Genomic DNA, 207,394 nt, shown 5'->3' with positions numbered 1-207,394 from the left:
TACGACCACCTAATACCATGTGTCACCTCTTTGCAGTTCGGTGCAAAAGCTCAAGTCTTGCATACTGACTGGGGCCCCCAGAGGTGAACTGTTAGGGGTCTGGAGGGAAAACGTTTCCTCTTCCTCCTGATGGTTTTTAATCCTTGAATACAAATCTCTGGGATGGGTCTCTGTCTCTGAGCAAGGCTGACCGCTGCTGATGCATGCCCAGGGCGCCGCCAGCGACCCTAACTGCCCCGCGCGGGGGAGGGCCGCTCCGGAAGGCGCCCATTGTGTTTCCGAGGCAAACCTCACTTTGATCCCTTTCTCATGCTAACAGAAACGAACTCCTCCAGGGGAAAAAAAAAAAAAGTAAGCCCGGGGTTGGTAACCTGCCCATAAATAAAACAACCCGTTCGCCTGAACACCACTTCTCCCTCCTCCAACCACCACCTCCCCTGGGCACGTTTTCTCTCTTTTGGAGGATAACCCTCACAGACACAAAAGGAAGATTAGTAGTTCGTCCAAGTTGGCGCACGCACTGTGAGCCCGGAGTCTGGAGGGTTCTTCCTTTCCGGACACCCCTCAGCCCTGCCCCCCAAAAACCTGGCTGCGAGCAATCAATCCTATTTAGACAGACGCCCTCCCTCCCAGGTTCGGGTCCCTTGAGCCCCTCCGGGACACACATGCGGGGCCCCCGCTCCTGGGAACCCTCTTCTTTCTCCATCGCACCCCTCCCGTCCCCCCTCGCTCCATCCGGATGCTGCACAGCGGGGGCCCTCGGGGTGCGGACCTGGGCTCTGAGTTCACCTTATCTCTCCCTCCACCTCCCCAACCCCCTCCCCCCCCAATAAAAAAACGTGGGGCTGTCCCCGCTGCAAAGCCGGAGAGCCCCGCGGAGCCCCGGCGCCCCTGCGCGGCGAGCCCGCCGCCGAGGAGACAATATAAATAAAGCCACGTGCGCCCGGAGGAAGGGCGGGCGGGCCGGCCGCGGAGGCGAGGGCGCAGCCGGCGCGGACAATGGCGCGGGAGGAAGGGGCGCGAGTGGACAGCCCGCGCCGGGGGCCGCTCCGCGGGAGGAGCGCGCCCGGCGCGGCTCCCCAGCCCTGCCCGCGCCCCGGCCACGCGCGCCCGCCACCGGCCGCCACCGGCCGCCACCGGCCGCAGGGAAGAGCCAGGGACCGGGTCAGCGCCGCCGCGGAGGACCCGCCGCCCCTCCCCGCGCCCCCGCTCCCCGCCACGCGCGCCCACAGCGCGGGGAGCGCGCCCACCTGGGAGCGAGCCGAGCAGCAGCAGCAGCAGCAGCGCGCGGAGCAGCAGCATCCCCGGCGGCCGCGGCCGGGCGCGGGGTCGCAGAGAAGAAGGCGCCATTCAGCGGGGCTGCGCGGACATGCTCCCGCCGCCGCCCCGCAGCCGCTGTCCGCCCGGCCCCGGCCCCCGCCCCGCCTCGCAGCTCCCCGCGTGCAGCCTGGCTCCCGCTCGGCACCGGCGCGGCGCGGGCGGCGGGTGTCGGTGTGCGGCGGCGGCGCGGCCGGCGCTCGGACCCCGCTCGCAGGAGGCGGGGGACGGAGGGTCCGGCTGGGGGCGGAGTGAGGCGGGGCGGGGGGGCGCGGAGTGGACAGCACCGCCGCCGGCCGCGGACTACTTTCTACATCTGGCCCTGGTCCGGCCCCGCGCGGCCGCGGAGGGAGACGCTGGGGGAGGGGGCGGGCGACAGGGTCGCGGCCCCGGGAGGGGAGGGGAGGGGAGGGCGGGCCGCGCCGGACAATGCACCTGGGGGTCAGGCCCCGGCTGAGGGTCTCCGGCCGCGCCCCGCCCCCTCCGCCCGCCACCGGGGAGGGCCAGCCACAAAGGCCGAGCCTCCGGCCAGCCTGCCCCCGGGGCCCCTCTCCCGCCGGCTTGTTTAGGATTGGGGGAGGGAAGGGGGAAGGGGTGGGGGAGGTATGGTGTTGAGAGACGGGGAAAGGCCGGAGACTTCTCCCCTGATGGCCCCTGCCCATCCCCCTGCTGCTCTCACACGCTGGGGCCCGGTGGAGGGAAATGGGCTCTTTCCCACTTGGCAGAGGTTTGTCCGTCGGACTGCAGGCATCCCAGGGTGACCAGCCCCACATTTGGGGACAGTTCTTACCTCCCCCTCGCCCCCATCAGATGCAGCACTGATTAGAAGCATCTCCTACGATTACCTTTTGGGGAGATGTTTTATTCTCTCTCAACTTCTAATCTAGTTGTGGGAGTCGTGAGAACTTGTGCACACAAAAGGCCCTGTCCTAAGTAAGAATGGAAGATGCTTAGACTCTCTGCGCTGCTAGGTCTGGCCAACTAACTAGGCTTTGTTAGACTGACGACCTGGTTAGAAGTTAAAACGGACTAGGAAAGACCTAAGTGTTGTGAAATTTGCTCACATCTCTTAAAGTTTAGGTATAACAAGAGTGCTTGCCGAAAAGGTACATTTTACAAATGCAATCAAATGGCTCGAGGTGGATCCATCCTAGCCTTGCAAGTGGGTTAGCAAATGGCCCATGAATCTACCAGTAAATCGGTGGCACATGATGATGAGGGTGCAGGCGAAAAGCTCACCTTAATGAAAAGTGCTGGCAGGAAGCTAGCTGTTGTCACTAAGACAAAATCCTCCTTATGAGAAACAAAATGTGTGTGTGTGTGTGTTGGGCGGGGGAGGTCAACAGTGTTAGAACATCTGCTGGGAGGGCAGCACTACCCTCGCTGGAAGCTTACTCTAAAAAGGGTCAGTCTGCTAAACGATTTCTACTTGACTGCAGGGAAGACAGTAAAGTGTTCGCTCTATTGCCTCCAAAATCTTAACTTAAAATTGACATGAATTTGAACTATTTTTAAGCATCAGAATAAAGGTTCTTTAGAAGTAATAAAATGAAACATTTACAAGGATGTTTTAAATATCTGATAAATCACATTTACACAAAATTATATTCATGGGTGACGCTAAGCTAGATTTTTTAAAATTGTATGACGTGCTTCGCCCTCTTGATTCCCCCTTCTCCCTGTTCCCTTTCAGTCGGCCCAAATGCTCATATTTTCTGCATTGCTAGTAAGATGCTCTTATGCTCTCTTTCTTGAATAAATAAGAACAACAAAGGCTGGAGGAGGGGAGGGATAAGCTAGATGCAAGGGAAGAACTTTTTTTTAACCTGCCACTTTGTCTTTTCTTTAACATTTCAATTAGTCATAGGAGACTTTGGTTCTAATGCAATGGCTTTGGACCTTGAGTTGCACTGGGGAAGAATATAGCATTGCATCTAACACGAAATAAAATAATATATGTAACATAGATAACATGTAATGTGATTTAACGAACTTTTCTGATATATTTACTGTCCCATGTTGGGCAGCAAGAACCTTACTCTGATGATGTAATTATACAATTTGTAGTATACCCAAGATCACTCTTTAGTAAATGGTAACAGGGAAATAGAATCTCACATCTTCTGATTTGTTTTTTGCTTTTTTTTTTTTTTTTTTACTGTGATCTTTCTGTTCTTTAAATTTAAATAATTTCATGTAAACTTCTCTTTTTTTTCTTTCCTTCTTTCCTTTTTTTCTAAATGCCTATTCCTGTTGGCTTCAGAATTTATGGCATACTTCTTTAAATAACACAGTAGGTGTCTTCTCAGACAATTACATTTTCTTTCATGTACAATACTTGTCTTATCTGATGTACGAGCTGCATATGCCACTTCGGGGCTTGTTTCCCAGTTCTCCAAGGCCCCACAGATTCCAGCACTGTTCCCGCGTATAGTGAGGTAACCACACTGCAGTAACCACACTGTCAGACAAGTTATTATGTTCTCAAAAGTTATCTATTATCTAGTTAGTGGGGATAAGTATAATGCCAATAGCTGCTGTGATATAATACTTGGAAAGTATCTGGTGCAAGCTCTGTAGTTGCCATCATTACTTAGTAAGTAAATTGTGACAAGTCTTTATCCTTTCAGAGTTGGCTTAATTTTTAAATATTCAAGTTTTTAAGTCAGTTCTGATTGGTGACTACGCTGATGGCTTCTTTGAATCGTCCCTAAACTAGTCCTGACAGGGGTAGAAGGCCTAGGTGTTTAAACTCCCACACTTGCCCCCTCAAGGATAAATCTCATTGAGATAAATAACTACATAAGCTCAACTTTGCTTTTATATTTTAGATAAGGACAATTATTTTCAGGCTGAAAAGAGGAGAACCTATGTAGCTTTTTACTTATTTATTATAAATTACATTTTTATTGATTTTTCTACAGAAGAGAAAGGGATTGAGAGATAGAATCATTGATGAGAGAGAGATATTGATCAGCTGCCTTTTTCACACCCCCTACTGGGGATGTGCCTGCAACCAAGGTATTGTACATGCCCTTGACCGGAATCAAACCCAGGACCTTTCAGTCCTCAGACCGATGTTCTATCCACTGAGCCAAACTGGTTTCGGCCCTATATAGCTTTTAAAAAGAACTGAAATCTGAGGGAAGGTTGGGGGGGGGGGAGGGAAGGAATTGGGTTCTGTTAAATAAGTTCACATCTCCTTGGCACAACTTTGCGGGGGGGAAAGACACATAATTTTACCCATCAAATTATGAAGCTTTATGACCTCTGAACATTATCTGGTTCCATGGCTTGAAAAAACGCAACCTAAGTCTGGAATCCTTTAACTTTTCATTTAACAAATATTCATTGAGGTCCTGGCTTAGAAGGCCAGGCCCTGGATAAGGATCACATGTATGATCGTCACGTAATTCCAGAAAGCACTCATTGATGAGCTCTCAAAATGTTTCCACCAGAAACATTCTGAAAAGGTTTCATTTAAAGAGGGGTGGTGATTCTTCATGGGTTGTAAAAGGATGCAGCTGCTATGGAAAACAGTATGGAGATTCCTCAAAGAATTAAAAATGGAACTACATCTCACTTCTGGGAAAATATTAAAAATAATTTAAAAGTAGTCTCTTGAAGAGGTACTTGCACATCTGTGTTGATTGTAACCTTATTCCAAATAGTGGGAACAACCTATTAAAAAATGTTCATCAATAGGTGAATGGGTAAGAAAATGAAATATTATTTAGCCCTAAAAGATAATGAAGTCCTGTTGTATCCTAGCTACAACACAAATGATACTTGAGGACTTTATGTTGTGAAAGAAGTCGGTTCAAGGGTATGGCATCTCAGTTATGCAAGATGGAAAGAGTTCCACATGGAACAGACTGACGTATCTCAGAACGGAGGTAGAGATGGGAAGAGAGTAACCAAAAGGACTTGTATACATACTAGAGGCCCAATGCATGAAATTTGTGCAAGGGCCTTGGCCCCAGCCTCTGCCGGCCACAGCCAGGGGCCTCTGTTGCCTCTGCTGTGGCCCCTGTCCACTGCAGCTTTGTCCAGAAGAAAGGACGTCTGGAAGGACATCTGGTCTAATTAGCATATTATGCTTTTATTATTATAGACTAGAGGCCTGGTGCATGAAATTCATGCACGGGGGGTGGAGCGTGGGTGGTCCCCTCAGCCCAGACTGCACCCTCTTCAATCGGGGACCTATTCGGGAATGTCCAACTGCCAGTTTAGGCCCGATCCTGGGGCTAAACCGGCAGTCAGACATCCCTCTCACAATTTAGGACCACTGGCTACTAACTGTTCACCTGCCTGACTGCCTGATTGCCCTTAACTGCCCCCCTGCTGGCCTGGTCACCCCCAACTGTCACCCCCACCGCCACCAGCCTGGTCACCCCACACAGCCTGCTATTTGGTCTTTTAAACACCCCTCACTGCCCCCCTTGCCGACCTGGTCACCCCACACAGCCCTCTGTTCAGTTGTTTGGTTGTCCCTCATTAACCCCCTGCCAACCTGGTTGCCCCATACAGCCTGTTTGGGCAACCATTTGGTTGTTTTGGTTGTGACGGTGGCTTATGCTTTTATATGTATAGGCATGTATAGATATGCATAGCCAATGGACACAGACAACAGAGTGGTGAAGGCAGGAGCTGGGAGGAAGGGGGCAAAGGGAGGGGAGGAAATTGAGAGACATCTGTAATACTGTCAACAATGTTTTTAAAAAGAAATAAGTTTTACAGATACGTTGTGCAATAATATGGATATGGTTAACAATACTGTAATATTAATATATACTTAAGACTGTTACGAATAAACTTATGTGTTGTTTTACCACAGTTTTTAAAAAGTGGATTGTAAATCTATAGAAAAAGCAGTAATGGCAATAACAAGGCAGAAACCCATGTTTGCTAAGAATACATAGGTCAGTGCTTGCTTTGGTAGCACATATACTGAAATTGGAATGATACAGAGATTAGCATGGCCCTTGCTGAAGGATGACACGCATGTTTGTGAAGTGCTTCATATTTTTGCCTGGGTTGCAGGCTTAACCCCTGGTGTGGGGTGTGCAGGAGGCAGCCGATCAATGATTCTCTCTCATCTCTCTCCCTTTCTCTCTGAAATCAATATTTTTTTATTTTTATTTTTATTTTATTTTATTTTACAAAAAGAACTGAAGCATTTCGAGTTCAATTCTAGTCAAGGACACGTACCTGGGTTGCAGGTTCCATGCCCTGGGTGGGGCATGTGTGAGAGGCAACCAATTGATGTAGCTCTCTCATCTCAATGTTTCTCTCTCTGTTCTCTCTCCTCTTCCCCCTTCCCTTACACTCTCTCTAACATCACTGGGGAGAAATATCCTCCAGTGAGGATTAACAACAACAATTTACCACTCACATCGCATGATATTCCTATGAAGAAATATTGATTGGATGTTAAAGGGATTATGCAAGATAACATTTGATTAAAGCATCTTCTCACCCTTACTCCTATGCTGTCATGTTTCTCTCTGAAATCTTTTGAAATCTGTTCTCCAGTAAATTTCTCCTGTTACTACTGCCCATGTTCCTTTTCTCAGTACCTCTCACCTGAGCCATTGCATTAGAATAGGCTCTCAACACACTTCCCCCAAATCTTGCAATCTTTCTATCTCCATCTCGGATTCATTTTTATTGTTACTACAAGGTTAATTTGTCTGTGATTAAGTTTTTCTTTTGATCAAAAACTTTCTCTGCCCCTTCATTTACCTGTAAAATGCCAGAGTATTAATTAAACAACTACACTCCATAATTCTAATGGCTCCCTAATCTGACCCCACTCTACAATTACAGATGTATAGTCAATCTTTTTCTATATATATTCAACACTCAGCCCAAAGTAAACCATCCATAGTGATAGCTGAGCAGCACTTGATTTGCTGTAACTCTGAGCCTTTTGCAGATTTTCTCTAATCCTAGACTACATTCCTTGCCCTTCACCCTCACACTGTAATTGAGAGCCTTCCTAATATCTATATTTTCAGGGGCAATAGAGATGTTATTTTGTCTGAATCCTTAGAATATTTTTCAATAAATATTAGTTATTTTATTTTATTTTTTTATTGATTAAGGTGTTACATATGTGTCCGTATCACCCTGTTACCCCTTCACCCCCATCTCTCCAACTCATGCCCCCACCCCTGTTGTCTGTGATCATTGGTTAGGCTTATATGCATGCATACAAGTCCTTTGGTGAAACCTTACAATATTTTTGTGGTACATAACTTATGCATATTTTAAAAATATATCTTTATTGATTTCAGAGAGGAAGGGAGAGGGAGAAATAGAAACATCAATGATGAGAGAGATCATTGATTGGCTGCCTCCTGCACACCCCCACTGGGGATCTGGCCTGCAACCCAGGCATGTGCCTTTGATCGGAATAGAACTTGGGACTCTTCAGTTCACAGGTCAACACTATCTACTGAGCCAAACCAGCTAGGGCAACTTATGCATATTTTATCACGAGCATTTTGAGGACATGAATCACATCTGATTCATCTTTGTGTGCCTCACAGTAAAGACATTGCCTTGCAATGAAGAGGAACTGAATAGATATTTGTTGGCTGAAGAAATAATGAAGTACTATACTGAAATACTGATTAGATAGATGGAAAGCAACTGAGAGCAAGTACTCTGGTAAAATAGTGCAAAATCCTATACTTGGAGTTAATCTTGTCTATTCCACATTTATTATCACTAGCTTAAGTTAAAATTACAGAAGACATTTATCTGGATTTTCATGTAACACAGTGTGTAACTAATATGTTGTATGATAGAATGTGAATTTTTTCCACTCTGAGTAGTTGTTTATGAAGATGTGTACTAAGAAGAGAGGTCCTGGCGACTCTTCAAGTGAAGATTGTTACTAGTACACAATTTCCAAGAGAAAATAAGAGCATCAAGAAACATGAGCCATGCTGAAACCGGTTTGGCTCAGTGGATAGAGTGTCGGCCTGCGGACTGAAAGGTCCCAGGTTCGATTCCGGTCAAGGGCATGTACCTTGGTTGCGGGCACATCCCCAGTAGGGGGTGTGCAAGAGGCAGCTAATCAATGATTCTCTCTCATCGATGATTCTAACTCTCTATCCCTCTCTCTTTTTCTCTGTAAAAAATCAATAAAATATATTTAGAAAGAAAGAAAGGAAGGAAGGAAGGAAGGAAGGAAGAAGAAGGAGAGGAGAGAGAGAGAGAGAGAGAGAGAGAAGATAGAAATAAGAGAAAGAGAAAAGAGAAATAGAAAGAAAGAAAGAAAGAAAGAAAGAAAAAGAAACCGGAGCCAGAAGTAACTTATCCAGTACCAGAACTGAAGGGGTCATTCTGGAGCAGGAAAGGGGAGATGATCAAGGATGTGTAGGAGAAGTGAGGATAGGACATTTAGAACAGAGGCCAAGAGCACTGAGCATCCATTTGGCTATATGCCAGCAATGGGAAGAGTCTTAGAGGAACTGCTGAGGAATGACATGTTCACTCATTCAACAAAGTACTGAGCATTCAGTGTGTCCCAGGCACTACTGCAGATACAGTTATAAGAAAATAAGGCAATCACTAAACATTGTGGTAATATAATTTGAGAACCAAGTTTCAGGAGCAATTTACACTCCTACAGTGGGATGAAATGGAAAGGAAGGGATTATGCTCCTGCTTGCAAACTAACAAGTTACTAGGTGACAACACAAAACTCCTGTGCCAGCGATGAAGGGCAGTTTATTACTCGTGGCAATGCAATAAGCAGAGTACCAGCAGTTTTTCATCAGTTTCCTATGTCTCAAATCCTACAGGGCAATACCATGAGGGCCAAATGTCAACTGCACATACTGTGGGTTAAGGGAAAGGAACCCAAGGCTTAAGGAACCTAAATCTTTTATAATGGGTAGCAAGTATGTGTGACTTCTGCTCCAGAGGGAAACACTATCTCTGTATTCCGTGGCTATTCACTGTACAAACATCCTTGCAGAGATAGTCCAGGGCAAAGTGCAGCTGGTTCCTCTCTTGCAAGGTGTCCAGAAATGCGAGAGAACCATAAAGAACTGTCTCCCAACACGTGCTTCACAGCGGAGCTGTTATCTGTGGTGAACTTGTGGGTGAGTGGAAGCTGCCTAGTTGGACTGGATTTGGGTTAGCTTTCCGGAGAGAATGGTATGACTATGGATATACTCAGAAAACTACAGGTGGGTCAATATAGCTACAGTACAGGCTACATTGAAGAGGGGAGGGAAAAGAGGGACAAAGCCATGTCAAAAGAGGCCGTGAGCCATGCCTAGGAGCTTGAACTTTTCCTGGGGGAGGGGGAGAATGATTTCCCAAAGGCTGCCCTTTAGATGGGTTGCATGTGGCACACTCTTGGCTATGAGCCCTATGCCAGATATTTTAGCAATTTATTATTTTTTAAGTTAGGGCAGGAAAAGGGAGATGTTTGCTGAAAGTATTACAGATGTCCCATTTGTTTGTTTGGTTTTTAGCCTTGACCCCCTCCATCCCGCACCTGCCCCTCCCAGGCCTTCACCACTCTATTGTCTGTGCCCATGGGCTATGCATATATGACTATAAGTTCCCAGTTAATCATTCCCCCCCCCCCCCCCCCCCCCGCTTAATCCCCCACTCCTGCCTTCCCCCTGAAATTAGTCAGCATTTTAAACTCATTCCGTTCTCACAACTAGATAAGTTAGGTATTGCTATCCTTGTTTTACAGGGGAGGTTGAGGCTCAGAGAGGCTAAGGAGCTTTGTCTGGTTCACACAGCAGATGTATGACAAAAGCATGATTCTCTCCCTGACTGATTTGGCTCAGTGGATAGAGCGTCGGTCTGCGGACTAAAAGGTCCCAGGTTCAATTCCGGTCAAGGGCATGTACCTTGGTTGCGGGCACATACCCAGAAGGGAGTGTGCAGGAGGCAGCTGATCGGTGTTTCTCTCTCATTGATGTTTCTAACTCTCTCTCCCTCTCCCTTCCTCTCTGTAAAAAAAAAAAAAAAAAAAAAAAAAAAATCAATAAAATATATTTTAAAAAGCATGATTCTCACCCAAATCTACTTAATCAGAGATTTTGTTCTTAGAACTCTCAGTGTCCCATGAAAAGTAGAAGAGAGAGGAGTGTTATCTGGAGGTGAAAAAATAGAACTACTGAGAGATTCTAACAAGATAATTTTTGCTAGCCAACAGTTGTTTTTATATTTCTTAAGTCCTGAAATGCCACTAGTCACTGGGTCTTGCTGGCACACTTTCCATTCTCCTATCATTGTCTACCTGAAGCTGCCACCTTTTTTTTTTTCTTTCTACTATGCAAACCACAGACAACTGGTACAGCGCGGCTGGGTGATGGGTGAGAAACAGCTCCCTCATTTTTCAAATGCGATGGAATTTAACTGAGATAAACGCAAGCTCCTGTGGGTTGTTATTGGTTTGGTTGTTTGTTTCTTTTGTTAATTGAATTGCATGTGATGGACAGGAGTTAGGGTTAGGGATGTGGAATTTTTGCCCTAGCTGGTTTGGCTCAGTGGACAGACATTTGCCTGCAGACTGAAGAGTCCCGGGTTTGATTCCTAGTCAGGGCACATGCCCAGGTTGTGGGCTCCATCTCCAGTAGGGGCCTGCAGGAGGCAGCCAGTAAATGATTCTGTCTCATCATTGATGTTTCTATCTCCCTTTCTCTTTTCCTTCCTCTCTGAAATATATATTAAAGCAATTCTGAATTAACTGCGGTTTTTGAGAAAAAGACCTATAGATATTAATCACTGAGCCAACAATGTATGTGGTTGCAATCATGCTAATGCAGACCTATCCTGTGTTCATAGATGTGTATTGTCCAGGACAAGGAAGGTTCAATCTCACTATATGCCACTTTGGTCTTATACCAGGTCTAGCATATTATATTCATCTCTGAATTCCACATTTTAAGAGGCAAGGTCTAGAATACATGCAGGTGTAAAATTCATGCAGGTCTAGAATGCATGCAGAGAATAACCAAGAGAGTAAAATGTTTGGAAGACAGAATAATATCAGCAACAGCAATAGCTAATCCATTGTACAAAGAGGACACAGGCTTGGCAAGGTTAAGAAACTTTCTCAGGGTCAGTAAATGATAACGCAGAATTCAAATTTGGGCTTGTCTGCTTTATTGCTTCATGTGTATTTGTTTCTTTAACCACAGTAAGAGTGGCTTTATCATTGATTTCACATCTGCCTTTGGTTGTGTTCAAAGTTTATATAGACAGGGATTTAATATCAACTGAACTTTTATTGCAGGGATTCTACTGCAATGCAACCAAGAAATAACAAGCAAAATACATACATTCCTAAAAACATGGCAATGGGAAGCATAAATATATCTTCTCCCATCTGAAGGTTAATGATTCCGTCCACTTTAGCAATGGAAATATTTTCACATAAGTCTTCTATTTCTTGCTCTGCTTGATATAATTTAAGGATAGATATATATATAATGGAAAATTTGTGGATGTGGAAGAGAAGGATAAGGAAAATCTGTATAGTAAGATCAATAAGAAGAGGTGAAAAAAAAAAAAAGGTTAGACCAAAGAAATAGAATTTGTAGAATAAATTCACATTACTACGGGATTTAGAAATTCCCATCTTTCAAACTGTCCTGCTGCAGACCTCCTGGCCACTGAAGAGGCACCCACGCCCTGTTAGGTGAGTGAGAACAGAGAAAAGTGGTGGTGGGGGAGGGAACGCCATGTACTGAGATATTGTCCCCAACACTTTCATGCTTCATTAGAGACACTGCAGGGGTTTACAGGGACTTCAGCACTCCGCATCTAGACACACCCATGCTAAGCCCGCATTTAGTGCATTCATAAATCTTTTATGACTGTCCTCAAAGAGTGCACCAGGCCTCAACACCTTTGCATCACACCTAGCAAAGTGCTCTGCACACAGTGGGCCAGGGGGTTCCCAAATTTTCGAAGGGAGGAAGAAACTGCTTTTCACTTTATCTCCTGATGAATGAAGTGGTGCTGACTGTAAGTCCATGGTGGGTATGTGTGTGTGGTGTGGCTGATGTGGAAATAGGAACAGGAAGGGAGGTCATAATTAGAGACCTCTGAATTGTATCCATCCCACCCCCAACTCACCTGGCCAGCGTTTCAAGCCTCAAGCTTCAGGGAACACCAAGCTCTTCACTCCCTACCATGGGAAATATTGGCGACACACATAGAGATAACAGCAACTTCTAGCCCATAATTTACTGAGTTAGGTTTTATGAATCAATCATTTTCTTTTTTTAAAATATATTTTATTGATTTTTTACAGAGAGGAAGGGAGAGGGATAGAGAGATGGAAACATTGATCAGCTGGGAATGTGCCCACTGGAATCAAACCTGGTATCCTTCAGTCTGCAGGCTGATGTTCTATCCACTGAGCCAAACCAGTTAGGGCCCAATCATTTTCTTGATAAGTTCATCAAAAACCTCTCTAAATTGGTAAGTTTTTAATGTCTCATTGAAAACTCACTTTACATCAGAGGGAAATTTCAAGTTGGTCATTATAGATTGGTTCGCTATTTCTCCTATTTATCTATAGCAAATAATAGCACTAGTGGTAGTTAGTAATTGCTGTTTCCTCTCTGCTGGGCGGCTATATATCCACATGGTTCACCATTTCTATCTAAGAGTTTATAAAGCTGTATATTCTTAATACTGAGGCACATGTATTTCTCTAGTTTGTAGATTGTATGGCTAACATTGGCAAGGGATAGATACATGTGAAGATGATTAGGGCTAATAGGTAGTTTTAATAATTGTAATTATGGACGTAGATTTTTTTTTTCAAGTTTGTATAACATTTTCAAAGATATTTTTGATCACTACTAGGTGTTTTCTAGATCTCTTAGCTACAAGAGTTAGAGGGAGAAAAAGGTAAACAAATTTTGGGACATATATAGCCATACAAATAGATTATAATTTCTTTGCTCTGGCTAGTACTTTTCAGAAAATTTATTCTGGTAATTCAAATTTTTTATTAAAATACCTAAGACTCATGACTTAACAGGTTAGTACGGTAGTTGCCCAATATTTATTTTAAAATACTGTCAACCGAGAAATACTCTTTTTTTTTTTTAAAGTATGTTTTTTTTTATTGATTTTGAGAGAGAGAGGAAGGGAGAGGGATAGAGAAATAGAAACACTGATGAGAAAGGAACATCATCGGTCAGCTGCCTCTTGCATGCACCCGCAGGAATCGGACCTGAACCAGCAACCTCCTGGTTTCTGGGTCGACACTCAACCACTGAGCCATATCGGCCAGAAGATAAACTCTCTTTTTATAATATAGAGTAACTTTCTTATGTAACATTTTTACTGGTAATTTAAGAACTGTGAACAAACACTGAGTAGTTTGATATGCTTTCATTTTATAAGATAAAAATGTCTGGCTATATATTTTGGAAGTGATAGTTATGACAAAAATTAATCCTTAATTACAAGGTGGGGCAAAAGCGGGTCTACAGTTCTATGTGACACACCAAGTTTAATCTTTTTTTTTTTTTTTTAATCCTCACCTGAGGATATTTTTATTGATTTTTTTGGAGAGGAAGGGAGAGAGAGAGAGAGAAATATTGATGTGAGCGAGAAACCTCAATTAGTTGCCTCCTGTATGTGCCCCAACAGGAGATTGAACCCATAACCTCGGTGTGTGCCCTGACCAGGAATCAAACCCACAAACTTTCCATGTATGGAGTGATGCTCCAACCATCTTAGCCACACTGATCAGCACCCGAGTTTATTCTTGTATTATTATTTATTAATCATTGCAGCATTTTCCATATTCACAGCTGTAAACCTACTTTTGTCCCCTACCCCATGTATGTTTTAAGATTTAGAAGAGATTTTAACTTTAAAGCTTGATCCTAAAGTTTCTGGTAGGTTTGATGTCTACTAAGCACAGTACCATTTATCCCAGGCAAATCCCATTTATCACTGAATGGCGGCAGCTAATGAGGAATGATACCCTGGGTACTTGCTTTCAGTTCAAAGCTCTTGCACTAGGGAAGATGCATTTATATCTTCAAAGACTTCCCAGCATCCCCTCCACAGCCTTTGATGGGGCAAGGAATCCTGTATGATTCCACAGAGGTTGTTCTGCATTATCATCTTAAGGCAGAGAAGGAGGGAGGAGCTGCCTTCTCATCTTCTTCTCTCTCTCTCTCTTTGTTTTTTTTCATATATATTTTTATTGATTTCAGAGATGAAGAGAAAAAGAGAGACAGACAGAAACATCAATGATGAGAGAGCCTCATTGATCGGCTGCTTCCTGCTAGGGAAGGATTGGACAACCCAGGCATGTGCGCTTGACTGAAATCGAACCTGCGACCCATTAGTCCACAGGCCAATGCTCTATCCACTGAGCCAAACCACCTAGGGTTGCTTTCTCTTCTCCTTCCTCTTCTTCCACATCCACTTCAGAAATCTTAGCCCAGTGGGGTGCTAACTAAAACCTCACTTTGTTTTCTAAGGCTGGCCTGTTTTCTGATAGGGTGGAGGGAAGCAGAGGGAGAACAGGGACAAAGGGAGGTGAGTGAGGTCTTCTCCGGCCTCCCCAGGCTAAGAGAGCACCTGATTCTCTCCCATGGTCATTCTCTGCCCCCTCACCCAGCACAGCACAATTGCATGTATTTACTTGTAATCTATTTCCTCTCTCACCCACTAGGAAACTGTACTTGGTTTAGAGTAAGCTGAAGACTTTCTGGTATAAAATGAACACTCAATATCTATTCAATGAATGAATTCATGCGTTTTGTAGGCATCATCCTTTCCTCTGTCGGTAGTTTAATAATAATAATTTCAAGAGAACATTCCCAAAATGTTAATTATTTGAAATAGACTACTCCTCTGATTTGAAATTCTAACATGTCAATATAAAACACTCTTGTTGAGGAATTTCTTTCAGGCGGCTATCTTAACCAGTATTTGGCTTCATCGGTCAAACACACACTGTCCACCCAGGCACTCTGCTGGATGCTGACAAAATCAAGATGAGATGACACAGCCCCGACCCTCATAAACCTCCCAGCATAACCGTGGAGACAGACATATAAACAAAAGCTGATAAGGCTCTGCGATCTTTGCTGTGAGGGTGGTATGTACACAGTATTAGGGGACTAGGCTGGGTAGGAATGTGTTTAAGTGGTGGAGAGGACAATTCAAGACAGGATAAAATCTAAAATATTACTTTAAATGTCATTAAAATAACATTTACTTTATATAGAGTAAAAAGTGATGATGAAAATGAGCATTTCTGTGCACAGCCCACCCCTCCCCTTCTCCCCACCCCCTCCAGGCTGGCCTGGCCACTCCATCGGCCTTCTGCAGGGCTGGTCCTGGGAATTCCCTTGCTGCAAGCCAGGACTGGAGGCACGTTTCCTAAATCCCTGGTCTTCTTTTATCTTGCTAATTCCTTTACTTGGGTAAAGCATGTCCTGTGTAGTAGATCTCCAAGAAAGGCTATTTGGAAGGTATTATTTGAGTCCTTGACTATCTGGAAATGCCTTTCCTCCACTCTTATGCTTGATTGATAAAGTGTGTTAAGATAGAAATTCTCGATTAAAGATCATTGCCTTTCAATGTCTTTGGGCATCATTTTGCCTTGGGGAGTCTCAAACACGTTCTTTGAATGTGATTTGTTTTTTTTCTCTCTGGAAGTTTTTGGAATTAACTCGTTATTCTAGAATTTTATCATCATGTGCTTTGGTGTGGGTTTTTTTTTTTTTTAATATATTTTATTGATTATTATTATTATTTTTTTTAACAGAGAGGAAGAGAGAGGGATAGAGAACTAAAAACTTTGGTGAGAGAGAAACATCAATCAGATCAACTGCCTCTTGCACACCCCCTACTGGGGATGTGCCTGCAACCAAGGTACATGCCCTTAACCGGAATCGAACCTGGGACCTTTCAGTCCGCTATTCACTGAGCCAAACCGGTTTTGTCAGTGTGGGTTGTTTTTCATTCACTGTTCCAACTACCAGTGGGCTCAGAATTTCTGAGTTGTAAACTACCTGAGAGTGATAATTTTACTGACTTCAATCAGCTTGCAAGGTTGTCTGATCATGACTTCAGAAAAATCGAAGAGAAAATTGTATTTTGAATAGTCATTTTCAGTTTGCCTGACTTATCCCAACTTAAAAATTTTTGTAATGTGAGAGATAGTTCAAAAGTAGTGTCCTGTATGGCCAGTGTAGCATAGTGACTGAGCATCGACCTAGGAACCAAGAGATTATGGTTCAATTCCCCATCTAGGCACGTGGCAGGGTTGCAGGTTTGTCCCCAATGGGGGGGGGGGGGAGCATGCAGGAGGCAGCTGATCAATGATTCTCTCTCGCTGATGTTTCTCTCTCTCTCCCTCTCCCTTCCTCTCTGAAATCAATAAAAATATATTTTAAAAAACATAAAAACAAAACAAAGTCAGTTTTCTTTTCTAAGAAGTAAAACAAATACCATATAACAATGCCTTTCATTTATATGTTTTATAGTTTACTTTTTTTTTTTTACAAACTTGTCTCATACTATATTTTATCACCTATTTTGAGATATTTTAAAAGAGATACAGCACAAAAATAGTGAATTAAAATTGACATTTTCCTGTTTCTAGTTCTTGAAGAAATGATAGATGTGTGATTTTTTTCTTTCAGGGATTAGTTTAGCATTTTCTTTGCTTTAGATAAATTGAAAGAACAGGTCATTGAAAAAAAAGGTTGTCTGGCCCTGGCCAGTGAGGCTCAGTAGTAGACCATCAGCCCACCCACCAAAGGGTCCTGGGTTTAATTTCCAGTCAAGGATTGTGGGTTCATTCCCTAGCCCTGTGGTGTGTATGGAAGGCAACTAATGGATGTGACTCTCTTACCTCTCTCTCTCTATCCCTCCTCCACTCTCTCTAAAAATCAATGGCAAAATATCCTCAGGTAAGGATTAAACCCCCTCCCCCAAAAAGAAGAAGAAAAAGGATAAAGATTGTCTGGTGAAGAACATAAAAAACGAGATAGGTAATTTGGAAGTGGAAATGAAAAATCAAAACCGAGAATAAAGATAAAAACCACAAAGAACTGGTAATCTGTGAGAGGAACTAGGCTAATGTTTTAGAAGACATAGAATTAAAACAAAATATTCTACTGTACATACTGAGGTAAAAACAGGACAAACTTAATGGGTCGGTAAGGGCCAGCTTGCTGAGAGAGGACTAAGAAAGGTCCTCCACTAAAATGCGTGAAGTTAGGGAGAGTTTTTTGACAGTCTCCAATTTCACCACCAAATAAATATCTTTTTGGTTCCTGTCCAGTCTAAGAATAGAAAAATATCTCTTCTCTGGGTCTTAGGTTTAAGACTAGGTTCCATGGTCTAATATATTATGTGAAGGCCCACAAGAGTAAGACAAAAATTCAAAATTTTATTAAACCCATATCTCTTTCACTAAATTATTTTTGCCTAATGGGTCTATTGTAGTCCAACAGAAATCCAAATCTAAGACTACAATGGAAAAAAGTTCTCATTTTCACCGGTAAACTACACGTATGTTGGAGCTATGTACACAAAGTTCTCTTTCCAAATTTCCATTTTTATTTGTCTAGACATTGTAGCTATTAGGAGTGGAATCTCCAAATCTTGAATGTGACCACTTGGTTTCAAATATTATTTTCATCATTTACTTAGTAGTTTCATGATTTGGGACAAGTTGCTTAATCGCCTGAATTTCAGTTTCCCCACCAGTAATCCTATATAATAAAGGGGTGATATGCAAATTGACCCTAATGGCAGAATGACCAGAACGACTGCTTGATCAGTCACTATGAGGTACACTGACCACCTCTTGGTCCCTTTCCCAGGCTGGCAGGCTCCCATCGTCTGATGGTGAACGGGCAACTGGGGGTGGGTGGCGGGGGATGCTGGTGGTGCCAGGCCAAGGCCCCCGCCCTGCCAGTCGCTCCACACACAGAGGGTGACCCACAGTGGGGGTGGGGCCAGCAAGCAGGCAGGAACAACTGATCTCTAGGCCATCAGGCTCCAATTACCTGATGGTGAATGAGGAACCAGGGATGGGTGGTGGTGGGGGGCAGGGCTGGCTGTGGGCAGCCAGAGAAGATGGCCCTGGTCACAGGCCAGGCCTAGGGACTGTACCGGTGCATGGATTTTGTGCGCTGGGCCTCTAGTATGTACATAATAATTAGCACCTACATCAGAGAGTTGTTAGTGCCTGGCACATAATGAATAAATGTTCAATCATTGTAAAACCATCTACATTTACATATGTAATGTGCAACTGAGCTCTGTATTCAGTTAAGTATTCAATATTATAAAAGAGCTTGGATTTTGTTTTTTTCTCAGCTTATAAAAAGCCAGAAAAATATCTGATGCAACCTTTCCTCCACGGGAACGATTGGAATCAATGCACAGGGATTCAATTTTTTTTAAATTTATTCTTTTTAAAAATATATATATTTTATTGATTTTATACAGAGAGGAAGAGAGAGAGAAATAGAGAATTAGAAACATCAATGAGAGAGAATCATCGATCAGCTGACTCCTGCACACCCCCTACCGGGGATGTGGCCGCAACCAAGGTACATGCCCTTGACCGGAATCGAACCCGGGACCTTTCAGTCCCTAAGCCGACGCTCTATCCACTGAGCCAAACCGGTTTTGGCAGGGATTCAATTTTATGTCTATAATGGCCAAGAAGCTTTAAAGCCACCTGCCCTATCAGGTAAGTTTGCATACATATTTGTAGAGTCTTTATACACTTTTCCAGCTATCAATGTTGCATATTACAGTTAGTTTCTTTAGATTATAAGAATTGAGCCAGTTTATCTCTAATTTGTTAGATATTTGAAGTAACTCTTACCAGATAGGAAAGTGTTTCCTGTAAGGAGAGTGCTGGGCAATTTATGAATTTATCAAGTTTCTGCATACTGTTGTGGTAGGTCCATGTATTACTTGTGGCAAATAAAATAGCTACTGTAAAATTCCACGGTTGAACACACTAAGCATTTATTCTATCTGATGCTACATCTGGTGTTCATGTTCACAGTTGGTGATCCACGTGGTCATTTTGGACCCAGAATCCTTTCATTCTGCGGCTCCCTTGTTCGATAGGGCTTCCAACCCCTCTGCCAAGGGCGGCACATCTGGCCAGCAGACTGGGAAAGAGTGGAGACTGTGCAAGTGGCACTGATGGGCAGTTTTGGAAGTGGAGTACATCATTTCAGCCCATTTTTCCATTGGCCCTAACTCAACCACATAGCCAAATCTTACTACTTGGGAGCTGGGAAATGTATATGGGTTCCAGGAGTAAAGGAAATGGGTTTTAGTGAACATGGAATCTCGGCTACAGCCTCATTCAGGAAGTAAGCCAACAAATACTTGGGGAAGCTGTCAGAGAGTGTGAGGTCAACAAGGCATTGTTGTCCGGGATGTCTGCAATTAAAGCAACACAGGAAAACTGGTTTTCAGGGGGGCAGTATGCTTACCTGCTGGGTGATATGCTAAATTCCTTAATTTTTCTGAGTCTGAGATGTCTGGGTAAATAAAATAGGGATAGTAACTATATTTCTCTTTTAGGATGTAAGAATTAGTAAGAGAATGTGTGTAAAATTCCTAGAATATAACTAACATTTAACAAACATTAGCTATCATTATAATTATTACTATTATTAGGATATGTTCAAATCCTAGGGAAAAAATGCTATGCAGTGAAAATATAATTTTGTTTTCTTTTATTTGCTCACTTTGTAGCCAGTTCCTATTGCCACCCAACCTTTTCCCCTCCTGCTTAGCCTCATGCTTTTTACTTCTATTAATATTTACTTTTTAATTTAACAGTGGAATGATCCAAGAGAACAAAGCAAAAGTGACCATGTTTTAATGACTTACCTAAAGAATTCATACATCATCACTTCTGCCATATTCTATTTGTTATATAGGCCAACCCTGTAATACTAAGAGATGTGACTACAATTATACAAGGATCTCAGGGGGATCATCTTGGAAGCTGAATATCCACAGTCTGTCTCCTGGCCCCCAATGTTTCATATCTCTTTCACATGCCAAACAGATTTGCTCCCTCCCATGGTCCCCAAGTCTCATCCCGTTGGTGAGGGCCAGCACCCTTAAGCTTCTTAGAAGTCCTGTTGTGAAACTAAAAACTTCTCTGAGGCATTTCCTCGAGCCTTTATGAGTACAGTATCTATAAAGATGAGGCTCATGGTAGAATCCTTTATGAGGAGCAGCTCTAGGGTCAAGCCTTGACTGACTAGTGGCAGGGCCACAACCAAGTCCCAGCTTGGAGGGCAGAGAGCCCTCTTAGCTTAATTAAGCTTGACCTTATAGTCCTCCTTTGTTCCTTCCTGGGTAGCTAATGGGCTGTGAGAGGTGCAGCAAGTGCTGCTAAAACAAAATGAAACAAACAAGAACATTGTAAATATGTTGACCACTTGTTTTGCTCTGTGTGCTCTGACTATAAAATACAGCTTCAGCTTGCAGGCTGTGTCACTGTGTCCTCATCCAGGCACAAGCGAACCTACCTGGCCCCAACTGTATTCTCTTGTATATTCTTTTTAACAGTTCTTTCTTTGGCTTATATTTCATCTCACATGTTAGCTGAAGTAGCCAAGGGAAGCTGGGTGGCACCTTCAACACTCTATCTGGAAATCTGTTAAGCTAGCTTGTTTTGTACATTAAATCCATTTACTGCTTTCCTGTTACCGCAGACCGCAGTGTTGCTAAAATCTTGGCCTTTGCAGAACAAGGATCACCTTTCCCCCAGCGTCCAGTAAAATGTTCCTAACTTTCCTTTGAGAACTCACACTTAGCTTCCGCACAGGCTACCAGGCGTTCCTGGCTTCTCGTGAAAGCCTTTTACTAATACAGCTCTTCCCGGGGTCCTTCTGGTTTCTCCCCATTGTTTGGTTCCAGGTTCCACTCCTATGCTAAGCTTTATTTTGGCAGCAGTTCAATGTTAGGAATCGAAATCTGTATTCGTTGTCTCCTGAGGCATAACAAATTACTGCCCCCAATTTAGTGTCCTAAAATGACAGTAAACATTTTTTTTTATCCATTTACAGTTTCTTCCAATGCATTAGTTTCTATGGCTGCTGGAACACATTTCCACAAACACAGTGGCTTAAAACAACACTATTTATTATCCTCTCGCTCCGTAGTTCAGGAGTCTGACGAGGCTTCTCTGGGCTAACATTGGGGTGTCCGTGGGGTTTCTGGGCTCAGGGAGAATCTGCTTTCTTGTACTTTCCTGCCTCGGGAGGTCCCCACATTCCTTTTCTGGGCCCCTCTCTCCATCTTTGAGGCCAGCAGACTTCTCTCGCTGCTTCACTCTGGCCTTCGCCGCCTTCCTTTTCCACATTTGAGGAGACTTGTGATCACATGGATCGTCCTGGATAATCTCCTAATTTTAAGGATAGCTGATTAACACCTGTAATTCCATCGGATGCTTTAATTCCCCTTCGCTCTGTAATGTAACATAGCCACAGTTGCTGGGGATTATGACATGGACATCTTGGAGGGGGAGTGACTATGTGGCCTATGACAGTGGGTTAGAAATTTCAGGAGCATCTTAACTCAGGATCTCTCATGAGGTTGCAACCAAGATGTCAGCTGGGCCCTAGCCAGTTTGGCTCAGTGGATAGTGTTAGCTTATGGATTGAAGCCTTCTGGATTCAATTCAGGTGAAGGGCACATACCTGGGTTCAATCCCCAGTAGGGGGCATGCAGGAGGCAGCCAATCAATGATTCTCTCTCATCATTGACGTTTCTATCTCTCCCTCTCCCTTCCTCTCTGAAATATATATATATATATATATATATATATATATATATATATGCGCCTTGGAATACATATAAATATATATATATTTACAAAGATGTCAGCTGGGCTTGTAAGATGACTTCCCAGGTGACTCACCCAGTGGATGCTGGTTCTTAGGGACAAGCCGCAGCCCCCCCACCCCCATGTGGGGCCCTATTCTGCTGCTTGCAAATCTTCAAGATGTGACTATTGATGTTCTTCAGAGCGAGTGACCCAAGAGATCAAAGCAGAAGCAGCAGTTTTTTTATGATCTAGCTTCCCTAGTCACACACCAACACTTCCACCATATTCCATAGGATACAAGGTTGGGAGTGGACAGAGGCACTTACAGGGAGTGAATACCAGGTTACCAGGAGGGGCTAGCTGGGGCCATGTTGGAGGCAGGCTACCACACACCCACACCCTTTGTATGAAATCCTTTCTCACCATTTTCTGCCCCCTCCCTCCCACCACTACCAGCTCCTGTGTGCTTCTTCTGCACAAGCCTGACTCACACTACCCTTCATTTTTCTCCTTTGTTTACCGGTGAGTTTTCCTTCCCCTCCTTTTGAGCTAATTGAGGTTACTTGGTTCTGATTTCCTAACATCCAGCACAGTGTTGTTGAATTAAATTTAGTTGGGAAAGGAAAACCTGCGGACCAGAACTCGGAAGCAAACTCCACTCTTAGGAGGGAGCCTTGCTGAATTCGGATGGTGCCTATTGGCATTGGAAGACTAACTAGAGAGGGCATTGATAAAATCTTGAGTAATAAGATATCTTTATAGTAATTGTAAGGAACCTAAAGGCTGGGCAATGGGTATAATAATTCTTTTCACTGCCTTTTTGCCGAATACCTGCGGTTGGTCATTCTGATTGTCTGCTCGCATAGGGAGAGTCCTCCCTCTAAACAAGCTGTTCTTGACCTGTCCACCTGTGACAGTGTGTTGAGAACTACTAACTGAGTATGATTACTTGCCTATTTAGGTCCCAGACTTTCCCTTCAATCATCTCCATATGCCAGAGAGACCATTGACAATTCCTCTAAAGACAGGATTTACTGGGAGCCCTAAAATGTAAGTTTCCACTTACCCTGGGTTCTCTCCTTCTTGAAGCAAAGCATACACGATGTTTGCTCTGTGGGTTTTCCAAACTCTGTCTTCATCTGGACTCTCTGGGGAATTGTGTGCTAGTGACAATTATTGCAGCATCCTGTGTTAGTGAGAATGGTTTCAAATTAGACAGCTTGAATTTCTTAATAGAAACCAGAGAGACTTTTGGGTAATACGCAAATTGAAAGAAAAGAATCTGTCAGTTTCTGGCCAAAAGTTGACCTCTGTGAAGACATATTTGTTAGTTGTGAATGACAGAGGTTACGGAGCCCGCCAGCACCATTTCTAAAGTGTTAAGCTGACCTTAGGTAACAAGGTCACGAGGTCAGTAGGAGTCAGGATTGGTTGAGGAGAACACTTTGCCTTTTGTGGGGAGCTTTTAAAAGGCTGCAACGTTCTTTCCCTCCCTCTCTTCCTCCTGGTCTCTCTCTGCAAGCCTGTTTCCTAAATGCCACCGTGATTTTACAACAGACTCACTGGCTGACCTCCCAGTCTGGGGTCACACAGATAACCAAACCCTGGAGTGCAAACCTCTTCCGGTTTGGCAGGATGGCCAAAGCCTTCACCCCTGGCTCATGGACCTCCTCGCCCTCGTGCTCTCTGTAAGGACTGTTTAAATACGGCATAGCCCCCATTTGTTGGCGTTATTATTCCCTTTGGTTCCTCTGAGTATATGAGTTTGAATTGGTGTCTGTCTTCTCATTTTGTCCGTCTGGGTAGTTAACATGCTTATGTGTTTTTTTTGGTTCCTGATGGGTAAAGAATTAAAGACAGGTCACATTCTGTTTTCTATACTCTCTTTCTAGGAATGAAGACACTGGATTACTTTTGTTCTTACCAACCTCTCTATGTATAATGGTTTATCATCTAGAAGCTGTAGGAAGTCATGTGGGCACCCACCAGACCATCATTACCTTAATCTGAAAATGACTTAAGAACTTTCATACAAGCCTCTAAGACTTTGCACATGGGGTATGCTCAGTATTTGGTTCCTCCCACATCTAACTTGTGTATTTCTTATGTAAGTGTCTATATTTTGCAACAGTAACTTTGGAGAACAATTTCTTTTTGAAAGGACTTTGAATTTCCCCTGATGGATGTTTTAAGGCACATTCAGTGTTTTGCTCGCACATGCATACCTTAGTTGATTCAGGGGCATTTCCTCCTCATTAACTTCTCTCCATCAGTTTGAAAGGAAATCAAGACCTCACCATGAACTCCCCTCCACTTCCACACTTCCTCTTTTTCCTTTCTTTGGAAAACCTGCTGGAATCTGGGCCTGACTTTTGAGTATTTTCCAGCTGCAATGATCTCAGGTCCCTGAAACCACAGTTGTCTACAGCGTCAGGGTGCACCTAGAGGAGGCTGCTCCAATGGTTGGAAGTTCAGAAGCACACCCCTAATCTCATTCCCCACCTCCCCTACCCCCTCACCCCCACTGCCTCACACCCAATGGTGTTTGCCTGTTGGGGACTTGAGTTCTAGATGCCAAGTGCTCATCTAGTTTCTTTTGCCTCTGTTTTAGGGGGGAAATAACCAAAGGAAGAAGAGGAAACAGCTGTGTTAATGATCATGACCCCACAAAAATCTAGAATATATGCTAGGCACATGTGTCAAACACAAGGCCCGCGGGCCAAATCTGTCCCGCTAGGCCTTGCAATGTGGCCCGCACCGCGCTGTCATCACTGCACTCCGCTGCATTTCCATCACAATGACAGTTTATGACTGTTCAGTAAACCATTCGGCCCGCGATTTAGGCTGGATTTTAGATTTTGGTCCCTTCTCTGATTGAGTTCGACACCCCTATCTAGAGGAACAGAATATGGGAAGGCCCAGCCCTGAGAACCTGGTTGAGAAATACAGATTTGTTTCCATTTGATTCAATTATTAAAAAACAAAAACAAAACTAAATTGAGAACATTTTAAAGATCTCATTGGCTTTATTCAATAACTCATGAATGGGGCAGCATCTCATCTAGCAGATAGGAATGACCTCTGAGGAGCTATACAAAATGAAAAACTTTTATCCACCAAAGGAGCGGAAATAAGGGAGTTAAACTAGAAAAAAAGCAGATTGGTTGTGGCAAGTCATTGCAGGGGCCTACCAGGCAGATTACCTAACAAGTGCTGATCAGGTGATTCCTAACTGACTGGTTTAAGGTTCTATCTCCGGGAGACCCAAACCTGTAATTAATTAAGTTTGGTGACATGGGGCTTACTTAGCACAAGTGACTCCACTTGGCCCCATTTTCTTGTTTTACTTTTTTGTTTTTTATTTTAACACAATTCAACAAATGCTTATACGAGTAAAATTCTGTGCTGTGAACATGGGGATGCATAAGGTACCCAGGAAATGTAAGATGTGGGCCCACAGTCTAGTGGAGGAGGAAGAACAATGCAAACAGAACTCAGGTACAGCCACATGAAGACACAGAAGCAATGCTCATGAGAAGAGAGAGGAGGAAGTCATTCTGATGGGAAGACTTCAAGAAGGCTAGGTGTACAAGGCAGCATTTTAGCGTGGTTTTAAAAAATGGGCATACTTTCATGTACAGATTTATCTGGGACGCAGGTGGGGAGTGCAGAGATCAGAGGGGATATTCTGAACAGGGAAAACAGCTGGAAGAAAATCCAAAAGGGAGGCAGCCAATGACAAGAGGCAGACAGGAATTAGTAAGTAGGTATCTTGGTTTTTGTTTTAAAATGAGAACATAGATCTTTTGAAAAATATTTTTTTAATTTATTTTTTTAGGGAGAGGGAGAGATAAAAACATCAATGTGAGAGAAATATCAATAGGCTGTCTCTTGCATGCCCCGAACTCTCAACAGGGATTGAGCCCAAAACCTGGGCGTGCTCCCGGACCGGGCATCACACCAGTGACCTCTTGGAGCACGGGATGATGCTCAGACCAACTGAGCCACCATAGCCAGGCCGTGAGTAGGTGCTGAACAATTAATTTTTAGTCGTGAAAATTGCATTGAGGGAGAAAAATGTAAAATTATCCTGTATAATAAAAGCCTAATATGCTAAGTGTCCAGTTGGCCAGTCGGCCATTCAACCAATTAAAGTGTACCTTGCTAATGATATGCAAAGGCTGCTCAACTGCTCTCTATGATGTGCACTGACCAGCAGGGGGCAGATGCTCTGATTGGTAGGTTAGCTTGCTGCTGGGGTCTGGCTAATTATGACTAAGCGAGATGGGCCAGACACTCCCTGGAGCCCTCCTTCATCCCTTCCCCACCCTGATTGTGCACTGGTGGGGTCCTTCAGCCCGGCCTGCACCCTCTCCCAATCTGGGGCCCCTGGGAGGATGTTGGAAAGCCAGTTTTGGCCCGATGGCAGAATGACCAGTTGCTATGATGTGCACAGACCACCAGGGGACAGATGCTCATGACAGGAGCTGCCCTGTGGTGGTTAGTGCACTCCTAAAGGGGAGCATTGCTCAGTCAGAAGTCAGGCTCACGGCTGACAAGCACAGTGGTGGCAATGGGAGTCTCTCCTGCCTCCGAGGCAGTCGGACATCCTCCGAATGCTCCCAGACTGCAAGAGGAGACAGGCCGGACTGAGGGATTCCCCTGAAGGCATAACTTTAATGCACTGGGCCTCTAGTAATTAATAACTGGATGGAGAACAGAAGAAAATTTAAAAGACAAGATCACTTTGGAGGCTTTAGTTTAAAATTACTTTTAAGAATACAATAATACAGATGCATGGCAAAAACCACTTTGGATGATACAGAACGTATTGGAAAACCTTAGTTTTTAAATACTATTAGGATTAGGGTAGAAGTTGAAAAGGGAAGGTAATTCTTTCATATGGGATAATAACTTTATATTTAGGATTATTGTAAGTATAAAGAACAGAATTTAGGTAAAAAGCATAATATTGTACTAGGCCAAGTCCCCAAAAAGTAGTTGCCATTATTATTTTAAAATGTTTTATGTTTATTGCTCTTGTTATCTATACTAATATATACCTATACTAATAAAAGGGTAATATGCTAATTAGACTAGACGTCTTCCGGATGTCCTTCCAGATAAAGCCATGTTGGCGGGGCTGAGGCAGAGGCAGTTAGGGGCAATCAGGCCAGGAGAGGAGGGCAGTTGGGGTGATCAGGCTGGCAAGGGAAGGGCAGTTGGGGGCAAGCAGGCCAGCAGGCAGAGTGGTTAGGAGCAACCAGGAAGGCAGGCAGGTGAGTGGTTAGGAGCCAGTGGTCATGGATTGCAAGAAAGATGTCCGACTGCCCATTTAGGCCCCATCCCTGAGGGGGTCCCAGATTGGAGAGGGTACAGGCCAGGCTGAGGGACACCCCTTTCCCCCCTGCACGAATTTCATGCACTAGGCCACTAGTAGTTATATAAAATTTAACTAAATTCAAAGAAACAAGATTTGACAAGCACTTGGCCTTGAGAAGAGAGGGGAGGAAAACATCAGAACATGGCGGGAACGACGTGGAGATGGAAGTGCCAGTGTGTACAGTGAACCTTTTGTCCCCTGTGGGCCCTCTCTTCAGTCTTAGGCTCTAAACATGACCCATTTCTTCAACAGTTGAAAACCACTTCTGCCTCTCTTATCAGTTTCCCATCCATCTCTCTAAGCCTCAGCAATGCCAGCCCCTTCCTCAAGGCTTTTCCCGCCTCCAATCAGAATGGAGAGTGTTCCCCGGCCAGGTGGTTCAGTGGGTTGGAGTGCCACCCTGCGCACCCAACGGCTGCATGTTCAATCCCGGGTCAGGGCACTTAGGGGAGGCGACACATAGATGTTTCTCTTACGTTGTTTTTCTTTCTCTTTCTTTCTCTGCAAAATCAATAAAAAAACATATCCTTGGGTGAGAATTAAAAAAAAGAATGTGGAGTGTTTCCTCTGGGTACTCATAGTACAACATACTGCAAGTTCATTAAGCATTTACATATTCATGAATCTGTCATCACTCCACTGAAGTCTTCTGGGTCTCTTGCACTTAGTGTGTACCCAAGAAGCATCTACTACAATAAAATGTGGCTCATAGTGAGTTTAAAGTTTACTACACATTTTTCATGCAGGTGTTGGGGATAGCCCCCAATCTCTGATGTATAAAAAAAGTAAATTTACTTTCCTCTAAGTCCTATTCACTTCCCTTGAGGGACAGAAACGTAGCAGCAGTCCGTTAGGGAGTCTCCCGCTTTCCCTGAGGACTGGATGTAAGTTCTGGAGGGCTCGTACTGAGCCATCTCGTTCTCAGTCTTCCAGCCACACAGCACACGGCTGGGTAGTCCCTTGTTCCTCGATTCTTCTCAGTGCTTCTCGGGCTCAAGGAAATTCATTCCACACCGGGTTCCGGTGCTGCGTGGGCCAGGTGCTCCGACGCTCACAGCCGTGCCCACTCTGGCGTTCTGTGCTGGGCTGCCTCTGTGATCTGCCAGGGGTCTGGGGCACAAGGGTGCTCTGCGCTCGGCTTCCAAAACCCATCGGTGGTTTCTGTGGTCATTTCCCACCGCCACCCTCCCGGCCACGGTCGAGGAGGCAGGCTGGGCACAGGCCTCTTTTCTCAGAGAGCTACCTGCTTATTACCTTTATTTTCTTTCTTCCAGTGTCCTGAGGGGCCCTACAAGGCCTGGATTTTTTTTTTCTTTTTTTAAATATATTTTATTGATTTTTTACAGAGAGGAAGAGAGAGGGATAGAGAGTTAGAAACATCGATGAGAGAGAAACATGGATCAGCTGCCTCTTGCACACCCCCTACTGGGGATGTGCCTGCAACCAAGGTACATGCCCTTGACCGGAATCGAACCTGGGACCTTTCAGTCTGCAGGCCAATGCTCTATCCACTGAGCCAAACCAGTTTTGGCAGGCCTGGACTTTTGAGTGTCAAAAGTTTTTCCTCTACTAATTAAGGCGCTGACTGTCCTCTGGTCTAGCTGCCTGATTAAGGGAAGCGTGGAAGGGTGACAGGAAGGGTAACTGAAGGTTGAGGGACTCTGACAGCTCAGCTATGCAGGCATCTGGAGAGGTGAGCTCCTGGGAGGGAGAGAGAACTGGAAATGGAGGTTTGGGAATCAGCATCGTGGTGATGACCGAAGCTGAGAGTGAATCCATTTTCTCCATGTCTGTCTAAAGGGGGAAATCAATCAAGCCGTTCTTTTAATTAAGTACTGTGCTCATGACCCCTCAGGGACAGGCAGGAAGCTCGCAATTTACTTCTAAGAGCCTTTCTCAGTGTGGCCCCAGGCTCCCGCTGCAGCCTGTCTTCTCACCACTGCCTTCCCGGCCCACCCTGGCCCACCCGCTTCTCACTGGCCTGTGCCAGGCTGTTCTCTGGGGCTGGAATGCCTGTGAGGCCGTCTCTCTTCTTTTCCCCAGCCTGCAACGCATCCTGAAAGAAGCTCAAATGTCTTCTCTGGGAAGCTTCCCGAGGCCTGCAATGGTAATTCCCTGTAGCTCTCTCCCGGCTGGCATTACACCAGCAGCCACTGACTGTGGGATATCTGAGGGCAGGGACTGCATCTGTCCCCAGCGCCTAGCCTAGCGCTGGGCGCCTGCTCGATTCTCAGTAAATATTTGTTGACTGAACGTGGGAATTAAAAGCTACCAGTGACAGAACACTAAATGATGTCTAAGCAGTCAACAGCAATAAGAGTAAACATCTGTTGCATGTTCCAGATACCATTCTCAGCACTTTCTTTCATAGTCTTATTTAGTCCAAGAGGCAATCCTATGAGATAAGCATGATTTTTATCTCCATTTACAGACGAGGACGCTGAGAAATAGGTTAAGTTGCCCAACCTTTAGAGCAGTAGCTTAGCCTTGGGCAGGCTTCTCAAGTCCTCTAGACTCCAGACTCCGCCCACTGAAGGGAGGACACTGGGTTCTGTGGTCTACACCAGCGGTCTGCAAACTCATTAGTCAACAGAGCCAAATATCAAGAGTACAACGATTGAAATTTCTTTTGAGAGACAAATTTTTTAAACTTAAACTATTATAGGAAGGTACATTGTTATTAATTTAATTAGGGTACTCCTAAGCTGGCCTTTGCTAAAAACTCAAGGGGCCAAAGAGCTGCATGTGGTTCTTGAGACTCAGTTTGCCGACCACTGGTCTACAAGATCACGTTCAGTTTGGAAAATTGGTGACTTAATAGTCGGGGGTATGACTAAGATGTATGCAAATGATGGAGCCCAGCTGAGGGCAGGGCTGGCAGGGGGAGAAAGGTGTACTGGGAAAGAAGATGCTGGAGAAAGGCCTCAGCGAGGCTCCCATCCTTTCCCATGGGCTGCCCTCTCCTCCCTGACAAGGTTCCTTCAGAACCTTTTCCTCTCCTCAGGCCATAAGGCTTCATGCTCACCGCCTTTCCCTGGGGAACAGTGTTGGGAGGATCTGCCAAGGACACACCCCTTAAGATGGTCGCGGGTCCCCCACCTGCCTGGACACAGGCCAGGCTGGCCAGTCACAGGGCTCAGAGAAGTCCTGGGGCCCCTCTAAGATGGCAAAGGCAGCAGGTCACCAGGGCTAAGCGGGTTGTGGGGTGAAGTAGCAGATCTGTGAAGGTACCCCCTTCACCTCAGTCTCCTTTGTCCCCTTGGTGACCACCCATTCAGTTATCAAAGCTCGTCCATTCCACCCTCACAGAACCCGACCTCGTTCCCTCTTTCCCACCACCTCTGTTGGGGTGGGTTTGAAGTACTTCCTTGCTCTGCTGCAGTGACCTCCTTCACAGTCCCCCCCCCCCGTCCCCCCCCCGCCATGTCATCGAACACCGAGCTGTCCATTTATTTAAATCACAACGCCCAGGGCTCTGACTTCCAGCGCCTTCCCATTCTTTATCCTTCTTGGTCCCAAGCTCTTTGTGTTCTCATTTTCTATTTGTACTGGGAGACCGTCCCGCCCTGTCTGTCTGTTGAAACCCTCTCAGACCCTGTTCAAAAGTCATGGCTTTTATGAAGCTGTCCCAAATCCCCGCGGCCTAGCTTGGCTTCCCACAGTCTGGTGCCATTAGAGCAGAAGATCGCAGCCAAATGTGTACTCCCAGTAGTTTCTGTAAGTCTGCCCCCGATAGGTTGTGAGCCCCAGCAAAGTAAGAATCCCACGTTTTCCTGTTTCTCACAGAGGCCACGTACACAGCCTTTCGTTTCGTGGACACTTAGTAGCCACAGATCACGTGGAAGAATGCAGAAATGCCTCGGCCGTGTGGACGGGGGTTGAGAAACATGAGCCAATACTCACGAGTTACAGACTCTGCCTGCCCTGAGCTGAGGAAAGGGATGGGTAGGTCAGTTTGGTTGAGAACGGGATGTGATGTACAGGGTAAAAGGAACCGGGTAATGGTCTCCCCGGAGCTTTCTGCTCCTGGGCTTCCCCTTGGTACGTTGCATTATTTTTTAAAAAAAATATATTTTATTGATTTTTTTTTACAGAGAGGAAGGGAGAGGGACAGAGAGCTAGAAACATCGATGAGAGAAAAACATTGACGGGATGTGCCCACAACCAATGTACATGCCCCTGACCGGAATCGAACCTGGGACCCTTCAGTCCACAGACCGACGCTCTATCCACTGAGCCAAACTGGTTTCTGCTAAGTTGTATTATTGATGTTCCATTTGCTCAGTGTTTTTCTTTTTGTGTGGACAGGAGTGACAACCTTTAAGCTTCTTACCTGCGGACGGGAAACCAGAAGTCTCTGTGGGGTCTATTTGGAAATGAGAACAAACCAGGTGTCTCACATTTGGGGAGGAACGGGCCTCAGGCAGCTGTGGGTACTTGGGCAGTGGAAGTTGACCTTCTCTCTGGAGCCCCTCTGCTGAGATGGTTTAGCATCAACAATGCCCAGGCTCCCGGTCTTGCCCCCCAGACCTCACAGTCTAGGGAGGGACACGAGGGGGGATCAGCCTCTCTGGATCCGTCAGCTTCAGCAAGGCCACTGGGCCACTCAGTACGGATGTGGCCTCTGGGACCCACCCCGTGGGCGAGGGCCACTCCTCAGAGGAGGAAGTGTCCTCGGGGGCTGTGCAGAGTTACAAGAAACAGGAGCCTCACAGCATGGGTCCCTGTTTGAAAAGTTCGGCAGAAGAGGGCACGAGGTAGGGGAAAGAACAAATTCACCTCCTCCTCAAGAGGAAGGAACATTGGGTAAGAGAAGATCTTTTACTGTCCAACCCCAAAAGTTGGAGAATGTAAACCAATATTTGTTTTCAAAATAGAAAATGAGCCCAGCTGGAGTGGCTCAGCGTTTGAGCATCCACCTATGAACCAGGAGGTCACAGTTTAATTCCCGGTCAGGGCAGATGCCTGGGTTGCGGGCTGGATCCCCAGTGTGGGGCCTGTTGGAGGCAGCCAATCACTGATTCTCTTTGATGAGAATCATCACATTGATGTTTCTATCTCTCTCTCCCTCTCCTTTCCTCTCTGAAATCAATAAGAAGATACTTTAAGAAATGTTACTGTTATTCTAGTAGCTTAGTCCACAATGTTTTGTAGACTGGAGGGCTAGAAGCGGGAGGGGGCAAAGCATACATAGCAAAGAAATCGAACTTAAACCCACTGCTGATTTGAATCATATATCAAAGAGACAACTATTAATGGGAAGAGAAAATAGGGAAGGAGGCTGTAGATTCCAGGAATTGCTCTCTTTTGATGTTGGCAAAAATGTGAGGATGTGCTTGAAGTTGAGGATGGGAAGAGGGGGTCAGGTAAGGAGTGGGGCCTGGGGTGCAGGGGGGTAGGGGGATCCTCAGGGGCTAGGGCATGGCCCCGGCAGGCATGGCAGCTTCTGAAAGCAGATCAACTGCTCGTAGGACTTCAAGGGGTAAAGAATGGACCAGGGCCTGGGCTTGGGTGGGGCTATTATGTGCGGAAGCTGAGGAAATTCATCAGTCTCCCTCCGAGAATATAGGGAAGATGAAGAGTTCAGCTGCAAAGACAGGCGCTGTGGAGCCCAGAGGGTGATGTGGAACTGATCACGTACCAGCATCCTGACACTTTCATCTAGAGCACATGTGTCAAACACAAGGCCCACAGGCCAAATCCGTCCCGCCAGGCCTTGCAATGTGGCCCGCACCGCGCTGTCATCACTGCACTCCGCTGCGTTTCCATCACAATGACAGTTTATGACTGTTCAGAAAACCATTCGGCCCGCGATTTAGGCTGGATTTTAGATTTTGGCCCCTTCTCTGATTGAGTTTGACACCCCTAATCTAGAGTCTTATTACTCTCAAGATGGATACTGTTCCTGTGTTAGCTTCCTAGGGCTGCTATAACCAAGTATAGAAACTGGGTGGCTTCCACAACAAAAATGGATTGCCTCCCAGTTCTGGGAGGTTAGCAGTCTGAGATCAAGGTGCTGGCAGGACTGGCTGCGAGGGAGAATCTACTCCAGGCCTCTCTCTCCAACTTCTGGTTGTTTGTCTGCTGACCATCTTAGGTATTCCTGGCTTGTAGATGCGTCAGTCCAACCTCTGCCTTCAGCTTCATGAGGCATTTTCACTGTGCCTTCGCATGAGCATTTTCTTAGAAACGTGGTCGGCAAACCATGGCTTGTGAGCCACATGCGGCTCTTTGGCCCCTTGAGTGTGGCTCTTCCGCAAAATACCACGGCCTGGGTGAGTCTATTTTGAAGAATTGGCATTAAAAGAAGTTTAAGTTTAAAAAATGTGGCTCTCAAAAGAAATTTCAATCATTGTAGTGTTGATATTTGGCTCTGTTGACTGATGAGTTTGCTGACCACTGTCTTAGAACACTAATAAAATTGAATTAGAGCTCTAGCCAGCTCTAATAAGGCGTCATCTCAATTAATTACATCTTCAACTACACTCTTTCCATATGAGGCCACATTCTGAATTAGTGGGGACATTCTGAGTCAACATATTTGTGTGTGTGGGGGTTTATTTTTTTTGGGGGGTGGGGACAAAATTAAACCAATAAGTTCCCATTTTATAGATCAGCAGACTGAGGCTCAGAGAGGCTACATGCCTTGTCCAGGATTATCCAACTAGCAAGGATCAGAATCAGGATTTGAACACATGTCTCTCTAGCTTCAAGGCTGAGACGCTCTTCTCTTCTCCGGGAACTGAGGGTTGGTTAGGAGAAAATGGAAAGTTCAAGAAGGAAAAGGTTAACAGCAACCAATGTGGGTGTTGAGCTACAGAAGTAGCAAGAGGGCTATTGGCAAGTGGCCAGGACTCAATTAAGCTGGAGGGAATAAAATTCTCCTGGCAGGTCTGTGTAATCAGATGTCAACGGATATAGTTTGATAACTCATAATATTTATGCACCGTACGATGGGAATGGCAGTATTGGGATTTGAGAAGTCCTTCTCCAAATTTTGGGGGAAAGCTACTGAGTGCTATTTTCAGAGCAGAAGGTGAGAAAAAGACAGGGACCATAGCAATAACCAACACTTCCGCAGAACTTTATGCTTATCTAGGATGCTTACCCAGTGCAGTATCTATGGCCATCCTTAATTTACTGACAAGGAGAGTGAGGCCCAGAAAAGTAATTTCAGACATGTGTTGCTTGCTGATGAGATGCATCCTGAGAACCGCATGTGAGATGATGTGTTGTGTGAACATCCTAGAGGGCATTTACACAAACCCAGATGGTATAGCCTACCACACACCTAGGCCACATGGCGTACCACCGCCTTCTCTGCCACCCACCATTGACTACAATGTCCTTATGCAGTTCATGTCCGTACGTGGCTTACCCAGGGGCCCCCTGGTGTGAGAAGAACAGCCAGGGTTCTGTCCTGTTCTCTTTCCACTGAGTGTCCTTAAATTAAGGTGACTAGACGTCCTGCTTTTGGCGGGACAGTCCCGATTTTTAATAATTTGTCCCACGACCACGCAGGAGAAAAAAAGAGAAGAGGGACCAAGCCCTAGACTCAAAGACCGTGTCTTAAAGCCAAGGTAGAGACACCCCAAGGGACAAGTGGATTCACACGGGGCGGAATCACAGAATCGAGGGGGAAAGAGACGGTGATGGACACAGCCTCAGATGCTGAGGGAAGGTCAGGAGAATGAAAGTGGAGAACCTATCACTGGATTTGGAAATGAGCAGCTCACAGGTGACCTCTGAAAGGTTTCGGGAGAGCAGTGGCAGCGGAAGCTGGCGTGCAGGGGGTGGGGTTGAGGAAATGGGATGATGAGTGGCTCCATTTTTCATTCAGAAAGTTTGGCAGGGAAAGGGAAGAGAGAACAGGATCGTAGCTGGAGGGCACAGCAGGACCCAGCAAAGGTTTTTCCAAGGGGGGGGGGCAGGGGGATCTGGGCAGGTCTGGAATACATCTGATTTCAAGGCGATCCTCTGTTTCCAGATGTGCAACAGTCCATGATGAACACAATAACGTCTCCATCTGTCAGCCGAGTTGTGTAGTCCTCCTGCTCTCACAAAGACTTCCGTGTTTACTAACATATGTTATTCATTTTGTTTACATTGTCGTGGACAGTATATTGCCTAACGTGGTCTACACTGGATTTAGGCCTACATTTCCATTTGGCAACATTTACTGCATAGCAACCAAGAACTTGGTTTCTGAAATTAGTCAGACCTGGATGTGAACATTGGATCTGCAGCCCAGGGCCAGTCACTGTCCCCTAGCCTCAGTTTCTCTGCTTCTTGGAAACCGGGGATCATATCTATCACTGAGTATTGTCAGTAGAATTAAATGAGCTAATCCATGCACAGTGCTTAACACCATGCCTGGAACATAAACACTCAATCCATGGCAAGTACTAGTAGTCTTAGGTGAAGCAGTACAAGCAATACCACTGCTGCCTTGTCCTAAAAATCAAAGTGGGGAATTTGTTTTTGCTTTCTGCACCTCTGCACTGTACAGCGATCTCACTCTCACCGTCTCCTTTTAGCAGGATCTTCTTTAGAGCAGGGACTAAGGGTACTGAATTGGCGACCCTCTGAGACAGCACAGACCCCTCCCCCACTCATTCCTCCACTATCAGGTCAGTCTGTGTGTGGGAAAAGAGATCTGAGTTCTTTTCAAACAGATCTCGGATGAAGGAGGAGGGAGAGGAGGGGGGAGAGAGGGAAGGACACCAAATGAAACTCTTTGATCTAAAAAAATACCCCCCCCCCCCCCACACACACACTTGGTTTCTCTCTAGCTAGTCTATGTCCACAAGCCTTCCTTTCTGAGGCCTCAGGGACAAAGATAAGAACATTGCTGAGGATTTCTCCTTTTGTAGATATCACACATATTATAATTCAAATGAACTATCACAGTTCCCTTGGTAGCCTGTAAAATCATGAATGGAATAGGTGCTTGGAAAAATTACAGAATTACATATACTTTTTTTTTTTATGTTTAGAAAGCCCTCCTTTTTGGGGAACCGATGGGGTGAGGGATTGGGGGGGTGGGGGGTGGGGGGAAGAGCTGCTGAATCGCTGCAGGCCAGACTGCCCGGAAACCCAGACAAATATAAACAAATATCCATGCCCACTGCGATTTTCTTTCAAGTTTCCTCGGCTCTTCACAAATGCCACTTTCCCTTTGATCACAGTGTCTTCTGAAGACCTGGGGGGAAAGATGGAACAGGCTTCCTGCTGCTCTAGCCCCATTTTATCTCGTGGAGACCCTCTGCTGATTAGGAGAAGGCCACTTGGCCGGGCAGCCCGCGCGGCCCTGCTTCTGGAATGTGCTGCTACAGTACTCCGCGCTGTCACGGGAAGAGTGATTGCCTCTCTGGAGTGTGAAGATAAACAGATTTCTCTGTCTGCAGAGCTTGTTCCCAGCACCACCCACCCACCCCTGCTCCGGGAGGACCCTCTGGCCATCCCCCTGCTTTAAAAACAACCCCCGAATATGACTGCTGCGCACCCAGACTTTCCCCGCATCGCATGTTATTGTCATCTCAGGACTCCTGGGAGGAGGGGCGGTTAGCACCGCTCCATGGAGGCAGGGCTGAGACAAACTGGTTCAAAAACAGCGAGCCAGCAGGAAAACAGAGAAGACGGGGGCATGAACACTCGGTGGTCTCTGATGTTATCGTTGCCTGAGAACCGTTGTTTGAGTTTCTGGAACTTCCATGGATCTTGCCAAGATCTCGCTGGGAACCCTGTGCCTGTCCCCTTGCAGCTGGCGGGGAGGGGGGGGGGGCAGGTCCTCACGGTGGCCACCTCCTCCTCCGGCGAAGAGGGGCATCGTGGGAGCCCCAGTGCATCTTCTTTATTTGCTGTGATTCATTAGCAGGTGAGGGTGAGGAGCGATTGCTTCTGGAAATACCTCAGGTAGTCATGCAACTGTGTGCTTCATAGCCCAGTGAACATGGGACATGTGAGTACGTCCATCCGTGCACAATGTGAGCGGTCAGAGTGGGCAGGGAGCAGTTTGGTTGCAAGAAGCCATGGGCCAGCTCTCAGAATTCATCTTCCTTTTCCTGGCAAAAGCCATCGGCTTTGTTGTCGGGACAATGACAGTTACTTGCTGGCCTGCTTTGCAAGCCCTGTATTTATCTTTTCAAAGCAAAGGCCCCACATAAATCGAAGGAATAAACACTGTTCCCTAATGGATCCACACATGCAAATCTCACGTCTGGTGGTGGGGCTGAACCACAGAAAAGCACAGAAAAGCACAGCCCCGGGCCAGGTAGGAATTTTAAACCGATAACCTTCTCAGAACAGCCAATTGGGTCAATAATCCCCCAGCAGCAGGTAACAAAAGGCCGCTTGATGAGTTGCAGACAGCGCTCCCTGCCAGAGGCCCCTAATGGTCAGAAGTACATTCCCTGGTGTCTTCGGGCTTTTGTCCTAGAAAAATCTCTCCAGGCTCTGGGGGTTCCCTCCTGGCGCCAGCTCCCCTGGCAGGTGAGGGGTGGGAGGGAGCAGAGAGAAGAAGGGCTTCCCTCTGCAGGAGCCCCAGGAAAGTGCTCTGCAGGGAGGAGGGAGGAGAGCTGGGGAAGGGCTGTATTTGACTCTGTCTTCTGCTTCCGGCTAGGGCAATCCAGGGCAGGCTGGAGCGTGAGCTTTGGGGACTTGGGAACCTCTTCTTGGTTCTCCAAGAAAGGACCAGCTTTCCATCTGCTCTCCGGTGGGAGAGGCCAGGCCCCACACCCAGGCAAACATTGGAAGGGTGCAAGCTCAGCCTCGGCACCCGTTTTTGTGTCTCCTTTCCTTCCCACCAGATCTTCCATACCCAGCACCCGGCCTGTTCTCATCCCCCAGGTCTCACCTTGAAGTCACCTCCTTTCTAGGCACCTCCATGAAGTTACTCCCTTCTCTCTCCCCGTCTTCCGTTAATCTCCTGGTTCCTCCTTACACGCCGCCTGATTTGTCAGCTGTATACTCATCTCCTCCAGACCTTAGGGCACTGAGGTCAGATCGTGTCTGCCTGGCTGGCCTGCTAGGGACACAGCAGCATCTTGCTGAGAGAGCTGATTTAATGGGGAATGAATACATGGCTCACACCCAGGATCTCTCCCTCCCAAAGCATCTTCTTACTCTTTAACATTCATCGAGGGTCTTCTAGGACCAAGAGACTAGACGCTCATACATCTAACAGTCACCCTCTGTCAGACACTCCACTACGACTCCTCGCTTGTCTAGACCTCACAACTCCGTGATGCAAGCGTAATTCTTATAAATCTCCCTTTCACAGTTAGTGAAACTCAGTTTATGTGACGTGTCTGAGGTCACGCAGAGGTGGGCTTAGGAATATGGGAGACCTGACTATGTAGTCTCCTCCTTCCTCAGCAGCAAATGGGGGCCTTCTCCCTATAGGCTGAGTTCAAAGGCTGTAAGAGGCTCCACCAGAGGTACTACTGAATCAGCAAGGGAATTTTTGGTAAAAATAAATATCCCCTTTTACTTGACCGGGCTGGCTCCCACCGCTTTTTAGTAGGCTGTCCTAAGTCAGAAAAGCAAATAGCTTCGGTAGTCCCCTCCAGGAACCCCCTCCCCCAGATTTGACTATTGAGAGAAAGACAATGATGATGAACATTAAGGTGCAAAGAAAGGAGCTTGTTGACACTCAAGAGCATCGAAGAAGTTGAGCTGGTTGTGGGATCTCTTGTTGGGATGAGAGGCAGCTGCCTGGGGCTGTGGGACAGCTGCCTGGAGACAGGCAGGGGTGGCTGGCGAGGACCTCCCAGGACCCTCAGGCCACCTTGTTGCAAAGGAGACCCAGTCCACAGATCCCCCTTCCCAGTGGGATTCTCTAATAGGGCCTGGAATCGTATAATTCCTGCAAAGCATTCACCTTTCTTATTCTGTGGGATTCCCTTGAGCAACCCTATGATTGGAAAAAGTGTGTTCTTCTGGAAAATTGTGCTAATAAGCGGATGGCTCTAGGAGCGATCATGCACTGTTCTTGGGATGCTGGTGTGAGTAAAGACTGCATGGTAGAGGGCAGAGAGGAGGAAGGCTGGATGGGCAGGGGGATATTTTATGCAGGATCTTAAAATTCAGAGAAGTTTGAATGCTCTATTGAGTCTTAGGATGCCTGTGAACGTTTTTGAACTAAGGAATGTCCATTCGTTTATTCGTAATTTAACAAAATGGTAGCCAGAGGTGCTGTCATGATGAATAAGCCAGTTCCTGCCTTGAGGAATCTCTTGGACGGTTGGAGAAGACAGGTGTATAAGCAAACAACCACAACCCAGCTGGACAAGGGTGCTGGCAGAGCAGTGTCCAAATCGCTGCCCAAACACAGGACGGAGGGCCCTCCCTGGGGCAGGAGCAGGGGCCGAGGCCTCCAGGAAGGTTTCCTGGAGAGATGGCTGAGCTGGGTCGTCAGTGATGACGAGGTGTTCACTAGTAGAGATTTGATTATAGTGTGGAGGGCGTTCCAGCTAGAAGCAGCAGCATCAGTCAAAGCCCAGGCGTGGGAAACAGCAATGTACCCCTCAGGAATGCCAGTCTTACGGTATGGCGTATTTTGGGGAGAGAGGTAGAGAAAAAGAGACGATGGTGTTATAAAAGAAATAGAAAGAGAAGAGGTCGGAAAAGCTGTTGGGGTCTGACAGTGAAGGGCTTTGCCCGTCTACCGCAGGGTTTGAGGCCAACCCCCGCCTTTCTCCCACTGTTTCTCAAAGGAACCCCAGAGCCCTTGGCACGGTAGCACACATTCCAGTTTGAAGGGGTCCTGCGGTCTGTGTTCCAATATACTTAAGGAATTCTTGGGTTAGACACAGGTCTTTTTCACTTCCTGAATTTTCAGAGTTTTTCGTTTGTTTTCAGCAAGAAGCAGGGTGTTTTCTTGTAGCCGATACAAGCACTTCTGTAAGGTTCAATACGTCTTTGAGAGATATAAGGGTCCTCCAGAGAAACAGAATGAATGGGGTGTACACATATACCTATGTGTGTGCATGTCTGTCTGTCTATTTATTTATCAAGAGGGAGGGAGGGGAGAGAGAGAGAGACTTCATTTAAGAAACCGGCTTACAGAATTGTGGTAGCTGCCACATCTGAAGTTTGCAGAGCTCACCAGCAGGCTAGAAATGCCAGAAGGGAGCACTGAGTCTGAAGACTGCCTGGAGGCAACATTTCTTCCTCTTCTGGGACCGTAGTCTTTTCTCTTAAGGCCTTCACACGATTGGAGGAGGCCCGCCCATTTTACAGAGGGTAATCTGCTTCACTAAAATTCTACTGATTTAATGTTAATCTCATTTTTAAAAAAAAAGAACTTCACAGCAACATCTAGACTGCTGTTTGAATGAGCAACTGAGCACCATAAGCAAGCCAAGTTGATGCATAAAATTAACCAACAGAAGCACCCATAAGGCAATAAACATTGTTCTGGACACTGGGGTGATGAACTAAATGGGTGATGTCCCTGAACCTATGGAGCTTACGTTCTTTTTTTTTTTTCAATATATTTTATTGATATTTTACAGAGAGGAGGAAGGGAGAGAGATAGAGAGCTAGAAATGTCAATGAGAGAGAAACATTGACCAGCTGCCTCTTGCACCCCCCCCCCCCCCAACCAGGTATGTGCCTGCAAACAATGTATTGTACATGCCCTTGACCGGAATCGAACCTGGGACCTTTCAGTCCACAGACCGACGCTCTACCTCTGAGCCAAACCGGTTTCAGCTGGAGCTTACGTTCTTATAGAAGAGTCTGATTGTCACTTATGGGGTGAGTTTGGGGATGGGGGGGGGGGGGCGAAGGTTGGGGTCTGGGAGGCCAGAGAAGAGAATCTTATAATAGCATGAAGGCATAAGGTAATGATGTTAAGATTGGAATGGGAGCTGTGTGATGGGAGTGGCAGCGGCTACTTAAAGATCTGTTTTAGAGGAGGAATAAGTAGTAACTAAAATAATAGAAAGGATGCCAAACTCCTCATTTTACAAAGAAGAAAACACAGATCTTGAGAGGGGATATGACAAAGTTTAAGGTCTCATGACATGTGGTGAAATTCTTGATACTAGACTTCTCTCAGCAGGCTTGCGCTGACATCCTGGATACAATGAATCACAGGGATAGGCCAAATTTTAATCAATGTAAATTTAAGAAAAATATATACCCGAGGAGGCTTTATTTGCCTACCACCAAACATAGCCTATTGTGAAAAATCAGACCAAGATTTGAGCTGAAATGGCCAAATGATGGTGGAGAGCATAAAGTACCCTTCACTTGAAAATGGTGGGGTGAAAGGTCAGGTCACCTAGTTATCGGAACACGTGAGAACTTTGCCTCAGACAAGGCCCACAACAAATTAGGCTGCACCTGAGTATAGCAACCCCAGTTTGTTTTTTTCTGATGACCCAGCCCCACTGCAGGGCAGAGGGAGTCCAGGCTGTGGGCAGGAGTGGAGGGAGCCAGCAGTGGGAGCCCACCCTTGATGGGCAATGAGAGCTTCAGATCAGCCCCGAGCAGCCCCGAGAGTGGCCGGTGGAGGCACCTTGCTTCCTCCTGAGCCCAGCTGTGTCCGCGCCGCTAGCAGAGGCTTCAACTTAATTACATTTAGCATGTGTCCCGATTACATTTTGGAAATGTTTTCTACGGCAAAGCAGCACCGTTACATCTGGACATTTAAAAAACATACTAGAGAGTGAACGGAATTCATCTCACCCCAGGACGGCAGCTGCCAGCTCAAAGGGACCACGTGTCCATGGGCCACCAGACAAACAGACACGCCGCCCTGTGTCCCTCGCCTCCCTCCCAAAGCCTGGTGTGGGGTCGGATGGCTCCTGTGGGTGGCTGCTGGGTGTGGGCTCAGGCCGTATCAGGCCTGGGGTTTGGGTTCATGTAAAAGAGTCCCAGCATTCCATTCAGTGTGAGGTCAGCTGGGATCTGCCCCCGTTTCTGGCCTGTCTTTCCCAAGCGATGCTGAGCTAGACCATCCTGCCCCTCCCCCTTCATAAAGGCTCCTCTGCCCTGGGCTCTCTCCGGCCCAATTAGGCTGAGAGGCAATAAAATCAAAGGCAGCCTGGGACTGGGGACCATTGGCAGGCATAGAGAGAAGCCCCCTGACTGTACAGCAGGGTGCAGTGAGGGCAGGGAAGGCTTCAGAAAGCCGGTGGAAATCAGATGGGGCCTGGAGAGAACTCGGCCGCATCAGAGGCTGGAATAGCCACGATTAATTACGGAGGGGCTGCGGTGTGCCAGGCTCTCTGCTGAGCAGTTTGCATCTATCTCACTCTTCATGTTTGAGGAGGGCGAGTGACACTGCTGTGCTGCTCACCGCTGTATCCTGACATCCAGAACAGCTTCCTGTTCAGTAGATATCTGCCTAAGCCCTGGCCGGGTAGCTTAGTTGGTTAGAGCCATGGTCTGCAAACTGTGGCTCGCGAGCCACATGCGGCTCTTTGGCCCCTTGAGTGTGGCTCTTCCACAAAAGACCATGGCCTGGGCGAGTCTATTTTGAAGAAGTGGCGTCAGAAGAAATTTACATTTAAAAAATTTGGCTCTCGGAAGAAATTTCAGTCGTTGTACTGTTGATATTTGGCTCTGTTGACTAATGAGTTTGCCGACCACTGGGTTAGAGCATTATCCTGATGCACCAAGGTTGTGGGTTTGATTCCCGGTCAGGGCACATTCAAGAATCAACCCATGGCCCTACCGGCACGGCTCAGGGCTTGAGCTTCAACCAATCAGCCAGAGGTTGAATTCCCTGTCAAGGCACCTGCCAGGGTTGTGGGCTGGATCCACAATAGAGGGTGTGCGGGAGGCAGTGATTCTCTCATTGATGTTTCTATCTCTCTCTCCACCTTCCTCTTCTGATATCAATAAAAATATATTTTAAAAAAAGAAGCAACCAATAAATGCATAAGTAAATAGAACAGCTAATGGATATTTCTCTTCCTCTCCCCTTTTTCCCCCCTCTCTCCAAGAAAAAAATTAATTTGACTAACGCCAGAGGGGTAGGCATTATTATCTGTCACCGTGAAGAATTTCGGTTGATAAAGTGGCCTGCCAAAGCCACCGGGATGGAGTCAGGACTCAAGCCCAGGCCTTTCGGACCCGGAGCTCCCACTCCTAACCTTTCCTGCACCGAACAGCCTGTGCTTTAGAGAGGGCGCAGGGCCTGCAGCATGACGTCAGGAATCAATGCTGGGACCTACCCAGTCTGGGCTATGGGTAACTAAATGGAGTCAGGGGACTAGGTCAGCATCGTCCCCACCCCCTTCCACACACCACCCCATCACTGCAACCGCAGGGGCGAGCCTCACAGCCTCAGTCATCCTAGAGCAGTGGGCACACAGTGGCTACTTAGGAATACCATTTGACTGTGTGTCCTTTCCTTACACGTTCACTGTGCTTTTTCCTTGCATTTTTGAAATGCTCTTTAACTTTGCGTGCATGTACAGTGAGTGGCCAGATTATTATGATCTCTGTGTACATACACACACACACACACACACACACACACACACACACACACATGTATATATATATATATTAGAGGCCTGGTGCATGAATTTGTGCATGGGTAGGGTCTGGCCAGCCTGGTCAGGGGGAGGGCATATGGGCAGTTGACCGGTTTGCCTGCTGGTGGAACTCCTGGTTGAGGGGACAATTTGCATATTAGCCTTTTATTATATAGAATATACACCAAGTGGCAGTGTATTTTGATCTCCGAACACATAATAATCTGGCCACTCAGTGTATGTCTGGTTGTACCAATTAGATTGTCAGTGAGGTGTCTGCCCTCAGGATTATTCTCCGGCTCATCCTCCCCGCTGTAGCCAGGCCAGGGCGGAGCACACAGCACCACTCCCTGAGCCCAGCATGAGAGAACACTCCTTGGGCAGGGGCTCAGCGTTACCCAGGTCTCCTCCTCCTCTTCCCACGATTCGTTCTCTCAGTCGCTCCATGTGAGTGGCCCCATGAAAGAGGCTGAGCAGGATGGGAGGATGAGAAAAAGCCTGGCTCCTGCCCTCAGGGCCGTAACAGAACAGGTGACACAGACACGCTCATTAATAACTGCATCTCAGAGCAGAAAGACATGATTCCATTAGAGGGATGCAGATAAAGCTCCGAACAGCATGTCACAGGAGGGAGAGATTGTTTCCAGCTGTGGCGATCGGGACGCTGGCTTCTGGATGTTCACTGTCTGATGCCACTCACCCCCATCAAAGAGGTGACCTCCAAAGACTTCAAAGGGCACCGCCAGCCAAGGAGATAACAGCGCGGAGAGCCTCGTGGCGGTGGCCCTCGCAGCACTTTTGCACTCACTGCAAAGCGGAATCCTGTTTTAAAGGCTCGTGCTGACTGCAGAGAGCTCAGAAAGCAGAGGGCAGAGAGGCAGAAAGCCCCTGGCTTCGGTAATCAAGTCAGAGGGAATTGTGGAAAGAGACGTCTTGGAAGAGTGTAAGAGCAGAAGCCAGACTGCAAGGATATAGATTGGGAATATATAATGAGGAAATGGAGGCATCTAGCCATTTACTCAGCAAACATTTGAGTGCCAACTATATACTCAGCAGACAGCTGTGCAATACCGAGACAGAAATGTGCAGAACAGACATGTTCCTACTCTTTGGGACTAGCAGCCTCTGAGTCATGTCAGGAAGACGGGGAGCCTGACCGGAGTGGCTTGGTGGCTGAGCATTGACCCCCGCACCTAGGTCACTGGTTCAGCTACGGCCAGGGCACATGCCCGGGTTGCAGGCTCCATCCCCAGTAGGGGCCGTGCAGGAGGCAGCCAATAGATGTGTCTCTTGTCACTGATGTCTCTCTCTCTCTCTCTCTCTCTGAAATCAATAAAAAAATATTTTTAAAAATCTCGGAAGACTGAGGAAATGTTATGTGTCAACTATACCTCAATAATTAAAAGAAAAGAAAAGAAAGGAAAAGAGGGTGAGAGGTGTCATGAACAGAACTAGGAGGGTGGCACTGCTCAGCAACGGAGGAAAGGTTGGCTGTCTTGTCGTTTTGGTATTAAGATGAGTGGGACCAGGATGTGGCCCCAGGCTGAGGGGAGACCAAAATGGAGAGTTTGAAAATGCTGGGGGGAGGGGGGGAACACACGACATGGGAGGGGGGCTGGGAGGGAGCAGATAATTAAGAATTCGAAATTCTAGAGGAGGTGTAGAATGCATAAATGATGCCAGCACTGTGCTAAGCACATCTCATAAACGATCTCATTGGATCCCTACAGTAACCCTGGAAGGCGGTTATTATTAGAGATGAGGGAACTCAGGTGCAGGTCCCAGCGCAGGTAGACAGAGGCAGAGGTGTGAAGCCAGTCCAGCTGCAAAAGCCAGGCTCACCTTGCAACGCTTCCCAGTGAATGGGCCCAGGTGCGCCTGACCATTGCTCAGGGCTAAGCAGTGCAGCATGGAGGTGGGGTCGTCTTCCCCCACCTCGGGCTGCTCCAAGCCCATCTGCTCTAATGTCCTGGTCAGACCTGGGCGGCTGCTATGAAGGCTGACCGCTCCTTCCTCGCCTCAGCCGACACTGAACCATCCTGGGTGCATTGACTGGCGCTTCCTTTGGCCCATGCCCAGTGTTATTTCCCCAGCCCATTCTCATGGGCTCAGGAAGTCACTTTCTCTCCACTCACCCCAATTTAGGCTCTCTTAACTTAAAAACGGTGCTGGAGAAGCGATTGGCAAATATCATTTGGGATTCCTAAAGTAATCAATCCACGTGGAATATCAAAAAAAGTACAGGGCCAGTCAGACATACCTAGATTTAAACTCCCTTTCGGGCACCTAGAAGCAGTGTGACTCAGAGCAAGTTACTCCTTTTCTCTGAACTTGTTTGCTCATTTAAAAAAATGGGATAACGAAGCCTACACTGTCCTGAGGATTAAATGAGGCAATTCTTAGCATGTGCTCACCATCTTCTTCAGTACTTTGTTTCTAATAAATGTTGGTTTCTTCCCACTTCAAATACATTGTAATAAAGCACTAACCCCCACAAGAGCCTGTAGGATTGGTTCCCAATCCTTATTCAACACTGGGGGAAAGTCCCAAAGGAGGGAACCAGACCAAAAGCATTTTCGATGGTCAGAAACCTGGCTGGGTTTGCTTCTCAAAACAGAAAAACCTCTACCTTCAACGCGCTGACCCAAAAGGCGCTTGCACACCGGAAGGGTGCTTTAAAGGAATCAAGGGGAAAGAACTGCCGTTTGCAAACACTGGGCGCGGGACGGGTGACCTTTCAAAGCCTCTGGAATCCTCTGACAGCGCTCACTTACTGGTGATGTCATGAGCTGCCTGGCTGACCTGAGGGTAGGACTCAGGTATCAGACCAGGAGAAAGCCAAAGCCGCAACAGGGAAGGTCTTCCATAAGCAACCACAGATGAAGCCGAGATAATGCTCTCCCGCACACGCCGCCTGCTCCCACTCTGCAGAAGCCCGGGGGCAAGAGCGGGAGGAAACGCTCTGTGATGTAGCAACCCCCGTCTCCCCAGCCCAGGGGAAACCCAATCTCTAGTGAAGTCCCACAGGACACTTCAGAGCCACCCTCTGACAGCCTCCCGGTCCCACCCCACATTTTCACCCGGGAAAGACAATGCCACATACAAAGCATTTGGTTAGTTAGCAATGAAGAAACGTGATTTTTTTGGGGGGTGGGGGTGGGGGTGGGGAATAAGATCTATGCCGCCATCCATGCGACTTGGCAGTGTGTGATGTGCTTTCTCCAGCAATCTAAAACCATCTGCTTAGCTCTCATCGACGAGACCAGAGCAGAGACTGTCCTGCCTTCTCCCCTTCCTCCTCCATAAACAAGGAATCCTCATCTCTACAATATCTTGGATGACAAATATAACCTCACCTAGGGTCTAATGGTAACTCTTTCCTCTTTGAAATGAGCACATCCTAAGTGCTCTGCTAAGGCTGGTGCCGGAGAAGAACAGTCTTGGCAACCTATCACTCAGAGATCAGAGTCAGTCCGCAGGATGATTCAGTTTGGCCCATTCATTTTCCAGCCCGCCAACCAAACACGGGCGCAAAGGAGATGAGGTGAGCTAGAAGCAAAGACCTAATAATATCTTCCACATTCTAAACCCTAAAAATTATTTCTTTCTAAGAGGGAAAGATAAACTATTTCAGAAAAGCTATGCATCCCTCCCTCTCCTTTTCTCCCTGTTCCCTTCCATTCCTTCTCCTTCCTTCCTCTTCTGTTTAACTCTTGGGAAAAGTCCAAGGATGGAAGAGCTAGAGAATTTTCACCTTACATTCACTTTGCTGTCCAGGGCTGGCCTTGGATAACATGAGGACTTGGGCCCTATCAGCCTTAAGCTCATTCCCTGGCCTGCTCAGACTGATCCTGCTCACAGTAGTCCCTGAAGACTAGGAAATCCTGTTTTCTGGGGCCCCCAAACCTAGCTGCTGCCAGAGACCTGAGGCTGCAAAACCGTATCTGGATCTTCTCCTTGGCAATGAGGCGACCCTCTGAGCAGCATGCAGATGGCTGATTGTGGATGCAACTCGACAGCACATGCTCCTGGGTGTCTGCAGTTGTGCTTCTGAGCAAAAGGAAAGACCCCCGAGGGGACGGTGGCCCTGGCAGGCTGCTCTGCGCCCCTTCCTAAAGGCCGAGAACTGTCCCAAGGAAACCGATTTCCGTATTTGGGAGCAAGAAAAAGGGGAGAATCAAGTCGCACCGGGAACATCAGCATCATGATCTTATGAGTTGGCTCAGAGGCAGCTGCTTAGCAGGCGGAGTTTTCAGGCTCCGTGTCGAAGCTGAGGGGAGGGAGATGGACAGTCAGCCCTCCTCTCTGCTGGAACCATGAATCAGTGGTGCCACCTCCTGGCAGAGGTAGTCCTGGCGCAGCTGGGGAGCTGCCATCCACGCTGTGCTGGGCACCCGGAGGTTCGGGCTGGAAGACATCCCAGGGCTTGTTCCAGTCCAGCCCGCCCTGGCTTCACAGGAGAGGAAGTGAAGTAGAGGTCTGGAAAAGCAGCGACAAAGCAAAGCCAGGAGCGGAGCTGACACTCAGGAACGAAAGCATCCACGTTGGCTGAATCCGGGCTCAGGACTGAGCCCGGTGCAAACGCCCGGCATCCCCACAGAGCTCCCTTGTCCAGCGAAGACAGTGAGGGCCCCAGAGGCTCCAGGGCCCCTCCTCAGTGATGAGCTCCTCGCTGCCTTCCTGGCGCAGCCCTCGCCGGCCACCTTTCAGACGTTGGGCTAAACACTCAGCCAGGCTCCAGCGGGTCAGTTAAAAATGCTGCCCCCGGACAGACCACCCATAGTGCTCTGCTCCCTGGTACCGAGGCTCCGACGGACAGAGGCCCTTCTGCGAAGTGGGGCGAGGGGGGGGGGCGCGTGGGGAATCCTGGGCGTGGCTCCAGAGAAGGCAGTAAAACTCACCCACGCCTCGTTCTCTCCATGAGCTTTTGCATAAAATGCCAGGCCGGCATCTCATGTGGAAAAATACGGTTTCTGTGTGAACCGCAGTAGAAACTCAGCAGGGACTTGTTAAGTGAGTTGTTGCAAAAGGCAGTTCAGAGGCCATCTCCCCAGGCAGCACTGTGCTCATCTTCTCTCCCTCCTCCCTCCCTCCCCCCTATCCCGCCCCTCATACAAACTGCTCTCCAGGTTCTTATTCAGCTTGAGTATCTTCAGGAAACCCTGCTACTTTCCTAGGCGGCCACCTTTCAGTCAGTGCTCATCATGAAAACCATTCCTACTGTCGTGTTAGTCTGTCTTCCAACAATTGCACTTCCTGGTCCTGAGTCTGACCTCTCTCAATCGCCTTTGTCTTCTCAGGGACAGTGGTCAGGTTCCCCCCGGCTCCCTCCTTTTCTGGTAGAGATCCCTGGTTTCTTCCATCGTGTGTGCACAGGGCTCCCTTCCCGGTCACATCGTGTCCCCGGAACCCGACTGGGCAGATGGGCTGCTGAGGAGCAGGGCTGACTTCTCTTGTTTAAGCCCAGGAACCCCCTGGCCCAGGGGTGGCCACCTCTGGACTTGATGTGTGAGAAAAACAAACCTGAACTCTCCTAACTGATGTACGCCCCTGCTCCGTACCTGCCACTGTGCTGGCTTCTGTCCTACCGCCCCCTCCCATCACTGGAAAACTACTAACCCTTCCCACCTCGGTGTTCTCGTCTGTGCAGCGAGGCACCTGTGTCCAGTTATCTCTGCCGTCCTCTCTGGGTCTGAGGTCAGCTCTACAGGCATCGGCGCCATTAGTCCCAACGGACTTCTAAAACAGTGCTGGCCTTTTTCTCCAATGGTTTACACTCACAACTGTGTTTAACTTGCATTTTGATGTTTTCCTTCCTGGGACTATTTCTCATAACTGCAGAATCTGTTCCTGCTGAGTTGGAGAGTTCTTAATACTCCAGATCCGTGGTGGGCAAACTGCGGGTCACGAGCCACACGCGGCTCTTTGGCCCCTTTGAGTGTGGCTCTTCCACAAAATACCACGGCCTGGGCGAGTCGATTTTGAAGAAGTGGCGTTAGAAGAAGTTTAAGTTTAAAAAATGTGGCTCTCCAAAGAAATTTTAATCGTTGTACTGTTGATATTTGGCTCTGTTGACTAATGAGTTTGCCCACCACTGGGCTAGATCATCTCTTTCCTCCTCCCCCTGGTCATCCACGCCTCAGGCCAGTTCAGAGACAAGCACCCAGACACCCGCTTCCATCGCTTAGTTCTGAGAAAGAGAATTGGGAACTGGGGTGAGGGCTGCGGTGTGGGCTGCTGCCCTCTGGCCACCGGGCCCCAGGGAGAAGGACCACACAGAGCATGTGGACATTCGATGAGCCAGATGCAGCACCGGCTGCTAACCAGTGCCCGGACGTCTCTGGGCCTGTGTGGGTCCATCTGTACGATGAAGGGTGGGGAGGGCTGCCTGCCTCGCCCGCCCTGGGAGGCTGCTCTGAGGAGCGGAGGAGCGTTAAGCGCTGTGGAGATGCTGTTCATGTCAGGGTCAGTTTTAAGGTTCTGAGAGCTACTGTTTCCATATGATGGTCATTTAAAAAAAAACACGTTATTGATTTTAGAGAGGGGGAGAAACCGAAAAATCGTTGAGAGACAAACATCAGTGCGCTTCCTCCTGCACATGCCCTACTGGGGATCAAACCCGCAACCAAGAAAGGTGACCTCTAGGTGTGTGGGTCGATGCTCAACCACTGAGCCACACCGGCCGGGTTGGTGATAATTTTTAGGACCAGGTTTATTATCGTCATTTGTTACAATTCAGAGCTAGTAGACGTGGGACTTTGTCCTTACCCACGACTCTCCATGTAGTTAGAACACACACTTATTTGTACAGTCACTGCATTGATCTGGCCAGAGAACACACAGGGCAGAGCATCTCATTTTCTGGCGCAAGAAGCACTGACTCTATTCCTGAAGGGAAGAAGCACCGCTTTAAAGTAAGTGACAGCTGCCCGGCAATGGCTATTCAGCCCAACACTGTTTCTGACTTTTACTCTTAAATCGCTGGAACCCAGGGGAGGTGCGAAGGCTGAAGCTCTCATTCCAGCCCAGCACCGGGGCCTCTGGCCACCGCCGTGTCCCCCGCTCCCTTGTAGATAATGGAGGCAGGACCTGCTCAGGGGCTGCCACCGCGTGGGAGTAATCATCAAAAGAAAGAAGAGACACAACTATTTTAACTGCCTTGTAACCTCTCCTGAGCTGTGAAACAAGGTGGCTTTTACAGCTGCCCCCCCAGAGAGACTAAACACGGGGCCAGGACTGCTGTGAATGGGAAGCTGTAAAAGGAGTGTTACTCTGTAATCGCCGCAGCTCTTTATGGAGCTGCTCCACAGGCTGCTGCCGCACCGAGCACACCTCTCAGCATCTGCCTCTACCAGCTCGCTTTGCTGCCTGCCATTGGGGGTGAGGTCCCGCGGGACTGGCAGCGGGAGGAAGTCTGGGCCCTGTGATGCTGCCGGCACTCAGACAAGGTTTCCCAGGAGGGGTCCAGGGCCTGGATCCAGGCGGGCGACCGCCACTGCTCCAGGCCACACCACCGGGAGGAAGGTAAGGACACCAGCTGGTCCTCACCCCCTTTCCATCTCTCATACACAGAACTCTCGGAGGCTGGGATCTGTTCCCTCGGGAAAATACAATAAGATACTTAGACAATTTTTAAATTAGAAGTTCTCTCCAGATGAAATCAAGCGGATCCAGAGTTGTTTGGATTTTAGCATTGAGGGATTGTCCAGTGGACAACCAGCTTCCTGCTCAGTCACCTGCCGCCAAAAGGCCTCTGCCATTTGCATAATTTCTTAACCCCTCATTCTTTTTTTTTTTTTAAATCCTCACCTGAGGGTATTTCCCCATTGATTTTCAGACAGAGTGGAAGAGAGAAGGAAAGACAGAAAGAAACATCAATGTGAGAGAAACACTTCAATTGGTTGCCTCCTGCACACGCCCCTGCAACCAAGGTACTTGCCCTTGATTGGAATTGAACCCAGGACCCTTCGGTCTACAAGGTGATGCTCTACCCATTGAGCCAATCTGGCTAGGGCTTAAGCCCTGATTCTTAAACATGAACAGAAATCCAAGGATCACCAGACAGTTGGCTCAAACAGCAATATGAAATTAAAATGAAGGAGCCAAACAAATAGAAAAATTGACTCCAGAGGAAACCAAAGGTAATTCAGTGAACAGAAAAGAACTTGGAAAAACAGTCTGTAAATAATATCCTCAGAAAATGTGAGAAGGTATCATGTCTTTAAAACGAGAACAGAAGGCTATTTCATTTTCTCAAAATGCTATTTTAAAAAGGAAAAAATATGAAAGTGGTCTCAGAAAACACAATGTTAATATCTAACATCTATTGAGATATTTGATAGAAATTTTAGAAAATAAAGTCTTCCTAAAAGTAAAATAAAAAGACACTAAAATTGAGAGGATAAGAAGAGACATAGAAGGAAGTCCAAACTGTCTTCTGAGTTCTGAAAAGAAAGAACCAAAGAACATGGACAGGAGGAAATTATGAAAGGAAGAATTTAAGCAAAGTGTCTAAAGCTGAATGACATTACAGTGTCAATGAGTGACATTGCAATTAAAATGGTCACTGAGTATCTGGTTCAATAAATTTAAAAAAATAGATATATATTATCCTATAGGCTATGATTTAATACTGTCATTACATATTTTCTTGTTCAATTTGTTCCAGTTTTCACAGGTGGAAGCTCCTTCAGGTTGGCTCCTGTGTCCTTTAGATGTCGCTTTATCCATTTTTAAAATTTATTTTTATTGATTTTTAGAGAGATAGAGAGAGGGAGAGAGAGAAACATCATGGCTGCCTCCTGCACACCTCCTACTGGGGATCTAGCCCAATACCTGGGCATGTGCCCTGACCAGGGATTGAACTGGCAACCTTTTGCAAACTTTTTGTACATCGGACAATATTCAGCCAACTGAGCCACACCAGCCAGGGCTGTCTCTTTATCTGTTTTTGAGCATTTCTTTATTTTCTGTAACTACAAGATGTTCCAGGCTCTTCTTTTCTTTCTCCTGCCCTGCCCTGGATTCACTATTTCTCCAAGGGGCTTGGTTCCTTTTATTGGAGAACTAGAGACCCGGTGCATGAATCCGTGCACCAGTGGGGTCCCTCAGCCTGGCCTGCAGGATCAGGCTGGAAGCAGCTCTCTGACATCCCCTAAGGTAGGGGTGTCGAACTCAATCAGAGAAGGGGCCAAAATCTAAAATCCAGCCTAAATCGCGGGCCGAATGGTTTACTGAACAGTCATAAACTGTCATTGTGATGGAAACGCAGCGGAGTGCAGTGATGACAGTGAGGTGCGGGCCACATTGCAAGGCCTGGCGGGACGGATTTGGCCCGCGGGCCTTGTGTTTGACACATGTGCCCTAAGGGGTCCTGGATTGGGAGAGGGTGCAGGCCAGGCCAAGGGACCCCACCGATGCACTATCAGGACTGGGGAGGGACACGGGAAGTTGGCCAGCTGGGAAGGGACCAGGGAGTGTCTGGCCCATCTAGCTCAGTCCCGATCAGCTGGACCTCAGCAGCAAGCTATCCTACCAGTTGAAGCATCTGCCCCTGGTGGTCAGTGCATGTCATAGCAAGCAGTTAAGCAGTCTTAGCATATCATTAGCATATTATGCTTTGATTGGTTGAATGGACAACTGGACACTTAGCATATTAGGCTTTTATTATATAGGACTAGTGATCTGGTGCATGAAATTTGTGCACATTAAAAGGGAATTAATTAGAGAAAATATTTTAATATTGCTATTTTCCCTTTCTCTATAATAAAAGTGTCAGAGATGAAAGAAAATTAGTAAAATGTATATGAAAATCTTCCTCCTGTCAGAGTCTGGGGCACACCATGGGAACCAGAGTCCTGGAAATCACATGAGACCTAGACCTGGCTAGCCCCACCCCTGTCAATCCCTGCTGGGTGGGAGGCACAGCCTCAGGTTGCCTGGCCTGGCATCAGTGGGGGGAAGGGAGTATGGCCTGAAGTCCCCCAGCCTGGGCAGGGGCAGGGCGCACACTTTGAGGTTCCCGTCAAGCCCCACTGGGCAGGAGGTACAGCCTCCGGTCCCTGCTGATTGCTGGTTAAGGCTCGTTATAGGAACTCGGCCTCCGCTGTGGGCACAGACATCTTGTCTGTTATGGTATGATGGTCAATTTGCATATTCCCTCTTTATTACATAGAATGATGGGTCTATCTACTTTTATATATTACAAACCATAGCTCATCATGATTCATCCAAATTTAATTCAACATTACAGAGTTCCTTCTAGCTTCTTACTTTTCCTTTTTGTAACTTTCTACTCACACCTTGAGAAATGTGGCCTTCAATATCTACAATAGATGTACTAATCTGTTTAATCCTAGTTATACCTAGAGTAGTTTCAGAATTACTAATCTATATCATGTTGAGAAAAGTTTAGGAACTGGAGCACAGTATTAATATACAGTTTGTCTTTATTGTTAATATCCGGTAAAAATAGTTTTGTGTTATTTAAGGGCCTTTTCCCCTCACCTCCTTTAGAGTATTTTCAATTGATTGGGTTCATTTTTTACTGTTTGTGTGCCACATTGGGTTATTCCACATCCTGGTCCCTTTTAAATGTTTATTTTTGGGTGGCATGTGGAACATTACTATGGTTCTGAGTCAGAGCATCACGAAAGTTTGAATGGGAGAGTGGTGGCTCCTGCCTCATCCCTACTAGCCCATTCTAATTCCTCCCTTCTTTTAGTCTCTTGCCCACCCTCCCTCTGTTGGGAACTGTATTTCCTAAGGCTGCCATACAAAGTGCCACAAACTGAGTGTTTTAAAATGACAGAAAGTTACTGTCTCACAGTCCTGGAGGCTAGAAGTTCAAAGTCAAGGTGTTGGCAGGGCTGTGGTCTCTCTCTGAATCCTTTTCTGCTACTTCTGGCTTCTGGTGGTTTGTCGGCAATCGGTTGAGTTCCTTGGCCTGTAGATAATAACCACTCTTATGGCTGCCTTCATCTTCCCCTGATGTTTTCCCTGTGTCTCCCTCCACATGGCCATCTTCTTATAAGGACACCAATCACATCAGATCAGGAGCCCAGTACGCCCTCATCTCAATGACATCCGCCATCGCCCTGTTTCCAAGTAAGGTCACATTCTGAGATGCTGGAGGTGAGGACTTTTGGGGAGAGTTGTAGGGAGAACCAAAATTCAACCCGTAACAGTACGCTCTCTTTTTAGTTTCTGGATTATCCTTTCTGTATTTCTTTTGTACATATATTTCACATGTGTATATCTCACATCCCTTCTTTCTTACATGTAGCTGCTACTATAGCTGCTCTTCTGCATGTTATTATTATTATTATTATTATTTTAAATTTTAAAATCTAATAATTTTTGCATGTTATTATTTTTACTTAACAACACATGCTGAAAACCACTGCACATCTATATCACAGAGCTCTTCCTCATTCTTTTATACAGGGCTGCTTGTGTTCCATTTTATAGGTGAGCCATAGTTTTATTCAGTCTTCTATGAACAAGCATTTGGGTTGTTTCAGTGAATAACCTGTGCGTGTATATTGTCTCATTGTTGGAACGGTATCTGCAGGATAGACTTCCTAGAAGCGGTATTGCTGGGTCAAACTGCATCGGTAGTTCTGTTCAGAATGGCCTATTCCTCCTGGCAGTTTGCATTCCCATCAACAATGTACGAGAAGGCCTATTTCCCAATAAAATGCATTCTCATGCTGTTTTATTTTGGCCAGTGTCATAGGGAAAAAATGGTATCTCAGTGCTGATTAATTTGCATTTCTCTAATTACAAGTGAATTTAAATTTTTTTCCCATAGATTGGAATCATATCTCCCCATTTTTTTTCTATTGGATTTTGAGTCAGTTGTGTTTTAATTATTTTTTAAAACATTTTAAAGATATAATTCAGCCGGGACCGGTTTAGCTCAATGAATAGAGCGTCGGCTTGGGGACTGAAGGGTCCCGGGTTCGATTCCGGTCAAGGGCATGTACCTTGGTTGCGGGCATATCCCCAGTAGGGGGTGTGCAAGAGGCAACTGATCGATGACTCTCTCTCATCGATGTTTCTAACTCTCTATTTCTCTCCCTTCCTCTCTGTACAAAATCAATAAAATATATTAAAAATAAAAATAAAAAATAAAGATATAATTCATACACCATAAAATTCACCCCTTTCAAGTATACAACTCAATGGTTTTAGTGTATCCATAGGATTTGGTAACCATCAACACACTCTAAGTTCAGAACATTTTTCTCACCCTGAAAAGAAACCTTGTATTCACTCCTATTCTTTCCCACTCCCCAGCCCTAGGCATCCTCTAGTCAACTTTCTATTCCTACATGGATTTACCCATTTTAGACATTTAATATAAATAGAATCATACAATAGTGGTCGGTTGTGACTGGCTTTTTTCACTTAGCATAATGTTTTCAAGTTTCATCCATGTTGTAGAATGAATCGATACTTCATTCTTTTCATTGAATAATATTCCGTTGTATGAATATATTGCATTTTGCTATCCATTCATTAGGTCAGTGATTTTCAACCGGTGTGCCACAAGAATTTTTAAAACAGGCAACACCTCTTCCCCTTAGATTGTCAAATTTAAAAAAATGACAACTACCAATACACAATAGTGGTCTGGTGTGACTGAATGAAATTATACCTGTGTTTTTGTCAGATCAGTAAAAAGTATATTTGTGGTGTGCCGCAGAATTTTAGTAATTAGTTTATGTGTGCCATGAGATGAAAAAGGTTGGAAATTGTGGATTAGGGGATGGGCATTTGGGGTTTTGGCTTAATAGCATTTATTAAAATGCCCATCTTTGTCCCATTTTAGATGCCACCTTTAATGTCTGCTGGATTTCCACATGTACTTGTGTCTCTATCTGGGCTTTCTGTTCTATTTTACCCGTCTATTTGTTTATTCATGTGGCACTACCACGCGTTGAATTAAATGATTGCTGGTGTATTTTAATGTCTGGCAGGACTAGACATCTTTTGTGGTTATTCTTTTTCAAGTGTTTTCCTGGCTATTTTTTAAATCAAATTGTCTAAAAAAGCTTGTTGGCAATCCATTAGATTTTTTAATTAACTTAGGGAAAAAACATCTTTATAATGTTGAATCATACTATGTAAAAGTGGGAGGTATCTTTTCATTTGTTCAAAAATGCTTTTGTGTTTGTCAAGAGTGTCAAACCAGATTTTAAGATTGCTTTTCAAGGATTTCAGGGGCTGAGTTTTCAGGAATGTGATAACATGGAGATCATATATGTCATGTTCTGTGCAGAGTGAAAGAGCAACATTTTCAATGCTAATGTGACTCCCAGAGTAAATGATGCTTTAAAGAACTGTAGCCTGATGAAATGTTATCACTGTCAGTTGCAGAGAAATGCTCGGGCAGCCAGGAAATGCCACAAACGCAGGTTTATTTTCTTTCCTGGATCTTCCTCTCAGGGCCCTGCAGGGAGCCAGATCTTTCCCACCTAAACCACAAAATTTCTCAAGAAAGATAAACAGCTTCTCCCTTCTTGAAGATGGGGAGAGGGATGCGGACATAACCAGTGGAGCCAATGAACTGGACAACAATCTTCAGAACAGAGCGAGGAAAAGAGAACTTGTGTAAGGACTGCAGCCAGGACAGCAACGCCCATGGAGTGGAACAATCAGGCCTGGTGTGCCGCACAGATTTACACACTCACCCTTCCTACACTCACACCCAAGAGGACAGAGAATGACCAAGGATTAGATGAAGACACACAGGTCTGTGAACACAGATTCCGCTCGGCCACCCGGGCAGAGAAGCCAGAGCAAGCCGCACCCCCCCACACACCCCGCCCCCCGCAGGAGTGTGGTGTCCTACCCAGAGCATCTGGATCAGTGAGATTTCCAATCGGCTGTAAAGTGTAACTATTGAGAACATCTCAGCCACTGCGGACACTTGTTATTTTGAGAATGTTGTTCACCACAAGTCCTAGTTTAAGAAACCTAAGTTTCTATGAAAGATGCCAATCTCCTCGACTCCTTCTGCGCCTTAGTCCCTGCCTGGGGGTGGCCAGCCTGGCTCAGTTCGCCCACACCCTTCTGCCTGGAGGAGGGGGCCTGGCTGGAGAGCTGATCCTCCCCGTGGATGGGCGGCCTCAGCCTCACCTGTAGGTCGGGGGAGGGAGGGTCAGGTGAGTTCAGGAGGCCTGATGGGCAGCCCTGAGGCTCTGAGTCTGGGTCAGGGCCACCCACAGGGCGACCTCCCTTCCAGACCCAGGTCTGCTCCGGGTTTCCCCTGAGGCCCCAGCAGACCCTTCTGGGCTGCTTCTCCTCTCTGAGCGGCAGGTGAGAGGAAGGGCAGGCGCCTGCCTCCTTCACCGGCCTTGAATGAAAAGAGACAATAACCATGAAGTCACTTTAGAGAGAACTTAAGTCTAAGTGAGGGGTGTGCTGGGTGGTTTGGTGAACTCCAGGTCCCAGTACTTTCCAGGGTCCCGATTGGGAAGAGGGGCCGGTAGAGAGCTTGCAAACACGTTTGTTATGGGTTAACAGCTATCCGCTCACTCGGGCTGAGCCAACATTGTAACCGCAGGTGTATGCAGGTGAGGCTATTTGAAAAGGCTGAGAAATCGGGGTTCCACCAGCTGAAAGGACTTGCAAGCCCCCATCCCCTGGCGGGCAGACTTGTGGAGGAAGCCGTTCCCACCCTGCAGCAGGGGAGACGGAGGGAGAGCTGAGCCACAGGGCAGCTCCTGTCACTCTGGAGAAGGCGCTGCGGACTCAGGGAGGGGCGTCTGTATGTTAAGGAGGGAATCAGTACCAGGGAAGGAGCCTCCCGGGTCCCTCTGTCCCTTTCCGTGCCGCGGGTCTGTGCCCTGGCCCATGCCCACAAACAGCAGCTCCTTCTGGAGCTCAGCTCTTAGAAGCATTTGGGGCGCGGAGATCTGTGAAATCGCTTCTGCACAGTCTGGTGGCCTCACAGAGGAGACAGCTCACACAGTGACCTGCCCAGGGCACCCCTGCCCACCCCGGGAGCCCTGCTGGGCCAGGCCTCCTCACTTCCCGGTTAACCGGGCCCGGAGACAAGGGCGGGACTGGGAATCTGGTCTCCCAGGCCCCGCCTCCCGGTCCAGGCCCTGTCCAGCCCAGCCGGAGGCGTCCTCCCGCCTCTCTCAGGGCTGGGACCATCCCACCTCCTCACCGGCTTCACCGTGAACACATCCGGGGCCAGGAAACCCTCCCCCTTTGTACTATACTATATAGTAACTATAGCTTCAGCCTTTTACCGACAGACAGGAAAGGTCCTATTTGCTTTTAAGATGTGTGTGTGGGGGGAGAGGTACCTACCCAGGTGCCCTTGGATCTCACCACTCTGCGGGGAGGCCAGCCCCAGAGGGGCCTAAGTTCAGCCATTTGGGGCCTTGGGGCCTCGGGGTCACTGGGTACAAAGGCAGAGAGGAGGGCTTCTTCATCCCCCTGAGCGAGGCCCCTTACCTGCTCTCCTCCTGGAGCCGCCAGGCTTCCCCCAGTGGCTGCTTGTGGCACAGGCCTCGGTCCCATCCCTGCGGTGCAGCCGCTCCGGCTCCCTGCTCACCCCCAGTCTCTGCCTCCTCTTCCCAGGACTCCCCACGGTCCCAGCGTCCCGGCTCCTGGCGCCTCTCCCTCCTCGGCCTCCTGTCCTGTCCCCGTGTCCCCGCCCCCCCCCCCCCCCCCCCCCCCCCCCCCCCCCGCGCCCAGGGCAGCAGCAGCTGTTTCTACCCGGGAAGGGGCGGCAGGTGGGGCCGCAGTGCCCGGGCTCCCAGCCTGCTGGCGCCTGGATGCTACAGGGCAGAGGAGGGGCCCAGTGCTCCATGGGGGGCACAGGCGGGGTCAGGATGGGATGGAGCACACGGAAATGAGGCCTGGCCCAGGGGAAATGGGGGTGGGAGCCAGGTCACCCACGGGCATCTGGCTCAGGTGTGTGCCCACCTATGGAGGAGCAGGGAGCACCCCGTGGGGAAAATTGTTGGCAATACTCACAGGTCCTGCCCGGCTGGTGCAGCTCAGTTGGTTAGCGTGTCGTCCTGTGCACCGCAGGGTCAGGGGTTGGATTCCTGGCAGCACACACCCCCCCCAACAGGTTGTGGCTTCAATCCCCCGTCAGGGCAAGTATAGGATGCAACCGACCGATGCTCCTCTCTTTCTCCCTCTCCCTTCCTCTCTCTAGAATCAATGAAAAACATATCCTCGGGTGAAGGTTAACAAATAAAAATTAAGAAAAAAAAGTGTATCTGTTGAAAAATAATAATTACAGGTCCTGCAGTACCTAACAAAAAAGGGGAAAAACCTAAAAGCTTAGTTTTGGCTAGAAAAACACACACACAAGTATACTGTTTATAATCTTCTCCCAAACCACGTATTCAATTACATACAAAGTTTTGCCCTAACTGGATTGGCTCAGTGGATTGAGCGTCGGCCTTCGGACTGAGGGGTCCCGGGTTCGATTCCCGTCAAGGGTATGTACCCTAGTTGCCAGCACATCCTCAGGAGGGGGTGTGTAGGAGGCAGCTGATCGATGTTTCTCTCTATCCCTCTCCCTTCCTCTCTGTAAAAAATTAATAATATATATATATTTTTAAAAATACAAAGTATCATAAAATTAACTCATCAGAAATGATGTTAGATGATTCAAAGCTGCTCTCTCAGTTTGCTGCCCAAGTAATGTGGCCTCCCAGGCTCACAACTCTTTGCTGATAACCTCCAGCTCTCTACCCCTTTAGATCTTTAACGGCCACAGATGCCTCCCCTTTGAGGTCACACCTGCAAAGTCCGTAGCCCTCCTGTTTCAGTGCCAGCGGCCGCGCCAGCACCCGGCCAGCGGCTCCCATCTGGACGTCACAGTAGTGTGGCCTAGACTCCTGTCTTTTCCCTTCTCGCCCTCTCCACCCACACCTGGGGCCAGTTCAATCTCCCGCCTCTTTCACACCCACATCTCTACCCAGGGTTCAGATGCGACCGTCTCACCTGCGTCACTGGAATGCGCTGCAACCAGCACCTGCCCCCTGTCTCGCCACCCTCCCCGGGCACACGGAGCTCTCCCACGGCCACACCAATCACACACACATTGCTTTGGTTGGTGACTCCTGGAATGCTCCCACTGGCCGGATTCCTTCGCATGGAATGGAAGGCCTTTCATGAAAAAACCCTTCCAGAATCTCCACCCCCTGTAACCACTGCGTTGTCACCCGCTGGGGGTGACTCACAACGATCCCCGAGGAGTCTCCTGTTGGAGTTCACCCTTTCTTCTCCGTGGGCCACACGCGCCGCCGGGAAGGAGGGGCTGGTCCCAGTTCAAAGCCGTGAGCGGGCCGAGCGCTGGGCCAGAGGCTCTGCATCTGCACTCCATTAGCCTCCCGGTCGCATTCTGTTATTCTCTCTGCGCCAGAGAAAACAAACAGATGTCTCTCCCACAGTCTGCCTCCCTCCGTGTGAGAGAGGTTCTCTCCCAGGTGACCCCCTGGGACCCACGGAGTTCCTTCCTCTGCAGCGGCCTCACCCTCGGGGCTGTCCGGCCTCCTCGCCGCCCTCCCGCTTCTGGCTGTTTCTTTCTGACAAACCGGCCCATTCCCCGCCCCCCCGGCCAGTTCCGGGGGTGATCTACCAGCGTCCCAGATCTGTGCTTCACCGGGCGCTCCTGCCAACGAGGCCCATGTGCTGGCTTCTGCCGCGGCTCCCTTGACCTTCAGAATGGGATTCCCTCAGCATCACCGCTGGAGAACACCTCAGCGCTGGGGAGCAGGCCTCAGGGGTGCCCTGGGGAGTCAGCTTCCCTCCCCGCCATCTGCATCAGATCTCTCCCAAGCCGTCCCTAGGAAACATACAATCCAAGTGGAAACAGCGTGCTCTCCGCGTAAACACAGCTCCCCTTCTACCAGACCACCATCCCTGAGCTCCCAAGTGCAATGCTTGGAATGGCCACAGAACCACCGTCTCGGGCGTGGTTCAGCTTTCCATGGCCGGCACTCCGGGAGGAACGCCTTCCGAGTCTCTGGAGTTGCCTGGAGGAAGCCGGCGAACGCGGTGCATCACCAGCTGCTGCTCAGCTCCCTTTGGCCTTGTGGAAGCAGGACTGGCAGCCGCGGTTCCCATGCCGTCCAATATGGTGGCACCAGCCGTGTGTGCCTATCTGAAATGTGGCCAGTTCTGAGTTGAGATATGCTGTATGCAGGACATACAAATGCATATAATGCATTTAGAGACTTGGTACCAAAAAACAAACAAACAAAAAAACAAACAAAAAACACACACCTCATGAACAACTTTATATGGATTACATGTTGAAATGGAAACCTTTTAAATATGTTGGGTTAAATAAAATGTATTCTTAACCAGTAAATTTACTTATCTCTTCCTTTTAAAAATGTATTTCTAGCAAATCTAAAATTACAGATGTCACCTACGTGACGTTTCTATTGGACAGGCCGAGGCTCAGGATGAAGCTTTAAATATGTCTTCATACACCTTCCAAAGGCTTGCAGGAGGTGCTGCCTGTTTCCTCTCTCCTGCCATGGCAATGCTTAAATTAGTTATCAACAATCTTGACGATAACCCCAAGTTCCTATCTACACTGTCCCCAGGTGCCAATGGGACAAGTATGTAAACTGAGTCTCTGGGGCAGCCACAGATATTGAATCCTGGCAGTGACTGAGTTCATAGAGATTTCTTTTCCCCCTTCTCACACTTCTTTTAAAGACAAGGATAAAACATGGCAGAATTCCTTATAGCTTAAAGCCCACCATAAAAATATATACGCATAAGCTATACCCCATTCCAACAAGCAGCAGTACTGAAAAAGGACATCCAGCTGGCAACTCCTCTTTTATCACTGAGAACCTGGTCACCCTGTTGGATCATTGGGTGACCATGAGATATTTCACCATCATCAAGTCTGGAAGAATCTTTTAAAAAATTATATATATATAATTGTATATATAAAATTGATTTTTAGAAAGAGAGGAAGGGAGAGGAATAGATAGAAACATCGATGAGAGAGGAACATCATTGATTCTATCTGCTGCCTCTTGCATGCCTGACCCGGAATCAAACCACCGACCTCTTGGTTCCTGGGTCGAAGCTCAACTGCTGAGCCATACCAGCTGGGGAAGTCTGCAAAAAAAACTTTATGCTGCACTTGGGCTAATGCCCAACGACTGAGTTTAACGAAGTCATTCATTTGGATCCTAGTTTTCAATTCCAGCATCACTGAAAGTGGGGTTTGTTTGAACTGAAGTTACCCTTAGATCACTGTGCTCATTACTTCTTATTAATTTGAGAGAATATGCTTGAGTTTATCATTTGTAAAATGTATGTGTTACAGAAAACTCTCAGGAAGGCATGGGTTTGCCTTGCTAATAATGGACTATTTTTCATAAGAGAAATTAAATGAGAATCTAAATGATGAACCGAGTGTGTTCATGAACCTAGTTATGGCTTTAATCTCTGATTAGCTTTCTAAAGAAAAACTCTGCCCCAGGCTTGCCTGATTACCCCAGGCCTTCTAGGGACCGTGGCATTTGCTCACCTTCCTTCCTGGCCATTGAAGGATGGCAAATGACCGGCCATGGTGGGCGCTAAACGGCTTTCTTCCCTTCTTGGTTCTATTTTGATTTGCACCTGTGCCATTATCCAGAACATGATTTCTTTGGAAAGAATACCAACCCTTTAAGTAAATAAAAAGAGCAGCTGTGACCTTCCATTTCTGTTTAAATAATAAGGAATCTCCTAACGAGGAGTTGAATCTAATTTCAGGCCAGTTCAACCTTGATGCCGCCGGGAAAAACACTCACCAGCGGCTCACCTGAGGACAGTTGACTTGTGGCTCTACAGCAGCTGTGGCTGAACCCTACTGGCTGATATTAGCATTAGTTTATCTTGCCTTTCACTGGCTGAGAATGAAAAACTGAACTGCGCACTCGAAAATTAGATCTAGGTAAGTGTTTTTCAAATGGAATCTCCATAATCTGTTGCTATGCTTACATTGTGTGGGAAGCAACATTTCTAGGAATTACCCCCAAGGGCTCTAGCTCCCAATCCATGCATCCTGTGAATGTGCCAAACCTCACTTCCTCACTTCCCTGCTTGTCATGCCTATGCACAGTGGGCCTTCAAAAGGGTGGGCCTAATCTATTCGAGTCTTGAAAATGAGAGAACCCTCTCTACCAGGTGGCGGAAGAGTACACAGAAGGGAACATGGGAGAGACCCTGAGCATAAGGATTGAATGATAGAGGGAGCCACGTGATGAAGAATGTATGTGGCATCTAGAAGTTTACAGTGGCTCCAGCTGACAGCCGGCCCAGAAATGGGGACCTAAGCCACAAGGATTTGGGTTCTGTCAACAACCCGAAGGTATCATGGAAGCAGATAAGAGCCCAAATGGTTGACAACTTGATTTTGGCCTTGTGAGATAATAGCAAAGAACCCAGCTGAGCCCGCGTAGACTCCAAGCTACTGACCTGTGAGATAAAACATGGGTGTTGTGTTCTGCCAGCGTGGCTCAGTGGCTGAGCATCAACCTCTGAACCAGGAGATCACAGTTCATTTCCTGATCAGGGCACATACCAGGATTGCAGGCTTGATCCTCAGAAGGGAGCATGCGGGTGGCAGCAGATCAGTGATTCTTATTGATGTTTCTCTCTTTCTCCCCCTCTTCTTTCCTCTCTGAAATCAATAATAATAATAATAATAATAATAATAATAATAATAATGATAAGTGGGTGTTGATTGCAGCTGCTAAATTCATAGTACGGAATTTGTTAAGCAGCAATAAAAACAAATACTAGTACACCTCAATAGTTTGTTGGATTCCATAGCTTTTGTTGTTGTTGTAGTAATAATCCACTGAGTTTGTAAGCTGTGTGGCCTCTGGTGAATAACTTGTCCTTCTTGAGCCTATGAAATCTGCCTCACGGAGTTTTCATGATTAAATGGGATATACTTAAATGTTTACTGCAGACCCAGGCTCTCAGCAGGATCTCAATCAAGCTCCCTCTGTGTGTATTTATTTAGACCCCAATGTCCCCCTAAATATGGAACTTCCTGCATGTACAGTGTTGGGGACATTGGTGCTCAGAACATGTGCACTGAATGGATTATATACATAAACAGTACTCATCAGATCAGTTCATCAAATGTGTTGGTAAATGAACATATTAAAAAGATGTATACAAAGTAGTCTTTGTTCTCAAGCTACCCCAGTGTGTAGGGGTCAATAATGAGTCAATAATGTAAAAAAAGAATTGCAATACCATGGAAATGCCATTCATGCACGTATACAAGTATATCAAACAGCCTCTTTCCATTGGCCCAAAAGGAGCGATTTCTCAAGTGAGGGATGAAAGCATGTCATGCAGAGGAGGCATCGGACACTCTGAGACAGTGAGGGGCTGGAGAGGGTGGAGCACGGGGTGCCTGAGTGAGCATGATGGGAAGGGGAACTCATATATTCGGCTGAGGACAGACTGCATTTCACAACAGGTTTGGGCTGCTCCATGGAGGCGTTTTGACTATAGAATAATCTGATCAGATTTGTTGACCAGAAAGGAAACACTGGCGTGGGCTGGAGGCACTGCATGGAACAGAGCACAGGGGAAGAGACTGGCAGCACCTACACAGGGTGCTAGCGTAGTGAGAATCTCTAACTTCCAAAAACGAAAATCTTCGGAAGCCCTTTGTTTTTAGGTGATGAATGGTGTGGGCTAGCCAGTGATGGGGCTGGTTAGCGCCAGAAGAGTGGAAGCAGAGAAGGTGGTGGTCCGAGTCCCAAAGAATCTCTGGATTTCAGCAGAAACAAAAGGCTGGTGCAGGGAGGGTGGGGAACTTCCAGGTGCCCAAGGAGGCAAAGATCCTCAGGTCTGATTAACTCTCAGAACCTCCTTTTCTCATAGAAACAATGCAGTCAACAACGGTTAGGTTGAAGGCTGGCCTTTTCAATGACCAGCAGGCCGTGCCTGAAGTCCAGTCCATTGGTAACTTTATTATTTTGTCTTCTAGATATTTCACTAACAATCGGACTTTTGGAACATGGCCTGCTTGTGGAGACTACCTATGGTTAATAGTGTATAATATATGATGATGTTAGCTCATCAGATATAAATGCAGAGTTGTCTTGAGATTCCCATCTGTATTACTGCTGCAAAGGAGAAACCAGGAGATGTCACCCAGAACACTGGCATGGTGGCATTTCTATTTAAAATGAATCACAGGCCATATCTGGTTTGGCTCAATAGATAAAGCATCAGCCTGTGGACTGAAGGGTCCCAGGTTCGATTCCCAATCAGGGCACATACCTGGGTTGTGGGCTCGATTCCCAGTCGGGGGCATGCAAGAGGCAGCCAATCAATGATTCTCTCTCATCATTGGTGTTTCTATCTCTCTCTCCCTCTCCCTTCCTCTCTAAAATCAATAAAACGTATTTTTTAAATAAAATGAATCACAGTATTTTTAAATGAGAATAGAACTTTATTTGAGGCATCAAGATCTTTAAAAAATGACTTATACTTTAAAAGTACTCAAATTTTGATACACTAATCTTTATATATTTACCATATCAGATTTTTAAAAACAAGGTCAAATGGCTTAGAATCAGAATGAATTCTGTTCAACTTAATAATTATATGGAATAGCTTTAGTATTATAAATAATGAAAACCAAAAGCATTTAATTTTCAGTGATGAAATGCATTTGTAATACAATTTTATGTCTATGTTAAAGTTTCTTTGATTACAGAGAAAATATAGGCTAAAATTATGTGCTTACCATTTCTAGAAAAATATGATCTCCTTGCTTTAAGAAAATGACCCCGCTTCCTCCCCAGCCATCAGATGCATTAGAGATGCTGTTGTGTCTAGGAGGGGCTGTGCTGCCGGATACAGGTGTCTCCCAGGCTGTCCACCCTCCGCGGGAAGACAGAGGGATGATGGTCTGGGGCTGTGGGCTGGTGGGAGTGGGTCTGGTTTTATTAACACCCTGACTTATCTGAGTTACAGGATCATCCAAATGAACATCTGATGAAAAGCAAGCTTCATATTTTCTCAAGCTCTGATAGCGGCTATGATATTTTACAGAAGGGACAGTTAAGCCCTCAGGTGGTAAAATTCTGTTTTAACAAAAACAGTTTTCACATTCAGTTCTACATAATGAGAACATCCCAAAGTTTACTGGCCCGTGTTAATTGCTCCACAACAAATCTGATGTGGAGAAAATGGATCCTGATGGTAAGACCCATGCATCGTTAAACACATGTATGCATGTATGTGTGTATGAATTCCGTATCAGAGATGTTCCTACTTCCTTGCCTATTAGCAGTCAGTTTATTTTTAAATAAAGAGAGTCTTCTTTGGGAGTGCGTCTGACTTGACAAAAAGCATCTTCTGATTGTAGAATACTTTACAAAACACCTCTCTGAAACAGCGGTCTGCTGACAGAAGGTGGGCATGAGGGTTCCCATCCGGCAGGGGACGAGGCGGGGAGCCATCTGCGAGCTCCTTCCCCGACGCTGAGCTGCTTGGAAAGGGGTTTTGCTGCCGTCATGTGCGCCATCTGTACCCGGCGCCAGCAGGTAACCATCGCATTACACCCATCACCTTTCACCCACAGCCAGAAGCGCTTCTTAAAACTCTCAGAGTGTATGTATGTACATGCATGCATTTAAGAGGATTCGTAACACTTATATTTACAATTATTCCTAAATCCCCAAGATACCATACTGAGAAACAGGTTTAGCTTTTCCCAAGAGCATTTTCTGTATAATCATCCCAACAGAAACAGTCCGGGCACACGATTTGGCAGGCGCACTGAGACACGTTCCCTTTCGCCTTCTTCTGCTCACCCCTACGCGGATGGTTGAAAAACGCATTTGCACACTGGCAAGTTCCTTGTGGGTGAGGGCTGAGCGAGATTTCTCGGGAGCTGACGGCTCTCACCCGGGGCCTCGCACAGTGCTGTGTGCACAGCAGACATTCAACACACGTTCGTCGGAGGGAGGTGGTCTTCAGGGACTTGAATTTGATCCAAGTGGGATTCTGCCTGTGACATTTTGCTAAAGAGTTTGGGAGTTATAGTGAAACACCATCACTTTCAAAGTAAACAGTATATTTTTTAAAAAGCATAAGAAATGTGGTAATAAATTCAATACAAATTATGCATTATAGCTACTCTTTGGTTGTTATTTTTTAAACAAATTATTTGGTTTTATGACTAAAGTGACATACTGAAAAATATAAAAAGGCAACTACAGGAATTAGCTCCGTGTGTAAACATAATAAACCCTGTAAACAGAGAGTTCCTACATAATTGTGCAAGTGTAAAGAATGTCTAGTAAAGGCAAGTACTATCCGTGTAACTTAGTTCTTCGAGGCGCGCTTAGAAACACTGCTTTGTGGAGCTTTGGTTTAATGTGGGAAGAAGGAATTCCTTGAACTAAACTACAACGTGAGGGTGACGACTACTCCGATGAACCACGAGGACATGAAGGCAAGGCGTTACTGCTTTCCAGCCTCTGCAAATCTGAGTCTGCTTCACATCTTACACGCCACTTCGCTGAGCAAAACCACGTATTAACAAAAACCAAATACTTTTAAAACGAAGGAGTTAACCTTTTTCTTTTTTTCTGTTATTGCCAGCGAGTCTGTTGACTAAAAATATAGTAACACACTTTCCAAAAGCCTGGGCAGGAAGGTGCATGAGACAGGACTACAGAGTAATAAATAACTGTAGGCAGCACTCAGTATCGTGTAGTTTACTCAGTATTTTAGTCTCCTTTCCCAAAGTTGGGTTTTCCTCCTCAAAAAGCATCAAATGCTTCACACAGGACACATGTCACACATATTTCACAGTTATCATTTCAGTAGTTTAAGAAAGGACTGCCTGGCGTGTTCTGGGAGAGAGGTACATGTGAAGGACACATCCACTATTTCAGACACAGAGGACTTCGGTCCTGGAGTGTGAACTCTAAAGACAGAATGAGACAACGGTAAAAGCAACACATTCTTTTAAAGAGGATGACATCCTGTTAAAGTCATCACACTGTTTCTTCCGATGCATTTATGTGATGATTTCCCCCAATACCTGGGAAGGACCGATGGCTAAGCGTTAGTAGTTCCCCGGAAAATTTTAAGTCAAGACGTTCCTTATAAAAAAAAAAACGTGGCAGTAAAACATCCTAGATGGTTATTTGTAATCTAATCAACTCCATCAAAACCCTGAGTGTTCTCAATTGCCACCTGAAGTTTATCCCATAATTCTTCAAATGACTCATAGGGCGGCAGGTCCAGTCGATTGAAGCTGAAAAACAGAAAGGCGCTGGTTATGGCGGACACAGACAAAGCGAGTGTCAAAGACAGGTCATCGGGGGCGGGGAGATACAGGACTGCGCTCTGGGCTTGGACTCCCCTCAGGACTTCTTGGTCAAGTCCTCTGCCCCCACCTCCCAGCGTCTGGGTTCCTCCGTCACTTTAACCTCCGGAAGGCAATGCTCTCCTCTCTTGGCATGACCCATCACTCATGCGATGGAGGCAACACGGGGTAAACCATTGACGTTGCATCACCACCTTGGGGTGGTGTTGCTGCCTCCTCTCCTTCCTCCTCCTCTTCTCCCCTCCCCCCCCTTCCGCCATAGCACAGAGGGGCCTTCGGTACCAAGAGAGCTTGTCCTCTCAGGGTGTAAGAATCTGCTTACCACGTATGGGCTCTTGGCAGCTTTTCCGGAGTACCCCACTGTTCCACCGTGAAAGACTGTGGTCCGTTTGAGCCTGTTAGAAAGAAGAATTGCTTTGGTTTCATTTACTCTTTACAGGAAAACCCTAGGCATTCCACAACTCACGTTTTCTGTTGTAAAACTTAAACACAAAGAGAACGCATCTAGTTTTCTTCAATTCAGAAGGAATGAAGGCTGTCCTGTGCTTAAGGTTTTACTGCCCAGCCATGAAATGAGGATTCCTTTTCCAATGAATCACTCTGCCCCTGGGGGGAGATGTCTCAAGGTACCTTTGCTGTTTCCTAGTCTTGCATTCCTTTTTTTCTCCTTCTTAAAAAAGATTTTTAAATTGATTTTGAGAGAGAGAGAGAGGAAGGGAGGAGGAGAAACATTGATGTGAGAGTAGAACACCAGGCTGCCCCCTGCACACCCCCTACAGGGATGGAGCCTACAGCCAGACAGGTGCCCTGACCAGGAATCAAAGCGGCAACCTTTCAGCGCACAGGACACCAACTGAGCCGCACCGGCCAGGGCTCCCTGCCTTTCTGTGGACTGCCTCCTTCACGAGCATTTTCTTTTCTTTCTTTCTTTCTTTCTTTTTTTTTTTTTTTTTTTAAGTTGTCCCACTTGAAACAGCTTTAATTTTTCTGAATATAAAATTTACTGCAAAAATTAATCAAGAAAAATATAATGATGTTAAAATTACCTCAGATTCCACTATTAAATCTGAGTAAGTATCCCATCATGAATCTTTTGTGCATGTGCATATAAATGTGATTACGTTATGCTTGCAACACTTTCCTTCTATTGTGGATACTTCTATAAACTTTTTTTCCTTTGGTGTTTTCACTTAGCTCTTCCTCCTCTAATTCTCAGCATTCCCCAACCTCCCAGGTCATCAATGCTGACAACCCACCATGTAACCTTCCTTACTTTTCTCCATCCTGTCTTTAAAAAGCATTGCTTTTCACACATCACAATTACATTCACAGTTACTAACACTTCAGCACTTTTGTCGTCATTTGTTTTCCAGAATATGAAGTCTTATCTATTTCCCAGCCTCTAGATTCTTTCACCTGAACAATCCCTTGGGAAGATTCCCTCTAAGCCAATCTATATACAATCAACACAGTTCTCATTGGCTAGATTAGGGGTGTCGAACTCAATCAGAGAAGGGGCCAAAATCTAAAATCCAGCCTAAATCGCGGGCCCAATGGTTTACTGAACAGTCATAAACTGTCATTGTGATGGAAACGCACTGGAGTGCAGTGATGACAGCGTGGTGCGGGCCACATTGCAAGGCCTGGCGGGATGGATTAGGCCCGCGGGCCTTGTGTTTGACACATGTGGGCTAGATAATATCGCATAATAATATTAAAACTTTGTAGCCACATCGTCCTTTGTAAATACAAAAGAACTTGAATTTATGTTCTAATACTAACATCTCTGGCTCTGTGTGTGGGATATTTTCCCCAAATTCCAAAGTTTGTGAAGTCAGTGGATGGCTGTAGGCCTGGATGCAGAGAAGAGGGGAGTGGAGGTAAAGATGAAAAGGGTGTTTGCCATGATTTTCTCTACGGAATGGCGACAGCATAGCAGAAGAGGCAGGAAAGGGAGTCAGGTGTAAATACCAGCAAGACAAACACCAAGAAATCCAATTAGGCGGGGAATGAGCACTCTGACTAGTGGCAAGCTTCCTCTCATTCCTCTCATTGTGGATGGTTCTTTTAGATTAAGCATGTCAAACTCAAAGGCCAACATGGGCCAAATAAACGGGGCATGCGGCCCACAGGTCGTGAGTTTGACATGCTTGTTCTAAAAAAGTGGCAGCAGCTTGACAAGTTCTGCCAGCAAATATTAATGAAGCTTAACTAGGAGATGAGGTCTCCCAGGGAGGAGACAGAGGCTAGCCATCCCATCAGGCTGCAGCAGCTTTCTGTATGCCCGGAAAAGTCAGCCTGGCAACCACCTCGGCAGCCGTCAGTATCCTCTGACCCCTTCCCTGAACAATTCGATTCTTTGTTGCTCTGAGTGGGGCTCCACTCTTGGCAATACTTTCTCTGAATAATTTGTTCTTCTTGGTGTCTTTATTTATTTAGAGAAAGAGAGCGAGAGAAACATTGATTTGTTGTTCCACCTATCCAGGCACTCATTGGTTGACTCTTGCATGTGCTCTGCTCAGGGATGGAACCCACAACCTTTGTGTGTATTGGGACAACATTCTAATCAACTGAGCTACCTGGCCAGGCTTGGTATCTTTAAAAGCAAATAAATGTACTTCCAATAAACAATGTTAAGATATGAGACAAATTGCTGTGCTCTATATCATTAATAGTACGTTTTTTTCCCTTCCTCCTCTTCCTCCTCCTCCTCCTCTCCTCCTTCTTCTTTTTAACAAAACACACCTCTAGAGCTATGAGGTTAATAGACCAAAAAATAGTTTGATAGGCTATATATAATTTCAATTTAGCCCTGGCCAGCTTTGCTCAGTGGATGGACCATTGGCCTGTGGACTAAATGGTCCTGGGTTTGATTCCAGTCAAGGGCATGTACCTCGGTTGCAGGTCTATACTCTGGCCTGGTCAGGGTGCTAGTAGGAGGCAATCCATCAATATGAGAAATCAATGTTTTTCTCTCTTCCTTTCCCCCACCCCCATTCCACTCTCTAAAAATCAATGGAAAAATATCCTCGAGTGAGGATTAAAAAAAAAAAAAGCAAAAAAAAAAAAAAGCACAGAATTTCACTTTATATAATAGAAAACTTAATAGTTATTCTGAATAGCAAGAGATAGGTGCATTCTTAGCATTCTTATCCACAGTCCGCCATTTCCCACAAGGCTGAGAAATAGTAGCCTACTGAGACTCTCCACCCCCCAAAACACCCATTCCCCCAAGGATTCTATGACAAATAACTTTGGGGGAAAAAATTTTTTTTCTTCACAGTAAAGGCTCTGAAGAAGGCCCAAATAAACCAGTTTAACTTTATTTAGCCCAGTATTTTCCCGTATGTATTCTACTCTGACACTCTTCGCTGTTTGTTGTACACTGACTAACATTCTGTGGAACTTGACACGCTGCCCTAAACTCACACCACAGGCAACGCTTTTTCCGTAGTGGAAGGAGAACTTTAAAATTCAAGGAGGGAAAGTAACTCAAGTCATTTCATATTCCAGTTTCCTCCTTTGCTATCTCAATAGAAGGTGGACATATATTTTGGCCTACTTGAGTGTATCTAATTAAATCATTTAAAAATCTTTTTTATTAATTAAGCTAAATGTCTGTATGAATGATAGAGGCTTGAAGACTAACCAGCCAGGACAAAGACAACTGGCTTTGCTCTGTTTTTAAGTGCTGTATGGAAAACCCTTACCATATAGTTCGGCAAATCCATTCATAGGCACTCGAGATGTGCCCGTGACGAATTGAAGTAATCTTATTCTTTTTTCTGAATCCATCATTAAAACAGCCTGAGTAACACAAAAACAGCATTTAGGACTTTCACTGGGGAAAAGGTATCAAAATCATCCAAAGAGTATGCTGTCCGAATTTCATTAGAGCATTTATGACCACTTAGTAAATCTGCATGTTTCTTTTAGTTAACCTTGTGTTTATTGGCCGTTTACGACGTTCTTGAAAACTTTCCAAGGCTGATAAGAGAGTAAGCCTAATAAAGTGACCAAAATTTCTTCTAGGGGAGTCATGGTTTTTAAATTATACTTATGGATATTATACACATTTCTCCATACGAATGAAAATCACATTTAAAGGAGCCATGTAGGATTCCTAGACCCGTGGTTGGCAAACTGCGGCTTGTGAGCCACATGTGGCTCTTTGGCCCCTTGAGTGTGGCTCTTCCACAAAATACCACGGCCTGGGCGAGTCTATTTTGAAGAAGTGGCGTTAGAAGAAGTTTAAAAAAAAATCGGCTCTCCAAAGAAATTTCAATTGTTGTTCTATTGATATTTGGCTTTGTTGACTAATGAGTTTGCTGACCGCTGTCCCGGACAATACATGGCAGTTTATTAGAGTTCTCTTGAAGAGTCCCTTCTTCAATAAGAAACGAAGTGCCCATTTTGGCTGTCTCTGCCATTCGCTAGATTCTAACATTTGACTGACTTACTAGTATCTATAAATATGGATGGAGGTTGTGACCATACCCAGAGATAGATGTATATAGTACGAAATCAAAAATATCTTTTGCTGGTCTATATTCTGTCTTATGTATGAGAAAGTAGCTAGTATAGTTAAATACGATAGAATCTACCAGAAGTAATTTATGAAAACAGAAGCTATTGATTACCTTCCAAAACCACTGGATGACCTGATGATTGACGCTGTAGCCGTTTTTGTACTTGGTGTGTTCTCTCCAGTCATTCACGTCGACATCTCCCAGCCCGCACATAAGAAGCTACATAATCAGAAATGTCAAACTGTAGATGAGAAAAATAACGAGCACCAAAGCTCCATTTTAAAGTAAAAATGTTTCTTACCTCTAGCTCATTTTCATCAAAAATTTTGATGAGATCCTGTGGTATTAGTTCAAAAAATCCCTAGAAGAAAGTGGATTTAAAAACCTGGTTAGCAGGGTCCATGGGCAATCCTCTTCTGCAGCTCCTGGGAGCTTCTGGAGGAACCCCATACCCACACAGATTTACACACGCATGCTTGTGTCTATTTCACATTTTAGACTCTCTGCTTCCTGAGAGCTATGCCTTTTTGCCTGATACAGCACCAGACACATAGTCAGTGCTCCATACTGAATAAATGAAACATTATGTGATACATATTTTACAGAAGATTTTAAGTTAGTAGCTTAAGAAAGGAGTGCCTTGACAATAACCCAACTCTCCACTCAACTGAGATTTCAATATTGGCAAGAGGCCATGTGTCCCTCGTCTGTTCTCTCAGAAATTCCTCAAAGTGGCCATTTCAAAGCTTCCCTGTACGCCTCAAGCCCTCCCTCCCCCTCCATGTCACCCCTTCTTTACAGGAGACAATTTCTATTTGAGAGAGACATAGAGGCAATGATGCAGGATGGAATTCACTCAACCTTCCGCCTCCCCCTGTACAACCAGCACCACCATCCACCATGGCCTCCTTCCCACTGCAGTGGAGAGAGGTACCATCCCTCTCTGCACTCCACCTGCTTCCTCAAGTCACCGCACTAACCCTCCTTCTCTTTCTCAGCTTACTCTGTATGCATTTAAACGCGCTCCAGCCATAGCTATGTTAAAAACCTTAAAGGAGCAAACACCCCTTCCTCTTTTCAGTCAAGTTCTTGACAGTGTTATGTGTTATCAAATCTACTTGCTCACCTCCAATCTATCCCTCAACCCATTGCAATCTGACCTCTATGCCACTGCTTCCTTGAGGCTGTCCTGGGGAAAAAATCAAAGCAACTTTGCGGCTACATCACTGAGTGCTTTCTAATTACATGTCTTCTTTGACTTCTCTGCAGCCTATTGTTGAAATCATCTTTGTTCTTGAAACTTTGCTGTTGATGGTTTTGCTCTTATGTCTCTGTCTGCTTTTGCTAATTCCTTTGAAGTCTCCTTTTCTCACTGTCCACCCTGTAAATGTTGGTGTTCCCAGGTTTCCACAGGTGGCCATCCTCTTTCTCCTTCCTGTTCTTTGGAATTTTCCATCTGATCTGGTCCACAGCTCCACCACACATTCACAGACGATTCCCAAATCCATACCGCCGCCCAAATTATCCTGTGGATTTATCCATCCTTTAGTCACCCTATGCTGTAGGTCTCCTCTCCTGAAAACCATCCAGATGCACCCACAGCACCACTTTCTTGGTTCCTAATCCATTCTTCGCCTGGATTCTTTCCCAATTAGACCTCTCCTTCTAATTTACTGCACATCATTTCCAGAGTGGTCTGACTAAAGTGTACATTGCATCTTAACACCATTTCTCTTCCTCTCACTGGACTTCAGGGAAAACTAACAATCAGGCCAGCTCTCCAGGTTTAGTTTTACCTTTTGTGTCCTCTTTTCCAGTATTGGAAATGCCTGTCTGCTATCTAATGTGTGTAGAGTCAGTCTCAACTGCTGCTCTCTCAGCACTGCATTTCCCTCCTTTCTGTGTCTGGCCAATCCCTCCAGTCCTTCCCTGCACCACCTCCACTCTCCCCACTCTGGTCTCTCCCTCTCTTCTGGGCCTCCCTAGCACTTCAGGCTTGCATCTGTCCATTTCAAGTTTTAGATTCTCTGCTCCCTAATAGTACGCGGCTTATGTCTTTTTGCCTGATGTAGCACCAGACAGTGCTCAATACTGAATAAATTAAAAAGTATGTAACAAATATTTAACAGGAAATTTTAAATTAGCTTTAAGAAATGAATGCCTGGATAATAGCCCAAATGTCGTCCTGTTGGGGGGCGCTTAAATAACTTAAGAATTAATATTATGAATAAAATGCAACCATAAATAGTGACAGCTGTATCTTTTGACATGGTAAGATCTCCAATAAATATGTGATAAGAAAACAAGTCACAAACCAATATGTATAGTGAGAGCCCATACAGGGAAAGAAACAAATGGTATAACCCACTGTTCTTACAGCACTCTGGTTCCTTTGTTCACGAAGGTCATTTAGGGGGAAAGGCTTGAGACTGGGAAAGGTAAGGGCAGTGGGAGGGAGACTGTCAAGGTTTATTGCATGGGTCTCTTGAATGATTATTTCGTTAATATAGAAATATAATTAAATTGGGAAGTCATATGCTAATTTTTCTCAGATATGAGAAGCCTCAATATTTACAATTTATGGATTATACTTTGAAATTACAGAAAAGCAAACAAAAGAAGATGAGTACCTCTTTAAAAGCAGCCATTTGCTTCTGGATTCGATTCACAAATCGCCACTGTATTACAAGGCTGAAAGAAGCAAAAAAATCTGTCTTTTTCACAGAAATCAAGAAAAAAAAACCTCAAGACATATTTATCCTTTGTAGAAACAAACAAAATAAAGACTAGCTAAGCCCGAGGTAAACCCTTAATCTGAGGGGGCGATACAGCATTGTTAAATAAAGAAAAAAGCGACATCATGACTCTAGCTACTGGGAAAGAGAGATAATGATAGTGTCTTCCTGGAAAGAAGTACAAAATTATTTTCAGTAAAATATTTACTAAGTATAGCAAAACACTTACTAACGAAATACTTACTAAATATATTCTTTTTTGTTCTTATTGGTGACAACTATTTCTGATCCACCAACTTTCAACTCATGCTGATGTGTCTAAAATAAAATATACCTTCATATGTTAGTGGAAAAAATATATACATATTATAGTTATACCAGAAACCTGGTGTTTTAAATTAAATCTATTCAAAACTAAGAAAATTTAAAATATTAGTTTTACTAAAATAAATAAGGAATGAGTCAAATGTCAAAGAAAGCAGAAATTCTTGCTGAGAGACAGCTTTTGTTACTAGAAGATAAATTTAAAAATAGAGCACAGAAATGTTTTGAGTATACACATTATTTAATGTCTAAACTTGTTATAACATTTGTGTCATAATTCATGTACCATTTTAATTCATCAAAGTTTACAAACCTGTCCAAAAAGTTCTTCATCTATGACAAACCTGAGGTCCAGTTCTGTTGGATCATTTTCAAGAATCCACCTTAGTGAATTGTAATATTCACTATCCTAGATGAGGAAATTACATATTTAACATTTGTGTATATATATATAAAAAAAAGACACCTGCACCTGCAAAGTATACTGAGAGTCTGAAGGAATAATGGGACCAAAGGTGAAAAGGTCATTGGACACCTTTTCCATACATTCACATGTATTATAAACTAGCCGCCTGATGCACGAATTCGTGCACATTGAAAAAAAACTAATTAGAAGAAATATTTTAATATCGCTATTAGTGTCAACCAAATTCACAATCAACAATGACATATTGAAATACATAAGTGCGATTGGCTCCAGCAAGAGTTTTATGTGTATTGTACATGTGTGAGTCAACTTAGCCTTTTATAGATATAGATTAAACTTGCTTAATTAGACTTGCTTTCTGATTTAGCTGAACTTTTTCCAGCCCAGTGAAGTATCCCAACTTCTCTTCTAGGTAATTGTCAGAAGCGCAGCAGTAAATATCAACATGAAGCAGATTATTATTATAGATCACGCAGGGAGGACAAAGGGTAAAATATTTAACTGCAGCAGTGTTTGACTATATTCTGTTCAGTGAGAAAACCTGAAGCCATTTTCAAGGTCCACCATTTCATACTTCTTTTCAGTCGGGTCAAGTTTCTAAACTTTCTAAATCTCTATTTTCTGGCTAATGAAAAAAAAAAAAAAAAAAAAAAAAAGGATTCCACTGAGTCTCCTATCTACCTACTCCAGGACTTCTGTGAGGATCAAATGAGATGAGGTATGGGGAAATGCTTCACAGACATTTGGTTAAAGTGTAAAATGTTTCCACCTGGCTATAAAGCAAGTCGTATTCCTGGGCTGAAGACACTGCAAAGAGTCTAGTTGATGGGGAGAGGAAGCTGGGTGTTGCTACATGATGTCATTACCCAGATGAACACTTAGTATATTAGCCTTTTGTTTATATAGATAGAGATGAATGACTAGTATGTGTGAGAGTAAAAATGTATACATCAATAGAGTGGGGCCTGCTTAAAAGTTTAGAACTTAATCTCTGTGTGGAAGTAGTGGAGGTAAAAATTTTATTACTCAGTTAAAGGTCAATACAGCAGCTTTCCGATGAATCCTAACTTCCATAGCTACCCAGGAGCACACAGCACCTTTCCCATGTGGCCTGTGAGACTGTGTGTGTACTGTTTAAGCAGCAGTGGGGAGGCTGTTATTTATACCTGGTCCACGTTAAAGAATAACCTCAAATACAGAATCTCAATTAACCAACTCAAGTAACTGTACAACCTTATGATCTGTAAAGAATTATACTGTTCATGCTGATATTGTGTCACAGGAAGGGAATACAAAGTGAACTTGGTACTAAGGAAGGGGCCTTGGAACCCATGGGTACACGGTGTTTGAGGCTATTCAGCATGGACTATGGTGAAGGATTTAATCCTTATGTTTCTGTTTCTTTGTAGCGGCCTAATCTCAAGGTCTTGCCTTTGAACTGATATTTTGAAAACATATGCCATGCATGATACATGACAATTCAAATACTGATGTGAGAAATACATTAAAATGTTGTTCAGCATATTGAAGTATTTTGGGAGAAGTTTACTGATATTTGCAATTTTCTTTGAAATGTATCAGAAAAATAAAATGGGTTGATGGAGAGAGGGGTGAATAGGTATGTGATAAGTAAGTATAGATAAAAAGCCAGTAGTGGAATCTGGATAGTGACTACACACATATCCACTATAAAATCTTTTTATCTTATTATATGTTAGAAGTTTTTCATAATAAAATGTTGGGGGAAATGTTATATTTCAGAACATTATAATCTATTAATTTCTTCATCTTTAAAAGATAATTCTTTAAAATATCCAGTTGCCCGTTAAATTATTCATATTGTAAGTGAAAATGACATACCACTGATTCCATATCATGAAGTGTTATTGGTTTGTGTAGCATCATCTTGTAAAATGGGCGGATGAAAAAACCTTGCAAGAAAGCAAATATTTTAAAAATGGTTACCAAATGAAAGAAATCATACCATCACATTACAATTACATTATAATATAATAATTATAATTACATATAACAAAGTTTTAAGCTGAATACTAACCATCCAACAGTTTGCCATGATAAACTGCCATTCCAGCTACCCGGCCAATAAACTTGAAGTAGGAGAGGTGATCTTCATTGCACAACCCAGAATTTGGATTTATCTGTAGGGTATAATTATCCCTGCAAAACAACCACATTTAAATGCTTCTCTCTCTATTTCACACAAAAATTTTAACATGACCAATAATTACAAATCATCACTCTCTTTTTAGAGTTGTTAACCTCTTTTAGAACCATATTAAATCTCTGGCTTTAATGGTTTTCAAAACAGTAATTTCTGTCAAAAGGGAAAAATAACCCAAATGTTCATTGAAAGATAAATGGAGAAACAAAATGTGGTATCTATATATATTGTACAACAGCCTAATATGCAAAGTGGTCTCTCCGGAATTTGATCGCTTGCTATGATGTGTGCTGACCACCAGGGGATGGTGCGGAATGAAGGAAGGCCCTGGCTGGGCCTCTTTATAACACAATGGGATATTATTTAGCCTTCAAAGCGAAGGGCATTCTGACACATTCTACAATATAGGTGAACTTTGAGGACGTTATGCTAATGAATTAAGTCAGAAACAAGAAGACAATGCTGTATGATGCCACATATATGAGGTGCCTAAAGTTGACACATTCACACACAGAATGTAAAATAGAGGCTGCCAGGGCCTGGGAGGGTTAGGGGTTAATGGGTAGAGAGTTGCAGTTTGGGATGACAGCAAAGTTCTAGAGGTGAATGGTGCTGATACTTGCATAAAACGGTGTGAGAGTACTTAATGCCATGAACTGTACCCTCACTTTAAAATGGTTCAAATGGTAAACTTTATGTTAAGTGCATTTTACCACAAGTTTGAAAGTTATTTTTGAAACAGCATTAGTGGTCCTTTTCCCTCTGGCACAGCGAACCACATACTTTCCTCGCACCATAAACTCTTGTTACTTTCAGGACAGGGATGTCCTTGACTGTATACGTCTCTGTAAAGTGCTTACGTAGCAGAATATTCAAACAGCCCGTAGTAAGGGTTGAACATTTCCTTCGAGATCAGGAAGAACCACTCTCTGGCGACTCCTCCGTAATCTAATCCTTTTTCACCATCAAACTCGATCCACAGCCGAGCCTTGAGGAAGTCCGCTCTCTTGACACCCATGATCCTCCGGTACGAGTCCTCGAGAACAGTTGCTCGGCGAAGTTTCATTTCTAACTTGTTTGGAATGTCGTTCTGAAAGCCCGGAGAGGAGAGACTTCTGGTTTAAATCGATTCCACACAGCCGCAACGTTCTCTCCCGGGAAACTCACACAATTCAGGGCACTCTGCCTTGTGCCAAGACCCTTTTTCAGGGAAAGCATGACTAGGAATACTTCCTCTATGGCATGACAGAATTCATACGTTTTCTCTAATCACTTAATAACACAGACTTCTGATTTTTATATCTGAAGAAGCAGCTACCGATGGTGGCAGTAACGCTCGATGCTCGGGTGAAGGTGTTTCAGGAACAGTCCTTTGCAAACTAAGTTCCAGTGAAGACCCACTTGTGACCTACAAGGTAGCTGCTGCCTGCTACTTGCTACCTGCCTGTCAGTGCAGCGTTTTCCCCTGCTCCCACCATTCCTCCTTGGAGTCTGTCTCGTTCGCTCTTTAATAGGTACCAGTATTTACAGACTGTGAGAGGCACTGCTCCCCACATTTTAATAGGTTAATGCAATTACTCCCCATAACAGCACTCTGAAGAAGCTACTATTATTATAAACTGAAGACAGAAGTTAGAAAAGGCTTAGCTCTTGGGTCTCAGCTCTTAAAGTATGTGCTACATTGCAAAGGATAAGGCAGAGGTCAAGCTTAAAGATAGCTTCAGGCTTTATAGCATTGGTTTTTAATATTTTTATCTCTGTCTTGGTGTTCTGCTCTTCTGGAGTGATGTGTGCAGATATGGATTTCACCGTTTAAATCATGCCTGCGATTTTTTGTTAAACGGGGGTGGGGGAGAGTAGCGAGGGGGTGTGAGTGGGGAAGTTCAGATCTTTAGCCTCCTGTGCCATGCTTTGGGAATGACACCTTGTCTCTTACCATTCACTCATGTTTTTATCTCTTTATATACCTTTGTTGCAATGATAATTTCCTCACAAATTTTCTCTCTTAATCACCAAAATATGTCATGATGGTTAAGAACATGGACTCTGGAGCTTGCCACTAACAACCATGACACTTGATCACATTATCTAATCTCTCGGGGCCTCAGTTTCCTCACCTGTGAAATGTGATAACAGTCCCTCTCTGGCATAGAGAGAGCTTCCCAGACAAGAAACATTTAAAGGAGTTTATCACCACCAAACCAGTCCTACATGAAATGTTAAAGGGTCTTTTTGAAGGAGGAGGAAGAGGAGGAGAAAATATGAACAATAAAATGGCAATAAATATATAGTACCTATCAACAACTGAATCTAAGAACAAAATAGATGAACAAGCAGAACAGAAACAGACTCAGAACAGAGAATAGGAGGGACCAGATGGGAGGGTCATTGGGGGGATGGGAGGAAAAGTGAAGGGATTAAGAAGTATAAATTGGTAGTTACAGAATAGTCATGAGGATATAAAGTACAGCATAGAAAATACAGTCAATAATATTCTAATAAATATGTATGGTGTCAAATGAGTACAAGATTTATTAGAATGATCACTTAGTAAGTTACATGTCTAATCACTGGGATATACATCTAAAACAAATATAATATTGAATGGCAACTGTAATTGAAAAATAAAAAATTATATTAAAAAAAAAACTTTTCCCAGAAACATTCAAGTTTAACTGATATCCTGGGTCAATTTTAGAAAGTGATGTTTTTCTAGGAATTGGTCTAAATTAATTATTTCAAATAAGTCTTCAAATCTGAAAGTTTATAGTTTTTAATTTTCTCTCATATGTTAATTGCTGATATAAATGTCATTTTAGTTCTCTTTCATTTATAAGAGTTGTTTGTGCTTTGTGTGTTTTTTTTCTTTAGGAGATGTCTATTATTCCTCACAAAATAATTTAAAGCAGATTTAATTTCACAAATTTAAAAATCACTTCTTTCATTTATTGTTGCTTTTTTGAAACTTTAAATGATTTAAGTATATTCTGGCTTTATTTATTCTAATTTACAAATTTGATGTTGAACTCATTACTGTTACCTTTTCTTAGGCAGAGTAGAAGGCTGTAAAAATTCATGAATGTGTTTTCATTTAATTCTATACCCACTGTTATTTAGTTGCATGGGTTTTCAAACCCCATTATGACTTAATTATCTCATGTATTATTAAAAGTACTTTTATTCATTTCAAAAAAGTCCCTTCCTTATAGATTTTTGTAGAGATAACATGAATAATACATTTAACTTGCTAAGAAGACTGCCCAGTATATGGTGAGAGCTCAGTAAGTATTACTGCTTTCATTCTAAGTTCTGTGTTCTGTGGCCTGTTTATAAAGGCCTTGTTCCATATCTCCTGCTGCCTGGAACATAAACAGTTAGATATCGGATCATGTTTGTAAGTGTTCAGGGTGACAAAAGGAGAAGTTAGTCCTCCTATTTCACCAGCATTTTTCATTAAGACTGAAAATATTTATCTGGCAAATAAACCAACAAAAACTTAAAATCCCCCAAAATTTTAAGAAGTAGTAAACAAATTTCTAAAGCAATTTTAACAGTTTTTATTGAAGATGAGTTTTAAAAGTTGCTGATATTTTAGGATTTTATTTATACATACAATAGTTGCACTAAACAACTATTATATTTCATTTTTATTAAATTTTGGATCTTGAATGTGCAAAAGCAAGCTTCTGGCTTAGAAGGCAAGAAAATGTAACCCATATATGTAACCAATATAGCCACCTACTGGTAGTAATCCATAACTGCAGGGAAAGGGGAAAAGGGTGAGCAAATTGGAAAGGTATTAAAAATATGGTCATTACCAACAGAAATGAAATAGATGGGTAGATAATGAGTTTAATTCCAAACGTATTAAATTTTTGGTGATGAAAGAAGTGTAGTGAACAGATGTGATAAGTACAAGGATACAAGCAACGAGAGCACTATTCCTACCACATTTGTACTTTCAAATTATACAATATATTATAAACAACAGTAAAAGCAGAAAAGGAGTCCAGAGAGTCCTACACACTCAAAGACCAGGAGGAGATCAGCTCCAGAGCTACTCTTGCTCAGATTCTACAAAGCCCAATCCCCACAAACCCCTCCAGGAAACAACGGTAGAGTTCTTTAAAAGCAAACTTTTAATATTACTTTTCTAGATTACAGGATACCTTGAAAAATAAAGACATAAAATAACTGTGGTCTCTAAAGGTATATAAAAAAATAAGCATCCTTTCCCTATAGGAAACTAGTTCAAGTTGTTACAAACACAGAACCAATTCTCTTACTATATTCTTTTCTTTCTTTTCTTGTATCTCCTTCATCCATTTAAAAAAGTATTTCCCATCACCTCAGTGTACATAACATTCATTCTTAAAAACTCATTATAAGTATCACTAACCTGCTTCTTCAACTTTCTTCGGAAGAACTCATACTTCCTTTTGTAATCCCTGGAGTAGGGCACGGCCTTGAGTTGAAATTTTTTGGGGAAAAAAGAAGGTTTAGGTTGTTTTATTTTGGAACAATTTTAAAAGTTCCTCTCGGTATTTTACGAACATAAGTTAAAGGCATTAAAAGAGAATATTTGGAAAGACAAGTTTAGTTTAAAGAAAAACAAATAAGTTTTTACAAAACTTAAAACATTTTAAATTTCTCTGTTTAAGATAAAATCGTATTCAGCAATTGCTATGGCTGTAATTTTCATCATTCAATATTCTTGAAATGCAACATGCCAGAAACAGGAAATTTCTTCCAAGAAGAGAAATATTAGAAATGAAAATTTCCATTTCTAAAGAGACTTTCAAAGTGATTTCTCCATTAAGGGAACAATTTGAAAAATGTACTATTTCCTTGAACGTTGAGGAGTTGCCTTTTTTATCCATTATTTTAAACAATCAAACATGGAGACTAAAGAATGAACTAAAAGAACTGTATCTTTAATTTTACTTATTTTTGTGAATTAAAAACAATTAAAATCTGAATAATTAAAAAATGTAAATTTTACTATATAAAAGATAATAATTTTCCTATTATTAACCTGACTCAACAGTAGTATAAACATCATATTATACATGGCAATATTTAAATATAAGTGTATTATATATCTCTATCTCTTTATCTATATCTCTTATATCTACAATAATTTTGACCAAAAAGCTCAAGATGCAGCCCCAGAGTAGACAGGGCACTATCTATTTCCTCACCTGTACACTCTAGAGTCCTCTCTGATCTGTGGCCTGACATTCTTTTTCAGACAATGGCAAGTATGAGCCTGAGCATAGCAGCCCGCTGCCTTAGCATTTTGACTGTCTGGCTTACTAGTCACCCAGCTACTGTGCAGGAGAAGGATATACCCTTATATGCTTTTTAGAAATATCTGAGAACTGGAGTTGGTGTGGTAACTGAGGCGAGAAAGGCAAACATGCTTTCCTCTCAATGCCTGTAGGGTTACGCACTTGACCTTTCATCCTTAAAGAGACAGGTGATAGGACAAGCCCATCAGAACATACTGATACGAAGAAACTTACTGGTCCAGTTATTGCTACATTCTGCAACCGAGGATCTTCCCACTGCGTTCTTTTTATATCTGAAGAGAGGGGGGGGGGAGAGAGAGAGAGAAAAGATATTCTTCATTTTTATGCACAAAAGTCAATATTATGAAATAATGTAATGAAAAATTACGTTGCACGTACTGTGATTTATGTAGAAGATTCTTCCATCTGTGTGAGTTCTTTCTTCCCATCCTGGCTATAATGAAGAATGTATTTCAATTATTTTACAAAAAGGGTTTTAAATGTATAGGTAGAAAAATACCATTGGTTATATGATTAATTTAATTTGCATATTTCATTTTAATAGAAGGCATCAACACTTTAATAATATTATGTATAGCTGTTAAAAAACTACTACTGTATTCCAAATACAAAATGTTTAACGCGGCCAAGTTAGATTGGTAGCAGCTCTATAAACTTACAGGTAAAGGTCCAAGGTCATTGGAAGACTCTAGTGATGTCTTTCCTCTCAGATGAGCTGGAATTTTCAGTCTTGGATCTTCCTTTTTTGTAGAATAAATGAAGAAAACAGTATAATTTTAAAATCATGAAAGTCAATCTGATACTATGTTTTCTAATACCAATGAATACTTAAATTATTATCTTTCAAAAATATTTTTGTTGATTTCAGAGTGGAAGGGAAAGGGAGAGAGAGAAACTTCAATGATGAGAGAACCAGTGATCAGCTGCCTCCACCCAGGCATATGCCCCGACAGGAAATTGAAACCGTGACCTCCTGATAAACTGATGCTCAGCCACTGAACCACACCAGCCAGGCTTAAACTATTCTTTTATCTCATTTGCTTAATCTGAGAAATAATAGTTTCTCCATGTAAGATCTTGTATCATTTTCAGGCTACAGTATTTAGTTCTCAGATTTCAGAGTCGGATCTGTGTTAACTCACCATCTCTCCCAGAAAACATTCGGAGTATTTTGTCTCATTCCTTAGGGCTACACAGGACTCTTCTCTAAATAAAATTAGGGGAAAGAGTGGGACGTAAACTGGACTACTTGCGATTTCTGAAGCCCTGAACATGCTTTTTGGCACCTGTTAACGTGTTGATTTATTAATATTTTTGAAAGATAGGATGGCAAGCTCAAATAGGTTATAAAAGTCAACTAAATTATTGAAAAAGAGACCTTCAATTTACTTTAATTATTATTTTAATATTTTATTAAATAATTTACTAAGTTATTTTAATTTTTTTTAGGTACACTGGTCTTTAAATTAATTAATCAAATCTAGTTATTTTGCTGCTAATTTTCAGTAATTTTTCTATTAATGGTGAACCAATGGCTAAATAACTTTAAGCCCTTTGTCTTAAGATAAAAATACTTATTCTACTTAGCCTTACTAGTTGTTGTTTTTTTAATAAATATATTTTATTGATTTTTCAGAGAGAGGAAGAGAGAGGGATAGAGAGTTAGAAACATCGATGAGAGAGAATCATCGATCAGCTGCCTCTTGCACACCCTCCACCGGGGATGTGCCCGCAACCAAGGTACATGCCCTTGCCCGGAATCGAACCCGGGACCTTTCAGTCCGCAGGCCGACGCTCTATCCACTGAGCCAAACCGGTCCCGGCTAGTTGTTGTTTTTTTAAATATTAAATGAAGTACGGATTCAAAAGTACTTTGGAACTACAAAGATAGACTACTAAGTATCTTCCTAAGCATTTATGACTAGTGAATTTAAACTTGGATATAGGAAGTAAATGTATCTATAGGACAAGACCCCCAAATACTACAAATAGTCATAAACATATCTTGAATAGACAATACTATTATGACTTCAGCATATCTTTAAATGAATACTGGACAATGAAGGTTATATTAGTCCACTAGTACACTTAAGAAGGTTACAAAGAACTGTATGTAAGAGATTACTATTGTTGCTGTTATAAACTTAAACTGGAGAGTGTTAGTTACCCAGGTGGTGGTTTTGGTGTTGTGGTCAATAAAGAAAGGCCTCCCGTTTGGTGCGTGCCGGACTTCCCAGCCTTTAGGAAGGAACCCTGGCTCCATTTCAGACGGCGGAGTCACCTGGTGAGCCGAATCGCTTGTGGGGACCTGCGGTTGAGGGCTTGCAGAAAGACTCTGGCTTGCTGGCAGCTGACTGGTCTCCACCGTGGCCTAGCACATTAATTAAATCATGTTGTAATGTTTTATAGAGGATTCACAAATAGCTGTGGTTAAAAAGGTAACAACCTGCAGGCAGAATATACACTTGTAAATAAGCCTAAACATTGGAGGCTCGTTTTTTAAAATAAAGTGTTCTGTTAGACTTTGTTGTTGTTATTTTTAAAAATAAATTTCATTTCTCAGCTAATTCTTGAGCAGTAAGATGCTGGTTAGAGAAGCTGTTGCTGATGCATGTGGATAAGCCAAGCCCTAGCTACAAGGAAGCCATAGTACAACTGCAGGAGGCTGTCTTTGCTCACCCCAAAGACTCACAGGTGGGGATCCTACATATATAGAAGCAGGTTCAAATGCTGGATAGACAGAAATACATGATAACTATCCATTATAGAAATGGCTAGTTGAAATACAGTCATCTGATGAAATATTAGACAGTAGTTAAAAGAAATACACTGGATCTCTATATTTTAAAAAAGGATGGAGTTTTAAAACAATGGTGAGCAAAAAAAGATTCAGAATTATACAACACAACATCTTTGCAAAGTTTGAAACACATGGACATAAACGATATTTTGCATTGTTTAGCTCTGTTTGTTAGTATATAAAATAGGGTAGAATACACAACAAATTCAAAAAGATGGTTCTCTCTGGGGCGTATGACCAAGTGTTTGGCTAAAAACAAATTTCTTTTATCTGTAAAATTTTATTTTTAAAAATAAAATACCTAGAAATGAATATAGTAATTTGCTAATGGTGGTAAATTCCAGGTGTCAAGAAAAAGGGTATCTGTTATGTTATTCTCAATAAGAGAAATGGTGATAAGAAAAGAAATATTTCCCTAAACACTTATAAAAGCTCTCACTGTTGTCAAGACAAAATGTCATCAACACAAATTTTTTAAATAGATACAAATAACTAAGATTATCTTTTAGCTAAATAATGGTCTTAACCATTCAAATTACAAAATTACCCAACGGACTAGATCATTTACTTTGTCCTCTTATACTTGTTTTATATTGTATAATAACAAGTGGTAATTCAAGCATACCAGAGATCCACAGGAAATAGTAGACACTTAGCACCAACGTCAGAAAACAACTAGCACCTGCTAGCAGCATCCAACATATACCACAAAAGGATGCAACAGCTTCCACAGAAATATGATGGCTTCATTTAGGTAAGAAAACAAGATAAGGGATAGGCTTGAGGGTACCTGTACAGTGGGCTTTGTCCACGTAGTGGTTCTGGAATTGTGATCTACATAGTAAGATCTTCCTCTTTCATCTTGTTTTTCTTCCCAACCTGGTGGTAATCCAGATGAAGTAGGCAAAAGCTAAGATGAAGAATAATGAGAGAATTGAACATGACTAAGGAAAAAAAAATGCGTTTAAAAAGACCACATCCCTTTGTCACTGCTGGCCCTCTTTAAAATGAAACATGTTTTAAATAATATTTTGAAGTGTACACAATAAATTATATAATAAGTTCATTTAAACAAAAACAGTAGACAATAAAGATGAGGGTATTAACACTAAGAAAACATGACAGTAGGAATTCTGGTCCAATATGGCAGAATGGATGGAAACTGCCTTCACTTCTTCCCATGACCACATCAAAATTACAACTAAATTACTGAACAATCAACCTGAATAACCAGAATAGCCATCTGAAGACTAGCTGAACAGATGTCTTATAATTAAGGATTTACAGAAGAAGCCACATGAGACTGGTAGGAGGGGTGGAGACATGAAACAGGCTGGCCCTGCACCCACAGGCAGTGGTTGAGAATCTGAAGGGATCTCATCTGCAGAGGTCCCTCCGGGAACCCGAGGGTCTCAATTCCACATTGAGCTCCCCAGCCCAGAACTAAAGTGCTGGGAAGAAGAGCCCACGTAACATCTGGATGTGAAAAATCTATGGGGATTTCCACCCAGAGAGATGGATGGCTGCTGGACGCCGAGGTGAACTCCTAAAGGGCTTGCACGCAAAGTCTTGTTCCCAGGCACTCAGCCGGAGCTCCAGCCAAGGGAGAGCAGCTTAGAAGGCATCTGAGTCATCCAGGGAGAAACTGACTCGTGTGGTTCTGGAGAGAGGGCTGGAGGGACAGGCCCCAAGGACCCTGTTGTTGAGTCCTTCTCTCACACGGTACACAGATGCCATCTTTCCTGGGCCAAGCACTTCCCCCTCAGAGCATTAGCCTAGTGAGCTATACTAGTCCTACCCTGACGGCTCCCAGAGGCCTTGTGCTACTCAACTTGGTCAGAGTTGTGGGTTCTGCCAGCGGCAACCAGCTGGGGCCCACATTGCAGTCTTTCTTAAAAAAACACGTGAGGAATTCTGGGTGTCAGAGACACACAGAGAGAAACTGAGTTGTGTGACTTCATAGAAAGGGCCGTGTTCCTGCATGCTTGGCAGGTGCCACCTGTCCTGTGTGGAGCCCTCCCTCTTAATCTGCTTTAACCTGATGAACTCTACTGGCTCCACCCTGATGAATCCCCGAGACCCCATCCCACCGCAAAGATACCCAGGCCCTAGGCAGGTGGCAGCTGGTCTTTGGTGTGCCCTGAGATTTTTGGCTGAATGGCTTTAAATCTAGAACTAGCGCCAAGTTGAATCTGTATTAAACTTGGTGAACATCACTTGCCCTTACCTGGTGATTCCCTGTGAACCCAACACATGCAACGAGCGTACTGCCAAAGGCTCTTTCAGCAGCTGAGCAGAACGGGCAGCCTTCAGGCAGTGGCAGGTCTCAGGGTGGCTTGGGCCTTTTGCTGATATGCCCCAGGCCTTGTACTTGTGGCAGCTGGCTTTGGTACAAAGCTTGGCCCCTCCTGCCTTCACCAAGGCCCAGCAAGGGAGCTCCCAACTGTGGATTGCTTTGTCGCTCCAGAGCTGGTCACAGGCAGCGTATGACATTGACCTGCACCGAAGTCTCTTCCAATAGCCCCCAGAACCTACAGGGTGGCGGTTTTCAAACCACAACAGAGCATGACCCAATTAGCTCCAAAAGTGATACACCCAAAGGGAGGTCCCAGAAAGCACCAGACCCTGTGAGGGCAAGTTCTGTTTCATGGGGTCAGACCCTATGCAGCAGCTCAGACATTGATTGTGACCAATCTTCATAACTAGCCAGTGGAGGGTCAATCCCACTGATAGATATGCCAATAGCAATCAATGCTCATCTACAAAAGGAAGGCATACATAACCTACTCAAGATATGCTCGTGGAGCACCAGGAGATCAGGGAGTCTATGCCACGGAGTAGCTCAGGACACTTATGCTACATAAAGGCCACTCTACCAAGACTGGGAGACATGACAGATCTACTCAAAACACAGAAAATGCCCTAAACAAACAAAAAACAAACAGGAGAAATCTTCAGGAAAAAATGCTAAATGACATGAGGGCAAGCAGTTTATCAGATAGAGTTCAATAAAATGGCTATAAGAGTAATCAAGGAACTTAGTGAGAACTTCACCAAAGAGAGAGCAAGTATAAAAAAAGACATAGAAACCAATCAGAAATGAAAAACACAATATCTAAAATGAAGAATACACTAGGAGGAATCAACAGAAGATTAAATGAAGTAGAAAACTGAATCAGTGATTTGGAAGGCAAGGTAGGAAAAAACACTTAACCAGAGCATCAAAAATAAAAAGTAATTTTTAAAAATGAGGATAGTTTAAGGGACCTTTGGGACAACGTGAAGCATAACAACATCCACATCATAGGGGTCCCAGAAAGAGAAGAGAGAGTAAGGGATCGGGAAGCTATTAGAAAAAATAATAATAGAAAACTTCCCAATCCTGGCAAAGGAAAACGATAGGCAAGTCCACGAAGCACAGAATCCCAAACAAGATGAACCCAAAGAGGCCCACACCAAGACCCATCATAATTAAAATACAAAAGGTTAAAAACAAAGAGAGAATGTTAAGAGCAACAAGAGAAAAGCAGTTAGTTACCTACAAGGGAGCTCCCATAGACTGTCAGCTTATTTTCCCACAGAAACTCTGCAGGCCAGAAGGACTGGAATGAAATACTCAAAATGGTTATATTCAAGGACCTACAACCAAGACTACTCTACCCAGAAAGGCTATCATTTAAAATTCAAGGAGAAATAAAGAGCTTCCAAGATTTACGGTAAAAAAAAAACAAAAACTAAAAACTAAAAAAAACACACACACACAAAAAAAACTAAAATAGTTCATCACCACCAAACTATTATTACAAGAAATGTTAAAGGGACTTTATAAGAAGAAGAAGGACACCCTCTCCCATAAATATGAATTATAAAATGTCATCACCTTTTATGAAAGTCCCTTTCAATAATCACTTTAAATGTAAATGTAAATGGCATAAATGCTCCAATCAAAAAATATATAGCGTAGCTGAATGATTAAGAAAAGAAGACCAGCTCTAGCTGATTTGACTCAGCAGATACAGAGCGTCGGCCTGACGACTGAAAGGTTCAGATTTGATTCTGGTCAAGGGCACATGCCCTGGTTGAGGGCTCAATCTCCAGTAGGGGGCATGCAGGAGGTAGCCAATTGGTGATTCTCTCTCATCATGGCTCTTTCTCTTTCTCCTTCTCCCTTTCTCTCTGAAATAGATAAAAATATATATTTAAAAAAACGAGACTCACTTCAGTTATAAAGATACACAGAGATTGAAAATAAAGGGATTAAAAAGATATTTCATGCAAATGGAAACAAAAAGAGAGCTGGGGTAGCAATATTTATGTCAAACAAAATAGACTTTAAAATAAAGCTATAATAACAGACAAAGAAGGACATTGCATAACAAGAAAGGAATCAATTCAACAAGAGAATATAACCCTGGTAAACATTTATGTACCCAACATAGTATCACCTAAATATATAAAGCAAATACTGATGGACGTAAAGAAAAAAAATCAACAGTAAGAGAAGACTTTTAACACCCCACTGGCATCCATGGACAGACCTTCCAGACAGAAAATCAACAGGGGACAGCTTTAAATGACACAGTAAACCAGGTGAGTTAAATGGATAGCTTCATGGCATTTACCCACAGCAGCGGAATATATGTGACTGAATCCTGACATGACACCTCATGTGTGGGGCGCAATAGCTGCTCTATGCCACGGGCGGTGTACAGAGTCACGGCAGCTGGACACCATCATCCTGAACCATGAGCTCCCTGCACAGACCCCCTCCAGCCAAGACAGCCCTTCAGACAAGCCGGATGTCACCCACAGTCAGAGATGGGCTTTCTCACTATGCGGGAGGCAGTTCTTCAATTTTGTTCTTAAAGAAACTACCTACTCAGTTTTTCTCCCCTGCACCTCCTATCCCTGGATCCTGGCTGGATCAGTACTCCACTAGGCAGTCAAAAGTTATACTCAGTGTTAAAAAAAAAAAAGAAGAAGAAGAAGAAAAGGTTTCTGAGTTTTACATTTTCATCGATGATGGATGATGGGGGGGAGGGGGCTGAAACTCACCACAGGAAGTGTAGGCTGTTCCTCAAAAGTGTAGGCTTGTAAGCTGCCTCTTCTGCTGGAATGATTCTTATTAAAAAAAAAAAAAGAAGAAGAATTTTATATATTGGATTTGTCTTTGAGAGGTTGATAACATCGTGGGGGGGGGGTACGAGGGAGTAGAAGAAAGAACACTGGCTAGACCACCCACGTGCTAAGGCCTTCAGCTTCTAGACACCTCTCCCCCACCCTAGACTGCCTGCCTCCTGGACACTTGCCCTTTAATGTCAGACACACACCCCTCACTGTGACCCAGACTGCATTCGGTCTTTCCCTGTTCACAGCCACTCAAACCCTCTCCTCACTTCAGCGGGCAGCACGCGAGGCCAGCAGCTGCCCAAGTCAGATGTCAGACCCCAAACTCCTGCACTCCTGTCCCTCACAGCAAGGTCTGTCTCAGGATCCTATTCATTTCTGTTTCTTGACTGGCTCACAAATACACTCCCTCTCCACTTTAGTTCAAGTTTGTTGTTTTTAAAATGCCAAGTGTTCCTCATTTGTCACCTTGGTTGTGACTGCAGCAACATCCTAATAGATTTCCTGACATCACGTCCGATTTCCGTGAATCTACATCCCACAGGGTGTGCTGCAGCCAGAGACCATCGTACAGTGCGAGTTAGCTACCGGCTTCTCTAGCTCTGAGCCCTGCAGTGACTTCACACCCACACTGGGGTAAACCCACAGCCCAGAGCACAGAGCTGCGTGAGCTTCCGGACCTGGCTCTTCTCTTCCAGCACCTCCCACCGCACAAACGAGAGTGCTTGTTTCCCAGAAATCCTATGTACTCTCTTTCCTTGTGCTTCCAGACGCACGTTGTTGTCACTATCTAAGATATCTTCGTTTTGTTATTTAATGACATCAAAATTTATAATGCACACATAAATGAACTCGGAATAGCCATTGTACCATTGTTTATAATAACAAATAACTACTATAAACAATCCTACATCTATCAACAGGAGACCGGGAGACGGTATGATCCCTTAAGGTTTATTTGCACATTAAATATGGCAGAGTTTGATAATTTTTGTTGTTGTTGTTTTTAAAAGGAGTAAGTTTATATTTACTGAAATGGTCCAGTGGTCTATGATATAGCAAGTGAAAAAAGCAAGTTACCAAAAAGTGTGTATGAGATGATCTCAGGTTAAAAAATTATATAGAAATATATGTGTGCTCACACGTTTATAAATATAGAGAAAATGTTTAGGACAATAATGGTATATGCCAAACCATTAGTAGCAATTGAGGAAGCATGTGTTAGAAGTAATATGGAAGATTTAACTTTTATTTTATATACCTCACTACTGTTTTAATTGTTAACCATGACCATGCAACACTTTTAAAGGAATAAATTGTTTTTCTGAATAAGCAACACATGCTTCTGTATGCTATAAAATTCAAAAGTTACCAAAGACACATGTCCTGCTCACTTGTTCCTCCATTCAGAGCTGAGTAATGTTACCAGTTTCCTTCAGAGTCTTCAATAAACCTCATACACATATTTGTCTATGTCATTTAAATAATTTACATAAAGAATAGTACATTCCTGTAACCAGTTTGGTTCAGTGGATAGAGTGTCGGCCTGCAGACTGAAGGGTCCCAGATTCGAATCCTGTCAAGGGCATATACCTTGGTTGCAGGCACATCCCCAGTGGGGGGTGTGCAGGAGGCAGCTGATCGATGTTTCTCTCTCATTGATGTTTCTAACCTTTTATCCCTCTCCCTTCCTCTCTGTAAAAAGTCAATAAAGTATATCTTTAAAAAGATAGTCCCATAGTGAACATTAAAAAAGAATAGTACACTGGCACACTGTTTTGTACCTTGCTGGTTTTCACCAACTAATATCTTATATTGTTCCACACAATACATACATTCAAAGCCATGTCTTTCTTTTCAATGTCTGCATAATACTTCATTGTATGAATACCATATATATTACTTTTTAAATAATAAAAAAAATAACAGGAGAAAAGGGAATAGAATCGTATGTGATTTATCACCATTAAATCAAAATAGCTTATTCTTTACGTCTTTTATTGACCTTCCCCACGCCCCTGACAAAAAGAAAAAGAAAATGGAAGAGAGACTAGACAGGTGGAGGGAAGGAGGGAAAGAGAGCAGGCAGGCAGATGAGCTCTGGGATATCCATACGAGTATTCACAGAGAACTGTCTACAGTGAAGTTTGTTGAAGAAAGTGCTGAAACAGAAATCAGCAAACTTCTGTTTCCTCTTTGTCTCTCTTATAACTACTCAACTCTATCAATGTAGTGTAAACGCAACCATAGGCATCACTTAAACACATGGATATAGCTATATTTCAATAACACTTGAACATATTGTGCCTTGCAAATTGTTGGCCATCAATAAATATTTACTAATTGAATGAAAAGCAGAGAACTCCAACTAGAAATGACCATAGCATCCTCAGAGAATGATCTCTGTCTTTCACTGAAAGAACTCCCTTGGTGATACAGATGAGAGAGCTAGCCATAAAGATAGCATTACGGCAGTGCATGTTGGAATACTTGCTTCTGAAACCTACACACAGCAATTCCTATAGCAGTTACTGAAGTGAGAGTGCCTTCTGTCTCCTTGTTTAGTCAGAGCACATCAGCACTTATTCACACTTGTGCCTTGGAAACATCTGTGGTATAACTGAGGAGGAAAAAGCAGGATCTAGCCTGACACTGGTAGGATCTAGACAAAATCAAGACGCATCTGTAATTATGCCTGGACAGAACAAAATGTGAACATTTTTTAAGCCCAAAATACCAAATATCTCCCTATCCTGGCAAATGTGAATGACTGCTGCCTCTTGACTAATTATAGCTTTTGCCTGGCTATAGATACAATTTAGAGACCCAATGATAGAGTTACCCCTGCTTCCTGACAGCATCCAAGGCACAAGCAAAATTCTGCTTTCTACACCCTCCCCCAAACTGCCTAAATGAGCCCAAATCCATTAAGTCTTTTCTAACATATCTTACTGAGACACTCATGGTGTGTGCTCTCCCTTTCTGAAATGAGTAATAAACCCAATTTATTCAATTACAAGTGTGTTCATGGCAGTGTCTGGCTGAAGGGCATTGACATAATGAACATTTGGACTCCAATGACCACTTAGATTATCCAAGACTCTGTTCCATACCATTAGTGGTACTATTTGGAAAATGATCACACTGTAAAGTCCCAAAGTGCCTAACGCATTATTGCATGCCATTTAGACAAAGTTGTATTCACGAGAGAAAAAAATGTTTGTAAATATGTGAGGTGATGGATGTTAACTAAATTACTGTGTTGATCATTTTGAAATATATATATATATATATATATATATATATATATATATACACACACACACACACACACATATATATGTATGTATATCAAATTATTATGCTATACCTGTTGAACTAACATAATGTTATATGTCAATTATATCTCAATAAACTGGGAAAAGACAAAATGTTATGTAAAAATTAGATACTGAATGAACAAATACCCTATATAATAAAGAGGTAATATGCAAATTGACCATCACTCCAACACACAAGATGGCCACCCCCATGTGGTCAAAGATGGCTGCCACAAGATGGCCAGCAGGGAAGGGCAGTTGGGGGGACTGGGCTGGCAGAGGACAGTTGGAAAGAACTGGGACAGCAGGGGAAGGCAGTTGGGGGTGACCAGGGCTGCAGGGGAGGGCAGTTGGGGACAACCAGGCCTTCAGAAGAGGGCAGTTGGGGGTGACCAGGCTGGCAAGGGAGGGCAGTTAGGGGCAACCAGGCCTGTAGGGGAGGGAAATTGGGGGCAACCAGGCCTGCAGGGAAGGACAGTTAGAGATGACAAGGCCAGGAGGGGAGCAGTTAAGCATCGATCAGGCTGGCAGGGGAGTTGTTAGGGGGTGATGAGACTAGCAGGCAGAAGTGGTTAGGGGCAATCAGAAAGGCAGGCAGGTGAGTGTTTGTGAGCCAGCAATCCTGGATTGTGAAAGGGGTCCCAGATTGGAGAGGGTGCAGGCTGGGTGGAGGGACACCCCCCTCCCCATGCACAAATTTCATGGGCCGGGCCTCTGGTGTATAATATAAAATCCTGACACTACAACAAAATCTAAGATCATCTTACTGAGCTGGATACTGGCTGGCCAGTGGCTGAATTTCCACCCATAGTAAGTAAGGCATTCAATTCTTCTGCAAGGTGAGTCTGAACATCCGAGTTGTTTGATGGTGGAGGTGATGAGAAGGCCCGATCACTATACAAGATGGCTTCATCTTCTCTTATAATTTCCCAATTCTAAAATGAACAGAATAAGCTTAAGCCACACATACTTTAATCTGTTGCCATTACATGTGTCTATCTACGAGAAAAAGAACATTATATCTACCTCAGAAGAATCTCGGTTGTCAACACTTTCTGTTTCCTCAGATATCTGCCGCCTGGTGGTAAATGCCCGTTGTGCTTGCAGTTGAATGTTACCATTCTCAGCATCTGATAGGCTGTCCCTATATTAGAAATAGAAAGCTATCACCCATGTCTGAAGAGAGTTAAAATGATAGCCAAATATCCTGTGATCATTTAAAAAAAAACACCTATGTTAGATCAGAATGTATTCTTTTCAAATGCATACATTAAGTTGTGGGCACACTGGTACCTTATGAAGTGAAAGTTGGTGAAAGTGTGTATTTAACTTTGATATTTTAGTTCATCACTGTACCTAGGATAGTGACTGACATGAAGGGGAACGCTACATATTTCTTGAATGAATGACTATCTGAGAATTTCACAAATAATTTCATTATATTATTTTGCCATGTTATCACAAAAGTATAATCTAAAGTAGTTCTTGAAAGTTCATAAAAGAGAAGCTTAAGTAGTTGCATCTATATCTTTATGAATCATATGGCAACATTTCCTAGAATTGATCTTAAGCCAAGAGTAGAGTTCCCCATGCATGAATAGAGAGAGAAGAATAAAAAGACAGGACACCACAATAAAAATGTAATACACTGCAATGAAATGGTTATCTATTTTTGATTATACATATATATATAGTCATGGTCCTGGTCTAATAATAAGGGTATGTCTGGGTTTAGGAAAAGCATGGGGGTACCATACTGAGGGACAGGTCTTTTCTACTGTATCTTTCCTAAATTGCCCCAGTCATTTGTTTTTACATATTATTCTATTATTTACATTTATTATATCTAAACCATCAGGTCAAGATTTGATTTACAAATATTTAATAACAAAAGCATTGTTAGTTTAGTTAATTCTATATAAGTCCAGGATAGTCAGGATACCGTTCTTACTGTACTGTTGCTGGAGAACACACAATTTTGACAACTTCCTCTCCCCTCCCAAATACTTAATTTTGGCTAGCTGAAAACGACATCAACCATAGAGAAAGAAATGTGATTCTGCTCAAGTTGGGCTAGCCGTAATACTGAGTAGGCAATACGACAATTTTGCAGAATTTTATAGTGTCTTCAGTTTTGTCATCTGTATGTTATTTGACAGAGATCAATGCCTCTGTACCATGATCACTCATTTGCTTTGGGAGGATTTGAGAACAGAAAATATCTGTGAAAGTACTTGGGCTGTAATAGGCAAAAAGTTAGAAGGTTCATGGAAAATTAAAAAAAAATTAAGTGTGCCAAAAAGCAGAAAACTGAAGAAAGGCTTCAGAAGGCTATGAGAAATAGGACAGTTGATAATAAATATGAATAACTGGAGAATTTATTTACAAATGTATAGTCTGATGATAATATGAGAAAAATGTCACTGAGGAGATGTATCTATAATAATAAAAGAGTAATATGCGAATTAGACCTTTGGGACGACATTCCAAACGACCTTCAGGATAAAACCGGGGCTGCGAGGGCCAAGCCCCTTGCACGAATTTCGTGCATCAGGCCCCTAGGATTAGAATGAAGATCATTCTTTAAGGTCATTCTGTCCTTGGTCTTGTGTATGGTGGAAATTATGCACACATTGACCATATTGGCAAATGGGTGCTTAACAAAAGATCCTTGAAATTGAATCCTTTATATTTTACAAATAACTTGTATATTTTAAAGTGTGCTATAGAATTTAAGATTTTATAATATCTTAGTAACAAATGACAAAAAAAATCTCTAAGATTTTTTAAATAATTCTGAAGAGAAAAATGTGTCCTTTGTGACGACATAATATTAAAAACAAGCACAGTTGCTGAGACTGGTTTGGCTCAGTGGATAGAGCATCGGCCTGCGGACTGAAAGGTCCCGGGTTTGATTCAGGTCAAGGGCATGTACCTTGGTTATGGGCACATCCCTGATGGGAGTTGTGCAGGAGGCAGCTGGTTGATGTTTCTCTCTCATCAATGTTTCTAACTCTCTATCCCTCTCCCTTCCTCTCTGAAAAAAATCAATAAAATATATTTTAAAAAACAAATAAAAAAATAAAAACAAGCACAGTTAACAATTCATTAAAATATACTATAAGAAGCAATTAGACAGGTGGTATTTGTAACTCAAATAATTTTGAATGTTACCAAATTATTTTTTAAAAACATACAGCAAAGATAGCATTTTTAAAGCCCCGGACCATAAATATCTTAGTGCAGTTTAAGTGTCCCTCTTCTATTACCAATCCATTGGAAACACGACTTCACAAAGAAAATCAGTGGTCACAGTTGTATTCAGATTACAAACGCGAACGCCATCAGCACATACTGAGGGGTTGGTCTTTTCCACTGTGTCCTTCTGGACTCGTGGTTTACGTAGTAGGTCCTTCCGAGGATGTCCTGCCTCTCTTCCCAGCCTGGAGGTAGAGGAGAAGGTTCTTGCTGCTGCTGCCAATGGCAGGCAGCATCTGCTTGGTCCAAAACAACCCAGCCAGGCTGAAAACAGAGGGTTAACCATTAAGCTTATGCTTGATTTTTTTTTTACCTTATAAATTATGCCAGAGGACATTTAAAACGTAATTTAGCATATCCAAGTCCAGAAATTAAACAAGGAATAAACACACGGTCAACTTTTAAGATCATCGTATGAATTTTATGATAATGAAGACGTTTTTTAAAAAATAACATTTAAATTTGGCTTGATACTTTAAAAATGTTTTGAAAGCATTTTAAAACTATAGGATAGTAAACTATGTAATAGAAAAACACACGAACAGTAACAGAAAGCACTGAGAAATTGAGGAGCGTAGTTTCAGCTAGGACAACCTGAGGCTATTCTCTAAGTTATCGGCAAACAAATAAAGGGCAGGTTTCGTGTTGTACTGGGCACTGCCCTCCCACAGAGAAAGCACCTTGCATAGGGTGGAAATCAATATCTCTCTGAGACTTGACAAAAATGTTAAGTGAGAGTGAAATATATAGAGGCATGATAAGGAAATGCAAATGACTTAGAAATAATCATGACAATGAACTCTCTAGTGATTAAAAAGTCATTTGACTTTTCTCTTTCTCCTCTGGACCAAGGAAAAGCATTTTGGTCAAGTCAGGAAGTAGCCCAAAAGCTCTGGCCAAGTAACTCAGTTGGTTAAAGTGTCGTCCCCATACACAAGGTTACGGGTTTGATCCTTGGTCAGGGCACATCGAAGAATCAACCCATGAACATATAAATCATTGCAACAACAAATCAGTGTTTCCCTCTCTCTCTCCTTTTTCCCCCTCTCTTTCCCTTACTCCCTCCCTCTCTTTAAAATCAATCAATCAATCAATCAATCAAAAAAATTTTTTTAAAGAAAGGAGCAGCCAAAGAAATAAAGTTTTATTTTGTTTTGAATGCCAGGAAGGCACTGGAAATTTCTTGAGACTATGGAGAGGGGAAATATCATAAAGCCGTAAGCTAGGGAGTGAGAGTAAGGAATTAGTAGGGAAGGATAGCAAGAGTTAATGACATTCTTTGCTAACAGGAACTTAAAACAGAAAAAGGCAATTTGTAGAAGTTATACTAAAAACTGGAATGGTTAGGAAAGCATAAATAAATGAGTGGAGAAAACTTAATTCTCTGGAATGAATAAAAGACTTAATATGATCTTGGCTAGGAAGACTCAATCTTACAATGGTGTCAGTTCTACTACCCAAGTTAGTTTATAAAGTTCCCCGGATTCCAATTAAACTACATGATGGATTTTTTTTGAAAAAATTAACAAGGCACAGAGATCCTCAAGTTCCAATGCAAATACAAACATGCAAGAAAAATCAGCAAAATTCTATAAAAGAAGAGCACCATGTGGAGATTAACCCTAACAGATAAATATATTAAAAACCACGGGAATTAAAACTCTGTGGCATTGGAGCAGGCTTACACAAGGCAGCTCAGCAGAATGGATTAGAAAGCCCAGAAAGAGACTCTAAGTTGTAGGAATTTAGTGTATGATAAAGGCATTTCAAATTTGTGAGGAAATAGGCAAATCACCTAGAAAATAGAAAAAAATTTAATTTAGATTGCTACCTCAGACCTTATAACAGGATGTTACAGATTGAGCAATATTTAAATGTTAAAAAGTCAACCCAAAAGGTATTAGAACAAACCTAGAGAGACTTATAAAGACTCTTACATCCTAAGAGTGGGAAAGCTGTTATGTATCTAATACCAAATCCAGAGCATAAAAGACTGATAAATTTGATTACAAATCCCCAAATTTGTACATGGAAAAACTACTAAATCAAAGTTTTAAAAACAACACCAGTAAATTTAATTGAAAAATTTCCAGAGATGACATCATAAAAATTTTTAAAATCCTATCTAATAAAGAGAAAACTTGCTAATTGACTGCCCCACCCTCAAAGATGGTGGTGCCCACAGCCAATAAGGAGGGAATATGCTAATTGACTGCCCTGCCTTTAAAGATGGCGGCACCCACAGCCACTAAGGTGGGAATATGCTAACTGACTGCCCTGCCCTCAAAGATAGGAGCATTCATAGCCACAAGATGGCAGCGCTCAGTCCCCTCAGCCCCACTGGGATGGCAGGCGCAGCTTGCCGGGCACCAGCTTCAGGAGTCCCCCAGTCCCCTCAGACCCCCAGCCGCCAGGGCCAGCCCAAAGTGTACGCAAGCCTCGGATGGCGGCTGCCCAGATGCTCAAGGCCACCTGAGGCTCAGGTAACCAGGGCCAGCCAAGGCTTGCGCTGCTGGCAGTGGCAGCAGCAGAGGTGTGATGGGGCGTTGCCTTCCCCTGATCACTGGGTCGCCTCCTGGCCCTGAGGGCTCCAGAACTGTGAGAGGGGGCAGGCCAGACTAAGGACCGCCCCCTCCAGTGCATGAATTGTCATGCACCAAGCCTCTAGTAAAGAAATAAAAAAAAACGACAAACGTTTGGTACTATGATAACAGACAAAAAATAATTTCCTTAATATATACAGACTATTTTTCCCTAGGCACCAAGGATCCCACACTAAAGGACTGTTGTTTGTCAACCAATCGATGGCTGAGAAGGTGGAAGAGAATTCTTCTATATTGAAAAATGGATCTAACACTGAGGGACCAGGGAGAAGAGCTGGGAGGAAAGGAGTCTTTTCTGGCAACAGGTTTCTACAGCAAGGCTGGGCTCTTCCTGTTAGCGTGGAGGGGACGGTGAGAGCCCAAAGCAGAGGGAGAGGAAGACCGAGAGAATTATCCTGGGAAAAGGAATGTGGATGGTGAGTAACAAGGACTCCTTTTCTTTCTTCCTCTTTGTTCTCTTTTCCTTTTTACCTCTTCTATGGGAACTGGCATCGCTTTATTCTATTTAATGCCCACACTGTTCTGTTGCTCCCCTCTACCCTCTGACTTTTTCTCTCCATTTATGTTTGCCTTCCTTTTCTCTCTCTCCTTTCATTTAAATAATCATAACATAGGATCAACCTAAAATTTAGCCTTGCATATATTAAATTAAAATTTATTTCTCCAGTTTCAATTTCAAAAGCATGTGAGTTGAATTTTTATATTTTACTCTCAAAAAAAAAAAAAGACTAACAAATGTTTTGTTTAATATGGTCACTGATTACTTTTATGCAGATGAATGACAACTATTAATATAATGGTCCTTATTACCACTTTAAGAACTATAAAAATAGACAGAGCTAGGAAGATGGCGTCAGAAAAGAGTTAAAATCTTCTTAAAGATTTCTTTCTTAAAGGTCGCTTATTGAATTTATGCTATCCAAACAAACCCAAGGAGAAGGAAAAACTAACTTTTAAAAAAGTACAGTTGTACATTTTAACATTGTTTAGAAAGACTGAGTTCTATTTTTTTTTTATATAATGCCTTCCTATTAAAGATGTATCAGCTGATGTTCCTCACAGAATAATTTTCTAAGTATCAATGAATGCTATTTAATTGCTAACCTCAAAGCTAAGATGCAACTGCCCACAATTTCATGGAGTCAAAGGCCAGAAACAAAGCATTCAGAACTGCAGCCCACACTGTACGTTAACCTTGTGAAATGCATACTAGCACATCCAAATCAACAGTTGCAAGGGGTACAAAAAATAAAATGTTACTTAATATCTTTATAGTCAGATTTCACCTTACTAAGGAATACTAAGTGCCTTAGAGTGAGCCTCTTATGAAGATTACCACTGTTTTCCTTAAATAGTGGAATTGTGTATATTCAGCCACAAACTAGATGTCAAAGGCAAGACTTCCCTGGTCATTAGCTACACAGAACATAAATAAGCACAGATCCGTGTGCTTGGATTCCTAGGGCCTTTCATAAATAAACTCCTGCACGCTTACATCTACTGGAATTATAAGGTGCATTCTGAGGGAATTCAAACACTGAGACAGGAGACCACAAATGAAGTGAAGCAGCCCTGCCCACAGAAACTCAACTGTGAATAAGGTACCTGTGATATGTGCGTGTGGGCAGAACTTGGAGCAGGTTACTAAATAAAAAAATGCTGTTAATTTTTTTTTTTTAGGTTACTAAATAAAGAATTTTCTTTCTTTACAGCAGACAGCATTCATTTCAGACAGAATTTCATTATGTAAAATGCCCTGTGCACCAAAATGTCAGAAACTTTGATGCAATAAATACCTTAAAACTTTTAAGTGATTATTATATGACAAATCAGAGAAAAACTAAAAAGATAAAATAAAGTAATCAAATAAGTGGTTATAGACATAAGAAAGGACACCAAGTTCTTTGGCAGTCAAACAAAGGTCTCATTATATTCTACTGGAGGCTTGGTGCATGAAAATCATGCAGTGGGAGTCCGTCAGCCTGGCCTGCGCCCTCTCACAGTCTGGGAACCCTCGGGGGATGTCTGCCTGCCGGCTTAGGCCCAATCCCCCCAGGAATTGGGGCTAAGCCGACAGTCAGACATCCCTCTCACAGTCCGGGGCTGCAGTCCAATGAAATCCTAGTTGCAAGGTCTGCTATGAGCCAGCCCAGTGGCTGTGAGTCTCTGAACTAATCTGGACCTCAGGCTCTTTATCTGCAGAGTGACAGGGTGGGGTTAGATGAACTCTAGGAGTTCTTCCAGCAAAAAAATTATGATTTGAAAAAAGGACAGAAAACACCTGCCCCTTGAGGTTCCCATTGCAGGAGCATTATCATCAAAAGATAGCACATGGTATATTGGCACCAATGTGCTTGGGAGGGTTTGTGAGTGAGGGTGTACGTATAGGGTGTGTGTGTCTCCCTCAACAGCCATGCCTCTTTGCCTGAGGGTCTGGCTAGATCTTCAGAAGAACTATAAAGCTGAGGAACCTCTCCAAGGACTGGGTTCTCCCTCACAAATGCACATTCCTTGAGAAGAGAAAGCAAGCTTGAGAATAAGCAGTGCTTTTGCTACAGAACTTTCAGGGAATTTTTTATTTTTTTATTATTTTTATTTTTAAAAATATATATTTTATTGATTTTTTACAGATAGGAAGGGAGATAGATAGAGAGCTAGAAACGTCGATGAGAGAGAAACATCGACCAACTGCTTCCTGCACACCCGCCACTGGGGATGTGCCTGCAACCAATGTACATGCCCTTGACGGAATTGAACCTGGGACCCTGCAGTCCGCAGACCGACGCTCTACCACTGAGCCAAACCGGCTTCGGCAGGAATTTTTTATATATACAAATGAAGAATCTGAAATAATAGAAAGAATTTTTGTCTTTGAGTCATCCTATATAATAAAGCCCTAATATGCAAATTGACCAAATGACGAATGACTGGTCGCTATGACGCACACTGACCATCAGGGGGAAGATGCTCAATGCAGGAGCTGCCCCCTGGTGGTCAGTGTGCTTCCCTAGAGCTCATCTGATCCTATCCCGTCACTCTGCAAATAAAGAGCCTGAGGTCCAGAGAAGTTCAGAGACTCACAGTCACTGGACTGGCTCATAGCAGACCTTGCAACTAGAATTTCACTCTCCAATTCCCAGACCAATTCTATTCTAAATACATACTCTCAGCCTCTTTAAAAAAAGAAAAATGTTTTTCTTGACTTCAAAGAGAGGAAGGAAGGAGAGAGAAATAGAAAAATCAATGATAAGAAAGAATCATTAATCAGCTGGCTCCTGAACACCCCCAAGTGGGGATCAAGCCCGTAACCCAGGCATGTGCCTGACCACGAATCGAATAGTGACCTCCTGGTTCAACCACTGAGTCGCATCGGCTGGGCCGGCTTCTTCTTCACACACCTCAGGTGTATGTAGTTCTGCCCAAATACTTGACTTGGACTTCCTCTGATTGTCATCCATGAAAATTGTTAAATTCTATTTGTCCCAAATAAATGTGGCCTAGTAGATCACTTGAATTCTCTCCTCTCTTTCTCATTTCCCTCCTTTCCTCTGAGTCCCCTCCAACCATGATAGGAAAAAAATTATATTTCATTAAAAAGTTCCTAATTAGTCAAAACCAGTTTAGCTCAGTGGTAGAGTGTCTGCCTGGGGACTGAAAGGTCCCAGGTTCGATTCTCGTCAAGGGCATGTACATTGGTTGCGGGCACATCCCCAGTAGTGGGTGTGCAAGAGGCAGCTGGTCGATGTTTCTCTCTCATCCATGTTTCTAGCTCTCTATCCCTCTCTCCTCCTCTCTGTAAAAATTCAATAAAATATATATATTTTTAAAAAGTTCCTAATTAATAGTTTCCTCAAATTTCCATGTATTTAACTTATAGGTTTGTTGATGTTTTTTAATGAAGTAGAAAATGACATGGTTTAGAAAACAAAAAAATTAGAAACAGTTAATTTAATTATGATAAATGCTTTCATTTATAAACACTGTATTCTCTATTCTTTAACCTTTAAAATTCCATTTATATAAATCCTCTAAAAGAAAAAAATACATGGTGGGGTAAAATAAATAAATATCCAGGTAAATAATTTATATCACACATTGTAATAAAGTTATTTTTTCTTCACAGAATACTAAAATAAGGAATTAGGTATTTCATTTTTAGTTTAACCAAATGTTTATAAAATCTCACCTCTAATTCCTCAGCCTGTTCTTCGTTATCTTCTTCTGAGCCATTGGTTTTAGGTAAATAAGTCATTTTTAATCTCAGGTAACCTTTAACTCTTGATTTATGACTGTAGAAAAGAAGGTAATTATTCACAAAACTTTAACAGTAGGAGAAAAGCATTCATTTACTAGAGTTTATTGAACACCCACTAGCTACTACCTGTTTCCTCAAAAATAAGACAGTGTCTTATATTAATTTTTTTCTCCCAAAGTTGCACTAGGTTTTATTTTCAGGGGATGTCTTATCTTTCCATGCACTAGGTCTTATTTTCGGGGAAACACGGTAGAGGAGACTCAAAGACAAGTTCTAGTGCAGAAGGTATCTAGGAAAAGGAATACATGGTGGAACAAAAGGAACATACATCCTATCTAATAGAAGAGTAATACACAAATTGACCATACCTCTGCTACACCCACAAGCCATGCCTACAAGCCAATCAGAAGCATATATGCAAATAAACCCAACCAAGATGGCTGTGGCCACGGAGAGCAGGAAGAAGGCTTGGGTTTCTCCAGCAACAGAGGAAGCCAAGCTTTCCACCTGCCCTTACCGGCCTATGCCTCTACTTAATGTTACAAAATTTCAATGATAGAAGATAAATAAATCCTAACAAAAATGGCTGTCACCACAGAGCGCGAGCAGAAGGCTTGGCTCCACTCTTGGCTACAAAGTTTCAATTATAGAAGATAAATAAATCCCAGATACCAGGGCCTCTGCTAAGGTCACTGGGGGGCATGGCTGGCCTGCAAACCACCACAGGCCAGCCCCCTCCTCGCCCAGGCTGCCCCATGCCACAAGGAAACCCCCACCCTGATCCAGGACACCCTTCAGGGCAAACCAGCTGGCCCCCACCCATGCACCAGGCCTCTATCCTATCAAATACAAGAGTAATATGCAGATTGACTATCTCTCCAACACACAAGATGGCTTCCCCCATGTGGACACAAGATGGCCACCACAAGATGGCCAGCAGGGGAGGGCAGTGGGAGGGACCAGGCCTGCAAGGGAGGGCAGTTGGGGTGATCAAGCCTGCAGGGGAGGGCAGTTAGAGATGACCAGGCTTACAGGGGAGAGCAGTTAGGAGTGACCAGGCCTTCAGTGGGGAGCAGTTAGGGGTGACCAGGCCTGCAGGGAAGGGCAGTTAGGAGTGACTAGACCTGCAGTGGAGAGCAGTTAGGGGTAAACAGGCTGGCAGGGGAGCAGTTAGACAGCAATCAGGCTGGCAGGGGAGTGTTTAGGGGGTGACCCGGCTGACAAGCAGAAGTGGTCAGGGGCAATCAGGAAGGCAGGTAGGCGAGCAGTTGGGAGCCAGCAGTCCTGGATTGTGAGAGGGATGTCCAACTGCCCATTGGGATTCGACCTAAATGGGCAGTTGGACATCCCTTCAGGAGGTCCCAGATTGGAGAGAGTGCAGGCTGGGCTGAGGGACAACCCCCTCTCCCTTGCATTAATTTTGTGCCCTTGCGTGAATTTTGCGCACAGGGCCTCTGGTATATAAATAATTGTCATGAGATAAATAAGATAAACAGGAAGTTTAAGCTAAAGATCAGAGAGAGTCTGAAAGACAAGTTGGCATTTGAGTTGAGCCTCAAAGATTAGGGAAGATTTTGACCTGTGGCAGTGAAGGGAAAGGCATCTGAGTGAATAAAAGAGCAAAAACAAGGAAATAGATGGGAAACCTAGGGTGCAATTAAGGAAATGACTGTAGTTGAGTTTTGCTGGATGACAGGGTACATAAAGGAAGTGGTGATGGCCTTGATGATGAGGTCCAGGTGAAACAAGCAAACTTGAGGTTGTATTTTGCTTCTTCCTCTGTGAAGCAACAGAATTCTGGAGATGGGGTAAGGCATCCCTTGCTTTTGAGATGCTCATCTACCACATCGTATAAGATGACGGGAGAGGAAAGAGCAAAGCCTGATGACTATCTGTAACTTACAATAGGTCTTTCTTTAACAGCTATTTGAATCTGCCATACACTAATTTACCTAATCTGTTTTCATATTGTTATCACCTCTTTAATAATGAGTTGTCTAAGCTAAAGGTTGCTACCCACTGTATTAATATTTAATTTTTTTAAAAAACCTGTCTTCCTTAAGCATCTAACTTAAGACTTATTGCCCCCATCAATTTTAACATCCTATTTACTTAAAAAAAATCTTTGCTTGTCCCACCTTTCCATATAGATTTTTCGGGTGATTTTTATAGATATCAGTTATATAACCAATTAGCCTTTGTCTTCCTAGACAAAAGTCCTAATTCTTTTTATTCTGTCTTCAAGAAATATGCCTCTCCGGTGACCCCTTAATCTTTTTAGTTGCCCCTCTGTGTCTAGTTCTCATGGACTTGATAAGTGGACCTTTCCCGAGTGGTCAATAAAATCCCTGATGCTTATGTCCAAGGCCACTACGGTGGCCTGTCACCATATTTAAGGGGCTGTGAACACTGACTTATTGATATAAAAGAAAGATACAGAAATCTTGCTCTGACAATGTTTAATAGAAGAGTTTCTCGGCAATGACAGGTTTTCATATCTTTCCATCTAGATAATAAGTCTGTGGGTTTGGACTTAAAGGGGCTTAAACAAAATCTGGGAATATAGTTCATTTCCTATCTGAATAAAGTTCTTTCTGCACTTGCAATAGTATCCAGTGCAGACAGAAGATGTAAACTGTTAATAGTTTTCAAAGATAAGGATACTATAAAGCATTTGACAAATTGAAAAGCAGGCTACTAGGACAATCAAATACGAGAATAAATATTTATTTAGTTATTCTTGGTGTGCAGATGTCATAATCAGTCTAAAATTAAAGGAAGAAGAGAGATTTGTATTCCAAGACATTTATAGAATTTAAATGTGACGTCTCTTAGAAAAAGTAAATACGTATTAATAGCCAGAGAGCACTGTCCCTTTTTCTTTAATATTTATATTGCAAAGAGTTAATTTTTAAAAATAATTTTTAAGTGAAAAAAATTTGCTAAGTTCCCATTATATGCTTTTCAAAAGTATTTCCTAGTTTTAAAAACAAGGCACACACTGTTTTCACAGATGTCCTCTCTCTGCTTTACTTTGACCTTTCTGACAGTTTAGTCCTCACTCGTGTCCTCACCAGACTTGACTATGTGGTACAGAGGATCAAAAGGAGCTTAAACTTTAGCATTTTGATAAAAATCAAGTCATTTAGTTTAGAAAAATGAAATTATGGGTTTTAGATTCCAGTCTTTACACATGTTATTTTATCTAAATATTTAAGTTTTATGAAAAGCCCTTTTTTATTACTAGTAATGTATGTAAAATGTAGTTAGGTTTTTCTGAAATTGGTTTTGTGCATGTCAAGTCAGATATTAGTTTTAGATAAACTGATGTTTGTAATTTTTTAAAGCATAGTGTGACAAAATTACGTACACTTTATGATATAAAATCAATATAAAATGACAAATGTTAGCCTTTTAGTCTGATAAGTATTAGGGGGGCAAATCTTTTTTTTTTTATAAATATTTTATTGATTTTATACAGAGAGGAAGGGAGAAAGATAGAGAGTCAGAAACATCGATGAGAGAGAGTCATCGATCAGCTGCCTCTTGCACACCCCCCACTGGGGACGTGCCCGCAACCAAGGTACATGCCCTTGACCGGAATCGAACCTGGGACCCTTCAGTCCCCAAGCCGACGCTCTATCCTTTGAGCCAAACCGGTCCCGGCAGGGGTGCAAATCTTTTCCAAAGGGGCATGATCACTTTTCTATATTATGTATATAGAAAACTATATTATCTACATTATGTCTATATTATGTATATAACTTCTATATTATGCATATATTACTCTGTAATCAGATATAACAATAAAACTTTCAAAAAATAATAAAATATTTAGAAGTAGCTTATTCAGAAAGGTTTAAACTTTGAATTTTCAAAGTGGTTAGAAAGTATAATGAAGAAATTCTTTAAAAACTTAACATGTTATTATTTTACAGTTACTGACCTTCTTGGGTGAAGAACAAAATCCTTAAATGTATAGGGTCTCTCCATTCTTGGATTTTCTGTCTAGAATAAAACAGTGGGTTTTCAAGACGTATCTAGAACACCAAAGTATGTATTTTTCAAGACAATTTATGAACTACGACTTAAGGCATAACTTAAGTTAGAACTGAGGGGAAAAAAGCAGCTTTAGATGAAATGGTTACAATCAATAGTGCTTTCACTTTTCTGCACCATAGGAATTGCAACCGGTATCACAACTCAGTCTAAAACTAGCTGAACAGGTGTGTTGTGGAGCCAAAAATAGGGTGGGAAGTGAAAAAACAGCAGGGTGGTTGGTGGAATATGCCACGTCAGAAAGCTGGCCTGGTTAGAGCAGAGGGACAGTTCTAGGAGAATGAGAAAGTAAACAGTGTGGAAAACAAGACTGAATTCAACGTATTATTAAAAGCTTGTCATCTCTGAAGGCGGGAGAAAGCCAAAAATATCTCAAAAGACTGGCACAGTAAAGAAGCACTATTTATTTTTCTTATCAAGTTCAACAGCCTTTTTTATTATCCTTTATTCCCTGTTGCATTTTGCACTGTTAACCAAACACTCAGTCATGGAACTCTTGAATTCTCATGACATTATTTTACTTGGTTCTTTGCTGTCTCTCGTCTGTTTTCTCCTTCTTCTCTGACAGACCCATGCTATCTAAGGTTCAATCTAAGTGCTTCCATCTCTCTTATTTGGACAGCCAATCATTCTCAGAGATTCTGCTGTTACCTCGACACTGATTTATCTCAATTCTTCTAGTCCCTTTTCCCTACACAATTTATTTTCACATCTCTGTCAGCTGCCCACTTTTAAATTTTCATTTTTCTTGTTTTCTATTGAAATTCACTATGGTAAAAAACAAATATATCTATCATATTTCAAAACAAAAGAGTTTTTCCTCCCAACTTTTCTATTTGAGATACCAATCTTATCACCCAAGTTCAACTTGTATTATCTGTATTTTTAATTCATTTTAATGCTTCTGTCTGAAACTTGGTTCAATATAGTTTTATTATAAAATGTTTCCTGAATCTGTTTTCCTCCATTGTTATATGCTTGGTCCAGATTTCATGTCTATATTGTTATAACCTATCTCCCCATTCTAAGTTATTTAATAGAATATTTTCAAGTTGATCTTCCTCAAACAATGTTTTCATGTCAACAAACTTCAATGGCTCTGTTTCTTACTGGGGTTCAAGTAAGATAAAATTAAAACAGAAAATTGAGATATGTTTTCAGAAAATAATATACTCAAGAAATTATATCAGTATATATTTTAGAAATAAAATATTTATATTAATTGCATTGTGTATTTTTATGTGTTTATTAAAGTAAAAACAATAAATATAAAAAGTAAAATCTTAATACTTATACTAACCGGTAATGGGTAAAGAGGAACATCCACTTGACCTAGAAAATCATCTCTTGTCTACAAGAAAAAAAGAAAAAATAAGATTAGTAATATGCTTAATCCTTTTATAACATTTGATGAGCTACTGCCATGATTCACAAAAAAAAATGTAAAAGTTTTTTTTTCAATTCTATATAATATCAATAGAAAATAAAAAGCAATATGATATAATTTCTGGTAATGACAGACTAGAGTATATTAGATTGATCCCTTTGCAGATGACAATTATGTAGTCTGAAAGTAACTATTTGAAAGCACTGTAGATTGACAAAAGCAGGTAGAAACTGGAGCAGAGTCAGTCTTGAAAGAACTATACTGGGTTGGATTCATATTTAAATGGCTTTCCACCTGGTAGTAGTCCATAGTTCATATGGTGAAGTGATTAGAACTTAAGCAGAAATCCAAAATCTTACTTGTTTGAGGACCTAGTTTGAGGTTAATTGCATAACTAGGAAGTGAGGGGGACAATCCCTGAAAGAAAGAAGCCACAAGAGTCCTCCATATCTATATATAAACTCTACCCAATTCCTAGCTGATTCTTGAACTGCAAATGTGAAAGGCAACAGCTGGAAGGCTAAGAGGATTGAGCATAGATTTCAGTTGATGTTCACCTGATGAGAGATAGCATTTGGAGTCCTGTTGGCAACTTGCTAGAACAAAATCAATACCCTTCAGGGAAAGATAACAAAGTTCATGGTCTCCATCCTGTACCCCACACTGTGCAGTATACAATACAAATTACTAAATATACAAAGAAATATAACCCAGTATTAAAGAAAATATAATTAATAGAAACCAACCACAAGATGAGCCAGATCTAGGAATTAGCAGACAGGGAAATTAAAGCAGCTATTATACAAATGTTTAAGGACTTAAAAGAAAAATATCATTATTAATGAATGGATGTGGAATCTCAGCAGTGAAATTCTAAAAATGAATCAAATGTATATTTCAGAAATAAAAGATGTATCTGAATTAAGGATCAGTGGGTGGGCTTTACATATGATTGAAAATGACCGGAGAAAACTTATGTTAACTTGAATCACATATCCATAGAATTTATCTAATATGAAAAATAAAAAGCACTTGCAAAAAATTACAAGCAGTCTATAAAGAGGGAAAATAGGACAGAAAAACACTTGAAAAAAGCAGTCATCTTCCTCAAATGTTAACATCCTATATAACCATTAGAGGCCCATTGCACAATAGGCCTTCCTTCCCCTGGCTGCTGGCACCAGTTTTCCTCCTGCATCTGGGACCTGGACCGAGGTGGAGCCAGGCCTTCAGCCTTCAGGCTTGGCTTTGGCCAGTGGTCTGAGCCTTCAGCCTTCAGCCTTCAGTCTTCACTAGGGTGGAGACTTCAGTTATTGCTCCATGCCTGCATATGCAAATTTACCCACCATTTTGGGGTTATTTTGCATACTCACTCCTGATTGGCTGGTGGGCATCACGAAGGTATGGCCAATTTGTATCTTTCTCTTTTATTAGTGTAGATAGCACAATGACCAAACCAGGAATACTATTAGTTAACCTATAGACCTCACTGTAATTTTGCTAAATGTCCCACTAATTTTGATCCAGGGTCCAATTCAGGATTACACATAGCATTTAATTGTCATGTCTCCTTAGTTTCTTATAATGTGAAAAGTACCTCAGTCTTTGTCTTTCACAATCTTGACATTTTTTAAGAGTACTGGGTAATTACAGAATGTCCCTCAATTTGGGTTTATCTAATGTTTCTTCATGGTTGAATTCAGGTTATACATTTGGGGAGCAAGACTACTACATAAGTGGTATTTGGGCTTTTCTTAGAATATCATGTCAGAAGGAAACAAACACTGAAATCTTACACATTATGAACAGTTAAGGATAAATATTTAAGGAAAGTCTATAACTTGAATACAGAGACCTAATCCAAAAGGCAAACAGAAAGAAGGAAGTAAGATGAATAAGAATTAAATCAGGCTGTAGGAGAAATGCTTCAGAAAACTATATTAATATTCTCAGAGATGAGAGATGAAAAATCTGCCAACCAGAGTAGATAAAAAAGAAACAGAAAACAAGAGCTCTTAGAAATTAAAAATATAACTTAAGTTAAAAATTTAAGATAGAACTGGAAGACAAAATTAAAATATTTCTCAGAAAGTTAACCACAAACTTTCTAAAAGGAGAAATTCCCATAAGAAAACTACATGATACATTTTAAAAGGCAGCATCTAAATTAGGGGTGTCGAACTCAATCAGAGAAGGGGCCAAAATCTAAAATCCAGCCTAAATCACGGGCCGAATGGTTTACTGAACAGTCATAAACTGTCATTGTGATGGAAACGCAGTGGAGTGCAGTGATGACAGCGCGGTGCGGGCCACATTGCAAGGCCTGGCGGGACGGATTTGGCCCGCGGGCCTTGTGTTTGACACATGTGATCTAAATAATAGAATAAGAAAAAAGGAAATTATCAAGTAACCATTTTTAAAAACTTTCCTTGACTCAAGGAATTAAATTTTGAGAGTGAAAGGCCCCATTGAGTATTAGGCAAATTGCATGAAGAAAAAAAAGAAGAAGAAGAAGAAGATCCACAGCGAGATACATCATTGTGACATTTCAGAGCAACAGGGATAAAGCAATTCTAAGTGTTTTGGGAGTCACAAAACAGATCATACCCAAAACTGAAAGACAAGAGACATAATACCTTCAAAATCATGAGAGAAAAGTATTTCCTACATAGAATTCTATACGTGGATAAACTATCTTTCTCAATGAAAAAGGTACAATTCAGACACTGGTTTTCTTAGGAATGTAATGGAAGATATGCTTTCACAAAATGAGGGCGTTCACCATAGTAAGGGCAGGTATAGGAGATTCAAAACAGAAGAGAAGCAAAGAGAATGAGGGAGAAGAGAACTCTCAGAATAACAGTAGTATTTAAGACCACAGAACAACAATAAGAGAGATGCTTCTAGAAGAATAGGAATAATCATATCTACCTAATAGGGTTTTGTTAGAATTAAATGAGATAATATATATAAAGTACTCTGCATATGCCCAGCCAGTGTGGCTCAGTGTCTGAGCGTTGACCTATGAACCAGGAGGTGACAGTTCAATTCCTGGTCAGGGCACATGCTGGGATTGTGGGCTCAATCTCCAATAGGGGGCATGCAGGAGGCAGCTGATCAATGATTCTCATCATTGATGTTTCTATTTCTCCCTTCCTTTCTGAAATCAATAGAAATATATTTTAAAATAAAACAAAATGTCCTACATAAGACCCAGCATACAGTAAGCATTCAGTAAGTGTTAGCTGTTACATTTGAAAGGAAGGGTTCTATAATAAACTCCCCACTCACTTTCCTCGGGACCAGTCTATGGGAATTTCAAACAGGTACATATAATAAAAGGAGCTGGACATTGGAGCCTAACATACCAGCTTAGCATAGGGCCATATTCCTATTCCAGAACAAGCGATGACAATAATTTTGAAATGAAAAAGTTAACTTTTATTTATATCTTTAAGGCTGTTGTATGGCATGTTTTTTATTTATTCCTGTATTTATCACAAGTAGATGGTATACTCCATAGAGTTGACCTTTAATAATCTTTAAATATGGAAGTAAAATACTATATAACAAAATACAGCAAAATCTCAACCAGGATGACTGGAGGAATAAAATATTTTGGTTAACTGAATTATCTATTGTAACTTAGGTTTAGGCATAGCCAGATAAAAAAATAAAACCCTTTCTTTTGGATTCACTCATAGCCTTGCCCTGAGTAAAGTGAATAGAATGAGTGCCTCTCTGATGATCCATAACCTTGCACTGCTTAAAAGGCATGGCTGTGGTAAGTTGTCACTTGAGTAGTGCAGTTATAGAACAAGATGTCTCAACTTGGCCACTACTGACAATTTTAGCCAGATAATTTTGGTGTGTGTGAGGACTGTCCTATGTATTGAAGGATATTTAACAACATCCCTGAACTCTACCCACTAGATGCTAGTACCACTCCTCCTCCACTTGTGACAACCAAAAATGTCTGTTGGCATTTCTTTTGGGGTGACAAAACTGTCTTTGTGAACCACTGATAAAGAAGATATGAAACAAATTGTCTCAACCAGTAACAAGAGACTCCTTCTCCATCTTTTTGAAATGTTGAGATATAATTCACATCTTATACAATTCACCTCCTCAAAATGTATAATTTTAGAACATTTTTATCACCCCAAAAAGAAAACCCATACCCATTTCCTCCCTCTTTCCTGGCCTACGCAACCACCAATTTACTTTCCATCTCTATGGGTTTGCCTATTCTGGACATTTTACATAAATAAAGTCATAGCCCTCACTGGTTTGGCTCAGTGGATAAAGCAGTGGCCCGCAGACTGAAGGGTCCTGGGTTTGATTGTGGTCCAGGGCACATGCCCGGGTTGTGGGCTCAATCCCCATAGGAGGCAGCAGGAGGCAGACAATCAATGTGATTCTCTCTCATCATTGATGTTTCTCTCTCTCTCTTCCTCTCCTTTTCTCTCTGAAATCAACAATAAAAAAAAAAGCTTTAAAAAAATAATATGAATGAATAAATAAATGAGTCCTAAAATGTATAGTAATCCTTTATGCCTGACTTCTTTCATGTAGCATAATGCTTTCAAGGTTCATTCGTGTTGTAGCAAGTATCAGCACTCTATTCCTTTTTTTATTTTATTGCTATTATATGGATGTATCACATTTATTTATCAATTTATCAGTTGAGGGATCCATGTTTTGGCTATTATAAGTAACTAGTGCCCCAGTGCATAAGTTTGTGCACACTGAAAGGAAATTAATTAGAAGGTGGCTGGCAGGGCAGGACTGGGTGAGAAGGGCTGGACACACCTTGGAGCCAACCTCCCGTAGTCTCTCCTCAACCAGCCACACCTGGGGTGGCACCGAAGCTCAGAGGACATCGGCAGAGTGAGCAGGGTCCCTCTAGCATGTGGGCTCCCTCGGCCTGGCCCGAAGGGATCAGGCCAAAGCCAGCTCCCCAACATCCCTGAGGGGTCCCGGATGATGAGAGGACAGTTCTTGGGTGATAGACCCCAGAATTAGGCCCCCTCCTCTCTGGTTCTGGGTGGGTCACCTGAGAACCTCTGCTGCCAAGTGACCACAGCTAGGCAGCTGCAGCGTCTGCCTCCTGGTGGTCACTGCGTGTCATAGCTACCGGCTGGTCAAATAGTTGCTTAGCCTTTTACAGATATGCTGTTATGAACATTGGAGTACAAGTTTTTGGGTTAACATATATTTTCCTTTCTCTTGAGTATATACTTAGGAGTGGAATTGCTGTTTAACTTTTTACGGAACTGCCAGACTCTCTCAAATGGCTGCGCCATTTTATATCCCCACCAGCACTGAAAGAGTGTTTCGATTTCTCCATATCTTTGCCAACATTAATTACCGCCTATATTTTGTACAATAGCCCTTCTAGTACATATGAAGTGGTATCTCATTGTACATTGTTTGCATTTCCATGATGGCCAATTATATTGAATATCATTTCATGTGTTTATTGTGTTCTTATTTCTTAAAAACTCTTAACTTATACATTTCCCCTCAGTATTCAGTCTGCATTGCAGAGGCAGTGCCTGGGCACTGCACGACAGAAATAAGACATTTCATCCCATATATTGTTGCTCCACACTCCTTGTTCATTGGTTGCATTCTGTGAACAAAAGCACAGAACAAGAATTCCACATAATGAAAATTCCCATGTCTCAAGTCAGTCTGGTATATAAAGATGTTTTTTCAAAATGTCTTAAAACACATCTTCTTTACATCTTCCTTCTTTGAAACAAGTGATCTGAAGGGAGTTTCTTAACTTCTACTTAAAGTGAAATGATTCCAAAAAACTATCTTTCTATTAGAAGAATGAACACACTTTCCAAGCTAGAAATCAATATGCCTATTCCGAGGAGATGGAGAATATGAAATGAGAAACTATATTGCAAAGTCTGGGACATATGGTTGCTGTAAATATGGACAATAATTAGAAGTTCTTTTTCCATGTACCAAAAAAAAAAAAAAAAAGCAATAGTTTTAAATTCATTCCTGTGAAAGCAAGTCAGTCTGTGATGCTCATTAATTTTTCCTTAGCCAACCAATTGTTCCAAATTCTGAATATCAAGCATTTCTTTGCAAGAGTTATTTCTTATATTTGAACTGCACGCCACTTATTTCATAAAGCAAATTTGCATTTAGTAAAATATAACTAATTTAAGAATGCTTAAAAATTCACGAAATAATTCAGAACAGCAGGCATTTTTAAACTGTAGTGGGCAGTTTAGTCAGTAAATGCATTTAAAAAAATATTTTAAAGATAAGAACTGCAGTTTCTTAAAACAATTTTTAGAATATGGAAAGAGAAAAAGCCAACCAACTTGTTTTGCAAAACTTCAATTAAAACTACAGATGACTCTAAGTTTAGGAGGACAAACTGTTACTAATTTTGATAAGACTGAATAATGACTGAAGGACTGTGCTTTATTACAAAAAAATCAAAATTTCAAAACATATAAGTTCAAGTGTCATAGCTTTGAAGAATACTTGGCTTTCAAAAGAGTTTCCATTAAATCTGAGTTGCAAATAATTTCCCAGGGTAAATCTACAGTAAAAAGTAAAATATTAAAGGAAGAGTCACTTCCTCATAACCAGAGCCAAACAACTTTGCCCAAGTTTTCTGCTGTAATATCCCACTTTTCATTTTAATCAGTAAAAAATGCATTTTATTCAAATATTATATAGCTTACATTTTCAGACGTACCTATCAGCATTTTCTAATCAGGATTTTTAAAAGTAATTTTAAAACATAGGTTATACTGGATACAAAATTGAAAAGAAAGAAAAAAGGGTTTCTAGCCTCTAGCTATCTAATTCACCAGCTGTTCTTCCAAAAGGCAATAGCAGCCCATTTTTTTAGTTTGGACATCCCTTCAGATATTTCTTTGACAAACTGTTATGCATCTTACATTTCCCCCTTTTAACAATATCTCTAGGACCTTGTCCTATATCAGTCCACAAAGATGCCTTACCTCGCCGGTGGCTGAATAGCATGCCACTGTAAGGAATGCCAGCATTTATTTAACTAGTTCCCTCCCTATGGATAGACATTTAGGCTGCTTCGTTATAACCTTTTGCTATTACAAACAATGCCTCAATGAATGAACTGATATTTACCATTTTGCATTTATACCCAAGGTAACTTTTATTTTGTATAATAATAAAGGCTACAATGAATTCATCTGAAATGGAAACAAATCTCAATGACTGACTGACTGGATGTTACAGAAGGAAATAGTGTCCTGAGAAAGCCCAAAAGCAAGTTTTCAAAGATAAAATCAAGATTCAAGATCAAGAAGTCTGTATTTGAATTAATATCTTACTCAGTATCAATAACTACTGTCTTCATACAACTGTATTCAAATTCTCTCATAGAGTTCAGTGCAAATGTCATAGATCACTAGTCTAAGAAAATAAATTGGGGCAAGCAGTAAAAAAGAAACAAAATAAATGTACAGCTATAAATGTGTTCAAGCCATTGTCAATCATACTATTTTAATTAAGTCAAGAGATATTTCAAAGATCATAAAAGACTAAGTAGAGTTAAAAGCTGGGATACTAAAAGTAAAATTATCTGAAAACCTATTTGTGTAAATTAGAGTTTAAACTATTTGTGAGTTAAGAGGTTGAACATTTTCTTGATTTGAACATTTGGAAAATCAATATTTTGACAAAGGATAAATAAACAGAACTTATATGAATGGACCCATTTACAGTATTTTTAAAAAGAAGGAATCACATATTTTCTGCTTCCAAAATTTTGTAAAAACTATTATTTTCATGAACATCCTCTCAAAATCCATACTACATGGTTTCATACTACATCCTAGACATTATAAATAGAAAAAAGGATTGTGAAAAACTATTCTAAATTTATCTTTTTTTCTAATGTATACACATCTTATTAAGTAAAGTTTCATTGGCATAGCTTCTACCTTCCTCACATACAGACTCACTCTATGCTGTGACATGCTTATTTTAAACATTTTTTTAAGAGTTCAAGATTTATTGATTCAATCTTTTCAGTAGGTTGAGGGGAAAATGGTGTTAGCTAAATAAACAGTATAATCTGATCTATGCTATAAAATCATACTGCTATGGAAACCGGATGTCTTTTCCTAAAACAAACATTCAGCGCCCCTACCGTGTGATTTGCTCAGCTGGCCAGCCTCCCCGGTAGATTTAACTGTAAGACACAAACTGTACTTGTTCTCTGACAATAGCTTCATACTGCTGGAAAATTTGGTACATGCGTTCTACAGTCCTAGCAACCTTCACATTTTTTAAGGAATTCTCTCTCCCCCCCCGCCCCCCCCCGCCCACACTAAACAGGGGCAGGGAGGGAGCCAGGAGAAACCTCTGTCTAAGTCAGTTTCAGTTCGAGTTCTCCTCTGATTTTCAGTATATTTTGGAGGTCTCCACTGTATAATCATCACAAACTTGGGAAAACTGATGATTTACCTTAACAAGTTCCTTTATTGCTACATGCTTTATAATTTACTGTGAGAACTTTCAAATACAATCACATACTTGATATGCTACAAAAGAGAGGGATCTGAAGCAATAGGAATCAGGCTGTGCTTTATCAAACATGAACTAGGTTTTGTAATTACTTTCCAAAGTGAAGTCTCCAGCATACTTTTAGAAGCAATTGTATTGAATGCCCCTTAACTGGAGAAACAATACAGGCGAGAAGGAAGTTTTGCATTTATTACAGCTTTTCTCCCCTCCTCAAACAAGGGGAGAGGCTCATCAAGGTGTCCCATTATTTCAAATTTATTTTTCTAAACAAAGGAAAATGAAAAAAGACTCAAGTATAAAGTTATTATTGAACCAGGAAATACCCACAGTTACATAATTGATAGAAGGAATAAAAGGCTCTTCCCCTCAGAGAGAAAAATATTCATTCTTGACTGAAAACCAACAGACACAGAGCGCCTACTGTGCCACTTGCTTAGGATGCTACTTTAGCTTTTTTCCTTTGAGGAATGTCTGCCAAGCTCCCAGGGAAAGAAAAGGTAAGCTCGGGAGCTCTGGAAGCTACTATCCTCTGAGGAATTGGATCTGTAATCTAAATGAGAAACAAATTTAGCAGATGGCTGTCACGATGAGAAAGATACTGTGACTCTAAATCTAAGAAACCAAAAAGCTGCGCAAAAACCTCAGACATTTAATTTTGTAAACAAGCAAGCGGGCGAAGGTGAACTTAAAATATTGTGATGACTTTACGACAGTTACCCGGAGGCTGCGGCAGCTGAAGAAGTGTCTGGAAGCTCCTGCTCCCACCCTAACCTGAGCTTTGGGTTAGCCTCGCAAGTGGTTTCCCCTGCTTCCCTGTGTCAGAATCAGCTGGGAGGCCCCGTAAGGACAGAGCGCCGGCCTCACCCCCAGAATGCCTGACTCAGTAGGTCTGGGATGGGGCCTGAGGACCTTCCGTTCTTACACCTTCTCAGGTACTACTCATGCATCCGATCCAGTTGTCACACCTTGAGAACCACATCTCCGTTTAATCCTTGGAGAAAACCAGGAAGCGCAAGCAATGATTAGCAACAGCTGAACATGAATAAGCAGGGCATCTAAATTTATCCGTTTATCCTGTGCACTTCCAAATGAACTTGGTCGTTTTAAGATAACACACAATGTAAATTAAGACAAAGATGAACCCCTCTAGAGGAAGCAAAATGAATCAGGTATCTATGCATTTGCATTTCTTTCTTAGCTCAAGGTGTAAAAACATAAACATATTTTCTAATTAACGGTTTTCAAACCTTTAAAGACTGGCTATTGCATAAACATCATTTCCCAAGTGTGCTCTGAGGAGTACTAGGTTTGCTGGATGCTAAAAGAGTTCAAATGTGGTCACGTATTTGGGAAATACTTGGTTAAAGGAAGTTCAAAAGTTTATTTCCTGTAGGACTTTAGGAACTTAACTTTATTGGTATGCATTGTGACATTCCAAGAAATATATCATGTGGCACTAGGCAAGCTTATTTGTCAATGGGATGGGTTTTATATGAGGTTCTTACAGACTGGATAGGAACACTTTTCAAAAGCATTGGCCCAGAGGGAAAACTATAAATTCCTTAGCATGGGATTCTAGGCCATCCATACGTGTTTTTCCAATCTATTGTGCAGTCTTACCTATTAATATAAGCATCCCCAGTAAAATATGATGCCTTTGCTCTCACTTCTGCTCTCTGGAAAGCCGCTTCCCCCCCACCCCCCCGCCCCCCTCCCTCTCTCTCTCTCTCTCTCTCTCTCTCTCTCTGCCTGTGTAAATCCTAGCCACATATGAGGTCCAGCTAAATGCCATTTTAATGAGAATTTTCTTAATGAGACTAAAGTGTTAATTTTCTCCTCTGAAATCCTACTTCATCTTGTATCTTTTAACATCTGTGTTACAGGTCACTTCCATTCCAAGAGCATTATAAATTCTGTGAGGTCAACAAATGTCAGTGATGGGCTTCCACAGGCAGGCTCTATGCTAAATGTGGGAGAATGTTCCTGACGTCACGAAGCGTACACTCCTGCCTGCTTGACAAGCATGCACCTGTAATTAGAATGTGTGCAAAAACTGAAGTAAAAATATAGAAGGCTATGGATGTAGAGAGAAGAGTTAGGGAAAACTTTTATTCTTTGTTTTATCCCTATCCACCCTGCCTTTATGGATATTTAATACCTAGAGGTAAATTCTAAATTATTAATTTTTTAAAATGGCAATGGCCTGACTTATTAGAAAATTATATCATCTTTATATCAATTAATCTCTCCTTTGTAAAAACTAGCTATTTAGATCTGAGGACGTATTCTACAATGTGAAGAGAACTTACCGGGAAGAAAAGGGATAGTTCTAACGTTACAAAACCAACTCAGCAATATGACAGGAAATGCTCTGATATCAAAAGACGGTTATCAGATTTCCCTGTGACTTAAAGTGCCACTTGCCCATCCCAAGAGGGTCAGTATTGAACTGCATTAGAGAAATAACCAAAAGGGTTAAATGACCTGCTCCACTCCCTAAAATCTGCCTGCCTTCTTCAGCCTGCACTTGAACTTAGTCCTCTGTCAGGAGTGTGATGGCCTGGTAATGTGTGGGCGCAGACTGGCTTATCGATCCCCTGACATTTCTCACTGCTCTATGGTCCAGGCTCCTGGATCATTCACTGGCTTTCCTGCCTCTGGGGCTGGGCTGTATTTCCCTCCGTTGTAAGAGGTTGTTTTCCTTATGAAGGAGCAGAGCAAGCTTTCTTGACACCTCTCCCCAGGCTGCCCCATCTCTTCCTGGCGTGTTCTGCCCTCTAGTGACCATGAGCCACTCTCCCATCCTGGGCACCACGTGGAATCTGCGCAGAGTTGTTAGGTTGACAATATTTTGTGTGAAACTCCAATATTCAATTCTCATGGGATTACAGCCCTAATCTCCTACTGATACTACCCACAAATTAAAAAAAATAAAAAACACCCATGAGAGGTGAAATCCACAACTCACGTAGACTTAGATTCAGATACAACTGCCTCATTTATTCATTTAAATATAACCTAAGGATGTTTAAACAATGTGAAAAAGGAAGGTTAAAAAGAAGGTTTTGCCATATCATGCAGGACTTTGCAACGCCTCGCACACAGAAGGAAGTCACTATTTAGCTCATTGTTAGGTTACTTGCTAGATTAACTCCTCCAAATTCCAGTTTAATCATCTTTGAAGGTAACTGAAGCTGAAGTTTGTAAATCTCTGAACTGCATACTGACTATGTTTCTCCAGTGTATGAAACAGCAGCCGTAGGTCTGGAGAACTCTGCTGACAAATCTGAGTCTTCAGGCTCAAGACCACTCTAATGAGACCATCCTCCTGCAAACTCTGGTTCATGAGCAAGCCGTCTTGTAACTACAATCATTTCAACTCTCCAATCCTTCTAAATTAATTTCAAATTATATTACACAGGTTCTTTGCCTTCCTGGCTTAGACTGCCCCATCAAAAGTTGGGACGATGTCGCCGACTCTTTTGCATTTCATAGCAAAAGACGTTTTATTTTATTTTATTTTAAAGATATATTTTATTGTTTTTTTACAGAGAGGAAGAGAGAGGGATAGAGAGTCAGAAACATTGATGAGAGAGAATCATTGATCAGCTGCCTCCTGCATACCCCCACTGGGGATGTGCCCGCAACCAAGGGACATGCCCTTGACCGGAATCAAACCCGGGACCCTTCAGTCCGCAGGCCGACACTCTATCCACTGAGCCAAACCGGTTTTGGCAGCAAAAGACATTTTAAAAGCAAAATCTGCTCATTGGAATTTCATTAGAATTTCCCCTAGTCATCAACAAACAGTATTAAGCACACATGGTGCACAGTGACTGGCAAGCACATTCAAAGGTTTATCGTCGGTAAAATGAGCTTATTGGGAGAAGACCCAAAAGGACTGGCCAAAGAATACCTCTAAACAACAAAATAATTCTCAAATGATTCCCAAAGTAGTTTTTCTTTTCTTTCTTTCTTAGCTCTGTGTTGTTTTGTTTTGTTGTTGTTGTTAGTTAGTCCTTGGTACAAGACTATTAATGTAGTCATAAAATGAAATGTTTAACACTTTTTACTTTTTGAAATGAATAATCTTTCACCAGTTAAAAAAAAAAAAAAACATTTCAGAAATAGAAACTGATTATTCTTACAATTTAATGACCTGATCATCTGGTCAAATATAAGTTTCCCTCACCGAGAAGCAGTTTTTAAAATTTCTCCCACGGTTGGAGACTCGTAATTTTTATTCAAGAATATAATATATCAGTGAAAACAGGAAAAGGAGGGGGGGGGTGTGGGTTACTGTTGTTTAAGAAAATAAGAACTCAAAAGATCCCTTCAGAGCCAAATTTTTCTTGCTTAAACAGCTCGACAGGTGCCAGTGGAGAAAAACAGGCCACTGGATGTGGCCCCGCCCCCCCCCCTCCCCGCGGCGGCCATGCCCTGAGGCTTCAGGTGCCCTCCTCGGTGCACTGGACACTGACAGAGTCACAGGGGCATCGGCGCTCTGCTTCTCAAACTGAGCAACAGGACTTCCTGCAATAATGGCTATTCTGTACCATGCTGTGCGGTGCAGTAGCTACTGATCACATGTGAGCACTTACAGTGAGGGTAGTGCAAATGAGGTTCAGAATTTTAAATGTGATTTAACTTAAATTAACTAAAACCTCCATAGCCATATGTGGTTACTGGCCACTGTCCTTCACAGATGGCATTCTAGAAAATTTTTTTAGTGAAACAGTACTTTCTGGTTTTAAGATTTTGTGTTTGGTTCTTGCCCTGAGATGACTGATTTAATCACGCTCCCGTATTCAGAATCATTATTTCCCCCGCCCCCTTTTTAAAAAATAGGTCGGTTTATCGTACCTAAGGAGAGGTTGAGTTAAGCTTTTCAAGGGCGCTCCTGAGAAAGAAGTCACCCAAAAGGGAAAAAAAACAATAGCAGAGGAGAGGAGATGAAAGACATGATTGTCAAAATGTTGATAATTTTGAAACTGGGAGTTCACTGGAGACACACAAGGGGGCTCAAGGCATTAATCTTCCTGCCTTTGTGTGTGTGTGTGAAAGTTTCCAATACTTTAAACAAAAAATATAGGCAGTTTATGATGATTTAGGTAATTTATAATAGTTACTGAAGAAAAAGAACATACAAATGAAATTTATTAACAGTGTTTTAGGAGGTAGAAACACATAGTATGTGTTATTTGATCAATAAAAACAATCAGAAAGAGCACAATGATAAATATTGAGTCCTAAGTCAGAAGAATAGAAAAAAATATTTAAAAGATAAACTGATTCTCCAGTAAAAATGCGCTCACACGATAATCCGTGAATGTAGCTTTCATTCACCAATGGCAATAAGAAAGGACTTGACTGGACTATTACTTTTACTACAGAGTGTGAAAGTTCTTTTTCAGATGGTAGTGATTCCAGGTGGAAATTTTCCTTTAGACAATTCTCACTCCCCCCCCCGCCCGCCCTTTCTGATGCTGCTTTTACTAGAATAACCTGCCCTAAGCCGCTTGACTTTGTGGATACCTCCTGCTGCAGGGTAGAATGAAAGTCCTTTTGGCTTCTGATGCTGCGGGAAAGTCCTTAGAACATACAACAGACCAGAATATTGGCCTATATATGGCATTGACTAGATTTATGATCTTGAATAAGTCTCTTTAACTTTTCTGAGCTTGTTCCTTATTTCATCTATGGAGATAATCACTATCTCAGAGAGCTGTTTGAAATGTATATAATATATGCTACCTGGTTTAAAGTTTCACAGGTACACATAGAGGGTTAAGAGTTTACAAGCATATAACAGGATTTTCTCCAAATTAAAAAATAGCATAGTTGAAGTTTTAAGTTCTGGTGGCAGTGAGCATGCAATCATACATTCTAGCAGAGGGTCCTTATGGTCTCTTTCTCCTTCCAAACCCGTTTTTAATAGGCCTACTCTCGTCCTCAGAGTGACAGGCATGCACACTTCCATTTAAATTTATTGCCAAGAAATGTAAAAGGTTGGGAAATACGTTAAGGAAACCGTATATTCTATTATAAATAACATTCAATTTAGTCTTTCTAGGAGTATCTTTACTTATAGAACATATTCAATATATTTCAGACAACATGTATGAAACCAGGCCCCTCACTCACTGTAAATTATTTAAATTATTATCAGGCCTTAAGAATTTGGTAACTATTACTTTTAAGGCATGTTTTACCCTGAATTAGCTCAGTTTCAGAACCTATAGAAAGAAGTCACCTTCACTTCCATGGCTGGCAAACACAACAGGCTGATCACCGGGAGTGTCCTTTCTGGAGAAACAAACTGATCTCTCAGGAGAAAAGACCTCAGGATGCTGGGTTACAGGTCTCCCTTCCAGGAAGCCCGCTAGTTGCGAAGCCCCACACAGCACAACTGCAGAGCCACCACTTCACTTCAGTGATTCCTCCTCTAATGTGGACAGACAGCGAATGTGGACTACTGGAAGAAAATGTCCAACAACAAGAAGCAACAAGCAACAGTAACCTCAAAGTGACCCACAGGAGCCAGAGACAATGTAGAACCCATTTCAAAACAAAACACACCTAAAATAAAATATTCTAAAATCAACAACTGTATTTATCCAATACATTTGTTAAAATCTACTAGCAAATTCTGTCTAGAACAGTCTTGTGTTAGTGTTTCATTCAGTTGTTCATTCTATAATACTGGTAGTGAATTGTGTGAACACTCTTAGATTTAATATGTACCACGTGGATTTGGGCAAACTGTTTTCAATACAGACCAGATCCACTAAATGAAACTATAACTATATCATGAGTGTTCCAACATGCTCCCCCAATAGATAGCATTACATTTTAATGTTTCAATGAAGATACCAGCAGAAAAAAAATAAATACATATATATATTTATATATATAATATATATATATATATATAATATATATAAATTATATATACATACATAATTTGTAAAATAAGAATAAAAACAGAATCATCACAAAACAAGAAAAACTTTAGGAATTAAAATAACCAAAATTTTAAAATTAAAGAAGAGAAACTTGAAAGAAATATTCCAGAAAAATAGGATAAGGAGACAGGAGAGAACAGAAAACAGGAGAGAACAGGAGATTATCAAATCAATCCAAGAGGCAGAGAGAATAGAGAAATCTTCAAAGAAATAACACCTGATTTTAAAAATAGGCACATGTATGATCTTGATAAAAATTAAAGCTGGTTTAAAATTATACCAGTAATACATATCTCAGGCCTTAGATGCTCACCTGCCTGAAGTAAGTATATGGATATTATTAAATATTACACATTATTGTACTTTGGTTGTTTATTTCAATGTTGTTTATGCCGTCTTCTCATCTAAATTATAAACTCATCAATGCCAGGAATAATATTTGCCACTTAGCAGGCACATATTCTATTTCTGATAAATACTTGCTAAACTCATTTGCTTTGAAGATGACTTGAGTTTCCATTAAGCTCTGTGACTCTTGAGAGGGTTCAGTCTTTAAGGCCTGGTACAAAAGGTAAAGGTCATTCTCAGCTAAAACAGTTACTTGAGACTCCAGGAACAACTCTGAGAATCCAGCTCTTATATCAAGTCTGGAATGAAGTCGTTTTACTCAACAATGACAAACGTAAAGTCAGTCAAATTGTCTTTGTTTAAATGCCCTTAAACGTTTTGGCCCATTCAGTCTCCTCTTTAGAAAACTTGGTCTGAACATCTAGCCAGACACATAGTTCTACGGTACCAGTGAGTGGAATATGTAGGCCATGAATCAGACTCCACTGTGAAAACTAATCCTTGAGTCACGATCATAATATTCCACTGGCACCCACCCCGGGGACAAGGTATTCATTTAAGAGTGCCACTCTTTCACGCAAAGCATGAAGCATCAAGTAGCTCCCACTCATCATTACAGTCATCACGTAAATATCCTGGTTTGGTTATCTGTTTGTGCAAGGCTGTCTGGCCACCCTCATCTCTCAGGGTCCTCCCGTCGCCTCTGCCCCATCCCAAAGGGTCTCCTGGCTTCATTCATTACTTTACTTACTAAATGTTTGTTGAGTGTCTCTTTTGAGTGAGGCCCTGTTCTAGGTCCTGGTGCTGTAACAGTGAGCAAGACAAAAAGTCCCTGATTTGGGGAATCCCATTCTAGTAAATCAGAGCCCAGAAAAGATTGCCCATTTGCTTAATCCCTTGTCTAGAATTCTCCTCTGATCAATTCTAGAAAATTTACATTTGCCTGCCTGCTTGCTTGGATATGTATTTCCATCTCTCCATCTTTAACTTTTTTCTTGCTATGTTTCCTTTTTTCATTCTCCCCCCCCCCCCCCCCCCCATCTTATGAGGCTCCCTGAAATTAGGCTAAGCCATTTGGTAGCCATAAAGACTACAAAAACCAGCCATCAGTAAGATTTCTTTAAGTTGCTCGAATGGAAGAACAGTTCCTAAGATTTTCATATACTGATTTATACAAGAGAAGTAATATATAATTTTAAGAAGCGCTAAAGTTATAAATAAAGAATTTTTATTTTTCAACTTTTTCCTTATAGAGCTATGACTATCAAACCTCAGAGGGAAGGTAGGGAAGGGTGGGGGTAAGGGAGAGAGATTAACCAAAGGACTTGTATGCATTCATATAAGCCTAACCGGTGGACACAGCCAACAGGGAGGTGAGGGCAGAAGTGGGGGTGGGTGGGAAGGTAATGGGGGGATGAGGACAAATATGTAATTCCTTACCAATAAAGAAATTAAAATGTAAAAAAAAAGAAAGAAAATAAAAAATAAATAGAACAACGACAATAATAGCAATAAATAAATATAAGATATTTCCAAAGTAAAAAAAAGGATAGTTCATAACTCAGCATGTATTATATATGATGTTTCAATTCATTATATAAACCATGTGTAATATTTAAACATTCTTAGTAGTACCCTATCTGGCACTGCTAAAGGAAAGAATATTGAAAAGACTAAAAATGTTCACAAAGAGGAAGATAGAAGATGTTGCTTGAATAAACCAGCATAATGAAGAAAGATATAACATTTCAAATAAACTAGGGTAACAGCCATGATGAATTAAATAAATTTCTTTAAGGAGAACTGCATGCCTTATAGACCAATATGTTTAAGTCCTTAGGAGAAACTAAAAGGTAAACGGGGGAAATTTAATAGAATTCTGGGAGAATATATTATTAAGGTTCTTTTGTGAGGCAGGTAGGCAACCTTACTCATGTATTTCTCTTGGTCTGAACAATCTCTCCCGTATTACATGGTCTCAATCAATAACTACTCTAAATGCCTCAGGGGATTTGAATCTTTGCGAATTATTCGGCCTTAGCCACAGTGTACCTATGGCTCTTCTTTATGTAAAAGCAGGACAGGGACCATTGAATACTTCAACTAGGAACAGTATCACTGCTCTCATAAATGAATGGTCCTAAACCTTGCTTCTCAAAGTGTGTTCGGGGGAATAGGAACACTGGTGTGACTTGAGAGCTTGTTGGAAATACGGAACTCTCAGGCCCTGCCACAGACCTACTGAACCAGAATCTGCATTTAACAACTGACAACTTAACCCGCCATTCTCCAACTGCAATCCCTAAAGCATTAGAAGACAATACCGACCACCAACAGTTTGAGAGGGGAAAAAAAAAAAAAATTAAGTAGTCCTGGGTAATGTTATTTTAGCTATATCATAAAATGTTACATGCTCAACTTCTGTAAGGGAAACTAAAGATAAAAATTCTGTTAAAAATATTCCTTTACTTAATGGACAACTGAATTTAAAGATATTGTCTGTTGTGCTACCAATATCCTTGATGTAAATTTGTTGCTGCTTCGTAGTATTTTTTTTGGTTACAATAAGCCCCAAACATTGCAGAGTGTTATGGTTTTGAAATACATATAAGTCAAGAGAAGGCCTGATCTCCCCCTCCCCGCCCCACTACACCCCCACACAGATACCCTCTCAAGCCTAAATAGAGACATCCTCTTGGTCAAGGTGTTCTTTGTTGTGACTTGCCATGAACGGAGCTACAAGACACACAGACATGCTACTGCTTGCCCTTCCAAGTTCTCAGACCTGCTCTGGTTACATCTAAGCTGTTTAGTTAAATCTCATTGAAGGTAAGATTGCTTTCCAATAATTGCTCCCATGTTGAGGGCCTTCCTCAAAAGATGTCACTGAATCAAGAGAAGATCTGTTCATCTCCTGTTTTGAGAGGTTTTCTTTTATAAATCTCTTAAATGTCTGTCTTCTTCTGACCATAGCCTTCCGATCTCACACACGGACAAACAAAGAGTACTGAATCACACACTTGAGCAATACTTCAGGTATTTCCTGGCTCTATTGACAACATCATTGGTCCGCTTTCTCAGCACTCACTTGCTCCTACAGCTAACCACCCTCCTGACCTCAACACGTTGGCCGGCCACACCCATTGGCTCTGCCAAGCCCCTTCTGCCTAAATTGGCTCCTGGTCCTGGCTTCTCCTGCTCCACCTTGTTCCACTCTCATGCATAGTGAAGGGGAGAGCGGGTTTAAAATGGTAAAGACCCACAATAGCTAGCACCTGGTAGGCTCCATTCCCTGCCTGGAGGAAGCCAGTGGCACAAAAGCAAAGGTGCCTGCTCTTCAAATGGTTTCCAGGAATCGGCCTTAAGCCCTGACTTGTTTCCTATGCGGAAGCTCTGTTTTAGCTTTGTTTTATTTTTGGTGGTAGGGAGGAAACTGAGAAAGAGTAGTGCTGTTCAAATGGAATTGTGACTATTCACAGGTGGCCTCAAGTTTTTACTTCTAATTTCCTTCACTTCATATTGCCGAATCTCCATTTTGGTGTTTACGGTGTACACTTGCTTATCCTATAGTTCTAAGATGAAACAACAGGGAAGTACAGCTACCCCTCACCCCCCAGAATATAGACTACAATGTTCTTGTAGACAGAGAATCTGTGTTACGCATCTTATATCCACCTAATACTTACTGTCGTCTATATAGTAGCCACTAACTATATACCTTGCCTACACTATTTCACACCTATTTAGTGACATTTAGCAAGCAATCTTCACTTGCTATTTTGCTTCCTTACCTGTTTCATTCGTATTTCAACCAGGCTTTTTCCCCACTATTTTCCTGAGAATACTCTTGCTAATGTCCCGAAGGACTACTTACTGCCCCATTCGAAGGATACGTAAATTCTGTGGCACTATATGCTGCCCACCTTGAATTTTTCCTTCCCTGGCCTTCCACAACTCCATGCTTTCCAGGACTCTGCCCTCTAGAGACTCTTTCTTAGTCTTCTCTTTATCTCTTCTTCCACTGTCTCCCCAGGCTTCATGGTCCCAAAGTTCTGATTATCCCCAGTCACCCCCAATCCCTATCTCACTTCCATGCTTTTCAGTTCATCCTTACACAAGGCTTTGACTATACTCAAAACTCCCAACCTCTATCTCCAGCTCTGATATCTCCCCTGAGCATTGTCCTGTACCTCCACCTGCCCTACTGGACAGGGCAGCCTCCCAGCACATAAACGTAATCATGCTCGACTTCCCCGTCAGTCTCCAATCTGGTCCCTTCTCCTGAATACCCCATCTCAGTTCATGCTATCACCATTCACCCAAAAATCTAAGTTAAAAAAAAAGAAGATTCACTTATAATCCGCAGTGTCATAAAAATATCACTTAAAAACACAGAAATGAGCACATTACACTTGGAAGTAAAGACTTCTGTTGCCTATCTATTTTCTGTCAGCAGGAGGCTAACACTGCTTTCTCTTCAGCATGGACACACCCAAAGGGACTCCAACCCACTTTTAGTTCATTATCTCCTCCCATATCGCTGGACTTTCTATGCTTGAGTCACACTCAACCCTTTTTAGGGTGAGTCTTTCACCCAACTGGCCTTGCATGTGCGACTGACTGCTTCTGCCGAGAGCAGGGACTTTCAACTGGTGTGCCACAATTATTTTTAACACCCGACTATTTAGTCAAGGGCACTGGCCTCTCTTCCCTTAGATTGTCAAATAAAAAATAAAAATGATAACAGGCAACACAAAAGAATCCATCTAGTGTGAATGAATCAAAATTATACCTACTTTTTGTCAGATTAGCAAAAAAATATATATTTTTTGGTGTGTCCCAGAATATTAGTAATTACTTTATGTGTGCCATGCGATGTAAAAGGTTGAAAATTGCTGGCCTAGAGCAAGGATTCTCAGCAGGTGTCAATCTGGTCCCCATGAGACATGTGGCAATGACCGGAGATGTTTTTTGATTGTCCCAACTGGGGAACTGGGGTGCTTCTGGCCTCCAGTGGGTAGAGGCCAGGGATGCGGCAACACATCCCAAAAGGCACAGACCTAACCCCACACAACAAAAAGTAACCAGCCCTCCATGTCCATAGTGCTGAGACTGAGGATCACTGCCCTGGAGCATCCTCCTTGATTTCTCTGCCTGGGGAGCGACAACTCACCTACTAAGCCTCAGATCAAATGCCACCTCCTCTGTGAAGCCTTCCTCTACCGACCAGGTCTTCTCCTCCAGACAGACTGCTGCATCTTTCTCACTTCCTCCTACACACCTCTATTTCAGCACATCACACATTACCCTGAAGTTTCTCTTTGTTTACCAGTGTGTCTCTCTTACTAGAACGGGAGCTCCTAAAATAGAGACTGCACGTTATTATCTTTTATTCCTCGAGCTTGGGTCAGTGCCCGGTAAATAGCAGGGACTCACATGTGTGCTACATGGAATAATTAAAGAAGACACATCTACAGAGAAAGTAAAAGTATTTTTGAAGCAAACAGTTCAACTCCTTGACCCACTCTGAAATTAATATTACTGTTCCTCAGTTCTAAGAAATATGCATACACAAGCATACATTTCTCACTAAGTTTCCAAAATTGGTCATTTAACAATGTTGCATCGTAGTTTGAGAGTCAATATTTATAAACTATATTAGAGTTTTTTAATTAATTTTTTAGAGAGAAAGGAAAGGGGGGGGGGGAATTGAGTACAGGGGAGAGGGGAGAGGGAGAAAGGGAGAAACTGATACATCAGATTGGCTGCCTCCTGCATGTTCCCCACCAGGGACCGAGCCCACAACCCAGACATGTGCTCTGACCAGGAATCGAACCAGCAACGTTTTGGTGCACAGTATGATACACAACCAACTGACCTATACCGGCCAGAGTAAAACTACATTGGTTTTTATAGGGAAGATTAAGTGTTGTTCAAAATAAATTTAACCAAATGTCTCTAAATATGCTGTTAAAGTTAATAAAATGAAAACCAAGAAAATAATGGAACACTAAAGCATATATTTAAGACAATTATTTTAGGAAGGACAACTAAGTTATTGAAACGTATTGTATAATCTTGAGATTAGTGTTAAAGGCTTTTGAAATCACTGAGACATAGTCTTTTAAAATCGAACTACACTAAGCTTAAGCAATTTACCTACCCAGGATTAAGTAATAGAAAATGGACAAAAAAGTTTCATAACAAAAAGAAAAAATGTAAAGCCAGACTTTCTGACAAAAACATGCATATTGTGAAGAATGGAAAAAATATAAAACTTTGGGAGAAATGCTAAAAATGTATTTTAAATAATAAGGTAATGAAAACTCTGAACATAATATATGAAATTTAGAAAACAACAGATAGAGAAAAATAAAATGATAGCGAGTAAATTAACTATTACACAGATTTTAGAAATAGGAATAGTAATTTCTATAACTGGATAAAAACTACTTTGGTTCCTTGATTTACTACTTGATAGACCTGACAAAATATTACATACCATGTTAAAACATCAAATACCTACTTTCAGATAAACAGCCATGAAACAGCCTTTACAAAAGTAATATTGTTTTCCAAAAGTATATGTAGTAAACATATGTCAGTTACTGGTAGAGTCTTTGATAGCAAATAAGTAAAATAAACACCATCATGGAGACAACAAGGCTCATCTTACCATTCTAAATAGTAAACACAGAACAGAGCCCTGTCACACATACAGGTAAGAGTTGTCACTCAATTTAAAAAAGTAGCCATTAATGGGCTGCTGATTAGAGAGAGCTAGCAAACGGATCCTATGCCACAAGGAAAGAAGATGTAGTCCTCTCAGGGCTTTAGAATCAAGGGTCCCTGACCAAAGCAGTGATTTGATTTCACGGCTGCTCGGTGCAGATAGCTGACATTACCAAATGCTACTCTAATATCAACTTGTTAAATGGGAATCCAGACTCAGCAAATCAGAACACTAACCCAGACTCACTGGAGTCATGGGAAATATTTTGGGAGCTGTTTATTTATAAATGAGTTACAATATACCACTATAATTAGATTAATAAATAATTATTGATAAACACGGGATTATTTCTAAAATACCATTATTGTTGCCACTGCTATATTTAGAAAACATAGTATTTTCCTCTTAAAACAAGCCCTTCACTTACCATTAATCATTTAGATCAATTTTGATCTGGTATATGTTGAATTTAACTCTTTTATAAAGAGCAGTTTAATAAACAATTTCAAGCTCTCTGGAAAATTACACACTTTTGAACCATTTTATAATCCAATAATCTACCCAAAAAATAGAATCTGCACAAAGGTAGGCATTTGGCTGTCACACAAAAAAATATTTGTAAGCTTACTAAGTTAAATAAAACCAATAAAAGTGCATATTTTTAGCCATGCAAACTACTTAGTCACACTTTATTAAAAACATTAAAAATACTATTTTCAAAAGCATAAACAACAACAAACTATACCACTGCCACAAAATAACCTATTTTAAGGATATTGCTATAAGTATTTCTAGGTTAATTATTCTTTGCAGATTAATGACTTCATGAAAAGTAAAATAAATTTACAAGGTACATGTAAATTCAAATAGCAAACTATTAATATATGTTTCTTTAAAGTACCACTTCATTGCTTTCTTTTAGGGGTCAAAACAGTTAAATAGACTGTCTTCTCCTAAAAGCTAATTTTTAAACAGTTTTGTAAAGAGAATTAACAATTCTAAAAAATAGATAAGCATATGAAATCTGACCTTTTTCATCTTCAGTAAAATAGTTGCTTATATTAACATCTGGGTATTGGGTAACAATAATTATATTTACCAGATTTCAAAAGAGAAAATAAACTAGCAATTGCTGAATATTTTATATACTTTAAGCTACATATCCAGAAGTATTTTTAATCTTTAATATAGATATTGAGTGTTATATAAACACAGATAAACTGATAAGTTTCCACTCCCCTCCCCCCGCAAAAAAAAATTGTTTTGTACTGTCATCTAAAATTGCTTTAGTCAGAAATTTTTTTTTAATTTTCCGGTATTAAAAATGCTTTAATATCCTGGCAAAACCTTCCAAATACAAAATTTTTTTAAATTTAAGGTCCAAACACTTAAGAAACTTTGGAAAGGCCACATTACATAAAGAAATATTTTGGTTAGGATTCATTAGAGTTAAATTAATAATAAAATAAAGCAAAATTAACATAAGAACAAATTAATAAGGTACCTAGAAAATTATGAGAAATACCTAGCAATTGAAACCAAATTAAAATATATAAAGTTTAAAGTTTAATATTGTTGAAGGAGTAAGCTATATTCTAGAAGGCAGTCTTAACTGGTAACTAAAGAAAAATAGGGTGGAAACAAAATTCCTGTGGTTAAGGGTATATACAAATGAAAATGCCATTTATTTTTCCTCTGCTTCAAAGATGAACACAATAGTTTTTAACAATGATCTAATAAAATCATGTTAAAAAACACACACACAGTTTTCTCCATGTTCATTTATAATAAGATTTTCACATAAGTTATTTAAAAATATTTTAAATATGCATTCTACATTTTGCTTTATTTCACAATGATTAAGAAGGGAAGAGTACTAAATGAGCATTTTGAAATTTGGAATAAAAAATGAAGTTAGACATTAAAATATGATGCCACTTGAGGGAAGGGAAAAATAAATAAACCAAGGTAAAGTGTTATTATTTAAAGCTTGTTTTTATGCTACAGAAATGTTTTATGGCTTACATCACTTTGGAAAGTTTTTTTTTTTAATGAGTATTTTCTACATTGCTAAAATAAATAGAGTGACAAATTATAGGCAGTTCTTTAGATTTACAAATATAAAGCTCATTTCTACAAAAATATTTGCTAGCGAAGGGCCAGAAAAGTATATAAAACTGTTTAGTTATAATAAATTTTAACCAACTATTTCATAGTTATTCTAATATAAATTAGCATTTACTGAGACCAAAGGAAACTTACCTTACAAGAATGCTTCGAAGATTTAGATAGTTGGTTTGTAAAACTTCTGTTGCTGTCACCTGGTAAATTTTCGACTTGACCTTCATTTCCAGATGCAAACTTTATGAGTAATTGAGATGGTCCCCCTTTAGAACAACTGTGCTTAAGGCTGGATAAACAGGAAACATTTGGGTAAGTTCCTCCCAACGAAATACTTCTTTGTAGAATAGAATGGTTTTTGTTGATTTGTAAATTTGGTCTTTCCAACTGTCCATGGCTATTTCTTTGGTAATCTGCCTTTGGGAAGGATGGTAGACGTGCAGATGTCCTGTCTGTAAGCTTCCTAGACTCTGAATCAGAGTGAAGCTTAGTTTCAGGCATCTCTGGTTTACAATCACCATTCGCAGCTTCACAATCTAGCGTGGCCGCTTTCTGTTGGGTGACATGCACGGAGACACACGAATATCCTCCCGGTGGCTTTTCAGAGACAGTCTGGCGTGGACTATTACCTGCGATAGCCATTTTCCTCTGTGAGGAGCCCTTCCCGTGAAGTGGCCGTATGTCTCTGGCTTCCCCGCGGGTACCCACCGTCCTGGAGAGCCGGAGCCCGTTGACAGCTGTGGAGAGGAATCCCTTGGCGCCAGCACCATCTTCGCTGTGGGCACCTTCACCGGGAGAAATCACGAACTGGTGCGAGGTCTGATAGGATCCTTTGCTTGGGAGGGTACCTGTGCCTGTGGGAGAGATGGGCGGGGTGTTGGAAAGACTCCTGGGGAAAATGACTAAGGAGGAGCAGCGTTTGAGAGGGACTTTGGAGTCTTTGCTGGCCGACAGGGCCATAATCTCGAGGCCATGCTCCAAGTCATCCTCGACAAAAGGAATTGTGCTGGTGCTTCTTGGGAAAATGTCACACGGAGTAATATTCCTGTGTGGCACACTCCTATTGGAGGTGCTGTCCGAAGACACATTCCCACCAAAAAACGTCTCCTCCGTCGGCGGGAAGGTATAGTAACCACTGCTGTCGCTGACGATGCTGTTGGTGTACGAACCTCCACTTGTGATGCTGGTGCATGACCCATAGTCGCTGCCGGTGCTGGTGTAAGACCCGTGTTCACTGGTGGAAAAGTTGCTAAGGCTGCCGCTGCCAATGGCAGGGCTGCTCAAAAAGTGATCCTCATTCACAGCACTCGGCTCACTGTCAACCACGGCCCCGCCGTCCATGCCGTCATCCTTCAGGACACAGGCAAGCGAAGCATCCTCACCATCCTCACCATCCGCGAAGGCACTGAGAGGCTGGAGACAGCTACCGCACCTTGCTGGCTGCAGGGAGATCTGTAGGCAGCTGCTCTTTTTATGGACAATTTCAGGTGAAGGAGCAGATGGTCTCTCCTGAGACGTCACGTTTTCCTTTAATAACGGAGCAGCCAGTGCCGTCTGTCTGGGAGTCAGCTTCACCTGAACGACGCTGGACGCTGAGATCCGTGCGGGTCTCCGGAAGCCCATGGGGACGTCGCTATCTGAGTCATCTCCGGAGGGTTCTGACAGAGGGTAAGTATTGCTTCTCCGGGCTGCAAAGTGCAATCGTAAGCTCTGTGCCATTTGTTCTCATTTCCAAACATGTTAAGGGCTGAAAGTCATAACAAAGATCGCTGTCGGGAGACAGGCTAGCAGCAGCTGCGCTGCGTCGAGAGAAAAAATCATTTGCGGTGCCTGCATAGGGCTGTTAAACGGTCGTCTTTATCCCCAAGTAAAACATGAGATACCAGCTATCACCGGAGGAAAGAGACGGCCCATTCCCGAGACGGACGCTTCCAGAATGACTTGAATTGCTTGTAGTCAGAATGCCTTCAGTCACAAAGCACTTGATTTCCAGCGACCTTTCAGCTGAGCTCAGCTGCAGCGAGCACACTGCCTCACACACTGCCAACCTTGTTTCAATTATACCTTCTCCAATTTGCATGAATGAGTAACACAAGAACAACAATCTTCTAGCATTTCCAGTCGAAACGGTATTTTCTTCTTCACCCCAGCTCTATTAAATGAACATTTAACCACGCGAATCGCAGTGCCTATACTTTTTCCCAGCGCAGTTTGACCACTAATATTTTTACCCATAGGGATAGAATTACAGGAAGTTGGTAGGAATGAAACCCCATGTAATTGAGTATCAAATCGAGGATTGAATTTCCAAATAGTAGCCATACTAGGAATCTAGTCAAGTTAGTTAATGTAGAAAGGAATAGAGACTGTTACTTTTTTTTTTAAAGATAAGTTCCAACAGTTATGCAATTTGGAAATACCAAAACTGTGGTGTGCATTTAAAATGTAGCATGAGATCAAAGAGATAAATATTTTAGCTTCCAAAAAAAACTTCTTATTCAAAGTGAAAGCTGAAGGATGGAAACACAAAATCTGCCTAGTAATACTATTACAAAAATCGAGCATACGGCTGAGAGGGGGGAAAAAAAAAAAAAAAAAAAGGTTTAAGAGAAGCTGTCACCAAGCATTTTCTCCTATAATTTTGGGGCCTATTCCAGCCAAGTAGTACAGTCTTTAAACGATGCCATTTATATTTTGACTATTAAAACTCTGCCAAGAAATAGCATAAGCAAACATTCCATTAAAAATATATGCAGATTAGACAGAAAAAACTATACCCCAATATAGTCTGAGCACACAAGGTATTTTATTCCACTGTCTCTGCGATTTATTCACTTAAGGGAGTGTTTTGGTAAGTAAAGAAGTCGAAAAAGAATTTAACACATCAAATAAACATATCTCAATGCCAATTCTGTTCTGAAAAACTCTTAAGAACTCTTTGCTGGCCCCTACTGGTGCACTGAAACAATCCATTTAGCTGTTTGATATCTACAACGAAATACACACACACCATGCTGCCTATTTCTTTATATAAACAAAGTTCATACTTGTTTACATTTTTCAGTACTAGCACTGCCCCCGAGGTGGAATTACTACTGCTGATAGAGCTCTCATAGTGGAGAACAGTAGACTGTTTGTCCTCTCCGGGGTTGTGATTTTGTACATATATTTTTTTTCTGCTTTGTATTTATTTAACCTTTACTTTATTTTCAGTTTACTAGGTAATAAAAGTTTAATATTTTAATTTCTGTCCCAAATGTCATAGACCAAGGCTGGTACCCTATTTGAAAGAAACAAATTTATTTTTAAATAATACTCTAGGGTATATTTAAACCCCTTACCTGAATTTTATAGCTGGAACTCCAGTAATAAATATATACTGGCTCATTCATAGGAAAGTAAAATAGTTCAGTTGTTTACACCACAGGGCACTACACCCAAGTTGTATTTTTCTAAGTAAGGTTTTTTTTCTCTCTCTAAGTAAAAGCAAATATGTAAAATATATACTTGCACTTTGTTTAAAAAAGAAAACTCCATAAGACAGATCTGTTCGCAGTCAAAATTTTCTAAACAGTTTTTTAAATCAATTAAGACAGGGAAAAATAAAAACAAGAAATTAATTAAATTATATTTCCGACCAGAATAAAACAAAACAGTGCCATGTTTCAGAATGTACACAATAAATTATAAATTTAATAATAAAATTATTATATTTTTGGTCCTACATAATCTATTGCCTTTATAGTTTTACAGGTTCAGTAAATATCCCCTTACTTTTTCTTTATAGAAGGAAAGTCGTAATCTTTTCACTTTGCTTTCAAATGACTTTAGCTTTCCTTCTTAAATTAAGTTAGGGATCTAATAATTTAAAGGATGGATCACTTCTAGCAGAGATCTAATCAGTGAGATCTAATTGCTCATGCCTGTGACTTAAAACTTCCAGTTCATAAGCAAGAAAAGCTCCCCTGGTTGTTCATATAAAATAATGAACCTCAAGTATTTGGCCAGATAAATGTTTTCTCTTTGGTAAGCTTCACTATAAACACCAGTTTCATGTCCCCTAACTAGGTTTTAAGCCTCCAGAAGTGTGAGGACCATAACTAAACATTTCTTCTGAGCTCATGCTGAGCACAAAGTAAGCATGAAGTATTATAACTAACACCAGAGAGGTGGTTGGACAGATGGATGAATGGTCACCACAGTAACTCTAGCTGCCAAATGCTTTCTTTCCATATATATATATATGTATATATGTATACACACACACACACACACACACACACACACACGCACACGCACATGCACACGCACACTAGAGGCCTAGTGCACAAAAGTCATGCATGGGTAGGGTCCCTAGGTCTGGCTGGTGATCAGGACCCAACTGAGGCCATCTTTCCCCTGGCTGCCAGCCACCAGCTGGGGCCTTTATTCTACATACAGTATAGCAAGCGGTCAAACTCCTGATTGGTTGAACTCCCGAGGGGACAATTTGCAAATTAGCCTTTCATTATATAGGATTTTTTAAATTTATTGATTAAAGTATTACATATGTGTCCTTATCCCCCATTGCACCCCTTTCCCCGGCCCCCTACTCATGCCCTCACATCCCTGGTTTCTATGTCCATTGGTTAGGCTTATATGCATGCATACAAGTCCTTTAATTGATCTCTCCCCTTTATCCCCACCCTCCCTACCTTCCGTCTGAGATTTGACAGTCTGACCAATGCTTCTCTGTTTCTGGATCTGTTTTTGTTCATCAGTTTATGTTGTTGATTATATTCCGCAAATGAGTGAGATCATGTGATACTTACCTTTCTCTAACTGGCTTATTTTGCTTAGCACAATGCTCTCCACACAACAATCCAAAATCATCTTTGGGACACAGTGAAAGCAGTCCTGAGAGGGAAGTTTATAGCTCTACAGGCCTACATCCCCCCCCCCCCCCCCCCCCCGCAAAAAAAAAAAAGGTAATAAATCATCTAACTCTACAACTTAAATAATTAGAAACAGAGCAACAAGAAAAGCCCAGAATGAGTAGAAGGAAGGAGATAATAAAGATCAGAGCAGAAATAAATAACATAGAGACCAAAAAAATAATACAAAAGATCAATGAAACCAAGAGCTGGTTCTCTGAAAAGATAAACAAGAATGATGAACCTCTAGCCAGGCTCACCAAGAAGCAGAGAGGACCCAAATAAACAAAATCAGAAATTAAAGAGGTGAAATAACAACAGACATCACAGAAATACAAAGGATTGTTTAAAAAATACTACGAACAACTCTATTCCAACAAACTAGACAACCTAGAGGAAATGGACATATTCCTAAAAAAATACAACCTTCCAAAACTCAATCAGGAAGAATCTAAAAATCTCAATAGGCAGATAACTGGAAGAAATCAAAGCAGTCATCAAAAAGCTTCCAGCAAACAGAAGCCCAGGGCCAGACGGCTTCACAGGGGAGTTTTAACAAACGTTCAAGGAAGAACTAAAACCTGTCCTCCTCAGACCAGGTAGGATTTATCCCGGGAATGCAAGAATGGTTCAATGTCCACAAACCAATAAACACGATACATCACATAAACAAATTGAGAGATAGAAATCACATACTCATATCAATTGATGCAGAAAAAGCATTTGACAAAATCCAACATCCTTTCTTGATAAAAACAAAAACAACAAAAACCCTCAGCAAAATGGGAATAGAGGGGACATACCGAAACATAAAAGCCATATACAACAGACCTACAGCCAACATCATACTCAATGAGCAAAACCTGAAACCATTTCCCCTAAGAACAGGAATGAGATAGGGATGCCCACTTTTATCACTCCTATTCAACATAGTACTGAAAGTGCTAGCCATAGCAATTAGACAACAAGAATAAATAAAAGGTATCCAAATTGAAAAAGAAGAAGTAAAACTGTTATTTGCAGGTGACATGATACTGTACATAAAAAAAACCCTACAGACTCCATCAAAAAATTATTAGACTTAATAAATGAATTCAACAATGTAGCAAGATACAAAACTAACACCAAGAAATATATGGCATTTTTATACACCAAAAGTGAATTTACAGAAAGAGAGATTAAAAAAACAATCCCGCCAAAACCAGTTTGGCTCAGTGATGGAGTGTCGGTCTGCGGACTGAAAGGTCCCAGGTTTGATTCTGGTCAAGGGCATGTGCATTGGTTGCGGGCACATCCCCAGTGGTGGGTGTGCAGGAGGCAGCTGGTCGGTGTTTCTCTCTCATCAACGTATCTGGCTCTCTATCTCTCTCCCTTCCTCTCTGTAAAAATCAATAAATATATATATATTTTTAAAAATCCCATTTACCATCGTACCAAAAAAAAAAAAAAATTAAGATAGCTAGGAATAAACTTAAATAAGGAGGTATATAGGACTTTTTAAATTGATCCAGCTACTACTCTAAAGAAATACAAAAAGCACTACAGCTGGACAAAAAGTGGTGCTTGAAAATTTTGCAGTGGCCCTGGCCAATGTGACTCAGTTGGTTGAATGTTGTCTCATATAAGGAGAGGTCAAGGCACATGCCTAGTAGGGGTCATGCAGGAGGCAGCCAATCATTGATGTTTCTATCTCTCTCTCCCTCTCTCCCTTCCTCTCTTAAATCCATAAAAATATTCTTTAAAAAATCATGTTTGTTCTCTTCAATGTACATTTCCAAAGAGAATTTTCTAGGAAATGAATACATTCTTAATTTGGTTCTGAATGCTACAGGACAATAAAGGTAAATGACATTTACAGTGGAATAGAACATTTATTGCTATATAATCAAGCCTGTTACTCTACAAATGGCTATAGTTTGTATGACATCTTAGGTAATGTGTACATTTCGGTTTCTTGCTAGAACTAACAACAAATCAGAGGATTACAATGACACATACCACCCTGTTCTAATTATTTCTTGCTCCCTTTTTCTAGTAAAGTGAGTTTGAGAAAAGCTGTGTTTCTGAGCCACAGCGGAGTATGTAGCACAGCAGACATTTTAATGGTATACCTTGGTTAATATGAAATATATGGTATCAGAGAGCCATTAAAGAGTGAGTCCATGAATGTCAAATAACAATTTATTTTTAAATCATGATGGAAAATTTTCTGAGTGCTTTGATAGCCAATGTCTAATTTTATCATCACAATATACTTATCAGATAGGTAGGGCAACTGTTGTTATCACCATTTTTTTAAACATGAGAAAATATTTTCAGAAGGACTGAATGATTTGTCCAGGGCTACAAGCAGGTAGGACTTGGTTTGGAAATCTATACTATCCCAATCAATGCATTCTTTTGTTTTTGTTTTCAGCTTTAAAGGTTTATAAAGTTTTTTATATATCATGCTTACAATTCCAGAAATATACCATCATTAATATCAGAGACAATGCTCTTTTTTTCCTTTGGACACATCATGATTCCCTGTGAAATACTCTATCCATATTAAACACTCGAGGAGTTGAATGCACCGATCAGAACATGAGAATGTCAATTTTGGCTACAAAGAAAGAGTCCTGCCAGACTGAAGTTACTGGCAAAAAAAGCCTAGACAACTAGTGTGAAAAGCACAAATATGAGCTATTCCTCCTTGTGGACAATGCACACAACACATAGAGAATGCACCCAAGAATCAGGGAGAAATTCACCTCAGTGTCAATGACAACAGAAAAGTAACACAGTAATACTGCAACACAGCAATTCAACCCTAAATATGAATCTTAGAGATAAAGCTCAGGAAACAGCAAGAATTTTATCAATTGGTAATAGAAAAAAAAACACAAATAAATAAAAAAATTAAAATTAAAAAAACAACCTAGAACAACACTAACATTATTAAGATGGATAAATGCATAAATTCAGATATTATGGGATTATCAGATTAAGGAAAACTATGCATCAGTGAAAATGTACTATGGATCAATCTGACAAATATAACATTAACCAAAAACAATGCCACAAAGGAATATACAGAGTGATACTGTTTTAATAAATTTAAAAATATGCAAAATAAAACTATATATTTTTTTGTGTGTGTGTATGTGTGTGTGTGTTTTAATATGTATTTTATTGATTTTTTACAGAAAGGAAGAGAGAAGGATAGAGAGTTAGAAACATCGATGAGAGAGAATCATCGATCAGCTGCCTCTTGCACACCCCCTACTGGGGATGTGCCCACAACCAAAGTACATGCCCTTGACCAGAATCGAACCTGGGACCCTTCAGTCCACAGGCCGACGCTCTATCCACTGAGCCAAACCAGTTTCAGCAGGAAACTATGTTTTTTTAGGAATACATATATGCATGATAAAAATATTTAAAGCAAAAAATGATAAACACAATATTTAAGGTGATATACTACTACCTGTGGGGGAAGAAAAGGAGATGATATTGCGAAGGGATGCAGGGGGGTTTGAAGATTTTGGTAATGTTCTAGTTAAGTTGAGTAATACAATGCACAGATATTTGTCTTATTATTTAAAATAAAAATTATATTAAACTTTTTGTATGTATTGATATATTCACAATTTTAAAATGTCAGTACTAAATTTCATCTGGTCCTATCTAGAAGGAAAACAGATTTGTGGAGACAGAGGGGAAAAAACATTCGCTATTCTATGGAAAAAGCAAAAATATAAACAGGAAAAAAGCTCTGCAATTGGCCTGGACGGTTTGGCTTAATGCAGTGGTTGGCAAACTGTGGCTCATGAGCCACATGTGGCTCTTTGGCCCCTTGAGTGTGGCTCTTCCACAGAATACCATGGCCTGGGCGAGTCTATTTTGAGAAAGTAGCATTAGAAGAGGTTTACATTTTAAAAATTTGCCTCTCAAAAGAAATTTCAATCGTTGATATTTGGCTCTGTTGACTAATGAGTTTGCTGACCACTGGCTTAATGCATAGAATGTCAGCCCTGGGACCAAAGGGTCTCAGGTTCAATTCCTGGCCAAGGGCATCTACCTCAGTTTCTGGTTTGACCTCCAGCTCTGGTAGGGGGGTCACATCTGGGAGACAACCAGTCAATGTGTGTAGGGAGCAATTTAGGGTTAAGCCTCGGACTGACCTAGGCAAAGCCACAAACAAGTCCCAGCTGAGAGGGTACAGCCCTCTTAGCATAATTAAGCTTGATCTTGTGACTGTTCCCTAGATCTTTCCTGGGTAGGTAAGGGGCTGTGGGAGGTGCAGCAAGTGCTGCCAAAACAAGTGAAATTCACAAGAACATTGTAAATTACCTTGTTTACCTCTGACTATAAATAAAGTATCAGCTTGCAGTGTGGATCTGTTCTGTGGTCTCAGTCACACACAGGAGAGCCACCTAGACCCAGCTTATTCTCTGTCTTTTCTTCATCCTTCACCAGCCCTCCCTCAGGTTCCCTGAACCCTTGGCTGTGCTGGTGCGGCACAAATGTGTCTCTCTCACACTAATGTCTCCCTCCCTCCCCCTCCCCCTCCCCCTCCCCCTCCCCCCCTCCCCCTCTCCCTCTCCCTCTCCCTCTCCCTCTCTCTCTCTCTCTCTCTCTCTCTCTCCCTTCTCTCCCTTCTCTTCTCTCTCTCTGAAAATCAATTGAAAAAAATATCCTTAGGTAAATATTTTTTTTAAAAAAAAACCTCTGCAACTGACCATATTGATAACCAAATCATCTACATCTGCCACTCAGCCTTAAAATATCAGATTGCCTGTCAGTGATGAAATTCACTTTGGTAGCAAAAAAAGGACAACTGCATAGTATAGGCCTAATTAATAGAATTAATTTGAAATATTTTCAGTTACTAGTATAGTTACAATTTATATAAGAAAAAAACATATTATGTAGTCTAATACTAAACAGATTCTTTAAAAAAACAAAACCCAGTGTCTTTGTTAAAATAAATAAAACTTTAATTTTTTTTTGATGCTTCTGTTTAATCACAGATAAGCTTTGAACACATAACACTGTTCTTATACCTTCATATTAAAATTTTACAGGATTAACATGAGTAAGAAGGTTTGAAATAGGATCCCAAAGAGACAAAATTAGGAAGAAGAAAGAGCATCAAGATAGTCTTTAGAAAATCAGAAATTATAACTATCATTAAAAAAAAAAAAAGTCAGGTTTAACTTTGCCTTTTGCTTCTATAAGAGCTGATGATCTTTTTGAGGACTTAATTTTACTGATGTAAAGAAGATAGCTTTCCTCCATAGCTGAGTGGGGATAAGAGAGTGGATAGGATGTTGTAACCGGATACAGGTAACCCCCCAAAATCCACTGGAGTGAGGAGACATAACCCAAGACTCCCTGGACCACTGACCACGGTACAAGGATGAGAGACGGAGAAGGCAAGACAAAGAGGCTGGCTTTCCTGTCATCTCCTGTCACAACAGGCTTTGAGGAAGACCTTGAACCCTCCCAGGAGAGGGACCTGGCAGGAGAATGGAAGGAGAAAAACAATTGCAGCTACCTCACCGTATTGCCCAGATTCTCCATAACCATCCCACATCATCTCCATATTGTCACGGATTCCCAAACCACGTTTCCTTGCTGCTTGGCTGAAATACACCTTTGCTTCATCTCTCTCACCCATACAATAAGACTTACCAGCCGATTCTCATCAAATACTTCAAAAAGAAGCCGGTGCTGCTGAGGATGGACCTAAGGGAGAGAAACACAACCGTCCTTTAATGACAAGCGGACATCCCCACAGAGACTGAGAATAAATGCCTGAAATGTTTGCCATTTCCTAATTCCTATTCTTCCCAAGATACTGGGATTTTCAATTACAGGGGATACTTAATACAAAAGCAGGCCAGTCACATGTCCCCCGTCTTCTAATGGTTTTACCATAACAGAAAAGTGGATTTAGTTGCATATTTATCCAATTTTTCCAAAATATTTTCCAAAATTGGATAAATGGAAGTAAAAAAAAATTTTTTTTTCATTTATTTAAATGTTTGCCTGCACTTAAAAATATAGACTAGATTTAAAACTCTTATTATCAACTTTATTTACTCACGTTATATTTATCAGATTAGAACTACCCAGGCTGGGTGTTGCTTTCATTGGAACTAGTGTCTGAATCCTTTCAGCACTGACTTGATAAAGGAATTTATTGTTTCTACTATAAAGAGTACAGCCCACTGGCATGGCACAGTGGTTGAGGATCCACCCATGAACCAGGAGGTCACCGTTTGATATCCAGGTAGGGCACATGCCCAGGTTGCGGGCTCAATCCTCAGTGTGGGGCATGCAGGAGGCAATCAATGATTTTCTTTCATCATTGATGCTTCTATCTCTCTCTCTCCCTTCATCTCTGAAATCAATAAAAAAATATATATATTTTTTTAAAGTATAGAAGCAGTCAAAAAGTATAAATTGAGTTTTCGCTTACTGTTTATATTTTACACATGACTAAAAATTAACATGCAGTATTTTGTTTTTCAAAGGTGATGCTTTCATTTTTGCTGAAGTATTTCAACAAAATCTACTTGATATTTGAAATAAATCAAAGACAAATACCATATGATTTCACTTTTTATGTAGAATTAAAAAAAATAAACAAAATCAACAAACTCATAGATACAGAGAACAAACTGATGGTTGCCATCAATAGGAGGGAGTTGGGGGACTGGGTGAAAAAGGTGAAGAGATTATGAAGTACAAATTTCCAGTTCAAAACAGTCATTGGGATGTAAAGTACAGAATAGGGAATGTAGTCAATACTATAATTACTATGCACGGGGTTAGATGGGTACTAGACTTATTGAGATGGTCACCTAGTAAGTTATATAATGTCTAATTACTATTTTGTAATTACTATGTTGTACAACTGAAATTAAGAGAATATATGAAACAATGTTTAAATTATATTTTTAAAGTGTTTGATATAAAAAAACAAATAAAATTCTAATATTATTTATACATATACTAGAGGCCCAGTGCACAAATTCAGGCATGGATGGTATCCCTTGGCCTGGCTAGCAATCAAGGCCTATGGAGGGCCGGCCAGCCGGGGGGAGGTACCCTAGGAGGTTGGCCAGCCTGCCCCCAAACTGGGGCCTATGGGAGGGCCAGTGGGCAGTGACTATGGGAAATTGGCTGGCCAGTTGGGGGGCTGGCCAGCTGGGAGGAGGGACCATGGGCGGTTGGTGGTCAGTGCGTGTCATAGCGACCAGTCAACCGGTCACTCCGGTCATTCTAGTCGTTAGGATGTAATGGTCACTTAGGCTTTTATACATATAGATTAGGGGTGTCGAACTCAATCAGAGAAGGGGCCAAAATCTAAAATCCAGCCTAAATCGTGGGCCGAATAGTTTACTGAACAGTCATAAACTGTCATTGTGATGGAAACGCAGCGGAGTGCAGTGATGACAGCGCGGTGTGGGCCACATTGCAAGGCCTGGCGGGACGGATTTGGCCCGCGGGCCTTGTGTTTGACACATGTGATATAGATTATCTCACACATTTTATACAGGCTAAAATGCGTAAGATAATAGAAATGTATCTATATATATAGCTAAAGATATATAGAGACAGAGATAGAGATCTGCCTGGTTTCTGACACAGGGCTTCTGAAACGCTTGTAATTTCCTGGGTGATAGGGGTGTCTTTTATCCTAACGAGGTGACTCTGGGTGGCTCCAGGATGAGGGCTGGTCACCAGAAAGAACAAGCCATGACTGGGAGCTTGGAATTCTCAATCCCAGCCCTCATTTTCCTAAGAGAGGAGGTTTGAAAATGGAATTAATGATCGATCATGCCTACATGGTGAAGCCTCCAGAAAAAAAAATCCCAAAAGAGTTTGAAGAGCTTCAGGTTTACACATCCATGTACCATAAGGGTGGTACACACCAACTCCACAGGTACCCTCCCAGCCCTCACCCTGTGTGTCCCCTCACCTGGCTGTTTGTCTGTATTCTCTACTATTTCCTTTAATAAACTGGCAGACATAGGTAAGTGTTTCTCTGAGTGCTGCGAACTGTTGTGGCAGATTAATGGAACGTGAGGAGGGGGTCATGGGAACATGATTTCTAGCCAAGTCAGGCAGAGGTTGAGGGTAACCTGGGGACCTACCACTTGAGACTGGTATCTGAAATGGGGTCAGGCTTGTGGGGCTGATCCCTGAACCTGTGGGATCTGCTACTGTTTCCCGGAAGGTAGTGTCAGGATTGTGTTAAAATGTAGGCGGCTCAGTCGGGTGTCGCACAGAATTGCCTGGTGTGGGGAAAAGAACCTCCACATGTTCGGTGACCAGACGTATCAGAAGCAAAATACTGTGTGTGAGTAAAAAGGAAACACACAGCAAGTGAAACACTGGAATTATTTTTCCTATGATAAATATATTTCCCTACTCAGGCTAATACAAGACGATGTATACAAAATTCTCACATTTGGGATGATTTTTCCCTTTGGTAAAATATATTGCATTAAAAAAAAATGTGATATCTTAATACTTTACCTATCAAAAGTATTGATAGCCCTTATAAAAATCTGTGTGACAGAGCTACTTAGATATCTAACCCAATGTCCACCCTCACTTCCTTCTGAGAACATAATCCTGATTTTACCTGCAGTGATGTGCCCAAAGACACCACACTGCGGAACTCTGGGGGATAACTGTTTTTACTTGAAGTATAACATATATTCAGTAAAGCATAATGTATACTTTATACTGAAACTAGAGGCCCGGTGAACAAAATTCATGCACGGGGGTTGGGGTGCCCTCAGCCCAGCCTGCACCCTCTCCAATCCGGAACCCCTCAGGGAATGAGAGCTCTGCCTAGGACTGTCCCCGGGAGAATACGGTGGGAGACAATGCCATGAAAAGCATTTTGAGGGGGAAATCAGAAGTCTCAGTGTCTCTCAAAGTACCTGGCAGACACTGTAGACATTAAGTATAAAAATGAATTCTAGCCGGGCCCATGTGGCTCAGTGGTTGAGCACTGACCCAGGTAGGGCACATGCCTGGGTTGCGGGCTTGATCCCCAGTAGGGAGCGTTCAAGAGGCAGCCAACCAATGATTCTCTCTCATCATCGATGTTTCTCTCTCCCCCCCCCCCCCTCCTTTCCTGTCTCTGAAATCAATAAAAACATAATAAACAAAAAAAAAACCAAAAACAATGAATGTTCTTAGAAAATAGGAATAGTGTCTGATCTAATGAGGCCTCTGTTGTCCTGGTTCAGGCCATAACTAATAGCTTCCTAGCAGGACTTTCCCCACAACTATCCTCTCTTTTCAATCTATCTTTCCTACTAAATCTGGAGGGACTTACCCTAAAAGGCATTTTGGGCCAACTCAAAACTTATTCCTAACGGCCTAAAGGATGCAATCCAAACCTGAGCATGGAATGGTGCTTCTGATCTAAGTCCAATTTGTCTTTCCAGGCCTGTCTCCTACCACTGTCCCCTGCCCAGCCAAATACACTGAAACAGACTATACTCACTGCCTACTGAACAGGTGCTTGGAAGAATTAGGTTATGCAAACTATGTGCCATGTGGGCCAAACTCACCCACCTGCTTTTTTTTTTTTTTTTTTTTTCCTGTAGCCCATCAGATAATAATAATGTTTTTTTAATATTTTTAAATGGATACATAAGTACCCACAAAATAGCCTCAATTATTGCCTCCTGGCTGGCAACACCTAAAATATTTACTAATTGGCCCTTTAAGAAAACATTTGCTGACCCCTGTCCTAAGACATTCACTGTATGTTATCTATTAATTTCTCTCCTATGTATCTACAATGATACTGAATAAAGCCATCCTTGGAAGATGTGAGAAAGTCTCTCGAACCACATTCTGTGTCCTGTGGGTCATATGAGGATACTGGCTGAGAAAGATAGAATTCAGTTTGGGCAGCCCTGTATCCAACTAGCTGGAATCCCCAAACAACATTATGCACAGAGGAAAGAACACTATTACAGAAATTATTCACACATAAAATTTCAGAGCTGAAGAGAAACAGTTGTCTTTAAACTGAAACGTCTACCAAAGGCCCGACACAATGAATTTTTAAAACTGTACACACACAGCCTGTCACTATGAAATTTTAAAACCCTGGGATAAAGAAAATTATCAAATCAGACGTTTCACTATAACACAATGCACCATGAGGTACAGGCAATGCCTTCAAGTTTCTCAGGAAAGATTATTTTCAGCCTAGAGTATGTGAGGGGCCAAACTACTGGCCAAACATAAGCTGGCGATTTACTCATCTATTATGGCTGGGAGTCAGTTTGGGACATGAATATATGAGCTATTGAGCAAGACAGGAATAATGACCAGAAAACCAACAGAATCAGTTAAAAAGTGGTCCCTTAAGAGAAGCAGGGAGGATGGGACACCAAAGCCTGTGCTTTTCACTATAAGCCTCTTTACAGTAGCTCATTTTTAAGCGATGTGTGAATTCTTTGATGAGGTGTTTTGTTTTTTTTATAGATGTATTAAAAATAGGATTAAACCTATGGTCACAAAAAATAGTTCAGAGGGTCATATTTATAGGAAAGATGAGAGCAGAAGAAATAAAAATATTGACCATAGGTCTCCTGAATAAAGGATAAGTATGTAAGTCTGTAAATTCATAAACGAGTAGAAAATAAAACTTGCTAGAGGAGTAACCAAATTTTCAAAAAACAACAAAAGTATTGGTAAGTGTCAAGTTATTCCATGCTGTTCATAAAAAAAACTGAAGTGTCTGGAAATTTAGCTGGTGGGTTCTGGGGAAAACAATGTAGGCATATTTTTTAAAAAAATAGCTTTATTGAGATTTAATTCAAATATCAGACAAATGGCCCACTGAAAGTGTACAATTCAATGATGTTTTAGTACAGTCACGGACTATGTAACCACCATCACAATTTTAGCACATTTGCATTATCCCCAAGAAAGGCAATGCCCGTTGGCAGAAACCCCTGATTTCCTCCCAACCTGCCCAATTCTCAGGCAACCTCTACTTTCTTTCTCCAGAAGTTTGACTATTTTAGAAATTTAATATAAGTGGAACCATGCAATATGTGGTGGTTTGAAACTGGCTTTTTTCACCGAGCATAATGTTTCCAAGGTTCGCCCATGTTGTAGCATTACTTCATTCCTCTTTTTTTTTTTTTTTTTTTTTTTTAATATATTTTGATTTATTTATTTTTTTTACAGAGAGGAAGGGAGAGGGATAGAGAGTTAGAAATATCAATGAGAGCCGAAACCGGTTGGCTCAGTGGTAGAGCGTCGGTCTGCGGACTGAGGATCCTGGGTTCGATTCCGGTCAAGGGCATGTACGTTGGTTGCAGGCACATCCCCGGTAGGGGGTGTACAAGAGGCAGCTGGCCGATGTTTCTCTCTCATCGACGCTTCTAGCTCTCTCTCTCTCCCTTCCTCTCTGTGAAAAATCAATAAAATATATATATTTTAAAATATCAATGAGAGAGAAATATCGATCAGCTACCTCCTGCATACCCCCTACTGGGGATGTGCCTCAATCAAGGTACATGCCTTTGACAGGAATCCAACCTGGGACCTTTCAGTCTGCAGGCTGACGCTCTATCCACTGAGCCAAACTGGTTAGGGCTTCATTCCTTTTCATAGCTGAATAATATTCCATTGTTTGTAAATATCCCCTTTGTTTATCCACTCATCTGGGTGTTTGTTTTTTCCCTACTTTTCTACTATAATGAATAATGATGCTCTGAACATTCGTGTACAAGTTTTTGTGTAGACATATATTGTAAGGACACTTTAAAGTAAAAACTGTGTAAAAAGTTAAATGAATTAGGTCAATATTTTTATAAGTATAAAGCATTACATAAATAGAAAGTATTAGCATTTTTATTACTTTATGTAGTATATCTATTTTGTTTCTCTATACAATGTTATTTATAATCAATAAATATAAAAATAAACTATAGATACATAGTCATGAAAGAAAAACCCAAACAATGAAAAGGATATACAGTAAAACTCTCTCTTATCCTTGTCTCTCCCTCAGAGAAAATACTGTAAACAGTTTCTTTGGTCCTTCCAGAATTTTTTTTCCCCTGCAAATACCAGCACTCGAGAAAGCATTTTTAAATTTCTGATTAAAAGAAAAAAAAGGTGTATCATGCATACAATGTACTGCACTTTTGTTCCTTCGTTTAACATATTTTGAAATTAATGCTCTGCCGATACATATACAGCAGACTTTTAAAACAGCTGATGTGGACTTCACTGTTCGGATGTACCATCACTGACTTAGTGTGTTATTAATGAGGTTACTTCCTCGCCAACATGACTCTGATTTTATTCAAATACTAGATGACCATGGGTGTCACTCCCCAGCCTCAGGGGCTGAATCCTCACTCCTCTAAGCCTCAGAGTAACTCCACTCTCCTCCCCAGGGACCGGCTTAAAAATAAACACATGGCACAATTCTGGCCCAAGAGATTATAAATTAAAGTTTCCTGGGGGAATTTTTGGGAAAGTTTTCAGACAAATGCCAGAGGAGAGACTCTCCTATTTCTGCCTCTGGGCATCAGGGGTGAGACGATGACGTCTGGAACTGCTGCAAGCATCTCCTGACCAAGGACAGACAGCCAAGAGAATCCCAGAGAGACTGGGTCCGACGTGACTGTTCAGCTGCTGCGGTCCCTGCCCTTCCTCTACGTGTGCTTGTGTGATTAGAGATAATGAATGTGCATATTCTTTAGGACAACATTACGCTCCTTCAGAGATGTTGCTTGAAGCTGAAAGCAACCCAAATGACACACTTCCTCAGAGGACCTCTCTTGAACTTGCTAAATTTATTTAGGGAATCCCCTCGATTGCCTTATATCTCCCTGATATTCAGTCCCTAGCACATGGTTTTTATTTTCATAACTAGAGGCCCAGTGCACAAATTCGGGCACGTGTGGAGTCTGGCCGGCCCACCACAGTGGAGGCTGATCAGGCCAGGCCAGCTGGGGGAGGGGCTGAAGGAGGCTGGGGGGAGCTCACCAGGCCCCCATTGGGCCGGTTGACCACCGCAGTGCACATCATAGCGACTGGTCATTCCAGCCATTCCATTGTTCTGGCTGCTTGGTTTTATATAGATAGATGCCAAACACATTGGTAATGAGAGAAACTTGTTCAAATGGGTCCACAGCAGACCCTGAGCTTCAGGGAGGGTGGGGACTGTAGCCACCTCATTTACCTGCATCAGCAAGTGCCGGGAAACCAGCACAAAAAATATCACACTAACTGTGTGTGGAGGAGGATAAATATATGGATAAAAATACTAGAAGGTCACACAATTAGTGGTGCTTTTATGGAGATTAAATTATGGTTGATTTTTATTTCTCTTTATTAAAATACCTATTATGTACAACTTGCATTGCTTCTGCAATATAACACAAGTATATATGAACATATATAGATTATATAAATATAATAGGATGAATATGAATACTGCAGATACAAAGCAAGCACCGTGGGAATAGCAGGAACGGAGTGGGGCTGCCTTTTCACATGCTCATACAGAAGGCGTGGAGAGACCATGTTGTATACGCTGCACCTAGGGGGACTTTTTCCCTCCTATGACTTGCCTCCCTCAGTCTCATCAGAGCAACTATGACTGCAGATTTTACCATAACTTGCTATTGAGCACCAACTTCAATTTGGCGTGTCCCCTGTTTGTTTCTAAGCACAGCAGTTCTCCAGAAAAACTTTCTTTGAACTTCATGTTTTCTCAAAGATATAAAGGCTTCCTTCAACTTCTGACCACAATTTCCATTTGGCCGAATGCCCAATAACCAAGTTTTCACTGTGGTGTATTATCTCAATAGACGTTTTTATGTGAATGCATTCAATTAAAGTATTTTGTGCTGTGTATAAATAATGATATACGAGATGAGGAAAGTGGGGGCCCACACATCATAATGTCCTTTGTACAGAAAGTAAGTCACCCTGTATTTCCAGTTCTTTATCAAGCTGTGCTGAATTAGCACTGATCCACACAATATTATCTATTTATTATTGCAATAAATTTGCAAAATTCTGATCTAAGCAAATGTGCCGCCTGTGATCCCAGAATAAAGTAATGCTGGCTGGAACACTTGGTAACAGAAAAATTACCGTAAAAGAAGCAGTGAGTAAAAGGCGTGGAGTCGCGAGCCCGGTGTAGCATTTACAAATGACCTTCTCTCTTATTTTTGTGGCAGCATCTCTAATTCAAAGTATCATAGTAACGACCTTCGAGCATCCTTTCTAATCGGAAATCAAGATAAAAAACAATGGCAAGATTTTGGGTTATGATATTAAATTTAAAAAAAATTTTAATCATAATTTTAATTCCTCTACTGGATACCTATATGCTCTATTTCTTTTCATACTGGTTTTGCTATTTTTTTGGACTTTTTCCATTTTAGCTAATTTAAAATTACAGTCATCAAATTATCCATAGTATTACCTCTTTTTTTCTTTTGTCTATAGGATATTCCTTTCATTCTTGATATTGGTCATTTGAGGGTTTTTTCCCCTCTCTCTCTTATTGGGACTAGCCATAGCATATCAAAGAATCACTTTGGTTTCATTTATTTTGTCTCTTTTTATTCATTTTCCATTTCATTGATTTCCATTCTTATCTTTCTCTCTCTCTCTCTTTCTCTAGTAGAAATTTAGATAACTGGTTTTTAACCTTTTTTTTTTTCTTTTGTGTATCTATATCATAAAAGGCCGTTACAGTGTCACGACAAAAGGGGCTCTCCTGGTGGGCAGGGCGGGGTCTGGCAGTGTCTGAGGAGCTGGGAGGCATTGCAGGGCTGTGCAGGCAGTGTCCGCAGAGCGTGCGAAGCATCGTGGGGCAGCGGCATGGCCTGATGGCAGGCTAGGTCTAAGGTACCCTACACACATGCACATGATTTAACCATGCCTGGGCCTCTAGTAAGCATAGAAAGGTGTAAATTTCTCTCTAAGCACTGTTAGCTCAGCCCACATTTTGGTATGTATGTTTTATCAATCAGTTAAAATGTTTTCTAACTTTTCTTATGATTTCTTTTTTAAGCTATGGCTTATTTAAAATGTCGCTCAATTTCCAAATATTTGTGGAATTTCCAGATATATTGATAGTTGTGTTGCTGAATTCCATTTTAACTCTGCTGTAGTCAGAGAACACATTCTGTTAAAATGTATTCAGATTTGTTTTATGGCACAATATATGACCTCATCCTGGTAGATGTTCATGGGCATATAAAAATATATGATCTTTAGATATTACAATAGATATAATGCTCTATACATACCAAATAGGCTAAGTTGATTAATAACGGTTTTCAAAGCTTTTGTGTACTTACTGACTTTTTTTTGTCTAGTTGCTTTATTAGTTATTGAGAGAGAGATAATAAAATCTTCAACTATTCTGGATTTATTTATTCCTCTATTTAATTCTTTCAATTTTGCTTCATAATTTTGAAGTTCTCTTAGGTGCATACAAGTTTAGGATTGTATGTCTTCTTGATAAATAAGCCCTTTTATGATAAAAAAAAATCCCACTTTATCTCTGATATTTTTTTGTTTGTTTTTTGTTTTTGTTTTTGCTTTGTGTCTGCATGGTAAATCTTTTTCTGTACTTTTCCTTTCTGTGTCTTTATACTCAAATAATATCTTCTGTAAATAGCATATAGTTGAATCTTGCTTTTTTAAGAAAAGTATTGAGGTGGTTGGCTTTACAACTATCATCAATTTATTTCCTATTTGTCTTTATTCCTCCTTTTTTCCCCCTTTAAGTATTTCTTGGTGTTGTTTTATTTCATTTCTTCGATTCTTACAGATAATTTTGTTTTAATTTCTTAGTATCTGCTCTAAGGATTATAATATGCATCCTTAAACATCACAATCGTAACAAACAACCAGAGGTGAATCACCAGACCCCTTTCAGATCTCTTGTAAGAGAACCTGCGTAGTAGATTGACAGCTCCGAGTTGAACCTGCACCTTTGAATCTACCCACTGTGTTCTCCTTGCTTGCTACCAAAGACTGGACACTGTGGGGGTTCAAGAACGCAGCCATTCTTGCTCAACACAGGACCTAACAGACAACCTTTGCTGGGAAACTCTCCATCAGCCTAAGACTTTCTCAGAATGGCATTAAAGTAATCCTCTCAATCCTTTCATAGGATTTTTAGGCCTCATCATGATGCAGTCCTAACATCCATCTTTCACCTTCACAGGTGCTTCCCTAATAAACCTTTCGCATGTTTAATCCCATGCGAGATGGTTTCTTGTTTCTAACATGACCCAAAGCCAGCACTGATGATACAGGTAGTGGGGGTTTAGGACCAGCCCAAAATCAGCGGGAAGGCCAGGAGCTCCCCATCCTGGGTTGGGTGGAGGGCACATAAAGTCCCAGGCATAGGTGATGGCTCAATTCCTAAAGATTTCTCCAGTGGTGTTCTGAGGATCTGTCCTGGTGTGATGTTTACGGCACCTGAAAGATATGGGGAGAACAATGCCTACAAGAACAATGGCGTTGGCTAGTTACTACTCTGCTGTATCAATGACTCACAGGGAGGTAACGGGAGCATTCTCAAATCGACAGAATGGCAGAGCTCACAGACATTTAAATGCTCAGCCACTGCATGTCTACTCTGTTCAAGTCAGAGCCCTGTGCTGGGAAAAAGGAGACCCTGGCTCCTATCCCACAGATAGGAGGATCTGGGTGAATACTTCTGAGATTTCAGTTCTGAGGCCCCTAACCTGCAGAACTTGCAGAGCAGCCCGTCCCTCCGTAAGAAGAGCCAGCAGGTCCCATACGCAGGAAGACACTGCCGAGGCTTCTCCCCGACGAGGAAAAGGGTCTCTCCTCAGGAGTTTCTCTAACTCCTCTCCGGCATAGCAAGTTAACAGCCAGTGTTAAATCCCAGCATAGCCAGCCGGGCCTGACATAGCATGAAAGAGATTACTACATCTGGAAGCACCTTCAAGAATTAAATGGCACGTATTAGCGGGAGCCAGAGAAATACCCTTGGGATGACAAAGCCTGATCAAAGGGGCAGAAACAGAAGACTGGATAAGCAAGATTTCACTGACTTGGGATTTAATATCCTGTCAAGAACCCCATGAGATGAGGCAAACTTACTGCTAAGGTGGCTCCTAGAAGCCTGAAAAAATAATGAGCCAAATGGAAATGTCTGCACTGCCCCGGCAGAGGGGAGGAGGAGGAGTAAAACGATCTATGAAAGTGGCAAAATAATAATAATAATAATAATAATAATAATAATAATAATAATACACACATACACACACACACACACACACACACAGAGCTATGGGCCCAGTGCACAAATTCGTGCACCTTGAAAGGAACTGTGGGCTGCAAGGTTGTGGTGGGCAGAGGGGCAGATCCCAGCTCCTCCCACCACAGCCCTGGTCCCCTGTCTGCCAGCACCCCACTCCTGCTGCCACTGTTACTACACACTGATGGCACCGGTACAAGTGGGGTGGCACCATCAGTGGGGGTGCAAGCTCCAGCTGCTGTCCTGATTGTCCCTCAGGAGCAGGGGGAGATGGAGAAGCTCTCAGGGGCAATCAGGGCCAGCATCTGCCAGTCACACCCACTGACAGCACTGAGTGATCAGGGCCAGTGCTGGCAGCAGGTGTGAGTGCCTGGCAGGACCATGGCGCACAGGAGCAAAGAATTTTCGGTAACCACCAGAGGCTCACCCCTATGACAGCGACCAGCACCCTACATTGGTATGGCACCCCTGCTCACCTGCTCCACCATCCTGTTGCGGCTAATGCCCACCATGTTCTGTGCTCTGCTGCCTGCTGTTGACCCCCACCATGTCCCGCGCACACCCCCTGGTGGTCAGCACACATCACAGCAACCAGTTCTTCCATTGTTTGGTCTATTTGCATATTAAATTTTTTTATATATCTATACTAATAAAAGTATAATATGCTAATTATACTGGACGACCTTCTGGATGAAGCTGGGCCTGCAAGGGAAGCTGGTGCTGGTAGCTCTTGCACAAATCTTGTGCATTGGGCCTCTAATACTTACATTAATTACATGAGGCTAAAATCCCTATCAGATTTTTGTGCCCAGAGGATACTCCGTTAACCACCGTCATCAGGCGTGTGCTGGTGAGGGGACAGCAGCATCCGCAAGCAGTGCAGTGGTGGCTCTCTTCTGATGCGAGAACTGATGGTAGGAGAGGGGGGCCACAGAGCTGAGCTCTCTGCAAGGAGCCATGCAAACAGATACCCTCCCCTTCTCCAGTAATCGGGGCCAGCTGGTAGCATTTCACTGCCAGAATCAGGGGGCTACAAGCACTCCAAGGACGACAGGGCAGAGGAGCTGTGAACCAGACCTGGCTGGACCTGCTAAGTATAGGGTGTGGCATCCTTACCCATGACGGTGCTGCCTCACATGTACAATCAGAGAGGACAACAATGCAGGAGTGAATGGTTAAGGACAGTTTCCCCATTTAAAAAAAGTCACAATCTCTCCTCCAGCCTGAGGCAGTATTCTGAATCAAAGCCCACCCACTGAAGAAGGCCCCTAGTCCTTAGGAGGAGGACCCTGCATCATTGCAGGAAGTGTGTATGGTATGACTCCTGCCTTCCTCCCCGAAAAGGACTACGGCCATTTATTTGGGTGATGGTGTCATGGGGGAAGTGAATACTCAGATTGAGGACTGTTGGAAACAAGGTCTGTGCCAAAAAACAAATCAGTTTCACTAAAAAAGAGATGCTGACAGGAAGCCAGGAAGGCTGGTCAACAACCTTAATTGTTCTAACCTTCAGTTGAGATACTGTTAGCTGAAGCAGCCTCCACCTTGTTTGTCCCGTGTAAGATTCTGTTATTTCCTGTCTAAGGGCTACATGTAAATTTCTGTTTATGTTGCCTAATATGTTTTCCCCAAAGCCTCAATAAAAGGGGATGGCAGGGCCAGAGCAGTGGTAGTTCTCCCACTAGAGTTGGACTACTGCCTGGCACCCCATATCGCCAAATTGAATTTCTTCAAGTCTTTTCATTTGTGTGCAGCCCTTCTCCAGAAACTGAACCCTGAATTGAAATTCTTTCTATGTGGGCCGTGAAAGAGATTCCTATAGGTCTGTGTCGACCCAAAGCATCATCATGGCTTCCCTTTCAGAGTGAAATAATAAATGGAGTCCTGGCTAATGCTCAGCTTACCCAGGGTCCACTGGTTCTGTGGACCCACCCAGTCGTCACTTCCCTGGTATACAAGTGTAAGATTGGGATTGAACTCCTGAAATTGGATCTTCTCCCTACCACCACCACACTGACTCCAGGGCGTGTGAAAGCCACGTGGAAGCCTCTGGAACTGTCCTCCCTCTGGTCAAGACAGTAAATCTAAGGCAGAAATGACAACAGCAGCACAGGCAACAAAAGAGAACAATAGATAAAGAACAGAAAAAAATATGTAATTTTAAATCAAAATATACAGTTTCTGTGCTTCAAAGGACACTATCAATAACATCAAAGGACAGCCTACAAAATGGGAGAAAACTTTTGCAAAACATGTTTCTGACAAGGAACTTCTAATTTTCGAGCATGTGGAGAAATCAGAACTCTGTGGGTGGGAATGTGAATGTGATATGGCACAGCCACGTTAAAAAACTGTTTGGCAGCTCTTCCTATGACCCAGTAACTCCACATCTAGGTATATACTTGCCCAAATAAAAATCCATGTCCACACAAAACCTTGTACACTAACGTTATGTTCATAACCTTTTCCCATCATAGTTGAAAAGAGGAAAGAACCCAAATGTCCATCAACTGATGCATGGATAAAGTGTGGTTATCCATACAATGGGCTATTATTTGGCAATAAAGAATACTGACACATGCTACAACATGATTAAACCCTGAAAGTATTATGCTAAGTGAAAGAAGTCAGACACAAAGGACCACGTATTGTATGACACCATTTATGGGAAATGTCTAAAACTGCACGCCCAAGAGGCAGAAAGCAGATCGGTGGTTGTGTGGGAGTGGGGCAGATATTCAGGGAAAATGGAGAGGGACAGCTTGTAGGTATGGGGTTTCCTTTTTGAGATGATGAAAATGTTCAAAAATTATTTTGGTGATGGTCACACAATTCTGTAAATATACTCAAAACAACTGTATACTTTGAGCTAGTGAATTGTACGTTCTGTGAATTATTATCTCAATGAAGTTGTTTTAAAAACTAACAAAAATATTGCAACCTCGTGGGAATGTTACTAGTGGAGTTGGGTACCATCAGAAAAGATCTACAGGATTCAAGTGTGGCTCCTATAATATGTTCATTTAATCCTCGGGGTGACCCCTGCAGAAACCAGATAGACCCTGGAGAATGACTTTACCTGTGAGGTCAACAACAAAAAATAGCCCTAGTAGCTTGCTGGTTCCTGGATACAAGGAGCCCAAAGTGCCCTCACAGCTGCATGGACTGGTTTGGTAGGACCCTTGCACTGTCCCCTACAAAGTGTGGGACTTGGACCTCTAACTCAGCAGAGCCGAGGAGCAGGGAAGAGAAGCTCACAGTCTTCCACTGGGTCTTTGGCAGTAAACGGGGCCACTCTGCTCCTACTCCTTTGTTCCTGGACCCATGCATACTTTCTGTTGCAGACACAGCCTCATCCTGAGGTCTCTGGGATAATGAATGAACTGGCTCCCCATCTTTGTAGAGTACTGCTCAGTGATTGGTGCTTCAGTTGTGCCGTTGGCAGGCCATTCCAGCTCTCTGAGGCTGCCTGATCTGGGTGGTGTGGTAGGGGATGTGACCAATAGATCCCATGGCCATGGACTCATTCCTGCACCTCCTTCTCTGTGAACTGGGACCCCTGGAAGCATAACATGTTGTGTGGATTTCCATCCTTATGGAACACACATTCTGGAAGCCCCAGACAGTTGTGCTGGCTGAGGTTCTGCAGATAGGGAAGACAAACCCAGACCCAGAGGTAAACTGAGGACATATTTCTGGCCTTATCAGAATAGAAGGGGTCCAATTTAGTAAACTTACCACAAAATGGTTATGGTCATGAGGGTTAATGAATGGTCCGCAGTTATACCTTCTTATAAAGTATTTTGTTATCAAGGTAACGCCGGCTTCATGAATGAATTGGGACATGTTCCCTGCTATTCTACTTTCAGAAAGATATTATATAGAATTGAAATTATTGAATTCTTAAATGTGTGGTAGAATTTAACAGAGAAACCATCTGGGCCTGTAGTTTTCTATGTTGGAAGGAATGTTTTTTAACTTTAAATGCAATTTCTTTAAAAGACAGAATTTTTCAGGTAATTTATTTCTTCTTAGAATTTTGGTGCTATACATCTTTAAAGGAATTGGCTCATTTCATCTGAGTTATTGAATACAAAATTCGTGCAAGGGGCTCAGCCTTCGCAGCCGTGGAGGCGTGCCTAGGCCCTCGCAGCTCTGGCTTCATTTGGAAGGTCATCCAGAAGGACGTCCGGAAGGTCATTTGGCTGTCTGGTCTAATTAACATATTACTTTTTTATAATTATAGATGGGCACAGAGTTGTTCATAGTATCCTGTGCTATCCATTTAATGTCTATAGACTTTAGAATGATGCTACTTTCTAGGTGGAAACTTAGATTAATGGTTTAAGACCTTTCTTCTTTTCTAATGTATTTAATGCTATTTTCCCCTCAAAGCAACGCTTTAGTTATATTCTACAAATTTTGATGTTGTATTTTTATTTCATTCTGTTAAAATATTTTTTTTAATTTCCCAGAAGATTCTTCGCTATACTATGAGTTACTTAGATGTTGTTTAACTTCCAAATATTTGGGGATTGTTCAGATATTTTTGTGTTATTGAATCCTACTTTAATTATGGTATAGTTAAATACCATACTTTGCATGATTTCTATTCTTTTAAAATTGTTAAAGTTTAGTTGTTAGCCTAGCTTACTTGGCAAATTTTGAAAAGACTACAGTTTGCCATTGTTGTTGGGTTAGAAAGCCTATAAATGTTCAATTAGGTTAAACTTATTTGATAATGTTGTTCAGCATTTCTATATTTTTACTGAATTCTTTCTGTCTACTTCTACTGTCTCTCAAACTGAGACAGTATTGGATTCTCCAAGTATCATAGTGTATTTGACAATTTCTCCTTTCAGTTCTATCATTTATTGCTTTACAATTTTGAAGCACTGATGTAGGCACACATACAGAATTGTTACGGCTCCCTGATGAATTTGCTCTATTTTTTATTTGTTGTTGGCCTTTTGGCTACATCTCTTTAGTGTTTTTTAGTAATTACACTAGTAATTACAATGTGCATACTTAATCTTTCATGGTCTACTTAAAGTTAAAACTGAACCACTCGAAGTAAAATGTAGAAGCCCTACAACCGAAAACACCCTTTTATGTTATGGTTGTAATATGTATTACAACCATATAAATGAAAAACCCTACCAATGCTATAACTTTTGCTTTCACTAGCCATACATATTTTGAAGAACTCAAGAAAAAATATAGCCTACTATAACCACAGATATTTACTATTTCTGTTTCTTTTCCTTTGTTTCTGAAGTCTTAACTTTATCTCTGATATCAATTACCTTTAGCCTAAATAATTTCTTTTAGCATTTTCTTTAGAGCAAGTCTGATGGCAATAAGTTATCTTATTTTTCAAATACCTTTATTATATACTGTCATTCCTGAAGGATATTTTTTAAAAATACAGAATTCTGAGTTGACTGTTCTTTTTTCCTTTACTACCTTAATTATACAGTGTTATCATAATTTCTGATGAGAAATGCATTGTTCCCCAATGCATAATGTGTCATTTTTTTCTGTCTACTTTCAAGATTTCTTCTTTTTCTTTTATTTTGGCAATTTCATTATGTGTCTGAACCTGGTTTTCTTTGCATGTACTCTGTTTGGGTTTCATTGAATTTCTTTCATCTATAAATGCATGTCCTTCACCAAATTTGCAATTTTTTGGCCATTATTTCTTCAAATTCTTTTTTCTACCAGTCTTTTTCCTCGTTTGAGACTTCAAAGACTCAAATATTAGACTCTTTTATATACTATCTACAGGTTCCTCAGGCTCTAGTAATTTTTTTGCATATTTGTTTTCTGCCCTTCAAATTAGATCATTTCTATTGATTATTTTCACATTCACTGATTCTTTTCACTGTTATCTCTATTTGTTATTAAGCTTATCTAGTGATTTTTAAAATTTCACAGATTCTGTTCTTAAATTTTAATATTTCTATTTCATTCTTTTCTATAGTTTCTATTTATTTGCTGGGAATATCCATCTTTCCACCAATTATAAAAGTGTTTTCCTTTACATCATGGAGTTATAATGTAATAGCTGCTTTGCAGGGTTTTATGGATAATTCCAATGTCTGGGTCATCTTGGGACTGGCATTTATGGACTGTCTTTTCTTTTGAAAATTGGTCATATTTTCATGGTTTGTTGTATATAAAATAATCTTGTTGACATTTTGAATATTACGCTTTGACATTGGATCCTGCTAAAATCCTTAATAGTTTTATAGATGTGTACACTGAATGGCCAGATTATTATGATCTGTGAATGCATAATAATCTGGCCAATCTGTATATCCTATATAATAAAAGGCTAAAATGCAAATTGTCTCCTCGACCAGGAGTCTGACCAGCAGGCAGGCCAGCCAACCGCCTGTGTCCCCTCCCCCTGGCCAGGCTGGCTGCACCCCACCCATGCACTAATTCATGCACTGGGCCTCTAAAATACATACACACACACACCGAGTAGCCAGATTATTATGCGTTCAGAGATCATAATAATCTGGCCACTCAGTGTATAGCATCAGGTTAAGGACTCTGACAGATACACATAAGGAGACGTTCTCAGGTTGAGGGGCCTCCTGAGGAGCCTGGAGTAACTGGTGGCTGGAGTTTGCTCCTAAGGTATAGTTGAGTTAGTGCGCGGGGGAAGGCAGGAATGTGCATGAACAGTGTAAATGAAGAAATGTATCCACTTATTGACAGGCCCTTATCATCTCTTGCCTGCATCAGTCTATTTAATAAATAACTGGAGAGGCACAAATATTGATTCATCTTTAAAGGAAAACCATCAAAATATGCTAAATTAGAATAAGACTACCATATAGTCTCTAAATCACAATTAAACTAGAATAAGGTAATTCCAAGTTTACAATAATCTTTTACCCCTTCATTACCTTACTTTGGATATATCGTTTTCGTAATAAAATAAATGGTTCAGGACCATGTCCTCTTGGGAATACCTAGATTGAACTTTTAAATGTTTAAATATCTAGATGAATTCTTATAAGATACATTTTCTAATATTATAAGTAAGAACTTACTCTAACCTATAAAGAAAAAAAAAAGTGCTGTTTTGATTAAATAAAATGCATACTTACTTTGAATAATATTTCTTCATTCCATTTTGGATTCAAAGTCTAAAAGACAGTAAACATAGTATAATTAATTTTTTATATTTTGTCATATGAATTTAAAATATTATAGTACATTTAATTTTTTTTTGAGTCCTGCTAAGTCTGACCTTTTTAATGGTTTTCGTCTGCACACTTGTTAAAATTCCATTCATTGGGTCATATAACGTCACTCTCACATAAGGGTCACTGTAAAAATTAGGAAAAAAGATTAATTGTTGCATATTCCCAAACTTAAGATATTAAAACTATTAAAAAAATCACAGAAATTTCCTTTTTAACAATTTCTATAATTATTTCCTACAATTAAAAGTAAGGTTTTCTTAGGCAGGGGTAAGTCATTATCATAATTTTTGCAGCTTGTTAAAATGCTAAGGTACCATGTTAGGGAAATACACAAAGAATTAAAAAACTTACAAAGAAAACCATTTAGTCCCAATTTAATGATTTGGAAATTTTTTTAATTTAATTTAACTTATTTATTTATTTGTTTATTTTTATTATGTTCTTTGGGTTAAAATGGTTAATTCACTAATTTTTAAGAACTAGCCCTGCAAGATCTCAGGTCACTCCAAGTTATCCCATGGGTATAAACTCTTTTTACAAAATAAAGGCAAAGTGCTTTCAGTTAAAAATAATTACGTCATATAACCTCTTTTACAGAGAATCATGGAGAAGGACACCCTGGCCAGTGTGGTTCGATTGGTTAGAGCACATGTGTCAAACACAAGGCCCGCGGGCCAAATCCGTCCCGCCAGGCCTTGCAATGTGGCCCGCACCTCGCTGTCATCACTGCACTCCGCTGCGTTTCCATCACAATGACAGTTTATGACTGTTCAGTAAACCATTCGGCCCGCGATTTAGGCTGGATTTTAGATTTTGGCCCCTTCTCTGATTGAGTTAGACACCCCTAGTAGAGCATTCTCTCATGAACCAAAGTGTTGTGGGTACGATTCCTGGTCAGGGCACATACCCAGAATGTGGATTCAACCCCCAGTCAGGAGGGAGGGAACCAATCAAAGTTTCTCTACCTCAAAACAAACAAACAAACACAAACAAACACAAAAAACAGTAAGAAAAAAGATGAGGAGGAAAATCAAGATTTTTCCCATTTTTGAATTGGCCTTTTTATCGTATTATTAAAGAGTTGTAAGAGCTCTTTATATATTTGAATTAAAGGCTTTTGTCAGATATAAGTTTTGAAACTTTATTGATCACTTCAAAGAACAAGTTTTAGATTACAATAATTTTTCCTATAATTGTCCATTTAACTAATTCCACTTTATCCTTATTAGTTTCATCCTTCTACTTATTCTAAAATTAACTTGCTCTTCTTTTTCTAATTTCTTAAAATTAGAACTCAAATCATTCACTTAGGTCCTATTCCTTTTCTAAGTTAAACATTTTAGAAATCTCAACTTTCCTCTAAATATGTAGCTGCACTCTACAAATTTTGATATTGCTGTATTTTCATTTTCGTTCTGTTCAAAATGTTTTCTAATTTTTTTGTGATTTCTTCTTACACCTATAGATTATTTAGAAGTATATTGTTTTATTTCCAATAAGTGGGATTTTTCTAGATATCTTGATGTTATTGGTTTCTAACACAATTCCATTGTTATCAGAGAACATCCTGCCTATACTTTCAATCTTTTCAAAACGGAGACTTGTCTTTTAGCTCTATACATGGTCTACATTGGTGAGTGCATCATGCACTTGAAAAGAATGTAAAATTTGCGATTGTTTGAGTTATTGTTTGTGGCGGTCATAGTCTAGGGTGGCTTCTATTATCCCCGTGTCCTAATGTTTATGCCCTTGTGTCACACTCCTCTTAAATGTGGGAAGGACCTATGAATTCTAACCTATACATTGCAGGAAAATGACAAAATGTATATAACTGCCGGCCAACTTACTGGTCCTTCCCCCCAACTGGCAGGGAAGTGGGGTGGCAGTGAACTCGCCAGGCCAAGGCGGGTGTAGTAGGGGGCAGGGCCAGCTGCCATTAGCTGGGGGAAGCCCGAGTGTCAGATGCCAGCAGCTGGAGGGAAGCCCTGGTTCTGAGTGCCAGCAGCCTGAGCGGAGCTGGCAGCCAGGAGAAGGAAGGCCTACCTTGCACAAATTTTGTGCACCAGGCCTCTAGTGAGATAATAAATGTATATTCTTTTAAGCTGCTAGGTTTGTGATCATCATAACAGATAAACCACTCTGGGGAAAAAAGCACCCTGTGCACACAGCCAGGGACTGCACGGCCTGTGCCCTGGAACCTGGATCTGGCGCTTGCCCCTCCATGGTGCCCGAAAGGGACAAGTGAGGGCTGCCCAGCATTCGCACAAACAAGGATGTAAATAGGTGTGAGGGACCAAAACCGGTTTGGCTCAGTGGATAGAGTGTCGGCCTGAGGACTGAAGGGTCCCGGGTTTGATTCCAGTCAAGGGCATGTACCTTGGTTGCAGGCGCATCCCCAGTTGGGAGTGTGCAGGAGGCAGCTGATCGATGTTTCTCTCTCTTTGATGTTTCTGGTTCTCTATCCCTCTTGCTTCCTCTCTATAAAAAAAATCAATAAAACATATTTTTAAAAAATAGGTGTGAGGGGAACCATGCTCAGGGTGCTGCTCCCTGCTCCTCCCTCCTGGCTTCGGAACCAGCAGCTCAGGAAAGCAGTCAGCCCCAGGCAGTCCTCTCCATCTCTGTGATCCCGGGGCTGCTGCCCTCCAAAGAGGGGGCACAGGGCAGGGTGTGTGTTCATCCCCTTCTCCGGATCCATCCGGGCCCTTTATTCACCATCGACTGCCCACAGCCTATTTTATCGATGCCCAGAAGCAAAAATCATAAATGTATCTTATGAATTGTACTTTTGTTTGTCTAATTTCACAAATTCAGTAATTCGGATATGAAGGAATTTAGTAAACCACCAATTAAAAATATTATTATTCTATCTTGGACAACAATTTAATAATATTATTCAATGTTTCATCTAACCAACATTTAGGAAAAAAAATTAGTTGAGTACAAATTTTAAAATTGCAACCCAAATTAATATATTAATATACTCACCTAGATCCTAAGATATCCTTCTTGGCAAGACCTATTCCAGCTATAACTTTCACCCTCACAATTCGAACATTTTCCTAAAATATAAAAATGCGTATTTTATTTTCATGTACTTTATAACTTATGTAAGACATATACCTTTAAATATATACATCAAATACAGTAACCAGCCTGGTAGGCATGGCTCAGAGGTTGCGTGTTGATCTATAAACCAGGAGGTTCAGGTTAAATTCCCAGTCAGAGCTCATGCTCAGATTGCGGCTTCAATCTCTATTATAGGGTGTGTAGGAGGTTATCGATCAATGATTCTCTCATGTAGCAGGATACAAAATTAACACCCAGAAATATATGGCCTTTTAATACACCAATAATGAACTCACAGAAAGAGAAAGGACAAAAAAAAAAAAATCCCATTTACCATTTCACCAAAAAAATTAAGATACCTAGGAATAAACTTTACTAAGGAGGTAAAAGATCCATACTTGGAAAACTATAGGACATTGAAAAAAGAGATAGATGAAGACATAAACAAATGGAAGAACATACCATGTTCATGGATTGGTAGAATCAACATCTTTAAAATGTCCATACTACCCAAAACAATCTACAGAGTCAATGCAATCTCTATTAAAATATCAATGGCATATTTCAAAGTCCTAGAACAAACTCTCCAAAAATCCATCTGGAATAAAAAAGACCCCGAATGGCCACAGCAGTCCTGAGAAACAACAACAAAGTTGGAGCGATCACAGTACCAGATATCAAGTTATATTAGCAAGCCATGTTTCTCAAAACTGTGTGGTACTGGCACAAGAACTAAAACCTAACCTCCTCAGGCTATTCCAAAAAATTCAAGAGGAAGGCACTTCCAAACTCTTCCTATTAAGCCAGCATTACCCTAATCCCAAAACCAGATAAAAATACCACACATACACACACACACACACACACACACACACACACACAAAGAGAATTACAGGCCAATATCCTTGATGAACATAGATGCTAAAATCCTCTTTTCTTTGTGTTCTGTGCTCTGTGTCAATCGAACAGAACACGGAACACAGAAATTGACTGAGACCATTATACTCAATTAATATTTGACAAAGGAGTCAAAAGCATACAATAAAGTCAAGACAGTATTTTCAATAAATGGTGCTGAGAAATTTGGTCAGATACATGCAAAAAAAAGAAACTAGATCACTAACTTACACCATATACAAAAACAAACTCAAAATGGCTAAAGGACTTAAATGTAAGATAGGAAACCATAAAAATCCTACCAAAATCCATAGCAGCAAAATAGCAGATCTATTAGCAGCAAAATAGCAGACATTTGTTGTAGCAATATCTTTACCGACACAGCTCCTGAGGCAATAGAGACTAAGGAGAAAATAAACAAATGGGACTACATCAAAATAAAAAGCTTCTGCACAGCAAAAGAAACCATCAACAAAATAACAAGAAAGCCCACTGCATGGGAGAACATATTTGCCAATGATATTTCAGGTAAGGATTTAATCTCCAAAATTCACAAAGAACGCACACAACTTAACAAAAGGAAGATAAACAATCCAATCAAAAAACAGGCAAAGGAACTAAATAGACACTTTTTGAAAGAGGACATACAGAAGGCCAAGATACATATGAAAACATGCGCTAAGTTACTAATTATTTGAGGGATGCAAATCAAAACAACAATGAGGTACCATATCACACCTGTCAGAATGGCTATCATCAACAAATCAACAAATGACAAGTGCTGGTAACGATGTGGAGAAAAAGGAACCCTCCTGCACTGATGGTGGGAATGCAGACTGGTGCAGCCACTGTGAAGAACAGTATGGAGTTTCCTCAAAAAATTAAGAATGGAACTCCCATTTGACCCAGTAATCCCACTTCTAGATCTATATATATATAAAAAAAAAAAAAAAAAAAAAAAAAACAGAGACACCAATCAGAAAGGATATGTGTACCCCTATGTTCATAGTAGCACAATTTACAATAGCTAAGATTTGGAAACAATCTAAATGCCCATCAGTAGATGAGTGGATTAAAAAACGGTGGTACATCTACACTATGGAAAACTATGCTGCTACAACAAAGAAGGAACTTTTACCATTTGCAATAGCATGAATGGAAATGGAGAGCACTATGCTAAGCGAAATAAGCCAGTAGGAGAAAGATAAATATCACATGGTCACACTCTTATGTGGGATTAATGATCAACATAACTTGATGAACAAGAATAGATCCAGAGATAAATGGAAGGGGAGAGGAGTTAGAGAGCAACCAAGGGATTTATATGCATGCATATTAGCATAACCAATGGACACAGACACTGGGACTGTAGAGGCTTGCCCAGGGTGGGAATGGCTGGGCAAAGGGGAGGCAAGATGAAAGAAAGGGGGCATCAATTGGGGAAAAAGGAGACATGTGTAACTTTAGACAATAAATAAATTTAAAAAATAATAAAATTAAATTAAAAAAATAAAAAGGATGTATGTTTGAACTGAAAAAAAATTTTTTTTTTTATAAGAAACCAAAGAAGCCCAGTCGGCCTGGCTCAGTGGTTGAGCATCAAATGATGAACTAGGAAGTCATGGTTAAATTCCCGGTCAGGGCACATTCCCAGGTTGCAGGCTTGATCCCCAGTGGGGGGCATGCAGGAGGCAGCCAATCAATGAATCTCATCATTGATGTTTCTATCTCTTCTCCCTTCTTCTCTGAAATCAATAAAAAAAAAATTTAAAAAAGAAGTTGAAGAATATTCTGACATTGGGTAGGAAAGAATTTTTAAAACTACAAACCCTATTTAGAAAAACTGTTAGATTTTACATTAAAATTATATCCCTTTTGTATGATAAAAGATGCCATGAGCAAAATGAAAAGTCAAGGGAATAAACAGGGTGAAAGTCTCTAAAATATGTACCATTGGCAAATTATGATTATCCGGAATAAACAATTTATAAAAAGCAATAAGTGAAATATAAACAACCTAATACAAGAAGTCAAAGGGAATGGCCAATAAACACATGAAAAGATCCTCAATCTCACCAGTCATTCATCAGAGAGAATGTCATACACTGTAGGGAGAAGTGTAAATTGAAGAGTCATTTTAAAGAGATATTTGGGAATATTTACTAAAGTTCTACATCAACAACCTAGGAATTCCAATTTTACATATATCCGCTAGATAAACACTTATTCATGTACTCAAAGGCATCGGCACAAGAATGTTCACAGTAGCATTTATAAGATAAAAAAATACAAAATAAATGTTGCTCAACAGATATCTAACTGAATCTATTCTAAAATTATCCCACCTTAAATAGTCATATTCCCTTCTGGGGAGAGGTCTGGGTGAGAGAAAATATAGGGTCTCCCAAAAAATGTATACACACATTTTTAATAATTATAAAGATAGTGTTTATTAAAATACATTTCATTTTCAAAATTGAACTATCAGCTGTTAAAGTGTATATACACTTTTGGGAGGACATCCTGTATACATACAGACATATAGCATTTATTTCAATCTTCTTCCATTACTAAATATTTAAAACCACCCTCATTCCTGAAGCTTACATGGAAAAAAATATAATAATTGAAATAATCTATTAGCTCCCAAACTCAGATGATAAATTTAGATTGCACAAAAATCCTTAACTAGAGATATCAGATAAAATACAACTTTCTCTATCCCTGATTCAAACTAAATATATAGCCAATCTTATTAAAAGGGCAGTAGCTAGGTATCAGAAATAAAGATAGGATTGAAAACCAGACAGGAAAATGTAAACTGAAATTTCAGTTTTCTACGGGGATTGATTTGCAAGAATCTGAAGACCTTTTCAGATAACCTTTTTTCCCTGGAACGTCACTGAAAATATGAACCCATGAACGTATTCTATTGGCCAACTTATCACTATCCCATTTGGCTAGGAAGTGGCTATTCTTTATTAAACAGGCTACTAATTTCAAGACTGAATTCTGAAAACTAGAAATATGTTTTGTAGTGAGAACTTGTACAAACTTTTTCCAGTCAAAGTATAATAAAAAGTGGCCTCAGATTAGTCAACAATATTGTAAATAACTATGGATGGTGGCAAGTGGGTACTTAAAATATTGGGGGGTGGGGACACTTTTTAAAGTGTATGATTGTCTCACCACCATGTTGTACACTTGAAACTAATATAAAATAATGTTGAATGCAAATAATACATGCTATTTGATCATCTTAGCTTTTATAAGACAAGTATTTATAATTTGTATATGAACTTGAAAATGAATCCATATTTGTGGAGCCTCTACTAGAACTGTCACCCAGAAGTCTCCAGAGGAAAAACATAACAAGCATTCATTAAAAACAACTCTAGGAAATGATAAATTACTCACAGTAACAGACAATTTAACTTTTCAACTTTCTCCTTGCATTTCCCACCACAAAAATCAGAACGAATTATATTAGATGCTATGGTTAACTGATGTGAAACTATGCTGTTTTAAGATTCTTTCATAAAAATTAAATAAGAAATGCTATTTATTTTTATATTTGTATTCATTTAACTTCATTTTGTAAGTTTAGCTAAAAAAGTGTTCAAATTGGTCTCTTCTAGCACACCCATCAACAGAGATCACATTTCCCATCATTTTTTTAAATGAAGAAAAAGAGCATAAAAGCTGCAACGTTAGAATCATGATACTAAAAGTACTATTAACAGAAATCTGGATAGTGCTCAAATGAGCAAAAGAGAAACAAAAATAAAGCAGCGTTTCCTTAATCAATATGGAGACATTATCTTTAAACAGATCACCATCACTTTTCTTCACTAAAGCTGGAATCCTCCCTTCCACTCATAAGAGAGCTTTACTGATGTATGAAAGTGAGAAAAGTTACAACTTGGCAAACATATGTATGCGGCTTTTCTCAAGGACTTGGTGAAATAAAATGTCAATGTGTTATCTGTACAGACAGACTCAGTGATTAAAAGCAGCTTTCGAGGCTGAGATTTTCTCCACTATTCATAAAAACAGTGACTCCCTGCTCCTAATCTTCGGTCAATAAGCCCCTCCAAAAAGTAAAATCAGGAATAGGAAAGGCAGAGCTTAGGTCTTCCCATCTCTCGTGGGGCTTGGGAGACTTGGTGCTACTCTTTTTATCCTTCTCCCATCCTTCTCTCTAGTCTTTAAAAAAACACGTATCTTGTGCTGATTTACCTGTGGGTTCCCTCTGCCTGAGATATTCTTCCCTATCTCCTATCCTTCATTGTTGAAGTCCTGTATCACCTGAGCAGATCCCTTTGAAACCATTAACATATAATGATTAATGTTATTTAATGACAGAAAATGATCATGTTAATTGGAAAAATCAGGATGCAGAATGTTACCTATTCTGTGATAACTCTGTAAAAACATGAATGCAGATGGATAAAAATCAGAAGGAAATATGCAACGCTGAAAATAGCTATTAAAATTGAAATGACGAAGGGTTTTGTTTTACTTCTTAAACTTTTTATAACATTTATTTTTTATTTTAAAAGTTCTGTCCTTTCTTTAAAGTCCAAATGCCACTTTCCTTAAAGCCTTGACATGAATCCTCCCTTCTTGTTACAGGCTCATTTATACAGCATCTATCACATACTGTCTTGTATCTGAAGCAATAAACTCTGTGTTTTCTTAAAATTGTGAGATTTTGAAGATTAAGAATTTGTTTTCTCTACAGAACCCAGAAGAAACTTCTGGGTTCTGTAGCACATAGTTGGAGGCTGACAAATTCCTGATTAACCACAAATCTTTCTGAAGTTGCGGGAAGTAGGAATAAGGCATCTTATCAAAAACATGGACAGGTTTGCACAAACAGTGAACCAAGAACAGTGGCTGCCAGACCTACACCCACCGAACAGAGAATTGGAAGACTTCTCTCTGAGCAAGCTGAGTGGTTCAAGGTAGGGGAAAAGAAAACAGACACTAGAAATACTTATTTGTGAGAGTCCCACAGTTAAATGTTAGGCCAGAAAAACCTACTATGAAATACTCCTGTCAATAGAACCTGCCCACTTTTATAGAGAATCTGTGCCAGCACCTGAGAGAATCGGTTAGGAAAGATGAAGACAAGAGATCAAGGAAACAGTGGATCCAACACAGAAAAGAGATCGAGAATTCTGACAATGATTGCAGGCACATCCCCAGTGGGGGGTATGCAGAAGGCAGCTAATTGATGTTTCTCTCTCATCGATGTTTCTGAAATGGCACCCACAGATGATGCTATACAATAGGGGTAGAGTGCGAGCTGTTTGGGTAGAGGGCACATAGCAAGAGGAAGTTTCCAATAAGAATGAGGGAAAAGCTGAAACCGTTTTTGGCTCAGTGGGTAGAGTGTCAGCCTGAGGACTGAAAGGTCCCAGGTTCGTTTCCGGTCAAGGGCATGTACATTGGTTGCAGGCATATTCCCGGTAGGGGGGTGTGCAGGAGGCAGCTGATCGACGTTTCTCTCTCATCGATGTTTCTAGCTCTCTCTCTTCCTCCCTGTGAAAAATCAATAAAATATATATATTTTTTAAAAAGAATGAGGAAAAGGAATCAATGCCATTCATGAGGTATATATCCATGCATATATACTTTTTGACACTTCATGGTTTTAAAATCCTATCACTTTGCAATTTTATTTGTGATAGTTGTACAAAAAATTAAAGCAAAAGGTATACAATAGCCCTAGCTGTTGTGGCTCAGTGGATAGAGCATTGGCCAAAACCAAAACCCAGCCAAAACCCCATGGACCCAGGCTCATGCGGGTGGAGTCTGGACTGTAGACAAAGGAAATCAGAGACTGGGAGACTCGAGGGAGCTGGGAGCCACAGTCGCGGGCAAGGGCTACAGTTGTGCACCAGTGAGTGTGCACAGAGAGGTCTGACCATGGAGGTTGCCGCGGCCTCTCCATAGCGAAAGGAGTCAAAAGCTCCTGACTGCACTGGGATTAAAAATATTATACAAAGACCCAGCCCAATTCCAGGCGAGCCCCTGGGGCACCCACGCTCTCGCAGGGGGAATCTGGACTGCCAGGCGGAAACTTAGGAGCCACAGAAGGCAGAGGTCAGGCAGAAACTCAGGAGAGTGCACAAGGACAGGGCTGACGGGAAGCCAAGACTGTTGGCTCAGCCCTGAGATTCCACCCCATCCAAGCTGAGCAGAGGCTTTTGCAATTTTGCAAGTCTGATCCTATAAGACTGTCTCCTATACAGAGGTATCCCAGTATAGATACAGCTGATACATCCAATTGGCCTGGAGGTCAATTCCTCCCATTAATACCAACTACAATCAAGACTTAGCTACAAGGCTGTACACACAGTCCACAAAGGGGAGCACCAAGAGTGTCCACCTCAGGTGACTGGGGAGGCTGACCCACTGGACCATATAGGACACCTTAACACACAAAGCCACCCTACCAACTCAGGGAAGCAGCTAAAATGAGGAGACAAGGAAATAGATCTCAAAGGAAAGAAATGGAGGACAAAAGACTGGATATAGAGTTCAAAACCACGATTATAAGGTTTTTTAAAAATTTCCTAGAAAAGGCTGATAAATTTAATGAGACCCTCAAGGATATGAAAAAGAACCAACTAGAAATTAAACATACACTGACTAAAATAAAAAAAAATATTATACAGAGACCCAACAGCAGACTAGAGGAATGAAAGAATCAAGTCAAAGATTTGGAATACAAAGAGGCAAAGGACACTCCTCTGGAGAAGCAAGAAGAGAAGAGAATCCAGGAAGTTGATGATCATGTAAGGAGCCTCTGGGACAACTTCAAACATACCAACATCAGAATTACAGGGGTGCCAGAAGAGAGTGTACAAGATACTGAAAACCTATTTTAAGAAATAATGTCAAAAAACTTCCCCTACCTGGTGAAAGAAGTAGACTTACAAGTACAGGAAGCGCACAGAACCCCAAACAAAAGGAATCCAAAGAGGACCACACCAAGACACATCATAATTAAAATGCCAAGAGCAAAAGACAAAGAGAGAATCAAACAAGCAACAAGAGAAAACAGTTAGTTACCTATAAGGAAGCACCTCTACGATTCTCAGCTGATTTCTCAACAGAAACTATGCAGGCCAGACTAGAGTGGCAAGAAATATTCAAAGTGATGAATAGTGAGAACCTACAACCAAGATTACTCTACCCAGCAAAGCTATCATTCAGAATTGAAGGTCAGATAAAGAGCTTCACAGATAAGAAAAAGCTAAAGGAGTTCATCACCACCAAACCAGTATTATATGAAATGCTGAAAGGTAATCTTTAAGAAGAGGAAAAAGAAGAAAAAATATAAAAATTATGATCAACAAATACATATCTATCAACAAGTGAATCTTAAAATCAAGTGAATTAAAAACCTGAGGATCAGAATAAACTGGTGAATATAATAGAATCAGGGGCAAAGAAAAGGAGTGTATTGATAATTATCAGGGAGAAAAGGATATGGAAGGTGCAGGAAGAGACTAGATCAAAATCGTACACCTATGGATGAGGACAATGGGCGGGGAGGTAAGAGCAGAGGGTAGGATTGGAACCGGGTGGAAGGGAGCAATGGGGGGGGAAAAAGAGAAACAATTGTAATAATCTGAGCAATAAAGATTTATTAAATTTTTTTAAAAAGGAAGTTAGATGCAAAGAGTACACACTGTATGATTCCATTTATGTGAGTTCCAGAACAGGCAAAATTAATCCATGGTGATTAAAACGCTCCCAGAAAAAGTAAAAAGAGGGAGTTGACGAGAAGAGCTCAAGGAAGTATTTTGCAGTGATGTCAATACTCTATATTATCTGGGTTGTTAGTTGAAAATTATTGTTCATTAGAGATGTTTGTAAATTTTACTCCTTTCCCCACTTCTCCCTGAAAAAAGAAGCAAAGCATTTCGAACAGACAAAAACAAAACTAAGAAAGTCCATTACCAGCAACACTCAACTGAAAAAAATTCTAGAGGACATACTTCAGGCAGAGAAAAGGGATGCTAGAGACGCAAGAAGAAATGAAGAAGTAACAAGCAAAGACAATGTTAAATACAAACAGTATTTTAAAAAACAACATTGATGATGATGATGTCATGCACGTATGATGATATGCACAGAAACAACCAGTGAGTTTCCATTCCACTTGGGATCCCATTTAAAATCCTTGATAAATGGCCTTTACACCCTGCTCTCCTCGCCTCTCCAGAATCATCTACCACCGTCCCACTTGCTCTACCACTCTAGTCTCCTTTATGCTCCTATTCATCACATTTTTTACATTCTCCATTCTATATCATACAAGATTAGTTCATCTTTTCTGGTACATACTTACATATTACATCTCCCCGTCCTTTTATTCATAATATTTATAAAACGTATATGTCTGATTATATTAATACTAGAGGCCTGGTGCATAAAATTTGTGCACAGGGGGAGGGGGAGGGGGAGAGGGGTGTCCCCTCAGCCCAGTCTGCACCCTCTCCAATCTAGGACCCCTTGGGAGATGTCCTTCGGATCAGGCCTACACCAGCAGTTGGACATCCCTCTCACAATCCAGGACGACTGGCTTCTAACTACTCACATGCCTGCCTGATTGCACCAAACTGCTCCCCCCCCCCCCCCCCACCGCAGGCAAAGTCACCCCCAACAGCCCTCTCCCCCACCAGCCTGGTCACCCCTTACTGTACCCCCTGCCAGTCTGGTTGCCCCCAACTGCCCCCCACTCCTGCTGGCCTGGTTGCCCCACACAGCCTGTTCAGTCACTGTTCAGTTGTTTCAGATGCAATGGTCGCTTAGCCATATATATATATGATATTTAATGTCTTTCTTTCCTTCTATGTTATACATTCAGCAAATCCTGTCTTTCATCATTATAATCTTATGACTCAACTCAAATGCCTTATCCTATCTAATAAAGATGGCATATGGAAATTGATTGTCACACCATCACAAAACTGGAGGTGCCCATAGCCACAAGATGGCAGCGCCCAGTCCCCTCAGCCCTGCCAGAGTCCCACAATCTATTCATGGGGGGGAGTGGGCTCGGCAGGTGCACAGTGTGGCCAGACCCTCCCTCAGACCCCCAGCCGCCCAAGGCAGGCCCGAGGTGCAGGCAAGCCTCTGATGGCGGCTGCCCAGGGTCATCCGAGGCTCAGGTAACCAGGGCCAGCCGAGGCTTGTGCTGCCGGCAGTGGCAGCAGCAGAGGTGTGATGGGGCGTCACTTTCCCGATCGCCAGGTCACCTCCTGCCCCTGAGGGCTCACGGACTGTGAGAGGGGGCAGGCCGGGCTGAGAGCCCCTCCCCCCCCCCCCCCCCCCGCTCCTGTGCATGAATTTTCATGCGCAGGGCCTCTAGTACATAATAAATGTTCAACAAATATTTGTTAAGCAAATACAAAATTCAATTATTTCAGAGGTCTATCTAAAAGCTATAATGACAAAAAAAAAGACAGAAAATATGGGAGTAAAGACATAAAAACAATCATAAGTTGATTTTGTTCCTGTTCCATTCATCATGAGAAAGAGTCTCTTCTGTTAAATTCTTTTATTTGGGCAACTATTTAAGCAGCAGAGTGGGAAGACCAGATCTTTGGCACTAAAGAGACCAGATCTGCTCCCTCCCACAAGTGAGTCCCTGAGCAAATCACAATCTCCGATTCCCTGTCAGTAAGGTGGGGATAACAATATCGATCTTTGTAAGACTTACAGCTGGAAGTATTAAGAATACGTAATCTGGTACCAGCCACGTAGCAGGTGTTAAATTAAAGGCAGCTAAGATTATATTTAGGCTGTGTTCTACCCTGAAGAATATTTGCATTAAAGCATCTTTAGCTCTGGCTGGTGTGGCACAATTGGTTGGGCGTGGTCCCATGCTCCAAGAGGTTGCCGGTTCTCTTCCTGGTCTGAGTACTTGCCCAGGTTGTGGGTCAGGGTATTTACAGGAGGCAGGGAACAGATCATATTCTTTCTCTTTCTCTCTTTCTCTCTTTCTTTCTCTCTCTCTCTCTCTCTCTCTCTCTCTCTCTCTCCAATAAAAACCACTTTTTCTAAAAGCATCTTTATGCACTGATATGATGTTTGTTCACATTACTTTTTTTATTGCCCTAACATGTCTCACATCAGTGGAAACCAGACATTTGGTCAGGCCATGAAGTTATAACACTGACTACAGACATACTTACTCCTCAAGACTTTCAGAAAATTATCAGAACTTTTTTTTCATTCGTTTATGCAGTCTTCCTCCCTGCATTTCTCCAACCTTCTCCATTCCTTTGTCCTCTTAAAACTGAGATAGAATTGGCAAGGGAGTTGGACTAAATAGAGCTTCAAGGAGAGAGAAGCAAAAGAATTCAGTAAAACAGTGGGGTTTGCAGTTCAAATCAGCAATCTCACTCATCTTCAGGCATTGCAGAATATTCCTAATACCAGATACAGCTAGCGGATGGGTGTAATTGACTGATTTAAACATTCTGCTCTGAAGGATGTCAAACACCTAAGCCAATGGCTCATTAAATGATAAGGCCGGAATTCTAACCTAGCCAAATTCCATGTTCTGTACCTCTGCTTACCCTAAATAATTTATTTGTAAGGAGCCTTCAAGACTATATCCCTATGCAATCTATGAACTGCTAATAGCTAACTCTGTGTGTGTGTGTGTGTGTGTGTGTGTGTGTGTGTGTGTGAACTTTCCTCATCTTCTCTTCCTTCTGCAGGGGAGTCAGGAGGCCTACCTCAGGCAGAGTTTGGGGGCCAGGGAATGGTTTCATGGATGTGTATGGCCAGCATGCTCGCCAGCATGGGGCACGGAGGGGACGAGGGAGGAGCCATACAGAGATGCTCAGTAGGGTGCCCACTGGCATGGGGCACAGAGGAGGAGGGTGTTGCACAGAGCTGTAACAGCAGTGCTCCCCCTGGAGGGGAAAGTGGGGTGCACAAGTGGCAGAGAGAGGCCAGCATGGTTAGAAAGTTAGTTACACCAGAAACATAAGTAAATGGGTTGAGCACATAAGTAAATATAATGAAGATAATGAAAGGCAGAATGTTTACTGTTAGAGAAGGCGCTTGTGGCTACAAAGAACCCTGAGATATTATATTTGGATTATAGAAGTTGGTATGAATTAATGATGTTTAAATATCTATATGCAGACTGATGTGGAAATAACTATAGATTTATGTGTGTATTTATGTATACATATGCCACACACACACACACACACACACACACACACACACACTTTTTAATTCCGTTTCCTGAAGTGGCTGAAGAGCAATGACATGCAGTAGCAATGAGCACATTGAGAGCACCAGATCTTGGCTCCTAAAGAACATTTTCTGCCAAAACTGGTTTGGTTCAGTGGATAAAGCATCGGCCTGTAGACTGAAAGGTCCCAGGTTCGATTCCAGTCAAGGGCATGTACCTTGGTTGCGGGCACATCCCCAGTAGGGGGTGTGCAAGAGGCAGCTGATTGATGACTCTCATCGATGTTTCTAACTCTCTAACTCTCTCCCTTCTTCTCTGTAAAAAATCAATAAAAATATATATTTTTTAAAAAGAACATTTTCTACCAAATGGGCGAGGCAGAATGTAAGAGGAACCTGGGACGACATCTGCTGGAAAGAAAAGAAGTGCTCAGAGGAAGATGGAGATGTGCCACGTTGCCCTAAAAACCTTCCTGACAGGACTTCCATTGGATAGTTTAAGCAACAAAATGTTTAATGACAGCAATTAATTACAACCCAGTGAATAAGCTGGGATTCTACAAGTCCCTGCTGATATAAACAAACAAATGAATAACTAAGAATACAGGAAAGCTCTTTTTACATAGAATGCCAATTAATAAAACTGGAAATAAAGACACAGTGGTGGAAGTCATCAATGGATGCTAAAACGGGTGGATGGAGATCTGGTGAATGAAGGGCAGGGTACTGGCATAATCTCTGAATATGTCCCCACAAAATACTAACCGATTATAAAAGGGGAAATGGTGGCATTTTATGAGCAAGAAACCTTGCAGACACCAAAATGACCAAGTGATCAAGGTTATCATCGACAGTGATGGGACGCGTCAACATCATGTACCCCTTGATAGATGCACTGAGAAAGAACACAGTATCATTTCTGTGATGCCTGCCAACAAAGCATGACCTTCACGTGGTCAGGTTGAGGAACATCCTACAGGCTGTACAGTCTGTACTCCTTAAAACTAATAAGGATAGGAAAGACTAAGGAACTCACACAGATAAGAGTCTGCAAAGGCATGACAGGTACAGGCACCATATGCCCCTAAGTGGGACCTTGACAGGAAAAAGAAAATGATTAGAACACTTGTCAAAAATCGAATAGGATCTGTGGGTTGGATGGTAGTGTATCAATGTTGATTTCTTAGTTTTAGAGGGTTGGATGGCTATTATGCAGGGAAGTATTCTTTTTTCAGGAAAAGACATTCTAAAGTATTTAGAGGTGATGGGGCATTGCATTTGCAGCTTGTCCTCAAAGGGTTCAGAAAAAGCCCAATGAAAATGGCAAAAATGGTTATGGAACAATTGTGGTGAAATGTCAGTAGTTGGAGAATCTGAATGAGGAAAACTTAAGAGTTCTTCACACTGTACCTCCAAACTTTCTGTTTTAAAATAAAGAGCGAATTACCACAACTAAGCTATATTCTGCACTTCTTTGGTCCCATGGAAACCCATGAGAAATATTTTAGGATGATGCTGGCATTACAGAGTTGCAAAGAAGCAGTCGTGGTATGAACAATATGTGAATGACTGGGCTAACTACTCACACAGCTGCTGCCTCAAACGTGCTTTTCCTTTCTGTGAGCAGCAGCTAGAGGTTTGTTGCCCAGTGTGGGCAACAGCGGGTCTAGAGCAGTCAGAACATACGCTTCCTCGTTATCCTGTTGCTTATGCATTATTGTCACTGACACCATGCAAGGCACCCACTGTTCTATATGTGAAAACTGGGGAGTGAAGACTCTCAGCTCTCTCCTCTTTATTTTTTCCCCTTCTCTTCCTTTGTTTCAATCAGATTTCAGTTACAGAAAATAGAAGTCACTCAACATTTTAGGAAGACAGGGAATTAGGTGCTTACAAAAATCGTTGGAAGTGCTAGCACAGGCTACAGGCTGGACCCACACAGGAAGCTGCCACTGCTGGCCCAGCCAGAGCAGGAGGCAATCAGGAGCCATCACAGACCTGCTGACTTTAAAGAATGGACCCAATCAAGACATCAGGAAGCCGACCACCACCAATCTCTGCTGGCCATGTCCTATCAATACCCACACGCCAGCGTCACCAGGTACAAGAACACTGCTACCGAAAAACTCCCTGGCCATGCTCATCAGCAGAAAAAGCAAAATAACACGCAAACCAACAGTAAGTTATGCTGCACTTCATTTCCCCCTTCCAAATCGTAAGGGCACCTAACTAGGAGACCTGTTTCACAACCCCTCTCCAGAATGCTAAATGCAAGAAGGTCTGGGATGCAGGGTGTTTAGCTTAACACAGTGGTCGGCAAACTCATTAGTCAACGGTCCAATATCAACAGCACAACTTTTGAAATTTCTTTTGAGAGCCGAAAACCGACTTCTGCGCATGGGCCTCGAAGTTTCAATCGCCCTGTATGTGCGCGTCCGCACGTGGTATTTTGTGGAAGAGCCACACTCAAGGGGCCAAAGGGCCACCTGTGGCTCGCGAGCCGCGGTTTGCCGACCCCTGGCTTAACATAGCAGGGACGTCTGCTGGCCGGGGGTAGGAAGGGATGCTGATTTCCAGACCCCATATTGACCACACTCCTTCTCACCAAAGATGTGTGGGAATTAACTTCTTGTCAGAGCAAATTTGGTGGAAATTATACCACACTACTTCCTTCGTATGTTATGCTTTAATGGCAACATTCTGCACGTGGAGCCAGGACCAATCTCCTACTGAGAGACGCAAGTGGAAGGAGAGCTAAAGCTCACTTCAACCCTAATACACTCATACCGAGTGACAAAGTGGCTATGCAGTGTCTGCTGGCTAAACTACAGATGTCTCACTATCTTCTATCCCATGCCTATTCATCTTTCTCCCTGTTTCAGTTTCAAGTTTAAAATAAGAACCATCTTTCTTTTATTATTAAGAGGGGGGAAAAAGTACCTTTTCATAAACAGCAGAGGGCTATTCATTCCCAGAGGAGTCTGAGTTTTACAAAGTGACAGAGTTGCAATGCTTTTCTTCTTCAAGAATAAGGAGGGGGAGGCTGTTCTAGGCCCTCTTTTATGTCTGAGATGGAGCAGAACATAAATGGCAAATAACAGCGATGGGACGGCAGCCTCTGCCAGAACACAAGCCATGTCTGTCTCTTTCCCACCAGACTGGGAGCTCCTCGGGGGGCGGGCGGGGGCTGCTGTTTCTCTCTGCCTCCTCGGTGCCTGACAAACTGTGCGAAACAGCACAGACCGTTCATAAATGTTGAATGAATAACCTAAATGACAATGGAAGAAGTGGAAGGCAACACCACCATCATGTCTTTTATCTCCCTGTCCCATCCTCTTCCCTCTTTTCTCAACGTGGACAAAGTTCACAGAAGGAGCTGTAAGAAACTTCTGAGTCATGGGACGGAAAACCAGACCCCCATCCTGAGAGCCAGGGAGGGCCCCAGGAAGTACAAATCCTTCGGGGAGTTCAGGAAAACCTCATTTCCAAGGGTGGAGCTTCTGGCCTTCACCCGGAGTTGCTTAGGGACCACCCACAAACAGCCACACATAGTTTCATCTCAGCGGAGGGGTGGTGTGAGAAGCAAATAACTGTAAACACAGACCCTGTCTCAAGGGGGAGAGAACAGGATCCCTTTGGCAATGTTCTGTCTAGGATCAATGGGCTCTGCGGGGAGAGAGATGAGAAATCCGGAATTGCAGGGCCCACACCCTTCAGGGAACAACACGCACAGCAACAATAACGGGGAAAGAGAAAGTCCAAGGCCAGCCAGATTGCCCTGGATGCCAGCTTGACGTTATCTGCACTGGACAGCTGATCGTAGCAAGCAAGGAGCCCTGACGGCTACCACGGAGTCAACACTGCATTATTTTTTTTCTGATCTCTTCTATAGATCATTAGCTGGGTATTATTTTTAGCTAAACGTATTCACCTGTTTCCAAGGGACGACCAAGCTGCCACTATTGGTCCACCCACCCTTTGCGACTCTTCCGGCCACAGTCACTAAGAATAAATTAAAGTCTAATCGCACGGCCAGAATCATCCTCAAAACATCCTGAGATAACAGCGCCTTCATCAACAACCTGCCCATGGTTTATAAACAAAAGAACTTGAAAGAGAAACGTAAAGGACATTTCCTAAAAGATGTCTGAAGAGACCGCCTTGCTAAGAAGAGGCACTAGGACAACACCGTTGGGAGATGTCTAAGCAATGAGGCTGAAGGATTTACAGCTAAACGGGTCCGATCTTGAAGACACATTCTTGGGAAGGTGTAGCCGACAAGAACGCTTACATTTGATGTTTTCCCCCTCGAGACTGTAGACCAGATAGATAGTCTGTCACCTCCCACCGACCTCCTCTAAAACAGAGCCACCCTGTCCAAATGGCTTATGTTTAATACAAGCGAGAGGCACGACGGGGCGGGGGCAGCTTGGCCTTTCCAAGGAGCAGAATTTAATTTCCAAAGGGAACAACTATGGGAAGTTCTTGCACGTATTGATACTTTTCCAGCTCGACTTTCTAAGTTATCCATCCAGGCCGGTGAAACACGGCCACACATGACACTTGTTACTAAACAGGAGGAAGACCCATCTCTTTGCCTGCTTTCCCACCCCCGGCTCCAGGGAGGGTTAAAGATTGCAGATAAAAAAGAAAAACAAAACAGCGAGTCCCAGTCCCGAGGAAGTCTCCAGGTCAAAGGGCATCTAGCGGCGTCCAGCGGCCGCAGCCAGAACAGGCTCGCTCGCCCTCCGCCGGGATGCTGGGCTCCGGGGATGTGGCCGCCTCCCTCCCGGCGCTCCCGCCCCGGCCGCGGGGAGGGGGCGCAGGAAGCGGCCGGCGGGCGAGGCGCGCCCCCGCGCCCCCCGCGCGCACTCCCGCCGCCGCCGCCGAGCCCCCTCCGCTCCCTTCCCGCAGGAAACTGACGGGGACGGCGGCAGCGGGGCCGCGAGGGGCGGAGCGGCGTGGGAGTCCACAGGTTCCCGGAGGAAACGGGCTCCCGCGGCACGCCCCGGCCCCCGCCCCGGCCCCCGCCCCGGCGCGCGCGCGGGTCCCCCCCTCTCCCGTGGTCCCCCCGCGCCTCGCGCGCCCCCGGGCTGGCGCAGGGCAGGAGGGGCTGACAGCCGCCCCGGGCCGCCTCCTCCCGGGGTCCGGCTGATGGGAAGCCGCCCCGCAACCCCGCGGCCCCTCACCTCGTCCTCCTGGAGCCCGAACACCTCCACCGCGCAAGTTGCCATTTCGGAGCGGTTACGGCAGACCGGACGCGCTCTCCCCGCCCCGGGAGCGGGACTGGCGAGGGAGAGGGAGGGCGGGGGCGGAGGAAGAGGAGGCGGCGCTCCCACGGCGCCCGCAGCGCCCCCCCCTGGCCGGTGCGCGCCGGCGGCGGGAAGCGCGGGGACGGCCCTGCGCCTCTGCCGGCGGCGCGCGTGGCGGGCCCGGGCGGGGGGGCGCGCGCGGCGGGGGCACCTTTCGCTCCGGGCCGGAGGGGGTGGTCCCCGCCCGGAGGTGGGGCCCGTAGACCCGCCCGGAGGCGCCGGGAGCCCCGGGGCTTTACGCCTGGCCGGCGGCGGAGGCCTGGAGGCCGCGCGCTCCCCTGGAAACAGCTGGGCTTTCCTCTGCAACAAGTCGGAATCCGCTCCAGTCCTCGGCCGCACGAGGCCGGGGGTCGGAGAGCTGCTCAGCCTCACCGCGAGCTGGAAATCTGAGGCTTCCGCCCTGGCCGGGTAGCTCCGTTTGTCAGGGCGTCCTGGTCCCTATGTTAAGGTGACCAGATTTTAATATTGGTAAAGCGGGACACCATTGGGGGGGGGGGGGGTTGTTGATTAAAAATTTGGTCTATATGGAGCAACAAAAATTGTCATAGAACGTAAAAATAGTATAATATATATATTTTTAAATTTCAGCATAAGTACAATTTACAAATATAATTTTAAAAGTTATGTATAGTCGTGTCACTTTCAAGGCCGGCGCTAAACTTTTTGCGGCCACTATAAAATATAAATAATACGAGTACCGTCTGCTAAATTCAAGAATATTTTTTCAATATATTTTATTGATTTTTTTACAGAGAGGAAGAGAGAGGGATAGAAAGTTAGAAACATCGATGAGAGAGAATCATCGACCACCTGCCTCTTGCACGCCCCCTATTGGGGATGTGCCCGCAACCAAGGTAAGGTACATGCCCTTGCCTGGAATCGAACTCGGGACCCTTCAGTCCGCAGGCCGACGCTTTATCCACTGAGCCAAACTGGTCTCGGCTAAATTAAAGAATATTTATGTATTTATTAAATAAATAAATTACTTACCTGAATTATCTGAATAGCTGATTTGTAATGACATCACTTGTTTAACTAGCTTACTAGCACGCAGTACTCTCCCCTCTTTTTTCTCCCCCTTCCTCTCTGAAATAAATAAGAATATATATTTTTTAAAAGCCATCATAACATTCATTCCTTTATTTTGTAAACAACTTTTTTAGTGGATCAGTGTACAATAATCTGAAAATATTCAATATGTCCTTTTACTTAGAAATAATACTTTCCGCTAACCTCTTTCTCTGATACACTTTGTTTTCATTGTTGAGATAGATAGAGAGAGAGAGAGAGAGAGAGAGAGAGAGAGACATTGATGTGGGAGAGACACATCGACAGGTTGCCTCCCGTATTCACCATGACGGGATGGAACCAACACCCTAGGTGTGCGCCTTGACTGAAATTGAACCCACAGCCTTTTGGTTTACCGGATGACACTCCAACCAACTGAGCCCCCTGGCCAGGGCTCTGATACACCTTTTTATAATTAATTTTAAGTAGAATATTCATGTCACTAGTGCTACTCAAATTCTTAATGAGCGGATAGGAAATATAAAGCCCATAATAAACCCTAATCTCAGGCGTTTATAAAGTAAAGCATCAGGTGCTATAATACTGAAGATAATTCCAAATGCCACTGATTTTACTCATAATTTCTTATTCCTTCTGCCTGAACCCAAAACCATAGCGAATTAAGCAGGCAGCTCCTGATACTGGGGCCTCTCTTTTCTGCCCCGGCCCTTCTGCTTCATTCCCCGGTTGCAGAGACGTAGGCCTGTCTCCAGCGGGCTCTGGGTGCGCAGCCCTCGCAGTACTCTGCAGCACTGCTGCCATTCCTCTCCGTGTGGGGTGGACAGTGGTACTTCTGCAAAGCTCTCCACGTAAGACTGTGCCCAGGACACGGGTCACCTCTGCCTGTGAGTTCCACCAATCTATCTGGGGGTTCTGCCACGCTCCAACCCTGAGGGAAAACTCAAGTGCTCTAAGAGGCTCCGATCCTCTTCTTGGGATAGTCACTGTGATCAGAACTGTCCAAATAATTTCTGCAACGAGGGAAGTCTTACCTATCCCTCTGTCAGGATGGCCACCAGTAGCTCACCTGGCTGTTGAGCACCTGAAACGCGGCTAGTGCAAATAGGGAACGTTACAGTTAATTTAAATGTAAATAGTCACTGTGGTTAGTGACGATCATATTAGACAACATAAAACATCTGTGACAATGAAGTGAACACTATGTATCCAATACCCACTGTCAGAAAAAGAATATGGCCGAAACCGGTTTGGCTCAGTGGTAGAGCGTCGGTCTGCGGACTGAAAGGTCCCAGGTTCAATTCCGGTCGGGGGCATGTAGGTTGGTTGTGGGCACATCCCCGGTAGGGGGGTGTGCAAGAGGCAGCTGGTCAATGTTTCTCTCTCATCGACATTTCTAGCTCTCTCTCTCCCTTCCTCTCTGTAAAAAATCAATAAAATATATATTTTTTTTAAAGAAAAAGAATATGGCCGTCAACTTTTTTGTTTCCTTCATGCCCTCCTATTCCATACCCTTCCCCCTTGAATTTTATGTTTATCATTTCCTTGTGTGTTTTTTTATTGTTTGATCCAATGTATAATATATGTATTCCTGAATAAACACACTGTTCATTTTTGCTTCTTTGAGCTTTCTATAAATTGAATCACAAAGCCACTCTATTTGTGCTCCTGCCAGTCCAGAGAGCGGTGGGTAAGCTGGGTGTTTTCTTTTCCTGGAGCTGCTCTAACCATTTACCACAAACAGGGTGGCTTAAACGTAAACTCATTTTCTCACAGTTCTGGCAGGGCCGCACTTCCTCTGGGGGCGCTGGGGGAGGATCTGTTTCTCGCTTCTTCCAGCCCTGGCAGCTGTTGGCATTCCTTGGCATGTGGCCTCACCGCTCTGCGCTCTCACCTCAGATGCCACCTGCTCCCTGAAGTTTCTCACGGTTCCCCCAGATAGACTTAGTTATTCTGTGTCACAGCCCTCCATCTTACCTTTAAAAAGACGAATTTGATGTCTTTCAAGAAAGGATTCACACCTCTTTTACTACACTGAACACATTGTTTTATAAATTGACTTGGTGCACCCCCTGAATTAGTCTGTGGGTTCCTCGAGTATAGGAATTGTGTGTATTAAATTACCATAGAACCCAGTCGACAGTTAACATGTTAAATAAATGAAAGATGGCATTTCCCAGCAATGGAGGGAAATGCAACACTCATATTTTTACCTCATGAAATTTTGATATTTATGGGTTTAATATTGTTTTCTTATTGCTCATGACTACTCAATTATGCAATAGATAAACTGTATCCATACCATTAATGCTCTGTAGCTCAAAACTTGGAGAAAATACTGTTGCTTGTTTTCACCCCAAATATAAAATAAACTTCAAAAGAACATTCAATTGTAATTATTAACCATTTTTGAATGATAACATCAAGTGGGTTAGAAAAATATTAATAATTACTACAATTGTATAATCTTTCTACAATGAATTGTTGAACTTCTACCTCAAATGAGTAGCATTTAGGATTTTAAGTATTTGTCTGAAACATTAGAAAGATAGAATAAGTATTTGCATTGCAAAATACTTTATATTATTTCCTGAGAGAGCAAGACATTATGTACTTATGGGTTCTTTTACTCTAACTATTCTTAAATCTGAAGTATAAAATCTATCTGTAAAAATGATTTTGACTTAAATGTTTAAGAAATTGCTTCTATTTTATTATAATAGGCAAAGGTCTTACAAATGAGGTCTTACACTGTTACTTGAAACAATTCAAATGTGTGGATAAAAATAACGTTACCTTCAGATAAGGCCAAGAAGACAAATTGGCAAACAATTAGAAGCTCGATATTTTATTTAAAAAGTAAAAATTAGCCGAAACCGGTTTGGCTCAGTGCATAGAGCATTGGCCTGTGGACTGAAAGGTCCCAGGTTCGATTCCAGTCAAGGGCATGTACCTTGGTTGTGGGCACATCCCCAGTAGGGGGTGTGCAAACATCACATCGATGTTTCTAACTCTCTCTTCCTCTCTGTAAAAAATCAATTTAAAAATATATGTTTTTTTAAAGTAAAAATTATCCTACAGGTAAGGTGGCTTGTGTACATGTGCCTGTGAGTGTAACTTTGTCTTCTTGCTCCACAGGCCACATTTCTGAGGCAAAGGCCTCATTCCTGAGTTACAAATGGCCTCCACTGTCTAAGCTGTTGAGTACACTTTTCCAAGTTTTCTAGTGAACATTAACATCCCAGTTTTGTTATCGAAAGATGGTGAGTAATGAAATGGCTTCAGGGTTTTGCAGGTAACCACTTACAAATTAAGCTAAAGGTCTTAGTCTACCTGCCTGGACTTGTTCAGCTTTCGGTTGAAGAGACGCAAGTGCAGTTGGATAATTTGCAAGTAATTTGGTAAATAAATCCATTCCATTAGATGCCTGCCTTCTTCTCTTGACTCACTTTTGAGGCCAAAAATAAAATCACTTCTAAGGAGGTATTTTTGAGGTTAAAGCACTATTTCTGTCTGGTGAACAGTACAAGTACAGAACACACTGGGCATCTCTTATTGGGAATTCTTACAGAATCACAGACTCGTGGCATGTGCTAGCTGAAGCTGAAGGACAAACGTGTTTATTGAAGAATAAATGCAAAAATCCGATGGCAAAAGTAGTGTTCTCCTCCCCCCGTTCTATATTGAGCTTTTTGGATCTGTCTTATGTATGAAAATATTTTCCCTATTATGTGAAAAAGTCATAGGAAGTAACGTGAAATCTTAAACAAGCAAATTGATATCAATAGGGAAATAGCTTAAATAAATTGCGGTATATTGATTCCTTATATTTCCATAAATATAAATGTACTATATAAGTTAGATGAATATGCAACACCGTAGATTATAAGACAATGTGTTGAAGGTATAAAAACAAGCCACAGAACAATGTATACGTTTTCCTATCCAAGTGGAACTGTATATCAAACTTACAACAATGGTTACTTCCAGGGAAGGGTTTACTGGGATGTGGGGACTTGGCCAAAAGGGACTTCAGTCTTGTCTATCTATAATGTGTATTAATTTTTTTTAAAGAAGAAATTTTAATCTACATTTTATGCTATAAAGAATTAGTGAAAACATAAGTGAGACAATGAATTAAAATATTAAGTATACCATGCTAACATTAATATAAGGTTTTAATAAGAAATACAAAATTACATAAGATTTGGTGTGTAAGAAGGAAAAGATAAAGTATTTAAAATTACTCCTGATTCATAGATGATGATTGCAAGGAAATGATTTTAGAATCACTAAGAACCAGAGGACCTTTTAGGATAGCTTAACATTTCTGGTCAAATGAGGAATCAGAATGCTGACTCATGATGGCTCCCAGACACTGTCACTTAAAAAGAAGAGCAAAGGTTGAGTTTTTGTTTGTTTGTTTGTTTTTGTTGTTGGTTGTTTTTTTGTTTTGTTTTGTGTGTGTGTGTGTGTTTAAAGATTTTTAAAATTTGATTTTTATAGAGAAAGGAGAAGGAGAGGGAGAGAGAAACATTCCCGTGAGAAACATCAATCGGCTGCCTCCTGCACGCCCCCTACCAGGATGGAGTGTCAGTAGCCCCTGACTGGGAATCCAATCGGCAACCTTTCAGTGCCCAGGAAACCCACTGAGCCACACTGGCCAGAGGAGAGGATGAGTCTTTAAATGAAAACCACTGGACTGCTCAGTGGTCCTCCTTTGGAAAGCTTCCTTCACTCTCAGTTCCTATAATTCTGAAAGAATGCCAATCACAAGCTCCCACAACCCTGACCAAAGAGTGAGGACGTGGTCCAAGCCAGGTCAGTCAAAGTCCCCTGGGAATTTAAGTGTTAGGTGTGGAATCTAACAAAGATTTCAATAAAATAAAATAAAAATTTAAAAAATACAGGCAACCCAATAAAATACTTAAATACTTCACTAAGTTTTTAAAAATACTTAAACAGGCATTTCACAGAGGAGATCTAATTATTCGATGAACATATGAAAAGGTGCTCAATATCATTAGTCCACAAGGAATTGCACACAATGAGATAATACTACTCACTGACCAGAAAGGATACAAATTTTTAAAATATATATTTTATTGATTTTTTTACAGAGAGGAAGGGAGAAGGATAGTTAGAAACATCAATGAGAAAGAAACATCGATTAGCTGCCTCCTGCAGACCCCTTACTGGGGATGTGCCCGCAACCAAGGAACATGCACTTGACCAGAATCGAACCTGAGACCCTTGAGTCTGCAGGCTGAGGCTTCATCCACTGAGCCAAACCAGCTAGGTCAGGATACAAATTTTTAAATGACACTGCCAATCATTGGCAAGGATGTGGACTGATTGGAACTCTAATCCTCTACTGGGGGGGATGTAAATTGGCACAGCTTCTTTGAAAAGCTGTTTGGCAATATTTACTAAATCTGCGTATATGCTTATTTATGACCCAGGAATTCCACTCTTAAGAATGAAAACAAACATATGTGAACCAAAGACACGTGCAAGAGCATTCGTTTGTAGCTTTGTTTATTATATCCAAATTGGAAACAATCCAAATGTCTGTCAGAAAAATGATAGTCATAGAATACTATACAGCAACCAGAGCAAGCTACTGTTCTATGCAACCATAAAGACACATCTCACAGGCACAGTCTTGAACAAAAGAAGCCAGACATTAAGTGGTTCCATTTAAATAAAGTTCAAAGATAAGCAAAACAAGTCTGTGTGATAAAATCAGAATACAAATACCGTTGAAGGGTAACAACTGGGAGGAGGCATTGATGGGGACATCAATGATCTGCATGCTGGTTACAGGAGTGTGTTCACTGGTGAGCTGCACGCCGAAGACCTGTGCACTTTATAGGTTACATTTCCATCTAAAAGGTTTATAAAATAGAGCCGAGACCGGTTTGGCTCAATGGATAGAGCGTCGGCTTGGGGACTGAAAGGTCCAGGGTTCGATTCCGGTCGGGGGCATGTACCTTGGTTGCGGGCATATCCCCAGTAGGGGGTGTGCAAGAGGCGGCTGATCGATGACTCTCATCGATGTTTCTAACTCTATCTCTCTCCCTTCCTCTCTGTACAAAATCAATAAAATATATTTTTAAATAAATAAATAAATAAATAAAAGGTTTATAAAATAGAATCTCTAGCAGAGACAAACAGATGGAAAGCAGTTAGAGCCAACTTATCCCCAGGCTGGCGCCTAAAAGATGGTCAGTGACCTTGGAGTTCCCCAGAGCTCCAGAGCTGTTCTAGCTTCTCTCCTTCCCAAGAACAGGTGTGTGTGTGTGTGTGTGTGTGTGTATTTTTTTTTTTTAATTCTCTGGATCATTATAATAAATTCCTTTCCCCTTCCCCCCAAGACACTTGATTTCGTACTGAGATCCAACTTAAGTTGCCAGGGAAAATGTTAGTTTTATTCTTGAGGTAAATAGTAAATTTCTTTTTAAAGGCAAATACCTTGTAAGTATTGTGGCCAAAATAAATCTTATGAATGATAGATGCCTCATTGAATGCCTTGGAATGTTTGGCTACAAGAAGTTTATATAACTGGCATCCGCACTGTAAGGGAATGCCATCTGACTTAATGGCAATAATAAAATCCAGATCTAACACCAGAATTGAAAGCGTAACATCCACAAGAGCAAAAGCAGCTAGAGTTGGGGGGATCTCTTGCTAATTACCCTTCATGAGCACACGGACCTAAACATGATTAACCAGTCCTTAACATTCTTTAGTACAAATGAGAAGACTGGAATGTTCCATCAGGAATGTTTAAAATTACCAAAGAACTTATTTGCATATATGTGTAATCCAGAGGCATACATAATTGTGTGGAGACAGACTGGGGCTGGGGGCAGGGGTGGGCTAGAAGTAGTCAATACTTTCAACTATAAAGATAAATTATGAATGAATAAATAAATAAATAATAAAATTGCTAATTTAGAAGGACAAGTCTCTTCACAGAGGGAGGATTATGTTATAAGAAAGTCCCTTTTGTTCTGCTGAATACCTGGATATGCAAAGTGAGCCTCCAGCTAAATTTGGGATTGAAGAGTTGAATTGTTCTGTATTTTAGAGACAGGAAAAAAATGGAGTGACTGGAATACTCGGTAAGTGTAGGGGGTTGAGGAAAGAAAGGAAAAGAATAACAAGAACCAGCAGGAAAATGGGTAGTGGGGATAATCCCATGGCCACATAACCTTTAAGAGTGTTTAACAATCTTCAAAGCTGTTTGCATTTTTCCAATGCAAGTCCCATATCTACCCCCTAAAAGGATTCAGTCAAGGTTAGTACACACATAAATGTGTGTGTGTGTGTGTGTGTATATGTGTATTTCGATAAAGGAGTTGTGTGTCACATAAAAGTTGGTGTGATGTTTAACAAATAGCATACAGCTCAACATATACTAGAGAGTGAAAAGACCCATAAACGGAACCACTGCCAGCAGAGGACATAGGGACATGAGTGCATCTAGAATCCAAAGGCATCTGGAGGAACTCGAACTTGGGTTCAGGGTACTCTCAGCAAAGTCTTATGGGCAAGGGAAATCCAACTACCATATGGTTTATACAAGACCTTACTAAAGACAGGCAACAACTAAAGGGGAGTAAAAACACCAGTGTGCACAAAAAAGGAGGGGGTGTCTATAGGAAGTAACCTCAAAGGGTAGTCTAATCTTAAATTCCTAAGTAGGCAGGTCATGGTGGGTAGTCATGCACAGGCCTATAACTTCTTTGGTAAAAGGTTTAAGCCAGCCTGTCCGTTGTTCTTGTACAGTCAGGTTAACACACCTTGGAAATACCAGAAGCAATACCTCTCTAAGGGGGTATTAATCCTCAAGAGAGCATATTGTCTTGTCACTATCCTGTAACCAATCCCCACCTTGCTTCCTCCCACCTCCATGTACATTCCCTCCTTAATTTCAAATGCTGCAAAACTGCTAATCTTTGGAATGTCTGAGATCTTGTTCCCCAGCTTATGTCATCAGTTTGGCTCAAATCAACTCTACAAGTAAAAATTCCCCACAGGTTTGGACATTTATTACGTCAGCCCCATACTAGGCCAAACTAGATTGTCTTCTTATGATTCCATATTAGACTTATCACTCAGGGGCCTATCCCTGGACATCTATTGTTTCAGGTAAGAGGCTTTCTGCTCTGTGTAACCAAAAACCAACTCCAAGGCTTAAACAATGAATTTGGCTCACATACCTAGAATTCTAGACATACTCAGGCTTCAGGTACAATATGATCAAGGCTCTTGCCCTATTTTCTTGCAGTACCCTTAGCTCCATCCTCCTCCAATGTTCTATCCTCAGGCTGACTCCTCTCAAGGTAACAAAATGAAGTGAGGCAACAGGGTTCTTTGCCTTCATTCAATATGGATAAAGAGATTGACTTTCCATCACCACCACTCAAATAGAAGGAAGAACTTTCCTAATATCATTTGCAACATTGGGGCACATCATTCCCACTACTAAGCCATTTGCTGGCCAGGGGCAGGATTACCATGATTAGCTTACCTTGATCCATCTTTACTTTGTGAGCCAAGGATCTTTCTCTGGGATGCAAAGTCTGTGTAAGAAAAGGGCTGGTACCTGAACAGAATTAGAGGTCAATAAGGAAAGAGGTTTGGCAAATGGATCATGGGTAGGCACCAAGAATATTCACTATGTATATTTTCTACCTTCTTCTTCAAATTCTTGCACTACTATTAACCATTGCTTCTTTTTTTTCATTTTTTAAAAATATATTTTTATTGATGTCAGAGGAGGAGAGGGAGAGAGATAGAAACATCAATGATGAGAGAGAATCATTAATTGGCTGCCTCCTTCATGCCCCCTACTGGGGATCAAGGCCACAACCCAGGCATGTGCCCTTGCCCAGAATCAAACCTGGGACCCGTCAGTCCCCAGGCTGATGCTCTACCACTAAGCCAAACCAGCTAGAGCAACCCTTGCTTCTTATAATCCACTCACATTGGCCTTCTTTGAAATCATCCACATGCTTTTTGTTCCTTCTCATTCTAAGGTCTTTGCTCAGGCTATTTCCTTACCCTAGGCTTTTATTCTCCATCCCTTTCCCATTTAAATACTACTCATCTGTCTGAATTCAACTTAAAAGTCATTCCTTTGGTAAAGCCTTCCAGCCACCCCATGCTACCTCATGAAATTCTTCTTCCAACTCAAACTAATTTGAGTAAAAAGAGAACAGGAGCCAAACCTTTGCTTTACATTCCCAAAATAGTGCACAAGGATTCCTTTTGTCACAGCCTCTCCAACACTCACCTCCTGTTTTTTAGATAACAGGTGTGAGGTGATAGCTCACTACGATTTTGATTTGCATTTCCCTGATGATTATAGTGATGTCAAGCATCTTTTCATGTAGCTGTTGGCCAATTGTATGTCTTCTTTGGAAAAATGTCTGTTCAAACCCTTTGCCCATTTGGTTTTAATTTGGGTTTTGGATTTTTGTTGCTGTTGTGTTTTGTTTTTGCCATTGAGCTGTAAGAGTTTCTTATATGTTTTGGATATTAACCTCTTATCAGATAAATGGTTTGCAAATATTTTTTCTCATTCTGTAGGCTGCCTCTTTATTTTGCTGATTATTTTTTGTTGTATTATTGTGCAGAAGATTTTTAGTTTGATGTAGTCCCACTTTTTTTTGTGCCTGTTGTTCCTTTTCTTTCTTTCTTTCTTTCTTTCTTTCTTTCTTTCTTTCTTTCTTTCTTTTCTTTTCTTTTCTTTTCTTTTCTTTTCTTTTCTTTTTTAGCATTCAATAGTGTTTAGTATATTTACATATATGTACAACTGTCACTATCATTTCAGGACATTTTTAGGACGTAAAAAAAAATTCATACTCGTCAGTCATCACACACACACACACACACACACACACACACACCAAGTCCCCCAAACCCCAGACTCAGCAAACATTCATCAGCTTCTATCTATGAATTTTTCTATTCTGGGCATTGCATATAAATGTAATCATACAATATGTAGCCTTTTATGTCTGGCTTCTATCATTGAGCATAATATTTTCTAGATTTATTAGAAATAAATAAATACTTCATTCCTTTTTATTGTTGACTAGAGGCCCAGTGCAAAAAATTCATCTGTCCCTCAGCCCAGCCTACACCTTCTCCATCTGGGATTCCTCTCACAATCCAGGACTGCTGGCTCCCAACCACTTGCCTGCCTGCCTGCCTGCCTGATAGCCCCTAACTGCTTCTGCCTGCCAGCTGATCACCCCAAACCACTCCCCTGTCAGCCTGATTGATGCCTAACTACTCCCCTGCCTTCCCAGTTGCCCCTAACTGCCCTCCCCGGCTGGCCCGGTCACCCCTAACTTCCCTCCTTTACCAGCCTGGTCTCCCCTAACTGCCCTCCCCTGCTGGCCATCTGGTGGTAGCCATCTTGTATGTTGGAGTGATGGTCAATTTGCATATAACCTCTTTATTAATAGGATAAGTATTCCCCTGTATGGATATACCATATTTTGTTTATCCATTCACCATTTGTTAGAAACTTTGGTTGTTTGTACTTTTTGGCTATTATGAATAATGCTGCATTGTCCCAACTTTTATGTGGAACACATGCCTACGAGTGAAATTTATGTTGAACACATGCCTAGGAGTGAAATTGCCAGGTCTTATAGTAACTATATGTTTAAACATTTGAGAAACTGTCCAACTGTTTTCCAAAGTGGTTTCACTATTTTACATTTCTGCCAGCAGTGTACAAGGGTTCCAACTTTTTCATATCCTTGACAACACTTGTTACTGTTTGGCTTTCTGATTATAGTTATCCTCATGAGTGTGAGTGGTGTTTCACTGTACTTAATACTCCTTAATATTAATTAAGGAGTATTAAGTACAGTGATACCTAATACTCCTTAAGTATAATGTACTAAGGGTGAGCCTGTGATTGTTTAACTTTGAGGAATCTATAATAATAAAAGCATAATATGCTAATTAGACCACACAGCCAGGTGACCTTCCAGACAAAGCCAGAGCTGTGAGGGCCGAGGCAAGCCACTGCAGCTGCAAGGGCCAATCCCCTTGCACAAATTTTGTGCACTGGGCCTCTAGTTCTTTAATAATGAACGTCTAAATTGTGTAATAGCTGACACATACCTAATATTGTTTTACAGACCAGGTTCTATGGGGTTAGATTTTTAAAAGCTGCAAAGCAAACATGCATTTGAGTTCTCTAGTATGTTGTAGGAATCTGATGAGAAAATGAGAGAGCCAAGAATAAAAGTTAAGCCTGGATCTTACTAAACTTGGAAAAATAAGCATATAGTGAGTATCTATTAAAATGTTTTGGAATGAGTGAAGACGATTAGTCCCTTCCAGTGAAACCAAGCACTGCACAGAACCTTTAACTGTAAAAAGATGTCAGAGACATTAGCCCGATGTTCCTACAGGAAACTGTGACCTAATTGAGTAGCCAAGACAAATGCATGAGCAGATGCATAATGAAATAAAATGATAAAATTCACTAAGAGGTACGGCAATAACTTTCTATATAAGAAGTACTATAATAGATGCTATTAGTTCAGAAGGGAAAAATCATTTTGTTGGAATAAGGTGGGAAAATAGCATGCAAATTTTTTTGTTAAAGATTCAAGGATGATGTGATCCTGGTAGGTGGACAGTGATAAAGATTCTCTTGATCAAAGTCCTGCTAGGACCCATTGAGCTCTCTTCCCAACCGTGGCCTGTACAGACCAAGATTCTCAGCACAAATTATTTTTTTGTCCCCCACCCTCCCCCACATTACTTAGCTAACATTGTTTCTAACAGCTCAAGGCCTCATTCCTAGGATGACCTTGGTCCCCTTGAACATCCCTGCCTGAGAAAGCTCAAGGTTACCCAAAAAGTGTACAGTTTGTTCTAGCCAACACTTTTTGTTTTGTTTGTAATTTTGGAGTCACATCCAAAAGGTACTTGCGAAAACCAATGTCAAGGAGCCTTTTCCTGTTTTCCTTCTAGGAGTTTGATACTTTGGGGTCATAAATAAATCTTTAACCCATTTTGAGGTACTTTTTGTGAGTAGTGTAAGGAAGGGGTCCAATTTCATGTCTCTGCATGTGGTTATCCAGTCTTCCCAGAACCCTTTATTGTGGAAACGATTCTTTCCCCAATGAGACTTCACATTTGAAAGAACAAAAGGCAGGACAGGTTAAAATTACAAAGAAAGAAATGAAAAACTCCACCTGGCATGGCTTCTGAATATGAAGAGGAGCTTCCATCCCACCCAGTCTTGAAAGAATATGTTTGTAGAGAAAATATAGTTATCTAAGCCCAAGTCAAAAGGACTGGCTTTGCTAACTAACTAACTGAGCACCATCCTCTATGGATTTATGTTCTGGAGGAAGAGATAATGAAATGGAACATATACGTTCTTAAAGGATATACATCTACTTCAGAAGCCACATGTGCAAGCCGCTGGTGGCTGGAGCACTGCCCCACACACTGGGAGGTGGTGGGTCCTATTTCAGTCAGGATGGGAGCCCCGTAAGACTCTCCTCTTAAGAGGACACTTGCCTCGGAGGGTCTCTGCCTCCATCACTCTGACCGTGCCCACCTCCAAGGAAGCTGCCCTCTGGGAAGACCACGGCCACTGAGGCCATGACAGAGGGGACACTGCCTTCTCAGTAAACTCAGTGCTGTCTGCTCATCCTCTTTTTAACCTTGAAACTGGCACCTTCTTTTAAGTATACTAGAATTTCATTTTCCTACAATTGTTTCAGCTTGCTTAGTGTCTTAAGATTGCCTCGAGTGGGCCTCCACCTCATATTTCCCCCTCACCTTTTCAGGATTTAAAGAGTGGGAAGTGAGCCGAATTAGCCATCAGACCTTGGGAATGCTCAGGAATTAAAAGTGCCAAGGAGCTGGGCAGACAGAGGGTGAAGTGTGTGAGTGTGCGTGTGCGCGTGCGTGTGTGTGTGTGTGTGTGTGTGTGTGTGTGTGTGTGTGTAATGAGCAAAAGCAGGTGGATTGTTTGAAAGTCAAGTAACAGGCAGATTCCAAAATTGCCACCCACACTCCAAACTTCAATTCCTCCATCGCTTGCAACAGAAGAGATATTTCTGCGAAACTGGGTGAGAGGCTCCACACTTAATGGCAGGAACAGAGGACACTGCGGATGAGCTGACAGGTGGTGGCGGTGTGATGCATATGTCTAGGTCAGTGGTTGGCAAACGCATTCGTCAACAGAGCCAAATATCAACAGTACAACGGGCCGAAACCGGTTTGGCTCAGTGGATAAGCGTCGGCCTGCGGACTGAAAGGTCCCGGGTTTGATTCCGGTCAAGGGCATGGACCTTGGTTGCGGGCGCATCCCAGTAGGGGGTGTGCAGGAGGCAGCTAATCAATGATTCTCTCTCATCGATGTTTCTAACTCTCTATCCCTCTCTCTTCCTCTCTGTAAAAAAATCAATAAAATATATATTAAAAAAAAAAAAGAAACTGAAATTGACCACTCTGGATGGAGATAGAAAATATATATTTCAGATAAACAAGAAGATTTAAAGAATAACAAATACCTGTATAAAACATGAAAAATATATAATTAAAGTCTTCTTTATAAAAAAACAAACAAAACAAAAAACAGTACAATGATTGGAATTTCTTTTGAGAGCCAAATTTTTTAAATTTAAACTTCTTCTAATGCCACTTCTTCAAAATAGACTCGCCCAGGCCGTGGTATTTTGTGGAAGAGCCACACTCAAGGGGCCAAAGAGCCGCATGTGGCTCATGAGCCGCAGTTTGCCGACCACGCACCTAGGATAAAAGTGGTGCCCTAGGGCTGAGCAGTGCACAGCCTGCACGCCTCCACTCCAGGCCCATTGAGTACCACCCGAAGCTTATCCCCCATCGGGGGAGGCTCTGAGCATCTTGGCTGCAGCTTCACCAGAATGGGGTCAGTAGGAGTGAAGGGAAGCCTGATCAGGGATGGCTGTGAGGATTTTGCCTAAGACCAAGGCCACCTGAGGTAAAGTCAGAGGGCTTGCAGAGAGAGAGAAAAACAGATTCTGCACAGAAGGCTTCTTAGAAGTGGGGACATCTAGCGGAGAGGAAATGTCTTTGTGGGGATTAGGGATAATTCATTTGGAGAAGAAATGAATTTGGAATTTTGGGTAATACTTGGAAATTTTTAACCAAGATTTACTTTCTTTCCAAAAATGACACTTGTTGCTCAATGATTCTCCACCCATTAGAATGGCATTCATTACTCCAGGGAAAAGCCTAGTAACTAGAACAAAGGCCACTAAAGGGCTGAAGTGTTGTGTGTGTGTGTTTGTGTGTTTGTGTGTGTGTGTGTGTGTGAGAGAGAGAGAGAGAGAGAGAGAGAGAGAGAGAGAGAGATACAGAGAGAGAGACAATGAGAGAGAAAGAGAGAAAGATGTGTGTGTGGGGGGGGTATGTGTGTGTGTGTGGTTTGTTTTTAAATTCAGAGCAGGCACACATTTGCCAGATACCATGCACATGGAATAGGTATGAAGTTTGGGTTCAGGTGGAAAGAAATGTAAGTTTGTGTGTGTGTGTGTGTGTGTGTGTGTGTGTGTGTTTAATATACTTTTATTGATTTCAGAGAGGAAGGGAGAGGGAGGGGAAGAGAGAGATGATGATGAGAGAGAATCGTTGATCAGCTGCCTCCTGCACACCCCACACTGAGGATCAAGCTGAGGCCTGGGCATGTGCCCTGACCTGGAATCGAACTGTGATCTCCTGGTTTTAGGTCAATGCTCAACCACTGAGCCATGCTGGCTGGGTGAAATGTAAGTTTTTTTATTTGTCAATAAAAAATAGAAACAACCTGTCATTTCTACAAATTCAACAGTTCATCCTACCCCTTGAAGGTAATTCAGATATCTCTAATTTAAAAATTCATCTCTTTTGGAAAAATTAAATGAAGAGTGGCAGAATTTGCCAGCTCCAAATATGCCACTTGGAGAGAAGAATTATTTTGAGTTAAAGGCTATTGAGAAGGAAAGTCATGGGGGATGCAATGTACAGCCTGGTGACTATTGTTGATAATACCGTATTGCTTATTTGGAAGTTGCTAGGAGAGTGGGTCATGAAAGTTCTCACCACAAGAAAAAAATTTTATGATCATGTATGGTGATGGATGTTGACTGGACTCATTGTGGTGATCACTTTGCAATGTGTACAAATATCAAATCATTATGCTGTACCTCCAAAACTAATACATCATGTCAATTATACCTCAATTAAAGTATTTTAAAATGCTATTTGTCTATGAAATAGTTTCCTTAAAAAAAGAAAGAAAAGTTCCCTACACTCCCACTATTGGCCAAAAAGCAAGACATACATTTACCAAAATGTCCCACTGCCCCTCTCAACCAGGAAGGGCGGAAATTAATCAACACAGCGATGGCACCATAGAATCTACATGTCAACGGTTACTCCCCAGCCCTTATCTCCCATTAGCTTCCCACCACCCACGGAGACTTAGCTCCTTTTCTTGTCTTATTATTTCTCTAAAATTTATTGTTCCTTTGCTAAGACATTATATATTCTAAAGTTCTATCCAAACCTTTGATACTCACCTCTGGGGTCTCTCATGCGTCATATGCATGATACAGTTAATGAACTTCTGTTCATTTTTTCCTTGTTAATCTGTCTTGTTATAGGTTCCTCAGCTAAGAACTTCGAAGGGCAGAGGATAATTTTTTTTTCCTCCCCTACTAACTAATGTAGTTATTTCAAAGTCAAAGTCTGTTTGTAACCCTACCTACCCTTTGACCTCAGGGCTGTGCCCTGAGTACAGGTGGCAGGTGGCCAGCAGCCAGCATCGTGCTGTAGAGAGGAGTGTCTGGCCTACCTACAGATGTGCTGACCTCTGCACCTTGCTGGCCTAAGGTGACACCTTGGCCAGCTAAGGTGTCTTAGTCTCTGCTGGGTGCACCACCAGCCGTCACCTGCTTGGATGCACATGGTGCTTGCCTGGCCCTCTGGCTCGAGGTGTCTGCTCTGGATCTTGTCCAGGAATCACATAATCCCAGAAAACCCATGGAAAACTATAATCACAGGCTGTTTCTGTGTCTCAGCACCCCACCCCATCACTGACACTGTATTCTCACTCCATGTCTGTGTGGGGCATTCTTTAAGACAGTGTCCGCCCAAAGTCTTGGACAAAAAATAATGCCCAAGGCCCCTTCTCTAGGAATCCGAGGCTTGAGGTTCTATCCTCACCGTCCCCATTCATGCAGCCTGAGAATCCTGCCCCCCTCAGCCTTTGCTCCAAGCTTCTCCTTCCCAGCCAGGAAGGGCTTGATTGCCTTTCCATGTGATGGGAAATTGCCATGAGCTCGTGTCTTATACTCAATGGTTTATATTAAAAACTCTAGCCCTAGCTGGTTTGGCTCAGTGGATAGAGCATTGGCCTGCGGACCGAAGAGCCCCGGGTTCAATTCCAGTCAAGGGCACATACCTCGGTTGCAGGCTCCTCCCCAGGTCTCGTGCAGGAGGCAACTAGTCGATGTGTTTCTCTCACATTAGTGTTTCTCTCTGTCTTTTCCACTCTCCCTAAAAATCAATGGAAAAATATCCTCGGCCACTAGCTGGTTTGGCTCAACGGATAGAGAGTCGGCTTAGGGACTGAAGGGTCCCAGGTTCAATTCCGGTCAAGAGCACATGCCTGGGTTGCTGGCTCGATCCCCGATAGGGGGCATGCAGAAGGCAGTCGATCAATGCTTCTTTCTTATCACTGATGAGAATGTTTAGAAGTTAAAAACAAAACAACGCAGAACAAAACCCTGTTCTATCGCAAAAGGCTGGCCTTTGCAAGTGGTGTGCAGATTTGGCTCCTTTGCTCCCAGTCCTCTCCTGCCCTGCCCCCCCTGCCCACTCTCTGGTCTGCTGCTGCCTGCAGGCCCCTAGAGCAGCTCGCTCTGGCTGGGTTCAGCCGCTGCGTGTGACTGTGTGACGGGAGAAGTCAGCATTTCTCTGTCTCAGCGGTGTCTCTGGCACAGGCTGCTGTGTGCCACTGTGGGTCCAGCTTCCGGCACTAACAGTCCCGCCCTTTGCCTCTCCAGTCTTTCTGGTGTTCATCTCCGGCTGACCTCACCATCCACTCTGTTTTCTCATCTCTTGGGAATCCAATTACCTACATTATACTTCCTTGTTTTTGAGTTCTGTTTTCCTGGTGAGACCCTAAATATACTCCTAGTTTTTAAGACTATTGTTTTTGAAATGGGCTTCAAGGGTTAAATGATGATTCTGTGCATTCCTGCTGTTAAAATCCTAATCCTTCTTAATGCAAACAGGCTAACAATGAGAGGGCACATTGTGGTCAAAGAAGTACAAGAATAAAAACACATTAATATATTTCAAAATATCTCACGACCCGCTGGCCAGTGTGGCTCAGTTGATTGGAGTGCCATCCCACACACTGAAAGGTGGTGTGTTCCATTCCTGGTCAAGGGCACACAGGGCATATGTGGGAGGCAACCAATTGATGTTTCTCTCTCTTCCCCCAAAAATAAAAATAAAATATTGCATTCATTACATTTTTACTCCAATAGACATTTTTAAAAATCCTCACCTAAGGTTATTTTTTCATTTGTTTGTTTGGTGTGTTTTTTTGTTGTCTTGTTTGTTTTTTTACAGAGAGAGTGGAGAGGAGGGAGGAAGAGGGGAGAAAGAGAAGAACAGTGATGAGTGAGAGACATCCATTGGTTGCTTCTCTCACATGGTGGTGGGGGATGTGGGGGGGCAGGGATGGTTTGAGCCTGCAACTGAGGTACGTGCCCCTGAAGGGGAAGAGGGAGTCCAGACTCTGCCCAAGGAAGGAATTTGGAGGAGAAGAACCTGGGTCATTGATTGGAGCCTCAAAGAAACCAGCCCCCGCCCCCTTCACTCCCACGTCACTGACTGAATTAGTTATAATCTCTTCTTGCCCACATTTAAAGCAATATAGTTCTAAACTACATACTGTCTTATCTCTGCTAAGAAAACTGTAGTGTTTGGTGTTCCACGAACACACTACCATGCCTTTCTGCCTCTGTGTGGGTTTATGTAGCACTCTTCAACCCAGCCTGTAGAAATGCTACTTGAACTTCAAAACTCAACACTGGCCCTAACTGGTCTGGCTCAGTGGATAGAGCGTCGGCCTATGGACTGAAGTATTCACACACACGCAAACACACGCACACCCATTCTATTTTGGTCAAGGGCATGTACCTTGGTTGCCCGCATATTCCCAGTAGGGGGTGTGCAGGGAGCAGCTGATCAATAACTCTCTCTCCCTCTCCCTTCCTCTCTGTAAAAAATCAATAAAATATATATATATTTTAAAAACCTCAAACACTGTTCTACTTCATCCAAAAAGTTCTAATTTTTTGGAGTTATTCTTTCCTTTTATTTTCCATAGAACTTCTTGTCTGTAATCTGACATTTACATTCTGCTTTGGGATGTAGATTATTGAGATCTTGTCTTTTTCCCACTGGCCTACAGGAGCATTTAAGGCATCGAATGCATCTCAATTTTGACCCTCTGCAGCCCCTAGCCTGAAGCTTCCCACAGAGCAGGCACTGGAGATGGGTCTGGCTTATATTGGTGAGAAGATGAGTTCTCCACCTAGTGGTAAAACTGAAAAATTGCATGCAACTTCTGCTTTAATTGAACTCAAGTTATGATCCCCTCTCCCAACGTACCTCATTGATACTACAGATTGTTTCAGTTTTAATCTATATGAAGGCATGCATGGTGCTACTTCTCAAGAAGACATAAATCTCTCTTGTGGCATTTTTTTCAGTTTTAAATCATTTTCTATTTTTTGATTATAGTTGACATACAATATTATATTAGTTTCAAACGTACACCCCAGGGATTAGACTTTATGTAGTTACAGAGTGATCATCCTGATAAATCTCATACTCCAAATAAGCTGAATGCATAATAAGTAGTTAATAAGTTTTTCTGAATGTATAATGAGTGAACAAATGGATGGACGAATGAAGTACCTAGATCTTAGTATAAAGATATTTATAATAAATATGTGCTTTAATTTTATAAAAACTATATCAAAATTTTAGGCAACTGTTGACTACTAAAAATCAGGAGTGATCTAAACAGTCTTTTTTGAGAACTTTGGTTACAGCTTGTTGAAATGTTTAAAATAAATGATATGTCTGAGATTTGCTTCAAAATACTTTGGAGGACAAGGGGAAGTGGGTTGGAGCACAGATGCAATGAGATTGACTGAGAATTGATACTTATTTAAGCTGGGTTAAGGGTATGTGAGTGTTCATTGTACTATTCTCTTAACATATATTTGTTTGATACTTCTATGATAAGAAGTTTTAAAGTTACATGTAAATTAGTAAGGGATTGAAAATTAGAAAGATTGTAAACCATTTTCACAACTATGAACTAATTTATTAATATTCCAATTTTTCCTGCTCCTTTGAGAAAGATAATTCTATGTATACATGATGGAAGAAAAGCATTTTTAAAGATCATAGTTATATCATTGGCTAGATGATCTTTGCATGCAGAACAGACTTCCGTAAAGCAAATCATTCCCCTATTGACTTCCATTCAGTTTTGGAAGCGTGCTCTCCTACCTCCTGCCTGCTAATGAGAGCTCAAGGTGGGAGATGGGGAGTTCAGGAGCTCATGGAAGCCCCGGCATTTTGTCTTGATCTGGAACTCAAGGCAGCTATCCATTGCAACAACTTTTTGCGTTTTCTGCCTACATCAAGAAGCCAGGGAGAGCAGGCGTTTGCTGCAACAGATGCCAGCTTAAGCTGACAGCCGCTTTGCCTGGCTCCGATATCAGTCTGGGGAGTTGCTCATCTCCTGGCAGAATTCAATTTCAATTATTACACATCTTTCATATGCATGTTCATTTGGGGGATAGAAAAAAAATATATGTCTTTGTCCCTGGTA

General features: G+C 42.1%; 1 protein-coding gene and 1 non-coding gene across 6 annotated transcripts; one reads left to right on the top strand and one right to left on the bottom strand.

The window, feature by feature from the left end:
* The first annotated feature begins 6,243 nt into the window (after positions 1-6,243).
* On the top strand, positions 6,244-6,347 carry LOC118709919. The gene has a single exon (XR_004985197.1). It is a non-coding gene; the product is annotated as a U6 spliceosomal RNA (small nuclear RNA).
* Positions 6,348-68,248: 61,901 nt separating this feature from the next.
* NEDD4 (NEDD4 E3 ubiquitin protein ligase) lies at positions 68,249-186,450 on the bottom strand. Of its 5 annotated transcripts, XM_036441122.2 has the most exons (29): positions 186,301-186,450; positions 168,899-168,972; positions 165,955-166,033; positions 165,812-165,850; positions 147,053-147,106; positions 111,660-111,710; positions 110,247-110,308; positions 106,232-106,334; positions 99,540-99,706; positions 97,211-97,328; positions 96,952-97,119; positions 92,793-92,858; positions 88,528-88,647; positions 87,105-87,308; positions 85,597-85,677; positions 85,316-85,370; positions 85,151-85,209; positions 84,025-84,090; positions 80,486-80,715; positions 79,500-79,621; positions 79,304-79,374; positions 77,330-77,425; positions 76,937-77,010; positions 76,588-76,648; positions 74,259-74,318; positions 74,069-74,176; positions 73,139-73,235; positions 69,751-69,823; positions 68,249-69,356 (listed from the first exon to the last, which is right to left on the bottom strand). In XM_036441122.2, the coding sequence occupies exons 1-29, from the start codon at positions 186,343-186,345 to the stop codon at positions 69,254-69,256; spliced, it is 2,706 nt and encodes a 901-aa protein (XP_036297015.1). In that variant the 5' UTR covers positions 186,346-186,450; the 3' UTR covers positions 68,249-69,253. The 5 variants fall into 5 exon arrangements, with proteins under 5 accessions (XP_036297015.1, XP_036297024.1, XP_036296994.1 ...); XM_036441131.2 differs by lacking the exon at positions 147,053-147,106; XM_036441101.2 differs by lacking the exons at positions 147,053-147,106; positions 165,812-165,850; positions 165,955-166,033; positions 168,899-168,972; positions 186,301-186,450 and adding an exon at positions 136,605-138,985.
* Between the last annotated feature and the right edge of the window lie 20,944 nt (positions 186,451-207,394).

This window comes from Pipistrellus kuhlii, unplaced genomic scaffold, assembly GCF_014108245.1.
Source record: "Pipistrellus kuhlii isolate mPipKuh1 unplaced genomic scaffold, mPipKuh1.p scaffold_m20_p_1, whole genome shotgun sequence".
In the NCBI taxonomy this organism is placed as follows: Eukaryota; Metazoa; Chordata; class Mammalia; order Chiroptera; family Vespertilionidae; genus Pipistrellus; species Pipistrellus kuhlii.
The sequence above is the reverse complement of the archived record's forward strand: the minus strand, read 5'-3'. Positions and strand labels throughout refer to the sequence as shown.

Excerpts from the sequence above, each read along its gene's own strand:
- NEDD4 (XM_036441101.2), bottom strand. The coding sequence starts at position 138,182 with ATGGCACAGAGCTTACGATTGCACTTTGCAGCCCGGAGAAGCAATACT. Across the intron at positions 110,309-111,659 it reads TTCCTCTTTACCCATTACCG|ACAGAAAATCCAAGAATGGA; the intron begins GTTAGTATAAGT and ends GTTTTATTCTAG. Across the intron at positions 76,649-76,936 it reads AACAAAAAAGAATATATTTA|CCTTGTAATACAGTGGCGAT; the intron begins GTAAGTATTTCG and ends TGCTTCTTTCAG.